At 39.6% G+C, this 281,857-nt stretch overlaps 9 long non-coding RNA genes, 19 other non-coding genes and 6 pseudogenes across 29 annotated transcripts; 32 read left to right on the top strand and 2 right to left on the bottom strand.

Annotated features, from left to right (window-relative positions):
- Window positions 1-8,221: 8,221 nt before the first annotated feature.
- Window positions 8,222-8,412, top strand: LOC135742632 (U2 spliceosomal RNA). The gene has a single exon (XR_010530051.1). It is a non-coding gene; the product is annotated as a U2 spliceosomal RNA (small nuclear RNA).
- Window positions 8,413-12,248: 3,836 nt separating this feature from the next.
- Window positions 12,249-16,181, top strand: LOC135741722 (uncharacterized). Its single transcript, XR_010529569.2, has 3 exons — window positions 12,249-12,352; window positions 14,408-14,484; window positions 15,961-16,181. It is a non-coding gene; the product is annotated as an uncharacterized lncRNA (long non-coding RNA).
- Window positions 12,736-12,900, top strand: LOC135742619 (U1 spliceosomal RNA). The gene has a single exon (XR_010530038.1). It is a non-coding gene; the product is annotated as a U1 spliceosomal RNA (small nuclear RNA).
- Window positions 16,182-41,016: 24,835 nt separating the features above from the next.
- Window positions 41,017-41,207, top strand: LOC135742633 (U2 spliceosomal RNA). The gene has a single exon (XR_010530052.1). It is a non-coding gene; the product is annotated as a U2 spliceosomal RNA (small nuclear RNA).
- Window positions 41,208-41,989: 782 nt separating this feature from the next.
- On the top strand, window positions 41,990-42,154 carry LOC135742620 (U1 spliceosomal RNA). The gene has a single exon (XR_010530039.1). It is a non-coding gene; the product is annotated as a U1 spliceosomal RNA (small nuclear RNA).
- Window positions 42,155-43,662: 1,508 nt separating this feature from the next.
- Window positions 43,663-44,381, top strand: LOC135741721 (uncharacterized). The gene is made up of 3 exons (XR_010529568.2): window positions 43,663-43,741; window positions 43,834-43,872; window positions 43,971-44,381. It is a non-coding gene; the product is annotated as an uncharacterized lncRNA (long non-coding RNA).
- A 5,004-nt stretch (window positions 44,382-49,385) lies between these two features.
- On the top strand, window positions 49,386-49,576 carry LOC135742634 (U2 spliceosomal RNA). The gene has a single exon (XR_010530053.1). It is a non-coding gene; the product is annotated as a U2 spliceosomal RNA (small nuclear RNA).
- A 782-nt stretch (window positions 49,577-50,358) lies between these two features.
- Window positions 50,359-50,523, top strand: LOC135742621 (U1 spliceosomal RNA). Its single transcript, XR_010530040.1, has one exon. It is a non-coding gene; the product is annotated as a U1 spliceosomal RNA (small nuclear RNA).
- A 1,508-nt stretch (window positions 50,524-52,031) lies between these two features.
- LOC135741724 (uncharacterized) lies at window positions 52,032-52,750 on the top strand. Its single transcript, XR_010529571.2, has 3 exons — window positions 52,032-52,110; window positions 52,203-52,241; window positions 52,340-52,750. It is a non-coding gene; the product is annotated as an uncharacterized lncRNA (long non-coding RNA).
- Window positions 52,751-63,264: 10,514 nt separating this feature from the next.
- On the top strand, window positions 63,265-63,443 carry LOC135742641 (U2 spliceosomal RNA; annotated as a pseudogene).
- Window positions 63,444-63,738: 295 nt separating this feature from the next.
- On the top strand, window positions 63,739-67,672 carry LOC135741719 (uncharacterized). Its single transcript, XR_010529564.2, has 3 exons — window positions 63,739-63,842; window positions 65,902-65,978; window positions 67,452-67,672. It is a non-coding gene; the product is annotated as an uncharacterized lncRNA (long non-coding RNA).
- On the top strand, window positions 64,226-64,390 carry LOC135742622 (U1 spliceosomal RNA). Its single transcript, XR_010530041.1, has one exon. It is a non-coding gene; the product is annotated as a U1 spliceosomal RNA (small nuclear RNA).
- Window positions 67,673-78,246: 10,574 nt separating the features above from the next.
- LOC135742639 (U2 spliceosomal RNA) lies at window positions 78,247-78,426 on the top strand (annotated as a pseudogene).
- A 323-nt stretch (window positions 78,427-78,749) lies between these two features.
- On the top strand, window positions 78,750-82,523 carry LOC135741728 (uncharacterized). The gene is made up of 3 exons (XR_010529574.2): window positions 78,750-78,825; window positions 80,884-80,960; window positions 82,434-82,523. It is a non-coding gene; the product is annotated as an uncharacterized lncRNA (long non-coding RNA).
- Window positions 79,209-79,373, top strand: LOC135742623 (U1 spliceosomal RNA). Its single transcript, XR_010530042.1, has one exon. It is a non-coding gene; the product is annotated as a U1 spliceosomal RNA (small nuclear RNA).
- A 4,638-nt stretch (window positions 82,524-87,161) lies between the features above and the next one.
- LOC135742635 (U2 spliceosomal RNA) lies at window positions 87,162-87,352 on the top strand. The gene has a single exon (XR_010530054.1). It is a non-coding gene; the product is annotated as a U2 spliceosomal RNA (small nuclear RNA).
- Window positions 87,353-90,694: 3,342 nt separating this feature from the next.
- On the top strand, window positions 90,695-94,638 carry LOC135741723 (uncharacterized). The gene is made up of 3 exons (XR_010529570.2): window positions 90,695-90,798; window positions 92,859-92,935; window positions 94,397-94,638. It is a non-coding gene; the product is annotated as an uncharacterized lncRNA (long non-coding RNA).
- LOC135742624 (U1 spliceosomal RNA) lies at window positions 91,182-91,346 on the top strand. Its single transcript, XR_010530043.1, has one exon. It is a non-coding gene; the product is annotated as a U1 spliceosomal RNA (small nuclear RNA).
- A 3,373-nt stretch (window positions 94,639-98,011) lies between the features above and the next one.
- LOC135742636 (U2 spliceosomal RNA) lies at window positions 98,012-98,202 on the top strand. Its single transcript, XR_010530055.1, has one exon. It is a non-coding gene; the product is annotated as a U2 spliceosomal RNA (small nuclear RNA).
- A 783-nt stretch (window positions 98,203-98,985) lies between these two features.
- On the top strand, window positions 98,986-99,150 carry LOC135742625 (U1 spliceosomal RNA). Its single transcript, XR_010530044.1, has one exon. It is a non-coding gene; the product is annotated as a U1 spliceosomal RNA (small nuclear RNA).
- Window positions 99,151-105,829: 6,679 nt separating this feature from the next.
- On the top strand, window positions 105,830-106,008 carry LOC135742646 (U2 spliceosomal RNA; annotated as a pseudogene).
- Window positions 106,009-109,574: 3,566 nt separating this feature from the next.
- On the top strand, window positions 109,575-109,763 carry LOC135742644 (U2 spliceosomal RNA). The gene has a single exon (XR_010530058.1). It is a non-coding gene; the product is annotated as a U2 spliceosomal RNA (small nuclear RNA).
- Window positions 109,764-110,545: 782 nt separating this feature from the next.
- LOC135742627 (U1 spliceosomal RNA) lies at window positions 110,546-110,710 on the top strand. Its single transcript, XR_010530046.1, has one exon. It is a non-coding gene; the product is annotated as a U1 spliceosomal RNA (small nuclear RNA).
- An 8,431-nt stretch (window positions 110,711-119,141) lies between these two features.
- LOC135742645 (U2 spliceosomal RNA) lies at window positions 119,142-119,314 on the top strand (annotated as a pseudogene).
- Window positions 119,315-120,097: 783 nt separating this feature from the next.
- LOC135742628 (U1 spliceosomal RNA) lies at window positions 120,098-120,262 on the top strand. The gene has a single exon (XR_010530047.1). It is a non-coding gene; the product is annotated as a U1 spliceosomal RNA (small nuclear RNA).
- Window positions 120,263-121,012: 750 nt separating this feature from the next.
- Window positions 121,013-122,315, top strand: LOC141280000 (uncharacterized). 2 transcript variants are annotated; one of them, XR_012334806.1, is made up of 4 exons: window positions 121,013-121,081; window positions 121,775-121,851; window positions 121,944-121,982; window positions 122,081-122,315. It is a non-coding gene; the product is annotated as an uncharacterized lncRNA (long non-coding RNA). The 2 variants fall into 2 exon arrangements; XR_012334807.1 differs by lacking the exon at window positions 121,944-121,982.
- Window positions 122,316-131,544: 9,229 nt separating this feature from the next.
- Window positions 131,545-131,721, top strand: LOC135742642 (U2 spliceosomal RNA; annotated as a pseudogene).
- Window positions 131,722-132,503: 782 nt separating this feature from the next.
- LOC135742629 (U1 spliceosomal RNA) lies at window positions 132,504-132,668 on the top strand. Its single transcript, XR_010530048.1, has one exon. It is a non-coding gene; the product is annotated as a U1 spliceosomal RNA (small nuclear RNA).
- A 25,460-nt stretch (window positions 132,669-158,128) lies between these two features.
- On the bottom strand, window positions 158,129-163,792 carry LOC141279950 (uncharacterized). The gene is made up of 3 exons (XR_012334761.1): window positions 163,673-163,792; window positions 160,753-160,821; window positions 158,129-158,530 (listed from the first exon to the last, which is right to left on the bottom strand). It is a non-coding gene; the product is annotated as an uncharacterized lncRNA (long non-coding RNA).
- Window positions 163,793-176,342: 12,550 nt separating this feature from the next.
- On the top strand, window positions 176,343-176,518 carry LOC135742643 (U2 spliceosomal RNA; annotated as a pseudogene).
- A 782-nt stretch (window positions 176,519-177,300) lies between these two features.
- LOC135742630 (U1 spliceosomal RNA) lies at window positions 177,301-177,465 on the top strand. The gene has a single exon (XR_010530049.1). It is a non-coding gene; the product is annotated as a U1 spliceosomal RNA (small nuclear RNA).
- Window positions 177,466-184,125: 6,660 nt separating this feature from the next.
- On the top strand, window positions 184,126-184,316 carry LOC135742638 (U2 spliceosomal RNA). Its single transcript, XR_010530057.1, has one exon. It is a non-coding gene; the product is annotated as a U2 spliceosomal RNA (small nuclear RNA).
- Window positions 184,317-185,098: 782 nt separating this feature from the next.
- Window positions 185,099-185,263, top strand: LOC135742631 (U1 spliceosomal RNA). Its single transcript, XR_010530050.1, has one exon. It is a non-coding gene; the product is annotated as a U1 spliceosomal RNA (small nuclear RNA).
- A 65,625-nt stretch (window positions 185,264-250,888) lies between these two features.
- Window positions 250,889-258,277, bottom strand: LOC135737461 (uncharacterized). Its single transcript, XR_010528504.2, has 4 exons — window positions 256,761-258,277; window positions 256,548-256,652; window positions 253,451-253,472; window positions 250,889-251,393 (listed from the first exon to the last, which is right to left on the bottom strand). It is a non-coding gene; the product is annotated as an uncharacterized lncRNA (long non-coding RNA).
- Window positions 258,278-281,857: the final 23,580 nt, after the last annotated feature.

Here is a 281,857-nt window from a genome sequence, read left to right as displayed (position 1 = left end):
TTCAAGGCTAATGTGGCAACGCAATGACATCGGTAAATGGTTACAGAAAGGACGCATTCATGGGAAAAAATGACATAAAAAAAATAATTAATTAATTAAATGCTTACAGCACCTGGTATTCCCAGACAGTCAACAAAATAATGCTTAGATGATTCTTTTCCTTCCAATATAAGAGGTTCTCGGGAATGGCAATCATCCAAACTAATAAATTATAAAGGCTTTTATAAGAAAATGACAACAGTTAAACAACATAGACAGCGTTGGGCAATACAAAATGCTAATAAATACAAGACAAATTGAAATATTGTACATCCATGTACATTAAACAAGCCAACAAATCTGCCAATGGGCTACGACAATTTTTCTTGAATTAAGTGTTTATATCTAGATTTGTTTCTTACCCCTTTGGCAGAGTTATTTGCTTGTTTTAAGCCCAAATTCGCTTAAATTTTGAGTTTTTTTCTCCCTAAAGGCTAGGCTTATTTTCTTAGGGCATTTTGCTCATCAAAAAATGCATCTTATTTTAAGACTTTCTAGATATTTGTACAGTGAAAACAGTTCGAAATAACAAGTAAGAAATGATTTTTGCAATGTATTCATTCATTCGCTACCCTTCATACTACAGCTGTCGAAAAACCACAGCAACGTCGACAGACCTGGAAGCGTAGCTGTATTTGTTTAACTCACAAAGACAACGGGTAAAGTATTTTCTTGATTACCTAAATGACTTGCTGTAAGAAAATAAGTTTAGGTTTAAGGGGGGGAAATACAGTTTAAAGGGATTCTTCAATTTATGATGATAATTCTGTCATCATTTACTCATGCATACAGGCTTACAACAACACGAGGATTAGTTTTTTTCTGAGTAACACAAAAGAAGGTATTTTGAGGAATGATGGTAAACCCACAGCAGATAGTCACCATTGACTTCCATAGTAGGAATAAAAAAATATGATGAAATTTATTAGGTACCATCAACCGTGTGCTAACCATCACTTTGCAAAATATTTTCTTCATCATTTATCACGATACTTCCAAAATATTTTTTCCTACTAAGTCAATATTTCATTATTTGCTTTACAAGCTTAAAAATGATGGTGACATGATTCCATGGTAATCACAAACAGTTAAACAAGTAAAATAATCACCATTACTTTTAAAAGCATTTTGAAAATTGCTTGCTTATGCTGGGAGTAAAGGTATTTCACGCAGTGCGCATCCTCTTTAAAAGGTAATGTATGCTTCTTTTAAAGCTGACACATTTGCCACATTAAAATAACAGAAATGTGTACTGTTTAAACTTTTTGGAGCCGGTGTGTCTGTGTTCTTGGGGCACACATCTACATGTAAAAGCAGAATTGCTTATTATTCTTCTCTATTTCTTGTATAGGTCAATTATGAGTGAAGAACCGTTCACCAAATGAAGACCGCAGCCAGGTGACGGGATTCTGTGGTAATCGCAAACAGGTAAACCAGTAAAATAATCATCATTTATTGTTAAAATAATTTTGAAAATTGAAGTTCTGTGTGTTCTTATTGTACTTTATTTATTTCTGCAGGTAAGCACCATACCGTAAGCTTCATTCCCTTTATAACAGGTAAGGTTCATACTGTTTTATTCTTTTGTACTGTTTTATTCGTACTGTTTTAAATCATTCAGTAAATGCAAAGTTAAACTGATGTGTTTTTAATCTAGATTTAAAAGTGTCTACTGTTGAAGCACATCTGATCTCTTCTGAAAGCTGATAATAACTAAATGCTGATGCACCTTGTTTTGAGTGAACCCTTGTTTTTTCTAAATGACCTGATCCTATTGATCCGAGTAATCGGTTTCATATTCGATTAGCATATCTGTCATGTATTTCGGCCCGTAGCCATGAAGTGGTTTTTAAACAAGTAACAGTACTTTTTTTAATCCATTGTCCATTGCAATAATCGGCCCTGCTGGTGATGAAAGCATGAACAAGTTTCTCTAAGTCCTGTCTTGAGACAAAACCTCCAATTCTGGCAATATTTCTGAGATGGTAGTAAAAGCAGAATTCCTTATTATTTTTCTCTATCTCAGGCTCTATGGCATATATGTCATGATTTTATTTGTCTATTTATATGTCTATTTACAAGGACTGCCTTGGCCAAATGTTATTGTTAATTAATATTGAAGCAGTTATTTAACATATTTCCTTTGAGTAGTGATTTGTGTAATGATCCATATATCTATTTTTATGTATATTTTTAACTTAGGAATGTGATTTTAAAGCACATATTTGTTATTGTATGACACCTCTCATGTTATGAAAGTAAAAAAATAAATGTATTTTCTGATGTCTTGCATTTCTGTTTTTAAACTGTTAATCCTTATCAAGTGCTATACATTAGAAAGTGGATAAATAACAAAAATGTCACTCCTGACAGCTGATAAATTAATCGTTCTTTATAGCACCACTGAGGTGAGCCCTTTTCAAGGCAAGATTCTTTATAGAACCGTATAAAAAGGTTCTATATAGTATCAAAAAAACGGGTTCTGCTATGGTTACAAGCTGAAGAACCCTTATTTGTTACTATTTAGGAGCATTTGTCTTTAGAGTGTTGCGTAGGTTCGAAACTTTCAAACTTTTAACCAAAAAAAAAAAAGGGTCACACGGTTTTATTTGTGGTGTGGACATGAACACGCTGCAGGCATTGAAATGTAATTTGTAATTTATTGTCTCATTTCATATTTAACAAATAGGAAGCAAAGTGCTATTCAATCAGTTTAACTAAACAACTGGTGTTCCTCAATTTTGGGGCCTATTTTGTTCAGAATATCAGTTTTGTTCAGTTTTGTATGTGCATGCAAAAAGCATTCAGCGAGCAAATTAACTGAAGCTTTACCTTCGTGTTTCTTTTTGTATGAGTGATAACTGTTTCTGTATGTATTTGTATGGTTTTTTTACAAGTATAGAGTGAAATGCACACGGTGAGTAATGAACGCAGACCTTCAGTGCCGGACCTCTGACCCGCTAACCTCCATCCCGACAGCCAGCGCCTTCTCCGGATGCCATTGCGGTATAGCTTCTCGGCTTTTTGGGTAAGATCGAGTGGACACCGGGGACTACACGTTTAAATGGATTTTTGACCTTCGGCTATGGAAGCGAGGCTTGCTCCGTCCACTCCGTGCATCGACTCTGGCGTTTTCCGGGGACAAATAAGGTGAGTTTAAAACCAGAGTTTGCTTCTTTTGTGCTAGTGATGGTCAACCCGGATCTTTTTAAGGATTCGGGTTATTCTGAGTCACTCACTAATATGATCCGGGTTGTGCGAGTCACTCGAGTCACTTGAGTCCCTTGGTCAAAATCTCCCAATTCCAATCGCTAAGTCATACTAATGCCAACCAAGCAACTCGGATCACGCGTGCAGCTACGAGTTTATGACTCCTCTGCTCACAAAAAAAGGCTAATGTGACCTGAGGAACTCGTAAAAAACATGCATGCCCGTGGTAACATTATCAATAACATAATTGTAAAAGTTTGGTGTGTTTAGTTTCCTTTCATAACGACAAATATATCAACACCACATTTAGAAGATGTCAGGCTTGGTTGACTTGGACGTGAGAGGAACGTGTCCTGTTTCAGATTGACTTAAAAGATCCACGACAGGCTTCGGTTAATCTTGTGAGTGAGTCCCAGACAGAGCCGCTCGCCCGCTCCTGCACGGGTCCTGTGAGTGAACCACTCACGTCACTCTGAGTGACTCAGTCAACAAGATGAGCCGTGTACGTCCGTCGGTGGCGGATCTTTCCAGCAGCACTGCTGCAGCAGTCCTCGTATTTAAAAATGTTAAACATTTGCAGCTTCTACCCAAAACATTGTGCCAGTCAAATATTTCAACAGATTAGCCTACATGAGTCAGTGGGTTAACAACACGAGCAAGGTTTCTCCTAGCCCAGGATTCAAGCTCCATGAGTTGAGTCACTCTCTGTGTGAATCCCCGAGCCGCCGACCAACTCATTGTCGCGCGCACGCATCCCTTTGTACTCGGACTCGGAGCTGCAAGAAATAATGATCCGGAATAGCAGCTTTTGGTTCACTCGGTACCCCCAGTCGACATTTGGTGATGTAAATTAACTCGTTGTTGCAAGTTATAGAACCTATGGCAGCTTATGTAGAGTTATTTGTTGTAATTCTGTTGTAAACATTTGAAGAGCTTTGTGTTTGATACAATTTCTCATTTTTAATGCAAAATCTGAGAGGACTCAACTGACTCGGGTTAATGGTCACTAAGGACTCATGGTTCTCGAGTCATTTTAGGGATCGGGTTAAATGATCCGAGTTTCGGGTGACTCGCTCATCACTATTTTGTGCGTGGTTGCCAGTTTGTTTGCCAATCCGTGGTCCATAATAAGTTCCGCTTCGTGGTTTCTCCATCGCTCAGTACTTTTCTGTGTTTCTATTTTACGTAAAGCTAACACCAAAACGATTGTGGAAAGCGCTATATAGATTGTTCTCAAAGAAAAAACGAGAAACAAACCCATGTGAATATGGGTCAAATTATCTAGGCGGAGCACTTCGTTCAAAGAAAAACGCAACAGAATTGTTTGCGTTGAACAAAGACAATGGTGCGTGCAGACATCGAATGTGTATTGTGGATAAAAAATGGCCAGTGGGGTGGGACAATTTTTCTTGAATTAAGTGTTTATGGGAAAAGTTCACAAATTTTTTCTTACCCTGTAGGCAGATTTATTTGCTTGTTTTAAGCATAAAATAACAGGAGAAGAAATTGTGTAGGGGGAGCAGAGGGGTTTTTTTTCGTTCAAAGAAAAGCAGCGTGGCACGAATGAATGTTTGGCTGAAATGCTATCGTAATTTCCCCCTTAATTTTCCTTACAAACATGAAACCAGAGAGAAGGGCCAGTTGGCATCGAATTGCACCTTGTATTCGGTGATTGATTGAGGAAAAATATGCGTATGTGTATATATACACTTGCTTTGTTGAACAGAGACAATGGCCGCGTGCTCCAGCGTCACCTATATGCCTATTTCACAAAATGGCGCCTTTGACCGGAAGTAGGGAAAACATCGTTCAGGTTGCACCACTACGATGGCCACTCAATATAGTATGGACTGACAGCTGCTTTGTTTTCTCCTACACATGAATTTACTTGTAAAAATAACAATAACATATATTGTCGATTGGTGTTATATTATTTTTTTAGCATTTCGTATTATCAAAATATATCATATGTTAGACAGCTGTCAATTTTAAATAAAATAACGAGACATACATAACTATTCGTGTCTGCTCCCGTTTATTGTAATGAGTCTGCACATTTGGAGAAATACTTAGACATTTTACTTCTTATTTCTTTAGACTGAATAATTATTTCTTATTAATTCCAAAGTATGAGACCCGATGATCTAATCGTGGTGTATGTGCTATTCCTCGTTTGTTTGCCTGCATCCATTGCTTTACGGCTTGCTTGTTGCGTTGAAATGCACATTTGATTTCTTTACCAGCATTGGATTTAGACCATTCAATGAGAAGAGTTAACAGCGTTTATTATGATTGATAAGCCCTCAACGGAGAATGAAGTCTGCATACATTAAAAGCCTTATTTTGTTTTTATCGTGTGCCTTCCAAAATGTATGCGACGAAACTTAAATCACGCAAAAAATGAATGGTAACTAGACGTGCTTGTTGTGTGCAGGGAGTGCATTTATTTGTAAACTTTTGCTAAATCAACATGGTTTATTTGTATTTGCTTTTTACCTGGGTTTTATCAGGTTCGGGACATTTTTAATCCATAGTGTATGGAGTTATCTAGTAGAAAATGATCTGCTGTTTTTTGGTAGAATGTTGTGTGAGCTAAAGAAACGAGGAATAAAACACACACCATGATTAAAAAAATCAGATCGCATACTTTGTAATTAAAAATAAATAATTAATTTCAAAGAAATAAGAAGTAAAATGTGTAAGTATTCCTCAAAATGTGCTTTGGACTAAGTCCCCCGTCATCACAGCAAACGGGAGCAGACCCGAATAGGTATGTCTAGTTATTTTTTTAAAAATTTCCAGCCGTCTGTAAATTCATGTTTGAAAGAAAAAAGTAAATGAATATCTTACTTACTGTTTTTGTCTTGTTTTCTAGTGAATATCTGACAATTCTTAAATGGAGATACATTTACTTGGTAAGCAAAGTGGCTTAAGATATTATGTATTGTAATAGAAAATTGTTATAAAAACGTTTTGTTTTTGCTGGGAATTCTTGTATATATTTCACAGCTATATAATTAATTATAATAACGCACTTTTTGTTGATAAACATGTTAAAAAATACATTAACACAGAATAATGTGGCAACAAATCAAATGTGCATTTAAATGCAACAAGCAGAAAATAAATAAATAAAGCAAATGCATGGAAAAGAAACGAGGAATAAAACAAACACCGCGATTAAAAAAATCAGATCGCATACTTTGTAATTGAAAATAAATAATAATTAATTTCAAAGAAATAAGAAGTAAAATGTGTAAGTATTCCTCAAAATGTGCTTTGGACTAAGTCCCCGTCATCACAGCAAACGGGAGCAGACCCGAATAGGTATGTCTAGTTATTTTATTAAAAATTTCCAGCCGTCTGTAAATTCATGTTTGAAAGAAAAAAGTAAATGAATATCTTACTTACTGTTTTTGTCTTGTTTTCTTGTGAATATCTGACAATTCTTAAATGGAGATACATTTACTTGGTAAGCAAAGTGGCTTAAGATATTATGTATTGTAATAGAAAATTGTTATAAAAGCGTTTTGTGTTTGCTGGGAATTCACAGCCATATAATTAATTATAATAACGCACTTTTTGTTTATAAACATGTTAAAAAATACATTAACACAGAATAATGTGGCAACAAATCAAACGTGCATTTAAATGCAACAAGCAAAAATAAATAAACAAAGCAAATGCACGGAAAAGAAACGAGGAATAAAACAAACACCGCGATTAAAAAATCAGATCGTATACTTTGTAATAATTGAAATAAATTATAAAAATCAACAGGTTTATATTTAAAACAAGTAAAAAATATCTGCCAGCGGGGTAAGAAAAATAAACTTAATTCTAGTTTCAACTTAATTCAATAATAAACTCAATTTAGGTTTATTTTTCTTACCCCACTGGCAGATATTTTTACTTGTTTTAAGCCTTAACCTATTACATTTTAGAATTTATTTCAGTAAACAAGACTTAAATTCTAAGCCACTTTGCTTATTAAGTAAATGTATCTTGATTTAAGAATTATTTTTTAACTCGAAAACATGAATAAAATACTAAGTAAACGAACAGATTGGGATGTTCAAAACACTTAAACATTTTTTTTTCACTCTACCCTTCATATTACAGCTGTCGAAAAACCACAGCAACGTTGACAGACCTGGAAGCCATGATATATTAGCAGTTTTTAAAATAAGTTAAATCTAGAATCCTTATTGGTTTTAGATACTTAAAAGCAATGAATGATCTTCTTTCTTTTGAATTGATTTGGTATTATGGAGGAGCTCTGTGTCTGGTTATTGAAGATGATTTGGTCTTTGCTCCTATGTTGGCTTATTTTTTGTTATTTCCGTTACTATATATATATATTTTTTTCCCCTTTGTTTTTTCTGATTTGAGGTTATGAAAATGTTTTAATTTGTAATAAAGGTTTTTTGAAAATTCTAAACTCTCTCTCTCTCTCTCATGAGCGTGGATCAGTTCCTGCATCAAGGAAAAAATGCGCATCCTGGTAAATTTCAGAAGTTAGACGACTGAGCTGCAGCGGACAGCGTAAGATTTATGAAAACACATTTGAGAAGAAAGGCAAAGCATGTTTCACAGTTAATCCAAGACCATAATGACAATTTTGCGCTCTGTTTCCCGAAGCTCGTGGAGGCGTGGAGCAGCATACACAGTTAAGGTATGTGCGATCTACCGGCATTACCTTTACGATCGACGTATTGGATCTGCAAGCTGCAAGCAAATTAACTGAAGCTTTACTTCATGTTTCTGTTTGGTTAAGCGATGACTGCTTTTTCCCAACAGTTTGTGTGTGTGTTTTCTGCATGGGTTTAGAAAACATGAACTTCTGATCTGCTAGCTCAACGTTCTACTTCTGGGTTATACAATGAGAACGTATAGAGTTAAATGCCCGCTAGCCTCCACCCCAAAAGCCAGCGCCTTCGCCGGCTCCCCCTTTGGCTGCGTCTATTCCGGTATCGCTTCTCGGCCTTTTGGCTAAGATCAAGTGTAGTATCTGTTCTTATCAGTTTAATGTCTGATACGTCTCCTATCCGGGGACTATATGTTAAATGGATTTTTGACCTTCGGAAATGGAAGCGGAGCTTGCTCCTTCCACTCCATGCATCAACATGGTATTGCAGTGTTTCCATGAATGGTGCGCTCCCCTTCTCGGGGACAAATAAGTCAAGTATAAAAAAAGAATTTGCTTCTTCTGTGCGTGAATGACGGTGTTTTTTCTAATCCGTGTGTTTTAAAATTGCTGTGTTTTCGTTGGCTTTATTGGTTTAACGAAAAGCTTGCGTGGAAATGAACACGCTGCCCTGGTGAAAAAATAGTATGCTAAATATATTTAATTTTGATATACTTAAGTATACTTGCAGTCACACTAATGACCAGTATACTTAAAGTGTGCTATTGATTAGTTTATTTAAAGAGTGCTATTTTGGAACAACTAATTTTGTACTTAATATATTTTAGTTGTGTATTAATTGTAACAAAGTACAACTTTAAGTGTATTTAGTGTACTTTTGTGTGCTAAAGTGGAACAACTTTAAGTGTATTTAGTACAATTTAAGTACATGACTGTTTTTGTGCTAAATTCATGCTTGATAAGTGGATTTAGAGTGTGTTTTATTTATGTTAGGAGTACATTATACATGTATTATGAGTGTCTTGCAAACATACAATCAGTATACCTTAAATAGACTGTTTGCGTACATTCTATATATTTTTGGCCAATCCAAAATTCTAAAAACTGCCCTGGTGAAAAATGAATATGCCAAGTACATTACATTTTGTATACTTTTACATACCTGCAGCTAGATTAGTAATGAGTATACTTCAAGTGCGTTAATAATTAGTTAACTTAGAGTGCTATTTTGGGAATAGATTACTTTAGCTGGTAACATAACCAAAATAATTTTTTTCAAGTAAATAAAAGCTGATTAAAACAGTCAAAAACAATTCATTTTAAATATATTTAAAATATAGTTTTATTCACAGCATTCAAAGTGTACAGTATTTGCCTAAAAATTGAACAATTACTCATTGAAGAATGTCAAGATGATTGAGTTTACAACGTCTTTCTCTCCCAAATCAACTTTAGTCTGGCAGGTTTTGGTTCAGCCTTAGGAAATCTGAAAAAGAGAGACAATAAGCTCAATTAAAAAGTGTTTAATGTTAAAACATTACATTCATTTAAGACTTGCTGTATTAAATCTATAGTTTACTGGCAGAGATTGTATAGCAGATATATTTTTACCTAAACTAGAGCTTGACTTAAATGTCATCATATATATTAAGGGGCGGTTTCCCAGACAGGAATTAGACTAGTCCTAGACTAAAATAAATGTAAGAGCTGTCCAAACTGAAAACAACTTGCTCTGACATATCTTAAAATACATCAGTGCCCTTTGTTTTACATCGTAATGCACATAAGTAATGTTTTTAGTAAGGCATGTTTGTTAAAACTATCCTAATTAACTCTTTCACCGCCAGCGTTTTTAAAAAAAGTTGCCAGCCAGCGCCAGCGTTTTTCATGATTTTCACCAAAGTTTAATGCCTTCCAGAAAATGTTCTTCTTTAAATATATAAACATACAATATACCAAATGAAAGAGCAGACCCTCTGCTTTCAAACAAAAAAAACCGTTTCATCCTACCTTTAGTGGTTCTTTTGCAATCAGCTTTTGAATATGGGTAGGTTTTTGCAAAAACACCATATTTTGAGCAAAAAGCAGAAATAATTCCATTTTTATGACGGTTTTTTCATAGACATCCATTCAGAGCGATCTTTAAAACAGACACGGACATGCAGCAGCTTGGCATAGGGAAATACTTCCGGTTTTAAAAAGTTGCGGAAGGGCGCCACCTGGTGGATAATAGCGGTATTGCGGAAAGACGGAATATCTCGTCATTGGCGGGGAAGCGTTTTCTCTTAATTGACGAGAAATCTCGTCAATGGCGGGGAAAGAGTTAAACTAAGGTCTAGTCCTGGATAAAGCTAATCCCTGTCCGGGAAACCACCCCTAAGAGTTTTCATTATAATGACTTGCCTCTATGGGCTGCAAAATCCTCCTTACATAAAATACTTCAGCTCCTAAAGAAAGATTTTATTGTATTAAATTTAAATGTAAAACTTGTCAGAAAGAAAATGCAACAAGCAGACATTTGGGTGGTTTCCTGGAAAGGCATTAGCTTAAAACAGGACTAGGCCTTAGTTTAATTAAGAAATATACTAAATATATTTTGAAATAGTTTCAAAAAACATGCCTTAATAAAAACATTACCTGTGTGCATTTTGAGGCAAAACAAAGGGCATTGATGTATTTTAAGATATGTCAGTGCAAGTTGTTTTCAGTTTGGACAGCTCTTACATTTATTTTAGTCTAGGAGTAGTCTAATCCCTGTCCGGGAAACCGCCTCAATATGTATATAACGTTATCTAAACTGAAGCTTGATTTACTACTACGAATGAATTATTATATCTTAAGGGTTTAAAATGACTTGGCAAAGTCCTCCCTACAAATGTCTTTGAAAAACTTTAGCTTCTGAGGAAAGAATGCAGCATCATTAATACTAAATACAGTTAGGTAAAAGCCTTACAACCTCGAAACAGTCAATAAATGGTTAACTTTCACGCTACATTAAAAAACAGATTTTCTTTTTCTGACGCTACCTTTTTTCATTAACATATACATACACACCAATACATATATTTAACAAAACAATCGGGTGTACTAATTCGATATAACAGGCTAACAGTGCTATCTTTCAAACCTTTAACATTTAGCTATAAGCTAAGCTAAGCTACACAGCAGCTTATCACTAATATAGCGAGTTAGACACCGCGTTATTGACAACATTTCGCATTCGAAATATGATAGTCTACTGATAAACTTCAGAATGGTCAAACGATAATCAAATATAATTAATTTTAAGATATTTTAACGTACCTTGGGACTGAATCCGTCTGTCTTGAACGACTGGTAAAAATCAAAATACGTGCGTCGTGACGTCATCACACACACGTCAGATGCATTATTCAAATCTCAGAATTCACTTTTCTCTGAAATGCATTTACGAAAACTGTTTAAGTTAATTCATGTGTACAGCTAAAAGCTGTATGCAATTGACTCAAAAACTACAAAAAAACAAACACTCATATTCCCCTTACGAAAATGAATGTTTTTTTGTGGTAAAAGTTTAGTAACCATGTTTTTTTTTGGTGTATTGATTATTATTAGCAAAACCATGGTTATTTTGTGGTAAAACACAGTTAATTGGTTTATCTAATGCTTGACTATAGTGAAGTTAAATTGTAACTTATTATGTTAATAGTATATTACAAATGTATACATCTACAATATAAAATGTAACTGAACATACTGCTCTCTCGTAATTTTAAGCCCACGTTATTTCTCCATAAAATAATATACATTTGTACACCCCATATACTTTCAAAATGTACTTAAAATATACTGTTTCTAAAGAATACTAAATAATGTATTTTAGAAATATACTGTCAGTGCATTATTATAATGATAACTTTAAGCATACCGATAAAGTATACCTAAAATACATTTTAAAATAAGTTTAAATTTAGTATACTTTAAAAATTGCACAAAACTTTAACTTTAAGTATATTTTTCTAAAGTATACTTTTAGAAAATATACTAAAGTATAATTATTTTGAAGTATGTTAAAAGTTTAATTGTAAAAAATACGCGCAAATATGTTGTAAGCATACTTTAAATATGTTTAAAGAAAGTACATTCCTTTATAAGTATATTTGTAATGTACTATTGCAAAGTTAAATATACTTGAAATACAATAAAGTATATTTGTTTTTCACCAGGGTGATAAAGAAATGTTTTTGTAATGTATTTAATTATTTTCTTTACAAGTTTGTGGTGGTGATCCGAGGACGAATTAAACATCCTCGACACAGCTGAAGGTGCAACAAAAGCGAAAGAGGCCGATTGGAATGTTAAAAACACCTGAAAACTTTTTTTCACTACCCTTCATACTACAGCTGTCGAAAAACCACAGCAACGTCGACAGACCTGGAGGCATAGCTGTACTTGTTTAACTCACAACGACAACGGGTAAGTCATTGAGCCCTGTGTTTTTATTTATCCACGTTCTAAAATTGCTATGCTTTCGTTGTTTCTTGATTGCTCTGTACATTTATTTGTTTCTATTCCACGTAAAGTTACTTTGTAATAACGAAACCATATATTTGAATGCGCAATTTAAATCCATTTGATTTAAATTGTTTCACATATTTCACTCTACACGGTTCAACCGGGCTGGAAACGGAATAAAAATAGGGTAGATCTCGAAGAATGTTTGGTCTCAGACGTGGCTTCGTGCGCTTTCCACCTGGTCACACACAGTAATGAAATGTTAGTCGGATGGCCTTCGGGGGCGCCGTCGATGTGATCGGTCACAGGAAGATGCGGCCGTCTGGCCTCAAAGGGTGTCGCTCATACTTACCTGGCAGGGGAGACACCATGATCATGAAGGTGGTTCACCCAGGGCGAGGCTCAGCCATTGCACTCCGGTTGTGCTGACCCTTTGCGAATTCCCCAAATGTGGGAATCTCGACTGCAAAATTTCTGATAGTGGGGGACTGCGTTCGCGCTCTCCCCTGACCTTTGTGTTAAAAATAGATTCTTTTGTCCAAGAGACGTCTAACCACGGCCCAAGAATACATTAGTCATCAAAAAAGCGGCTATTTAACGACTACATAATTTCTAATAGACAGCGAATATGTGTCTAGGCTAAAACAAGGCTTAATTTGGGCTGTCAGTGAAAATCTAATAGACGTTTGACCATTCCAAAAGAATAGACTAGCCATTCAATAGAACCACAATCAAACGGCTACATGTCTAAGAGACAGTCAACAAAATAATGCTTAGATGATTCTTTTCCTTCCAATATAAGAGGTTCTCGGGAATGGCAATCATCCAAACTAATAAATTATAAAGGCTTTTATAAGAAAATGACAACAGTTAAACAACATAGACAGCGTTGGGCAATACAAAATGCTAATAAATACAAGACAAATTGAAATATTGTACATCCATGTACATTAAACAAGCCAACAAATCTGCCAATGGGCTACGACAATTTTTCTTGAATTGTTTATATCTAGTTTTGTTTCTTACCCCTTTGGCAGAGTTATTTGCTTGTTTTAAGCCCAAATTCGCTTAAATTTTGAGTTTTTTTCTCCCTAAAGGCTAGGCTTATTTTCTTAGGGCATTTTGCTCATCAAAAAATGCATCTTATTTTAAGACTTTCTAGATATTTGTACAGTGAAAACAGTTCGAAATAACAAGTAAGAAATGATTTTTGCAATGTATTCATTCATTCGCTACCCTTCATACTACAGCTGTCGAAAAACCACAGCAACGTCGACAGACCTGGAAGCGTAGCTGTATTTGTTTAACTCACAAAGACAACGGGTAAAGTATTTTCTTGATTACCTAAATGACTTGCTGTAAGAAAATAAGTTTAGGTTTAAGGGGGGGAAATACAGTTTAAAGGGATTCTTCAATTTATGATGATAATTCTGTCATCATTTACTCATGCATACAGGCTTACAACAACACGAGGATTAGTTTTTTTCTGAGTAACACAAAAGAAGGTATTTTGAGGAATGATGGTAAACCCACAGCAGATAGTCACCATTGACTTCCATAGTAGGAATAAAAAAAATATGCTGAAATTTATTAGGTACCATCAACCGTGTGCTAACCATCACTTTGCAAAATATTTTCTTCATCATTTATCACGATACTTCCAAAATATTTTTTCCTACTAAGTCAATATTTCATTATTTGCTTTACAAGCTTAAAAATGATGGTGACATGATTCCATGGTAATCACAAACAGTTAAACAAGTAAAATAATCACCATTACTTTTAAAAGCATTTTGAAAATTGCTTGCTTATGCTGGGAGTAAAGGTATTTCACGCAGTGCGCATCCTCTTTAAAAGGTAATGTATGCTTCTTTTAAAGCTGACACATTTGCCACATTAAAATAACAGAAATGTGTACTGTTTAAACTTTTTGGAGCCGGTGTGTCTGTGTTCTTGGGGCACACATCTACATGTAAAAGCAGAATTGCTTATTATTCTTCTCTATTTCTTGTATAGGTCAATTATGAGTGAAGAACCGTTCACCAAATGAAGACCGCAGCCAGGTGACGGGATTCTGTGGTAATCGCAAACAGGTAAACCAGTAAAATATTCATCATTTATTGTTAAAATAATTTTGAAAATTGAAGTTCTGTGTGTTCTTATTGTACTTTATTTATTTCTGCAGGTAAGCACCATACCGTAAGCTTCATTCCCTTTATAACAGGTAAGGTTCATACTGTTTTATTCTTTTGTACTGTTTTATTCGTACTGTTTTAAATCATTCAGTAAATGCAAAGTTAAACTGATGTGTTTTTAATCTAGATTTAAAAGTGTCTACTGTTGAAGCACATCTGATCTCTTCTGAAAGCTGATAATAACTAAATGCTTATGCACCTTGTTTTGAGTGAACCCTTGTTTTTTCTAAATGACCTGATCCTATTGATCCGAGTAATCGGTTTCATATTCGATTAGCATATCTGTCATGTATTTCGGCCCGTAGCCATGAAGTGGTTTTTAAACAAGTAACAGTACTTTTTTTAATCCATTGTCCATTGCAATAATCGGCCCTGCTGGTGATGAAAGCATGAACAAGTTTCTCTAAGTCCTGTCTTGAGACAAAACCTCCAATTCTGGCAATATTTCTGAGATGGTAGTAAAAGCAGAATTCCTTATTATTTTTCTCTATCTCAGGCTCTATGGCATATATGTCATGATTTTATTTGTCTATTTATATGTCTATTTACAAGGACTGCCTTGGCCAAATGTTATTGTTAATTAATATTGAAGCAGTTATTTAACATATTTCCTTTGAGTAGTGATTTGTGTAATGATCCATATATCTATTTTTATGTATATTTTTAACTTAGGAATGTGATTTTAAAGCACATATTTGTTATTGTATGACACCTCTCATGTTATGAAAGTAAAAAATAAATGTATTTTCTGATGTCTTGCATTTCTGTTTTTAAACTGTTAATCCTTATCAAGTGCTATACATTAGAAAGTGGATAAATAACAAAAATGTCACTCCTGACAGCTGATAAATTAATCGTTCTTTATAGCACCACTGAGGTGAGCACTTTTCAAGGCAAGATTCTTTATAGAACCGTATAAAAAGGTTCTATATAGTAACAAATAAGGGTTCTTCAGCTTGTAACCATAGCAGAACCCGTTTTTTTTTGTTACTATTTAGGAGCATTTGTCTTTAGAGTGTTGCGTAGGTTCGAAACTTTCAAACTTTTAACCAAAAAAAAAAAAAGGGTCACACGGTTTTATTTGTGGTGTGGACATGAACACGCTGCAGGCATTGAAATGTAATTTGTAATTTATTGTCTCATTTCATATTTAACAAATAGGAAGCAAAGTGCTATTCAATCAGTTTAACTAAACAACTGGTGTTCCTCAATTTTGGGGCCTATTTTGTTCAGAATATCAGTTTTGTTCAGTTTTGTATGTGCATGCAAAAAGCATTCAGCGAGCAAATTAACTGAAGCTTTACCTTCGTGTTTCTTTTTGTATGAGTGATAACTGTTTCTGTATGTATTTGTATGTTTTTTTTACAAGTATAGAGTGAAATGCACACGGTGAGTAATGAACGCAGACCTTCAGTGCCGGACCTCTGACCCGCTAACCTCCATCCCGACAGCCAGCGCCTTCTCCGGATGCCATTGCGGTATAGCTTCTCGGCTTTTTGGGTAAGATCGAGTGGACACCGGGGACTACACGTTTAAATGGATTTTTGACCTTCGGCTATGGAAGCGAGGCTTGCTCCGTCCACTCCGTGCATCGACTCTGGCGTTTTCCGGGGACAAATAAGGTGAGTTTAAAACCAGAGTTTGCTTCTTTTGTGCGTGGTTGCCAGTTTGTTTGCCAATCCGTGGTCCATAATAAGTTCCGCTTCGTGGTTTCTCCATCGCTCAGTACTTTTCTGTGTTTCTATTTTACGTAAAGCTAACACCAAAACGATTGTGGAAAGCGCTATATAGATTGTTCTCAAAGAAAAAACGAGAAACAAACCCATGTGAATATGGGTCAAATTATCTAGGCGGAGCACTTCGTTCAAAGAAAAACGCAACAGAATTGTTTGCGTTGAACAAAGACAATGGTGCGTGCAGACATCGAATGTGTATTGTGGATAAAAAATGGCCAGTGGGGTGGGACAATTTTTCTTGAATTAAGTGTTTATGGGAAAAGTTCACAAATTTTTTCTTACCCTGTAGGCAGATTTATTTGCTTGTTTTAAGCATAAAATAACAGGAGAAGAAATTGTGTAGGGGGAGCAGAGGGGTTTTTTTTTTCGTTCAAAGAAAAGCAGCGTGGCACAAATGAATGTTTGGCTGAAATGCTATCGTAATTTCCCCCTTAATTTTCCTTACAAACATGAAACCAGAGAGAAGGGCCAGTTGGCATCGAATTGCACCTTGTATTCGGTGATTGATTGAGGAAAAATATGCGTATGTGTATATATACACTTGCTTTGTTGAACAGAGACAATGGCCGCGTGGTCCAGCGTCACCTATATGCCTATTTCACAAAATGGCGCCTTTGACCGGAAGTAGGGAAAACATCGTTCAGGTTGCACCACTACGATGGCCACTCAATATAGTATGGACTGACAGCTGCTTTGTTTTCTCCTACACATGAATTTACTTGTAAAAATAACAATAACATATATTGTCGATTGGTGTTATATTATTTTTTTAGCATTTCGTATTATCAAAATATATCATATGTTAGACAGCTGTCAATTTTAAATAAAATAACGAGACATACATAACTATTCGTGTCTGCTCCCGTTTATTGTAATGAGTCTGCACATTTGGAGAAATACTTAGACATTTTACTTCTTATTTCTTTAGACTGAATAATTACAGTGCATTGAAAATGCGCTGTACTGTTCTTACTGGGCTTTTTATTATTATGTTGGCTTGACAAAGCCAACATACTGTTCTTCGATCTAAGCTTATTAGTGGTGCTTGCATTTATGCAAGGCATCACTATTACTATTGCTCATACTTATTATTAGTGGTGCTTGCATTTATGCAAAGCATCACTATTACTATCTTGCATACTTATTATTATTATTATTAGTGGTGCTTGCATTTATGCAAAGCATCACTATTACTATCTTGCATACTTATTATTATTATTATTATTATTCTTCTTTTTCTGGACACTTTTTCGGCGCGTAACTCGTCCCGCACGCTTTGTCGTAGACCCATAAATTAGGGCTCAAATCGACCGGCTTATTGAGGAGAGGTGTGCTATGACTTTTATAAGCGATCGGGTGCAGGATTTCCGAAAGGGGGGCGAAAAACCACCCAAAAAATCCCATTGACTTAACATTGCGCCCAACTTTGACGAGTCATAGCTCCGCTCGAGGATTTTGTAGAAACATGTGGGTTACAACATTTGAAGAGGGTGGTAGGCTCTGTAAGAACATGGATTACAATGGGGTGTAAGTTGTACCCCTGGGGTGTAAGAGGTGCCCAAAAGTGCCCCAATGAAAAGTCAATGGGGCAAAATCCCATAGACTTACCATTGCAAAAATTTTGACGGGTCATAGGTCCGAGCCAGGATTTCATAGAAACATGTGGGTTACTAAATTTGAAGAGGGTGCTAGACTCTGTCAGGACGTCCCCCACAATGGGGTGTAAGGTTACCATAGCAACCATTTTTGGGCACCCTAGCAACCTATACCATAGACTGCCATTATAAAATGCCCGGATGGATATCTTTGCACCACAGTGTCATAGAGACATGGGGGTGGGCTCATTTTACTCAGGCATCCAATCAGTCTCTCAGGATCCTTACAGACTTACTAAGCCACGCCCCTAGCAACCACTTTTGAGCACCCTAGCAACATAAAATACAAACAGTTATATCTCGGCATCAGAACATCGTAGAGACACGGGGGTTGGACCGTTTTACTTGTGACTAGGGGTGTAACAATTGGGCACATCATTGGCCACTCCCAAGCCACGCCCCTAGCAACCAAATTTGAGCACCCTAGCAACCGAATAAACAAAGCCTTATATCTCCGCATCAGAACATCGTAGAGACACGGGGTTTGGACCGTTTTACTTGTGACTCGGAGTGTAATCACTGGGCACATCATTGGCCACTCCCAAGCCACGCCCCTAGCAACCAAATACAGTACCCTAGCAACAGAGTAAACAAAGCCTTATATCTCCGCATCAGAACATCGTAAAGACACGGGGGTTGGACCGTTTTACTTGTGACTCGGAGTGTAATCACTGGGCACATAATTGGCCACTCCCAAGCCACGCCCCTAGCAACCAAATACAGTACCCTAGCAACAGAGTAAACAAAGCCTTATATCTCCGCATCAGAACATCGTAGAGACACGGGGGTTGGACCGTTTTACTTGTGACTCGGAGTGTAATCACTGGGCACATCATTGGCCACTCCCAAGCCACGCCCCTAGCAACCAAATACAGTACCCTAGCAACAGAGTAAACAAAGCCTTATATCTCCACATCAGAACATCGTAGAGACATGGGGGTTTGACCGTTTGACTCGTGACTCGGAGGGTAATCACTAGTGGATGCCATTTTTCCCCTAGCAACCAAATACAGTACCCTAGCAACAGAGTAAACAAAGCCTTATATCTCCGCATCAGAACATCGTAGAGACACGGGGGTTGGACCGTTTGACTCGTGACTCAGATTGTAATCATTATGGGATGCCAATTTTTTCCCTAGCAACCAAATATAGTACCCTAGCAACAGAGTAAACAAAGCCTTATATCTCAGTATCAGAACATCGTAGAGACATGGGGGTTGGACCGTTTTACTTGTGACTCGGAGTGTAATCACTGGGCACATCATTGGCCACTCCCAAGCCACGCCCCTAGCAACCAAATACAGTACCCTAGCAACAGAGTAAACAAAGCCTTATATCTCTGCACCAGAACATCGTTGAGACACGGGGGTTGGACCGTATGACTCGTGACTCAGAGTGTAATCATTATGGGATGCCAAATTTTTCCCTAGCAACCAAATACAGTACCCTAGCAACCGGATAAACACAGCCTTATATCTCCACATCAGAACATCGTACAGACACGGGAGTTGGATCGTTTAACTTTTGGCTTGGAGTATAATCATATATGGTCCCCAGAATTTTGCCACGGCAAGCACCACTCACATTTTCTTCAGGAAATGTACCTATCTAGTTATTATTATTATTCTTCTTTTTCTGGACACTTTTTCGGCGCGTAACTCGTCCCGCACGCTTTGTCGTAGACCCATAAATTAGGGCTCAAATCGACCGGCTTATTGAGGAGAGGTGTGCTATGACTTTTATAAGCGATTGGGTGCAGGATTTCCGAAAGGGGGGCGAAAAACCACCCAAAAAATCCCATTGACTTAACATTGCGCCCAACTTTGACGAGTCATAGCTCCGCTCGAGGATTTTGTAGAAACATGTGGGTTACAACATTTGAAGAGGGTCGTAGGCTCTGTAAGAACATGGATCACAATGGGGTGTAAGTTGTACCCCTGGGGTGTAAGAGGTGCCCAAAAGTGCCCCAATGAAAAGTCAATGGGGCAAAATCCCATAGACTTACCATTGCAAAAATTTTGACGGGTCATAGGTCCGAGCCAGGATTTCATAGAAACATGTGGGTTACTAAATTTGAAGAGGGTGCTAGACTCTGTCAGGACGTCCCCCAAAATGGGGTGTAAGGTTACCATAGCAACCATTTTGGGCACCCTAGCAACCTATACCATAGACTGCCATTATAAAATGCCCGGATGGATATCTTTGCACCACAGTGTCATAGAGACATGGGGGTGGGCTCATTTTACTCAGGCATCCAATCAGTCTCTCAGGATCCTTACAGACTTACTAAGCCACGCCCCTAGCAACCACTTTTGAGCACCCTAGCAACATAAAATACAAACAGTTATATCTCGGCATCAGAACATCGTAGAGACACGGGGGTTGGACCGTTTTACTTGTGACTAGGGGTGTAACAATTGGGCACATCATTGGCCACTCCCAAGCCACGCCCCTAGCAACCAAATTTGAGCACCCTAGCAACCGAATAAACAAAGCCTTATATCTCCGCATCAGAACATCGTAGAGACACGGGGTTTGGACCATTTTACTTGTGACTCGGAGTGTAATCACTGGGCACATCATTGGCCACTCCCAAGCCACGCCCCTAGCAACCAAATACAGTACCCTAGCAACAGAGTAAACAAAGCCTTATATCTCCGCATCAGAACATCGTAGAGACACGGGGGTTGGACCGTTTTACTTGTGACTCGGAGTGTAATCACTGGGCACATAATTGGCCACTCCCAAGCCACGCCCCTAGCAACCAAATACAGTACCCTAGCAACAGAGTAAACAAAGCCTTATATCTCCGCATCAGAACATCGTAGAGACACGGGGGTTGGACCGTTTTACTTGTGACTCGGAGTGTAATCACTGGGCACATCATTGGCCACTCCCAAGCCACGCCCCTAGCAACCAAATACAGTACCCTAGCAACAGAGTAAACAAAGCCTTATATCTCCGCATCAGAACATCGTAGAGACACGGGGGTTGGACCGTTTGACTCGTGACTCGGAGGGTAATCACTAGTGGATGCCATTTTTTCCCTAGCAACCAAATACAGTACCCTAGCAACAGAGTAAACAAAGCCTTATATCTCCGCATCAGAACATCGTAGAGACACGGGGTTTGGACCGTTTGACTCGTGACTCGGAGGGTAATCACTAGTGGATGCCATTTTTTTCCCTAGCAACCAAATACAGTACCCTAGCAACAGAGTAAACAAAGCCTTATATCTCCGCATCAGAACATCGTAGAGACACGGGGTTTGGACCGTTTGACTCGTGACTCGGAGGGTAATCACTAGTGGATGCCATTTTTTTCCCTAGCAACCAAATACAGTACCCTAGCTACAGAGTAAACAAAGCCTTATATCTCCGCATCAGAACATCGTAGAGACACGGGAGTTGGATCGTTTTACTTTTGGCTTGGAGTATAATCATATATGATCTCCAGAATTTTGCCACGGCAAGCACCACTCACATTTTCTTCAGGAAATGTACCTATCTAGTTTATAATTATTATTCTTCTTTTTCTGGACACTTTTTCGGCGCGTAACTCGTCCCGCACGGTTTAACGTAGTCCCACGAAAGAGGGCTCAAATCGACCGGATTATTGAGGAGAGGTGTGCTATGACTTTTATAAGGGATCGGGTGCAGGATTTCTGAAAGGGGGGCAAAAAACCACCCGAAAAATCCCATTGACTTAACATTGCGCCCAACTTTGATGAGTCATAGCTCCTCTCAAGGATTTTGTTGAAACATGTGGGTTACAACTTTTGAAGAGGGTGGTAGGCTCTGTAAAAACATGGATCACAATGGGGTGTAAGTTGTACCCCTGGGGTGTAAGAGGCACCCAAAAATTCCCATTGACTTATAATGGGGCAGGAAACATGCCCATATAAGGGAATAAAACAGTTCCAGATGGGATATCTTTGCTTTACAGTGTCGTAGAGATAAGTGGGTGGGCTCATTTCACTCGGGCATCCAATCAGTCTCTCAGGATCATCCCAGAGCTATTAAGCCACGCCCCTAGCAACAATTTTGGGCACCCTAGCAACATCTCCCATAGACTGCCATTATAAAATGCCCAGATGGATATCTTTGCATCACACTGTCACAGAGACATGGGGCTGGGCTCATTTTACTCAGGCACCCAATCAGTCTCTCAGGATCCTTACATAGGTATTAAGCCACGCCCCTAGCAACCACTTTTGAGCACCCTAGCAACTTAAAATTCAAACAGTTATATCTCCGCATCAGAACATCGTAGAGACACGGGGGTTGGACCGTTTGACTCGTGACTCGGAGTGTAATCATTATGGGATGCCAATTTTTTCCTAGCAACCAAATACAGTACCCTAGCAACAGAGTAAACAAAGCCTTATATCTCGGCATCAGAACATCGTAGAGACACGGGGGTTGGACCGTTTGACTCGTGACTCAGAGTGTAATCATTATGGGATGCCAATTATTTCCCTAGCAACCAAATACAGTACCCTAGCAACAGAGTAAACAAAGCCTTATATCTCCGCATCAGAACATCGTAGAGACACAGGTGTTGGACCGTTTGACTCGTGACTCGGAGTGTTATCATTATGGGATGCCAATTTTTCCCTAGCAACCAAATACAGTACCCTAGCAACAGAGTAAACAAAGCCTTATATCTCCGCATCAGAACATCGTAGAGACACAGGTGTTGGACCGTTTGACTCGTGACTCGGAGTGTAATCATTATGGGATGCCAATTTTTCCCTAGCAACCAAATACAGTACCCTAGCAACAGAGTAAACAAAGCCTTATATCTCCGCATCAGAACATCGTAGAGACACGGGGGTTGGACCGTTTGACTCGTGACTCGGAGTGTAATCATTATGGGATGCCAATTTTTTCCCTAGCAACCAAATACAGTACCCTAGCAACAGAGTAAACAAAGCCTTATATCTCCACATCAGAACATCGTAGAGACACGGGGGTTGTACCGTTTGACTCGTGACTCAGAGTGTAATCATTATGGGATGCCATTTTTTTCCCTAGCAACCAAATACAGTACCCTAGCAACAGAGTAAACAAAGCCTTATATCTCCGCATCAGAACATCGTAGAGACACGGGGATTGGACCGTTTAACTCGTGACTCAGAGTGTAATCATTATGGGTTGCCAATTTTTTCCCTAGCAACCAAATACAGTATCCTAGCAACAGAGTAAACAAAGCCTTATATCTCCGCATCAGAACATCGTAGAGACACGGGGGTTGGACCGCTTGACTCGTGACTCGAAGTGTAATCACTAGTGGATGCCATTTTTTCCCCTAGCAACCAAATACATTACCCTAGCAACAGAATAAACAAAGCCTAATATCTCCACATCAGAACATCGTAGAGACACGGGGGTTGGACCGCTTGACTCGTGACTCGAAGTGTAATCACTAGTGGATGCCAATATTTTCCCTAGCAACCAAATACAGTACCCTAGCTACCAAATAAACAAAGCCTTATATCTCTGCATCACAACATCGTAGAGACACGGGGGTTGGACCATTTTACTTTTGGCTTGGAGTATAATCATAAATTGTCCCCCGAAACTTGCCACGGCAAGCACCACTCACATTTTCTTCAGGAAATGTACCTATCTAGTTATTATTCTTCTTTTACTGGACACTTTTTCGGCGCGTAACTCGTCTCGCACGGTTTGGCGTAGTGCCATGAAAGAGGGCTCAAATCGACCGGATTATTGAGGAGAGGTGTGCTATGACTTTTATAAGCGATCGGGTGCAGGATTTCCGAAAGGGGCGCGAAAAACCTCCCGAAAACGTCCCATTGACTTTACATTGCGTCGAACTTTGGAAGGTCATAGCTCCACTCTAGGATTTTGTAGAAACATGTGGGTTACAGCATTTGAAGAGGGTGGTAGGCTCTGTAAGAACATACATCACATTGGGGTGTAAGTTGTACCCCTGGGGTGTAAGAGGTGCCCAAAAGTGCCCTAATGGAAAGTCAATGGGGCGAAAATCCCATAGACTAACATTGCCAAAAAAATTTGACAGGTCACAGGTCCAAGTGAGGATTTCATAGAAACATGTGGGTTACTAACATTGAAGAGGGTGCTAGACTCTGTCAGGACGTCCCCCACAATGGGGTGTAAGGTTACCCTAGCAACCGTTTTGGGCACCCTAGCAACACCTCCCATAGACTGCCATTATAAAATGCCCAGGTGGATATCTTTGCAGCACAGTGTCATAGAGACATGGGGGTGGGCTCATTTTACTCAGGCATCCAATCAGTCTCTCAGGTTCCTTAAAGACTAACTAAGCCACGCCCCTAGCAACCACTTTTGAGCACCCTAGCAACATAAAATTCAAACAGTTATATCTCGGCATCAGAACATCGTAGAGACACGGGGGTTGGACCGGTTTACTTGTGACTAGGGGTGTAACAATTGGGCACATCATTGGCCACTCCCAAGCCACGCCCCTAGCAACCAAATTTGAGCACCCTAGCAACCGAATAAACAAAGCCTTATATCTCCGCATCAGAACATCGTAGAGACACGGGGTTTGGACCGTTTGACTCATGACTCGGAGGGTAATCACTAGTGGATGCCATTTTTTTCCCTAGCAACCAAATGCAGGACCCTAGCAACAGAGTAAACAAAGCCTTATGTCTCCGCATCAGAACATCGTAGAGACACGGGGGTTGGACCGTTTGACACATGACTCGGAGGGTAATCACTAGTGGATGCCAATTTTTTCCCTAGCAACCAAATACCGTACCCTAGCAACAGTGTAAACAAAGCCTTATATCTCCGCATCAGAACATCGTAGAGACACGGGGGTAGGACCGTTTGACTTGTGACTTAGAGTGTAATCACCAGTGGATGCCAATTTTTTCCCTAGCAACCAAATACAGTACCCTAGCAACAGTGTAAACAAAGCCTTATATCTCAGCATCAGAACATCGTAGAGACACGGGGGTTGGACCGTTTTACTCGTGACTCGGCATGTAATCACTAGTGGATGCCAATTTTTTCCCTAGCAACCAAATACAGTACCCTAGCAACAGTGTAAACAAAGCCTTATATCTCCGCATCAGAACATCGTAGAGACACGGGGGTTGGACCGTTTTACTCGTGACTCGGCATGTAATCACTAGTGGATGTCAATTTTTTCCCTAGCAACCAAATACAGTACCCTAGCAACAGTGTAAACAAAGCCTTATATCTCCGCATCAGAACATCGTAGAGACACGGGGGTTGGACCGTTTGACTTGTGACTTAGAGTGTAATCACCAGTGGATGCCAATTTTTTCCCTAGCAACCAAATACAGTACCCTAGCAACAGTGTAAACGAAGCCTTATATCTCCGCATCAGAACATCGTAGAGACACGGGGGTTGGACCGTTTAACTCGTGACTCTGAGTGTAATCACTAGTGGATGCCAAATTTTTCCATAGCAACCAAATACAGTACCCTAGCAACCGCATAAACAAAGCCTTATATCTCTGCATCAAAACCTCATTGAGACACGGGGGTTGGAACGCTTTACTTTTGGGTTGGAGTATAATCATATATTGTCCTGAGAATTTTGCCACGGCAAGCACCACTTTACATTTTCTTCAGGAAATGTACCTATCTAGTTATTATTAGTGGTGCTTGCATTTATGCAAAGCATCACTATTACTATCTTGCATACTTATTATTATTAGTGGTGCTTGCATTTATGCAAAGCATCACTATTACTATTGCTCAGGGATATTATTATTAGTGGTGCTTGCATTTATGCAAAGCATCACTATTACTATCTTGCATACTTATTATTAGTGGTGCTTGCATTTATGCAAGGCATCACTATTATTATTGCTCATACTTATTATTAGTGGTGCTTGCATTTATGCAAGGCATCACTATTACTATTCCTCAGGGATATTATTAGTGGTGCTTGCATTTATGCAAGGCATCACTATTACTATTGCTCATACTTATTATTTATTTATATCTTTATTTATTATTCTTATATCTGGACACTTTTTCGGCGCGTAACTCGTCCCACACGGTTTGTCGTAGACCAATAAAACAGGGCTCAAAATGACCGGCTTATTGAGGACACGTCTGCTATGACTTTTATAAGGGATCGGGTGCAGGATTTCCGAAAGGGGGGCGAAAAACCACCCGAAAAATCCCATTGACTTAACATTGCGCCCAACTTTGACGAGTCATAGCTCCGCTCAAGGATTTTATAGAAACATGTGGGTTACAACATTTGAAGAGGGTGGTAGACTCTGTAACAACATGGATCACAATGGGGTGTAAGTTGTACCCCTGGGGTGTAAGAGGTGCCCAAAAATGCCCAATGAAAAGTCAATGGGGCAAAATCCCATAGACTTAACATTGGAAAAATTTTGACGCGTCATAGGTACGAGTGAGGATTTCATAGAAACATGTGGGTTACATTATTTGAAGAGGGTGGTAGGCTATGTAAGAACATACATGACATTGGGGTGTAAGTTGTACCCCTGGGGTGTAAGAGGCACCCGAAAATTCCCATTGACTTATAATGGGGCAGGAAACATGCCCATATAAGGGAATAAAAAAGTTCCAGATGGGATATCTTCGCTTTACAATGTCGTAGAGACACGGGGGTTGGACCGTTTTACTCATGACTCAGAGTGTAATCATTATGGGATGCCAATTTTTTCCCTAGCAACCAAATACAGTACCCTAGCAACAGAGTAAACAAAGCCTTATATCTCCGCACCAGAACATCGTAGAGACACGGGGGTTGGACCTTTTGACTTGTGACTCGGAGTGTAATCATTATGGGATGCCATTTTTTTCCCTAGCAACCAAATACAGTACCCTAGCAACAGAGTAAACAAAGCCTTATATCTCCGCACCAGAACATCGTAGAGACACGGGGGTTGGACCTTTTGACTTGTGACTCGGAGTGTAATCATTATGGGATGCCATTTTTTTCCCTAGCAACCAAATACAGTACCCTAGCAACAGAGTAAACAAAGCCTTATATCTCCGCACCAGAACATCGTAGAGACACGGGGGTTGGACCGTTTGACTAGTGACTCAGAGTGTAATCATTATGGGATGCCAATTTTTTCCCTAGCAACCAAATACAGTACCCTAGCAACAGAGTAAACAAAGCCTTATATCTCCGCATCAGAACATCGTAGAGACACGGGGGTTGGACCTTTTGACTTGTGACTCGGAGTGTAATCATTATGGGATGCCATTTTTTTCCCTAGCAACCAAATACAGTACCCTAGCAACAGAGTAAACAAAGCCTTATATCTCCGCACCAGAACATCGTAGAGACACGGGGGTTGGACCGTTTGACTAGTGACTCAGAGTGTAATCATTATGGGATGCCAATTTTTTCCCTAGCAACCAAATACAGTACCCTAGCAACAGAGTAAACAAAGCCTTATATCTCCGCATCAGAGCATCGTAGAGACACGGGGGTTGGACCGTTTGACTCGTGACTCGGAGTGTAATCATTATGGGATGCCAATTTTTTCCCTAGCAACCAAATACAGTACCCTAGCAACAGAGTAAACAAAACCTTATATCTCCGCATCAGAACATCGTAGAGACACGGGGGTTGGACCGTTTTACTTGTGACTCGGAGTGTAATTACTGGGCACATAATTGGCCACTCCCAAGCCACGCCCCTAGCAACCAAATACAGTACCCTAGCAACAGAGTAAACAAAGCCTTATATCTCCGCATCAGAACATCGTAGAGACACGGGGGTTGGACCGTTTTACTTGTGACTCGGAGTGTAATTACTGGGCACATAATTGGCCACTCCCAAGCCACGCCCCTAGCAACCAAATACAGTACCCTAGCAACAGAGTAAACAAAGCCTTATATCTCCACATCAGAACATCGTAGAGACATGGGGGTTGGACCGTTTGACTCATGACTCGGAGGGTAATCACTAGTGGATGCCATTTTTTCCCCTAGCAACCAAATACAGTACCCTAGCAACAGAGTAAACAAAGCCTTATATCTCCGCATCAGAACATCGTAGAGACACGGGGGTTGGACCGTTTGACTTATGACTCGGAGGGTAATCACTAGTGGATGCAATTTTTTTCCCTAGCAACCAAATACAGTACCCTAGCAACAGAGTAAACAAAGCCTTATATCTCCGCATCAGAACATCGTAGAGACACGGGGGTTGGACCGTTTGACTCGTGACTCGGAGGGTAATCACTAGTGGATGCCATTTTTTCCCCTAGCAACCAAATACAGTACCCTAGCAACAGAGTAAACAAAGCCTTATATCTCCGCATCAGAACATCGTAGAGACACGGGGTTTGGACCGTTTGACTCGTGACTCGGAGGGTAATCACTAGTGGATGCCATTTTTTCCCTAGCAACCAAATACAGTACCCTAGCAACAGAGTAAACAAAGCCTTATATCTCCGCATCAGAACATCGCAGAGACACGGGGTTTGGACCGTTTGACTCGTGACTCGGAGGGTAATCACTAGTGGATGCCATTTTTTTCCCCTAGCAACCAAATACAGTACCCTGGCAACAGAGTAAACAAAGCCTTATATCTCCGCATCAGAACATCGTAGAGACACGGGAGTTGGATCGTTTTACTTTTGGCTTGGAGTATAATCATATATGATCTCCAGAATTTTGCCACGGCAAGCACCACTCACATTTTCTTCAGGAAATGTACCTATCTAGTTATTATTATATTTTATTCTTATGTCTGCACACTTTTTCGGCGCGTAACTCGTCCCGCACGGTTTGTCGTAGACACATGAATGAAGGCTCAAATTGACCGGTTTATTGAGGAGAGGTGTGCTATGACTTTTATAAGCGATCGGGTGCAGGATTTCCGAAAGGGGGGCGAAAAACCACCCCAAAAATCCCATTGACTTAACATTGGACCGAACTTTGACGGGTCATAGCTCCGCTCGAGGATTTTGTAGAAACATGTGGGTTCTAACATTTGAAGAGGGTGGTAGGCTCTGTAAGAACATACATCACATTGGGGTGTTAGTTGTACCCCTGGGGTGTAAGAGGCACCCGAAATTTCCCATTGACTTATAATGGGGCAGGAAACATGCCCATATAAGGGAATAAAAAAGTTCCAGATGGAATATCTTCGCTTTACAATGTCGTAGAGACATGGGGGTGGGCTCATTTTACTCAGACATCCAATCAATTTATCAGGATAGTCCCAGAGCTATTAAGCCACGCCCCTAGCAACCACTTTTAAGCACCCTAGCAACATAAAATTCAAACAGTTATATCTAGGCATCAGAACATCGTAGAATAACGGGGGTTGGATCGTTTTACCCGTGACTCGGAGGGTAATCACTGGCCACATCATTGGCCACTCCCAAGCCACGCCCCTAGCAACCAAATGTGAGCACCTTAGCAACAGAGTAAACAAAGCCTTATATCTTCGCATCAGAACATCGTAGAAACACGGGGGTTGGACCATTTTACTTGTGACTCGGAGTGTAGCAACTGGTCACATCATTGGCCACTCCCAAGCCCCGCCCCTAGCAACCAAATACAGTACCCTAGCAACAGAGTATACAAAGCCTTATATCTTCGCATCAGAACATCGTAGAAACACGGGGGTTGGACCATTTTACTTGTGACTCGGAGTGTAGCAACTGGTCACATCATTGGCCACTCCCAAGCCCCGCCCCTAGCAACCAAATACAGTACCCTAGCAACAGAGTAAATAAAGCCTTATATCTTCGCATCAGAACATCGTAGAAACACGGGGGTTGGACCGTTTGACTCGTGACTCGGAGTGTAGCAACTGGTCACATCATTGGCCACTCCCAAGCCCCGCCCCTAGCAACCAAATACAGTACCCTAGCAACAGAGTAAACAAAGCATTATATCTTCGCATCAGAACATCGTAGAAACACGGGGGTTGGACCGTTTTACTTGTGACTCGGAGTGTAGCAACTGGTCACATCATTGGCCACTCCCAAGCCCCGCCCCTAGCAACCAAATACAGTACCCTAGCAACAGAGTAAACAAAGCCTTATATCTTCGCATCAGAACATCGTAGAGACACGGGGGTTGGACCGTTTGACTCGTGACTCGTAGGGTAATCACTAGTGGATGCCAATTTTTTCCCTAGCAACCAAATGCAGTACCCTAGCAACAGAGTAAACAAAGCCTTATATCTCCGCATCAGAACATCGTAGAGACACGGGGGTTGGACCGTTTTACTTGTGACTCAGCATGTAATCACTAGTGGATGCCAATTTTTTCCCTAGCAACCAAATACAGTCCCCTAGCAACAGAGTAAACAAAGCCTTATATCTCCGCATCAGAACATCGTAGAGACACGGGGATTGGACCATTTTACTTGTGACTCAGCATGTAATCACTAGTGGATGCCAATTTTTCCCTAGCAACCAAATACAGTCCCCTAGCAACAGAGTAAACAAAGCCTTATATATCCGCATCAGAACATCGTAGAGACACGGGGGTTGGACCATTTTACTTGTGACTCAGCATGTAATCACTAGTGGATGCCAATTTTTTCCCTAGCAACCAAATACAGTCCCCTAGCAACAGAGTAAACAAAGCCTTATATCTCCGCATCAGAACATCGTAGAGACACGGGGATTGGACCGTTTTACTTGTGACTTGGCATGTTATCAGTAGTGGATGCCAATTTTTTCCTAGCAACCAAATACAGTACCCTGGCAACCAAATAAACAAAGCCTCATATCTCCGCATCAGAACATCGTAGAGACACGGGAGTTGGACCGTTTGACTCGTGACTTGGAGTGTTATCACTATGGAATGCCAATTTTTTCCCTAGCAACCAAATATAGTACCCTAGCAACAGAGTAAACAAAGCCTTAATATCTCCGCATCAGATCATCGTAGAGACACGGGGGTTGGACCGTTTGACTCGTGACTCGGAGTGTAATCACTATGGGATGCCAATTTTTTCCCTAGCAACCAAATACAGTACCCTAGCAACAGAGTAAACAAAGCCTTATATCTCCGCATCAGAACATCGTAGAAACACGGGGGTTAGACCATTTTACTTGTGACTCGGCATGTAATCACTATTGGATGTCAAATTTTTTCCTAGCAACCAAATACAGTACCCTAGCAACCAAATAAACAAAGCCTCATATCTCCGCATCAGAACATCGTAGAGACACGGGAGTTGGACCGTTTGACTTGTGACTTGGAGTGTTATCACTATGGAATGCCAATTTTTTCCCTAGCAACCAAATATAGTACCCTAGCAACAGAGTAAACAAAGCCTTAAATCTCCGCATCAGAACATTGTACAGACACAGGGGTTGGAGCGTTTGACTCGTGACTCGGAGGGTAATCACTAGTGGATGTCAAATTTCTCCCTAGCAACCAAATACAGTACCCTAGCAACCAAATAAACAAAGCCTCATATCTCCGCATCAGAACATCGTAGAGACACGGGGGTTGGACCGTTTGACTCGTGACTCTGAGTGTAATCATTATGGGATGCCAATTTTTTCCCTAGCAACCAAATACAGTACCCTAGTAACAGAGTAAACAAAGCCTTATATCTCCGCATCAGAACATCGTAGAGACACGGGGGTTGGACAGTTTGACTCGTGACTCGGAGTGTAATTATTATGGGATGACAATTTTTTCCCTAGCAACCAAATACAGTACCCTAGCAACAAAGTAAACAAAGCCTTATATCTCCGCATCAGAACATCGTAGAGACACGGGATTTAAATCATTTTACTTGTGACTGGGTAAATCATCATTCTTAAAAGATTTTGTCCCGTGAAATTTGCCACGGCAAGCACCACTTCACATTTTCTTCAGGAAATGTACCTATCTAGTTATTATTATTCTTCTGGTCCACACTTTTTCGAACTGTAACTCCTCCTAGAGCTTTCAAGCTACACACACAAAACTTTACAAAACTTTTAAGACTGGTACGTAGATTTATGCTATGACTTTTCTAACTGATGGGACCTACCGAATTCCTAAACGGGGCGCTCAAACACCCCAAAATTTCCATTGACTTAACATTACAACCAACTTTGACGGGTCATAGCTGCGAACGAGAAATTTGTAGAAACTTGTGGGTTATCACAGTTGAAGAGGCTGGTAGGCTGTGTAAGAACATACATCACATTGGGGTGTAAGCTGTACCCCTGGGGTGTAAGAGGCACCCAAATTTCCCCATTGACTTATAATGGGGCAGGAAACATGCCCATATAAGGGAATAAAAGTGTCCCAGATGGAATATCTTCATTTTAGAGTGTCGTAGAGACATGGGGGTGGGCTCATTTTACTCAGGCATCCAATCAGTCTCTCAAGATCGTCCCATAGCTATTAAGCCACGCCCCTAGCAACCATTTTTGGGCACCCTAGCAACTTATTCCATAGACTGCCATTATAAATTGCGCAGATGGATATCTTTGCAGCACAGTGTCGCAGAGACATGGGGGTGGGCTCATTTTACTCAGGCATCCAATCAGTCTCTGAGGATTCTTATCGAGGTATTAAGCCACGCCCCTAGCAACCAAATATGAGCACCCTAGCAACATAATAAACAAAGCCTTAAATCTCTGGATCCGAACATCATAGAGGCATGGGGGTTGGGTCTTTTGGTCATGTTAGCCTTATGCTAGCTTCATGCTAAGTCATACTAGCTTCATGCTAGTTTCATGCTAGCTTTATGCTAATTTCATAATAAATCTTGCTAACTTCATGCTTATTCATGTTAACATCATGCTAGCTTCATGCTAATTCATGTTAGCATCATGCTAGCTTCATGCTAATTCATGTTAGTATCATGCTAGCTTCATGCTAATTTATGTTAGCATCATGCTAGCTTTATGCTAATTCATGTTAGCATCATGCTAGCTTCATGCTAATTCATGTTAGCATCATGCTAGCTTCATGCTAATTCATGTTAGCATCATGCTAGCTTCATGCTAATTCATGTTAGCATCATTCTAGCTTCATGCTAATTCATGTTAGCATCATTCTAACTTCATGCTAATTCATGTTAGCATCATGCTAGCTTCATGCTAATACATGTTAGCATCATGCTAGCTTCATGCTAATTCATGTTAGCATCATGCTAGCTTCATGCTAATTCATGTTAGCATCATGCTAGCTTCATGCTTATTCATGTTAGCATCATGCTAGCTTCATGCTAATTCATGTTAGCATCACGCTAGCTTCATGCTAACTTCATGCTAATTCATGTTAGCATCATGCTAACGTCATGCTAATTAATGTTAGCATCATGCTAGCTTCATGCTAACTTCATGTTAATTCATGTTAACATCATGCTAACTTCATGCTAATTCATGTTAGCATCGTGCTAGCTTTATGCTAATTCATATTAGCATCATGCTAGCTTCATGCTAATTAATGTTAGCATCATGCTAGCTTCATGCTAACTTCATGCTAATTCATGTTAGCATCATGCTAACTTCATGCTAATTCATGTTAGCATCATGCTAGCCTCATGCTAATTCATATTAGCATCATGCTAGCTTCATGCTAATTAATGTTAGCATCATCCTAGCTTCATGTTAATTCATGTTAGCATCATGCTAGCTTCATACTAATTCATGTTAACATCATGCTAGCTTCATGCTAATTCATGTTAGCATCATGCTAGCTTCATGCTAATTCATGTTAGCATCATGCTAGCTTCATGCTAATTCATGTTAGCATCATGCTAGCTTTATGCTAATTCATGTTAGCATCATGCTAGCTTCATGCTAATTCATGTTAGCATCATGCTAGCTTCATGCTAATTCATGTTAGCATCATGCTAGCTTCATGCTAATTCATGTTAGCATCATGCTAGCTTCATGCTAATTCATGTTAGCATCATGCTAGCTTCATGCTAATTCATGTTAGCATCATGCTAGCTTATGCTTATTCATGTTAGTATCATGCTAGCTTCATGCTAATTCATGTTAGCATCACGCTAGCTTCATGCTAACTTCATGCTAATTCATGTTAGCATCATGCTAGCGTCATGCTAATTAATGTTAGCATCATGCTAGCTTTATGCTAACTTCATGTTAATTCATGTTAACATCATGCTAACTTCATGCTAATTCATGTTTGCATCGTGCTAGCTTTATGCTAATTCATATTAGCATCATGCTAGCTTCATGCTAATTAATGTTAGCATCATGCTAGCTTCATGCTAACTTCATACTAATTCATGTTAGCATCATGCTAACTTCATGCTAATTCATGTTAGCATCATGCTAGCCTCATGCTAATTCATATTAGCATCATGCTAGCTTCATGCTAATTAATGTTAGCATCATCCTAGCTTCATGTTAATTCATGTTAGCATCATGCTAGCTTCATGCTAATTCATGTTAACATCATGCTAGCTTCATGCTAATTCATGTTAGCATCATGCTAGCTTCATGCTAATTCATGTTAGCATCATGCTAGCTTCATGGTAATTCATGTTAGCATCATGCTAGCTTCATGCTAATTCATGTTAGCATCATGCTAGCTTCATGCTAATTCATGTTAGCATCATGCTAGCTTCATGCTAATTCATGTTAGCATCATGCTAGCTTCATGCTAATTCATGTTAGCATCATGCTAGCTTCATGTTAATTCATGCTAATTCATGTTAGCATCATGCTAGCTTCATGCTAACTTCATGCTAATTCATGCTAGCATCATGCTAGCTTCATGTTAATTCATGTTAGCATCATGCTAGCTTCATGCTAATTCATGTTAGCATCATGCTAGCTTCATGCTAATTCATGTTAGCATCATGCTAGCTTCATGCTAATTCATGTTAGCATCATGCTAGCTTCATGCTAACTTCATGCTAATTCATGTTAGCATCATGCTAGCTTCATGCTAACTTCATGCTAATTCATGTTAGCATCATGCTAACTTCATGCTAATCATGTTAGCTTCATGCTAATTCATGTTAACATCATGCTAGCTTCATGCTATTTCATGTTAGCATCATGCTAATCATGTTAACTTGATGTTAGCTTCATGCTAATCATGTTAGCTTCATGCTAATAATGTTAGCTTCATGCTAGCTTCAGGCTAATCATGCTAACTTTATGTTAAATCAGGCTAGCTTCATACTTAAACATACTAACAGCCAGATAGCCTACTAAACTAAACTTCTGTCAAACCGTTTTTAACGTTCAGGCCAGGCTTTGTCAAGCCAACATAAAGTTTGTCAACAAACTTTTCTATCTAGTTATTATTATTATTCTTCCAACCAAATTTCCGCAATTAATACGGCTCGAACCGCTTAACTTAGAAACTTCATTCAAACTCTCAAACGTGCGGACTATTCGGGAATAGTGTGCTATGACTTTTATAAGCGATCGGGGGTACGGTCTTCGCCCCAGGGGCGAAAAAGCAGCCGAAAAATCCCATTGACTTAACATGGAGACAAACTTTGACGAGTCGTAGCTCAGACCTAGAATTTCACAGAAACTTGTGACTTGCCACATTTGAAGAGGCTGGCAGGCTCTGTAAGAACATACCTCACAATGGGGTGTAAGTTGTACCCCTGGGGTGTAAGAGGCCCCCAAATTTCCCCATAGACTTATAATGGGGCAGGAATCATGCCCATATAAGGAAATAAAAACGTCCCAGATGGGATATCTTTGCAGCGCAGTGTCGTAGAGACATGGGGGTGGGCTCATTTTACTCAGGCATCCAATCAGTCCCTTAGGATCCTTATTGAGCTATTAAGCCACGCCCCTAGCAACCATTTTGGGCACCCTAGCAACATTTCCCATAGACTGCCATTATAAAATGCCCAGATGGATATCTTTGCAGCACAGTGTCACAGAGACATGGGGGTGGGCTCATTTTACTCAGGCATCCAATCAGTCTCTGACCATCCTTATTGAGGTATTAAGCCACGCCCCTAGCAACCAAATATGAGCAGCCTAGCAACATAATAAACAAAGCCTTATATCTCTGGATCCGGACATCATAGAGACATGTGGGTTGGGTCTTTGGGTCATATTAGCTTCATGCTAGCTTCATGCTAAGTCATACTAGCTTCATGCTAGTTTCATGCTAGCTTTATGCTAATTTCATAATAAATCTTGCTAACTTGATGCTAAATCATGCTAACTTCATGTTAAATCTTGTTAGCTTCACGCTAAATCATGCTAGCTTCATGCTAATCATGCTAGCATCATCTTAATCATGCTAGCATCATGTTAATTTCATGCTAAATTCATGCTAACTTCATGGTAATCATGCTAACATCATGCTAGCTTCATGCAAATTATGCTAGCTTCATGCTAATCATACTAACATCATGCTAGCTTCATGCTAACATCATGCTAGCTTCATGCTAATCATGCTAACATCATGCTAACTTCATGCTAATCATGCTAACATCATGTTAATCATACTAGCTTCATGCTAATCATGCTAGCATCATGCTAGCTTTGTGCTAATCATGCTATCATCATGCTAGCTTCGTGCTAATCATGCTAACATCATGCTAGCTTCGTGCTAATCATGCTAACATCATGCTAGCTTCGTGCTTATCATGCTAGCATCATGCTAGCTTCGTGCTTATCATGCTAGCATCATGCTAGCTTCGTGCTAATCATGCTAACATCATGCTAGCTTCGTGCTAATCATGCTAGCATCATGCTAGCTTCGTGCTAATCATGCTAGCTTCATGCTAGCTTCGTGCTAATCATGCTAGCTTTATGCTAGCTTTGTGCTAATCATGCTAGCATCATGCTAGCTTCATGCTAATCATGCTAGCTTCGTGCTAATCATGCTAGCTTCATGATACCTTCGTGTTAATCATGCTAGCATCATGCTAGCTTCGTGCTAATCATGCTAGCTTCATGCTAGCTTCGTGCTAATTATGCTAGCATCATGCTAGCTTCATGCTAATCATGCTAGCATCATGTTAGCTTCATGCTAGCTTCATGCTAACTTCGTGCTAATCATGCTAGCATCATGCTAATCATGCTAGCATCATGCTAGCTTCGTGCTAATCATGCTAGCATCATGTTAGCCTCGTGCTGATCATGCTAGCATCATGCTAGCTTCATGCTAATCATGCTAGCTTCATGCTAATCATGCTAACATCATGCTAGCTTAATGCTAATCATGCTAGCATCATGCTAGCTTCATGCTAATCATGCTAGCATCATGCTAGCTTCATGCTAATCATGCTAGCATCATGCTAGCTTCATGCTAATCATGCTAACTTCATGCTAATCATGCTAGCTTCATGCTAGCTTCATGCTAATCATGCTAGCATCATGCTAGCTTCATGCTAATTATGCTAGCATCATGCTAGCTTCATGCTAATCATGTTAGCTTCATGCTAATCATGCTAGCTTCATGCTAACTTCATGTTAATCATGCTAGCTTCATGCTAGCTTCATGCTAATCATGCTAGCATCATGCTAGCTTCATGATAATCATGCTACCATCATGCTAATCATGCTAATCATGCTAGCTTCATGCTAGCTTCATGCTAATCATGCTAGCATCATGCTAGCTTCATGCTAATCATGCTAGCTTCATGCTAATCATGCTAGCTTCATGCTAGCTTAATGCTAATCATGCTAACATCATGATAGCTTCATGCTAATCATGGTAGCATCATGCTAGCCTCATGCTAATCATGTTAGCATCATGCTAGCTTCATGCTAATCATGTTAGCATCATGCTAGCTTAATGCTAACCATGCTAGCATCATGTTAACTTCATGCTAAATCTTACTAGCTTCATGTTAGTTTAATGCTAAATCGTGCTAACATCATGTTAAATCATGCTAGCTTCATGCTAGCTTCATGCTAAATCATGCTAGCTTCATGCTAAATCATGCTAAATCATATTAACGTCATGTTAGCTTCATGTTAAATCATGTTAGCTTCATGTTAAATCATGTTAGCTTCATGATAAATCATGCTAGCTTCATGATAAATCATGTTAACTTCATGGTAAATCATGTTAACTCATGCTAGCTTCATATTTCATCATGATAACTTTTTTAAATCATGCTAGCTTCACACTAAAACATGTAAACAGCCAGGTAAACTACTAGACTAAGTTTCTTTTACATTTCTGTCAATCAACTTTTTTGCATTTTCATGCACTGGTAATTCCTTGGGAATTGCATTTCTAGTTATTTCTTATTAATTCCAAAGTATGAGACCCGATGATCTAATCGTGGTGTATGTGCTATTCCTCGTTTGTTTGCCTGCATCCATTGCTTTACGGCTTGCTTGTTGCGTTGAAATGCACATTTGATTTCTTTACCAGCATTGGATTTAGACCATTCAATGAGAAGAGTTAACAGCGTTTATTATGATTGATAAGCCCTCAACGGAGAATGAAGTCTGCATACATTAAAAGCCTTATTTTGTTTTTATCGTGTGCCTTCCAAAATGTATGCGACGAAACTTAAATCACGCAAAAAATGAATGGTAACTAGACGTGCTTGTTGTGTGCAGGGAGTGCATTTATTTGTAAACTTTTGCTAAATCAAAATGGTTTATTTGTATTTGCTTTTTACCTGGGTTTTATCAGGTTCGGGACATTTTTAATCCATAGTGTATGGAGTTATCTAGTAGAAAATGATCTGCTGTTTTTTGGTAGAATGTTGTGTGAGTTAAAGAAACGAGGAATAAAACACACACCGCGATTAAAAAAATCAGATCGCATACTTTGTAATTAAAAATAAATAATAATTAATTTCAAAGAAATAAGAAGTAAAATGTGTAAGTATTCCTCAAAATGTGCTTTGGACTAAGTCCCCCGTCATCACAGCAAACGGGAGCAGACCCGAATAGGTATGTCTAGTTATTTTATTAAAAATTTCCAGCCGTCTGTAAATTCATGTTTGAAAGAAAAAAGTAAATGAATATCTTACTTACTGTTTTTGTCTTGTTTTCTAGTGAATATCTGACAATTCTTAAATGGAGATACATTTACTTGGTAAGCAAAGTGGCTTAAGATATTATGTATTGTAATAGAAAATTGTTATAAAAACGTTTTGTTTTTGCTGGGAATTCTTGTATATATTTCACAGCTATATAATTAATTATAATAACGCACTTTTTGTTGATAAACATGTTAAAAAATACATTAACACAGAATAATGTGGCAACAAATCAAATGTGCATTTAAATGCAACAAGCAGAAAATAAATAAATAAAGCAAATGCATGGAAAAGAAACGAGGAATAAAACAAACACCGCGATTAAAAAAATCAGATCGCATACTTTGTAATTGAAAATAAATAATAATTAATTCCAAAGAAATAAGAAGTAAAATGTGTAAGTATTCCTCAAAATGTGCTTTGGACTAAGTCCCCGTCATCACAGCAAACGGGAGCAGACCCGAATAGGTATGTCTAGTTATTTTATTAAAAATTTCCAGCCGTCTGTAAATTCATGTTTGAAAGAAAAAAGTAAATGAATATCTTACTTACTGTTTTTGTCTTGTTTTCTTGTGAATATCTGACAATTCTTAAATGGAGATACATTTACTTGGTAAGCAAAGTGGCTTAAGATATTATGTATTGTAATAGAAAATTGTTATAAAAGCGTTTTGTGTTTGCTGGGAATTCACAGCCATATAATTAATTATAATAACGCACTTTTTGTTTATAAACATGTTAAAAAATACATTAACACAGAATAATGTGGCAACAAATCAAACGTGCATTTAAATGCAACAAGCAAAAATAAATAAATAAAGCAAATGCACGGAAAAGAAACGAGGAATAAAACAAACACCGCGATTAAAAAATCAGATTGTATACTTTGTAATAATTGAAATAAATTATAAAAATCAACAGGTTTATATTTAAAACAAGTAAAAAATATCTGCCAGCGGGGTAAGAAAAATAAACTTAATTCTAGTTTCAACTTAATTCAATAATAAACTCAATTTAGGTTTATTTTTCTTACCCCATTGGCAGATATTTTTACTTGTTTTAAGCCTTAACCTATTACATTTTAGAATTTATTTCAGTAAACAAGACTTAAATTCTAAGCCACTTTGCTTATTAAGTAAATGTATCTTGATTTAAGAATTATTTTTTAACTCGAAAACATGAATAAAATACTAAGTAAACGAACAGATTGGGATGTTCAAAACACTTAAACATTTTTTTTTTTCACTCTACCCTTCATATTACAGCTGTCGAAAAACCACAGCAACGTTGACAGACCTGGAAGCCATGATATATTAGCAGTTTTTAAAATAAGTTAAATCTAGAATCCTTATTGGTTTTAGATACTTAAAAGCAATGAATGATCTTCTTTCTTTTGAATTGATTTGGTATTATGGATGAGCTCTGTGTCTGGTTATTGAAGATGATTTGGTCTTTGCTCCTATGTTGGCTTATTTTTTGTTATTTCCGTTACTATATATATATATTTTTTTTTCCCCTTTGTTTTTTCTGATTTGAGGTTATGAAAATGTTTTAATTTGTAATAAAGGTTTTTTGAAAATTCTAAACTCTCTCTCTCTCTCTCATGAGCGTGGATCAGTTCCTGCATCAAGGAAAAAATGCGCATCCTGGTAAATTTCAGAAGTTAGACGACTGAGCTGCAGCGGACAGCGTAAGATTTATGAAAACACATTTGAGAAGAAAGGCAAAGCATGTTTCACAGTTAATCCAAGACCATAATGACAATTTTGCGCTCTGTTTCCCGAAGCTCGTGGAGGCGTGGAGCAGCATACACAGTTAAGGTATGTGCGATCTACCGGCATTACCTTTACGATCGACGTATTGGATCTGCAAGCTGCAAGCAAATTAACTGAAGCTTTACTTCATGTTTCTGTTTGGTTAAGCGATGACTGCTTTTTCCCAACAGTTTGTGTGTGTGTTTTCTGCATGGATTTAGAAAACATGAACTTCTGATCTGCTAGCTCAACGTTCTACTTCTGGGTTATACAATGAGAACGTATAGAGTTAAATGCCCGCTAGCCTCCACCCCAAAAGCCAGCGCCTTCGCCGGCTCCCCCTTTGGCTGCGTCTATTCCGGTATCGCTTCTCGGCCTTTTGGCTAAGATCAAGTGTAGTATCTGTTCTTATCAGTTTAATGTCTGATACGTCTCCTATCCGGGGACTATATGTTAAATGGATTTTTGACCTTCGGAAATGGAAGCGGAGCTTGCTCCTTCCACTCCATGCATCAACATGGTATTGCAGTGTTTCCATGAATGGTGCGCTCCCCTTCTCGGGGACAAATAAGTCAAGTATAAAAAAAGAATTTGCTTCTTCTGTGCGTGAATGACGGTGTTTTTTCTAATCCGTGTGTTTTAAAATTGCTGTGTTTTCGTTGGCTTTATTGGTTTAACGAAAAGCTTGCGTGGAAATGAACACGCTGATAAAGAAATGTTTTTGTAATGTATTTAATTATTTTCTTTACAAGTTTGTGGTGGTGATCCGAGGACGAATTAAACATCCTCGACACAGCTGAAGGTGCAACAAAAGCGAAAGAGGCCGATTGGAATGTTAAAAACACCTGAAAACTTTTTTTCACTACCCTTCATACTACAGCTGTCGAAAAACCACAGCAACGTCGACAGACCTGGAGGCATAGCTGTACTTGTTTAACTCACAACGACAACGGGTAAGTCATTGAGCCCTGTGTTTTTATTTATCCACGTTCTAAAATTGCTATGCTTTCGTTGTTTCTTGATTGCTCTGTACATTTATTTGTTTCTATTCCACGTAAAGTTACTTTGTAATAACGAAACCATATATTTGAATGCGCAATTTAAATCCATTTGATTTAAATTGTTTCACATATTTCACTCTACACGGTTCAACCGGGCTGGAAACGGAATAAAAATAGGGTAGATCTCGAAGAATGTTTGGTCTCAGACGTGGCTTCGTGCGCTTTCCACCTGGTCACACACAGTAATGAAATGTTAGTCGGATGGCCTTCGGGGGCGCCGTCGATGTGATCGGTCACAGGAAGATGCGGCCGTCTGGCCTCAAAGGGTGTCGCTCATACTTACCTGGCAGGGGAGACACCATGATCATGAAGGTGGTTCACCCAGGGCGAGGCTCAGCCATTGCACTCCGGTTGTGCTGACCCTTTGCGAATTCCCCAAATGTGGGAATCTCGACTGCAAAATTTCTGATAGTGGGGGACTGCGTTCGCGCTCTCCCCTGACCTTTGTGTTAAAAATAGATTCTTTTGTCCAAGAGACGTCTAACCACGGCCCAAGAATACATTAGTCATCAAAAAAGCGGCTATTTAACGACTACATAATTTCTAATAGACAGCGAATATGTGTCTAGGCTAAAACAAGGCTTAATTTGGGCTGTCAGTGAAAATCTAATAGACGTTTGACCATTCCAAAAGAATAGACTAGCCATTCAATAGAACCACAATCAAACGGCTACATGTCTAAGAGACAGTCAACAAAATAATGCTTAGATGATTCTTTTCCTTCCAATATAAGAGGTTCTCGGGAATGGCAATCATCCAAACTAATAAATTATAAAGGCTTTTATAAGAAAATGACAACAGTTAAACAACATAGACAGCGTTGGGCAATACAAAATGCTAATAAATACAAGACAAATTGAAATATTGTACATCCATGTACATTAAACAAGCCAACAAATCTGCCAATGGGCTACGACAATTTTTCTTGAATTAAGTGTTTATATCTAGATTTGTTTCTTACCCCTTTGGCAGAGTTATTTGCTTGTTTTAAGCCCAAATTCGCTTAAATTTTGAGTTTTTTTCTCCCTAAAGGCTAGGCTTATTTTCTTAGGGCATTTTGCTCATCAAAAAATGCATCTTATTTTAAGACTTTCTAGATATTTGTACAGTGAAAACAGTTCGAAATAACAAGTAAGAAATGGTTTTTGCAATGTATTCATTCATTCGCTACCCTTCATACTACAGCTGTCGAAAAACCACAGCAACGTCGACAGACCTGGAAGCGTAGCTGTATTTGTTTAACTCACAAAGACAACGGGTAAAGTATTTTCTTGATTACCTAAATGACTTGCTGTAAGAAAATAAGTTTAGGTTTAAGGGGGGGAAATACAGTTTAAAGGGATATTTCAATTTATGATGATAATTCTGTCATCATTTACTCATGCATACAGGCTTACAACAACACGAGGATTAGTTTTTTCTGAGTAACACAAAAGAAGGTATTTTGAGGAATGATGGTAAACCCACAGCAGATAGTCACCATTGACTTCCATAGTAGGAATAAAAAAAATATGCTGAAATTTATTAGGTACCATCAACCGTGTGCTAACCATCACTTTGCAAAATATTTTCTTCATCATTTATCACGATACTTCCAAAATATTTTTTCCTACTAAGTCAATATTTCATTATTTGCTTTACAAGCTTAAAAATGATGGTGACATGATTCCATGGTAATCACAAACAGTTAAACAAGTAAAATAATCACCATTACTTTTAAAAGCATTTTGAAAATTGCTTGCTTATGCTGGGAGTAAAGGTATTTCACGCAGTGCGCATCCTCTTTAAAAGGTAATGTATGCTTCTTTTAAAGCTGACACATTTGCCACATTAAAATAACAGAAATGTGTACTGTTTAAAATTTTTGGAGCCGGTGTGTCTGTGTTCTCGGGGCACACATCTACATGTAAAAGCAGAATTGCTTATTATTCTTCTCTATTTCTTGTATGGGTCAATTATGAGTGAAGAACCGTTCACCAAATGAAGACCGCAGCCAGGTGACGGGATTCTGTGGTAATCGCAAACAGGTAAACCAGTAAAATAATCATCATTTATTGTTAAAATAATTTTGAAAATTGAAGTTCTGTGTGTTCTTATTGTACTTTATTTATTTCTGCAGGTAAGCACCATACCGTAAGCTTCATTCCCTTTATAACAGGTAAGGTTCATACTGTTTTATTCTTTTGTACTGTTTTATTCGTACTGTTTTAAATCATTCAGTAAATGCAAAGTTAAACTGATGTGTTTTTAATCTAGATTTAAAAGTGTCTACTGTTGAAGCACATCTGATCTCTTCTGAAAGCTGATAATAACTAAATGCTGATGCACCTTGTTTTGAGTGAACCCTTGTTTTTTCTAAATGACCTGATCCTATTGATCCGAGTAATCGGTTTCATATTCGATTAGCATATCTGTCATGTATTTCGGCCCGTAGCCATGAAGTGGTTTTTAAACAAGTAACAGTACTTTTTTTAATCCATTGTCCATTGCAATAATCGGCCCTGCTGGTGATGAAAGCATGAACAAGTTTCTCTAAGTCCTGTCTTGAGACAAAACCTCCAATTCTGGCAATATTTCTGAGATGGTAGTAAAAGCAGAATTCCTTATTATTTTTCTCTATCTCAGGCTCTATGGCATATATGTCATGATTTTATTTGTCTATTTATATGTCTATTTACAAGGACTGCCTTGGCCAAATGTTATTGTTAATTAATATTGAAGCAGTTATTTAACATATTTCCTTTGAGTAGTGATTTGTGTAATGATCCATATATCTATTTTTATGTATATTTTTAACTTAGGAATGTGATTTTAAAGCACATATTTGTTATTGTATGACACCTCTCATGTTATGAAAGTAAAAAATAAATGTATTTTCTGATGTCTTGCATTTCTGTTTTTAAACTGTTAATCCTTATCAAGTGCTATACATTAGAAAGTGGATAAATAACAAAAATGTCACTCCTGACAGCTGATAAATTAATCGTTCTTTATAGCACCACTGAGGTGAGCACTTTTCAAGGCAAGATTCTTTATAGAACCGTATAAAAAGGTTCTATATAGTACCAAAAAAACAGGTTCTGCTATGGTTACAAGCTGAAGAACCCTTATTTGTTACTATTTAGGAGCATTTGTCTTTAGAGTGTTGCGTAGGTTCGAAACTTTCAAACTTTTAACCAAAAAAAAAAAAGGGTCACACGGTTTTATTTGTGGTGTGGACATGAACACGCTGCAGGCATTGAAATGTAATTTGTAATTTATTGTCTCATTTCATATTTAACAAATAGGAAGCAAAGTGCTATTCAATCAGTTTAACTAAACAACTGGTGTTCCTCAATTTTGGGGCCTATTTTGTTCAGAATATCAGTTTTGTTCAGTTTTGTATGTGCATGCAAAAAGCATTCAGCGAGCAAATTAACTGAAGCTTTACCTTCGTGTTTCTTTTTGTATGAGTGATAACTGTTTCTGTATGTATTTGTATGGTTTTTTTACAAGTATAGAGTGAAATGCACACGGTGAGTAATGAACGCAGACCTTCAGTGCCGGACCTCTGACCCGCTAACCTCCATCCCGACAGCCAGCGCCTTCTCTGGATGCCATTGCGGTATAGCTTCTCGGCTTTTTGGGTAAGATCGAGTGGACACCGGGGACTACACGTTTAAATGGATTTTTGACCTTCGGCTATGGAAGCGAGGCTTGCTCCGTCCACTCCGTGCATCGACTCTGGCGTTTTCCGGGGACAAATAAGGTGAGTTTAAAACCAGAGTTTGCTTTTTTTGTGCGTGGTTGCCAGTTTGTTTGCCAATCCGTGGTCCATAATAAGTTCCGCTTCGTGGTTTCTCCATCGCTCAGTACTTTTCTGTGTTTCTATTTTACGTAAAGCTAACACCAAAACGATTGTGGAAAGCGCTATATTGATTGTTCTCAAAGAAAAAACGAGAAACAAACCCATGTGAATATGGGTCAAATTATCTAGGCGGAGCACTTCGTTCAAAGAAAAACGCAACAGAATTGTTTGCGTTGAACAAAGACAATGGTGCGTGCAGACATCGAATGTGTATTGTGGATAAAAAATGGCCAGTGGGGTGGGACAATTTTTCTTGAATTAAGTGTTTATGGGAAAAGTTCACAAATTTTTTCTTACCCTGTAGGCAGATTTATTTGCTTGTTTTAAGCATAAAATAACAGGAGAAGAAATTGTGTAGGGGGAGCAGAGGGGTTTTTTTTTCGTTCAAAGAAAAGCAGCGTGGCACGAATGAATGTTTGGCTGAAATGCTATCGTAATTTCCCCCTTAATTTTCCTTACAAACATGAAACCAGAGAGAAGGGCCAGTTGGCATCGAATTGCACCTTGTATTCGGTGATTGATTGAGGAAAAATATGCGTATGTGTATATATACACTTGCTTTGTTGAACAGAGACAATGGCCGCGTGCTCCAGCGTCACCTATATGCCTATTTCACAAAATGGCGCCTTTGACCGGAAGTAGGGAAAACATCGTTCAGGTTGCACCACTACGATGGCCACTCAATATAGTATGGACTGACAGCTGCTTTGTTTTCTCCTACACATGAATTTACTTGTAAAAATAACAATAACATATATTGTCGATTGGTGTTATATTATTTTTTTAGCATTTCGTATTATCAAAATATATCATATGTTAGACAGCTGTCAATTTTAAATAAAATAACGAGACATACATAACTATTCGTGTCTGCTCCCGTTTATTGTAATGAGTCTGCACATTTGGAGAAATACTTAGACATTTTACTTCTTATTTCTTTAGACTGAATAATTATTTCTTATTAATTCCAAAGTATGAGACCCGATGATCTAATCGTGGTGTATGTGCTATTCCTCGTTTGTTTGCCTGCATCCATTGCTTTACGGCTTGCTTGTTGCGTTGAAATGCACATTTGATTTCTTTACCAGCATTGGATTTAGACCATTCAATGAGAAGAGTTAACAGCGTTTATTATGATTGAAAAGCCCTCAACGGAGAATGAAGTCTGCATACATTAAAAGCCTTATTTTGTTTTTATCGTGTGCCTTCCAAAATGTATGCGACGAAACTTAAATCACGCAAAAAATGAATGGTAACTAGACGTGCTTGTTGTGTGCAGGGAGTGCATTTATTTGTAAACTTTTGCTAAATCAAAATGGTTTATTTGTATTTGTTTTTACCTGGGTTTTATCAGGTTCGGGACATTTTTAATCCATAGTGTATGGAGTTATCTAGTAGAAAATGATCTGCTGTTTTTTGGTAGAATGTTGTGTGAGTTAAAGAAACGAGGAATAAAACACACACCGCGATTAAAAAAATCAGATCGCATACTTTGTAATTAAAAATAAATAATAATTAATTTCAAAGAAATAAGAAGTAAAATGTGTAAGTATTCCTCAAAATGTGCTTTGGACTAAGTCCCCCGTCATCACAGCAAACGGGAGCAGACCCGAATAGGTATGTCTAGTTATTTTATTAAAAATTTCCAGCCGTCTGTAAATTCATGTTTGAAAGAAAAAAGTAAATGAATATCTTACTTACTGTTTTTGTCTTGTTTTCTAGTGAATATCTGACAATTCTTAAATGGAGATACATTTACTTGGTAAGCAAAGTGGCTTAAGATATTATGTATTGTAATAGAAAATTGTTATAAAAACGTTTTGTTTTTGCTGGGAATTCTTGTATATATTTCACAGCTATATAATAAATTATAATAACGCACTTTTTGTTGATAAACATGTTAAAAAATACATTAACACAGAATAATGTGGCAACAAATCAAATGTGCATTTAAATGCAACAAGCAGAAAATAAATAAATAAAGCAAATGCATGGAAAAGAAACGAGGAATAAAACAAACACCGCGATTAAAAAAATCAGATCGCATACTTTGTAATTGAAAATAAATAATAATTAATTCCAAAGAAATAAGAAGTAAAATGTATAAGTATTCCTCAAAATGTGCTTTGGACTAAGTCCCCGTCATCACAGCAAACGGGAGCAGACGCGAATAGGTATGTCTAGTTATTTTATTTAAAATTTCCAGCCGTCTGTAAATTCATGTTTGAAAGAAAAAAGTAAATGAATATCTTACTTACTGTTTTTGTCTTGTTTTCTTGTGAATATCTGACAATTCTTAAATGGAGATACATTTACTTGGTAAGCAAAGTGGCTTAAGATATTATGTATTGTAATAGAAAATTGTTATAAAAGCGTTTTGTGTTTGCTGGGAATTCACAGCCATATAATTAATTATAATAACGCACTTTTTGTTTATAAACATGTTAAAAAATACATTAACACAGAATAATGTGGCAACAAATCAAACGTGCATTTAAATGCAACAAGCAAAAATAAATAAATAAAGCAAATGCACGGAAAAGAAACGAGGAATAAAACAAACACCGCGATTAAAAAAATCAGATCGTATACTTTGTAATAATTGAAATAAATTATAAAAATCAACAGGTTTATATTTAAAACAAGTAAAAAATATCTGCCAGCGGGGTAAGAAAAATAAACTTAATTCTAGTTTCAACTTAATTCAATAATAAACTCAATTTAGGTTTATTTTTCTTACCCCACTGGCAGATATTTTTACTTGTTTTAAGCCTTAACCTATTACATTTTAGAATTTATTTCAGTAAACAAGACTTAAATTCTAAGCCACTTTGCTTATTAAGTAAATGTATCTTGATTTAAGAATTATTTTTTAACTCGAAAACATGAATAAAATACTAAGTAAACGAACAGATTGGGATGTTCAAAACACTTAAACATTTTTTTTTTCACTCTACCCTTCATATTACAGCTGTCGAAAAACCACAGCAACGTTGACAGACCTGGAAGCCATGATATATTAGCAGTTTTTAAAATAAGTTAAATCTAGAATCCTTATTGGTTTTAGATACTTAAAAGCAATGAATGATCTTCTTTCTTTTGAATTGATTTGGTATTATGGAGGAGCTCTGTGTCTGGTTATTGAAGATGATTTGGTCTTTGCTCCTATGTTGGCTTATTTTTTGTTATTTCCGTTACTATATATATATATTTTTTTTTCCCCTTTGTTTTTTTCTGATTTGAGATTATGAAAATGTTTTAATTTGTAATAAAGGTTTTTTGAAAATTCTAAACTCTCTCTCTCTCTCTCATGAGCGTGGATCAGTTCCTGCATCAAGGAAAAAATGCGCATCCTGGTAAATTTCAGAAGTTAGACGACTGAGCTGCAGCGGACAGCGTAAGATTTATGAAAACACATTTGAGAAGAAAGGCAAAGCATGTTTCACAGTTAATCCAAGACCATAATGACAATTTTGCGCTCTGTTTCCCGAAGCTCGTGGAGGCGTGGAGCAGCATACACAGTTAAGGTATGTGCGATCTACCGGCATTACCTTTACGATCGACGTATTGGATCTGCAAGCTGCAAGCAAATTAACTGAAGCTTTACTTCATGTTTCTGTTTGGTTAAGCGATGACTGCTTTTTCCCAACAGTTTGTGTGTGTGTTTTCTGCATGGATTTAGAAAACATGAACTTCTGATCTGCTAGCTCAACGTTCTACTTCTGGGTTATACAATGAGAACGTATAGAGTTAAATGCCCGCTAGCCTCCACCCCAAAAGCCAGCGCCTTCGCCGGCTCCCCCTTTGGCTGCGTCTATTCCGGTATCGCTTCTCGGCCTTTTGGCTAAGATCAAGTGTAGTATCTGTTCTTATCAGTTTAATGTCTGATACGTCTCCTATCCGGGGACTATATGTTAAATGGATTTTTGACCTTCGGAAATGGAAGCGGAGCTTGCTCCTTCCACTCCATGCATCAACATGGTATTGCAGTGTTTCCATGAATGGTGCGCTCCCCTTCTCGGGGACAAATAAGTCAAGTATAAAAAAAGAATTTGCTTCTTCTGTGCGTGAATGACGGTGTTTTTTCTAATCCGTGTGTTTTAAAATTGCTGTGTTTTCGTTGGCTTTATTGGTTTAACGAAAAGCTTGCGTGGAAATGAACACGCTGATAAAGAAATGTTTTTGTAATGTATTTAATTATTTTCTTTACAAGTTTGTGGTGGTGATCCGAGGACGAATTAAACATCCTCGACACAGCTGAAGGTGCAACAAAAGCGAAAGAGGCCGATTGGAATGTTAAAAACACCTGAAAACTTTTTTTCACTACCCTTCATACTACAGCTGTCGAAAAACCACAGCAACGTCGACAGACCTGGAGGCATAGCTGTACTTGTTTAACTCACAACGACAACGGGTAAGTCATTGAGCCCTGTGTTTTTATTTATCCACGTTCTAAAATTGCTATGCTTTCGTTGTTTCTTGATTGCTCTGTACATTTATTTGTTTCTATTCCACGTAAAGTTACTTTGTAATAACGAAACCATATATTTGAATGCGCAATTTAAATCCATTTGATTTAAATTGTTTCACATATTTCACTCTACACGGTTCAACCGGGCTGGAAACGGAATAAAAATAGGGTAGATCTCGAAGAATGTTTGGTCTCAGACGTGGCTTCGTGCGCTTTCCACCTGGTCACACACAGTAATGAAATGTTAGTCGGATGGCCTTCGGGGGCGCCGTCGATGTGATCGGTCACAGGAAGATGCGGCCGTCTGGCCTCAAAGGGTGTCGCTCATACTTACCTGGCAGGGGAGACACCATGATCATGAAGGTGGTTCACCCAGGGCGAGGCTCAGCCATTGCACTCCGGTTGTGCTGACCCTTTGCGAATTCCCCAAATGTGGGAATCTCGACTGCAAAATTTCTGATAGTGGGGGACTGCGTTCGCGCTCTCCCCTGACCTTTGTGTTAAAAATAGATTCTTTTGTCCAAGAGACGTCTAACCACGGCCCAAGAATACATTAGTCATCAAAAAAGCGGCTATTTAACGACTACATAATTTCTAATAGACAGCGAATATGTGTCTAGGCTAAAACAAGGCTTAATTTGGGCTGTCAGTGAAAATCTAATAGACGTTTGACCATTCCAAAAGAATAGACTAGCCATTCAATAGAACCACAATCAAACGGCTACATGTCTAAGAGACAGTCAACAAAATAATGCTTAGATGATTCTTTTCCTTCCAATATAAGAGGTTCTCGGGAATGGCAATCATCCAAACTAATAAATTATAAAGGCTTTTATAAGAAAATGACAACAGTTAAACAACATAGACAGCGTTGGGCAATACAAAATGCTAATAAATACAAGACAAATTGAAATATTGTACATCCATGTACATTAAACAAGCCAACAAATCTGCCAATGGGCTACGACAATTTTTCTTGAATTAAGTGTTTATATCTAGATTTGTTTCTTACCCCTTTGGCAGAGTTATTTGCTTGTTTTAAGCCCAAATTCGCTTAAATTTTGAGTTTTTTTCTCCCTAAAGGCTAGGCTTATTTTCTTAGGGCATTTTGCTCATCAAAAAATGCATCTTATTTTAAGACTTTCTAGATATTTGTACAGTGAAAACAGTTCGAAATAACAAGTAAGAAATGATTTTTGCAATGTATTCATTCATTCGCTACCCTTCATACTACAGCTGTCGAAAAACCACAGCAACGTCGACAGACCTGGAAGCGTAGCTGTATTTGTTTAACTCACAAAGACAACGGGTAAAGTATTTTCTTGATTACCTAAATGACTTGCTGTAAGAAAATAAGTTTAGGTTTAAGGGGGGGAAATACAGTTTAAAGGGATATTTCAATTTATGATGATAATTCTGTCATCATTTACTCATGCATACAGGCTTACAACAACACGAGGATTAGTTTTTTCTGAGTAACACAAAAGAAGGTATTTTGAGGAATGATGGTAAACCCACAGCAGATAGTCACCATTGACTTCCATAGTAGGAATAAAAAAAATATGCTGAAATTTATTAGGTACCATCAACCGTGTGCTAACCATCACTTTGCAAAATATTTTCTTCATCATTTATCACGATACTTCCAAAATATTTTTTCCTACTAAGTCAATATTTCATTATTTGCTTTACAAGCTTAAAAATGATGGTGACATGATTCCATGGTAATCACAAACAGTTAAACAAGTAAAATAATCACCATTACTTTTAAAAGCATTTTGAAAATTGCTTGCTTATGCTGGGAGTAAAGGTATTTCACGCAGTGCGCATCCTCTTTAAAAGGTAATGTATGCTTCTTTTAAAGCTGACACATTTGCCACATTAAAATAACAGAAATGTGTACTGTTTAAACTTTTTGGAGCCGGTGTGTCTGTGTTCTCGGGGCACACATCTACATGTAAAAGCAGAATTGCTTATTATTCTTCTCTATTTCTTGTATGGGTCAATTATGAGTGAAGAACCGTTCACCAAATGAAGACCGCAGCCAGGTGACGGGATTCTGTGGTAATCGCAAACAGGTAAACCAGTAAAATAATCATCATTTATTGTTAAAATAATTTTGAAAATTGAAGTTCTGTGTGTTCTTATTGTACTTTATTTATTTCTGCAGGTAAGCACCATACCGTAAGCTTCATTCCCTTTATAACAGGTAAGGTTCATACTGTTTTATTCTTTTGTACTGTTTTATTCGTACTGTTTTAAATCATTCAGTAAATGCAAAGTTAAACTGATGTGTTTTTAATCTAGATTTAAAAGTGTCTACTGTTGAAGCACATCTGATCTCTTCTGAAAGCTGATAATAACTAAATGCTGATGCACCTTGTTTTGAGTGAACCCTTGTTTTTTCTAAATGACCTGATCCTATTGATCCGAGTAATCGGTTTCATATTCGATTAGCATATCTGTCATGTATTTCGGCCCGTAGCCATGAAGTGGTTTTTAAACAAGTAACAGTACTTTTTTTAATCCATTGTCCATTGCAATAATCGGCCCTGCTGGTGATGAAAGCATGAACAAGTTTCTCTAAGTCCTGTCTTGAGACAAAACCTCCAATTCTGGCAATATTTCTGAGATGGTAGTAAAAGCAGAATTCCTTATTATTTTTCTCTATCTCAGGCTCTATGGCATATATGTCATGATTTTATTTGTCTATTTATATGTCTATTTACAAGGACTGCCTTGGCCAAATGTTATTGTTAATTAATATTGAAGCAGTTATTTAACATATTTCCTTTGAGTAGTGATTTGTGTAATGATCCATATATCTATTTTTATGTATATTTTTAACTTAGGAATGTGATTTTAAAGCACATATTTGTTATTGTATGACACCTCTCATGTTATGAAAGTAAAAAATAAATGTATTTTCTGATGTCTTGCATTTCTGTTTTTAAACTGTTAATCCTTATCAAGTGCTATACATTAGAAAGTGGATAAATAACAAAAATGTCACTCCTGACAGCTGATAAATTAATCGTTCTTTATAGCACCACTGAGGTGAGCACTTTTCAAGGCAAGATTCTTTATAGAACCGTATAAAAAGGTTCTATATAGTACCAAAAAAACAGGTTCTGCTATGGTTACAAGCTGAAGAACCCTTATTTGTTACTATTTAGGAGCATTTGTCTTTAGAGTGTTGCGTAGGTTCGAAACTTTCAAACTTTTAACCAAAAAAAAAAAAGGGTCACACGGTTTTATTTGTGGTGTGGACATGAACACGCTGCAGGCATTGAAATGTAATTTGTAATTTATTGTCTCATTTCATATTTAACAAATAGGAAGCAAAGTGCTATTCAATCAGTTTAACTAAACAACTGGTGTTCCTCAATTTTGGGGCCTATTTTGTTCAGAATATCAGTTTTGTTCAGTTTTGTATGTGCATGCAAAAAGCATTCAGCGAGCAAATTAACTGAAGCTTTACCTTCGTGTTTCTTTTTGTATGAGTGATAACTGTTTCTGTATGTATTTGTATGGTTTTTTTACAAGTATAGAGTGAAATGCACACGGTGAGTAATGAACGCAGACCTTCAGTGCCGGACCTCTGACCCGCTAACCTCCATCCCGACAGCCAGCGCCTTCTCTGGATGCCATTGCGGTATAGCTTCTCGGCTTTTTGGGTAAGATCGAGTGGACACCGGGGACTACACGTTTAAATGGATTTTTGACCTTCGGCTATGGAAGCGAGGCTTGCTCCGTCCACTCCGTGCATCGACTCTGGCGTTTTCCGGGGACAAATAAGGTGAGTTTAAAACCAGAGTTTGCTTCTTTTGTGCGTGGTTGCCAGTTTGTTTGCCAATCCGTGGTCCATAATAAGTTCCGCTTCGTGGTTTCTCCATCGCTCAGTACTTTTCTGTGTTTCTATTTTACGTAAAGCTAACACCAAAACGATTGTGGAAAGCGCTATATTGATTGTTCTCAAAGAAAAAACGAGAAACAAACCCATGTGAATATGGGTCAAATTATCTAGGCGGAGCACTTCGTTCAAAGAAAAACGCAACAGAATTGTTTGCGTTGAACAAAGACAATGGTGCGTGCAGACATCGAATGTGTATTGTGGATAAAAAATGGCCAGTGGGGTGGGACAATTTTTCTTGAATTAAGTGTTTATGGGAAAAGTTCACAAATTTTTTCTTACCCTGTAGGCAGATTTATTTGCTTGTTTTAAGCATAAAATAACAGGAGAAGAAATTGTGTAGGGGGAGCAGAGGGGTTTTTTTTTCGTTCAAAGAAAAGCAGCGTGGCACGAATGAATGTTTGGCTGAAATGCTATCGTAATTTCCCCCTTAATTTTCCTTACAAACATGAAACCAGAGAGAAGGGCCAGTTGGCATCGAATTGCACCTTGTATTCGGTGATTGATTGAGGAAAAATATGCGTATGTGTATATATACACTTGCTTTGTTGAACAGAGACAATGGCCGCGTGCTCCAGCGTCACCTATATGCCTATTTCACAAAATGGTGCCTTTGACCGGAAGTAGGGAAAACATCGTTCAGGTTGCACCACTACGATGGCCACTCAATATAGTATGGACTGACAGCTGCTTTGTTTTCTCCTACACATGAATTTACTTGTAAAAATAACAATAACATATATTGTCGATTGGTGTTATATTATTTTTTTAGCATTTCGTATTATCAAAATATATCATATGTTAGACAGCTGTCAATTTTAAATAAAATAACGAGACATACATAACTATTCGTGTCTGCTCCCGTTTATTGTAATGAGTCTGCACATTTGGAGAAATACTTAGACATTTTACTTCTTATTTCTTTAGACTGAATAATTATTTCTTATTAATTCCAAAGTATGAGACCCGATGATCTAATCGTGGTGTATGTGCTATTCCTCGTTTGTTTGCCTGCATCCATTGCTTTACGGCTTGCTTGTTGCGTTGAAATGCACATTTGATTTCTTTACCAGCATTGGATTTAGACCATTCAATGAGAAGAGTTAACAGCGTTTATTATGATTGAAAAGCCCTCAACGGAGAATGAAGTCTGCATACATTAAAAGCCTTATTTTGTTTTTATCGTGTGCCTTCCAAAATGTATGCGACGAAACTTAAATCACGCAAAAAATGAATGGTAACTAGACGTGCTTGTTGTGTGCAGGGAGTGCATTTATTTGTAAACTTTTGCTAAATCAAAATGGTTTATTTGTATTTGTTTTTACCTGGGTTTTATCAGGTTCGGGACATTTTTAATCCATAGTGTATGGAGTTATCTAGTAGAAAATGATCTGCTGTTTTTTGGTAGAATGTTGTGTGAGTTAAAGAAACGAGGAATAAAACACACACCGCGATTAAAAAAATCAGATCGCATACTTTGTAATTAAAAATAAATAATAATTAATTTCAAAGAAATAAGAAGTAAAATGTGTAAGTATTCCTCAAAATGTGCTTTGGACTAAGTCCCCCGTCATCACAGCAAACGGGAGCAGACCCGAATAGGTATGTCTAGTTATTTTATTAAAAATTTCCAGCCGTCTGTAAATTCATGTTTGAAAGAAAAAAGTAAATGAATATCTTACTTACTGTTTTTGTCTTGTTTTCTAGTGAATATCTGACAATTCTTAAATGGAGATACATTTACTTGGTAAGCAAAGTGGCTTAAGATATTATGTATTGTAATAGAAAATTGTTATAAAAACGTTTTGTTTTTGCTGGGAATTCTTGTATATATTTCACAGCTATATAATTAATTATAATAACGCACTTTTTGTTGATAAACATGTTAAAAAATACATTAACACAGAATAATGTGGCAACAAATCAAATGTGCATTTAAATGCAACAAGCAGAAAATAAATAAATAAAGCAAATGCATGGAAAAGAAACGAGGAATAAAACAAACACCGCGATTAAAAAAATCAGATCGCATACTTTGTAATTGAAAATAAATAATAATTAATTCCAAAGAAATAAGAAGTAAAATGTATAAGTATTCCTCAAAATGTGCTTTGGACTAAGTCCCCGTCATCACAGCAAACGGGAGCAGACGCGAATAGGTATGTCTAGTTATTTTATTTAAAATTTCCAGCCGTCTGTAAATTCATGTTTGAAAGAAAAAAGTAAATGAATATCTTACTTACTGTTTTTGTCTTGTTTTCTTGTGAATATCTGACAATTCTTAAATGGAGATACATTTACTTGGTAAGCAAAGTGGCTTAAGATATTATGTATTGTAATAGAAAATTGTTATAAAAGCGTTTTGTGTTTGCTGGGAATTCACAGCCATATAATTAATTATAATAACGCACTTTTTGTTTATAAACATGTTAAAAAATACATTAACACAGAATAATGTGGCAACAAATCAAACGTGCATTTAAATGCAACAAGCAAAAATAAATAAATAAAGCAAATGCACGGAAAAGAAACGAGGAATAAAACAAACACCGCGATTAAAAAAATCAGATCGTATACTTTGTAATAATTGAAATAAATTATAAAAATCAACAGGTTTATATTTAAAACAAGTAAAAAATATCTGCCAGCGGGGTAAGAAAAATAAACTTAATTCTAGTTTCAACTTAATTCAATAATAAACTCAATTTAGGTTTATTTTTCTTACCCCACTGGCAGATATTTTTACTTGTTTTAAGCCTTAACCTATTACATTTTAGAATTTATTTCAGTAAACAAGACTTAAATTCTAAGCCACTTTGCTTATTAAGTAAATGTATCTTGATTTAAGAATTATTTTTTAACTCGAAAACATGAATAAAATACTAAGTAAACGAACAGATTGGGATGTTCAAAACACTTAAACATTTTTTTTTTCACTCTACCCTTCATATTACAGCTGTCGAAAAACCACAGCAACGTTGACAGACCTGGAAGCCATGATATATTAGCAGTTTTTAAAATAAGTTAAATCTAGAATCCTTATTGGTTTTAGATACTTAAAAGCAATGAATGATCTTCTTTCTTTTGAATTGATTTGGTATTATGGAGGAGCTCTGTGTCTGGTTATTGAAGATGATTTGGTCTTTGCTCCTATGTTGGCTTATTTTTTGTTATTTCCGTTACTATATATATATATTTTTTTTTCCCCTTTGTTTTTTTCTGATTTGAGATTATGAAAATGTTTTAATTTGTAATAAAGGTTTTTTGAAAATTCTAAACTCTCTCTCTCTCTCTCATGAGCGTGGATCAGTTCCTGCATCAAGGAAAAAATGCGCATCCTGGTAAATTTCAGAAGTTAGACGACTGAGCTGCAGCGGACAGCGTAAGATTTATGAAAACACATTTGAGAAGAAAGGCAAAGCATGTTTCACAGTTAATCCAAGACCATAATGACAATTTTGCGCTCTGTTTCCCGAAGCTCGTGGAGGCGTGGAGCAGCATACACAGTTAAGGTATGTGCGATCTACCGGCATTACCTTTACGATCGACGTATTGGATCTGCAAGCTGCAAGCAAATTAACTGAAGCTTTACTTCATGTTTCTGTTTGGTTAAGCGATGACTGCTTTTTCCCAACAGTTTGTGTGTGTGTTTTCTGCATGGGTTTAGAAAACATGAACTTCTGATCTGCTAGCTCAACGTTTTACTTCTGGGTTATACAATGAGAACGTATAGAGTTAAATGCCCGCTAGCCTCCACCCCAAAAGCCAGCGCCTTCGCCGGCTCCCCCTTTGGCTGCGTCTATTCCGGTATCGCTTCTCGGCCTTTTGGCTAAGATCAAGTGTCTTACCAGCAGGTGGAGCTGCGATCGCCTTATTGGTGGATCCTTCTTTTAGTCTGTGTAGTGACTTGAAGATTTTCCATTCAAAGAGTATATTGTTTTTGCTGTGTTTTTGAACATCGTTTCAAAGGTAAGTGAATTTCTTATTTATCTTTTGGTTGTGTAATTTTAGAATATTTATATATTTTATTTGTTTATTGTTGGTTTAGTTATTTATTGAAATTTTAGTGTTCTTCTGGTTTTAGTGTTTTAGGCTTGTGGTGCCTCCAAAATGTCGGCTGCCCGTGCCGGCACGAGGAGGCACCACAGCGTTCGGTTTTTATTTAAGGAGTTGGATGGGAAGTTGTTTGCAATGTCACGATTAGATTTTTCTAGGAAATTGATACAGAAGACCCTTAACTTTAAACCTGAGGATTTACATTGTTTAACAACCTTGCCTTTTAATAAAGGATTTGATGTTAGTTTTAAGTCTGCTTCCCTGCTTTCTGATTTCTGGCACGGTTTTGAGTTGTATAAAGACCAGCTTGCTATGTTCACTGTTGAGAAATTATCTGATAACTCACTTAAGACGGTGATAGTTAGAATGTTCAATGAAACAGTGAGTGGAGAGGATATTTGTGTTTGGCTGGAAAAGTACTGCACTGTTCGAGGTCAACCTATCAAAGTGGTGGATGAGGATGGTGTTTGGACATGTGCCTGGCGGATTCCCATTAAACAATGGGAAGATGCCGGGGGCTACCAGGGCCTGAAACATCTTCCATCCATGATAGTGTTGGGAGAGAACAGGGGCTACATACACTATCAAGGAATGCCCAAGCTCTGCAGGAAGTGTTCAAAGTTTGGGCATTTAGCTGAGGCATGCCAGGAAATTGTGTGTGGGAAGTGTAAAGAAATTGGACACACTTTTGATGAGTGTAACAATGGCAGGCGGTGCAATCTTTGTGGAGACATAAATCATCTCTATAGAGACTGCCCAAAAAGTTTTGCCAACAAACTGAAAGCTAACAAAATGGCCGCCTCACAACCAGAGCAAACAAGAGAACAAAGGAGGGAGGAGGCGGAGCCTGAAGTTTTGGAGGGAATTTTAAATGCCCAACCGACTTCAGCGATTGGACAAGACAGAGGAGGGGAGGCGGCAACAGAGATGGTGCCTGAACAACAGGAAGAGGTTATAATTTCAGAACAAGGTAATGAAAATGATAATTTAAATGAAATATATAATGATGATGATGATGAAACGGCCTCCTCTCTCCAAACAGTATCAGAATTGGCGATGGAGTTAAGCGGGAGTGATTCTAACCCACTCCCGAATGCTCAAGTGCAGAAAAGACCTCCGGGATCTCCTCTTTCTGAAATAGAAGAAAAAAAGAGGAGGGCAGTAGTTTTTTCAGACGACTCTGGTTCAGAGGATCTGAATCGACTATGGCCCTTAACATCCCCAAATGAAGTGTCTTTTCTGCACATAAAGCTAAGATCATCATCGCCAAAGGACCCGCAAGAGACCTCCTCTGCGGCTTTTCTGGCGGTGGACACACGCCCTCCTGACCAAAACAACGTTGAGATTAAAGAGGAGCAGGTGTCACAAGAAATTTTATGATTTTAGAGTAAATCTGTAGTCTTTTAAATGTTTTCTATATATTCATGTCTTTTAATATCATACTATTCATGGTCCTTACAATCTCAACTCTAAATGTGAGAAGTGTGAGGTCCCCACTCAGAGCACAGAGCATTTTATCCTTTTTAAAATCTTTTAAGTCAGATGTGTTTTTATTGCAGGAATGTGCTTTGCCCTTTTTAACCCAATACAGAAATTTAGAAAATATGTGGACTCCTGGCCCCTCCATATGGAGTGGGTCAAATTTTAATAAGAATGATGGGGTTGCAATTTTAATAAAAAACCCCAACATCTTGGTGAAGGAGAGCACAGTGGTGAGGTAAGGGCGGGCTATTTTGGCTAAACTGACCTTTTTAGATAGGGATTTTAATGTTCTAAATGTGTATGGTTTTACAGAGAAAAACAAAAGGCATGAGCTTTTAGAAGACTTGCAGCCCCACATGCTAGGTAAGGCTCCCCTAGTAGTTGCAGGGGATTTTAATTGTGTTTTAACCAAGTCAGATAGAAAAAGAGCAGGGCAGGATTTCAAATTGGATAAGACATCTATTTTATTGCAAAGTTTAATAAAAGATTTTAAATTAGTTGACTGTTTTAAGACTTTGCATCCTAAGGAGGAGGGCCTCACCTGGTCCAGTGGTGATGGTGCCAAAGCCTCTCGTATCGATTACATGTTTTCTCGTGAATGCCCGCCAACTGATGCTACATTGACACCCCTGTATTTTTCAGATCACACTATGCTATCCTGCACTCTTTCTTTCAACACAAGTTTGACAGCAGGCGAAGGAATCTGGAAGCTGAATTGCTCTCTCTTGCAGGATGATGAGATAGTGAGGGAGTACAGGGAGCAATTCAGCCAGTGGCAGACCCTCCAGGACTTTTTTAATTCACGAGCACAGTGGTGGGAAATGATAAAGGACAGAACGAGAGAATTTTTTAGACAGAAAGGGAAAGAAAAGAAAAATAAGGATAGAAGATGCATGATGGGGCTGCAGAAAAGACTACAGAGATATTTTAACTTATCAAACAATGGTTTCGATTTTACTGATGAAATAAAGGAAGTAAAAAGGCAAATGTCTGCAATAGAGCAAGAGAGAAAGGGAGTCATCTTAAGAAGCAAGGAAAGAGAACTAGAAGAAGGGGAAAAATGCACACGGTACTTTTTCAAAAAGATTATATCAAAGGGTGGGACAATTATTAAGTTAAACATGGGAGGAAGAGAAGCAAATTGTACTGAAGATATTTTAAAGGAAGTGGAAGATTTTTATGGCGAGTTATATAATGAAAAGGACATACAGGAAGATGTTTTATGGCAAGTTTTAAATAGTTTAGAAAAGAAAATTCAAGACGAGTGTTCTTTTTTAAATCAGGATTTTACAGTCATAGAACTCACAAAATGTAAAAACAACTTTAAAAAAGGTAAGTCTCCAGGAAGTGATGGGCTTCCTGTAGAATTTTACGAAACATTTTGGGATATTTTAGTACATGAGTTATTAAATGTTTTTAATGAATTTGACAGACTTGACATACTTCCTGACAGTTTTAGACTAGGGATAGTTTCGCTTCTTCACAAAAAGGGTGACAGAACAGATCTAAAGACATGGAGACCAATCACTCTTTTAAATTTTGACTGCAAACTTTTTAGCAAACTTTTAGCGGACCGTATGTCGAGGATTTTAGAGGACGTAATCCACCCGGATCAAGCTTGTGCGGTGCCCGGGAGGAAGATCACTGACAGCCTAATATTGATCAGAGATGCTATCTGTTTTGCGAGAGACAGAAATATTAGGCTATTGGTTCTAAATTTAGACTTTGAGAAAGCGTTTGATCGGGTCTCGCACCAGTACCTGTTTCGGGTACTGAAAAAAATGGGCTTCCCAGGGAGGTTTTTAGTGTGGGTGGGTATGCTGTACAAAGAAATAACCAGCAGAATTCTAATAAATGGGCATCTGACAAAAGCAGTTAATATACGCAGCGGCGTCCGGCAAGGGTGTCCGTTATCCCCACTCTTGTATGTGGCTTGTATTGAGCCACTGGCACAGCTCTTGAGAAGGGACCAATGGATCAAAGGACTGAACTTACCTGGAACCGGAGGACTGACTGCTAAATGCGTTTTATATATGGATGATGTGACTCTTTTAACAACTGATTTTATTTCGGTCCGGAGAGCCCTCGAGGTGACAGAGTTTTATGGAAAGGCCTCGGGCGCTAAGCTCAACAGGAGTAAGTCCGAGGCCCAACTCTTTGGACCATGGGGATACATTGACAGACGAGGCCTTGAAGTGACCATAAGGAATACAGACTTAAAGATTTTAGGGGTGAAATTTGACAGGGAGGGGGGTGGAAAAAGCAACTGGGCAGACACTATAGGGAAAGTTAGGCAACGACTGGGTTTTTGGGGTTTAAGGACATTGACATTGGAGGGTAAGATTTTAATTTACAAAGCTGTGATTTTACCTCTGCTTTCATTACTGTGTTCTGTTTTTAGTCCCCCAAGGTTTTTTCTTTTAGGTTTGGAACGGGCGGTGTTTTACTTCTTATGGGGGTCCAAATGGGAGAGAATTCGAAGGGAAGTTGTGAAGAAAAGGAAGGAGAATGGAGGAAAAGGGCTCCCAGACCCCCATTTGTTTTTAGGAAGCAGATTCACTGCTTTACATATAAAGTACGCTGTGACTCCACCCAGAGAGAACAAAACGGCTGCCTTGGCAAGGTTCTGGATGGGGTCATATTTACGCACTTTAAAGATTTTACCAGTTGACCTAACAACTCCAGTGTCTTTTAATTTGCCTAAAGAGTATGATTTTATTAAAAAGTTTTTGAAAAAACACACATTGGAACAGCAAGATGTCACACTTTTAAGTGACCACAAAAAAATTATTTCTCTTGTGCAGGACCGGGAGAAGGTGAGCCAGTGGCAGGCCTCACGATACATGAGGCACAAGAGGTTTGGAAAAATGCTGCACACCCTGCTCTCCAGAACAGACACCGAGACCTGACATGGATGGCGGCCCATGAGATCCTTCCAACCAGGGCGGTTATGCACTCCCGGGGAATGGCCACCAACCCCAAATGTCCGCAGCCGGGATGCGGCGCTTCAGAGTCCGTGCGACACACACTATGGGAGTGCGGCGCTGCACGGGACCTGTGGACCACGACCGGCCCCCTGTTTTTCCCGTGCCTGCCAGCAGGTGGGGTCCAGATGGACTATAAGCTTGCCATCTTAGGGGTGGGCCGATGTTTGAAAGATCTAACAATGCAGCAGTTTACCTCGCTCTGGCTCACCCTGAACTCCATCAAAGAAGTCGTCTGGACTACCAGAAACCTGCTGGCGGGGAAAGGTGTGATGGTGCCCCTCCACGCACGCAAGCTAATGGTGAAGAACACGCTGCAGGTGGCACCACGCACTAGCATTCGGACGGGGGGGCTGGGGTCACACAGAGAAGGTCCCGGCCGCCACCGACCCTGGTTGCCCGTAGATGCACCCTCACCAACATCTGGCTAAGGGAACAGCGGGCCAGAGGGTAAGGATCTCCGCTGGGCTCCGGAAGTGGATGGCTTAGTGACTGGTGCTGGAGAGCAAGATGATTGCCCATTGATAAAGATCTCACCCCCCCCCGGTTCTGAACAAATAAAGAACTGTTTTTAACAATTTTTAAAGGTTATATATGGAAAATTTTATTAACATTCAACACTGGCCTTTTAAAACACAATGGAGTAATTAAGGATTTTAACATACAGATATTTAAAGAGTGCTAAATACCTTTTAACTCTCTTCTATCAATTAAAATCTCTATAGATTTCTTTTTAATAGCATGTTATATTCAATGTGGTTTTAACAGTGTGTCAATGTCAAGAGATTTGTAACAATAAAACTTTTCGAAAAAAAAAAAAAAATCTGTTCTTATCAGTTTAATGTCTGATACGTCTCCTATCCGGGGACTATATGTTAAATGGATTTTTGACCTTCGGAAATGGAAGCGGAGCTTGCTCCTTCCACTCCATGCATCAACATGGTATTGCAGTGTTTCCATGAATGGTGCGCTCCCCTTCTCGGGGACAAATAAGTCAAGTATAAAAAAAGAATTTGCTTCTTCTGTGCGTGAATGACGGTGTTTTTTCTAATCCGTGTGTTTTAAAATTGCTGTGTTTTCGTTGGCTTTATTGGTTTAACGAAAAGCTTGCGTGGAAATGAACACGCTGATAAAGAAATGTTTTTGTAATGTATTTAATTATTTTCTTTACAAGTTTGTGGTGGTGATCCGAGGACGAATTAAACATCCTCGACACAGCTGAAGGTGCAACAAAAGCGAAAGAGGCCGATTGGAATGTTAAAAACACCTGAAAACTTTTTTTCACTACCCTTCATACTACAGCTGTCGAAAAACCACAGCAACGTCGACAGACCTGGAGGCATAGCTGTACTTGTTTAACTCACAACGACAACGGGTAAGTCATTGAGCCCTGTGTTTTTATTTATCCACGTTCTAAAATTGCTATGCTTTCGTTGTTTCTTGATTGCTCTGTACATTTATTTGTTTCTATTCCACGTAAAGTTACTTTGTAATAACGAAACCATATATTTGAATGCGCAATTTAAATCCATTTGATTTAAATTGTTTCACATATTTCACTCTACACGGTTCAACCGGGCTGGAAACGGAATAAAAATAGGGTAGATCTCGAAGAATGTTTGGTCTCAGACGTGGCTTCGTGCGCTTTCCACCTGGTCACACACAGTAATGAAATGTTAGTCGGATGGCCTTCGGGGGCGCCGTCGATGTGATCGGTCACAGGAAGATGCGGCCGTCTGGCCTCAAAGGGTGTCGCTCATACTTACCTGGCAGGGGAGACACCATGATCATGAAGGTGGTTCACCCAGGGCGAGGCTCAGCCATTGCACTCCGGTTGTGCTGACCCTTTGCGAATTCCCCAAATGTGGGAATCTCGACTGCAAAATTTCTGATAGTGGGGGACTGCGTTCGCGCTCTCCCCTGACCTTTGTGTTAAAAATAGATTCTTTTGTCCAAGAGACGTCTAACCACGGCCCAAGAATACATTAGTCATCAAAAAAGCGGTTATTTAACGACTACATAATTTCTAATAGACAGCGAATATGTGTCTAGGCTAAAACAAGGCTTAATTTGGGCTGTCAGTGAAAATCTAATAGACGTTTGACCATTCCAAAAGAATAGACTAGCCATTCAATAGAACCACAATCAAACGGCTACATGTCTAAGAGACAGTCAACAAAATAATGCTTAGATGATTCTTTTCCTTCCAATATAAGAGGTTCTCGGGAATGGCAATCATCCAAACTAATAAATTATAAAGGCTTTTATAAGAAAATGACAACAGTTAAACAACATAGACAGCGTTGGGCAATACAAAATGCTAATAAATACAAGACAAATTGAAATATTGTACATCCATGTACATTAAACAAGCCAACAAATCTGCCAATGGGCTACGACAATTTTTCTTGAATTAAGTGTTTATATCTAGATTTGTTTCTTACCCCTTTGGCAGAGTTATTTGCTTGTTTTAAGCCCAAATTCGCTTAAATTTTGAGTTTTTTTCTCCCTAAAGGCTAGGCTTATTTTCTTAGGGCATTTTGCTCATCAAAAAATGCATCTTATTTTAAGACTTTCTAGATATTTGTACAGTGAAAACAGTTCGAAATAACAAGTAAGAAATGATTTTTGCAATGTATTCATTCATTCGCTACCCTTCATACTACAGCTGTCGAAAAACCACAGCAACGTCGACAGACCTGGAAGCGTAGCTGTATTTGTTTAACTCACAAAGACAACGGGTAAAGTATTTTCTTGATTACCTAAATGACTTGCTGTAAGAAAATAAGTTTAGGTTTAAGGGGGGGAAATACAGTTTAAAGGGATTCTTCAATTTATGATGATAATTCTGTCATCATTTACTCATGCATACAGGCTTACAACAACACGAGGATTAGTTTTTTTCTGAGTAACACAAAAGAAGGTATTTTGAGGAATGATGGTAAACCCACAGCAGATAGTCACCATTGACTTCCATAGTAGGAATAAAAAAATATGATGAAATTTATTAGGTACCATCAACCGTGTGCTAACCATCACTTTGCAAAATATTTTCTTCATCATTTATCACGATACTTCCAAAATATTTTTTCCTACTAAGTCAATATTTCATTATTTGCTTTACAAGCTTAAAAATGATGGTGACATGATTCCATGGTAATCACAAACAGTTAAACAAGTAAAATAATCACCATTACTTTTAAAAGCATTTTGAAAATTGCTTGCTTATGCTGGGAGTAAAGGTATTTCACGCAGTGCGCATCCTCTTTAAAAGGTAATGTATGCTTCTTTTTAAAGCTGACACATTTGCCACATTAAAATAACAGAAATGTGTACTGTTTAAACTTTTTGGAGCCGGTGTGTCTGTGTTCTTGGGGCACACATCTACATGTAAAAGCAGAATTGCTTATTATTCTTCTCTATTTCTTGTATAGGTCAATTATGAGTGAAGAACCGTTCACCAAATGAAGACCGCAGCCAGGTGACGGGATTCTGTGGTAATCGCAAACAGGTAAACCAGTAAAATAATCATCATTTATTGTTAAAATAATTTTGAAAATTGAAGTTCTGTGTGTTCTTATTGTACTTTATTTATTTCTGCAGGTAAGCACCATACCGTAAGCTTCATTCCCTTTATAACAGGTAAGGTTCATACTGTTTTATTCTTTTGTACTGTTTTATTCGTACTGTTTTAAATCATTCAGTAAATGCAAAGTTAAACTGATGTGTTTTTAATCTAGATTTAAAAGTGTCTACTGTTGAAGCACATCTGATCTCTTCTGAAAGCTGATAATAACTAAATGCTGATGCACCTTGTTTTGAGTGAACCCTTGTTTTTTCTAAATGACCTGATCCTATTGATCCGAGTAATCGGTTTCATATTCGATTAGCATATCTGTCATGTATTTCGGCCCGTAGCCATGAAGTGGTTTTTAAACAAGTAACAGTACTTTTTTTAATCCATTGTCCATTGCAATAATCGGCCCTGCTGGTGATGAAAGCATGAACAAGTTTCTCTAAGTCCTGTCTTGAGACAAAACCTCCAATTCTGGCAATATTTCTGAGATGGTAGTAAAAGCAGAATTCCTTATTATTTTTCTCTATCTCAGGCTCTATGGCATATATGTCATGATTTTATTTGTCTATTTATATGTCTATTTACAAGGACTGCCTTGGCCAAATGTTATTGTTAATTAATATTGAAGCAGTTATTTAACATATTTCCTTTGAGTCGTGATTTGTGTAATGATCCATATATCTATTTTTATGTATATTTTTAACTTAGGAATGTGATTTTAAAGCACATATTTGTTATTGTATGACACCTCTCATGTTATGAAAGTAAAAAATAAATGTATTTTCTGATGTCTTGCATTTCTGTTTTTAAACTGTTAATCCTTATCAAGTGCTATACATTAGAAAGTGGATAAATAACAAAAATGTCACTCCTGACAGCTGATAAATTAATCGTTCTTTATAGCACCACTGAGGTGAGCACTTTTCAAGGCAAGATTCTTTATAGAACCGTATAAAAAGGTTCTATATAGTACCAAAAAAACGGGTTCTGCTATGGTTACAAGCTGAAGAACCCTTATTTGTTACTATTTAGGAGCATTTGTCTTTAGAGTGTTGCGTAGGTTCGAAACTTTCAAACTTTTAACCAAAAAAAAAAAAGGGTCACACGGTTTTATTTGTGGTGTGGACATGAACACGCTGCAGGCATTGAAATGTAATTTGTAATTTATTGTCTCATTTCATATTTAACAAATAGGAAGCAAAGTGCTATTCAATCAGTTTAACTAAACAACTGGTGTTCCTCAATTTTGGGGCCTATTTTGTTCAGAATATCAGTTTTGTTCAGTTTTGTATGTGCATGCAAAAAGCATTCAGCGAGCAAATTAACTGAAGCTTTACCTTCGTGTTTCTTTTTGTATGAGTGATAACTGTTTCTGTATGTATTTGTATGGTTTTTTTACAAGTATAGAGTGAAATGCACACGGTGAGTAATGAACGCAGACCTTCAGTGCCGGACCTCTGACCCGCTAACCTCCATCCCGACAGCCAGCGCCTTCTCCGGATGCCATTGCGGTATAGCTTCTCGGCTTTTTGGGTAAGATCGAGTGGACACCGGGGACTACACGTTTAAATGGATTTTTGACCTTCGGCTATGGAAGCGAGGCTTGCTCCGTCCACTCCGTGCATCGACTCTGGCGTTTTCCGGGGACAAATAAGGTGAGTTTAAAACCAGAGTTTGCTTCTTTTGTGCTAGTGATGGTCAACCCGGATCTTTTTAAGGATTCGGGTTATTCTGAGTCACTCACTAATATGATCCGGGTTGTGCGAGTCACTCGAGTCACTTGAGTCCCTTGGTCAAAATCTCCCAATTCCAATCGCTAAGTCATACTAATGCCAACCAAGCAACTCGGATCACGCGTGCAGCTACGAGTTTATGACTCCTCTGCTCACAAAAAAAGGCTAATGTGACCTGAGGAACTCGTAAAAAACATGCATGCCCGTGGTAACATTATCAATAACATAATTGTAAAAGTTTGGTGTGTTTAGTTTCCTTTCATAACGACAAATATATCAACACCACATTTAGAAGATGTCAGGCTTGGTTGACTTGGACGTGAGAGGAACGTGTCCTGTTTCAGATTGACTTAAAAGATCCACGACAGGCTTCGGTTAATCTTGTGAGTGAGTCCCAGACAGAGCCGCTCGCCCGCTCCTGCACGGGTCCTGTGAGTGAACCACTCACGTCACTCTGAGTGACTCAGTCAACAAGATGAGCCGTGTACGTCCGTCGGTGGCGGATCTTTCCAGCAGCACTGCTGCAGCAGTCCTCGTATTTAAAAATGTTAAACATTTGCAGCTTCTACCCAAAACATTGTGCCAGTCAAATATTTCAACAGATTAGCCTACATGAGTCAGTGGGTTAACAACACGAGCAAGGTTTCTCCTAGCCCAGGATTCAAGCTCCATGAGTTGAGTCACTCTCTGTGTGAATCCCCGAGCCGCCGACCAACTCATTGTCGCGCGCACGCATCCCTTTGTACTCGGACTCGGAGCTGCAAGAAATAATGATCCGGAATAGCAGCTTTTGGTTCACTCGGTACCCCCAGTCGACATTTGGTGATGTAAATTAACTCGTTGTTGCAAGTTATAGAACCTATGGCAGCTTATGTAGAGTTATTTGTTGTAATTCTGTTGTAAACATTTGAAGAGCTTTGTGTTTGATACAATTTCTCATTTTTAATGCAAAATCTGAGAGGACTCAACTGACTCGGGTTAATGGTCACTAAGGACTCATGGTTCTCGAGTCATTTTAGGGATCGGGTTAAATGATCCGAGTTTCGGGTGACTCGCTCATCACTATTTTGTGCGTGGTTGCCAGTTTGTTTGCCAATCCGTGGTCCATAATAAGTTCCGCTTCGTGGTTTCTCCATCGCTCAGTACTTTTCTGTGTTTCTATTTTACGTAAAGCTAACACCAAAACGATTGTGGAAAGCGCTATATAGATTGTTCTCAAAGAAAAAACGAGAAACAAACCCATGTGAATATGGATCAAATTATCTAGGCGGAGCACTTCGTTCAAAGAAAAACGCAACAGAATTGTTTGCGTTGAACAAAGACAATGGTGCGTGCAGACATCGAATGTGTATTGTGGATAAAAAATGGCCAGTGGGGTGGGACAATTTTTCTTGAATTAAGTGTTTATGGGAAAAGTTCACAAATTTTTTCTTACCCTGTAGGCAGATTTATTTGCTTGTTTTAAGCATAAAATAACAGGAGAAGAAATTGTGTAGGGGGAGCAGAGGGGTTTTTTTTTCGTTCAAAGAAAAGCAGCGTGGCACGAATGAATGTTTGGCTGAAATGCTATCGTAATTTCCCCCTTAATTTTCCTTACAAACATGAAACCAGAGAGAAGGGCCAGTTGGCATCGAATTGCACCTTGTATTCGGTGATTGATTGAGGAAAAATATGCGTATGTGTATATATACACTTGCTTTGTTGAACAGAGACAATGGCCGCGTGCTCCAGCGTCACCTATATGCCTATTTCACAAAATGGCGCCTTTGACCGGAAGTAGGGAAAACATCGTTCAGGTTGCACCACTACGATGGCCACTCAATATAGTATGGACTGACAGCTGCTTTGTTTTCTCCTACACATGAATTTACTTGTAAAAATAACAATAACATATATTGTCGATTGGTGTTATATTATTTTTTTAGCATTTCGTATTATCAAAATATATCATATGTTAGACAGCTGTCAATTTTAAATAAAATAACGAGACATACATAACTATTCGTGTCTGCTCCCGTTTATTGTAATGAGTCTGCACATTTGGAGAAATACTTAGACATTTTACTTCTTATTTCTTTAGACTGAATAATTATTTCTTATTAATTCCAAAGTATGAGACCCGATGATCTAATCGTGGTGTATGTGCTATTCCTCGTTTGTTTGCCTGCATCCATTGCTTTACGGCTTGCTTGTTGCGTTGAAATGCACATTTGATTTCTTTACCAGCATTGGATTTAGACCATTCAATGAGAAGAGTTAACAGCGTTTATTATGATTGATAAGCCCTCAACGGAGAATGAAGTCTGCATACATTAAAAGCCTTATTTTGTTTTTATCGTGTGCCTTCCAAAATGTATGCGACGAAACTTAAATCACGCAAAAAATGAATGGTAACTAGACGTGCTTGTTGTGTGCAGGGAGTGCATTTATTTGTAAACTTTTGCTAAATCAACATGGTTTATTTGTATTTGCTTTTTACCTGGGTTTTATCAGGTTCGGGACATTTTTAATCCATAGTGTATGGAGTTATCTAGTAGAAAATGATCTGCTGTTTTTTGGTAGAATGTTGTGTGAGCTAAAGAAACGAGGAATAAAACACACACCATGATTAAAAAAATCAGATCGCATACTTTGTAATTAAAAATAAATAATAATTAATTTCAAAGAAATAAGAAGTAAAATGTGTAAGTATTCCTCAAAATGTGCTTTGGACTAAGTCCCCCGTCATCACAGCAAACGGGAGCAGACCCGAATAGGTATGTCTAGTTATTTTATTAAAAATTTCCAGCCGTCTGTAAATTCATGTTTGAAAGAAAAAAGTAAATGAATATCTTACTTACTGTTTTTGTCTTGTTTTCTAGTGAATATCTGACAATTCTTAAATGGAGATACATTTACTTGGTAAGCAAAGTGGCTTAAGATATTATGTATTGTAATAGAAAATTGTTATAAAAACGTTTTGTTTTTGCTGGGAATTCTTGTATATATTTCACAGCTATATAATTAATTATAATAACGCACTTTTTGTTGATAAACATGTTAAAAAATACATTAACACAGAATAATGTGGCAACAAATCAAATGTGCATTTAAATGCAACAAGCAGAAAATAAATAAATAAAGCAAATGCATGGAAAAGAAACGAGGAATAAAACAAACACCGCGATTAAAAAAATCAGATCGCATACTTTGTAATTGAAAATAAATAATAATTAATTTCAAAGAAATAAGAAGTAAAATGTGTAAGTATTCCTCAAAATGTGCTTTGGACTAAGTCCCCGTCATCACAGCAAACGGGAGCAGACCCGAATAGGTATGTCTAGTTATTTTATTAAAAATTTCCAGCCGTCTGTAAATTCATGTTTGAAAGAAAAAAGTAAATGAATATCTTACTTACTGTTTTTGTCTTGTTTTCTTGTGAATATCTGACAATTCTTAAATGGAGATACATTTACTTGGTAAGCAAAGTGGCTTAAGATATTATGTATTGTAATAGAAAATTGTTATAAAAGCGTTTTGTGTTTGCTGGGAATTCACAGCCATATAATTAATTATAATAACGCACTTTTTGTTTATAAACATGTTAAAAAATACATTAACACAGAATAATGTGGCAACAAATCAAACGTGCATTTAAATGCAACAAGCAAAAATAAATAAACAAAGCAAATGCACGGAAAAGAAACGAGGAATAAAACAAACACCGCGATTAAAAAATCAGATCGTATACTTTGTAATAATTGAAATAAATTATAAAAATCAACAGGTTTATATTTAAAACAAGTAAAAAATATCTGCCAGCGGGGTAAGAAAAATAAACTTAATTCTAGTTTCAACTTAATTCAATAATAAACTCAATTTAGGTTTATTTTTCTTACCCCACTGGCAGATATTTTTACTTGTTTTAAGCCTTAACCTATTACATTTTAGAATTTATTTCAGTAAACAAGACTTAAATTCTAAGCCACTTTGCTTATTAAGTAAATGTATCTTGATTTAAGAATTATTTTTTAACTCGAAAACATGAATAAAATACTAAGTAAACGAACAGATTGGGATGTTCAAAACACTTAAACATTTTTTTTTTCACTCTACCCTTCATATTACAGCTGTCGAAAAACCACAGCAACGTTGACAGACCTGGAAGCCATGATATATTAGCAGTTTTTAAAATAAGTTAAATCTAGAATCCTTATTGGTTTTAGATACTTAAAAGCAATGAATGATCTTCTTTCTTTTGAATTGATTTGGTATAATGGAGGAGCTCTGTGTCTGGTTATTGAAGATGATTTGGTCTTTGCTCCTATGTTGGCTTATTTTTTGTTATTTCCGTTACTATATATATATTTTTTTTTCCCCTTTGTTTTTTCTGATTTGAGGTTATGAAAATGTTTTAATTTGTAATAAAGGTTTTTTGAAAATTCTAAACTCTCTCTCTCTCTCTCATGAGCGTGGATCAGTTCCTGCATCAAGGAAAAAATGCGCATCCTGGTAAATTTCAGAAGTTAGACGACTGAGCTGCAGCGGACAGCGTAAGATTTATGAAAACACATTTGAGAAGAAAGGCAAAGCATGTTTCACAGTTAATCCAAGACCATAATGACAATTTTGCGCTCTGTTTCCCGAAGCTCGTGGAGGCGTGGAGCAGCATACACAGTTAAGGTATGTGCGATCTACCGGCATTACCTTTACGATCGACGTATTGGATCTGCAAGCTGCAAGCAAATTAACTGAAGCTTTACTTCATGTTTCTGTTTGGTTAAGCGATGACTGCTTTTTCCCAACAGTTTGTGTGTGTGTTTTCTGCATGGGTTTAGAAAACATGAACTTCTGATCTGCTAGCTCAACGTTCTACCTCTGGGTTATACAATGAGAACGTATAGAGTTAAATGCCCGCTAGCCTCCACCCCAAAAGCCAGCGCCTTCGCCGGCTCCCCCTTTGGCTGCGTCTATTCCGGTATCGCTTCTCGGCCTTTTGGCTAAGATCAAGTGTCTTACCAGCAGGTGGAGCTGCGATCGCCTCTTTGGTGGATCCTTCTTTTAGTCTGTGTAGTGACTTGAAGATTTTCCATTCAAAGAGTATATTGTTTTTGCTGTGTTTTTGAACATCGTTTCAAAGGTAAGTGAATTTCTTATTTATCTTTTGGTTGTGTAATTTTAGAATATTTATATATTTTATTTGTTTATTGTTGGTTTAGTTATTTATTGAAATTTTAGTGTTCTTCTGGTTTTAGTGTTTTAGGCTTGTGGTGCCTCCAAAATGTCGGCTGCCCGTGCCGGCACGAGGCGGCACCACAGCGTTCGGTTTTTATTTAAGGAGTTGGATGGGAAGTTGTTTGCAATGTCACGATTAGATTTTTCTAGGAAATTGATACAGAAGACCCTTAACTTTAAACCTGAGGATTTACATTGTTTAACAACCTTGCCTTTTAATAAAGGATTTGATGTTAGTTTTAAGTCTACTTCCCTGCTTTCTGATTTCTGGCACGGTTTTGAGTTGTATAAAGACCAGCTTGCTATGTTCACTGTTGAGAAATTATCTGATAACTCACTTAAGACGGTGATAGTTAGAATGTTCAATGAAACAGTGAGTGGAGAGGATATTTGTGTTTGGCTGGAAAAGTACTGCACTGTTCGAGGTCAACCTATCAAAGTGGTGGATGAGGATGGTGTTTGGACATGTGCCTGGCGGATTCCCATTAAACAATGGGAAGATGCCGGGGGCTACCAGGGCCTGAAACATCTTCCATCCATGATAGTGTTGGGAGAGAACAGGGGCTACATACACTATCAAGGAATGCCCAAGCTCTGCAGGAAGTGTTCAAAGTTTGGGCATTTAGCTGAGGCATGCCAGGAAATTGTGTGTGGGAAGTGTAAAGAAATTGGACATACTTTTGATGAGTGTAACAATGGCAGGCGGTGCAATCTTTGTGGAGACATAAATCATCTCTATAGAGACTGCCCAAAAAGTTTTGCCAACAAACTGAAAGCTAACAAAATGGCCGCCTCACAACCAGAGCAAACAAGAGAACAAAGGAGGGAGGAGGCGGAGCCTGAAGTTTTGGAGGGAATTTTAAATGCCCAACCGACTTCAGCGATTGGACAAGACAGAGGAGGGGAGGCGGCAACAGAGATGGTGCCTGAACAACAGGAAGAGGTTATAATTTCAGAACAAGGTAATGAAAATGATAATTTAAATGAAATATATAATGATGATGATGATGATGAAACGGCCTCCTCTCTCCAAACAGTATCAGAATTGGCGATGGAGTTAAGCGGGAGTGATTCTAACCCACTCCCGAATGCTCAAGTGCAGAAAAGACCTCCGGGATCTCCTCTTTCTGAAATAGAAGAAAAAAAGAGGAGGGCAGTAGTTTTTTCAGACGACTCTGGTTCAGAGGATCTGAATCGACTATGGCCCTTAACATCCCCAAATGAAGTGTCTTTTCTGCACATAAAGCTAAGATCATCATCGCCAAAGGACCCGCAAGAGACCTCCTCTGCGGCTTTTCTGGCGGTGGACACACGCCCTCCTGACCAAAACAACGTTGAGATTAAAGAGGAGCAGGTGTCACAAGAAATTTTATGATTTTAGAGTAAATCTGTAGTCTTTTAAATGTTTTCTATATATTCATGTCTTTTAATATCATACTATTCATGGTCCTTACAATCTCAACTCTAAATGTGAGAAGTGTGAGGTCCCCACTCAGAGCACAGAGCATTTTATCCTTTTTAAAATCTTTTAAGTCAGATGTGTTTTTATTGCAGGAATGTGCTTTGCCCTTTTTAACCCAATACAGAAATTTAGAAAATATGTGGACTCCTGGCCCCTCCATATGGAGTGGGTCAAATTTTAATAAGAATGATGGGGTTGCAATTTTAATAAAAAAACCCAACATCTTGGTGAAGGAGAGCACAGTGGTGAGGTAAGGGCGGGCTATTTTGGCTAAACTGACCTTTTTAGATAGGGATTTTAATGTTCTAAATGTGTATGGTTTTACAGAGAAAAACAAAAGGCATGAGCTTTTAGAAGACTTGCAGCCCCACATGCTAGGTAAGGCTCCCCTAGTAGTTGCAGGGGATTTTAATTGTGTTTTAACCAAGTCAGATAGAAAAAGAGCAGGGCAGGATTTCAAATTGGATAAGACATCTATTTTATTGCAAAGTTTAATAAAAGATTTTAAATTAGTTGACTGTTTTAAGACTTTGCATCCTAAGGAGGAGGGCCTCACCTGGTCCAGTGGTGATGGTGCCAAAGCCTCTCGTATCGATTACATGTTTTCTCGTGAATGCCCGCCAACTGATGCTACATTGACACCCCTGTATTTTTCAGATCACACTATGCTATCCTGCACTCTTTCTTTCAACACAAGTTTGACAGCAGGCGAAGGAATCTGGAAGCTGAATTGCTCTCTCTTGCAGGATGATGAGATAGTGAGGGAGTACAGGGAGCAATTCAGCCAGTGGCAGACCCTCCAGGACTTTTTTAATTCACGAGCACAGTGGTGGGAAATGATAAAGGACAGAACGAGAGAATTTTTTAGACAGAAAGGGAAAGAAAAGAAAAATAAGGATAGAAGATGCATGATGGGGCTGCAGAAAAGACTACAGAGATATTTTAACTTATCAAACAATGGTTTCGATTTTACTGATGAAATAAAGGAAGTAAAAAGGCAAATGTCTGCAATAGAGCAAGAGAGAAAGGGAGTCATCTTAAGAAGCAAGGAAAGAGAACTAGAAGAAGGGGAAAAATGCACACGGTACTTTTTCAAAAAGATTATATCAAAGGGTGGGACAATTATTAAGTTAAACATGGGAGGAAGAGAAGCAAATTGTACTGAAGATATTTTAAAGGAAGTGGAAGATTTTTATGGCGAGTTATATAATGAAAAGGACATACAGGAAGATGTTTTATGGCAAGTTTTAAATAGTTTAGAAAAGAAAATTCAAGACGAGTGTTCTTTTTTAAATCAGGATTTTACAGTCATAGAACTCACAAAATGTAAAAACAACTTTAAAAAAGGTAAGTCTCCAGGAAGTGATGGGCTTCCTGTAGAATTTTACGAAACATTTTGGGATATTTTAGTACATGAGTTATTAAATGTTTTTAATGAATTTGACAGACTTGACATACTTCCTGACAGTTTTAGACTAGGGATAGTTTCGCTTCTTCACAAAAAGGGTGACAGAACAGATCTAAAGACATGGAGACCAATCACTCTTTTAAATTTTGACTGCAAACTTTTTAGCAAACTTTTAGCGGACCGTATGTCGAGGATTTTAGAGGACGTAATCCACCCGGATCAAGCTTGTGCGGTGCCCGGGAGGAAGATCACTGACAGCCTAATATTGATCAGAGATGCTATCTGTTTTGCGAGAGACAGAAATATTAGGCTATTGGTTCTAAATTTAGACTTTGAGAAAGCGTTTGATCGGGTCTCGCACCAGTACCTGTTTCGGGTACTGAAAAAAATGGGCTTCCCAGGGAGGTTTTTAGTGTGGGTGGGTATGCTGTACAAAGAAATAACCAGCAGAATTCTAATAAATGGGCATCTGACAAAAGCAGTTAATATACGCAGCGGCGTCCGGCAAGGGTGTCCGTTATCCCCACTCTTGTATGTGGCTTGTATTGAGCCACTGGCACAGCTCTTGAGAAGGGACCAATGGATCAAAGGACTGAACTTACCTGGAACCGGAGGACTGACTGCTAAATGCGTTTTATATATGGATGATGTGACTCTTTTAACAACTGATTTTATTTCGGTCCGGAGAGCCCTCGAGGTGACAGAGTTTTATGGAAAGGCCTCGGGCGCTAAGCTCAACAGGAGTAAGTCCGAGGCCCAACTCTTTGGACCATGGGGATACATTGACAGACGAGGCCTTGAAGTGACCATAAGGAATACAGATTTTAGGGGTGAAATTTGACAGGGAGGGGGGTGGAAAAAGCAACTGGGCAGACACTATAGGGAAAGTTAGGCAACGACTGGGTTTTTGGGGTTTAAGGACATTGACATTGGAGGGTAAGATTTTAATTTACAAAGCTGTGATTTTACCTCTGCTTTCATTACTGTGTTCTGTTTTTAGTCCCCCAAGGTTTTTTCTTTTAGGTTTGGAACGGGCGGTGTTTTACTTCTTATGGGGGTCCAAATGGGAGAGAATTCGAAGGGAAGTTGTGAAGAAAAGGAAGGAGAATGGAGGAAAAGGGCTCCCAGACCCCCATTTGTTTTTAGGAAGCAGATTCACTGCTTTACATATAAAGTACGCTGTGACTCCACCCAGAGAGAACAAAACGGCTGCCTTGGCAAGGTTCTGGATGGGGTCATATTTACGGACTTTAAAGATTTTACCAGTTGACCTAACAACTCCAGTGTCTTTTAATTTGCCTAAAGAGTATGATTTTATTAAAAAGTTTTTGAAAAAACACACATTGGAACAGCAAGATGTCACACTTTTAAGTGACCACAAAAAAATTATTTCTCTTGTGCAGGACCGGGAGAAGGTGAGCCCAGTGGCAGGCCTCACGATACATGAGGCACAAGAGGTTTGGAAAAATGCTGCACACCCTGCTCTCCAGAACAGACACCGAGACCTGACATGGATGGCGGCCCATGAGATCCTTCCAACCAGGGCGGTTATGCACTCCCGGGGAATGGCCACCAACCCCAAATGTCCGCAGCCGGGATGCGGCGCTTCAGAGTCCGTGCGACACACACTATGGGAGTGCGGCGCTGCACGGGACCTGTGGACCACGACCGGCCCCCTGTTTTTCCCGTGCCTGCCAGCAGGTGGGGTCCAGATGGACTATAAGCTTGCCATCTAAGGGGTGGGCCGATGTTTGAAAGATCTAACAATACAGCAGTTTACCTCGCTCTGGCTCACCCTGAACTCCATCAAAGAAGTCGTCTGGACTACCAGAAACCTGCTGGTGGGGAAAGGTGTGATGGTGCCCCTCCACGCACGCAAGCTAATGGTGAAGAACACGCTGCAGGTGGCACCACGCACTAGCATTCGGACGGGGGGGCTGGGGTCACACAGAGAAGGTCCCGGCCGCCACCGACCCTGGTTGCCCGTAGATGCACCCTCACCAACATCTGGCTAAGGGAACAGCGGGCCAGAGGGTAAGGATCTCCGCTGGGCTCCGGAAGTGGATGGCTTAGTGACTGGTGCTGGAGAGCAAGATGATTGCCTATTGATAAAGATCTCACCCCCCCCCCCCCGGTTCTGAACAAATAAAGAACTGTTTTTAACAATTTTTAAAGGTTATATATGGAAAATTTTATTAACATTCAACACTGGCCTTTTAAAACACAATGGAGTAATTAAGGATTTTAACATACAGATATTTAAAGAGTGCTAAATACCTTTTAACTCTCTTCTATCAATTAAAATCTCTATAGATTTCTTTTTAATAGCATGTTATATTCAATGTGGTTTTAACAGTGTGTCAATGTCAAGAGATTTGTAACAATAAAACTTTTCGAAAAAAAAAAAAAAAATCTGTTCTTATCAGTTTAATGTCTGATACGTCTCCTATCCGGGGACTATATGTTAAATGGATTTTTGACCTTCGGAAATGGAAGCGGAGCTTGCTCCTTCCACTCCATGCATCAACATGGTATTGCAGTGTTTCCATGAATGGTGCGCTCCCCTTCTCGGGGACAAATAAGTCAAGTATAAAAAAAGAATTTGCTTCTTCTGTGCGTGAATGACGGTGTTTTTTCTAATCCGTGTGTTTTAAAATTGCTGTGTTTTCGTTGGCTTTATTGGTTTAACGAAAAGCTTGCGTGGAAATGAACACGCTGATAAAGAAATGTTTTTGTAATGTATTTAATTATTTTCTTTACAAGTTTGTGGTGGTGATCCGAGGACGAATTAAACATCCTCGACACAGCTGAAGGTGCAACAAAAGCGAAAGAGGCCGATTGGAATGTTAAAAACACCTGAAAACTTTTTTTCACTACCTTTCATACTACAGCTGTCGAAAAACCACAGCAACGTCGACAGACCTGGAGGCATAGCTGTACTTGTTTAACTCACAACGACAACGGGTAAGTCATTGAGCCCTGTGTTTTTATTTATCCACGTTCTAAAATTGCTATGCTTTCGTTGTTTCTTGATTGCTCTGTACATTTATTTGTTTCTATTCCACGTAAAGTTACTTTGTAATAACGAAACCATATATTTGAATGCGCAATTTAAATCCATTTGATTTAAATTGTTTCACATATTTCACTCTACACGGTTCAACCGGGCTGGAAACGGAATAAAAATAGGGTAGATCTCGAAGAATGTTTGGTCTCAGACGTGGCTTCGTGCGCTTTCCACCTGGTCACACACAGTAATGAAATGTTAGTCGGATGGCCTTCGGGGGCGCCGTCGATGTGATCGGTCACAGGAAGATGCGGCCGTCTGGCCTCAAAGGGTGTCGCTCATACTTACCTGGCAGGGGAGACACCATGATCATGAAGGTGGTTCACCCAGGGCGAGGCTCAGCCATTGCACTCCGGTTGTGCTGACCCTTTGCGAATTCCCCAAATGTGGGAATCTCGACTGCAAAATTTCTGATAGTGGGGGACTGCGTTCGCGCTCTCCCCTGACCTTTGTGTTAAAAATAGATTCTTTTGTCCAAGAGACGTCTAACCACGGCCCAAGAATACATTAGTCATCAAAAAAGCGGCTATTTAACGACTACATAATTTCTAATAGACAGCTAATATGTGTCTAGGCTAAAACAAGGCTTAATTTGGGCTGTCAGTGAAAATCTAATAGACGTTTGACCATTCCAAAAGAATAGACTAGCCATTCAATAGAACCACAATCAAACGGCTACATGTCTAAGAGACAGTCAACAAAATAATGCTTAGATGATTCTTTTCCTTCCAATATAAGAGGTTCTCGGGAATGGCAATCATCCAAACTAATAAATTATAAAGGCTTTTATAAGAAAATGACAACAGTTAAACAACATAGACAGCGTTGGGCAATACAAAATGCTAATAAATACAAGACAAATTGAAATATTGTACATCCATGTACATTAAACAAGCCAACAAATCTGCCAATGGGCTACGACAATTTTTCTTGAATTAAGTGTTTATATCTAGATTTGTTTCTTACCCCTTTGGCAGAGTTATTTGCTTGTTTTAAGCCCAAATTCGCTTAAATTTTGAGTTTTTTTCTCCCTAAAGGCTAGGCTTATTTTCTTAGGGCATTTTGCTCATCAAAAAATGCATCTTATTTTAAGACTTTCTAGATATTTGTACAGTGAAAACAGTTCGAAATAACAAGTAAGAAATGATTTTTGCAATGTATTCATTCATTCGCTACCCTTCATACTACAGCTGTCGAAAAACCACAGCAACGTCGACAGACCTGGAAGCGTAGCTGTATTTGTTTAACTCACAAAGACAACGGGTAAAGTATTTTCTTGATTACCTAAATGACTTGCTGTAAGAAAATAAGTTTAGGTTTAAGGGGGGGAAATACAGTTTAAAGGGATTCTTCAATTTATGATGATAATTCTGTCATCATTTACTCATGCATACAGGCTTACAACAACACGAGGATTAGTTTTTTTCTGAGTAACACAAAAGAAGGTATTTTGAGGAATGATGGTAAACCCACAGCAGATAGTCACCATTGACTTCCATAGTAGGAATAAAAAAATATGATGAAATTTATTAGGTACCATCAACCGTGTGCTAACCATCACTTTGCAAAATATTTTCTTCATCATTTATCACGATACTTCCAAAATATTTTTTCCTACTAAGTCAATATTTCATTATTTGCTTTACAAGCTTAAAAATGATGGTGACATGATTCCATGGTAATCACAAACAGTTAAACAAGTAAAATAATCACCATTACTTTTAAAAGCATTTTGAAAATTGCTTGCTTATGCTGGGAGTAAAGGTATTTCACGCAGTGCGCATCCTCTTTAAAAGGTAATGTATGCTTCTTTTAAAGCTGACACATTTGCCACATTAAAATAACAGAAATGTGTACTGTTTAAACTTTTTGGAGCCGGTGTGTCTGTGTTCTTGGGGCACACATCTACATGTAAAAGCAGAATTGCTTATTATTCTTCTCTATTTCTTGTATAGGTCAATTATGAGTGAAGAACCGTTCACCAAATGAAGACCGCAGCCAGGTGACGGGATTCTGTGGTAATCGCAAACAGGTAAACCAGTAAAATAATCATCATTTATTGTTAAAATAATTTTGAAAATTGAAGTTCTGTGTGTTCTTATTGTACTTTATTTATTTCTGCAGGTAAGCACCATACCGTAAGCTTCATTCCCTTTATAACAGGTAAGGTTCATACTGTTTTATTCTTTTGTACTGTTTTATTCGTACTGTTTTAAATCATTCAGTAAATGCAAAGTTAAACTGATGTGTTTTTAATCTAGATTTAAAAGTGTCTACTGTTGAAGCACATCTGATCTCTTCTGAAAGCTGATAATAACTAAATGCTGATGCACCTTGTTTTGAGTGAACCCTTGTTTTTTCTAAATGACCTGATCCTATTGATCCGAGTAATCGGTTTCATATTCGATTAGCATATCTGTCATGTATTTCGGCCCGTAGCCATGAAGTGGTTTTTAAACAAGTAACAGTACTTTTTTTAATCCATTGTCCATTGCAATAATCGGCCCTGCTGGTGATGAAAGCATGAACAAGTTTCTCTAAGTCCTGTCTTGAGACAAAACCTCCAATTCTGGCAATATTTCTGAGATGGTAGTAAAAGCAGAATTCCTTATTATTTTTCTCTATCTCAGGCTCTATGGCATATATGTCATGATTTTATTTGTCTATTTATATGTCTATTTACAAGGACTGCCTTGGCCAAATGTTATTGTTAATTAATATTGAAGCAGTTATTTAACATATTTCCTTTGAGTCGTGATTTGTGTAATGATCCATATATCTATTTTTATGTATATTTTTAACTTAGGAATGTGATTTTAAAGCACATATTTGTTATTGTATGACACCTCTCATGTTATGAAAGTAAAAAATAAATGTATTTTCTGATGTCTTGCATTTCTGTTTTTAAACTGTTAATCCTTATCAAGTGCTATACATTAGAAAGTGGATAAATAACAAAAATGTCACTCCTGACAGCTGATAAATTAATCGTTCTTTATAGCACCACTGAGGTGAGCACTTTTCAAGGCAAGATTCTTTATAGAACCGTATAAAAAGGTTCTATATAGTACCAAAAAAACGGGTTCTGCTATGGTTACAAGCTGAAGAACCCTTATTTGTTACTATTTAGGAGCATTTGTCTTTAGAGTGTTGCGTAGGTTCGAAACTTTCAAACTTTTAACCAAAAAAAAAAAAGGGTCACACGGTTTTATTTGTGGTGTGGACATGAACACGCTGCAGGCATTGAAATGTAATTTGTAATTTATTGTCTCATTTCATATTTAACAAATAGGAAGCAAAGTGCTATTCAATCAGTTTAACTAAACAACTGGTGTTCCTCAATTTTGGGGCCTATTTTGTTCAGAATATCAGTTTTGTTCAGTTTTGTATGTGCATGCAAAAAGCATTCAGCGAGCAAATTAACTGAAGCTTTACCTTCGTGTTTCTTTTTGTATGAGTGATAACTGTTTCTGTATGTATTTGTATGGTTTTTTTACAAGTATAGAGTGAAATGCACACGGTGAGTAATGAACGCAGACCTTCAGTGCCGGACCTCTGACCCGCTAACCTCCATCCCGACAGCCAGCGCCTTCTCCGGATGCCATTGCGGTATAGCTTCTCGGCTTTTTGGGTAAGATCGAGTGGACACCGGGGACTACACGTTTAAATGGATTTTTGACCTTCGGCTATGGAAGCGAGGCTTGCTCCGTCCACTCCTTGCATCGACTCTGGCGTTTTCCGGGGACAAATAAGGTGAGTTTAAAACCAGAGTTTGCTTCTTTTGTGCTAGTGATGGTCAACCCGGATCTTTTTAAGGATTCGGGTTATTCTGAGTCACTCACTAATATGATCCGGGTTGTGCGAGTCACTCGAGTCACTTGAGTCCCTTGGTCAAAATCTCCCAATTCCAATCGCTAAGTCATACTAATGCCAACCAAGCAACTCGGATCACGCGTGCAGCTACGAGTTTATGACTCCTCTGCTCACAAAAAAAGGCTAATGTGACCTGAGGAACTCGTAAAAAACATGCATGCCCGTGGTAACATTATCAATAACATAATTGTAAAAGTTTGGTGTGTTTAGTTTCCTTTCATAACGACAAATATATCAACACCACATTTAGAAGATGTCAGGCTTGGTTGACTTGGACGTGAGAGGAACGTGTCCTGTTTCAGATTGACTTAAAAGATCCACGACAGGCTTCGGTTAATCTTGTGAGTGAGTCCCAGACAGAGCCGCTCGCCCGCTCCTGCACGGGTCCTGTGAGTGAACCACTCACGTCACTCTGAGTGACTCAGTCAACAAGATGAGCCGTGTACGTCCGTCGGTGGCGGATCTTTCCAGCAGCACTGCTGCAGCAGTCCTCGTATTTAAAAATGTTAAACATTTGCAGCTTCTACCCAAAACATTGTGCCAGTCAAATATTTCAACAGATTAGCCTACATGAGTCAGTGGGTTAACAACACGAGCAAGGTTTCTCCTAGCCCAGGATTCAAGCTCCATGAGTTGAGTCACTCTCTGTGTGAATCCCCGAGCCGCCGACCAACTCATTGTCGCGCGCACGCATCCCTTTGTACTCGGACTCGGAGCTGCAAGAAATAATGATCCGGAATAGCAGCTTTTGGTTCACTCGGTACCCCCAGTCGACATTTGGTGATGTAAATTAACTCGTTGTTGCAAGTTATAGAACCTATGGCAGCTTATGTAGAGTTATTTGTTGTAATTCTGTTGTAAACATTTGAAGAGCTTTGTGTTTGATACAATTTCTCATTTTTAATGCAAAATCTGAGAGGACTCAACTGACTCGGGTTAATGGTCACTAAGGACTCATGGTTCTCGAGTCATTTTAGGGATCGGGTTAAATGATCCGAGTTTCGGGTGACTCGCTCATCACTATTTTGTGCGTGGTTGCCAGTTTGTTTGCCAATCCGTGGTCCATAATAAGTTCCGCTTCGTGGTTTCTCCATCGCTCAGTACTTTTCTGTGTTTCTATTTTACGTAAAGCTAACACCAAAACGATTGTGGAAAGCGCTATATAGATTGTTCTCAAAGAAAAAACGAGAAACAAACCCATGTGAATATGGGTCAAATTATCTAGGCGGAGCACTTCGTTCAGAGAAAAACGCAACAGAATTGTTTGCGTTGAACAAAGACAATGGTGCGTGCAGACATCGAATGTGTATTGTGGATAAAAAATGGCCAGTGGGGTGGGACAATTTTTCTTGAATTAAGTGTTTATGGGAAAAGTTCACAAATTTTTTCTTACCCTGTAGGCAGATTTATTTGCTTGTTTTAAGCATAAAATAACAGGAGAAGAAATTGTGTAGGGGGAGCAGAGGGGTTTTTTTTTTCGTTCAAAGAAAAGCAGCGTGGCACGAATGAATGTTTGGCTGAAATGCTATCGTAATTTCCCCCTTAATTTTCCTTACAAACATGAAACCAGAGAGAAGGGCCAGTTGGCATCGAATTGCACCTTGTATTCGGTGATTGATTGAGGAAAAATATGCGTATGTGTATATATACACTTGCTTTGTTGAACAGAGACAATGGCCGCGTGCTCCAGCGTCACCTATATGCCTATTTCACAAAATGGCGCCTTTGACCGGAAGTAGGGAAAACATCGTTCAGGTTGCACCACTACGATGGCCACTCAATATAGTATGGACTGACAGCTGCTTTGTTTTCTCCTACACATGAATTTACTTGTAAAAATAACAATAACATATATTGTCGATTGGTGTTATATTATTTTTTTAGCATTTCGTATTATCAAAATATATCATATGTTAGACAGCTGTCAATTTTAAATAAAATAACGAGACATACATAACTATTCGTGTCTGCTCCCGTTTATTGTAATGAGTCTGCACATTTGGAGAAATACTTAGACATTTTACTTCTTATTTCTTTAGACTGAATAATTATTTCTTATTAATTCCAAAGTATGAGACCCGATGATCTAATCGTGGTGTATGTGCTATTCCTCGTTTGTTTGCCTGCATCCATTGCTTTACGGCTTGCTTGTTGCGTTGAAATGCACATTTGATTTCTTTACCAGCATTGGATTTAGACCATTCAATGAGAAGAGTTAACAGCGTTTATTATGATTGATAAGCCCTCAACGGAGAATGAAGTCTGCATACATTAAAAGCCTTATTTTGTTTTTATCGTGTGCCTTCCAAAATGTATGCGACGAAACTTAAATCACGCAAAAAATGAATGGTAACTAGACGTGCTTGTTGTGTGCAGGGAGTGCATTTATTTGTAAACTTTTGCTAAATCAACATGGTTTATTTGTATTTGCTTTTTACCTGGGTTTTATCAGGTTCGGGACATTTTTAATCCATAGTGTATGGAGTTATCTAGTAGAAAATGATCTGCTGTTTTTTGGTAGAATGTTGTGTGAGCTAAAGAAACGAGGAATAAAACACACACCATGATTAAAAAAATCAGATCGCATACTTTGTAATTAAAAATAAATAATAATTAATTTCAAAGAAATAAGAAGTAAAATGTGTAAGTATTCCTCAAAATGTGCTTTGGACTAAGTCCCCCGTCATCACAGCAAACGGGAGCAGACCCGAATAGGTATGTCTAGTTATTTTATTAAAAATTTCCAGCCGTCTGTAAATTCATGTTTGAAAGAAAAAAGTAAATGAATATCTTACTTACTGTTTTTGTCTTGTTTTCTTGTGAATATCTGACAATTCTTAAATGGAGATACATTTACTTGGTAAGCAAAGTGGCTTAAGATATTATGTATTGTAATAGAAAATTGTTATAAAAGCGTTTTGTGTTTGCTGGGAATTCACAGCCATATAATTAATTATAATAACGCACTTTTTGTTTATAAACATGTTAAAAAATACATTAACACAGAATAATGTGGCAACAAATCAAACGTGCATTTAAATGCAACAAGCAAAAATAAATAAACAAAGCAAATGCACGGAAAAGAAACGAGGAATAAAACAAACACCGCGATTAAAAAATCAGATCGTATACTTTGTAATAATTGAAATAAATTATAAAAATCAACAGGTTTATATTTAAAACAAGTAAAAAATATCTGCCAGCGGGGTAAGAAAAATAAACTTAATTCTAGTTTCAACTTAATTCAATAATAAACTCAATTTAGGTTTATTTTTCTTACCCCACTGGCAGATATTTTTACTTGTTTTAAGCCTTAACCTATTACATTTTAGAATTTATTTCAGTAAACAAGACTTAAATTCTAAGCCACTTTGCTTATTAAGTAAATGTATCTTGATTTAAGAATTATTTTTTAACTCGAAAACATGAATAAAATACTAAGTAAACGAACAGATTGGGATGTTCAAAACACTTAAACATTTTTTTTTCACTCTACCCTTCATATTACAGCTGTCGAAAAACCACAGCAACGTTGACAGACCTGGAAGCCATGATATATTAGCAGTTTTTAAAATAAGTTAAATCTAGAATCCTTATTGGTTTTAGATACTTAAAAGCAATGAATGATCTTCTTTCTTTTGAATTGATTTGGTATTATGGAGGAGCTCTGTGTCTGGTTATTGAAGATGATTTGGTCTTTGCTCCTATGTTGGCTTATTTTTTGTTATTTCCGTTACTATATATATATTTTTTTTTCCCCTTTGTTTTTTCTGATTTGAGGTTATGAAAATGTTTTAATTTGTAATAAAGGTTTTTTGAAAATTCTAAACTCTCTCTCTCTCTCTCATGAGCGTGGATCAGTTCCTGCATCAAGGAAAAAATGCGCATCCTGGTAAATTTCAGAAGTTAGACGACTGAGCTGCAGCGGACAGCGTAAGATTTATGAAAACACATTTGAGAAGAAAGGCAAAGCATGTTTCACAGTTAATCCAAGACCATAATGACAATTTTGCGCTCTGTTTCCCGAAGCTCGTGGAGGCGTGGAGCAGCATACACAGTTAAGGTATGTGCGATCTACCGGCATTACCTTTACGATCGACGTATTGGATCTGCAAGCTGCAAGCAAATTAACTGAAGCTTTACTTCATGTTTCTGTTTGGTTAAGCGATGACTGCTTTTTCCCAACAGTTTGTGTGTGTGTTTTCTGCATGGGTTTAGAAAACATGAACTTCTGATCTGCTAGCTCAACGTTCTACTTCTGGGTTATACAATGAGAACGTATAGAGTTAAATGCCCGCTAGCCTCCACCCCAAAAGCCAGCGCCTTCGCCGGCTCCCCCTTTGGCTGCGTCTATTCCGGTATCGCTTCTCGGCCTTTTGGCTAAGATCAAGTGTAGTATCTGTTCTTATCAGTTTAATGTCTGATACGTCTCCTATCCGGGGACTATATGTTAAATGGATTTTTGACCTTCGGAAATGGAAGCGGAGCTTGCTCCTTCCACTCCATGCATCAACATGGTATTGCAGTGTTTCCATGAATGGTGCGCTCCCCTTCTCGGGGACAAATAAGTCAAGTATAAAAAAAGAATTTGCTTCTTCTGTGCGTGAATGACGGTGTTTTTTCTAATCCGTGTGTTTTAAAATTGCTGTGTTTTCGTTGGCTTTATTGGTTTAACGAAAAGCTTGCGTGGAAATGAACACGCTGCCCTGGTGAAAAAATAGTATGCTAAATATATTTAATTTTGATATACTTAAGTATACTTGCAGTCACACTAATGACCAGTATACTTAAAGTGTGCTATTGATTAGTTTATTTAAAGAGTGCTATTTTGGAACAACTAATTTTGTACTTAATATATTTTAGTTGTGTATTAATTGTAACAAAGTACAACTTTAAGTGTATTTAGTGTACTTTTGTGTGCTAAAGTGGAACAACTTTAAGTGTATTTAGTACAATTTAAGTACATGACTGTTTTTGTGCTAAATTCATGCTTGATAAGTGGATTTAGAGTGTGTTTTATTTATGTTAGGAGTACATTATACATGTATTATGAGTGTCTTGCAAACATACAATCAGTATACCTTAAATAGACTGTTTGCGTACATTCTATATATTTTTGGCCAATCCAAAATTCTAAAAACTGCCCTGGTGAAAAATGAATATGCCAAGTACATTACATTTTGTATACTTTTACATACCTGCAGCTAGATTAGTAATGAGTATACTTCAAGTGCGTTAATAATTAGTTAACTTAGAGTGCTATTTTGGGAATAGATTACTTTAGCTGGTAACATAACCAAAATAATTTTTTTCAAGTAAATAAAAGCTGATTAAAACAGTCAAAAACAATTCATTTTAAATATATTTAAAATATAGTTTTATTCACAGCATTCAAAGTGTACAGTATTTGCCTAAAAATTGAACAATTACTCATTGAAGAATGTCAAGATGATTGAGTTTACAACGTCTTTCTCTCCCAAATCAACTTTAGTCTGGCAGGTTTTGGTTCAGCCTTAGGAAATCTGAAAAAGAGAGACAATAAGCTCAATTAAAAAGTGTTTAATGTTAAAACATTACATTCATTTAAGACTTGCTGTATTAAATCTATAGTTTACTGGCAGAGATTGTATAGCAGATATATTTTTACCTAAACTAGAGCTTGACTTAAATGTCATCATATATATTAAGGGGCGGTTTCCCAGACAGGAATTAGACTAGTCCTAGACTAAAATAAATGTAAGAGCTGTCCAAACTGAAAACAACTTGCTCTGACATATCTTTAAATACATCAGTGCCCTTTGTTTTACATCGTAATGCACATAAGTAATGTTTTTAGTAAGGCATGTTTGTTAAAACTATCCTAATTAAACTAAGGTCTAGTCCTGGATAAAGCTAATCCCTGTCCGGGAAACCACCCCTAAGAGTTTTCATTATAATGACTTGCCTCTATGGGCTGCAAAATCCTCCTTACATAAAATACTTCAGCTCCTAAAGAAAGATTTTATTGTATTAAATTTAAATGTAAAACTTGTCAGAAAGAAAATGCAACAAGCAGACATTTGGGTGGTTTCCTGGAAAGGCATTAGCTTAAAACAGGACTAGGCCTTAGTTTAATTAAGAAATATACTAAATATATTTTGAAATAGTTTCAAAAAACATGCCTTAATAAAAACATTACCTGTGTGCATTTTGAGGCAAAACAAAGGGCATTGATGTATTTTAAGATATGTCAGTGCAAGTTGTTTTCAGTTTGGACAGCTCTTACATTTATTTTAGTCTAGGAGTAGTCTAATCCCTGTCCGGGAAACCGCCTCAATATGTATATAACGTTATCTAAACTGAAGCTTGATTTACTACTACGAATGAATTATTATATCTTAAGGGTTTAAAATGACTTGGCAAAGTCCTCCCTACAAATGTCTTTGAAAAACTTTAGCTTCTGAGGAAAGAATGCAGCATCATTAATACTAAATACAGTTAGGTAAAAGCCTTACAACCTCGAAACAGTCAATAAATGGTTAACTTTCACGCTACATTAAAAAACAGATTTTCTTTTTCTGACGCTACCTTTTTTCATTAACATATACATACACACCAATACATATATTTAACAAAACAATCTGGTGTACTAATTCGATATAACAGGCTAACAGTGCTATCTTTCAAACCTTTAACATTTAGCTATAAGCTAAGCTAAGCTACACAGCAGTTTATCACTAATATAGCGAGTTAGACACCGCGTTATTGACAACATTTCGCATTCGAAATATGATAGTCTACTGATAAACTTCAGAATGGTCAAACGATAATCAAATATAATTAATTTTAAGATATTTTAACGTACCTTGGGACTGAATCCGTCTGTCTTGAACGACTGGTAAAAATCAAAATACGTGCGTCGTGACGTCATCACACACACGTCAGATGCATTATTCAAATCTCAGAATTCACTTTTCTCTGAAATGCATTTACGAAAACTGTTTAAGTTAATTAATGTGTACAGCTAAAAGCTGTATGCAATTGACTCAAAAACTACAAAAAAACAAACACTCATATTCCCCTTACGAAAATGAATGTTTTTTTGTGGTAAAAGTTTAGTAACCATGTTTTTTTTTTGGTGTATTGATTATTATTAGCAAAACCATGGTTATTTTGTGGTAAAACACAGTTAATTGGTTTATCTAATGCTTGACTATAGTGAAGTTAAATTGTACCTTATTATGTTAATAGTATATTACAAATGTATACATCTACAATATAAAATGTAACTGAACATACTGCTCTCTCGTAATTTTAAGCCCACGTTATTTCTCCATGAAATAATATACATTTGTACACCCCATATACTTTCAAAATGTACTTAAAATATACTGTTTCTAAAGAATACTAAATAATGTATTTTAGAAATATACTGTCAGTGCATTATTATAATGATAACTTTAAGCATACCGATAAAGTATACCTAAAATACATTTTAAAATAAGTTTAAATTTAGTATACTTTAAAAATTGCACAAAACTTTAACTTTAAGTATATTTTTCTAAAGTATACTTTTAGAAAATATACTAAAGTATAATTATTTTGAAGTATGTTAAAAGTTTAATTGTAAAAAATACGCGCAAATATGTTGTAAGCATACTTTAAATATGTTTAAAGAAAGTACATTCCTTTATAAGTATATTTGTAATGTACTATTGCAAAGTTAAATATACTTGAAATACAATAAAGTATATTTGTTTTTCACCAGGGTGATAAAGAAATGTTTTTGTAATGTATTTAATTATTTTCTTTACAAGTTTGTGGTGGTGATCCGAGGACGAATTAAACATCCTCGACACAGTTGAAGGTGCAACAAAAGCGAAAGAGGCCGATTGGAATGTTAAAAACACCTGAAAACTTTTTTTCACTACCCTTCATACTACAGCTGTCGAAAAACCACAGCAACGTCGACAGACCTGGAGGCATAGCTGTACTTGTTTAACTCACAACGACAACGGGTAAGTCATTGAGCCCTGTGTTTTTATTTATCCACGTTCTAAAATTGCTATGCTTTCGTTGTTTCTTGATTGCTCTGTACATTTATTTGTTTCTATTCCACGTAAAGTTACTTTGTAATAACGAAACCATATATTTGAATGCGCAATTTAAATCCATTTGATTTAAATTGTTTCACATATTTCACTCTACACGGTTCAACCGGGCTGGAAACGGAATAAAAATAGGGTAGATCTCGAAGAATGTTTGGTCTCAGACGTGGCTTCGTGCGCTTTCCACCTGGTCACACACAGTAATGAAATGTTAGTCGGATGGCCTTCGGGGGCGCCGTCGATGTGATCGGTCACAGGAAGATGCGGCCGTCTGGCCTCAAAGGGTGTCGCTCATACTTACCTGGCAGGGGAGACACCATGATCATGAAGGTGGTTCACCCAGGGCGAGGCTCAGCCATTGCACTCCGGTTGTGCTGACCCTTTGCGAATTCCCCAAATGTGGGAATCTCGACTGCAAAATTTCTGATAGTGGGGGACTGCGTTCGCGCTCTCCCCTGACCTTTGTGTTAAAAATAGATTCTTTTGTCCAAGAGACGTCTAACCACGGCCCAAGAATACATTAGTCATCAAAAAAGCGGCTATTTAACGACTACATAATTTCTAATAGACAGCGAATATGTGTCTAGGCTAAAACAAGGCTTAATTTGGGCTGTCAGTGAAAATCTAATAGACGTTTGACCATTCCAAAAGAATAGACTAGCCATTCAATAGAACCACAATCAAACGGCTACATGTCTAAGAGACAGTCAACAAAATAATGCTTAGATGATTCTTTTCCTTCCAATATAAGAGGTTCTCGGGAATGGCAATCATCCAAACTAATAAATTATAAAGGCTTTTAGAAGAAAATGACAACAGTTAAACAACATAGACAGCGTTGGGCAATACAAAATGCTAATAAATACAAGACAAATTGAAATATTGTACATCCATGTACATTAAACAAGCCAACAAATCTGCCAATGGGCTACGACAATTTTTCTTGAATTAAGTGTTTATATCTAGATTTGTTTCTTACCCCTTTGGCAGAGTTATTTGCTTGTTTTAAGCCCAAATTCGCTTAAATTTTGAGTTTTTTTCTCCCTAAAGGCTAGGCTTATTTTCTTAGGGCATTTTGCTCATCAAAAAATGCATCTTATTTTAAGACTTTCTAGATATTTGTACAGTGAAAACAGTTCGAAATAACAAGTAAGAAATGATTTTTGCAATGTATTCATTCATTCGCTACCCTTCATACTACAGCTGTCGAAAAACCACAGCAACGTCGACAGACCTGGAAGCGTAGCTGTATTTGTTTAACTCACAAAGACAACGGGTAAAGTATTTTCTTGATTACCTAAATGACTTGCTGTAAGAAAATAAGTTTAGGTTTAAGGGGGGGGAAATACAGTTTAAAGGGATATTTCAATTTATGATGATAATTCTGTCATCATTTACTCATGCATACAGGCTTACAACAACACGAGGATTAGTTTTTTTCTGAGTAACACAAAAGAAGGTATTTTGAGGAATGATGGTAAACCCACAGCAGATAGTCACCATTGACTTCCATAGTAGGAATAAAAAAAATATGATGGAATTTATTAGGTACCATCAACCGTGTGCTAACCATCACTTTGCAAAATATTTTCTTCATCATTTATCACGATACTTCCAAAATATTTTTTCCTACTAAGTCAATATTTCATTATTTGCTTTACAAGCTTAAAAATGATGGTGACATGATTCCATGGTAATCACAAACAGTTAAACAAGTAAAATAATCACCATTACTTTTAAAAGCATTTTGAAAATTGCTTGCTTATGCTGGGAGTAAAGGTATTTCACGCAGTGCGCATCCTCTTTAAAAGGTAATGTATGCTTCTTTTAAAGCTGACACATTTGCCACATTAAAATAACAGAAATGTGTACTGTTTAAACTTTTTGGAGCCGGTGTGTCTGTGTTCTTGGGGCACACATCTACATGTAAAAGCAGAATTGCTTATTATTCTTCTCTATTTCTTGTATAGGTCAATTATGAGTGAAGAACCGTTCACCAAATGAAGACCGCAGCCAGGTGACGGGATTCTGTGGTAATCGCAAACAGGTAAACCAGTAAAATAATCATCATTTATTGTTAAAATAATTTTGAAAATTGAAGTTCTGTGTGTTCTTATTGTACTTTATTTATTTCTGCAGGTAAGCACCATACCGTAAGCTTCATTCCCTTTATAACAGGTAAGGTTCATACTGTTTTATTCTTTTGTACTGTTTTATTCGTACTGTTTTAAATCATTCAGTAAATGCAAAGTTAAACTGATGTGTTTTTAATCTAGATTTAAAAGTGTCTACTGTTGAAGCACATCTGATCTCTTCTGAAAGCTGATAATAACTAAATGCTTATGCACCTTGTTTTGAGTGAACCCTTGTTTTTTCTAAATGACCTGATCCTATTGATCCGAGTAATCGGTTTCATATTCGATTAGCATATCTGTCATGTATTTCGGCCCGTAGCCATGAAGTGGTTTTTAAACAAGTAACAGTACTTTTTTTAATCCATTGTCCATTGCAATAATCGGCCCTGCTGGTGATGAAAGCATGAACAAGTTTCTCTAAGTCCTGTCTTGAGATAAAACCTCCAATTCTGGCAGTATTTCTGAGATGGTAGTAAAAGCAGAATTCCTTATTATTTTTCTCTATCTCAGGCTCTATGGCATATATGTCATGATTTTATTTGTCTATTTATATGTCTATTTACAAGGACTGCCTTGGCCAAATGTTATTGTTAATAAATATTGAAGCAGTTATTTAACATATTTCCTTTGAGTAGTGATTTGTGTAATGATCCATATATCTATTTTTATCTTAGGAATGTGATTTTAAAGCACATATTTGTTATTGTATGACACCTCTCATGTTATGAAAGTAAAAAATAAATGTATTTTCTGATGTCTTGCATTTCTGTTTTTAAACTGTTAATCCTTATCAAGTGCTATACATTAGAAAGTGGATAAATAACAAAAATGTCACTCCTGACAGCTGATAAATTAATCGTTCTTTATAGCACCACTGAGGTGAGCACTTTTCAAGGCAAGATTCTTTATAGAACCGTATAAAAAGGTTCTATATAGTACCAAAAAAACGGGTTCTGCTATGGTTACAAGCTGAAGAACCCTTATTTGTTACTATTTAGGAGCATTTGTCTTTAGAGTGTTGCGTAGGTTCGAAACTTTCAAACTTTTAACCAAAAAAAAAAAAGGGTCACACGGTTTTATTTGTGGTGTGGACATGAACACGCTGCAGGCATTGAAATGTAATTTGTAATTTATTGTCTCATTTCATATTTAACAAATAGGAAGCAAAGTGCTATTCAATCAGTTTAACTAAACAACTGGTGTTCCTCAATTTTGGGGCCTATTTTGTTCAGAATATCAGTTTTGTTCAGTTTTGTATGTGCATGCAAAAAGCATTCAGCGAGCAAATTAACTGAAGCTTTACCTTCGTGTTTCTTTTTGTATGAGTGATAACTGTTTCTGTATGTATTTGTATGGTTTTTTTACAAGTATAGAGTGAAATGCACACGGTGAGTAATGAACGCAGACCTTCAGTGCCGGACCTCTGACCCGCTAACCTCCATCCCGACAGCCAGCGCCTTCTCCGGATGCCATTGCGGTATAGCTTCTCGGCTTTTTGGGTAAGATCGAGTGGACACCGGGGACTACACGTTTAAATGGATTTTTGACCTTCGGCTATGGAAGCGAGGCTTGCTCCGTCCACTCCGTGCATCGACTCTGGCGTTTTCCGGGGACAAATAAGGTGAGTTTAAAACCAGAGTTTGCTTCTTTTGTGCGTGGTTGCCAGTTTGTTTGCCAATCCGTGGTCCATAATAAGTTCCGCTTCGTGGTTTCTCCATCGCTCAGTACTTTTCTGTGTTTCTATTTTACGTAAAGCTAACACCAAAACGATTGTGGAAAGCGCTATATAGATTGTTCTCAAAGAAAAAACGAGAAACAAACCCATGATGAATATGGGTCAAATTATCTAGGCGGAGCACTTCGTTCAAAGAAAAACGCAACAGAATTGTTTGCGTTGAACAAAGACAATGGTGCGTGCAGACATCGAATGTGTATTGTGGATAAAAAATGGCCAGTGGGGTGGGACAATTTTTCTTGAATTAAGTGTTTATGGGAAAAGTTCACAAATTTTTTCTTACCCTGTAGGCAGATTTATTTGCTTGTTTTAAGCATAAAATAACAGGAGAAGAAATTGTGTAGGGGGAGCAGAGGGGTTTTTTTTTCGTTCAAAGAAAAGCAGCGTGGCACGAATGAATGTTTGGCTGAAATGCTATCGTAATTTCCCCCTTAATTTACCTTACAAACATGAAACCAGAGAGAAGGGCCAGTTGGCATCGAATTGCACCTTGTATTCGGTGATTGATTGAGGAAAAATATGCGTATGTGTATATATACACTTGCTTTGTTGAACAGAGACAATGGCCGCGTGCTCCAGCGTCACCTATATGCCTATTTCACAAAATGGCGCCTTTGACCGGAAGTAGGGAAAACATCGTTCAGGTTGCACCACTACGATGGCCACTCAATATAGTATGGACTGACAGCTGCTTTGTTTTCTCCTACACATGAATTTACTTGTAAAAATAACAATAACATATATTGTCGATTGGTGTTATATTATTTTTTTAGCATTTCGTATTATCAAAATATATCATATGTTAGACAGCTGTCAATTTTAAATAAAATAACGAGACATACATAACTATTCGTGTCTGCTCCCGTTTATTGTAATGAGTCTGCGCATTTGGAGAAATACTTAGACATTTTACTTCTTATTTCTTTAGACTGAATAATTATTTCTTATTAATTCCAAAGTATGAGACCCGATGATCTAATCGTGGTGTATGTGCTATTCCTCGTTTGTTTGCCTGCATCCATTGCTTTACGGCTTGCTTGTTGCGTTGAAATGCACATTTGATTTCTTTACCAGCATTGGATTTAGACCATTCAATGAGAAGAGTTAACAGCGTTTATTATGATTGATAAGCCCTCAACGGAGAATGAAGTCTGCATACATTAAAAGCCTTATTTTGTTTTTATCGTGTGCCTTCCAAAATGTATGCGACGAAACTTAAATCACGCAAAAAATGAATGGTAACTAGACGTGCTTGTTGTGTGCAGGGAGTGCATTTATTTGTAAACTTTTGCTAAATCAAAATGGTTTATTTGTATTTGCTTTTTACCTGGGTTTTATCAGGTTCGCAGTCGGGACATTTTTAATCCATAGTGTATGGAGTTATCTAGTAGAAAATGATCTGCTGTTTTTTGGTAGAATGTTGTGTGAGTTAAAGAAACGAGGAATAAAACACACACCGCGATTAAAAAAATCAGATCGCATACTTTGTAATTAAAAATAAATAATAATTAATTTCAAAGAAATAAGAAGTAAAATGTGTAAGTATTCCTCAAAATGTGCTTTGGACTAAGTCCCCCGTCATCACAGCAAACGGGAGCAGACCCGAATAGGTATGTCTAGTTATTTTATTAAAAATTTCCAGCCGTCTGTAAATTCATGTTTGAAAGAAAAAAGTAAATGAATATCTTACTTACTGTTTTTGTCTTGTTTTCTTGTGAATATCTGACAATTCTTAAATGGAGATACATTTACTTGGTAAGCAAAGTGGCTTAAGATATTATGTATTGTAATAGAAAATTGTTATAAAAGCGTTTTGTGTTTGCTGGGAATTCACAGCCATATAATTAATTATAATAACGCACTTTTTGTTTATAAACATGTTAAAAAATACATTAACACAGAATAATGTGGCAACAAATCAAACGTGCATTTAAATGCAACAAGCAAAAATAAATAAATAAAGCAAATGCACGGAAAAGAAACGAGGAATAAAACAAACACCGCGATTAAAAAATCAGATCGTATACTTTGTAATAATTGAAATAAATTATAAAAATCAACAGGTTTATATTTAAAACAAGTAAAAAATATCTGCCAGCGGGGTAAGAAAAATAAACTTAATTCTAGTTTCAACTTAATTCAATAATAAACTCAATTTAGGTTTATTTTTCTTACCCCACTGGCAGATATTTTTACTTGTTTTAAGCCTTAATCTATTACATTTTAGAATTTATTTCAGTAAACAAGACTTAAATTCTAAGCCACTTTGCTTATTAAGTAAATGTATCTTGATTTAAGAATTATTTTTAACTCGAAAACATGAATAAAATACTAAGTAAACGAACAGATTGGGATGTTCAAAACACTTAAACATTTTTTTTCACTCTACCCTTCATATTACAGCTGTCGAAAAACCACAGCAACGTTGACAGACCTGGAAGCCATGATATATTAGCAGTTTTTAAAATAAGTTAAATCTAGAATCCTTATTGGTTTTAGATACTTAAAAGCAATGAATGATCTTCTTTCTTTTGAATTGATTTGGTATTATGGAGGAGCTCTGTGTCTGGTTATTGAAGATGATTTGGTCTTTGCTCCTATGTTGGCTTATTTTTTGTTATTTCCGTTACTATATATATATATTTTTTTCCCCTTTGTTTTTTCTTACTTGAGGTTATGAAAATGTTTTAATTTGTAATAAAGGTTTTTTGAAAATTCTAAATTCTCTCTCTCTCTCTCATGAGCGTGGATCAGTTCCTGCATCAAGGAAAAAATGCGCATCCTGGTAAATTTCAGAAGTTAGACGACTGAGCTGCAGCGGACAGCGTAAGATTTATGAAAACACATTTGAGAAGAAAGGCAAAGCATGTTTCACAGTTAATCCAAGACCATAATGACAATTTTGCGCTCTGTTTCCCGAAGCTCGTGGAGGCGTGGAGCAGCATACACAGTTAAGGTATGTGCGATCTACCGGCATTACCTTTACGATCGACGTATTGGATCTGCAAGCTGCAAGCAAATTAACTGAAGCTTTACTTCATGTTTCTGTTTGGTTAAGCGATGACTGCTTTTTCCCAACAGTTTGTGTGTGTGTTTTCTGCATGGGTTTAGAAAACATGAACTTCTGATCTGCTAGCTCAACGTTCTACCTCTGGGTTATACAATGAGAACGTATAGAGTTAAATGCCCGCTAGCCTCCACCCCAAAAGCCAGCGCCTTCGCCGGCTCCCCCTTTGGCTGCGTCTATTCCGGTATCGCTTCTCGGCCTTTTGGCTAAGATCAAGTGTAGTATCTGTTCTTATCAGTTTAATGTCTGATACGTCTCCTATCCGGGGACTATATGTTAAATGGATTTTTGACCTTCGGAAATGGAAGCGGAGCTTGCTCCTTCCACTCCATGCATCAACATGGTATTGCAGTGTTTCCATGAATGGTGCGCTCCCCTTCTCGGGGACAAATAAGTCAAGTATAAAAAAAGAATTAGCTTCTTCTGTGCGTGAATGACGGTGTTTTTTCTAATCCGTGTGTTTTAAAATTGCTGTGTTTTCGTTGGCTTTATTGGTTTAACGAAAAGCTTGCGTGGAAATGAACACGCTGATAAAGAAATGTTTTTGTAATGTATTAAATTATTTTCTTTACAAGTTTGTGGTGGTGATCCGAGGACGAATTAAACATCCTCGACACAGCTGAAGGTGCAACAAAAGCGAAAGAGGCCGATTGGAATGTTAAAAACACCTGAAAACTTTTTTTTCACTACCCTTCATACTACAGCTGTCGAAAAACCACAGCAACGTCGACAGACCTGGAGGCATAGCTGTACTTGTTTAACTCACAACGACAACGGGTAAGTCATTGAGCCCTGTGTTTTTATTTATCCACGTTCTAAAATTGCTATGCTTTCGTTGTTTCTTGATTGCTCTGTACATTTATTTGTTTCTATTCCACGTAAAGTTACTTTGTAATAACGAAACCATATATTTGAATGCGCAATTTAAATCCATTTGATTTAAATTGTTTCACATATTTCACTCTACACGGTTCAACCGGGCTGGAAACGGAATAAAAATAGGGTAGATCTCGAAGAATGTTTGGTCTCAGACGTGGCTTCGTGCGCTTTCCACCTGGTCACACACAGTAATGAAATGTTAGTCGGATGGCCTTCGGGGGCGCCGTCGATGTGATCGGTCACAGGAAGATGCGGCCGTCTGGCCTCAAAGGGTGTCGCTCATACTTACCTGGCAGGGGAGACACCATGATCATGAAGGTGGTTCACCCAGGGCGAGGCTCAGCCATTGCACTCCGGTTGTGCTGACCCTTTGCGAATTCCCCAAATGTGGGAATCTCGACTGCAAAATTTCTGATAGTGGGGGACTGCGTTCGCGCTCTCCCCTGACCTTTGTGTTAAAAATAGATTCTTTTGTCCAAGAGACGTCTAACCACGGCCCAAGAATACATTAGTCATCAAAAAAGCGGCTATTTAACGACTACATAATTTCTAATAGACAGCGAATATGTGTCTAGGCTAAAACAAGGCTTAATTTGGGCTGTGAGTGAAAATCTAATAGACGTTTGACCATTCCAAAAGAATAGACTAGCCATTAAATAGAACCACAATCAAACAGCTACATGTCTAAGAGACAGTCAACAAAATAATGCTTAGATGATTCTTTTCCTTCCAATATAAGAGGTTCTCGGGAATGGCAATCATCCAAACTAATAAATTATAAAGGCTTTTATAAGAAAATGACAACAGTTAAACAACATAGACAGCGTTGGGCAATACAAAATGCTAATAAATACAAGACAAATTGAAATATTGTACATCCATGTACATTAAACAAGCCAACAAATCTGCCAATGGGCTACGACAATTTTTCTTGAATTAAGTGTTTATATCTAGATTTGTTTCTTACCCCTTTGGCAGATTTATTTGCTTGTTTTAAGCCCAAATTCGCTTAAATTTTGAGTTTTTTTTCTCCCTAAAGGCTAGGCTTATTTTCTTAGGGCATTTTGCTCATCAAAAAATGCATCTTATTTTAAGACTTTCTAGATATTTGTACAGTGAAAACAGTTCGAAATAACAAGTAAGAAATGATTTTTTGCAATGTATTCATTCATTCGCTACCCTTCATACTACAGCTGTCGAAAAACCACAGCAACGTCGACAGACCTGGAAGCGTAGCTGTATTTGTTTAACTCACAAAGACAACGGGTAAAGTATTTTCTTGATTACCTAAATGACTTGGTGTAAGAAAATAAGTTTAGGTTTAAGGGGGGGAAATACAGTTTAAAGGGATATTTCAATTTATGATGATAATTCTGTCATCATTTACTCATGCATACAGGCTTACAACAACACGAGGATTAGTTTTTTTCTGAGTAACACAAAAGAAGGTATTTTGAGGAATGATGGTAAACCCACAGCAGATAGTCACCATTGACTTCCATAGTAGGAATAAAAAAAATATGATGGAATTTATTAGGTACCATCAACCGTGTGCTAACCATCACTTTGCAAAATATTTTCTTCATCATTTATCACGATACTTCCAAAATATTTTTTCCTACTAAGTCAATATTTCATTATTTGCTTTACAAGCTTAAAAATGATGGTGACATGATTCCATGGTAATCACAAACAGTTAAACAAGTAAAATAATCACCATTACTTTTAAAAGCATTTTGAAAATTGCTTGCTTATGCTGGGAGTAAAGGTATTTCACGCAGTGCGCATCCTCTTTAAAAGGTAATGTATGCTTCTTTTAAAGCTGACACATTTGCCACATTAAAATAACAGAAATGTGTACTGTTTAAACTTTTTGGAGCCGGTGTGTCTGTGTTCTTGGGGCACACATCTACATGTAAAAGCAGAATTGCTTATTATTCTTCTCTATTTCTTGTATAGGTCAATTATGAGTGAAGAACCGTTCACCAAATGAAGACCGCAGCCAGGTGACGGGATTCTGTGGTAATCGCAAACAGGTAAACCAGTAAAATAATCATCATTTATTGTTAAAATAATTTTGAAAATTGAAGTTCTGTGTGTTCTTATTGTACTTTATTTATTTCTGCAGGTAAGCACCATACCGTAAGCTTCATTCCCTTTATAACAGGTAAGGTTCATACTGTTTTATTCTTTTGTACTGTTTTATTCGTACTGTTTTAAATCATTCAGTAAATGCAAAGTTAAACTGATGTGTTTTTAATCTAGATTTAAAAGTGTCTACTGTTGAAGCACATCTGATCTCTTCTGAAAGCTGATAATAACTAAATGCTGATGCACCTTGTTTTGAGTGAACCCTTGTTTTTTCTAAATGACCTGATCCTATTGATCCGAGTAATCGGTTTCATATTCGATTAGCATATCTGTCATGTATTTCGGCCCGTAGCCATGAAGTGGTTTTTAAACAAGTAACAGTACTTTTTTTAATCCATTGTCCATTGCAATAATCGGCCCTGCTGGTGATGAAAGCATGAACAAGTTTCTCTAAGTCCTGTCTTGAGACAAAACCTCCAATTCTGGCAATATTTCTGAGATGGTAGTAAAAGCAGAATTCCTTATTATTTTTCTCTTTCTCAGGCTCTATGGCATATATGTCATGATTTTATTTGTCTATTTATATGTCTATTTACAAGGACTGCCTTGGCCAAATGTTATTGTTAATTAATATTGAAGCAGTTATTTAACATATTTCCTTTGAGTAGTGATTTGTGTAATGATCCATATATCTATTTTTATGTATATTTTTAACTAAGGAATGTGATTTTAAAGCACATATTTGTTATTGTATGACACCTCTCATGTTATGAAAGTAAAAAATAAATGTATTTTCTGATGTCTTGCATTTCTGTTTTTAAACTGTTAATCCTTATCAAGTGCTATACATTAGAAAGTTGATAAATAACAAAAATGTCACTCCTGACAGCTGATAAATTAATCGTTCTTTATAGCACCACTGAGGTGAGCACTTTTCAAGGCAAGATTCTTTATAGAACCGTATAAAAAGGTTCTATATAGTACCAAAAAAACGGGTTCTGCTATGGTTACAAGCTGAAGAACTCTTATTTGTTACTATTTAGGAGCATTTGTCTTTAGAGTGTTGCGTAGGTTCGAAACTTTCAAACTTTTAACCAAAAAAAAAAAGGGTCACACGGTTTTATTTGTGGTGTGGACATGAACACGCTGCAGGCATTGAAATGTAATTTGTAATTTATTGTCTCATTTCGTATTTAACAAATAGGAAGCAAAGTGCTATTCAATCAGTTTAACTAAACAACTGGTGTTCCTCAATTTTGGGGCCTATTTTGTTCAGTATATCAGTTTTGTTCAGTTTTGTATGTGCATGCAAAAAGCATTCAGCGAGCAAATTAACTGAAGCTTTACCTTCGTGTTTCTTTTTGTATGAGTGATAACTGTTTCTGTATGTATTTGTATGGTTTTTTTACAAGTATAGAGTGAAATGCACACGGTGAGTAATGAACGCAGACCTTCAGTGCTGGACCTCTGACCCGCTAACCTCCATCCCGACAGCCAGCGCCTTCTCCGGATGCCATTGCGGTATAGCTTCTCGGCTTTTTGGGTAAGATCGAGTGGACACCGGGGACTACACGTTTAAATGGATTTTTGACCTTCGGCTATGGAAGCGAGGCTTGCTCCGTCCACTCCGTGCATCGACTCTGGCGTTTTCCGGGGACAAATAAGGTGAGTTTAAAACCAGAGTTTGCTTCTTTTGTGCGTGGTTGCCAGTTTGTTTGCCAATCCGTGGTCCATAATAAGTTCCGCTTCGTGGTTTCTCCATCGCTCAGTACTTTTCTGTGTTTCTATTTTACGTAAAGCTAACACCAAAACGATTGTGGAAAGCGCTATATAGATTGTTCTCAAAGAAAAAACGAGAAACAAACCCATGTGAATATGGGTCAAATTATCTAGGCGGAGCACTTCGTTCAAAGAAAAACGCAACAGAATTGTTTGCGTTGAACAAAGACAATGGTGCGTGCAGACATCGAATGTGTATTGTGGATAAAAAATGGCCAGTGGGGTGGGACAATTTTTCTTGAATTAAGTGTTTATGGGAAAAGTTCACAAATTTTTTCTTACCCTGTAGGCAGATTTATTTGCTTGTTTTAAGCATAAAATAACAGGAGAAGAAATTGTGTAGGGGGAGCAGAGGGGTTTTTTTTTCGTTCAAAGAAAAGCAGCGTGGCACGAATGAATGTTTGGCTGAAATGCTATCGTAATTTCCCCCTTAATTTTCCTTACAAACATGAAACCAGAGAGAAGGGCCAGTTGGCATCGAATTGCACCTTGTATTCGGTGATTGATTGAGGAAAAATATGCGTATGTGTATATATACACTTGCTTTGTTGAACAGAGACAATGGCCGCGTGCTCCAGCGTCACCTATATGCCTATTTCACAAAATGGCGCCTTTGACCGGAAGTAGGGAAAACATCGTTCAGGTTGCACCACTACGATGGCCACTCAATATAGTATGGACTGACAGCTGCTTTGTTTTCTCCTACACATGATATTACTTGTAAAAATAACAATAACATATATTGTCGATTGGTGTTATATTATTTTTTTAGCATTTCGTATTATCAAAATATATCATATGTTAGACAGCTGTCAATTTTAAATAAAATAACGAGACATACATAACTATTCGTGTCTGCTCCCGTTTATTGTAATGAGTCTGCACATTTGGAGAAATACTTAGACATTTTACTTCTTATTTCTTTAGACTGAATAATTATTTCTTATTAATTCCAAAGTATGAGACCCGATGATCTAATCGTGGTGTATGTGCTATTCCTCGTTTGTTTGCCTGCATCCATTGCTTTACGGCTTGCTTGTTGCGTTGAAATGCACATTTGATTTCTTTACCAGCATTGGATTTAGACCATTCAACGAGAAGAGTTAACAGCGTTTATTATGATTGATAAGCCCTCAACGGAGAATGAAGTCTGCATACATTAAAAGCCTTATTTTGTTTTTATCGTGTGCCTTCCAAAATGTATGCGACGAAACTTAAATCACGCAAAAAATGAATGGTAACTAGACGTGCTTGTTGTGTGCAGGGAGTGCATTTATTTGTAAACTTTTGCTAAATCAAAATGGTTTATTTGTATTTGCTTTTTACCTGGGTTTTATCAGGTTCGCAGTCGGGACATTTTTAATCCATAGTGTATGGAGTTATCTAGTAGAAAATGATCTGCTGTTTTTTGGTAGAATGTTGTGTGAGCTAAAGAAACGAGGAATAAAACACACACCGCGATTAAAAAAATCAGATCGCATACTTTGTAATTAAAAATAAATAATAATTAATTTCAAAGAAATAAGAAGTAAAATGTGTAAGTATTCCTCAAAATGTGCTTTGGACTAAGTCCCCCGTCATCACAGCAAACGGGAGCAGACCCGAATAGGTATGTCTAGTTATTTTATTAAAAATTTCCAGCCGTCTGTAAATTCATGTTTGAAAGAAAAAAGTAAATGAATATCTTACTTACTGTTTTTGTCTTGTTTTCTTGTGAATATCTGACAATTCTTAAATGGAGATACATTTACTTGGTAAGCAAAGTGGCTTAAGATATTATGTATTGTAATAGAAAATTGTTATAAAAGCGTTTTGTGTTTGCTGGGAATTCACAGCCATATAATTAATTATAATAACGCACTTTTTGTTTATAAACATGTTAAAAAATACATTAACACAGAATAATGTGGCAACAAATCAAACGTGCATTTAAATGCAACAAGCAAAAATAAATAAATAAAGCAAATGCACGGAAAAGAAACGAGGAATAAAACAAACACCGCGATTAAAAAATCAGATCGTATACTTTGTAATAATTGAAATAAATTATAAAAATCAACAGGTTTATATTTAAAACAAGTAAAAAATATCTGCCAGCGGGGTAAGAAAAATAAACTTAATTCTAGTTTCAACTTAATTCATTAATAAACTCAATTTAGGTTTATTTTTCTTACCCCACTGGCAGATATTTTTACTTGTTTTAAGCCTTAACCTATTACATTTTAGAATTTATTTCAGTAAACAAGACTTAAATTCTAAGCCACTTTGCTTATTAAGTAAATGTATCTTGATTTAAGAATTATTTTTTAACTCGAAAACATGAATAAAATACTAAGTAAACGAACAGATTGGGATGTTCAAAACACTTAAACATTTTTTTTTCACTCTACCCTTCATATTACAGCTGTCGAAAAACCACAGCAACGTTGACAGACCTGGAAGCCATGATATATTAGCAGTTTTTAAAATAAGTTCAATCTAGAATCCTTATTGGTTTTAGATACTTAAAAGCAATGAATGATCTTCTTTCTTTTGAATTGATTTGGTATTATGGAGGAGCTCTGTGTCTGGTTATTGAAGATGATTTGGTCTTTGCTCCTATGTTGGCTTATTTTTTGTTATTTCCGTTACTATATATATATATATTTTTTCCCCTTTGTTTTTTCTGATTTGAGGTTATGAAAATGTTTTAATTTGTAATAAAGGTTTTTTGAAAATTCTAAACTCTCTCTCTCTCTCTCATGAGCGTGGATCAGTTCCTGCATCAAGGAAAAAATGCGCATCCTGGTGAATTTCAGAAGTTAGACGACTGAGCTGCAGCGGACAGCGTAAGATTTATGAAAACACATTTGAGAAGAAAGGCAAAGCATGTTTCACAGTTAATCCAAGACCATAATGACAATTTTGCGCTCTGTTTCCCGAAGCTCGTGGAGGCGTGGAGCAGCATACACAGTTAAGGTATGTGCGATCTACCGGCATTACCTTTACGATCGACGTATTGGATCTGCAAGCTGCAAGAAAATTAACTGAAGCTTTACTTCATGTTTCTGTTTGGTTAAGCGATGACTGCTTTTTCCCAACAGTTTGTGTGTGTGTTTTCTGCATGGGTTTAGAAAACATGAACTTCTGATCTGCTAGCTCAACGTTCTACCTCTGGGTTATACAATGAGAACGTATAGAGTTAAATGCCCGCTAGCCTCCACCCCAAAAGCCAGCGCCTTCGCCGGCTCCCCCTTTGGCTGCGTCTATTCCGGTATCGCTTCTCGGCCTTTTGGCTAAGATCAAGTGTAGTATCTGTTCTTATCATTTTAGCAAACTTGACTTTTTTAGATAGAGATTTTAAAGTGTTAAATGTGTATGGTTTTACAGGTAAAAATGATAGGTATGAGCTTTTAGAGGAACTGCAGTCCCACATGCTTGGGAGGGCACCTTTAGTGGTTGGGGGGGATTTTAATTGTGTCTTAGCTAAGACAGACAGGAAGAGGGCAGGGGAAGATTTTAAGGTTGACAAGACGTCAGTTTTAATGCAAAGTTTGGTTAAGGATTTTAAATTAGTTGACTGTTTTAAGACTTTGCATCCAAGAGAGGCGGGCTACACCTGGGTCAGTGGTGATGGCACCAATGCCTCGCGCATCGACTACATCTTCGTGCGCGACTGTCCGCCAACTGATGCTAGATTAACACCCTTGTTTTTTACTGATCACGCTATGTTGTCTTGCACACTTTCCCTCACCAGCAACCTGACGATAGGGAGAGGGATCTGGAAACTGAATTGCTCCCTGTTGCAGAACGAGGAGATAGTTAGAGAATACAGGGAGCAATTCAGTCAATGGCAGACCCTCCAGGACTTTTTTGATTCACATGCACAGTGGTGGGAAATGGTGAAGCATCGGACAAAACTGTTTTTTAGACAGAAAGGGACGGAAAAAAAGAACAAAGAAAAGCGATGCATGTTGGGACTGCAAAAAAGACTACAAAAGTATTTTAAGTTAGTAAATGAGGGCTTTGATTTTAATGAAGAATTAAAAGAGGTTAAGAAGAAAATGGCTGAGATCGAAAAAGAAAGAAATAAAGGGGTGATTTTAAGGAGTCAAGAAAAAGATATAGAAGAAGGTGAAAAATGTACACGATACTTTTTTAAGAAAATTATAACAAACAAGGGGCTAATAGCTAAACTTAAAAATGGCGACAAGGAAGTCAGTAACACTGAAGGAATTTTAGAGGAAGTGGAAACATTTTATAAGGATTTATACAAAAAGAAAGAAGTAACTGATGAAGCAATAAGTAAAGTTCTGGAAAACTTAAATAAGAAAATTGATAATGAGTGTGATGTTTTAACCCAAGATTTTACTATTTTAGAGCTCACTAAAGGCATGAAGGATTTCAAAACAGGTAAGTCACCGGGAAGTGATGGCCTTCCGGTGGAGTTTTATGCAAAATTTTGGGACATTTTAGCACCAGAACTTTTAAAGGCTTTTAATGACTTTGACAGACTGGACCGACTCCCTGACAGTTTTAGAATAGGTATTGTTTCACTTCTACACAAAAAAGGGGATAAGACCGATTTGAAAACGTGGAGACCAATCAGCCTTTTAAACCTTGACTGTAAACTTTTTAGTAAGCTTTTAGCATCACGAATGTCTATGTTTTTAAAAGATGTGATCCACCCGGATCAAGCATGCGCTGTGCCCGGGAAGAGGATCACAGACAGCCTGATATTGATTAGAGACGTCATCTGTTTTGCGAGAGACAGAAACATTGGCCTAATAGTGTTAAATTTAGACTTTGAAAAAGCTTTTGACCGAGTCTCGCACCAGTACCTTTTGCAGGTACTGTGTAAAATGGGGTTCCCAGGGAGGTTCTTAGCATGGGTGGGATTGCTGTATAACGATATAACCAGCAAAATCCTTGTTAACGGGCATCTAACAAATGCTGTCAATATACACAGCGGCGTCCGTCAGGGCTGCCCGTTATCTCCGCTCCTGTATGTGGCTTGCATAGAGCCACTGGCACAGCTCTTGAGAAGGGACCAACGGATCGAAGGTTTTAAAGTACCAGGAATGGGAGGAGTGACAACAAAATGTGTGTTATATATGGATGACGTGACGATTTTAACTACTGACTTTTTATCTGTCCGGAGAGCTTTGGAGTTAACAGACTTTTATGGACAGGCCTCAGGCTCAATATTAAACAGGAACAAGTCTGAGGCCCAGCTCTTTGGACAGTTGGGTGATATAGACTTGGGAGGACTGGACGTGACACTCAGAAAAACGGACATAAAAATTTTAGGTGTAAAATTTGACAGTGAGGGTGGGGGAAGTGGTAACTGGAGTGGAATTTTAAGCAAAGTGAGACAGCGACTAGGACTGTGGGGACTGAGGACTTTGACTATGGAGGGAAAGATTTTAGTTTTTAAAGCTGTGATTTTACCCCTGTTTTTATTATTGTGTTCTGTTTTTAGCCCCCCCAGGTTCTTCATTTTAGCTGTAGAAAGAGCAGTTTTTTATTTCCTTTGGGGTTCTAAGTGGGAGAGGACACGAAGAGAAATCATCAAAAAGAGAAAGGAAAACGGAGGGAAAGGTCTTCCGGACCTCAGCTTGGTTTTAGGGAGTAAATTCACAGCATTACACATCAAGTACGCTACGGCCCCATCAAGTAGTGCGACCACAGCAATGGTTAAGTTTTGGATGGGGTCGTATTTACGCACTTTAAAAGTTTTAAAAGTAGATCTCAGAGCCCCAGTGTCTTTTAACTTGCCAAAAGAATATGGTTTTATTAAGAAATTTTTAAAGAAATATGATTGTGAAAACCAAAATTTGAACGTTTTAACTAATCATAAAAAAATAATCTCTGTTGTGCAGGATCGGGAGAAGGTGAGCCCAGTGTCAGGCCTAATGGAGAGCGAGGCAAAGACTGCGTGGAGGAACGCAGCCCACCCTGCCCTCCAGAACCGGCATAAGGACCTTTCGTGGATGGCGGCCCATGAGATCCTCCCGACCAGGACGGTTATGCACTCCAGGGGCATGTCCACCAACGCAAAATGCCCACGGCCTGGGTGTGATCAACAGGAGACCGTGCGGCATGTCCTCTGGGAGTGCGGCGCTGCACAGGACCAGTGGACCGCGACCGGCCCCCTAGTTTTCCCGTGCCTGCCAGCGGGTGGGGTCCAGATGGACTACAAACTCGCCGTCCTAGGGGTGGGCTGGAGCATGAAGGACTTAACAAAAAAACAGTTTACACAGCTCTGGCTCACCCTGAACGCTATAAAGCATGCAATCTGGACTGCCAGAAACCTGCTGGTGGGGAAACGGGTGACGGTGCCCCTCCACGCCACTGTAAGGACGGTCGAGTACATGCTGCAGGGGCACCGCACCTAATCATTCGGATGGGGGGGCCGGGGTTGCCACAGAGAGGGTCCTGGCCGCCACCGACCCTGGTCGCCCGTAGATGCACCCTCACCACCATTGGCTACGGGAACAGCGGGCCAGCGGGTGGGGATCTCCTCTGGGTCCCTGAAGCAGGGTCTGATGGCTTGAAACTGAGGGCCAGGGGTGGGCCGGAAGGGAAGGCTCACCTCCCCGGTCCAGTATAATAGAACACTGTTTTCACCCCATTTTATCTTGCTTTTACTGATTAGAGGCTTACAAATTACTGTTTTAAATGTTATTTTAACACTGTTTTTTATCCTGGTTCTTAAAACACACTGGAAGCACTTGCAAATAGCTAATGTTATTCTAAAAAATTAAGTATATTGAACTGTAGTTATTTTTAATGGTTTCAAAGATAACATAAATTGTATAGAGGTGCTTTTAAGTAGCATGTGGATATCTTATATTTTGTGTTTTAGAGTTTCAGGATTTGAATGGCGTTTTTAATCCTCATTAAAATTATGTTTTATTTCAGATCTATTTTTTTTTGGTTTTAGACCTGCATGTGCAGGGGTATAAAATGTTTTATGTAACCTGACTTGATTACAACATGTGCTGTTATTTATATGATGATCTTGTTTCAATAAACAAAAATAGAAAGGAAAAAATCTGTTCTTATCAGTTTAATGTCTGATACGTCTCCTATCCGGGGACTATATGTTAAATGGATTTTTGACCTTCGGAAATGGAAGCGGAGCTTGCTCCTTCCACTCCATGCATCAACATGGTATTGCAGTGTTTCCATGAATGGTGCGCTCCCCTTCTCGGGGACAAATAAGTCAAGTATAAAAAAAGAATTTGCTTCTTCTGTGCGTGAATGACGGTGTTTTTTCTAATCCGTGTGTTTTAAAATTGCTGTGTTTTCGTTGGCTTTATTGGTTTAACGAAAAGCTTGCGTGGAAATGAACACGCTGATAAAGAAATGTTTTTGTAATGTATTTAATTATTTTCTTTACAAGTTTGTGGTGGTGATCCGAGGACGAATTAAACATCCTCGACACAGCTGAAGGTGCAACAAAAGCGAAAGAGGCCGATTGGAATGTTAAAAACACCTGAAAACTTTTTTTCACTACCCTTCATACTACAGCTGTCGAAAAACCACAGCAACGTCGACAGACCTGGAGGCATAGCTGTACTTGTTTAACTCACAACGACAACGGGTAAGTCATTGAGCCCTGTGTTTTTATTTATCCACGTTCTAAAATTGCTATGCTTTCGTTGTTTCTTGATTGCTCTGTACATTTATTTGTTTCTATTCCACGTAAAGTTACTTTGTAATAACGAAACCATATATTTGAATGTGCAATTTAAATCCATTTGATTTAAATTGTTTCACATATTTCACTCTACACGGTTCAACCGGGCTGGAAACGGAATAAAAATAGGGTAGATCTCGAAGAATGTTTGGTCTCAGACGTGGCTTCGTGCGCTTTCCACCTGGTCACACACAGTAATGAAATGTTAGTCGGATGGCCTTCGGGGGCGCCGTCGATGTGATCGGTCACAGGGAGATGCGGCCGTCTGGCCTCAAAGGGTGTCGCTCATACTTACCTGGCAGGGGAGACACCATGATCATGAAGGTGGTTCACCCAGGGCGAGGCTCAGCCATTGCACTCCGGTTGTGCTGACCCTTTGCGAATTCCCCAAATGTGGGAATCTCGACTGCAAAATTTCTGATAGTGGGGGACTGCGTTCGCGCTCTCCCCTGACCTTTGTGTTAAAAATAGATTCTTTAATTTCAAAGAAATAAGAAGTAAAATGTGTAAGTATTCCTCAAAATGTGCTTTGGACTAAGTCCCCCGTCATCACAGCAAACGGGAGCAGACCCGAATAGGTATGTCTAGTTATTTTATTAAAAATTTCCAGCCGTCTGTAAATTCATGTTTGAAAGAAAAAAGTAAATGAATATCTTACTTACTGTTTTTGTCTTGTTTTCTTGTGAATATCTGACAATTCTTAAATGGAGATACATTTACTTGGTAAGCAAAGTGGCTTAAGATATTATGTATTGTAATAGAAAATTGTTATAAAAACGTTTTGTTTTTGCTGGGAATTCTTGTATATATTTCACAGCTATATAATTAATTATAATAACGCACTTTTTGTTGATAAACATGTTAAAAAATACATTAACACAGAATAATGTGGCAACAAATCAAATGTGCATTTAAATGCAACAAGCAGAAAATAAATAAATAAAGCAAATGCATGGAAAAGAAACGAGGAATAAAACAAACACCGCGATTAAAAAAATCAGATCGCATACTTTGTAATTGAAAATAAATAATAATTAATTCCAAAGAAATAAGAAGTAAAATGTGTAAGTATTCCTCAAAATGTGCTTTGGACTAAGTCCCCGTCATCACAGCAAACGGGAGCAGACCCGAATAGGTATGTCTAGTTATTTTATTTAAAATTTCCAGCCGTCTGTAAATTCATGTTTGAAAGAAAAAAGTAAATGAATATCTTACTTACTGTTTTTGTCTTGTTTTCTTGTGAATATCTGACAATTCTTAAATGGAGATACATTTACTTGGTAAGCAAAGTGGCTTAAGATATTATGTATTGTAATAGAAAATTGTTATAAAAGCGTTTTGTGTTTGCTGGGAATTCACAGCCATATAATTAATTATAATAACGCACTTTTTGTTTATAAACATGTTAAAAAATACATTAACACAGAATAATGTGGCAACAAATCAAACGTGCATTTAAATGCAACAAGCAAAAATAAATAAATAAAGCAAATGCACGGAAAAGAAACGATGAATAAAACAAACACCGCGATTAAAAAATCAGATCGTATACTTTGTAATAATTGAAATAAATTATAAAAATCAACAGGTTTATATTTAAAACAAGTAAAAAATATCTGCCAGCGGGGTAAGAAAAATAAACTTAATTCTAGTTTCAACTTAATTCAATAATAAACTCAATTTAGGTTTATTTTTCTTACCCCACTGGCAGATATTTTTACTTGTTTTAAGCCTTAACCTATTACATTTTAGAATTTATTTCAGTAAACAAGACTTAAATTCTAAGCCACTTTGCTTATTAAGTAAATGTATCTTGATTTAAGAATTATTTTTTAACTCGAAAACATGAATAAAATACTAAGTAAACGAACAGATTGGGATGTATGGAAGCCCATTTCCGCCACATAAGAAAAAAAATCACGTTCTGATAAATCATAATTATGACTTTAAAAGTCGACATTATGACTTTTAAAGTCATAATTATGAGATAAAAAGTCGAAATTATGACTTTTAAAGTCATAATTATGAGATTAAAAAGTCATAATTATGAGATAAAAAGTCGAAATTATGACTTTAAATTCATAATTATGAGATAAAAAAAATCGAAATTATGACTTTAAAAGTCATAATTATGAGATAAAAAGTCATACTTAGGAGATGATAAAAAGTTGAAATTATGACTTTTTATCTCATAATTATGACTTTTAAAGTCAAAATTATGACTTTTAAAGTCATAATTATGATATAAAAAGTCGAAATTATGACTTTTAAAGTCGAAATTATGAGTTAAAAAGTCGAAATTATGAGATAAAAAGTCAAAATAATGAGATAAAAAGTCATAATTATGAGATAAAAAGTCGAAATTATGACTTTTAAAGTCATAATTTTGACTTTTTATCTCATAATTATGACTTTTTATCTCATAATTTTGACTTTTTATCTCATAATTTCGACTTTTTAACTCATAATTATGATTTATCAGAGCATAATTTTTTTTCTTATGTGGCGGAAATGGGCTTCCATAGGGATGTTCAAAACACTTAAACATTTTTTTTCACTCTACCCTTCATATTACAGCTGTCGAAAAACCACAGCAACGTTGACAGACCTGGAAGCCATGATATATTAGCAGTTTTTAAAATAAGTTAAATCTAGAATCCTTATTGGTTTTAGATACTTAAAAGCAATGAATGATCTTCTTTCTTTTGAATTGATTTGGTATTATGGAGGAGCTCTGTGTCTGGTTATTGAAGATGATTTGGTCTTTGCTCCTATGTTGGCTTATTTTTTGTTATTTCCGTTACTATATATATATATTTTTTTTCCCCTTTGTTTTTTCTGATTTGAGGTTATGAAAATGTTTTAATTTGTAATAAAGGTTTTTTGAAAATTCTAAACTCTCTCTCTCTCTCTCTCTCTCTCTCTCTCATGAGCGTGGATCAGTTCCTGCATCAAGGAAAAAATGCGCATCCTGGTGAATTTCAGAAGTTAGACGACTGAGCTGCAGCGGACAGCGTAAGATTTATGAAAACACATTTGAGAAGAAAGGCAAAGCATGTTTCACAGTTAATCCAAGACCATAATGACAATTTTGCGCTCTGTTTCCCGAAGCTCGTGGAGGCGTGGAGCAGCATACACAGTTAAGGTATGTGCGATCTACCGGCATTACCTTTACGATCGACGTATTGGATCTGCAAGCTGCAAGCAAATTAACTGAAGCTTTACTTCATGTTTCTGTTTGGTTAAGCGATGACTGCTTTTTCCCAACAGTTTGTGTGTGTGTTTTCTGCATGGGTTTAGAAAACATGAACTTCTGATCTGCTAGCTCAACGTTCTACCTCTGGGTTATACAATGAGAACGTATAGAGTTAAATGCCCGCTAGCCTCCACCCCAAAAGCCAGCGCCTTCGCCGGCTCCCCCTTTGGCTGCGTCTATTCCGGTATCGCTTCTCGGCCTTTTGGCTAAGATCCCGTGTCTGGCCACAAGGGGGAGTGATCGCCTCATTGCAGGTTTTTAGGTTTCAGCTTTTCTATAGCTTAAACCACATATCTGCAGGGAGGTATATATTGCTTTTTGCTTGCTTTTCTGCTTGCTTTTTTCTCTTTTATCAGGTTTTAAAGAAGACACTGCATTTGTGCAACAATCGTTTTAAGGTAAGTTTTTACTTTTTAATTGTTTGTTGGTTTTTAGTGTTTATTTAAGTATATTTTAAGCTGTTGGTGCCTCCACCATGTCGGCTGCTCGTGCCGGCGTGCGGAGGCACCACAGCGTGCGGTTTTTATTTAAAGAAGTTGAGGGTAGGCTCCTGGGGATGTCACGTCTTGATTTCTCCAGGAAGCTTGTCCAAAAAGCCCTCAACTTCAAAGCTACAGATCTAAATTGTTTGATGACTTTGCCTTTTAACAAAGGCTTTGATTTGAGTTTTAATAGTGCTTCATTGCTTACTGATTTCTGGCAAAGATTTGAGGTTGTAAAGACCCAGTTTTCTATGTTTACTGTGGAAAGGCTTTCTGATAACACACTTAAAACTGTGATTGTCAGGATGTTTAATGAAACAGTGACTGGAGAAGACATTTGTGTTTGGCTGGGTAGATTTTGCACTGTTCGTGGCCCGCCTATCAAAGTGCTTGATGAGGATGGCATTTGGAACTGCTCCTGGCGAATTCCCATCAAACAATGGGAAGACGCTGGGGGCTACCTAGGCCTGAGACATCTGCCTTCAATGATTGTGCTGGGAGAAAACAGGGGCTACATTCACTATCAGGGGATGCCCAAACTGTGTAGGAAGTGTGGAAGTATGGGGCATCTCGCTGAAGCATGCCAGGAATTAATATGTGGGAAGTGCAGAGAAACTGGTCATACTTTTGAAGAATGTACCAATGGCAGGAGGTGCAATCTTTGTGGAGATTCAAACCATCTCTACAGAGATTGCCCAAAAAGTTTTGCCAACAAGCTTAAGGCACCCAAGATGGCCGCCCCACATGTCCAACAAACACAAGAACAAAGGGAGGAGGAGGCGGTCCCTGAGGTTTTGGCGGGAAATTCAAAATCCCAGCCAGCCTCAGGGATTGGGCAAATTGAAGGAAGTGGGGTGGCCCCAGGGGTGGAGTCAAATGTGGTTGAACAAGGGGAGGAAGAGAAAGAAGGTGAAGATGATGAAACGGTTTCCAGTATGATTACTGTGCCTGAGGTGAGTACTGATTCTAGTGGGAGTGAAACTGATTGTTCACTCCCAAGTGCTCAAGTACAGAAAAGGCCTGCGGGATCTCCTTTGTCTAAGACAGAGGAGAAAAAGCTTCGGGCCACACAGCAACCAGATAGTTCCTCTTTGGAAGATCTGGATCGTGTGTGGCCCCAAGAATCCCCCAATGAGGTATCTTTTCTTCACATTAGGCTAAGAACATCATCGCCCAAGGAGCCACAAGAGGGACCCTCTGTGGCTTCTCGGGCAGCACCAACCTGCTCTCCGGACTCAAATTTGGTTGAGATCAAGGAGGAGCAGGTATCTCAAGAAATATTATGATTTTAATTATTTTTGTAGTCTTTTAACATGTTTTTAAAAGTTCTTTTTAAGTTCATACTGCTTTTAACCACATTGCTCATGGCTCTCACTATCTCTACTATCAATGTGAGAAGTGTGAGGTCCACCACAAGAGCACAGAGTGTCCTATCATTTTTTAAAAACTGTTAAATCTGATATGTTTTTACTGCAAGAGTGTGCTCTGCCTTTTAAAAGCAGTTACAGGGAACTGGAGGAGATGTGGACCCAGGGACCATCCGTATGGAGTGGCTCAAATGGCAACAAAAATGATGGGGTTGCAATTTTAATAAATAATCCACACATAGTGGTGAAGGACTGCACTGTGGTGAGAGATGGGCGGGCAATTTTAGTTAATTTGACCTTTTTAGATAAAGATTTTAGGGTTCTTAATGTGAATGGTTTTACTGATAAAAATGACCGGTATGAACTTTTAGAGGACTTACAGCCCCACATGCTAGGTAGGGCTCCCCTTGTTGTAGCAGGGGATTTTTATTGTGTTTTAACCCAAAAAGATAGAAGGAGGGCAGGCGATGATTTTAAAGTTGATAAGACAACAGTTTTATTGCAGGGCATTGTAAAAGATTTTAATTTAGTCGACTGTTTTAAAACAATGCATCAAAGAGAGGAGGGCTTCACCTGGTTCAGTGGTGATGGCACCAGGGCCTCTCGAATCGACTATGTCTTTACAAGACACTGCCCGCCGACTGATGCAACATTAACCCCTGTTTTTTATTCTGATCATGTAATGTTGTCTTGTACTCTTTCTTTTCCCACGGATGTGACAGTAGGGGGGGGGTCTGTGGAAGCTGAACTGCTCTCTATTGCAAGATGAACATGTTATTAAAGAATACAGAGAGCAGTTCAGCCAATGGCAGACCTTGCAAGATTTTTATGATTCACGGGCACGGTGGTGGGAAATGGTCAAAGAAAGAACTAGACGTTTTTTTAGGAGTGCAGGTAAAACTAGGAAAAATAAGGAAAAGAGACGCATGGTGGGGCTGCAAAAAAGACTACAAAGATATTTTAATCTTTTAAACAAAGGACATGATTTTAGTGAAGATATTAAAGAAGTGAAAAAGGAAATGTCAGTGTTAAGTGAAACTCTTAGTAAAGGTGTCATTTTAAGGAGCAGAGAGAGGGATATTGAAGAAGGAGAAAAGTGCACTAGATATTTTTTTAGAAAGATAATAACACGGGGAGGGTCAATAACATCTCTGAAATGTGGGGGGAGGGAAGTGCACACAACAAAAGACATTCTAAATGGGGTTACGGATTTTTATGAAAACCTATATGACAAAAAGGAAGTGGAAAATGACATTTTACAGGAAGTTTTAGAATTTGTAGAGAAAAAGGTAAGTGACAAAAATGTGCTTTTATCTCAAGATTTTACGGTTTTAGAAATTCAAAACGCTCTTAAAGGTTTTAAAAGGGGGAAGTCCCCAGGAATGGACGGACTCCCCCTAGAGTTTTATTTGACTTTCTGGGACATTTTAGCACATGAGTTACTGACAGTTTTTAAAGAATTTGAGACTTCTGACAGACTTCCTGACAGTTTTAGATTAGGGATAGTTTCACTACTGCATAAAAAAGGAGACAAGACTGAACTTAAAAACTGGCGCCCTTTAACACTTTTAAATTTCGACGTAAAGCTTTTTAGCAAAATTTTAGCAACACGAATGTCAACGGTTTTAGAGGACGTAATTCACCTGGATCAAGCTTGTGCTGTGCCTGGGAGGAAGATCACGGACAGCCTGGTGCTGATTAGAGATGCCATCTGTTATGCGAGAGACAGAAACATTCGGCTAGCAGTCCTAAATTTAGATTTTGAAAAAGCATTTGACCGGGTCTCGCACCAGTATCTGTTTGAGGTACTGCAAAAAATGGGTTTTCCAGGGAGGTTTATAGCCTGGGTGGGACTGCTGTACAATGGCTTAGTCAGCAAAATCTTGGTAAATGGGCATTTATCAAAAGCGGTAAATATACGCAGTGGTGTCCGTCAGGGGTGCCCTTTATCTCCCCTCCTGTATGTGGCATGCATTGAGCCACTGGCACAGATCTTGAGAAGGGATAAATGGATTAAAGGACTGGACGTTCCTGGGACTGGTGGACTGACAGCGACCTGTGTTTTATATATGGACGACTTGACCATTTTAGCCACTGACATTACATCTTTACGAAGAGCAATGGACTTGACTGACTGGTACGGTCGGGCCTCGGGCGCTAAACTTAACAGAAGTAAGTCCGAGGCCCTGCTCTTCGGGCCGTGGGGAAACATAGACACAGGACAATTGGATGTGGATTTTAAAACGACTGACTTAAAAATTTTAGGAGTAAAATTTGACAAAGAGGGTGGTGGCCGGGGAAACTGGACTGACCTGTTAGGGAAAGTTAGGAAAAGACTGGGGTTTTGGGGACTGAGACAATTGACGATCGAGGGTAAAATTTTAATTTTTAAATCTGTGATTTTACCTTTGATTTTGCTTGTCTGTTCTGTTTTTAGTCCCCCCAGGAGTTTCCTGGTAGAGCTGGAAAGGGCGGTGTTTTATTTCGTGTGGGGGTCCAAATGGGAAAGACTTAAAAGGGAGGTCTTCAAGAAAAGACCTGAGAATGGAGGAAAAGGCCTTCCAGATCCCCACCTGTTTTTAGGAAGCCGCTTCACCGCCCTTCACATTGGATATGCACTGACCCCATCCAGAGAGAACAAGACAGCTGCCATGACCCGTTTCTGGATGGGGTCTTACTTAAGAGCTCTAAAGATTTTACCAGTTGATTTAAGAACTCCAGTTTCTTTTAACATGTCCAAAGAACATTGTTTTATTAAGACTTTTTTAAAGAAGTATGTTTTAGAGAAAGAAGAAGTCACCATTTTAACTAATCACAAGAATATTGTCTCTTTTGTGCAGGACCGGGAACCAGTGAGTCCAATCCCAGGCCTCACATTAAGTGAGGCCCAACAAGTTTGGAGGAACGCTGCCCACCCCGCTCTTCAGAACAGACTTAAAGATTTGGCATGGTTGGTCGCCCATGAGATCCTCCCAGTCAGGGCGGTAATGCACTCCCGGGGTATGGCCAGGAACCCAGTCTGCCCACAGACTGGGTGCAACCTTCCGGAGACCGTACGACATCTGCTCTGGGAGTGCGGTAATGCGAGGGACCTGTGGGCCAGAACCGGCCCTCTGTATTGCCCGTGCCTGCCAGCAGGTGGGGTCCAGATGGATTACAAGCTCGCAGTCCTCGGGGTGGGTCGGGGTTTGAGGGATTTGTCTGCCCAACAATTCGCCTCGCTCTGGCTCACCCTAAACGCCATTAAGGACACCATCTGGACCACCAGGAACCTGCTGGTGGGGAAACGTGTTACGGTGCCCCTCCACGCACGCGAGCAGAGGGTGAAATCTATGCTGCAGGGGCACCGGACATAATCATTCGGATGAAGGGGTCGGGGTACCACAGGGAGGTCCCAGCTTGCCACCGTGCCTGGCTGCCCGTAGATGCACCCAGACCACCACCGGCTACGGAAACAGCGGGCCAGCGGGCCGGAGGGTGGGGATCTCCTCTGGGCACCAAGTTTAAAAAAAATAAAAAAATAAATGCATGTTCTGTTGAGTGGGGTGAAGGCTTTTGATAGGGACTCACCCCGGCACTGTACAAATAAAGGCATTTTATTTTGATGATTTTAATGTATTTTATTTGGGAAATTATTTAATGATGAAATTTTGTTATTTATTTTCTTTTTAACCACATTTTAACCATCTCTTTAAACTCTTAGAAGTTTTATTAATACATGTGTGAACCAAAAAATAAGTGGTTTTAAATGAATGTTGTAAAAATGGTGTCAATAAAAAAAATTTCGAAAGAAAAAAATCTGTTCTTATCAGTTTAATGTCTGATACGTCTCCTATCCGGGGACTATATGTTAAATGGATTTTTGACCTTCGGAAATGGAAGCGGAGCTTGCTCCTTCCACTCCATGCATCAACATGGTATTGCAGTGTTTCCATGAATGGTGCGCTCCCCTTCTTGGGGACAAATAAGTCAAGTATAAAAAAAGAATTTGCTTCTTCTGTGCGTGAATGATGGTGTTTTTTCTAATCCGTGTGTTTTAAAATTGCTGTGTTTTCGTTGGCTTTATTGGTTTAACGAAAAGCTTCCGTGGAAATGAACACGCTGATAAAGAAATGTTTTTGTAATGTATTAAATTATTTTCTTTACAAGTTTGTGGTGGTGATCCGAGGACGAATTAAACATCCTCGACACAGCTGAAGGTGCAACAAAAGCGAAAGAGGCCGATTGGAATGTTAAAAACACCTGAAAACTTTTTTTTCACTACCCTTCATACTACAGCTGTCGAAAAACCACAGCAACGTCGACAGACCTGGAGGCATAGCTGTACTTGTTTAACTCACAACGACAACGGGTAAGTCATTGAGCCCTGTGTTATTATTTATCCACGTTCTAAAATTGCTATGCTTTCGTTGTTTCTTGATTGCTCTGTACATTTATTTGTTTCTATTCCACGTAAAGTTACTTTGTAATAACGAAACCATATATTTGAATGCGCAATTTAAATCCATTTGATTTAAATTGTTTCACATATTTCACTCTACACGGTTCAACCGGGCTGGAAACGGAATAAAAATAGGGTAGATCTCGAAGAATGTTTGGTCTCAGACGTGGCTTCGTGCGCTTTCCACCTGGTCACACACAGTAATGAAATGTTAGTCGGATGGCCTTCGGGGGCGCCGTCGATGTGATCGGTCACAGGAAGATGCGGCCGTCTGGCCTCAAAGGGTGTCGCTCATACTTACCTGGCAGGGGAGACACCATGATCATGAAGGTGGTTCACCCAGGGCGAGGCTCAGCCATTGCACTCCGGTTGTGCTGACCCTTTGCGAATTCCCCAAATGTGGGAATCTCGACTGCAAAATTTCTGATAGTGGGGGACTGCGTTCGCGCTCTCCCCTGACCTTTGTGTTAAAAATAGATTCTTTTGTCCAAGAGACGTCTAACCACGGCCCAAGAATACATTAGTCATCAAAAAAGCGGCTATTTAACGACTACATAATTTCTAATAGACAGCGAATATGTGTCTAGGCTAAAACAAGGCTTAATTTGGGCTGTCAGTGAAAATCTAATAGACGTTTGACCATTCCAAAAGAATAGACTAGCCATTGAATAGAACCACAATCAAACGGCTACATGTCTAAGAGACAGTCAACAAAATAATGCTTAGATGATTCTTTTCCTTCCAATATAAGAGGTTCTCGGGAATGGCAATCATCCAAACTAATAAATTATAAAGGCTTTTATAAGAAAATGACAACAGTTAAACAACATAGACAGCGTTGGGCAATACAAAATGCTAATAAAAACAAGACAAATTGAAATATTGTACATCCATGTACATTAAACAAGCCAACAAATCTGCCAATGGGCTACGACAATTTTTCTTGAATTAAGTGTGTATATCTAGATTTGTTTCTTACCCCTTTGGCAGATTTATTTGCTTGTTTTAAGCCCAAATTCGCTTAAATTTTGAGTTTTTTTCTCCCTAAAGGCTAGGCTTATTTTCTTAAGGCATTTTGCTCATCAAAAAATGCATCTTATTTTAAGACTTTCTAGATATTTGTACAGTGAAAACAGTTCAAAATAACAAGTAAGAAATGATTTTTTGCAATGTATTCATTCATTCGCTACCCTTCATACTACAGCTGTCGAAAAACCACAGCAACGTCGACAGACCTGGAAGCGTAGCTGTATTTGTTTAACTCACAAAGACAACGGGTAAAGTATTTTCTTGATTACCTAAATGACTTGCTGTAAGAAAATAAGTTTAGGTTTAAGGGGGGGAAATACAGTTTAAAGGGATATTTCAATTTATGATGATAATTCTGTCATCATTTACTCATGCATACAGGCTTACAACAACACGAGGATTAGTTTTTTTCTGAGTAACACAAAAGAAGGTATTTTGAGGAATGATGGTAAACCCACAGCAGATAGTCACCATTGACTTCCATAGTAGGAATAAAAAAAATATGATGGAATTTATTAGGTACCATCAACCGTGTGCTAACCATCACTTTGCAAAATATTTTCTTCATCATTTATCACGATACTTCCAAAATATTTTTTCCTAATAAGTCAATATTTCATTATTTGCTTTACAAGCTTAAAAATGATGGTGACATGATTCCATGGTAATCACAAACAGTTAAACAAGTAAAATAATCACCATTACTTTTAAAAGCATTTTGAAAATTGCTTGCTTATGCTGGGAGTAAAGGTATTTCACGCAGTGCGCATCCTCTTTAAAAGGTAATGTATGCTTCTTTTAAAGCTGACACATTTGCCACATTAAAATAACAGAAATGTGTACTGTTTAAACTTTTTGGGGCCGGTGTGTCTGTGTTCTTGGGGCACACATCTACATGTAAAAGCAGAATTGCTTATTATTCTTCTCTATTTCTTGTATAGGTCAATTATGAGTGGAGAACCGTTCACCAAATGAAGACCGCAGCCAGGTGACGGGATTCTGTGGTAATCGCAAACAGGTAAACCAGTAAAATAATCATCATTTATTGTTAAAATAATTTTGAAAATTGAAGTTCTGTGTGTTCTTATTGTACTTTATTTATTTCTGCAGGTAAGCACCATACCGTAAGCTTCATTCCCTTTATAACAGGTAAGGTTCATACTGTTTTATTCTTTTGTACTGTTTTATTCGTACTGTTTTAAATCATTCAGTAAATGCAAAGTTAAACTGATGTGTTTTTAATCTAGATTTAAAAGTGTCTACTGTTGAAGCACATCTGATCTCTTCTGAAAGCTGATAATAACTAAATGCTGATGCACCTTGTTTTGAGTGAACCCTTGTTTTTTCTAAATGACCTGATCCTATTGATCCGAGTAATCGGTTTCATATTCGATTAGCATATCTGTCATGTATTTCGGCCCGTAGCCATGAAGTGGTTTTTAAACAAGTAACAGTACTTTTTTAATCCATTGTCCATTGCAATAATCGGCCCTGCTGGTGATGAAAGCATGAACAAGTTTCTCTAAGTCCTGTCTTGAGACAAAACCTCCAATTCTGGCAATATTTCTGAGATGGTAGTAAAAGCAGAATTCCTTATTATTTTTCTCTATCTCAGGCTCTATGGCATATATGTCACGATTTTATTTGTCTATTTATATGTCTATTTACAAGGACTGCCTTGGCCAAATGTTATTGTTAATTAATATTGAAGCAGTTATTTAACATATTTCCTTTGAGTAGTTATTTGTGTAATGATCCATATATCTATTTTTATGTATATTTTTAACTTAGGAATGTGATTTTAAAGCACATATTTGTTATTGTATGACACCTCTCATGTTATGAAAGTAAAAAATAAATGTATTTTCTGATGTCTTGCATTTCTGTTTTTAAACTGTTAATCCTTATCAAGTGCTATACATTAGAAAGTGGATAAATAACAAAAATGTCACTCCTGACAGCTGATAAATTAATCGTTCTTTATAGCACCACTGAGGTGAGCACTTTTCAAGGCAAGATTCTTTATAGAACCGTATAAAAAGGTTCTATATAGTACCAAAAAAACGGGTTCTGCTATGGTTACAAGCTGAAGAACCCTTATTTGTTACTATTTAGGAGCATTTGTCTTTAGAGTGTTGCGTAGGTTCGAAACTTTCAAACTTTTAACCAAAAAAAAAAAAGGGTCACACGGTTTTATTTGTGGTGTGGACATGAACACGCTGCAGGCATTGAAATGTAATTTGTAATTTATTGTCTCATTTCATATTTAACAAATAGGAAGCAAAGTGCTATTCAATCAGTTTAACTAAACAACTGGTGTTCCTCAATTTTGGGGCCTATGTTGTTCAGTATATCAGTTTTGTTCAGTTTTGTATGTGCATGCAAAAAGCATTCAGCGAGCAAATTAACTGAAGCTTTACCTTCGTGTTTCTTTTTGTATGAGTGATAACTGTTTCTGTATGTATTTGTATGGTTTTTTTACAAGTATAGAGTGAAATGCACACGGTGAGTAATGAACGCAGACCTTCAGTGCCGGACCTCTGACCCGCTAACCTCCATCCCGACAGCCAGCGCCTTCTCCGGATGCCATTGCGGTATCGCTTCTCGGCTTTTTGTGTAAGATCGAGTGGACACCGGGGACTACACGTTTAAATGGATTTTTGACCTTCTGCTATGGAAGCGAGGCTTGCTACGTCCACTCCGTGCATCGACTCTGGCGTTTTCCGGGTACAAATAAGGTGAGTTTAAAACCAGAGTTTGCTTCTTTTGTGCGTGGTTGCCAGTTTGTTTGCCAATCCGTGGTCCATAATAAGTTCCGCTTCGTGGTTTCTCCATCGCTCAGTACTTTTCTATGTTTCTATTTTACGTAAAGCTAACACCAAAACGATTGTGGAAAGCGCTATATAGATTGTTCTCAAAGAAAAAACGAGAAACAAACCCATGTGAATATGGGTCAAATTATCTAGGCGGAGCACTTCGTTCAAAGAAAAACGCAACAGAATTGTTTGCGTTGAACAAAGACAATGGTGCGTGCAGACATCGAATGTGTATTGTGGATAAAAAATGGCCAGTGGGGTGGGACAATTTTTCTTGAATTAAGTGTTTATGGGAAAAGTTCACAAATTTTTTCTTACCCTGTAGGCAGATTTATTTGCTTGTTTTAAGCATAAAATAACAGGAGAAGAAATTGTGTAGGGGGAGCAGAGGGGTTTTTTTTTTCGTTCAAAGAAAAGCAGCGTGGCACGAATGAATGTTTGGCTGAAATGCTATCGTAATTTCCCCCTTAAAGGCGCTCTAAGCGAATAATGTGCGACGTCACTTCCTGTTGATGTTTGAACTGTTTTCAAACAGACAGAGCGTAGCTAACTCCTCCCCCTCCCCCTCCCTTCCGTGCTTTCATGAACGTGCCCAACCCCCACCCCCAAATCCTTCTTGTCGTTTATTGGCTGGAATACTTTGTTTTGTTTTGTGAAGCTAGGTTTGGCCATTTGTTGATATTGCCGTTTGTGAAGCCTGGGCTGTCTACAGAGATCGCGTTTTTTTACAGTTTGATCAGCGGACAGGCAGCAAGCAGATAGTGAGGAGATGTTTCCGGTATGTAACAAAAAATGTTTTATGGTCTAAAATGCTTCAATTCGCTTAGAGCACCTTTAATTTTCCTTACAAACATGAAACCAGAGAGAAGGGCCAGTTGGCATCGAATTGCACCTTGTATTCGGTGATTGATTGAGGAAAAATATGCGTATGTGTATATATACACTTGCTTTGTTGAACAGAGACAATGGCCGCGCGTGCTCCAGCGTCACCTATATGCCTATTTCACAAAATGGCGCCTTTGACTGGAAGTAGGGAAAACATCGTTCAGGTTGCACCACTACGATGGCCACTCAATATAGTATGGACTGACAGCTGCTTTGTTTTCTCCTACACATGAATTTACTTGTAAAAATAACAATAACATATATTGTCGATTGGTGTTATATTATTTTTTTAGCATTACGTATTATCAAAATATATCATATGTTAGACAGCTGTCAATTTTAAATAAAATAACGAGACATACATAACTATTCGTGTCTGCTCCCGTTTATTGTAATGAGTCTGCACATTTGGAGAAATACTTAGACATTTTACTTCTTATTTCTTTAGACTGAATAATTATTTCTTATTAATTCCAAAGTATGAGACCCGATGATCTAATCGTGGTGTATGTGCTATTCCTCGTTTGTTTGCCTGCATCCATTGCTTTACGGCTTGCTTGTTGCGTTGAAATGCACATTTGATTTCTTTACCAGCATTGGATTTAGACCATTCAATGGGAAGAGTTAACAGCGTTTATTATGATTGATAAGCCCTCAACGGAGAATGAAGTCTGCATACATTAAAAGCCTTATTTTGTTTTTATCGTGTGCCTTCCAAAATGTATGCGACGAAACTTAAATCACGCAAAAAATGAATGGTAACTAGACGTGCTTGTTGTGTGCAGGGAGTGCATTTATTTGTAAACTTTTGCTAAATCAAAATTGTTTATTTGTATTTGCTTTTTACCTGGGTTTTATCAGGTTCGCAGTCGGGACATTTTTAATCCATAGTGTATGGAGTTATCTATAGATAACTCCATACACTATGGATTAAAAATGTCGCAGCAAAATCCCCAGTGTTAAATTAACACTGCTCGGTGTTTATATAATCCACACCAAGATTGGTGTTAAAAAAACACTAAATCAGTGTTAAAGTTAATAAGATAATGAAGTGATTGAGTCATTAATAGTGAACACCTGCTGGTCATTCCGTGTCAAATCAACAACATTTTGGAATTGTTCCTGTCTTAAAATTATTTTGTTGACTTTTTTTCTGGAGAAAGTAATACTAAAATGAAGAAGAAAGCCAAAATATTAAATGCAATAGATAAAATGCCTAGAGTTTAATGAACACTATCATCATCTCTGTTTGAAAACTAAAATTACAACTTGCTTGCAGAGTTGCATGGATGATAGGTTTAACTTCTAAAGAACTGCTGTAAATCTGGTTAAAAAAGTTAGTCACCATTGTGCCGATTAGTGTTTCCTTTAGTTGGGTACTTGGGTCTTGAAGTTTAGTGTTAGTTTTCTTCTGCTCATTGTGGCAGTGTGTTTATAAAACACATTTGTTAAAGCAGAGGAAGATGAGAGAAATGAAGTCTATAACTGTTACTATGTTAATTTATATGAAAGTATAAGTCTTGGGATTCAATGATATCATAAAAAAGTAATCACTGAATATAAGTGTTTAATTTATGTTCCGCCAACCCTGTGAAGCTCCCATGAAATCCAACAGTGCTGTAAAAGTCCACATATCCTGAAGTTAAATATTGTTTACCCAAATCTAATCTGTGGTTTCAGTCAGACACACTGAGACATCAACAATCAGCCTATAAAACACAATCATGGTGACAATCAACAACAAACGTCATGCCGCAATGCATGCTGGGTACCAGGATTGTAGAAAACTCATTCATAAATCCCATCATGCATTGCAACATGACAAAAATTTTGCAACTTTCTTACCATTAACTGTCACCATCGTTGAGATTTGTATCAGAAATCATGAAGTCTCTCTTAAGCAAAAAACAACAACAAAAAAACACTGAAGCATGACGGCAGTCTTATTCAATACAATGTCATTTGCATAGAGCTTTTTGATATGCCTGTTTCTTCATAATTAATTTGTGATCAAATGTTTCAATGATTTGTAGAGTAGAATATAATAAAAATAAACAATCTGAGAAGGTCTGGAAGGGCTTCCCTCTACATGAAGCAATGAACAAGTGGTCTTACTATAACATTGTTGCTATTGCTAAACGAGGAGAGTTAGATCAATGAAGGTCAAGGGACAAATGCCTAACTAAAGGAAACACTAATCACAGTAATGGTGACTTCAAATGAACTCATAACAAACACAAACTTAAAATTTAATGTGATACATTTTTTGATAAATGTCTATTTGACTTGTGAGACATCACGTCAGAAAGAAGATTTGTCTACTAAATCACGCGTGTGGATGCTGGAATAGTTGAGCACTTGTATTTTGTTCTGACAGCTGTTTAGAAGTTAAACTTCCATTTAGAAAATAACTCTGCAAGTTATCATTTTATTTTTCAAACAGAGATGCTGATAGAGAGGCAAACGTGAAAGATTGCAGCTTTTGGAGGCATCCAACAGTATTCATCTATTGCATTTAATAATTTGTCTTTATTATTTTAGCATTTTCTCCAGAAAACGAGTCATCAAAATGAACATTAAGAGACAGGAAAATGTCTAAAATGTAATTGATTTGAATGACCAGCAGGTGTTCACCATTAATGTCTTAATCATCACATCATTATCTCATTAACTTTAACACTGATTCAGAGTTATATTTTTAACACCAGTCTTTTTTAACACCGATTCTGGTGTGGATTATATAAACACCAAATAGTGTTGATTTAACACTGGTAGAGTTAATTTAACACTGGGGATTTTCCTGTGTAGTAGAAAATGATCTCCTGTTTTTTTGGTAGAATGTTGTGTGAGCTAAAGAAACGAGGAATAAAACACACACCGCGATTAAAAAAATCAGATCGCATACTTTGTAATTAAAAATAAATAATAATTAATTTCAAAGAGATAAGAAGTAAAATGTGTAAGTATTCCTCAAAATGTGCTTTGGACTAAGTCCCCCGTCATCACAGCAAACGGGAGCAGACCCGAATAGGTATGTCTAGTTATTTTATTAAAAATTTCCAGCCGTCTGTAAATTCATGTTTGAAAGAAAAAAGTAAATGAATATCTTACTTACTGTTTTTGTCTTGTTTTCTAGTGAATATCTGACAATTCTTAAATGGAGATACATTTACTTGGTAAGCAAAGTGGCTTAAGATATTATGTATTGTAATAGAAAATTGTTATAAAAACGTTTTGTTTTTGCTGGGAATTCTTGTATATATTTCACAGCTATATAATTAATTATAATAACGCACTTTTTGTTGATAAACATGTTAAAAAATACATTAACACAGAATAATGTGGCAACAAATCAAATGTGCATTTAAATGCAACAAGCAGAAAGTAAATAAATAAAGCAAATGCATGGAAAAGAAACGAGGAATAAAACAAACACCGCGATTAAAAAAATCAGATCGCATACTTTGTAATTGAAAATAAATAATAATTAATTCCAAAGAAATAAGAAGTAAAATGTGTAAGTATTCCTCAAAATGTGCTTTGGACTAAGTCCCCCGTCATCACAGCAAACGGTAGCAGACCCGAATAGGTATGTCTAGTTATTTTATTAAAAATTTCCAGCCGTCTGTAAACTCATGTTTGAAAGAAAAAAGTAAATGAATATCTTACTTACTGTTTTTGTCTTGTTTTCTAGTGAATATCTGACAATTCCTAAATGGAGATACATTTACTTGGTAAGCAAAGTGGCTTAAGATATTATGTATTGTAATAGAAAATTGTTATAAAAACGTTTTGTTTTTGCTGGGAATTCTTGTATATATTTCACAGCTATATAATTAATTATAATAACGCACTTTTTGTTGATAAACATGTTAAAAAATACATTAACACAGAATAATGTGGCAACAAATCAAATGTGCATTTACATGCAACAAGCAGAAAATAAATAAATAAAGCAAATGCATGGAAAAGAAACGAGGAATAAAACAAACACCGCGATTAAAAAAATCAGATCGCATACTTTGTAATTGAAAATAAATAATAATTAATTCCAAAGAAATAAGAAGTAAAATGTGTAAGTATTCCTCAAAATGTGCTTTGGACTAAGTCCCCGTCATCACAGCAAACGGGAGCAGACCCGAATAGGTATGTCTAGTTATTTTATTAAAAATTTCCAGCCGTCTGTAAATTCATGTTTGAAAGAAAAAAGTAAATGAATATCTTACTTACTGTTTTTGTCTTGTTTTCTAGTGAATATCTGACAATTCTTAAATGGAGATACATTTACTTGGTAAGCAAAGTGGCTTAAGATATTATGTATTGTAATAGAAAATTGTTATAAAAACGTTTTGTTTTTGCTGGGAATTCTTGTATATATTTCACAGCTATATAATTAATTATAATAACGCACTTTTTGTTGATAAACATGTTAAAAAATACATTAACACAGAATAATGTGGCAACAAATCAAATGTGCATTTAAATGCAACAAGCAGAAAATAAATAAATAAAGCAAATGCATGGAAAAGAAACGAGGAATAAAACAAACACCGCGATTAAAAAAATCAGATCGCATACTTTGTAATTGAAAATAAATAATAATTAATTCCAAAGAAATAAGAAGTAAAATGTGTAAGTATTCCTCAAAATGTGCTTTGGACTAAGTCCCCGTCATCACAGCAAACGGGAGCAGACCCGAATAGGTATGTCTAGTTATTTTATTTAAAATTTCCAGCCGTCTGTAAATTCATGTTTGAAAGAAAAAAGTAAATGAATATCTTACTTACTGTTTTTGTCTTGTTTTCTTGTGAATATCTGACAATTCTTAAATGGAGATACATTTACTTGGTAAGCAAAGTGGCTTAAGATATTATGTATTGTAATAGAAAATTGTTATAAAAGCGTTTTGTGTTTGCTGGGAATTCACAGCCATATAATTAATTATAATAACGCACTTTTTGTTTATAAACATGTTAAAAAATACATTAACACAGAATAATGTGGCAACAAATCAAACGTGCATTTAAATGCAACAAGCAAAAATAAATAAATAAAGCAAATGCACGGAAAAGAAACGAGGAATAAAACAAACACCGCGATTAAAAAATCAGATCGTATACTTTGTAATAATTGAAATAAATTATAAAAATCAACAGGTGTATATTTAAAACAAGTAAAAAATATCTGCCAGCGGGGTAAGAAAAATAAACTTAATTCTAGTTTCAACTTAATTCAATAATAAACTCAATTTAGGTTTATTTTTCTTACCCCACTGGCAGATATTTTTACTTGTTTTAAGCCTTAACCTATTACATTTTATAATTTATTTCAGTAAACAAGACTTAAATTCTAAGCCACTTTGCTTATTAAGTAAATGTATCTTGATTTAAGAATTATTTTTTAACTCGAAAACATGAATAAAATACTAAGTAAACGAACAGATTGGGATGTTCAAAACACTTAAACATTTTTTTTCACTCTACCCTTCATATTACAGCTGTCGAAAAACCACAGCAACGTTGACAGACCTGGAAGCCATGATATATTAGCAGTTTTTAAAATAAGTTAAATCTAGAATCCTTATTGGTTTTAGATACTTAAAAGCAATGAATGATCTTCTTTCTTTTGAATTGATTTGGTATTATGGAGGAGCTCTGTGTCTGGTTATTGAAGATGATTTGGTCTTTGCTCCTATGTTGGCTTATTTTTTGTTATTTCCGTTACTATATATATATATTTTTTCCCCTTTGTTTTTTCTTACTTGAGGTTATGAAAATGTTTTAATTTGTAATAAAGGTTTTTTGAAAATTCTAAATTCTCTCTCTCTCTCTCATGAGCGTGGATCAGTTCCTGCATCAAGGAAAAAATGTGCATCCTGGTAAATTTCAGAAGTTAGACGACTGAGCTGCAGCGGACAGCGTAAGATTTATGAAAACACATTTGAGAAGAAAGGCAAAGCATGTTTCACAGTTACATTTGAACAGCAAGATGTCACACTTTTAAGTGACCACAAAAAAATTATTTCTCTTGTGCAGGACCGGGAGAAGGTGAGCCCAGTGGCAGGCCTCACGATACATGAGGCACAAGAGGTTTGGAAAAATGCTGCACACCCTGCTCTCCAGAACAGACACCGAGACCTGACATGGATGGCGGCCCATGAGATCCTTCCGACCAGGGCGGTTATGCACTCCCGGGGAATGGCCACCAACCACAAATGTCCGCAGCCGGGATGCGGCGCTTCAGAGTCCGTGCGACACACACTATGGGAGTGCGGCGCTGCACGGGACCTGTGGACCACGACCGGCCCCCTGTTTTTCCCGTGCCTGCCAGCAGGTGGGGTCCAGATGGACTATAAACTTGCCATCTTAGGGGTGGGCCGATGTTTGAAAGATCTAACAATGCAGCAGTTTACCTCGCTCTGGCTCACCCTGAACTCCATCAAAGAAGTCGTCTGGACTACCAGAAACCTGCTGGTGGGGAAAGGTGTGATGTGCCCCTCCACGCACGCAAGCTAATGGTGAAGAACACGCTGCAGGTGGCACCACGCACTAGCATTCGGACGGGGGGGCTGGGGTCACACAGAGAAGGTCCCGGCCGCCACCGACCCTGGTTGCCCGTAGATGCACCCTCACCAACATCTGGCTAAGGGAACAGCGGGCCAGAGGGTAAGGATCTCCGCAGGGCTCCGGAAGTGGATGGCTTAGTGACTGGTGCTGGAGAGCAAAATGATTGCCCATTGATAAAGATCTCACCCCCCCGGTTCTGAACAAATAAAGAACTGTTTTTAACAATTTTTAAAGGTTATATATGGAAAATTTTATTAACATTTAACACTGGCCTTTTAAAAAACAATAGAGTAATTAAGGATTTTAACATACAGATATTTAAAGAGTGCTAAATACCTTTTAACTCTCTTCTATCAATTAAAATCTCTATAGATTTCTTTTTAATAGCATGTTATATTCAATGTGGTTTTAACAGTGTGTCAATGTCAAGAGATTTGTAACAATAAAACTTTTCGAAAAAAAAAAAAATCTGTTCTTATCAGTTTAATGTCTGATACGTCTCCTATCCGGGGACTATATGTTAAATGGATTTTTGACCTTCGGAAATGGAAGCGGAGCTTGCTCCTTCCACTCCATGCATCAACATGGTATTGCAGTGTTTCCATGAATGGTGCGCTCCCCTTCTCGGGGACAAATAAGTCAAGTATAAAAAAATAATTTGCTTCTTCTGTGCGTGAATGACGGTGTTTTTTCTAATCCGTGTGTTTTAAAATTGCTGTGTTTTCGTTGGCTTTATTGGTTTAACGAAAAGCTTGCGTGGAAATGAACACGCTGATAAAGAAATGTTTTTGTAATGTATTTAATTATTTTCTTTACAAGTTTGTGGTGGTGATCCGAGGACGAATTAAACATCCTCGACACAGCTGAAGGTGCAACAAAAGCGAAAGAGGCCGATTGGAATGTTAAAAACACCTGAAAACTTTTTTTCACTACCCTTCATACTACAGCTGTCGAAAAACCACAGCAACGTCGACAGACCTGGAGGCATAGCTGTACTTGTTTAACTCACAACGACAACGGGTAAGTCATTGAGCCCTGTGTTATTATTTATCCACGTTCTAAAATTGCTATGCTTTCGTTGTTTCTTGATTGCTCTGTACATTTATTTGTTTCTATTCCACGTAAAGTTACTTTGTAATAACGAAACCATATATTTGAATGCGCAATTTAAATCCATTTGATTTAAATTGTTTCACATATTTCACTCTACACGGTTCAACCGGGCTGGAAACGGAATAAAAATAGGGTAGATCTCGAAGAATGTTTGGTCTCAGACGTGGCTTCGTGCGCTTTCCACCTGGTCACACACAGTAATGAAATGTTAGTCGGATGGCCTTCGGGGGCGCCGTCGATGTGATCGGTCACAGGAAGATGCGGCCGTCTGGCCTCAAAGGGTGTCGCTCATACTTACCTGGCAGGGGAGACACCATGATCATGAAGGTGGTTCACCCAGGGCGAGGCTCAGCCATTGCACTCCGGTTGTGCTGACCCTTTGCGAATTCCCCAAATGTGGGAATCTCGACTGCAAAATTTCTGATAGTGGGGGACTGCGTTCGCGCTCTCCCCTGACCTTTGTGTTAAAAATAGATTCTTTTGTCCAAGAGACGTCTAACCACGGCCCAAGAATACATTAGTCATCAAAAAAGCGGCTATTTAACGACTACATAATTTCTAATAGACAGCGAATATGTGTCTAGGCTAAAACAAGGCTTAATTTGGGCTGTCAGTGAAAATCTAATAGACGTTTGACCATTCCAAAAGAATAGACTAGCCATTGAATAGAACCACAATCAAACGGCTACATGTCTAAGAGACAGTCAACAAAATAATGCTTAGATGATTCTTTTCCTTCCAATATAAGAGGTTCTCGGGAATGGCAATCATCCAAACTAATAAATTATAAAGGCTTTTATAAGAAAATGACAACAGTTAAACAACATAGACAGCGTTGGGCAATACAAAATGCTAATAAATACAAGACAAATTGAAATATTGTACATCCATGTACATTAAACAAGCCAACAAATCTGCCAATGGGCTACGACAATTTTTCTTGAATTAAGTGTTTATATCTAGATTTGTTTCTTACCCCTTTGGCAGATTTATTTGCTTGTTTTAAGCCCAAATTCGCTTAAATTTTGAGTTTTTTTCTCCCTAAAGGCTAGGCTTATTTTCTTAGGGCATTTTGCTCATCAAAAAATGCATCTTATTTTAAGACTTTCTAGATATTTGTACAGTGAAAACAGTTCGAAATAACAAGTAAGAAATGATTTTTTGCAATGTATTCATTCATTCGCTACCCTTCATACTACAGCTGTCGAAAAACCACAGCAACGCCGACAGACCTGGAAGCGTAGCTGTATTTGTTTAACTCACAAAGACAACGGGTAAAGTATTTTCTTGATTACCTAAATGACTTGCTGTAAGAAAATAAGTTTAGGTTTAAGGGGGGGAAATACAGTTTAAAGGGATATTTCAATTTATGATGATAATTCTGTCATCATTTACTCATGCATACAGGCTTACAACAACACGAGGATTAGTTTTTTTCTGAGTAACACAAAAGAAGGTATTTTGAGGAATGATGGTAAACCCACAGCAGATAGTCACCATTGACTTCCATAGTAGGAATAAAAAAAATATGATGGAATTTATTAGGTACCATCAACCGTGTGCTAACCATCACTTTGCAAAATATTTTCTTCATCATTTATCACGATACTTCCAAAATATTTTTTCCTACTAAGTCAATATTTCATTATTTGCTTTACAAGCTTAAAAATGATGGTGACATGATTCCATGGTAATCACAAACAGTTAAACAAGTAAAATAATCACCATTACTTTTAAAAGCATTTTGAAAATTGCTTGCTTATGCTGGGAGTAAAGGTATTTCACGCAGTGCGCATCCTCTTTAAAAGGTAATGTATGCTTCTTTTAAAGCTGACACATTTGCCACATTAAAATAACAGAAATGTGTACTGTTTAAACTTTTTGGAGCCGGTGTGTCTGTGTTCTTGGGGCACACATCTACATGAGTAGTTGTAGCGGGCCACCATTCGTCAAACTTTTATGACCCCCTCCCCCACCCGTTGACAGGTCGTATTTTATGACCCCTTTGACAGGGGGGCTGGCCCATCAATCAAAAATCTGTACAAGTTGTCAACTTTAGACAGAAAGTATTTAATGGGTTTATGGCCGGTCATTTAGAGTGATTGTTTTTCCTGAGTGTGTTTTATGTCACGCGTATGTTGTTATGTTTAATGACGGCTCGTGTTTCGACATTTGCTATCTATCACCCCTCCCTTTTCGACCCGTGCGAGTCTTACCACTGCGTGTCACACTGCGGTTGTGTTGTATAAATGGGCTGTTATAAGATAGGTTTGTTTAAAACAGGTTATAGGTTTTCAGTGACTGAAAACACTTTGACTCTGACTTAACCGTTGAACAATGGCTGGCGCGTTTAATACACCTCCGGCTTCTGGTATGGAAATGGATGAGGATCTAACTTTTGCCCCCCGGAGGGGTGTGGGACAACGTGTGCGTATGACAGAATTTTTACACGATTCGGAAGACGCTGTTAAATATGAATTTCTAATGGCTGACAAGCGTTTGGGGTACTACGAGTTTGACAAGAAATTGCGCACTGTAAACCTTTACAGTGTGGAATCTGGTGAGAAACATGAATACGGCGATCCATTCCTTTTCCTCCCTGCTAAAGACTGGTCATTGTTCTACAAACGTATCTGGAAAGATGTGCAAGGATTTTGTGACGTGCCGTTGTACGTTGGAGAGTGGAACGGTGTGACACGGGGTATGCGCTATCGTGTAGTCGCCAATCAGTGTAAAAAGAAACTTGATGAGTGTGTCTACATTTTCACATGTAGAGACGCATCAAAGATTTCCGAGCGTACTTGGCCTATACCCGAGGATGAGCACAACAACCACTACGATCTGCAATTCATATTCCAATGGCGCGACGTTCGTGTGCTTGGAGATATTTTTGCTCACATTGACAAAATGTTTAGATGGTGCAAGATGCGAGACCAATACAACTCCGTAAGGGTTAAATTGTTTGACCCCCGCGGAAGCATGGCTGAGACCGACGAGATGTCGACTCCGCCCACTTACTACAAGCATTAAATGAGCCGTCACAGACCCCGCAAACACACTGATCCATAATGTCTCAAGACTCTGAAACACCCTGCCACACAGTCAAAGATACACCCGATACCATGGAGGATCCCCCGCCAAGTGTTGAGGACATACCGCCTATTAACAGCTGGCTGGATGAGTTCTGCAGAGAGCTGGGGTATCACAATCTGAACTTCCTCACAACGCGTAGCTGTAACATCGCTACAGCCGCGCACAGTGCATCAGAGGACGGCGTGGACGGCTGTATCGGAGTCGATGGCTTTAAGCTAATAAAGGCCATTGTTGCGTCCGTTCTGGAAAGCACCGTCGGTTCAAAGATGAAACGTGAATGCTACGGCTGCAAAATCAACCATCCTAGTCAAATACAACACGGATGCCTCTATGAACCCACGCCCTATTACTTTGACTTTAATTATGAAGAGTTCACCAGAACCTTGTTTAAACCGGAGTTTAAACACATCATCGTACAAGCTCTGAACCAGATCGGTCTGAAACTTCATCCCCTGCGGATCCAAGGAGCTGTGGACGCTATTCTGTGTGAACTAAGGTCTGAACCTTACGTTGTGGCTAAGCTGAAAGAAATTACAGATGAGCTAGTCGACGAGAAATGTGAGAAACTCGTCTACGATTGTGTGGACTCCTGGAGTAAAATCTGCTGAGTTTGAACTGACATCGATATTCAGATGGGGAATCTGTGTTTTACCGGTCTGATTAAAAATATGTTTAAAAACCATTATAAACGCGAACTGGTTAAACTCTTATGTAGCGTGATATCTCTTGAAACTGACTTTGATTTCAAACCTGATGCTTGTGAAAACACAGTCAAACGTGTGACCAGCCTCAAACAACAAATGTCTGATGTTCGAGATATTGCTAAGACATGGAATACCATGGTGCAGATGTGTGTTAATGCCGAAGATCATCCTTGTGTTTTTATTAAAAAAACTCTAGATTTGATGTATAAAAGTCATGATAATTTTTACATAGGCAATGTAATCACAATGTCTACATATGTAATTGATTTATGCATTGCTATGATTTTAAAGAATCCACAGTTTAATGTGTACGAAGTTGTCGCAACAGCTGCTGAATATATGATTGATAAAAAAATTGTTTCATGTATACACTTTTTATGGTATTTAGACACCATGTAATGACTTTCTGTATTATCGTTGCTGTGTGTGAAAATAAAAAAAGACTTTCTAACCAACTCTCAAGCATTACTTATTTGTGGTCTGATGAGAAGACATCATGTCGGCAGAGCTCATGAGCAAAGTATATTACACACCATCCAACCCCGGGTCTTTAGGTGGTAAAAATCGTTTAAAACAAGCTGTTTTAAAAGATTACGATGTGGTGTTAAATGACGACGAGGTTTCAGACTGGCTCTCCTCACAGGATGCCTACACATTACATAGACAGGCCCCTCTTAAATTCAAAAGAAACAAAGTGATTGTTTACGGGATAGACATGCAATTTCAAGCTGATTTGGTCGATATGTCTGCATATTCCAAGGAAAATGACGACACAAAATTTTTACTCACATGCATAGATGTGTTTAGTAAATATGCGTGGACTCGGGTCTTAAAGAACAAAAGCGGTGTTGAGGTCGCTAAGGCTTTTGAATCAATACTTGATGAAGGTCGGGTACCTCAAAAAATACAGACTGATCAGGGGAAAGAATTTTTTAACAAGCATTTTCAAGAAGTTGTTAAAAAATATAATATTCATCATTTTGCCGTCGCATCGGATTTAAAAGCTTCTGTGGTTGAAAGGTTTAATCGCAGTCTCAAAAACTTAATGTGGCGTTTTTTAACAGCCACAAACTCCAGGAGATATATTGACGTGTTACAAGATATCACGCTGGGATACAACACCACTTATCACAGGAGCATCAAGATGAGACCTGTGGATGTCAACAAAGATATTGAACACGTCGTGTTTGAAAATCTGTACGGACCTGCAGGAGTGCGGCGAGACAAACCCGTGTGTTTTAAATACAAGATCGGGGATGTTGTCAGAATCTCCAAAGTAAGGGGTCCGTTCGCGAAAGGTTATGAACAGAATTACACAGAAGAGTATTTTACAATCGCAGAGTGTATACCCCGGGATCCACCGGTCTACAAATTACAGGATTACGATAACGAAGTTATTGATGGTCGGTTTTACGAACAAGAATTACAAAAAATATCTGTGTGTGAAAACAAGGCATTTAAAGTAGAAAAAATCTTAGACAAGAAAAAACGTGGCAAAAAAATATTGGTTTTAGTGAAATGGCTCGGATGGCCTGATAAATTTAATAGCTGGGTCGCAGAAAAAGAGGTGGTCGATATACAGAATCCTTAAAAAGGAGAAACCCCCGCAGAATAAAGTCAGTCCAATAAAAAGTAGACATGGGTGACGGTGGATTTTATGTCACATTACCATGCAACGCATCTTTGGATGTCTACACCAACAATACTATCTCAAATTATAGGACCATGTTAGGAAATCCTATAAACCTGAGAGGCAAATGGGAGGTGGGGATTGTTGAAATTGAATATCCTAGAACATGGTACACATTTAGTACCGAAGATGCATTTTTAGATATAATTACAGAAGTAGGAGAGTCCAATATTTACAACGATAGTAAACGACTCTTTATAAAAGCAGGATATTATGAAAATGTCACATCGGTGATTAGTGAAATAAACAAGGCTCTAAAACCTAACGGAGTCATGGGCTATGATAACATAAGAAACAGGATCTTTTTAAAAGCACCAGCCGGTGTCTTGTTAATGTTTAGCGGAAAGTTGGCTGTTATTTTAGGGCTGAAACCGAATGTGCCTATAGGGATGGCCATGCGGTCACCCGACTCTGAGCCTGTCAAAGATGTTACGACAAGAGGTCCGCATCAAGCAGACATACACGGAGGCTTCTATTCGCTCTATATCTACACGGACATTATCGAATATCAATCAGTAGGTGACGCATATGTTCCGCTCTTAGGATGTGTACATATAACTGGTGAAAACAACAACATCGTCAGTATTAGATACGACAAACCTCATTACGTACCTACAAACAAGTCCGTTATCACAGAAATTGCTATTGAAGTAAAGGACGATCAAAACAAAGACGTTGCGTTTTCTTACGGTAAAGTGTGTGTTAAACTACATTTTAGACCCGTCAAGCAGTCCTCTTTTTAATATTCAGTAATGTCTTATTACAATTATAATTATAACGCAAACCCTGAGCGCTACGTGACATATTATACAAACCAGGCTGGAAATGGACTACCAGGATATGTGGGGGGAGGGGTCATGTACGGTAATGGACTTGGGGGGCTTTTCAGAGGTCTGTTTAGATTCGCCATGCCCTTGTTGAAGCGTGGCTTTAACATAGCCAAACCGCATCTTAAATCTGCGGCGAAAACATATTTAGTGACGTCGTTAGCAATACGATGGCAGGCTCTTTCAACAACCACGAACAGGACGGTTCGGGTTTGATGGTTATGTCTCGCAAACGTGTGTATAGGCCGCCGGGAACCAATAGGAGTGGCCAGAAACCAAAGAAAGCACGGGGTACAGTCAAGAAATCATCAGTTGCAAAGCGTAAGCGCAAGACATCAGTAAAAAAACCACCGGCAAAGAGAGTTAAAACTATTTTCTAGATCATGGCACTGCTACACAACATGTCAGAAGAGTGTATTAAATCCGAACTGGATTTATTCACGGTACCTCTGACTCAGACATCTATTGAAAAAAATACTTATGTAGAAATACCACCTTTATCAGCACTATCAGACACAGCCCCGTTGGAATTTTTCATAGCAGGAACCGGAGAGGATTATATCGATTTAAATAACACATTGCTGTTTTTAAGGGTGAAAATTACTAATCCTAACGGTACGGACATAGCCGCCGGAGCGCCAGTGGGGTTAGTGAATTATCCTATTGGAAGTTTGTTTGCCCAAACGGACGTGTCGCTCGGGGATAGATTAATTTCGCAGAGTTCCAGCACGCATCCTTATCGTTGCGTCATAGAGTGTTTGTTAAACTATGGAACAGACGTTCTCGAAACAACGTTCTCCTCTGGTCTTTATTATAAAGATTCGCCGGGTCATATGGACGCTACAGACCCAGCTGCTGGAAATAGAGGCCTGACAAAGAGAGCAGCCTTTACAGAGTCCAGTAATATCGTCGAGTTATTAGGACCCATTCATAGCGATATATTCTTTCAAGAAAAATTGATGCTTAACGGCGTGGATATTAAAATACGTATGACTAGGGCCAAAGATGAGTTTTGTTTGATGAGAAACGATAATATAAACTACAGAATAAACATTGTTTCAGCATCTCTGTTTGTTAAAAAAGTTTCAGTGTCACCAGCTGTGAGACTGGGGCACGCTCAGGCTCTGTTATCAGCTACAGCCAAATACCCCATCGACAGAGTGTGTTTGAAAAACTTCTCCATACCTGCTGGTTCCCGTGTATGCAACCAAGAAAACTTATTTTTAGGAACCCTACCCAAATCCATCGTTCTGGCTATGGTTGATAATGACGCTTTTACAGGCGCTTATAATAAAAACCCCTTTGCATTTAAAAACTACGATCTGGAATTCTTGGCGATCTATTCTGACGGTGTCCAGACACCTTCAAAACCTCTCCAGCCTGCCTGACTTTGGAAGCGGTGCTGCTGTAAGGGAATTTTACCAGCTAGCATTGGCCTCGGGAAAACATTTGAAAAATCAAGCTCTGTCTATCGATAGAGAGGCCTTTCTGCACGGATATACGCTATATGCGTTTAACCTCACACCAGATGAAGAATGTGGGCGTCACGTGTCGTTAGTCAAATCAGGCAATATCAGATTAGAACTTTGTTTTAGGCAGCCTCTCCAAAATACGATAACTCTGATCGTATATGCGATTTATGATTCAATTCTGGAAATATCTAATCGCCGACAGGTTATGATTGATTACTATTAATCATGAACACTCTGCAACTAGCGAGCCTAATGGATAAAATCTCATGCAATACACATTTCCTAGGAGTGGTGCCGTGTGACCATCTACCAGATGACCCCCTAAGAACATTGCCTGCCCTGGTCATAATTAATACACACCCGTCCGGACTCCCCGGCGAACATTGGTTATCTATTTACATAAACAAATACGGAGTGGGTTGTTTTTTTGACAGTTTTGGCAACAGACCGGATCATTACCGTTTTCCCCATCAAATCAATGACTTTTTAAATCTCAATTCTGTAACGGTGCAATACTCTGCCAAGCAAGTCCAGGATTTCTCAACAGATACCTGCGGTCAGCATTGTGTTTTTTTCCTGTATAATATGTGCATGGATCGTGAATATGAAAATGTTTTAAAAAAGTATACAGATGATCTGCTTAAAAATGACAACATGGTATCGTGTTTTGTGAAAAAGATAAAACCGTCTGATTGTTATAAAAATGTGTTTAAATGTGTTCAGTGTGTGCAGACGGGATACATGTTTGTATAATGTTTTTATTCAATAAATACACTATTAACCAGAACAAGATTTTTCAGAAAGATTGTTTTTTATTTATTAATACAGACATTCAACAACAACAACAACAACATCAATGGAAAAAAAAATTAGAAACGTAACCATTTGTTATAATCTAGATTGGGTGATTTAAACAGAGGTTCATCCGATAGAGCAACAGATGCTCGAGCCCGTGATCTTCGTTTTTTACTTTTTCCGTAAGGAGCCGGCACACCAGATGATGTGGCCGGTGATTTAAAAGACTGAACAGCCTGTCTGACTGCATGGTTTGGTAGTATAGAATAGGGCAAATTTAACAATGAGATCGCCTCTAAAAACTCTGACCAGCCTACAGGTCTGTGTTCGTCTTTGATCTTATGCGAAGCTGTAACACTTTTCACTAAATCAAACAAATGGGACCCATGTATAGGTCTTCCCCTAAACACAAATTCCCCTGAACCTGTCCATGAAGATACATCTTTAGATTTAGACATTTTATCTAAAATGTATCTGATGTTTTTTAAACTTTTTTGTGGAGCATTGTTTAACACATCATTTACAACATCCTCTGGTGCATCATCCTTATCAGCCAAAGTAGTTTGCTCCTTATCTGTGTGATCAGAGGGGGGAAGGCTTAATGTTAAAGTGTTGACTTCACGGTCTCTGTGTTTTGCGATTGTTAAAAATCTCTGTAAGGCGTTCGAGTACAACTTTGCTTTTTCATAAACATCCAAATCATTTCTGTGCAAAATATTTCGTATAGATTCATCCATATCGCTCTCGACATTCTGTTGAATAGATTCACGAGGGGATTCGGTCTTTAGTTTATCCAGTTGGTGCTGTGGGACTAGATACATTTTCTCCGCAAATTCCATTCTCTGGTCTTTATCTAGAGGCAATCAGGCTTGTAATAAAAGGGATAGCGACGCTTAGGAGGGGAAGAAGGAAGCCACCCTGCTGGTTTATCAAACGTCTCTTTCTCCCCACACTAATCTTCTTGTCCGCAACGATTTTTATCTCACGTTTCTTCTTTTTCAATTTTTGGTACTGCACATGTTTTAGAGGTATATGTCCGTGTTGTTAGGAAAGACACAAGACCGGAATCCCAGCGCAGAGGTTTTATTCTCAGAATGTGTATAATAGACAACACTCAATGTAAATGTATAGGAGAAAACACTAGATGGATCAGATATGTATAATGGAGAGCTCTCAGTGTCCGTGTATGCAAAAGGAGAAGAGATGACACAGTAATCAGAGGGACGAAGTCCTGGTGGCACGGAGTGAGATTCCTGGTGGGACACAGAGAGAGAGAGAGCGGTTAGAGTCTTCAGCAGTACGCGCGCTGGACAGCGCACTCCGGCAGTCAGGGTGTGGAGCAGAATACGCGCTAGAGCGCACTGCGGCGGTCAGCGTCTTCGGCAGAATTACGCGCTTGTGAGCGCACTGCGGCTGCACAGGGTGAAGAGCAGAATTACGCGCTAAAGCGCATTGCGGTGTCAGCGTCTTCTGCAGAATTACGCGCTCGTGAGCGCACTGCGGCTGGACAGCACAAGATGTAAAATATTGTCCGGAGATTCCTCTGACTGAAAGCTTCCAAAGACTAGACAGATGCCACACCAATCGAGAGATACTGACAGCAGGGCGGGGAATCTAACGGAGCAAAGGCAGCAGAGAGCACGGTGAAATATACTAGGAATAGACTAGACATGACAAGAACTAGACAGGGCTAGCGGGCAGGAACACACAAAGACGAACTTGCAAAGAACAAAGGAAACGAGGGGAATTTAAATCAAACCGGATTGGGCAATAATAAGAATCAGGTGCGGGACGCCGGTGAGAGAAGTCAGAGGTAATGAGATCACCAGGTGGAGGACGCGCACGTGTGGAGCTGTCAAAACAAAAACACAACACATAGAGAAACAAAGACAAAGCAGCCAATAAAACCGAAATCATGACAGGACTCCCCCCCCCACGACCGCCACCGGGCGGTCCATGAGGAGACTCACCCCGTCGCCGGCGGAGATCCTCTATCAGCCCAGGGTCCAGGATGTCCCGGGCCGGTACCCAACACCTCTCCTCCGGGCCATATCCTTCCCAGTCAACGAGGTATTGAAATCCCCTACCCCGGCGACGCACATCCAGTAAAGATTTAACTGAATACACAGGGGCACCATCTATAAGCTGAGGGGTGGGAGGGGTGGGGGCAGAGGGAACAGGGTTAAGGTGGGAAAAATACACAGGCTTCAGCTTAGACACATGAAAAACTGGATGAACCCGACCGAGTGCTGGGGGCAATCTGAGCCTGACCGTCACGGGATTAATAACCTTGACAATGCTGTATGGCCCAAGGAATCGTGGAGCCAGCTTGCGAGAAGGCTCACGGAGAGGTAAATCCTTGGACGAAAGCCATACCTTCTGCCCACAGATAAAACGGGGCGCGGTTCTACGATGACGGTCGGCCGCGGCTTTGGTTCGTCTGGAAACCTGGCGTAATGTAAATCTAGCCTTTCTCCAGGTGCGTTTGCAACAACGGACAAAAGCTAGCGCAGACGGAACCACCGCATCAGGTTCCTGTGATGGGAATAAAGGAGGCTGAAACCCCATGGACGCCTCAAAAGGGGACATGTTAAGGGAAGAAACAGGGAGAGAATTATGGGCGTATTCAACCCAGGGTAACTGTTGGCACCAGGAGCTCGGATATTGCGATGTCAGACAGCGGAGAGCTCTACCTAAATCTTGGTTAGCCCGTTCACATTGCCCGTTGGTCTGAGGATGATACCCTGAAGACAAGCTAGCTGTGGAGCCTATTTGTCTACAAAATTCCTGCCAGAAACGAGAGATAAACTGAGGACCCCTATCTGAAACAACGTCTGTGGGCAGACCATGTAAGCGAAAGACGTGCTCGATCATAACCTGGGCAGTTTCCTTAGCAGTGGGCAATTTGGGCAAAGGGACAAAGTGAGCCGCCTTGGAGAAGCGGTCGACAATGGTCAAAACTACAGTGTTTCCCTTAGAACTAGGCAAATTGGTTACAAAATCGATAGCGATATGTGACCAAGGACGAGAGGGAATGGGTAATGGTTTAAGCAGACCAATAGGGGCTTGATGAGAGGCCTTATTACGGGCACAAACCTGACAGGCTAACACAAACTGTCTGACATCGGGACCCATAGAGGGCCACCAAAAACGCTGACGTACGGTAGCCAACGTTCTCCGAACCCCCGGATGGCAAACAAACTTGGACTCGTGACCCCACCGGATGACCTCAGAGCGAAGCGCATTTGGAACCCACAATCGACCCGCTGGGCACCCCTCTGGCACTTCCCCCTCCCGGCCGGCCCGTCTCACCCGTTGTTCTATTCCCCAGCGCAGGGCACCCACCACCCGCCCCTCCGGGAGGATGGTTTCGTCCCCAGCGGAACCGGGGCTTTCGAACAAACGAGAGAGAGCATCGGGCTTAGTATTCTTGGAACCGGGCCGGTACGAGAGGGTGAAGTTAAATCTGTCAAAGAAGAGCGCCCAACGAGCCTGACGAGAAGATAACCTCCTGGCTGAACGGATGTACTCGAGATTCTTATGATCCGTCCAGACCAGGAAGGGCTCCGAGGTCCCCTCTAACCAGTGACGCCACTCACCCAAAGCCAGTCTGACCGCCAGCAGCTCCCGATTGCCTATGTCATAATTTCGCTCTGCTGGGTTTAACCGATGGGAGAAAAAGGCACAGGGATGCACCTTGCCATCCTTAGCAGACCGCTGAGACAAAACGGCGCCTACCCCGACATCCGAAGCATCCACCTCCACAATAAATTGAGCAGCCGGATCTGGAATAGAGAGAACAGGAGCAGAGATAAACCGGGACTTTAAAATATCAAAGGCCTCCTGAGCACGGGAATTCCAGACAAACCTCTCCTTAGTGGAAGTGAGAGCAGTAAGAGGTTGAGCAATCTGACCATAATTCCTGATAAATCGCCGGTAAAAATTGGCGAAACCCAGAAATCTTAATAAATCCTTACGGGAGTCGGGGACTGGCCATTCGGCTACCGCTTTGATCTTGGCTGGGTCGGGACGGATCTCACCGGGGGCAACAACAAAACCCAGGAACGAAACTGACTTACGATGAAATTCGCACTTCTCCGCCTTGACATACAGCTTATTCTCTAACAACCGGCGTAAGACTCGGCGGACATGCTGAGTGTGTTCCTGCATAGAGGGAGAAAAGATGAGAATATCATCTATGTACACAAAGACAAACTTGTTAATCATGTCTCTCAGCACATCATTGACCAGAGTCTGGAAGACAGAGGGGGCGTTACAAAGGCCGAACGGCAGAACGCAGTACTCAAAGTGTCCGGTAGGGGTGTTAAAGGCTGTCTTCCATTCATCTCCCTCTCTTATTCGCACCAGATGATAGGCGTTGCGTAAATCTAGCTTAGTAAAGACCTGCGCTCCCTGCAGGAGCTCAAACGCAGTAGACATTAAAGGAAGGGGGTACCTATTCTTAACAGTAATGTCATTCAAACCCCTATAATCAATACAAGGGCGCAGGGAGCCGTCCTTCTTGCCAACAAAGAAAAACCCCGCCCCTGCGGGCGAGGTGGAGGGACGGATGAGACCGGCACGCAGGGCATCATTAATATACTGGTCCATAGCCTCTCTCTCAGGACCCGATAACGAATAAAGTCTACCCTTGGGCGGAGAAGTGCCGGGGAGGAGATCAATAGCACAATCATATGGCCGGTGAGGAGGAAGGGAGGTGGCCCGGGCTTTACTAAACACCTGAGCGATATCCGCATACTCCGCCGGGACTCCGGTCAAATCGACCGCCGGAACCTGAGGGAGAGAAAGAACAGGACCAGAAACAGCAGAACCAAGACAAGACACATGACAAGACTGGGACCAAGACAAAATTACACTATGCTGCCAATCAACGTGAGGATTGTGCTGCGCTAACCAACCATGCCCCAAAATAATGGGAGATAGAGAAGCATGAAGAATATGCAACACAATCTCTTCACGATGATTACCAGACACAGAGAGACTCACAGGGGGAGTGCAATGAGTGATCCGCGCCATCTGCTGCCCCTTAAGGGACCAGACATCCAAAGGGGATTGGAGAGGGACAGCCGGGAGACCCCAGGAGCGAACCAGAGCCTCATCAATGAAGTTGCCCTCCGCACCAGAGTCGAGAAGGGCGGTGGACGGATGATCCCGCCCAGCGAAGGACAGCATGACGGGGAGCTGGGTGCTGGAAACTGGGGAGAATTTAGAAGATGTAGCGCCCACCAGGACTCCCGAATTCACTGGTGGGCAGCGGCCTTTTAACGGGCAGGTCCTAGCAAAATGTCCGGGTTTCCCACAGTAGAGGCAGAGGGCATTCTGTAGCCGCCTCTCTCTCTCTCTCTGTGACAGGCGCATGCGCCCCAGTTGCATGAGTTCCGACTCGACAGGTGGAGACGTCGGGGCAGAGGGAGAAGTGGAAGTCTCACCCATAAGCACTCGCTGGCGCAGAGAGCGACGCTGACCATGAAGGATCCTCCGGGCTTCGATCCGGAGAGCCAAATCAATAATGGCTTCGAGCGTGGGGGGAAAATCGTGCACGGCGATCTCATCCTGCAGATCATCTGACAACCCCTCAACAAACTGCGCTCGAAGAGCCGCTTCGTTCCAGTGGCAGGCAGCCGCTAGGGTCTTAAACTCTATGGCGAACTCGGTGACGGAGTGTCCTCCCTGAACCAGGCGTGCCAACCGAGCCGCAGCGGCGTCCCCGCGAACGGAGCGGTCGAATAGCTTCTCCATCTCCTCGCGAAATTCATAGAAGGACCGGCAGCAAGGATCGCCGGCATCCCAAACGGCTGTAGCCCACTCACGAGCCTTCCCAATCAGCCGGGTGATCACGTACGCAATCCGGGTGCGCTCAGAAGCGTAGCGACGTGGCTGGAGGGCAAAGACCAGGGAGCATTGTGACAGAAACGCTCGGCAGGAGGCGGGATCTCCATCATAAGGTGGTGGGTCTGTGGCATGAGGCTCCATCTCTAACTGCTGAAACTGGTCAAGACGGGAGGAGAGGTCAGCCAAGCGAGAAGATAGATCCTCGACCTCTTGAGACATGGTGGTGAGACGGGCCGAGTGTTGGCCCAACCAAGAGCCTTGCTGGGCGAGAGCAGATCGGAGGGCGTCAACCTCCGCGGGATCCATGTTGGCAAGTTCGTCCTGTTAGGAAAGACACAAGACCGGAATCCCAGCGCAGAGGTTTTATTCTCAGAATGTGTATAATAGACAAGACTCAATGTAAATGTATAGGAGAAAACACTAGATGGATCAGATATGTATAATGGAGAGCTCTCAGTGTCCGTGTATGCAAAAGGAGAAGAGATGACACAGTAATCAGAGGGACGAAGTCCTGGTGGCACGGAGTGAGATTCCTGGTGGGACACAGAGAGAGAGAGAGCGGTTAGAGTCTTCAGCAGTACGCGCGCTGGACAGCGCACTCCGGCAGTCAGGGTGTGGAGCAGAATACGCGCTAGAGCGCACTGCGGCGGTCAGCGTCTTCGGCAGAATTACGCGCTCGTGAGCGCACTGCGGCTGCACAGGGTGAAGAGCAGAATTACGCGCTAAAGCGCACTGCGGTGTCAGCGTCTTCTGCAGAATTACGCGCTCGTGAGCGCACTGCGGCTGGACAGCACAAGATGTAAAATATTGTCCGGAGATTCCTCTGACTGAAAGCTTCCAAAGACTAGACAGATGCCACACCAATCGAGAGATACTGACAGCAGGGCGGGGAATCTAACGGAGCAAAGGCAGCAGAGAGCACGGTGAAATATACTAGGAATAGACTAGACATGACAAGAACTAGACAGGGCTAGCGGGCAGGAACACACAAAGACGAACTTGCAAAGAACAAAGGAAACGAGGGGAATTTAAATCAAACCGGATTGGGCAATAATAAGAATCAGGTGCGGGACGCCGGTGAGAGAAGTCAGAGGTAATGAGATCACCAGGTGGAGGACGCGCACGTGTGGAGCTGTCAAAACAAAAACACAACACATAGAGAAACAAAGACAAAGCAGCCAATAAAACCGAAATCATGACACGTGTAATAAATTAAGAGCTAGTTCGCACAATGCCACAACGAAATCATCCGTGGCAGATTGTAGAATAACACGTCTCTGTTTGGGTGATGATTTTAATAGAAGTTTTAAAAGAGGGAGGTTTCTACAAAGCCTATCAGACATTTTCAAACTCTTTGTTTTCTTTTCCGGACGTACACCACTGGGTGCGGTGAAAGCAAATCTGTTCTGAGACGATACAGTTCCGGTGTTTTGGCTTTATAGTCAATCATAAGATACCCAAAAGGTTGACTGGTTGCGTCTTTGTAAGCCTCCATAAAATATTTTGTTTCTCCGGGGTACATCTGTCTGGCTAGAACCATGACCTGATTTGTGTCTCGGGGGTTTTTAAAAAGAATTAGATAATTTGTGTTCAAAGCTATAGTCCTGCTCGACTTTCCCTGGCAAAATAAATTCTGTACAATATAAATAACGCTCAAGTTTCTGTGGTGTACATACTGAGTGAATGCCTTTTCCACTTCGATGTTTCCAGAAGCATCACGCATGACATCGTCTAGAATTAGCAGAGATGTTTTATTAACAGGAAACAAATGATCATCATTCAGAGTCTGTGGAATCCCTTCAATGAATTTAATTTTGTACATTCTTGATATTTCTTCATACATTTTTTGCCAACATTCATATATAATTACAATATTCTCAATCTTTTCAGAAATCAAATTTACAGCATTTTCCAACAACATCTTAACAAAGATTGATTTCCCACTGTTGGATGGCCCCGCTACAATTAAAGAGAATGGATGCTGTAGCCTAAAGTCATGGTCTTCAGCATCCCTGGCACCTTTATGCCCAAAAACGTTATCAGAATCCATTACATTAACGTCGTCAGATTTTCTTTGTTTATTACTCGCTTGTTGTATACGAGTTTAAACTTCTTCACAACTGTCTTGTTGTGGAGCGTGAGGTGTCTTTTATTCCTCACAATGCTGTCAGCAGAAGCTAGCACGTGCCTGTCACGATCACCCTCATTAACATAATCACGGACAAGATCAACCAGTGTGTCTAATGTGATAATTTGGGAGTTTGTATAATTTTGCACGATGCCTTTGGCCTTTAGGACAGAACGCCCCTTTGCGGTACGGTAAGCGTATGTTTTTGGACCGCACGACACAAACTCGACCGCAAAATCATCATCCCCAATTTCATCAGTCAGATTACCTAGATACGGCCCCAGCGGGGGGTCCCACTCGCCGTCTTTAGACGTGAAAATCACGCTGTCGGTATCGCTGTAAAGCACACGCTCATTCAGCCTGTCCATAAGGTCATACAACTCTAGACGCGCGTGAGCTGTGGTAAAGGCGCCGAGAAATATGTTTATGTCACGCGTGCGCGCGCCTTTGCCGTTCGGATGGATCCATTGCACTAGAGCGACGTTGTCTGACACAAACGAAAAGTGTTTAATCTCGTACGCCATGCCAAAAATGTATCTCGTAAACTCTTCCGGATCTGAAAGCAACACTGTGGTGGGCATATTTTCTCTCATAGAAAAACGACCCCACAAACTGTTTAACAACAGCTTATTGATAGATTGTCTCGCGGGGTTAAGGCTTATCTTATCAGGATTCATTTGTATCCCCTCTTTCTCAAAGTAATCAGCAATGTAGGCATCTTTGTCCTGATCTGTCACTACGTGTGCGGGGTACCCACTGGCCTCTTGCTTGTATTGTAAAAATGTTTTGACATATTCACAAAACAAGGTTTCTGAGGATTGTGGAAAATGCCACACTTCGTCCACTTTTGTCACCATGTAACCCTTCTCGATAGCCTTTAACAGCTCGAGACTTACCCAACACCCTGAAAGCGTTCGCTGCTCATCTGTGTGATCGCAGGGGGTAGACTGATTCTGCTGCTCACAGCAGGTTGCGCAGAGAGGGAAATTCAGTTTATTATTGGCTCTGTATGGGAGCACGGGGTGCAGCAGGTTTCTTGGGGGTAACACTGATGCCTTGATAAGCCCGTAATAATTTTCAAGGGGTTCAAAATCTTTTAAAATTATCTGGGGATGTCCTATCGGGTAGCACTTCTTGGCCTGACAGAAGGGATACAGACTTGTAAAATCGACATATCTGATTTTCTCCCCTTCGGCGGCTTTATGGTAGAGTTTGTAAGCGTTAGTGCGGCCGCCAAATAGAGCGTCGCGGGGTTTCAGTCTCTCGGGGTGCGTGTAAGTGGACATAAACGCTATTACGTCAGGATCAGACTGCTTAGCAGCGTCCCATTCACACTCCCACATAACCTCAACATTCAACCCATACGCCTTCTCCAAAACCTCCATTTTGGCCTCATGCTGTCTTCTGTGTACAGCGTGCGTCAATTTTGTCACAGGATGAATATCATATTCATTATATTTGCAAGTATGACTGTGCCAGAGGCATCCTAAAAATTCCAAAATATAAGTTTGACCATCTTTCTGGAAAGCACCATCCACATGGTAGGATCCGAACGACATTTCACCACGATTTAGAGCGTGCTGGACATCGACGCCTCGCGAATGAGTGACATATTCAAGCCATTCGATGGATGCGTTTGAATAGGCTTTGTTCTTAGTCAGATAAGCACCGTTGTGTGTCAACGCTAAGGTGTCTCTCTCCAGATAATGGGTCTTGTACACGGCCATGCAGCACGATGCCAGAGTTGTGTATCTGAACGGGTCAAGGGCGGTGCACTGTATAAACTCATCACGATATTTCATGCACGCCTCTCTCAACAAAACAACATTGTTCTTGCCGTAAAGTGCCAGTTCTTTTTTAAAGTCAAACACTTCACACTCTACGGTCTTGTACCATTCATCAAACTGTTCCCTGGTTTTCTCTGACATTGTGTCATATCCGTACATTTTTTTGTCCGGATAGGGGCCTATGTAGTTTTCATTCTCCACCCGGTTAAAGTGATGTGGAAAATAGCCCTTCTCTGCACAGGTCAGATTCATGGCAGATGCAGTCTTGGCTAGACTCATTGGGAGAAATGAGAAGCTATCGATAAATCTTTGCTTGTAGCTTTCGTCAAACATAAATATCAGACGACATCCCTGCATCGTGATTTTAAGAGTGAGTCCCACCTTTGTGAAATATTCCAAAAGAATAAAATTGTCAAAGCCAGCATTGTGGGCTATCCATGTGTAGTCGTTGTACCTAGGGTGTCTGAATCTCTGCACGAGTTGTGCGACGCAGTCGGTGCCCTCTGCTGTGAATTCTTCACCCGTAAAAGTGATGGCGCAAACAAAGTTTGCAACATGTTTTCCACCCTCGTGACGCGTCTCAAAATCATAGAAGATGTACTTCTCACTGGGTTTCTCGAGCCTTAGGGGCTGAATAAAACATTGATGAGGTGCATCGGGTGTCATCTCCATGCCACAATGCAGACACTTCTCCGCTGTGCATTTGTGCGCTTTTGGTTTGTTACCGCTAATGTAATAGCGTCGATTACATGTTGGACAGTATTTGGTTACGTCGCACTGAGCAAACTGCTGATTCAGTGGAGGTTTTTTATGCATTTCATAACAATATTCTGATTTGCAATACCTCAAACAATCACCACAGTGTATCGTCTTTGCAGTGTGTTTGTAACAGTCGGGGGCATTGCATATGTCACATGCGTATCTGCATTTATGATCTCTTTTATTAGAAAAGCCATTGTAGCAATAGTCGCAGACGTACTTGCACCCGATAAATGCCCTCAAATTTTTTATCATGAAGTAATGACTATCTGACAGATAGAGAAACACCGTCTTGTAGTGGGGCTTGTTTTTTGTCATGTATTTTTCCAAACCACCAGTGCTTGATCTGTGAAAAACTACAATTTTGATGTTTAGCAATCTCTCAAACAAAGCGACGTCATTAAATCGTATCATATCTTGGATTGAAAATCCAGCCTTCTTTTGAATGTCAGCAGCTATGGGCATTAATTCTGGGTCTGTTTTTTGGGGGTTCAAAAAATGTGACAGACAAAGTGCGAAGCATAGCTTGTCGGACATATTTGTGGGGCAAAAAAGATTCATTCTATTTCTTTTTATAACCTCATTGTGTGCTAGATCGCTGAATTTTCTGCGACCACCACCGTTTTTGCTTCTGACAATAGACACGTTTAACATCAGATTGTCATCAACGCGCACGGCCCTGTTGCTTTGCATGACTCTTTCAAGCTGGTCTGACAGCGCTGAGACGCTATAATCGTTAGCGGGCGTGAGCATCGCATTTATATCCGACATTAATGACTCTCCGCGTAATAAAACATTTATAATACCCCCATCACCACCTAATATTCTAGATAGAGAGACTATTTCATTCAGAACACCATCCAAAAATAGCACGTACGATGCCATATCTGTAGAAGCTATTGCCCTCAGATTTAAACTCCTAAGTATTTCCACACTGTTAAATCTTGTACGAGGAACGACGGTATAACCATTAAATTCACCCCCGTCTCTCACAAGCCTCTCAACGTCTTCGGACGTTAGACCCATATCAGCCATTTCAGAATTGTGGTGGGGGTCGGCCGCCCCCTCACCACCGTGTTGAACATGTAAATTCTCGGATGCCCCGTCGTTTAGATCAACGACTGGAGCCTCTGGATCAATTTGATTATTGATAAATACAGCTTCTGGAACCTCAAAAACTTGATGCGTATTTAAAACATCAGGATCTAAGACCATAGTAGGCTCTGGAGGGGGCTGTGAAATGGGATCGAGCATACTTATCAATTCTCCGAATTCGGCTGAATTACGCTGATTTCCATTCATAGCTCTGACAGTTTCTATCAGTATTTGCATTCCCAATTCGTAATCAAATATATCAAGCGGGGATTCATTGCGCCTTATAATTTTATTCGCATGACTACAACCAGAGTCCGAATTACGTTTTTGGGCCATTTTACAACAATATTCGGAAACACAGTGAAACCCCAAAATATTCAAATAATCAAACAATGTAAACACAATAAAACTAAACCAAAAAACAAACAATATAGTTAAATCAATGAAAAAACTCTAAACCAAAATGAGTATAAAAACGGATTACGATGAAAAATAAACCAATAGGTATTAAGGACACAAGTTTAAAACAACAGTAAAGCAATATATTTAAAACAATGAAAAACTCTAAACCAAAATTAATATAAAGACTGATTATATAAACGATGAAAACTAAACCAAAAATATAACAAGAACACAAGTTTAAAATATCAGTAAAACAATATATTTAAAACAATGAAAAAACTCTAAGTCAAAATGAGTATAAAAACGGATTATATGAGCGATGAAAACTAAAACAATAGGTATTAAGAACACAATTTTAAAATAACATCAAAACAATTTATAATAGTCACTTACCCTTGTGATTTTAAAAAGCGATCAGCTCTGTGGACAAATCAACACAGGTATCCAATATCCGAAATGTTTAAAATCCAATATGACACAAAATGTTTAAAATGTCCCCAGACAAATCCAAAAAGTCTCTGATTTTCTCTTTTTTAAAGATACGTCCAAAGTGTTGTGGTCGGTATCCTAGTCTGTAAACAGATAAAAACAAGTTATTAGGACAAATATCTAAATAAAACAACTTTTTTCTTATGCAACATAAACGTACCGTGGAGATCCGCTATATATATTTTGCAATAGTACACACAACGTTCGCTTTGCCGCTGATATCCAAACCTTTAAAACAGATAACACATGTTATTAGAAAATATTTAAACAAACCAGTTTGTTTAAATCTATTGTAACAGGATTAAATAAATACACACCGGACAACACACTCCACTCTGCGTCTCTTTTGTTCCAAGAGTTCCTTGTTACGCTGCTGATGGTTCTAGTCACGGTCTGACTTTTTTGTTCATTCCACTCTTCTCCGCGATTTACCAGGAATAGTTAATACCGGTTTATACAATTTCGCTGCAATACCAGAGATTGAATCTTTAGTTTTTAAATAAATCAGACAAAATACTGGAACGAACACAGTGAAACACATACATACCAATAGACTTGAGTATAACAGCTCTGATCCATCCAAACTGATGCCGGAGATCTCTTGTCGCTCCCCAATAAAGGTTCGGTCATAAACTTTCAAAGATTACATCACACGACCCCCACACAAACACACACTGACATAATATCAGCATCAGAAAACTTTGTGTCTGAACAGAAAATAGACTAGTTCGATAGAAAATATCGGCTTTAAGTTTAAACAGTTACAGCTAATCACATATATATATATATATATATATATATATATATATATATATATATATATATATATATGATTAGTGATTGCCTTTAAATAAACTTTTGATGTTGCAAAACTTTAGATTCAACAACACACAGCCGCAGTGTGACACGCAGTGGTGAGACTCGCACGGGTCGAAAAGGGAGGGGTGATAGATAGCAAATGTCGAAACATGAGCCGTCATTAAACATAACAACATACGCGTGACATAAAACACACTCAGGAAAAACAATCACTCTAAATGACCGGCCATAAACCCATTAAATACTTTCTGTCTAAAGTTGACAACTTGTACAGATTTTTGATTGATGGGCCAGCCCCCCTGTCAAAGGGGTCATAAAATACGACCTGTCAACGGGTGGGGGAGGGGGTCATAAAAGTTTGACGAATGGTGGCCCACTACAACTACTTACATGTAAAAGCAGAATTGCTTATTATTCGTCTCTATTTCTGGTATAGGTCAATTATGAGTGAAGAACCGTTCACCAAATGAAGACCGCAGCCAGGTGACGGGATTCTGTGGTAATCGCAAACAGGTAAACCAGTAAAATAATCATCATTTATTGTTAAAATAATTTTGAAAATTGAAGTTCTGTGTGTTCTTATTGTACTTTATTTATTTCTGCAGGTAAGCACCATACCGTAAGCGTCATTCCCTTTATAACAGGTAAGGTTCATACTGTTTTATTCTTTTGTACTGTTTTATTCGTACTGTTTTAAATCATTCAGTAAATGCAAAGTTAAACTGATGTGTTTTTAATCTAGATTTAAAAGTGTCTACTGTTGAAGCACATCTGATCTCTTCTGAAAGCTGATAATAACTAAATGCTGATGCACCTTGTTTTGAGTGAACCCTCGTTTTTTCTAAATGACCTGATCCTATTGATCCGAGTAATCGGTTTCATATTCGATTAGCATATCTGTCATGTATTTCGGCCCGTAGCCATGAAGTGGTTTTTAAACAAGTAACAGTACTTTTTTTAATCCATTGTCCATTGCAATAATCGGCCCTGCTGGTGATGAAAGCATGAACAAGTTTCTCTAAGTCCTGTCTTGAGACAAAACCTCCAATTCTGGCAATATTTCTGAGATGGTAGTAAAAGCAGAATTCCTTATTATTTTTCTCTATCTCAGGCTCTATGGCATATATGTCACGATTTTATTTGTCTATTTATATGTCTATTTACAAGGACTGCCTTGGCCAAATGTTATTGTTAATTAATATTGAAGCAGTTATTTAACATATTTCCTTTGAGTAGTTATTTGTGTAATGATCCATATATCTATTTTTATGTATATTTTTAACTTAGGAATGTGATTTTAAAGCACATATTTGTTATTGTATGACACCTCTCATGTTATGAAAGTAAAAAATAAATGTATTTTCTGATGTCTTGCATTTCTGTTTTTAAACTGTTAATCCTTATCAAGTGCTATACATTAGAAAGTGGATAAATAACAAAAATGTCACTCCTGACAGCTGATAAATTAATCGTTCTTTATAGCACCACTGAGGTGAGCACTTTTCAAGGCAAGATTCTTTATAGAACCGTATAAAAAGGTTCTATATAGTACCAATAAAACGGGTTCTGCTATGGTTACAAGCTGAAGAACCCTTATTTGTTACTATTTAGGAGCATCTTTAGAGTGTTGCGTAGGTTCGAAACTTTCAAACTTTTAACCAAAAAAAAAAAGGGTCACACGGTTTTATTTGTGGTGTGGACATGAACACGCTGCAGGCATTGAAATGTAATTTGTAATTTATTGTCTCATTTCATATTTAACAAATAGGAAGCAAAGTGCTATTCAATCAGTTTAACTAAACAACTGGTGTTCCTCAATTTTGGGGCCTATTTTGTTCAGTATATCAGTTTTGTTCAGTTTTGTATGTGCATGCAAAAAGCATTCAGCGAGCAAATTAACTGAAGCTTTACCTTCGTGTTTCTTTTTGTATGAGTGATAACTGTTTCTGTATGTATTTGTATGGTTTTTTTACAAGTATAGAGTGAAATGCACACGGTGAGTAATGAACGCAGACCTTCAGTGCCGGACCTCTGACCCGCTAACCTCCATCCCGACAGCCAGCGCCTTCTCCGGATGCCATTGCGGTATAGCTTCTCGGCTTTTTGGGTAAGATCGAGTGGACACCGGGGACTACACGTTTAAATGGATTTTTGACCTTCGGCTATGGAAGCGAGGCTTGCTCCGTCCACTCCGTGCATCGACTCTGGCGTTTTCCGGGGACAAATAAGGTGAGTTTAAAACCAGAGTTTGCTTCTTTTGTGCGTGGTTGCCAGTTTGTTTGCCAATCCGTGGTCCATAATAAGTTCCGCTTCGTGGTTTCTCCATCGCTCAGTACTTTTCTGTGTTTCTATTTTACGTAAAGCTAACACCAAAACGATTGTGGAAAGCGCTTTATAGATTGTTCTCAAAGAAAAAACGAGAAACAAACCCATGTGAATATGGGTCAAATTATCTAGGCGGAGCACTTCGTTCAAAGAAAAACGCAACAGAATTGTTTGCGTTGAACAAAGACAATGGTGCGTGCAGACATCGAATGTGTATTGTGGATAAAAAATGGCCAGTGGGGTGGGACAATTTTTCTTGAATTAAGTGTTTATGGGAAAAGTTCACAAATTTTTTCTTACCCTGTAGGCAGATTTATTTGCTTGTTTTAAGCATAAAATAACAGGAGAAGAAATTGTGTAGGGGGAGCAGAGGGGTTTTTTTTTCGTTCAAAGAAAAGCAGCGTGGCACGAATGAATGTTTGGCTGAAATGCTATCGTAATTTCCCCCTTAATTTTCCTTACAAACATGAAACCAGAGAGAAGGGCCAGTTGGCATCGAATTGCACCTTGTATTCGGTGATTGATTGAGGAAAAATATGCGTATGTGTATATATACACTTGCTTTGTTGAACAGAGACAATGGCCGCGTGCTCCAGCGTCACCTATATGCCTATTTCACAAAATGGCGCCTTTGACCGGAAGTAGGGAAAACATCGTTCAGGTTGCACCACTACGATGGCCACTCAATATAGTATGGACTGACAGCTGCTTTGTTTTCTCCTACACATGAATTTACTTGTAAAAATAACAATAACATATATTGTCGATTGGTGTTATATTATTTTTTTAGCATTTCGTATTATCAAAATATCCCAGACAGCACACATACATCTGGCCGACGTTGTGCCGACTTTCAAAGTTCCATCGGCAAGATGTCGCTCAGGGAGCGTTTGCTCATTGGGAAGATGTCGTCTAGATGTCGGCATCTCGTCGCAAATGCCCTCGGGCCGATGTTTAAACGATGCAATTACAGCCGCTCTGCACGGGCTTTACCGTGCATTTATTTATTAAATTAAACCTTTATTCATTCACACTTATGCAGAATAATGTGCTTCTGTGCAATAATAACTAAAAACAAGTACACCACTGTCAATAACCGTTGCAAATTTATTCATTTGACAAATATAACACATAAACAACTTGGATAAATCAGTAACAGAATATTTAGATGTGTCACACATAAATTATATATTCTGTAACTATTATACACTGCTATACTACTGTGTAAACGTTTTACTTACACTTAACTAAAATATTTCTTATACCCTTCAAAATAATATACTCTTAAAGTATATGATTCAATTACGTTTGTGGACAAAAATATAGTCTCAACATATACATTTATTTCAATTGAGAACTAAAATTTAATTTAAAACTTTTTTCAAATTACTTGGACAAAATGATAAAATAAACAAGTAATTCAAGCCCATAATACATAGAAATTTCTTTAAAAATATCTCAGGGTGAGATGTCAAAAAATTACTGAAAAACCCAAGGGTATATATTTCAAATTCTAGGCAAAGGATGGCTGCATTTGAAATGCTAAAATATAACAGTTTGGATTTCAGAAGTTTTAGTCTCAAGATAATTCACATATGTTGTACAAATGGGACACGGCCTGTGAAAACCCAGCAAAGTATTTCTTTGTGACTTACTGTATTCTACATTAAATCATCCTACACAATTCAGAAAACATTCTCTGAAAATATAATCTTGACATATTCAATACTGACTGAGTAAGGTCATGCCAAAGACTGAACTCAATGTTAAATCAGTAAATTCAAACTTTAGATGTCATAAGATGTTAAGACAGTAGCCTGGATTTCATATACAAGGTCACATATTTATGTATCTTAGAAATATATTGTAAATAATAATGTGCATGTACATAACAAAAACATTTAATCATAAAACAATCTCGTCAGGTCTTCTGTCTTTATTTTCTGCACTCGTCTCTGCAAGCAGTGCCTTTAGAGGTTCCTCTTTGTTGCCTTTGCTTCCTGTCCCGAACAGCGCCTTTTAAACATCTGGACACCACTTCTTCCTCTCCATGGTTCCTCTTTGTTGCTTTAGGATCACCTAAATGGAAACATCCAACAAAAAATTATTAATCATACGCAGGGGCGTCATGCACCAATTTTTTTTAAGGGGGCACAGTGTCAACAGCTCACAGAAATTTGTGCATACACAGACATCAAACGAAATATTATAGAGCTTTCAGTCTTTTCCATGGCACTTACATTTCTAACAATCTGAAAACCCCTGCTTTCATGCAAAAACCTCCAAAATAAAAGTGATGACTAACTTTCATATCAAATACTATTCAATCGGAATAATGACACATTTGCATCATATTCACATCTGAAACGGCATGTTTTATTTAAGTCTTAATGGCTTGTTTAATTGTGTCATTAATGCATTTTGCACAACAACTACATTATCATATAAAATTAATGTAATTTTAAATCCATAAAGTATATAAACAACGAAAATGAAATAAGCTATAGATTGATTTTAATGTTCAATAATGATTTTAAAAAATATGTTTAGATAAAATTATTAGAGGAACGGATTTTTGCATTAAATTTTACCTCATGTGAGCATGTGAGATTCCGCGCCCGCGTGAACTTTGGCGAACTTTGGCGTTGTGCCAAGAAGATGAATCTCTGCTAATATAACGTTGAGACGGTCACATTTAAAACCATACATTTTCTACACAGAGAAGGTTAACTGCACATTACCGTACTGGGGTTTGGAAATGTTGTGAGCGTTTCTAACACGTTTTAATTCCTCAGATAGCCAAATGCAGCAGCAAGCCAGCAACAGCAGACAGCTCGTGAGCGCGCCCAGACACTGATGACGTCTGCGACTGCGCTCTGACTGCAGCGCCAGCTGCCGCCAGAATAAAAGTAATGTAACATGATCAAAACACGATCAAAACGGCGAAAATCTCCGAAAAGTGACAAGGATGCAGCACAGAATGTATAATATTGTGCATATTAACAGATTAAAAGTCAAATAACAGATTAATAGACGCTTATTTGATTTTGAGGTTGGATGCAAAATCCATTGGCTCAAAAAAACCAAGGGGGCAGGTGCCCCCTCAGTTTGAATGGGCATGACGCCTCTGATCATACGATCACATTTTTATATTTAAATTTAGGTGCCTATGGCAAACATGAACAATCGTGTATATTGGATAGATAATCAAAAAGTGGACCCACAAAGCATACAGTACTTTATGTAAGCATATAAAACATCTGGTCTACTATGTTGTTGCATTCCTGAGTGTCTGGCTGTGCATTATAAACAGTGTTAATTCTTCTTTGCATCCTCAACTATTCTTAAAATGAGTGCTATAGGAGGAATTAATGCAAATGTCTTGAAAATTATACATTTTATTGTTAGAGATATCTAAAGATAACAGTCACCCACTTGCTTACCACCAAACTGTGTTGAACAAGTGCTTGCATCAGTGTTCATGTAATCGAGTAAAGTATAACCTTATTCACACAGCACTTTGGTCCCAGAAAATATCCGTAAAATTGGCAGACAAGTATTTGTGTGAACGCAAAGATGTTCTGGGATTGTTCCAGGAAAGAGGACCTAGTAACATTACCGTAAGATACCTGGAAAGCCCTCTTTGTGAATGAGACGCAAAAACAATGGCGTAGTTTTGAAGTTATGGTTCAGCTCTTTAAAACAAGGGTTTTACAAAGGTCGGCAAACTGGACTGAAGCAGAGATCAGGGAGCTTGTCACTATCCACGCTGAAGCAGAGATCATTTAACAGCATAACAGTTCTAGCGCATCAGGTGCTCACATGAGCTTATATTAAACAAAATACATGTGCGTCATAGCAACAAGATATACCATTCAGCTCTTTAAAACGGGGGTTTAAATGAACATTTACATTCACAATGAGAAATGTCTGCAAACTGGACTAGAACAGAGTTCAGGGAGTTTCAAAAATCCACTTTGAAATTGGGTTAACTCATGTGCATACTAGAACAGCGCATCACGCACTCCATTATAGCCTTATCATAAACAAAAATGCAGTCTTCTACAGAGAGAAATAACCAATAATAACAAACCTTCAGACACTGTGGATAAAACCTATCAAGTGCAGGACTTTAAACGCATCATGTGTCTTTACGGCATAAACACAGATTCCGGAAAATCATTGGCAGTGCGAATGAACCAAAAATCAAATGGTCCTGGACCAAGTTTAAGTATAATATGAATGGGCCCTTCTTCAATGTATCGTGTCTAACAGATACCAAGTAGCAAAGTTTGTCTCACCTGTGGGCCACAACACTTAGTTCTGTCCTAGTATACGCCTTAGTCCTCGGTCTAGATCTCACCCAAACACTGTAAACGGAGCAGAACAGAAATGTTCATTTGTAAGTAGAAATGATAAGTGGCCCAGATTTGTTCCAGAATGTATTAAATGAAAATAACATGGTCTGCTTTGTCTAAGATAAAGGATAAAATGCACTGTTAAATAAAAGACCTTTTAAAAGGGTTGAGTTGTCTGAACCAAGTCATCTTGTTGCTTTGACGTCTTTGTTTTAGTTTATCTTTACCCTTTTGCTTGTTAACAGCACACATCATCAGTAATGTTCAATTATCACTTTATGCATTACTTTATTATTTTATTAATGTTAACACACCTTCAGGATCGTCAGTGTACCTAAATAGATAAGACTGAGCAGTGTTGATTTACCACCAGGGATTTTGATCTGTAACTGAATTCAGTCAAAGCAACAAGATGACTGTCTGATGACTCAAATGAGTTAAAGGATTACTCCTCCCACCAAAATGAAAATTGACTGATTATTACTTTTTTAACAGAACACAATCAGAGTTATATTAAATCATTTCCTGGTTCTTTACATTTATATATTGTATTTATATTTTTGCTTTATAATGTCATTGACTGGGATCAATGTTTTTCAAAGCTCAAAAGTATATCCATCCATCATTAACTCTTTCCCCGCCATTGACGAGATATCTCGTCAATTAAGAGAAAACGCTTCCCCGCCAATGACGAGATTTTCCGTCTTTCCGCAATACCGCTATTATCCACCAGGTGGCACACTTCCGAACTTTTTAAAACCGGAAGTATTGCCCTATGGCAAGCTGCTGCATGTCCGTGTCTGTTTTAAAGATCGCTCTGAATGGGATCTCTATGAAAAGTCCGTCATAAAAATGGAATTATCTCTGCTTTTTGCTCAAAATATGGTATTTTTGCAAAAACCTACCCATATTCAAAAGCTGATTGCAAAAGAACCACTAAAGGTAGGATGAAACGGTTTTTTTTGTTTGAAAGCAGAGGGTCTGTTCTTTCATTTGGTATATTGTTTGTTTATATATTTAAAGAAGAACATTTTCTGGAAGGCATTAAACTTTGGTGAAAATCATGAAAAACGCTGGCGCTGGCTGGCAACTTTTTTTAAAAACGCTGGCGGTGAAAGAGTTAAAGTAATCCATATGTAACCCAGTGGATTAATAAATGTCTTCCGAAGCGAAACAATACGTTTGTGAGAAAATCTATTCATATTTATAGCTTTTTATGATAGAGACAAGACATTTACAAAGTTTAAAAGACAATTTAAATATGGCGGCACGTGTTATCGCATTGGATGTTATGCAGCTCATGACTAGTCGTAAAATGAATTGTGATGAAACACAGTAGAGACACATGAGAAACAATGCGATTGAGTACATATACATCGTAACTCTCTTAAAGCTTAAAATATAAAGTTTTTCTCACAAGCCTATCATTTTGCATCAGAAGACCCACTGGGTTATATATGGATCACTTTAATGATGGATGGATGCACTTTTGGAACTTCAAAACATTGATGTCCAGTCAATGCCATTATTAAAGGAATAGTCTACTCATTTTCAATATTAAAATATGTTATTACCTTAACTAAGAACTGTTGAATCATCTCTCTATCATCTGTGTGTGTGCACGTAAGCGCTGGAGCGCGCTGCGACGCTACGATAGCATTTAGCTTAGCCCCATTCATTCAATGGTACCATTTAGAGATAAAGTTAGAAGTGACCAAACACATCAACGTTTTTCCTATTTAAGACAAGTAGTTATACGAGCAAGTTTGGTGGTACAAAATAAAACATAGCGCTTTTCTAAGCGGATTTAAAAGAGTAACTATATTTTATGGCGTAATAGCACTTTTGGGAGTACTTCGACTTGGCGCAGTAACACCCTCCCTCTCCCATTATGAGAGTGAGAAGGGGAGCGGACTTTTCAGGCAATCGAAGTACTCCCAAAAGTGCTATTACGCCATAAAATATAGTTCCTCTTTTAAATCCGCTTAGAAAAGCGCTACGTTTTATTTTGTACCACCAAACTTGCTCGTATAACTACTCGTCTTAAATAAGAAAAACGTTGATGTGTTTGGTCACTTCTAACTTTATCTCTATAAATGGCAGCATTGAATGAATGGGGCTAAGCTAAATGCTATCGTAGCGTCGCAGCGCGCTCCAGCGCTTACGTGCACACACACAGATGATAGAGGGATGATTCAACAGTTCTTAGTTAAGGTAATAACATATTTTAATATTGAAAATGAGTAGACTATTCCTTTAAGCATTGAAGAACCAGGACCAGTGGCGGACAATGACTTATTTTCCGAGGGCGCACAATGCAATGCGAAGCTCATCCCAACATGTATGTAGCCCGTCATGTGTGTGGTTCGTCATTTTAAAATATGTGTTAGGCGTATCGCATGTGAATCACGTGTCATTTCAAAATAAGTGCCTGCTGCACACACGTCATAATGGTTTATGATAAAAGATACCTGCATTATCTCATGCGTAATCAGAGTTTAATGTTAAGTGAATGTGTTGCGTGTATTTTGTGAACGTGAGCATCTCTTTTATCATAAAAGGTTTTGACGCGTGTGCAGCAGGCACTTCTTTTGACAAGACATGCACATGGTTTACATGATGTAACAAACACATATTGTTGAAGACACGAGCAACACACATGACACTCTGAACACTTATTTTGAATTCGCACCCCTCAGAAGAGCAGTCACGAGCCGCCACTGGCCAGGACAGTATTTAATATAACTCTGATTGTGTTTGGCTAAAGAAAGAAAGACAAACATCTTGGATGACATGGGGTTGAGTAAATAATCCTTCAAAGCTAAAAGTTTACGTAAAAATTATAATTGTATCATTTACTCACCTTCATGTTGTTATAAACTTGCCAAAAATTCTTTAATCTGATAAATGATGTCAATCATACAGTTGATGGTACCCATTGACTTCCATAATAGGAAAAAGACATTTTATTGAAGTAAATGAGCAGCTGTGTGCTTAACATCATTTATCAAAATATCTTGTTTTGTGTATATCACAATAAATAAACTCATGCTGGTTAAGAACATAAACCGGGCCTGTGTGACCACTAAAGCACAATAAAAAACATGTAAAGCTATCTTACCTTGAAAGAAAATTTTACACGGACTACTGAAAATCTAATGAAGGAAAAAGACAAAAAATCATATATTATGCACAAACGTTAAAAACAACATTGCAGTGTAGTGTTTAGTATAATGCGTTTCAAATAAGTAAATTCAACTTACATTATTTGTATAGTATATATCAGTACAGGGACATGCACAAGTTTGGGCACCCCTGGTAAAAAAATTCTGTTAATGTAAACATTTAAGGGAGGGGAAGATGAAATGATCTCCAAAAGTATCCAAAGTTAAACATGAAACGCACATGATTACCACTGTATGTAGTCCAATGCTGGGATCGTCTGAAGTCCTTGCAAGGGTCGATGTCATCTTTCCATTTGTGTTAGGTCATCTGACAGAGGCAGGATCCAGACTGCAGCTCACATAATTGCTAGTAGAAATAGAAAAGCAAATTGAGAAAATTTGCATGACTGCTGTTCATAGCTTTTTAGGTAGTGGATGGTTGTGATTATTAAGTTATTTATAACCTGAGGCAAAGGTTATTGAATGCAATTATGTGTATGCTAGACTTAGAGCTGTTGCTTTTGGTGGATAGAATCGGTGGTGTCAATTTCAACGTCGATAATTAGTCAACATAAATATTGTGTCATCACGACAAAAATATAGCCTTTTCCCCTTTGACATGGCAGATTTAAATGCAGATTAACATTCACAATGAGAAAAATCTGCAAACTGGACTGAAGAAGAAATCAGGGGGCTCGTCACTATCAGCTATGAACATTCACCAGCATAACAAAACAGCGTGTAACACAGTGCTTCCCAATCCTGGTCCTCGAGCACCCCCTCCCAAAAACTTATTTAAAACACCTGATTCAACTTAGCCTCCTTCCAAAATGGTAAACATGTCTCCCTAACAAGCTGATGAGTTAAATAAGGATACATCTAAAACTTTTTGAGAGGGCGTGCTCGAGGACCAGGATTGGGAAGCACTGGTGTAACGCACTCCTTTATGATCTTATCATAAACCAAAAATACACGTGTGGTTTCTCGAGAGAGAAATCACGGATAAGCAAACTACAGATACTACGAAAAACCTACCAAGTGCATGTGTGTGAAAGCACAAACAAATCTAGATAACTATTGGCAGCGTGAATTAACCAAAATCAAATAATCCCGAACAACTCCCGGATGTGTACTCTGAATTTTTTCCATAATATGTGTGTGAAAAGGGCTACAGACATTAACCATTCATTGAAAGCAAGTTGTCCATTGAACCTTAAATGTCCTTGTCAGTATCGGGAAAGCGGTCCTGAAACAAATATCCTCGTCGTAAGAGATGTACGGCGTACTGTCTCGACTAAACATATGGAGTCCTTCTTTAGGATCTCTGACTGCCGCACTCTGATGTTGTTCACCTGGCGTGTAACACGACAACCCAAATTGTCTTCATTATCCCAGGCACCTGCACAGAAACATTGAGAACACAAGCACCAGGGAAGCAGTGAGTGTGCGTCTTACCTACACCTAATGTAGCGTGTACATGCCGGGCGATGGAGGCCCCGGTGATCCCAACATAGGGGGGAGAAGCAGTTATAAGTCGGTATCTCAAAAGCCTGAGGCAATGTGGTGGGAGAAGTGCTGGCTCGTGTCTTCCACTGTCGGTTTGCTGGCATTGGAGAGAATCTCATCTGGATTGATCGCATCCTAGATGTACATGCCCTGCACAAAATGAAACAGATGGCTTAGTACCTCTATGTCCTATCGCCGATAAAACTAATATGACAGTATGGTTAAGATCAAAAACACTTAGGGTTAAAGTCAAATAATAAAAATGTTTGTAACAGCTGGTTAAAAACAACTTACAGCAAATGATGTTGTGATCTGTTTTGCAAAGACATAAAACATAATAATTGAATATTACAGATTAACATAAATGATGTCCAGTTACACCCACTAAAATGTCTTGAGGTGTCTGTCAGTGAAACACTTACACAGCAGTGCCAATGACCTGTTAACACACAAGAAGAGAGGAAACATATATGAGGGAAATATTAGCTAAGGAAAAAGGCAAGAAATTTATTCAGTCATTTCCAGCCCTTGATGTGTTTAAAATCCACAGTATGGCAAATGACTATGATATGAAACACCTGTTCATTAAATCACTGTACATTTCATACATCTGATATACAATAACGTAAATCAGATTGCACTGAGCATAACAAAATGGTTGTCAAAAAATCTGAACTAACTTAAATAATGTCAATGTAAACATCTTTTGTTTGTTTTGTTTTTAAATTTGCTGCCATTGTAAGCACTCAAACTATCATACAGATCATAATAATACACTTTATACAGTAACTAAAACTGCCAGAGCATCATAAATATATATAGAGACAAAAATCATATTATTCACACTCACTAAATGTGTTTAAAATGACAATTTACCTCAGACAAGATATTTGCAAAAGCTTTTCTAACAAACGGGACAGAACAATTAACCATATTATGTTGATCATTTAAACATCAAACAAACACTCATAATAAAATGAAACAACCAAAATTACTATGTTATTGAACTCAATTATATAATCATCGATAATCATCCTCATATTTTTCCTAAAATTTAAATTACCTCAGAATACTTCCAACTGCTGTTCAGAAAAGCAATGGCCATCTGCCTATATTAAGTTCATCGTTTACATAGCAACAAAAACACAATACTGAACAAGTGAAAGGTATTTAGATTGATAAAAATAATGGAAATTATAATCTCTATTAAATAAAACATTTTAGCAAAAATGCATCAAATCTGAATAGCGCTGCTAGTACTACAAACGTTATGACTTTATTTGCTGTGCTGTAGTAGACGGAGTGCCTTATACTAACTTTTAAGACTTTAAATATAAGATTTTTGTCGAAAACTTACCTGAACCACGTACGTCTGCGAAGTCAGCTCCCGCATTTTTTCCTTGTTCATGGCAAGACGAGACTGGAGTGGCTTCACTGGGTTAAGGAATATATCGCCATCTGTTGGTTTGGCATGCTCATGACAATGCTTCATACCGGGGTTTTGCGTGTTCCAGTTGACGTGGAATTGTCTGTTTTTTTACGAAGGAGGGGAACACAAAACAATGATACGTGTAAAACAAGCCAATAATCCCTTATTTGTACTCACTTTCCCGAGTTGCCTTTTCTCTAACTTACTTGAGTATTAACGGCGGCTGGCAACCAGCGTATGTACATTACTACCCCCTCCTGCTTCGGATTAATGGAACTTAGCAGCTGTGTGTCATTAAAAGCAAAGAAAGCGCTGCTATTTTATTTATTTTTACTTTTATTGTTGAGAATTACCCCACTGATTGCTAGTTTTAAAGGCTGTTAACCACTTCAGTACTCTGATTAGGGAGGAGTCATCAGATTTCGCTTTTATTTATGCAAGTTTCAACCTTGTACACATGCCAGTATTCAACTGAGGTAGTTTCTGTAATAAACAAATAAGACATAAAAAATAACCTGTCTACATACGGATTCAACCGTATTACAAATGAAACATCATGAACTCTCATATATACACTAAGCAAGGATATAAACTACGGAAAGAAATATAATAGCATAAATCACGTTATGCAGCATTATTATAGCAACAGATAACAAACTGTAGAATACAGGATTATGCCCATAATAAGAAGAACTAAACATATATTGCAGGTATTAGTGTTATAAGCACCCGTGCTAACGCAAGTGTTAGCGCGATTAACGTTAAACTGATAATTATACAGATCACGAAACAGCGGCAAAACTGGCGTAATGCCAGAAATAGTTACGGTGCACACAAACATTAATCATTAAACATAGTATAATGATATGAACTTACTGTGTCATAAACTTTAACTTGCACTGAAGGATGCTGCACACGAGTGAAAAGCTTGCGAACTCTACGAAAACTCCAGCTAGTATACTTTCGTAACAGAGAATACCACACTTACGCTAGAAACGTATATGCTTTAAACTATGCACTGCGCATTTCACGTAACCCAACACTTTAACGAGATAAGTAACGTACAATAATAGATAAACCATAAAGAATTCGCAACATGTATATTATATTAAAACATTTACATTTACTTAACGGATTCCATTTTTCTTCACTTATTATCATTTACTTAGTTCTTGTACATACTTGATACACCCATGATGTCGCCTTTGCTCTGGTGGGTTGTATTGCAAAGGGAGGAGTACCTGGACACGCACCAACAGAGAGAAGCGCGGCATCGGCCTCCGGTATAGTTATCCGACCCAAAGCCGACGTAACAGACAAGCTTGATGAGCGGGAAATACCGTTGACTTGACTGAAGATTTGGCCGATGCCTGGCCGATACTTATTAGATGTTTCAGATAAGGAGGCCGACGTACGCTCTTGAGCCGACGTCGGGCAGACGTACGTGTGCTGTCTGGGATATCATATGTTAGACAGCTGTCAATTTTAAATAAAATAACGAGACATACATAACTATTCATGTCTGCTCCCGTTTATTGTAATGAGTCTGCGCATTTGGAGAAATACTTAGACATTTTACTTCTTATTTCTTTAGACTGAATAATTATTTCTTATTAATTCCAAAGTATGAGACCCGATGATCTAATCGTGGTGTATGTGCTATTCCTCGTTTGTTTGCCTGCATCCATTGCTTTACGGCTTGCTTGTTGCGTTGAAATGCACATTTGATTTCTTTACCAGCATTGGATTTAGACCATTCAATGAGAAGAGTTAACAGCGTTTATTATGATTGATAAGCCCTCAACGGAGAATGAAGTCTGCATACATTAAAAGCCTTATTTTGTTTTTATCGTGTGCCTTCCAAAATGTATGCGACGAAACTTAAATCACGCAAAAAATGAATGGTAACTAGACGTGCTTGTTGTGTGCAGGGAGTGCATTTATTTGTAAACTTTTGCTAAATCAAAATGGTTTATTTGTATTTGCTTTTTACCTGGGTTTTATCAGGTTCGCAGTCGGGACATTTTTAATCCATAGTGTATGGAGTTATCTAGTAGAAAATGATCTGCTGTTTTTTGGTAGAATGTTGTGTGAGTTAAAGAAACGAGGAATAAAACACACACCGCGATTAAAAAAATCAGATCGCATACTTTGTAATTAAAAATAAATAATAATTAATTTCAAAGAAATAAGAAGTAAAATGTGTAAGTATTCCTCAAAATGTGCTTTGGACTAAGTCCCCCGTCATCACAGCAAACGGGAGCAGACCCGAATAGGTATGTCTAGTTATTTTATTAAAAATTTCCAGCCGTCTGTAAATTCATGTTCGAAAGAAAAAAGTAAATGAATATCTTACTTACTGTTTTTGTCTTGTTTTCTTGTGAATATCTGACAATTCTTAAATGGAGATACATTTACTTGGTAAGCAAAGTGGCTTAAGATATTATGTATTGTAATAGAAAATTGTTATAAAAGCGTTTTGTGTTTGCTGGGAATTCACAGCCATATAATTAATTATAATAACGCACTTTTTGTTTATAAACATGTTAAAAAATACATTAACACAGAATAATGTGGCAACAAATCAAACGTGCATTTAAATGCAACAAGCAAAAATAAATAAATAAAGCAAATGCACGGAAAAGAAACGAGGAATAAAACAAACACCGCGATTAAAAAATCAGATCGTATACTTTGTAATAATTGAAATAAATTATAAAAATCAACAGGTTTATATTTAAAACAAGTAAAAAATATCTGCCAGCGGGGTAAGAAAAATAAACTTAATTCTAGTTTCAACTTAATTCAATAATAAACTCAATTTAGGTTTATTTTTCTTACCCCACTGGCAGATATTTTTACTTGTTTTAAGCCTTAATCTATTACATTTTAGAATTTATTTCAGTAAACAAGACTTAAATTCTAAGCCACTTTGCTTATTAAGTAAATGTATCTTGATTTAAGAATTATTTTTTAACTCGAAAACATGAATAAAATACTAAGTAAACGAACAGATTGGGATGTTCAAAACACTTAAACAATTTTTTTTACTCTACCCTTCATATTACAGCTGTCGAAAAACCACAGCAACGTTGACAGACCTGGAAGCCATGATATATTACCAGTTTTTAAAATAAGTTAAATCTAGAATCCTTATTGGTTTTAGATACTTAAAAGCAATGAATGATCTTCTTTCTTTTGAATTGATTTGGTATTATGGAGGAGCTCTGTGTCTGGTTATTGAAGATGATTTGGTCTTTGCTCCTATGTTGGCTTATTTTTTGTTATTTCCGTTACTATATATATATATTTTTTTTCCCCTTTGTTTTTTCTTACTTGAGGTTATGAAAATGTTTTAATTTGTAATAAAGGTTTTTTGAAAATTCTAAATTCTCTCTCTCTCTCTCATGAGCGTGGATCAGTTCCTGCATCAAGGAAAAAATGCGCATCCTGGTAAATTTCAGAAGTTAGACGACTGAGCTGCAGCGGACAGCGTAAGATTTATGAAAACACATTTGAGAAGAAAGGCAAAGCATGTTTCACAGTTAATCCAAGACCATAATGACAATTTTGCGCTCTGTTTCCCGAAGCTCGTGGAGGCGTGGAGCAGCATACACAGTTAAGGTATGTGCGATCTACCGGCATTACCTTTACGATCGACGTATTGGATCTGCAAGCTGCAAGCAAATTAACTGAAGCTTTACTTCATGTTTCTGTTTGGTTAAGCGATGACTGCTTTTTCCCAACAGTTTGTGTGTGTGTTTTCTGCATGGGTTTAGAAAACATGATCTTCTGATCTGCTAGCTCAACGTTCTACCTCTGGGTTATACAATGAGAACGTATAGAGTTAAATGCCCGCTAGCCTCCACCCCAAAAGCCAGCGCCTTCGCCGGCTCCCCCTTTGGCTGCGTCTATTCCGGTATCGCTTCTCGGCCTTTTGGCTAAGATCAAGTGTCTGGCCACAAGGGGGAGTGATCGCCTCATTGCAGGTTTCTGGGTTTTTGCTTACCTATAGCTTAAACCACATATCTGTGAAGAGGTATATATTGCTTTTGCTTGCTTTTTTCGCTTGCTTTTGCTTTTACTTATTTATTTTTCAGGTTTTAAAGAAGACTCTGTATTTGTGCAACGATCGTTTTAAGGTAAGTTTGAATTTTTAAATTGTTTATTGGTTTTAGTGTGTTTTAGTATATTTTAAGCTGTTGGTGCCTCCAACATGTCGGCTGCTCGTGCCGGCGTGCGGAGGCACCACAGCGTGCGGTTTATATTTAAAGAAGTTGAGGGTAAGCTCCTGGGGATGTCACGTCTTGACTTCTCCAGGAAGTTTGTCCAAAAAGCCCTCAACTTCAAAGCTACAGATATTAATTGTTTGATGACGTTGCCTTTTAACAAAGGCTTTGATTTGAGTTTTAATAGTGCTTCATTGCTTATTGATTTCTGGCAAAGATTTGAGGTTGTAAAGGCCCAGTTTTCTATGTTTACTGTGGAAAGGCTTTCTGATAACACACTTAAAACTGTGATTGTCAGGATGTTTAATGAAACAGTGACTGGAGAAGACATTTGTGTTTGGCTGGGTAGATTTTGCACTGTTCGTGGCCCGCCTATCAAAGTGCTTGATGAGGATGGCATTTGGAACTGCTCCTGGCGAATTCCCATCAAACAATGGGAAGACGCTGGGGGCTACCTAGGCCTGAGACATCTGCCTTCAATGATTGTGCTGGGAGAAAACAGGGGCTACATTCACTATCAGGGGATGCCCAAACTGTGTAGGAAGTGTGGAAGTATGGGGCATCTCGCTGAAGCATGCCAGGAATTAATATGTGGGAAGTGCAGAGAAACTGGTCATACTTTTGAAGAATGTACCAATGGCAGGAGGTGCAATCTTTGTGGAGATTCAAACCATCTCTACAGAGATTGCCCAAAAAGCTTTGCCAACAAGCTTAAGGCACCCAAGATGGCCGCCCCACATGGCCAACAAACACAAGAACAAAGGGAGGAGGAGGCGGTCCCTGAGGTTTTGGCGGGAAATTCAAAATCCCAGCCAGCTTCAGGGATTGGGCAAGATGGAGGATGTGGGGTGGCCCCAGGGGCGGAGTCAAATGTTTTAAAGGAACTTGGGGAGGAAGAGAAAGACAATGAAAGTGATGAAACAGTTTCCAGCATGATCACTGTGCCTGAGGTGAGTACTGATTCTAGTGGGAGTAAAACCGATTGTTCACTCCCAAGTGCTCAAGTGCAGAAAAGGCCTGCGGGATCTCCTTTGTCCAAGACAGAGGAGAAAAAGCTTCGGGCCACACAGCAACCAGATAGTTCCTCTGTGGAAGATCTGGATCGTGTGTGGCCCCAAGAATCCCCCAATGAGGTCTCTTTTCTTCAAATTAGGCTAAGAACATCATCGCCCAAGGAGCCACAAGAGAGTGTCTCTGTGGTTCCTCTGGAACAAATTGTCTGCTCTCCTGTCTCCAATACCGTGGGGATAAAGGAAGAGCAAGTTTCCCAAGAAATTTTATGATTTTAAATTATCTGTAGTTTTATTTTGATAATGTTTCTCTTTTAAAGTTCATGCTTTTTAAAACCTTACTGCTCATGGCCCTCACTGTCTCTACAATCAATGTGAGAAGCGTGAGGACTAACATCCGAGCACAGAGTGTTTTATCCCTTTTAAAGTCTTTTAAGTCAGATGTGTTTTTATTGCAAGAGTGTTCTCTGCCCTTTTTAACTAATTATAGAAGGTGGGAGGAACTATGGACCCCAGGACCCTCACTGTGGAGCGGATCAAATTTTAATAAATCAGATGGTGTTGCAATTTTAATAAATAATCCTAACATCTTGGTGAAGGGCAGCACGGTGGTGAGGGACGGACGGGCCATTTTAGCAAATCTGACTTTTTTAGACAGGGATTTTAAGATTCTCAACGTGTATGGTTTTACAGATAAAAATGAAAGGCATGAACTTTTAGAGGTTTTGCAGCCTCACATGCTAGGTAGGGCTCCCCTGGTGGTGGCAGGGGATTTTAATTGTGTTTTAAGCCAAAAGGATAGGAAGAGGGTAGGGGAAGATTTTAAGGTAGATAAAACATCGGTTTTATTGCAGGGTTTAGTGAGAGATTTTAAGTTAGTCGACTGTTTTAAACTAATGCATCAGAGAGAGGAGGGCTTCACCTGGTTCAGTGGTGATGGCACTAAAGCCTCTCGAATTGACTATGTTTTTACAAGAGACTGCCCGCCAACCGATGCTACATTGACCCCCCTTTTCTTTTCTGATCACATGATGCTGTCTTGCACCCTTTCACTGCCCACTGGTGTGACGGTAGGGGGAGGGCTGTGGAAGCTGAACTGTTCCCTTCTCGAGGATGACGAGGTAGCTAGACAATACAGGGAGCAGTTTAGCCAATGGCAGACCCTCCAAGACTTTTATGATTCACGTGCACAATGGTGGGAGATGGTAAAACACAGGACAAGGCAATTTTTTAGAAAAATAGGAAAGATGAAAAAAGACAGGGAGAAAAGACGCATGATGGGGCTGCAAAAAAGACTGCAGAGGTATTTTAATCTTTTAAATGAAGGATTGGATTTTAGTCAAGAAATTAAAGATGTTAAAGAGGAAATGTCAGCTTTAAGTGAAACTCAAAGCAAAGGAGTAATTTTAAGAAGTAGAGAAAGAGATATTGAGGAAGGGGAAAAATGCACCAGATATTTTTTTAAGAAGATTGTTACAAAGGCTAAAGCAATAACATCACTTAAAACAGGTGGGAGGGAAGTGCATACAACAAAAGAAATTTTGAATGGAGTGACAGAATTCTATGAAAGTTTATATTGCAATAAAGAAGTAGAAAACGAGACAATAAAGGAAGTTTTAGAGTTTGTGGAAAAAAAGGTAAGTTGTGAAAATGTGTTTTTATCTCAAGATTTAACCATTTTAGAATTACATACTGCTCTTAAAGGTTTTAAACGAGGGAAGTCCCCAGGAATGGATGGACTCCCCCTGGAGTTTTATGTGACGTTTTGGGATATTTTAGCACATGATTTATTGACTGTTTTTAAGGAATTTGAGACTCTAGACAAACTTCCTGACAGCTTCAGAATAGGGATAGTTTCACTTTTACATAAGAAAGGAGACAAGACTGACCTTAAGACGTGGCGACCAATCACACTTTTAAATTTTGACATTAAACTTTTTAGTAAAATTTTAGCAACACGAATGTCTACTGTTTTAGAGGACGTAATCCACCCGGATCAAGCATGTGCTGTGCCCGGGAGAAAGATCACGGACAGTCTGGTGCTGATTAGAGATGCCATCTGTTTTGCGAGAGACAGAAACATTCGGCTAGCAGTCCTAAATTTAGATTTTGAAAAAGCATTCGACCGGGTCTCGCACAAGTACCTGTTTCAGGTACTGGAAAAAATGGGTTTCCCAGGGAGATTCATAGCTTGGGTGGGATTGCTGTACAACGGCTTAGTCAGCAGAATTCTAGTTAACGGGCATCTTTCCCAAGCTGTAAATATATGCAGCGGCGTCCGTCAGGGGTGTCCTTTATCTCCCCTCCTGTATGTGGCATGTATGGAACCACTGGCACAGATCTTGAGAAGGGATAAATGGATTAAAGGACTAGACGTGCCTGGGACTGGTGGACTGACAGCGACCTGTGTTTTATATATGGATGACGTAACCCTTTTAACAACTGATGTTTTATCTGTACGAAGAGCAATGGACTTGACTGACTGGTACGGTCGGGCCTCAGGCGCTAAACTTAACAGAAGTAAGTCTGAGGCCCTGCTCTTCGGGCCGTGGGGGAACATTGACACAGGAGGACTGGATGTGGATTTTAAAGAAACAGACCTTAAAATTTTAGGAGTTAAATTTGACAAGGAGGGTGGTGGACGGGGAAACTGGACTGACTTGTTAGGGAAAGTTAGGAAAAGACTGGGGTTTTGGGGACAAAGACAGTTGACATTACATGGAAAAGTGCTGATTTTTAAAGCTGTAATTTTACCATTGCTTTTACTTGTATGTTCTGTTTTTAGTCCTACTAAACAATTTTTTACAGACCTGGAGAGGGCCGTGTTTTATTTCCTGTGGGGGTCCAAATGGGAACGTCTAAAGAGAGAGGTCGTAAAGAAAAGACCAGAAAATGGTGGGATAGGCCTCCCAGACCCACGACTGTTTTTAACAAGCCGATTTACTGCCCTGCACATTAGTTATGCAGTGACCCCATCCAACGAGAACAAGACGACAGCTATGGTCAGATATTGGATGGGGTCCTACCTGAGATTCTTAAAAGTTTTACCAGTTGATTTAAAAACTCCAGTATCTTTTAATTTGCCCCAACAGTACAGTTTTATCAAGACATTTTTAAAGAAATACATTTTAGAGACTCAAGATGTAAATATTTTAACAAATCACAAATCTCTTGTCTCTCTTGTACAGGACCGGGAGTCAGTGAGCCCAGTTCCAGGCCTCACTTTAGAGGAGGCCAAACAAGTATGGAGGAACACTGCCCACCCCGCTCTTCAGAACAGACACAAAGATTTGGCGTGGTTGGTGGCCCATGAGATCCTCCCAGTCAGGGCGGTAATGCACTCCCGGGGTATGGCCAAGAACCCAGTCTGTCCACAGACTGGGTGTAATCTACCGGAGACTGTTCGACATCTGCTCTGGGAGTGCGGTAATGCGAGGGACCTGTGGGCCAGAACCGGTCCCCTGTTTTTCCCGTGCCTGCCAGCAGGTGGGGTCCAGATGGACTACAAGCTCGCAGTCCTGGGGGTGGGTCGGGGCCTGAGGGTGTTGTCAGCACAAGAGTTCACCTCGCTCTGGCTCACCCTAAATGCCATTAAGGACACCATCTGGACCACCAGGAACCTGCTGGTGGGGAAACGTGTTACGGTGCCCCTCCACGCACGCGAGCGGATGGTCAGAACGGTGTTGCAGGGGCACCGGACATAATCATTCGGACGAAGGGGCCGGGGCCACACAGGGAGGTCCCAGCTTGCCACCGTGCCTGGCTGCCCGTAGATGCACCCAGACCACCACCGGCTACGGGAACAGCGGGCCAGCGGGCCGGAGGGTGGGGATCTCCGCTGGGCACCAAGAAAAAAATAAAAAAAGTTTGTTCTGTAGAGTGGGGTGATGGCCACGTTGGTAAGGGCTCACCCCGGCCCTGGACAATAAAGGACTTTTAAAAAAAAAAAAAATTTTAGGTTGTTTTACAATTGTTAAAAACTTTATTTCATGCATTGTTTTATTCTTAAACTCATTGGCTTTTTACCCTTTTAACACCCAGAAAAGATTTTAATAGTCCCATCTCTTTAAAAAAGTCTTAAATGTTATTTATTGTCTGACGTTTTAAAGATATTTTATTGATATAAATGACTGTGACTGTGAATGTGAGTGTTTCTTTAAAGCCATGTTTGTTTTTGAAAAAAGATGTGATGACAATAAAAAATTTTCGAAAGAAAAATCTGTTCTTATCAGTTTAATGTCTGATACGTCTCCTATCCGGGGACTATATGTTAAATGGATTTTTGACCTTCGGAAATGGAAGCGGAGCTTGCTCCTTCCACTCCATGCATCAACATGGTATTGCAGTGTTTCCATGAATGGTGCGCTCCCCTTGTCGGGGACAAATAAGTCAAGTATAAAAAAAGAATTTGCTTCTTCTGTGCGTGAATGACGGTGTTTTTTCTAATCCGTGTGTTTTAAAATTGCTGTGTTTTCGTTGGCTTTATTGGTTTAACGAAAAGCTTGCGTGGAAATGAACACGCTGATAAAGAAATGTTTTTGTAATGTATTTAATTATTTTCTTTACAAGTTTGTGGTGGTGATCCGAGGACGAATTAAACATCCTCGACACAGCTGAAGGTGCAACAAAAGCGAAAGAGGCCGATTGGAATGTTAAAAACACCTGAAAACTTTTTTTCACTACCCTTCATACTACAGCTGTCGAAAAACCACAGCAACGTCGACAGACCTGGAGGCATAGCTGTACTTGTTTAACTCACAACGACAACGGGTAAGTCATTGAGCCCTGTGTTTTTATTTATCCACGTTCTAAAATTGCTATGCTTTCGTTGTTTCTTGATTGCTCTGTACATTTATTTGTTTCTATTCCACGTAAAGTTACTTTGTAATAACGAAACCATATATTTGAATGCGCAATTTAAATCCATTTGATTTAAATTGTTTCACATATTTCACTCTACACGGTTCAACCGGGCTGGAAACGGAATAAAAATAGGGTAGATCTCGAAGAATGTTTGGTCTCAGACGTGGCTTCGTGCGCTTTCCACCTGGTCACACACAGTAATGAAATGTTAGTCGGATGGCCTTCGGGGGCGCCGTCGATGTGATCGGTCACAGGAAGATGCGGCCGTCTGGCCTCAAAGGGTGTCGCTCATACTTACCTGGCAGGGGAGACACCATGATCATGAAGGTGGTTCACCCAGGGCGAGGCTCAGCCATTGCACTCCGGTTGTGCTGACCCTTTGCGAATTCCCCAAATGTGGGAATCTCGACTGCAAAATTTCTGATAGTGGGGGACTGCGTTCGCGCTCTCCCCTGACCTTTGTGTTAAAAATAGATTCTTTTGTCCAAGAGACGTCTAACCACGGCCCAAGAATACATTAGTCATCAAAAAAGCGGCTATTTAACGACTACATAATTTCTAATAGACAGCGAATATGTGTCTAGGCTAAAACAAGGCTTAATTTGGGCTGTCAGTGAAAATCTAATAGACGTTTGACCATTCCAAAAGAATAGACTAGCCATTAAATAGAACCACAATCAAACAGCTACATGTCTAAGAGACAGTCAACAAAATAATGCTTAGATGATTCTTTTCCTTCCAATATAAGAGGTTCTCGGGAATGGCAATCATCCAAACTAATAAATTATAAAGGCTTTTATAAGAAAATGACAACAGTTAAACAACATAGACAGCGTTGGGCAATACAAAATGCTAATAAATACAAGACAAATTGAAATATTGTACATCCATGTACATTAAACAAGCCAACAAATCTGCCAATGGGCTACGACAATTTTTCTTGAATTAAGTGTTTATATCTAGATTTGTTTCTTACCCCTTTGGCAGATTTATTTGCTTGTTTTAAGCCCAAATTCGCTTAAATTTTGAGTTTTTTTTCTCCCTAAAGGCTAGGCTTATTTTCTTAGGGCATTTTGCTCATCAAAAAATGCATCTTATTTTAAGACTTTCTAGATATTTGTACAGTGAAAACAGTTCGAAATAACAAGTAAGAAATGATTTTTTGCAATGTATTCATTCATTCGCTACCCTTCATACTACAGCTGTCGAAAAACCACAGCAACGTCGACAGACCTGGAAGCGTAGCTGTATTTGTTTAACTCACAAAGACAACGGGTAAAGTATTTTCTTGATTACCTAAATGACTTGCTGTAAGAAAATAAGTTTAGGTTTAAGGGGGGGAAATACAGTTTAAAGGGATATTTCAATTTATGATGATAATTCTGTCATCATTTACTCATGCATACAGGCTTACAACAACACGAGGATTAGTTTTTTTCTGAGTAACACAAAAGAAGGTATTTTGAGGAATGATGGTAAACCCACAGCAGATAGTCACCATTGACTTCCATAGTAGGAATAAAAAAAATATGATGGAATTTATTAGGTACCATCAACCGTGTGCTAACCATCACTTTGCAAAATATTTTCTTCATCATTTATCACGATACTTCCAAAATATTTTTTCCTACTAAGTCAATATTTCATTATTTGCTTTACAAGCTTAAAAATGATGGTGACATGATTCCATGGTAATCACAAACAGTTAAACAAGTAAAATAATCACCATTACTTTTAAAAGCATTTTGAAAATTGCTTGCTTATGCTGGGAGTAAAGGTATTTCACGCAGTGCGCATCCTCTTTAAAAGGTAATGTATGCTTCTTTTAAAGCTGACACATTTGCCACATTAAAATAACAGAAATGTGTACTGTTTAAACTTTTTGGAGCCGGTGTGTCTGTGTTCTTGGGACACACATCTACATGTAAAAGCAGAATTGCTTATTATTCTTCTCTATTTCTTGTATAGGTCAATTATGAGTGAAGAACCGTTCACCAAATGAAGACCGCAGCCAGGTGACGGGATTCTGTGGTAATCGCAAACAGGTAAACCAGTAAAATAATCATCATTTATTGTTAAAATAATTTTGAAAATTGAAGTTCTGTGTGTTCTTATTGTACTTTATTTATTTCTGCAGGTAAGCACCATACCGTAAGCTTCATTCCCTTTATAACAGGTAAGGTTCATACTGTTTTATTCTTTTGTACTGTTTTATTCGTACTGTTTTAAATCATTCAGTAAATGCAAAGTTAAACTGATGTGTTTTTAATCTAGATTTAAAAGTGTCTACTGTTGAAGCACATCTGATCTCTTCTGAAAGCTGATAATAACTAAATGCTGATGCACCTTGTTTTGAGTGAACCCTTGTTTTTTCTAAATGACCTGATCCTATTGATCGGAGTAATCGGTTTCATATTCGATTAGCATATCTGTCATGTATTTCGTCCCGTAGCCATGAAGTGGTTTTTAAACAAGTAACAGTACTTTTTTTAATCCATTGTCCATTGCAATAATCGGCCCTGCTGGTGATGAAAGCATGAACAAGTTTCTCTAAGTCCTGTCTTGAGACAAAACCTCCAATTCTGGCAATATTTCTGAGATGGTAGTAAAAGCAGAATTCCTTATTATTTTTCTCTATCTCAGGCTCTATGGCATATATGTCATGATTTTATTTGTCTATTTATATGTCTATTTACAAGGACTGCCTTGGCCAAATGTTATTGTTAATTAATATTGAAGCAGTTATTTAACATATTTCCTTTGAGTCGTGATTTGTGTAATGATCCATATATCTATTTTTATGTATATTTTTAACTTAGGAATGTGATTTTAAAGCACATATTTGTTATTGTATGACACCTCTCATGTTATGAAAGTAAAAAATAAATGTATTTTCTGATGTCTTGCATTTCTGTTTTTAAACTGTTAATCCTTATCAAGTGCTATACATTAGAAAGTGGATAAATAACAAAAATGTCACTCCTGACAGCTGATAAATTAATCGTTCTTTATAGCACCACTGAGGTGAGCACTTTTCAAGGCAAGATTCTTTATAGAACCGTATAAAAAGGTTCTATATAGTACCAAAAAAACGGGTTCTGCTATGGTTACAAGCTGAAGAACCCTTATTTGTTACTATTTAGGAGCATTTGTCTTTAGAGTGTTGCGTAGGTTCGAAACTTTCAAACTTTTAACCAAAAAAAAAAAAGGGTCACACGGTTTTATTTGTGGTGTGGACATGAACACGCTGCAGGCATTGAAATGTAATTTGTAATTTATTGTCTCATTTCATATTTAACAAATAGGAAGCAAAGTGCTATTCAATCAGTTTAACTAAACAACTGGTGTTCCTCAATTTTGGGGCCTATTTTGTTCAGTATATCAGTTTTGTTCAGTTTTGTATGTGCATGCAAAAAGCATTCAGCGAGCAAATTAACTGAAGCTTTACCTTCGTGTTTCTTTTTGTATGAGTGATAACTGTTTCTGTATGTATTTGTATGGTTTTTTTACAAGTATAGAGTGAAATGCACACGGTGAGTAATGAACGCAGACCTTCAGTGCCGGACCTCTGACCCGCTAACCTCCATCCCGACAGCCCGCGCCTTCTCCGGATGCCATTGCAGTATAGCTTCTCGGCTTTTTGGGTAAGATCGAGTGGACACCGGGGACTACACGTTTAAATGGATTTTTGACCTTCGGCTATGGAAGCGAGGCTTGCTCCGTCCACTCCGTGCATCGACTCTGGCGTTTTCCGGGGACAAATAAGGTGAGTTTAAAACCAGAGTTTGCTTCTTTTGTGCGTGGTTGCCAGTTTGTTTGCCAATCCGTGGTCCATAATAAGTTCCGCTTCGTGGTTTCTCCATCGCTCAGTACTTTTCTGTGTTTCTATTTTACGTAAAGCTAACACCAAAACGATTGTGGAAAGCGCTTTATAGATTGTTCTCAAAGAAAAAACGAGAAACAAACCCATGTGAATATGGGTCAAATTATCTAGGCGGAGCACTTCGTTCAAAGAAAAACGCAACAGAATTGTTTGCGTTGAACATAGACAATGGTGCGTGCAGACATCGAATGTGTATTGTGGATAAAAAATGGCCAGTGGGGTGGGACAATTTTTCTTGAATTAAGTGTTTATGGGAAAAGTTCACAAATTTTTTCTTACCCTGTAGGCAGATTTATTTGCTTGTTTTAAGCATAAAATAACAGGAGAAGAAATTGTGTAGGGGGAGCAGAGGGGTTTTTTTTCGTTCAAAGAAAAGCAGTGTGGCACGAATGAATGTTTGGCTGAAATGCTATCGTAATTTCCCCCTTAATTTTCCTTACAAACATGAAACCAGAGAGAAGGGCCAGTTGGCATCGAATTGCACCTTGTATTCGGTGATTGATGGAGGAAAAATATGCATATGTGTATATATACACTTGCTTTGTTGAACAGAGACAATGGCCGCGTGCTCCAGCGTCACCTATATGCCTATTTCACAAAATGGCGCCTTTGACCGGAAGTAGGGAAAACATCGTTCAGGTTGCACCACTACGATGGCCACTCAATATAGTATGGACTGACAGCTGCTTTGTTTTCTCCTATACATGAATTTACTTGTAAAAATAACAATAACATATATTGTCGATTGGTGTTATATTATTTTTTTAGCATTTCGTATTATCAAAATATATCATATGTTAGACAGCTGTCAATTTTAAATAAAATAACGAGACATACATAACTATTCGTGTCTGCTCCCGTTTATTGTAATGAGTCTGCGCATTTGGAGAAATACTTAAACATTTTACTTCTTATTTCTTTAGACTGAATAATTATTTCTTATTAATTCCAAAGTATGAGACCCGATGATCTAATCGTGGTGTATGTGCTATTCCTCGTTTGTTTGCCTGCATCCATTGCTTTACGGCTTGCTTGTTGCGTTGAAATGCACATTTGATTTCTTTACCAGCATTGGATTTAGACCATTCAATGAGAAGAGTTAACAGCGTTTATTATGATTGATAAGCCCTCAACGGAGAATGAAGTCTGCATACATTAAAAGCCTTATTTTGTTTTTATCGTGTGCCTTCCAAAATGTATGCGACGAAACTTAAATCACGCAAAAAATGAATGGTAACTAGACGTGCTTGTTGTGTGCAGGGAGTGCATTTATTTGTAAACTTTTGCTAAATCAAAATGGTTTATTTGTATTTGCTTTTTACCTGGGTTTTATCAGGTTCGCAGTCGGGACATTTTTAATCCATAGTGTATGGAGTTGTCTAGTAGAAAATGATCTGCTGTTTTTTGGTAGAATGTTGTGTGAGTTAAAGAAACGAGGAATAAAACACACACCGCGATTAAAAAAATCAGATCGCATACTTTGTAATTAAAAATAAATAATAATTAATTTCAAAGAAATAAGAAGTAAAATGTGTAAGTATTCCTCAAAATGTGCTTTGGACTAAGTCCCCCGTCATCACAGCAAACGGGAGCAGACCCGAATAGGTATGTCTAGTTATTTTATTAAAAATTTCCAGCCGTCTGTAAATTCATGTTTGAAAGAAAAAAGTAAATGAATATCTTACTTACTGTTTTTGTCTTGTTTTCTTGTGAATATCTGACAATTCTTAAATGGAGATACATTTACTTGGTAAGCAAAGTGGCTTAAGATATTATGTATTGTAATAGAAAATTGTTATAAAAGCGTTTTGTGTTTGCTGGGAATTCACAGCCATATAATTAATTATAATAACGCACTTTTTGTTTATAAACATGTTAAAAAATACATTAACACAGAATAATGTGGCAACAAATCAAACGTGCATTTAAATGCAACAAGCAAAAATAAATAAATAAAGCAAATGCACGGAAAAGAAACGAGGAATAAAACAAACACCGCGATTAAAAAATCAGATCGTATACTTTGTAATAATTGAAATAAATTATAAAAATCAACAGGTTTATATTTAAAACAAGTAAAAAATATCTGCCAGCGGGGTAAGAAAAATAAACTTAATTCTATAATAAACTCAATTTAGGTTTATTTTTCTTACCCCACTGGCAGATATTTTTACTTGTTTTAAGCCTTAACCTATTACATTTTAGAATTTATTTCAGTAAACAAGACTTAAATTCTAAGCCACTTTGCTTATTAAGTAAATGTATCTTGATTTAAGAATTATTTTTTAACTCGAAAACATGAATAAAATACTAAGTAAACGAACAGATTGGGATGTTCAAAACACTTAAACATTTTTTTTTTCACTCTACCCTTCATATTACAGCTGTCGAAAAACCACAGCAACGTTGACAGACCTGGAAGCCATGATATATTACCAGTTTTTAAAATAAGTTAAATCTAGAATCCTTATTGGTTTTAGATACTTAAAAGCAATGAATGATCTTCTTTCTTTTGAATTGATTTGGTATTATGGAGGAGCTCTGTGTCTGGTTATTGAAGATGATTTGGTCTTTGCTCCTATGTTGGCTTATTTTTTGTTATTTCCGTTACTATATATATATTTTTTTCCCCTTTGTTTTTTCTTACTTGAGGTTATGAAAATGTTTTAATTTGTAATAAAGGTTTTTTGAAAATTCTAAATTCTCTCTCTCTCTCTCATGAGCGTGGATCAGTTCCTGCATCAAGGAAAAAATGCGCATCCTGGTAAATTTCAGAAGTTAGACGACTGAGCTGCAGCGGAGAGCGTAAGATTTATGAAAACACATTTGAGAAGAAAGGCAAAGCATGTTTCACAGTTAATCCAAGACCATAATGACAATTTTGCGCTCTGTTTCCCGAAGCTCGTGGAGGCGTGGAGCAGCATACACAGTTCAGGTATGTGCGATCTACCGGCATTACCTTTACGATCGACGTATTGGATCTGCAAGCTGCAAGCAAATTAACTGAAGCTTTACTTCATGTTTCTGTTTGGTTAAGCGATGACTGCTTTTTCCCAACAGTTTGTGTGTGTGTTTTCTGCATGGGTTTAGAAAACATGAACTTCTGATCTGCTAGCCCAACGTTCTACCTCTGGGTTATACAATGAGAACGTATAGAGTTAAATGCCCGCTAGCCTCCACCCCAAAAGCCAGCGCCTTCGCCGGCTCCCCCTTTGGCTGCGTCTATTCCGGTATCGCTTCTCGGCCTTTTGGCTAAGATCAAGTGTAGTATCTGTTCTTATCAGTTTAATGTCTGATACGTCTCCTATCCGGGGACTATATGTTAAATGGATTTTTGACCTTCGGAAATGGAAGCGGAGCTTGCTCCTTCCACTCCATGCATCAACATGGTATTGCAGTGTTTCCATGAATGGTGCGCTCCCCTTGTCGGGGACAAATAAGTCAAGTATAAAAAAAGAATTTGCTTCTTCTGTGCGTGAATGACGGTGTTTTTTCTAATCCGTGTGTTTTAAAATTGCTGTGTTTTCGTTGGCTTTATTGGTTTAACGAAAAGCTTGCGTGGAAATGAACACGCTGATAAAGAAATGTTTTTGTAATGTATTTAATTATTTTCTTTACAAGTTTGTGGTGGTGATCCGAGGACGAATTAAACATCCTCGACACAGCTGAAGGTGCAACAAAAGCGAAAGAGGCCGATTGGAATGTTAAAAACACCTGAAAACTTTTTTTCACTACCCTTCATACTACAGCTGTCGAAAAACCACAGCAACGTCGACAGACCTGGAGGCATAGCTGTACTTGTTTAACTCACAACGACAACGGGTAAGTCATTGAGCCCTGTGTTTTTATTTATCCACGTTCTAAAATTGCTATGCTTTCGTTGTTTCTTGATTGCTCTGTACATTTATTTGTTTCTATTCCACGTAAAGTTACTTTGTAATAACGAAACCATATATTTGAATGCGCAATTTAAATCCATTTGATTTAAATTGTTTCACATATTTCACTCTACACGGTTCAACCGGGCTGGAAACGGAATAAAAATAGGGTAGATCTCGAAGAATGTTTGGTCTCAGACGTTGCTTCGTGCGCTTTCCACCTGGTCACACACAGTAATGAAATGTTAGTCGGATGGCCTTCGGGGGCGCCGTCGATGTGATCGGTCACAGGAAGATGCGGCCGTCTGGCCTCAAAGGGTGTCGCTCATACTTACCTGGCAGGGGAGACACCATAATCATGAAGGTGGTTCACCCAGGGCGAGGCTCAGCCATTGCACTTCGGTTGTGCTGACCCTTTGCGAATTCCCCAAATGTGGGAATCTCGACTGCAAAATTTCTGATAGTGGGGGACTGCGTTCGCGCTCTCCCCTGACCTTTGTGTTAAAAATAGATTCTTTTGTCCAAGAGACGTCTAACCACGGCCCAAGAATACATTAGTCATCAAAAAAGCGGCTATTTAACGACTACATAATTTCTAATAGACAGCGAATATGTGTCTAGGTTAAAACAAGGCTTAATTTGAGATGGTCCTCACTGCGGAACACAACATCCAGGGGGCGGGGTTGGATCTAGATCCAACTCCTCCCACTTTATATACTTTGTTCCGCCAAATGAACCAGTATATTTGCGTTGTTGCAGCCCGCAATTAGTTGCAACCTGTGGTCACCAACGTTTGCTCTTATCAATTTAAGTGTACGTTTGATTAATAATATAGTTGAGAAAGATTCATAATTTAGAAAGTATCACAGTTAGGTGTAAGGGGAGGTAAGGACACGTTCCCGGCAGTTTGATATCACTGAAGGGATTTATTTGTACATTATCCCACTTATTACACAGCTATTCCTATACGAGTAAATATATAAACTTATTTATTTGATATCTTTTATTAGCAAATTTAAAAAAAAAGTAAACCTGTTTCCTAATGGCTGTAAGCAAAGACGTTAAAACAAGTTCAAAGTCCATACAAGATAAACATTCAATTTATTAATTTCTAAATAACATGCCATAGCCTATATATCTTAATAATTATGCATATTAATACTGTATCATGTATCATTAATACTGTATTAATACTGTCTTAAACTGCATGTGGTAAGATTACTCGTAGTAGGCTTACCCGAAATGTTTTACTCCAAAACATTATAGCAAAAAACTTACATTTCACCCTAAAGGCACTACTTTTATTGTAGTCATAAGTGAAGTTAGTTATTATGTCAAAATAATAACTTAATTTAGTTACGACTAAATGCGGAAATGGTAACGCAGCAACACGTGTATGACGTGTCTTGTGGTAAAACTGGCGACCAATGGGATCTCTGGATCGGGATCCAGCTCCGCCCCTGGATCTAAATCCAACCCCGCCCCCTGGATGTCGTGTTCTGCAGTGAGGCGCTACTGCTTAATTTGGGCTGTCAGTGAAAATCTAATAGACGTTTGACCATTCCAAAAGAATAGACTAGCCATTAAATAGAACCACAATCAAACGGCTACATGTCTAAGAGACAGTCAACAAAATAATGCTTAGATGATTCTTTTCCTTCCAATATAAGAGGTTCTCGGGAATGGCAATCATCCAAACTAATAAATTATAAAGGCTTTTATAAGAAAATGACAACAGTTAAACAACATAGACAGCGTTGGTCAATACAAAATGCTAATAAATACAAGACAAATTGAAATATTGTACATCCATGTACATTAAACAAGCCAACAAATCTGCCAATGGGCTACGACAATTTTTCTTGAATTAAGTGTTTATATCTAGATTTGTTTCTTACCCCTTTGGCAGATTTATTTGCTTGTTTTAAGCCCAAATTCGCTTAAATTTTGAGTTTTTTTCTCCCTAAAGGCTAGGCTTATTTTCTTAGGGCATTTTGCTCATCAAAAAATGCATCTTATTTTAAGACTTTCTAGATATTTGTACAGTGAAAACAGTTCGAAATAACAAGTAAGAAATGATTTTTTGCAATGTATTCATTCATTCGCTACCCTTCATACTACAGCTGTCGAAAAACCACAGCAACGTCGACAGACCTGGAAGCGTAGCTGTATTTGTTTAACTCACAAAGACAACGGGTAAAGTATTTTCTTGATTACCTAAATGACTTGCTGTAAGAAAATAAGTTTAGGTTTAAGGGGGGTTTTTTTCGTTCAAAGAAAAGCAGCGTGGCACGAATGAATGTTTGGCTGAAATGCTATCGTAATTTCCCCCTTAATTTTCCTTACAAACATGAAACCAGAGAGAAGGGCCAGTTGGCATCGAATTGCACCTTGTATTCGGTGATTGATTGAGGAAAAATATGCGTATGTGTATATATACACTTGCTTTGTTGAACAGAGACAATGGCCGCGTGCTCCAGCGTCACCTATATGCCTATTTCACAAAATGGCGCCTTTGACCGGAAGTAGGGAAAACATCGTTCAGGTTGCACCACTACGATGGCCACTCAATATAGTATGGACTGACAGCTGCTTTGTTTTCTCCTACACATGATATTACTTGTAAAAATAACAATAACATATATTGTCGATTGGTGTTATATTATTTTTTTAGCATTTCGTATTATCAAAATATATCATATGTTAGACAGCTGTCAATTTTAAATAAAATAACGAGACATACATAACTATTCGTGTCTGCTCCCGTTTATTGTAATGAGTCTGCGCATTTGGAGAAATACTTAGACATTTTACTTCTTATTTCTTTAGACTGAATAATTATTTCTTATTAATTCCAAAGTATGAGACCCGATGATCTAATCGTGGTGTATGTGCTATTCCTCGTTTGTTTGCCTGCATCCATTGCTTTACGGCTTGCTTGTTGCGTTGAAATGCACATTTGATTTCTTTACCAGCATTGGATTTAGACCATTCAACGAGAAGAGTTAACAGCGTTTATTATGATTGATAAGCCCTCAACGGAGAATGAAGTCTGCATACATTAAAAGCCTTATTTTGTTTTTATCGTGTGCCTTCCAAAATGTATGCGACGAAACCTAAATCACGCAAAAAATGAATGGTAACTAGACGTGCTTGTTGTGTGCAGGGAGTGCATTTATTTGTAAACTTTTGCTAAATCAAAATGGTTTATTTGTATTTGCTTTTTACCTGGGTTTTATCAGGTTCGCAGTCGGGACATTTTTAATCCATAGTGTATGGAGTTATCTAGTAGAAAATGATCTGCTGTTTTTTGGTAGAATGTTGTGTGAGCTAAAGAAACGAGGAATAAAACACACACCGCGATTAAAAAAATCAGATCGCATACTTTGTAATTAAAAATAAATAATAATTAATTTCAAAGAAATAAGAAGTAAAATGTGTAAGTATTCCTCAAAATGTGCTTTGGACTAAGTCCCCCGTCATCACAGCAAACGGGAGCAGACCCGAATAGGTATGTCTAGTTATTACAGTGCATTGAAAATGCGCTGTACTGTTCTTACTGGGCTTTTTATTATTATTAGTGGTGCTTGCATTTATGCAAGGCATCACTATTACTATTCCTCAGGGATATTATTATTAGTGGTGCTTGCATTTATGCAAAGCATCACTATTATTATTCCTCAAAGATATTATTATTAGTGGTGCTTGCATTTATGCAAAGCATCACTATTACTATTCCTCAAAGATATTATTAGTGGTGCTTGCATTTATGCAAAGCATCACTATTACTATTCCTCAAAGATATTATTAGTGGTGCTTGCATTTATGCAAAGCATCACTATTATTATTCCTCAAAGATATTATTAGTGGTGCTTGCATTTATGCAAGGCATCACTATTACTATTGCTCATACTTATTATGTTGGCTTGACAAAGCCAACATACTGTTCTTCGATCTAAGCTTATTATTAGTGGTGCTTGCATTTATGCAAAGCATCACTATTACTATTCCTCAGGGATATTATTATGTTGGCTTGACAAAGCCAACATACTGTTCTTCGATCTAAGCTTATTATTATTAGTGGTGCTTGCATTTATGCAAAGCATCACTATTACTATCTTGCATACTTATTAGTGGTGCTTGCATTTATGCAAAGCATCACTATTACTATCTTGCATACTTATTATTAGTATTATTAGTGGTGCTTGCATTTATGCAAGGCATCACTATTACTATTGCTCATACTTATTATTTATAATTATGTTGGCTTGACAAAGCCAACATACTGTTCTTCGATCTAAGCTTATTATTATTATTATGTTGGCTTGACAAAGCCAACATACTGTTCTTCGATCTAAGCTTATTAGTGGTGCTTGCATTTATGCAAAGCATCACTATTACTATTCCTCAAAGATATTATTATTAGTGGTGCTTGCATTTATGCAAAGCATCACTATTACTATTCCTCAGGGATATTATTATATTTTATTCTTACATCTGCACGTTTTTTCGGCACCTAACTCGTCCCGCACGGTTTGTCGTAGACCCATGAAAGAGGGCTCAAATCGACCGGCTTATTGAGGAGAGGTGTGCTATGACTTTTATAAGCGATCGGGTGCAGGATTTCCGAAAGGGGGGCGAAAAACCACCCGAAAAATCCCATTGACTTAACATTGCGCCCAACTTTGACGAGTCATAGCTCCGCTCGAGGATTTTGTAGAAACATGTGGGTTACAACATTTGAAGAGGGTGGTAGGCTCTGTAAGAACATGGATCATAATGGGGTGTAAGTTGTACCCCTGGGGTGTAAGAGGTGCCCAAAAGTGCCCCAATGAAAAGTCAATGGGGCAAAATCCCATAGACTTACCATTGCAAAAATTTTGACGGGTCATAGGTCCGAGCCAGGATTTCATAGAAACATGTGGGTTACTAAATTTGAAGAGGGTGCTAGACTCTGTCAGGACGTCCCCCACAATGGGGTGTAAGGTTACCATAGCAACCATTTTGGGCACCCTAGCAACCTATACCATAGACTGCCATTATAAAATGCCCGGATGGATATCTTTGCACCACAGTGTCATAGAGACATGGGGGTGGGCTCATTTTACTCAGGCATCCAATCAGTCTCTCAGGATCCTTACAGACTTACTAAGCCACGCCCCTAGCAACCACTTTTGAGCACCCTAGCAACATAAAATACAAACAGTTATATCTCGGCATCAGAACATCATAGAGACACGGGGGTTGGACCGTTTTACTTGTGACAAGGGGTGTAACAATTGGGCACATCATTGGTCACTCCCAAGCCACGCCCCTAGCAACCAAATTTGAGCACCCTAGCAACCGAATAAACAAAGCCTTATATCTCCGCATCAGAACATCGTAGAGACACGGGGGTTGGACCGTTTTACTTGTGACTCGGAGTATAATCACTGGGCACATAATTGGTCACTCCCAAGCCACGCCCCTAGCAACCAAATACAGTACCCTAGCAACAGAGTAAACAAAGCCTTATATCTCCGCATCAGAACATCGTAGAGACACGGGGGTTGGACCGTTTTACTTGTGACTCGGAGTGTAATCACTGGGCACATCATTGGCCACTCCCAAGCCACGCCCCTAGCAACCAAATACAGTACCCTAGCAACAGAGTAAACAAAGCCTTATATCTCCACATCAGAACATCGTAGAGACACGGGGGTTGGACCGTTTGACTCATGACTCGGAGGGTAATCACTAGTGGATGCCATTTTTTTCCCTAGCAACCAAATACAGTACCCTAGCAACAGAGTAAACAAAGCCTTATATCTCCGCATCAGAACATCGTAGAGACACGGGGGTTGGACCGTTTGACTCGTGACTCGGAGGGTAATCACTAGTGGATGCAATTTTTTCCCTAGCAACCAAATACAGTACCCTAGCAACAGAGTAAACAAAGCCTTATATCTCCGCATCAGAACATCGTAGAGACACGGGGTTTGGACCGTTTGACTCGTGACTCGGAGGGTAATCACTTGTGGATGCCATTTTTTTCCCTAGCAACCAAATACAGTACCCTAGCAACAGAGTAAACAAACCCTTATATCTCCGCATCAGAACATCGTAGAGACACGGGGTTTGGACCGTTTGACTCGTGACTCGGAGTGTAATCACTAGTGGATGCCAATTTTCTCCCTAGCAACCAAATACATTACCCTAGCAACCGAGTAAACAAAGCCTTTTATCTCCACATCAGAACATCGCAGAGACACGGGGGTTGGACCGTTTGACTCGTATCTCGAAGTGTAATCACTAGTGGATGCCAATTTTTTCCCTAGCAACTAAATACAGTACCCTAGCAACAGAGTAAACAAAGCCTTATATCTCCGCATCAGAACATCGTAGAGACACGGGGGTTTGACCGTTTGACTCGTGACTCGGAGTGTAATCACTAGTGGATGCCAATTTTCTCCCTAGCAACCAAATACAGTACCCTAGCAACCGAATAAACAAAGCCTTATATCTTCGCATCAGAATATCGTAGAGACATGTGGTTTGAATTGTTTTACTTTTGGCTTGGAGTATAATCATATATTGTCCCCCGAAATTTGCCACGGCAAGCACCACTTCACATTTTCTTCAGGAAATGTACCTATCTAGTTATTATTCTTCTTTTTCTGGACACTTTTTCGGCGCGTAACTCGTCCCGCACGCTTTGTCGTAGACCCATAAATTAGGGCTCAAATCGACCGGATTATTGAGGAGAGGTGTGCTATGACTTTTATAAGCGATCGGGTGCATGATTTCCGAAAGGGGCGCGAAAAACCTCCCGAAAATGTCCCATTGACTTTACATTGCGCCCAACTTTGACGAGTCATAGCTCCGCTCGAGGATTTTGTAGAAACATGTGGGTTACAACATTTGAAGAGGGTGGTAGGCTCTGTAAGAACATGGATCACAATGGGGTGTAAGTTGTACCCCTGGGGTGTAAGAGGTGCCCAAAAGTGCCCCAATGAAAAGTCAATGGGGCAAAATCCCATAGACTTACCATTGCAAAAATTTTGACGGGTCATAGGTCCGAGCCAGGATTTCATAGAAACATGTGGGTTACTAAATTTGAAGAGGGTGCTAGACTCTGTCAGGACGTCCTCCACAATGGGGTGTAAGGTTACCATAGCAACCATTTTGGGCACCCTAGCAACCAATACCATAGACTGCCATTATAAAATGCCCGGATGGATATCTTTGCACCACAGTGTCATAGAGACATGGGGGTGGGCTCATTTTACTCAGGCATCCAATCAGTCTCTCAGGATCCTTACAGACGTACTAAGCCACGCCCCTAGCAACCACTTTTGAGCACCCTAGCAACATAAAATACAAACAGTTATATCTCGGCATCAGAACATCGTAGAGACACGGGGGTTGGACCGTTTTACTTGTGACTAGGGGTGTAACAATTGGGCACATCATTGGCCACTTCCAAGCCACGCCCCTAGCAACCAAATTTGAGCACCCTAGCAACCGAATAAACAAAGCCTTATATCTCCGCATCAGAACATCGTAGAGACACGGGGTTTGGACCGTTTTACTTGTGACTCGGAGTGTAATCACTGGGCACATCATTGGCCACTCCCAAGCCACGCCCCTAGCAACCAAATACAGTACCCTAGCAACAGAGTAAACAAAGCCTTATATCTCCGCATCAAAACATCGTAGAGACACGGGGGTTGGACCGTTTTACTTGTGACTCGGAGTGTAATCACTGGGCACATCATTGGCCACTCCCAAGCCACGCCCCTAGCAACCAAATACAGTACCCTAGCAACAGAGTTAACAAAGCCTTATATCTCCGCATCAGAACATCGTAGAGACACGGGGGCTGGACCGTTTTACTTGTGACTCGGAGTGTAATCACTGGGCACATCATTGGCCACTCCCAAGCCACGCCCCTAGCAACCAAATACAGTACCCTAGCAACAGAGTAAACAAAGCCTTATATCTCCGCATCAGAACATCGTAGAGACACGGGGGTTGGACCGTTTTACTTGTGACTTGGAATGTAATCACTGGGCACATCATTGGCCACTCCCAAGCCACGCCCCTAGCAACCAAATACAGTACCCTAGCAACAGAGTAAACAAAGCCTTATATCTCCGCATCAGAACATCGTAGAGACACGGGGGTTGGACCGTTTGACTCATGACTCGGAGGGTAATCACTAGTGGATGCAATTTTTTTCCCTAGCAACCAAATACAGTACCCTAGCAACAGAGTAAACAAAGCCTTATATCTCCGCATCAGAACATCGTAGAGACACGGGGGTTGGACCGTTTGACTCGTGACTCGGAGGGTAATCACTAGTGGATGCCATTTTTTTCCCTAGCAACCAAATACAGTACCCTAGCAACAGAGTAAACAAAGCCTTATATCTCCGCATCAGAACATTGTAGAGACACGGGGTTTGGACCGTTTGACTCGTGACTCGGAGGGTAATCACTAGTGGATGTCATTTTTTTCCCTAGCAACCAAATACAGTACCCTAGCAACAGAGTAAACAAAGCCTTATATCTCCGCATCAGAACATCGTAGAGACACGGGGGTTTGACCGTTTGACTCGTGACTCGGAGTGTAATCACTAGTGGATGCCAATTTTCTCCCTAGCAACCAAATACAGTACCCTAGCAACCGAATAAACAAAGCCTTATATCTTCACATCAGAATATCGTAGAGACATGTGGGTTGAATTGTTTTACTTTTGGCTTGGAGTATAATATTGTATTGTCCCCCGAAATTTGCCACGGCAAGCACCACTTCACATTTTCTTCAGGAAATGTACCTATCTAGTTATTATTATTATTATTATTCTTCTGATCCCCAAAATTTTTGACTGTAACTCCTCCTAGAGCTTTCAAGCTACATTCACCAAACTTTCCAAAAGTCTTCAGACTGGTCTGACTTAGCGTGCTATGACTTTTCTAACTGATGGGACCTACCGAATTCCTAAACGGGGCGCTCAAACACCCCAAATTTTCCATTGACTTAACATTGCGACAAACTTTGACAGGTCATAGCTGCGAGCGAGAAATTTGTAGAAACTTCTGGGTTACCACATTTGAAGAGGCTGGCAGGCTCTGTAAGAACATGCCTCACATTGGGGTGTAAGTTTCACCCCTGGGGCGTAAGGGCCACCCAAATTTCCCCATTGACTTATAATGGGGCAGGGAACATGCCCATATAAGGGAATAAAAGCGTCCCAGATGGAATATCTTCACTTTAGAGTGTCGTAGAGACATGGGGGTGGGCTCATTTTACTCAGTCATCCAATCAGTCTCTTAGGATCACCCCAGAGCTATTAAGCCACGCCCCTAGCAACCATTTTGGGCACCCTAGCAACATCTCCCATAGACTGCCATTATAAAATGCCCAGATGGATATCTTTGCATCACAGTGTCACAGAGACATGGGGGTGGGCTTATTTTACTCAGACATCCAATCAGTCTCTTTGGATTCTTATTGAGGTATTAAGCCACGCCCCTAGCAACCAAATATGAGCACCCTAGCAACATAATAAACAAAGCCTTATATCTCTGGATCCGAACATCATAGAGACATGGGGGTTGGGTCTTTTGGTCATGTTAGCCTTATGCTAGCTTCATGCTAAGTCATACTAGCTTCATGCTAGTTTCGTGCTAGCTTTATGCTAATTTCATAATTAATCTGGCTAACTTCATGCTAAATCATGCTAGCTTCATGTTAAATCTTGTTAGCTTCACGTTAAATCATGCTAGCTTCATGCTAGTCATGCTAGCATCATGTTAGCTTCATGCTAATCATGTTAGCATAATGCTAATGTCATGCTAATCATGTTAACATCATGTTAATCATGTTAGCTTCATGCTAGCTTCATGCTAATCATGCTAGCATCATGCTAGCTTCATGCTAATCATGCTAGCATCATGCTAGCTTCATGCTAATCATGCTAGCATCATGCTAGCTTCATGCTAATCATGATAACATCATGCTAGCTTCATGCTAATCATGCTAGCATCATGCTAGCATCATGCTAGCTTCATGCTAATCATGCTAACATCATGCTAACTTCATGCTAATCATGCTAGCATCATCCTAGCTTCATGCTAATCATGCTAACAACATGCTAGCTTCATGCTAATCATGCTAGCATCATGCTAGCTTCATGCTAATCATGCTAGCATCATGCTAACTTCATGTTAATCATGCTAGCAACATGCTAGCTTCATGTTAACATCATGCTAGCTTCATGCTAATCATGCTAGCATCATGCTAGCTTTATGCTAATCATGCTAACATCATGCTAGCTTCATGCTAATCATGCTAGCATCATGCTAGCTTCATGCTAACATCATGCTAGCTTCATGCTAATCATGCTAGCATCATGTTAGCTTCATGCTAATCATGCTAGCATCATGCTAGCTTCATGCTAATCATGCTAGCATCATGCTAGCTTCATGCTAATCATGCTAGCATCATGCTAGCTTCATGTTAATCATGCTATCATCATGTTAGCTTCATGCTAATCATGCTAGCTTCATGCTAATCATGCTAGCATCATGCTAGCTTCATGCTAATCATGCTAGCATCATGCTAGCTTCATGCTAATCATGCTAGCATTATGCTATCTTCATGCTAATCATGCTATCTTCATGCTAATCAAACTAAACTTCTGTCAAACCGTTTTAAATGTTCAGGCTACGCTTTGTCAAGCCAACATAAAGTTTGTCTTCAAACTTTTCTATCTAGTTATTATTATTATTATTATTATTCTGGTCCACACTTTTTCTAACTGTAACTCCTCCTAGAGCTTTCAAGCTACACCCACAAAACTTTACAAAACTTTTAAGACTGGTACGTAGATTTATGCTATATCTTTTCTAACTGATGGGACCTACCGAATTCCTAAACGGGGCGCTCAAACACCCCAAATTTTCCATTGACTTAACATTGCGGCAAACTTTGACGGGTCATAGCTGCAAGCGAGAAATTTGTAGAAACTTGTGGGTTACCACATTTGAAGAGGCTGACAGGCACTGTGAGAACATACCTCACATTGGGGTGTAAGTTTCACCCCTGGGGTGTAAGGGGCACCCAAATTTCCCCATTGACTTATAATGGGGCAAGGAACATGCCCATATAAGGGAATAAAAACGTCCCAGATGGAATATCTTCACTTTAGAGTGTCATAGAGACATGGGGGTGGGCTCATTTTACTCAGGCATCCAATCAGTCTCTAGGGATCATCTCATAGCTATTAAGCCACGCCCCTAGCAACCATTTTTGGGCACCCTAGCAACATATCCCATAGACTGCCATTATAAAATGCCCAGAAGGATATCTTTGCAGCACAGTGTCACAGAGACATGGGGGTGGGCTCATTTTACTCAGGCATCCAATCAGTCTCTGAGGATTCTTATCAAGGTATTAAGCCACGCCCCTAGCAACCAAATATGAGCACCCTAGCAACATAATAAACAAAGCCTTATATCTCTGGATCCGAACATCATATAGACATGGGGGTTGGGTATTTTGGTCATGTTAGCCTTATGCTAGCTTCATGCTAAGTCATACTAGCTTCATGCTAGTTTCTTGCTAGCTTTATGCTAATTTCATAATAAATCTTGCTAACTTCATGCTAATTCATGTTAGCATCATGCTAGTTTCATGTTAATTCATGTTAGCATCGTTCTAGCTTCATGCTAATTCATATTAACATCGTGCTAACTTCATGCTAATTCATGTTAGCTTCATGCTAGCTTCATGCTAATTCATGTTAGCATCGTGCTAGCTTCATGTTAATTCATGTTAACATCGTGCTAGCTTCATGCTAATTCATGTTAGCATCGTGCTAGCTTCATGCTAATTCATGTTAGCATCGTGCTAGCTTCATGCTAATTCATGTTAGCTTCGTGCTAGCTTCATGCTAATTCATGTTAGCATCGTGCTAGCTTCATGCTAATTCATGTTAGCATCGTGCTAGCTTCATGCTAATTCATGTTAACATCGTGCTAGCTTCATGCTAATTCATGTTAGCATCGTGCTAGCTTCATGCTAATTCATGTTAGCATCGTGCTAGCTTCATGCTAATTCATGTTAGCATCGTGCTAGCTTCATGCTAATTCATGTTAGCATCGTGCTAGCTTCATGCTAATTCATGTTAGCATCGTGCTAGCTTCATGCTAATTCATGTTAGCATCGTGCTAGCTTCATGCTAATTCATGTTAGCATCGTGCTAGCTTCATGCTAATTCATGTTAGCATTGTGTTAGCTTCATGCTAATTCATGTTAGCATCATGTTAGCTTCATGCTAATTCATGTTAACATCATGCTAGCTTCATGCTAATTCATGTTATCATCATGCTAACTTCATGCTAATTCATGTTAGCATCATGCTAGCTTCATGCTAATTCATGTTAGCATCATGCTAGCTTCATGCTAATTCATGTTAACATCGTGCTAGCTTCATGCTAATTTATGTTAGCGTCGTGCTAGCTTCATGCTAATTCATGTTAGCATCATGCTAGCTTCATGCTAATTCATGTTAGCTTTAATGCTAATTCATGTTAGCATCATGTTAGCTTCATGCTAATCATGCTAACATGATGTTAGCTTCCTGCTAATCATGCTAGCATCATGCTAGCTTCATGCTAATCATGCTAGCATCATGCTAGCTTCATGCTAATTCATGTTAGCATCATGCTTATTCATGTTAACATCATGCTAGCTTCATGCTAATTCATGTTAGCATCATGCTAGCTTCATACTAATTCATGTTAGCATCATGCTAGCTTCATGCTAATTCATGTTAGCATCATGCTAGCTTCATGCTAACTCATGTTAGCTTCATGCTAATTCATGTTAGCATCATGCTAGCTTCATGCTAAGTCATGCTAGCTTCATGCTAATTCATGTTAACATCATGCTAGCTTCATGCTAATTCATGTTAGCATCATGTTAGCTTCATGTTAATTCATGTTAGCATCATGCTAGCTTCATGCTAATTCATGTTAGCATCATGCTAGCTTCATGTTAATTCATGTTAGCATCATGTTAGCTTCATGTTAATTCATGTTAGCATCATGTTAGCTTCATGCTAATTCATGTTAGCTTCATGCTAATTCATGTTATCATCATGCTAGCTTCATGCTAATTCATGTTAGCTTCATGCTAATTCATGTTAGCATCATGTTAGCTTCATGCTAATTCATGTTATCATCATGCTAGCTTCATGCTAATTCATGTTAGCATCATGCTAACTTAGTGCTAAACATGCTAACATGGTAACTTTTGGTATCATGTTTACGGAAAGTTATAATACTAAACTAAACTTGTTTTAAATTTCTCTCAATCTGTTTTAAACATTCAGGCTAGGCTTTGTCAAGCCAACATAAAGTTTGTCTTCAAACTTTTCTATCTAGTTAGTGGTGCTTGCATTTATGCAAGGCATCACTATTACTATTGCTCATACTTATTATTTATAATTATTATTCTTCTTTTTCTGGACACTTTTTCGGCGCGTAACTCGTCCCGCACGGTTTAACGTAGTCCCACGAAAGAGGGCTCAAATCGACCGGATTATTGAGGAGAGGTGTGCTATGACTTTTATAAGGGATCGGGTGCAGGATTTCTGAAAGGGGGGCAAAAAACCACCCGAAAAATCCCATTGACTTAACATTGCGCCCAACTTTGACAGGTCATAGCTCCGCTCGAGGATTTTATAGAAACATGTGGGTTACAACATTTGAAGAGGGTGGTAGGCTCTGTAAGAACATGGATCACAATGGGGTGTAAGTTGTACCCCTGGGGTGTAAGAGGCACCCAAAAATTCCCATTGACTTATAATGGGGCAGGAAACATGCCCATATAAGGGAATAAAACAGTTCCAGATGGGATATCTTTGCTTTACAGTGTCGTAGAGATAAGTGGGTGGGCTCATTTCACTCGGGCATCCAATCAGTCTCTCAGGATCATCCCAGAGCTATTAAGCCACGCCCCTAGCAACAATTTTGGGCACCCTAGCAACATCTCCCTTAGACTGCCATTATAAAATGCCCAGATGGATATCTTTGCATCACACTGTCATAGAGACATGGGGGTGGGCTCATTTTACTCAGGCATCCAATCAGTCTCTCAGGATCCTTACATAGGTATTAAGCCACGCCCCTAGCAACCACTTTTGAGCACCCTAGCAACTTAAAATTCAAACAGTTATATCTCGGCATCAGAACATTGTAGAGACACGGGGGTTGGACCGTTTGACTCGTGACTCAGAGTGTAATCATTATGGGATGCCAATTTTTTCCCTAGCAACCAAATACAGTACCCTAGCAACAGAGTAAACAAAGCCTTATATCTCCGTATCAGAACATCGTAGAGACACGGGGGTTGGACCGTTTGACTTGTGACTCGGAGTGTAATCATTATGGGATGCCAATTTTTTTCCCTAGCAACCAAATACAGTACCCTAGCAACAGAGTAAACAAAGCCTTATATCTCCGCATCAGAACATCGTAGAGACACGGGGGTTGGACCGTTTGACTTGTGACTCGGAGTGTAATCATTATGGGATGCCAATTTTTTTCCCTAGCAACCAAATACAGTACCCTAGCAACAGAGTAAACAAAGCCTTATATCTCCGCATCAGAACATCGTAGAGACACGGGGTTTGGACAGTTTGACTCGTGACTCGGAGCGTAATCACTAGTGGATGCCATTTTTTTCCCTAGCAACCAAATACAGTACCCTAGCAACAGAGTAAACAAAGCCTTATATCTCCGCATCAGAACATGGTTGAGACACGGGGGTTGGATCTTTTGACTTTTGGCTTGGAGTATAATCATAAATTGTCCCACGAAACTTGCCACGGCAAGCACCACTCACATTTTCTTCAGGAAATGTACCTATCTAGTTATTATTCTTCTTTTTCTGGACACTTTTTCGGCGCGTAACTCGTCCCGCACGGTTTAACGTAGTCCCACGAAAGAGGGCTCAAATCGACCGGATTATTGAGGAGAGGTGTGCTATGACTTTTATAAGGGATCGGGTGCAGGATTTCTGAAAGGGGGGCAAAAAACCACCCGAAAAATCCCATTGACTTAACATTGCGCCCAACTTTGACAGGTCATAGCTCCGCTAGAGGATTTTATAGAAACATGTGGGTTACAACATTTGAAGAGGGTGGTAGGCTCTGTAAGAACATGGATCACAATGGGGTGTAAGTTGTACCCCTGGGGTGTAAGAGGCACCGAAAAATTCCCATTGACTTATAATGGGGCAGGAAACATGCCCATATAAGGGAATAAAACAGTTCCAGATGGGATATCTTTGCTTTACAGTGTCATAGAGATAAGTGGGTGGGCTCATTTCACTCGGGCATCCAATCAGTCTCTCAGGATCATCCCAGAGCTATTAAGCCACGCCCCTAGCAACAATTTTGGGCACCCTAGCAACATCTCCCATAGACTGCCATTATAAAATGCCCAGATGGATATCTTTGCATCACACTGTCACAGAGACATGGGGGTGGGCTCATTTTACTCAGGCACCCAATCAGTCTCTCAGGATCCTTACATAGGTATTAAGCCACGCCCCTAGCAACCACTTTTGAGCACCCTAGCAACTTAAAATTCAAACAGTTATATCTCGGCATCAGAACATCGTAGAGACACGGGGGTTGGACCGTTTGACTCATGACTCGGAGTGTAATCATTATGGGATGCCAATTTTTTCCCTAGCAACCAAATACAGTACCCTAGCAACAGAGTAAACAAAGCCTTATATCTCGGCATCAGAACATCGTAGAGACACGGGGGTTGGACCGTTTGACTCGTGACTCGGAGTGTAATCATTATGGGATGCCAATTTTTTCCCTAGCAACCAAATACAGTACCCTAGCAACAGAGTAAACAAAGCCTTATATCTCCGCATCAGAACATCGTAGAGACACGGGGGTTGGACCGTTTGACTCGTGACTCAGAGTGTAATCACTATGGGATGCCAATTTTTTCCCTAGCAACCAAATACAGTACCCTAGCAACAGAGTAAACAAAGCCTAATATCTTCGCATCAGAACATCGTAGAGACACAGGAGTTGGATCGTTTTACTTTTGGCTTGGAGTATAATCATATATGTTCCCCAGATTTTGCCACGGCAAGCACCACTCACATTTTCTTCAGGAAATGTACCTATCTAGTTAGTGGTGCTTGCATTTATGCAAGGCATCACTATTACTATTGCTCATACTTATTATTTATTTATATCTTTATTTATTATTCTTATATCTGGACACTTTTTCGGCGCGTAACTCGTCCCACACGGTTTGTCGTAGACCAATAAAACAGGGCTCAAAATGACCGGCTTATTGAGGACACGTCTGCTATGACTTTTATAAGGGATCGGGTGCAGGATTTCCGAAAGGGGGGCGAAAAACCACCCGAAAAATCCCATTGACTTAACATTGCGCCCAACTTTGACGAGTCATAGCTCCGCTCAAGGATTTTATAGAAACATGTGGGTTACAACATTTGAAGAGGGTGGTAGACTCTGTAACAACATGGATCACAATGGGGTGTAAGTTGTACCCCTGGGGTGTAAGAGGTGCCCAAAAATGCCCAATGAAAAGTCAATGGGGCAAAATCCCATAGACTTAACATTGGAAAAATTTTGACGCGTCATAGGTACGAGTGAGGATTTCATAGAAACATGTGGGTTACATTATTTGAAGAGGGTGGTAGGCTATGTAAGAACATACATGACATTGGGGTGTAAGTTGTACCCCTGGGGTGTAAGAGGCACCCGAAAATTCCCATTGACTTATAATGGGGCAGGAAACATGCCCATATAAGGGAATAAAAAAGTTCCAGATGGGATATCTTCGCTTTACAATGTCGTAGAGACACGGGGGTTGGACCGTTTTACTCATGACTCAGAGTGTAATCATTATGGGATGCCAATTTTTTCCCTAGCAACCAAATACAGTACCCTAGCAACAGAGTAAACAAAGCCTTATATCTCCGCACCAGAACATCGTAGAGACACGGGGGTTGGACCTTTTGACTTGTGACTCGGAGTGTAATCATTATGGGATGCCATTTTTTTCCCTAGCAACCAAATACAGTACCCTAGCAACAGAGTAAACAAAGCCTTATATCTCCGCACCAGAACATCGTAGAGACACGGGGGTTGGACCTTTTGACTTGTGACTCGGAGTGTAATCATTATGGGATGCCATTTTTTTCCCTAGCAACCAAATACAGTACCCTAGCAACAGAGTAAACAAAGCCTTATATCTCCGCACCAGAACATCGTAGAGACACGGGGGTTGGACCGTTTGACTAGTGACTCAGAGTGTAATCATTATGGGATGCCAATTTTTTCCCTAGCAACCAAATACAGTACCCTAGCAACAGAGTAAACAAAGCCTTATATCTCCGCATCAGAACATCGTAGAGACACGGGGGTTGGACCTTTTGACTTGTGACTCGGAGTGTAATCATTATGGGATGCCATTTTTTTCCCTAGCAACCAAATACAGTACCCTAGCAACAGAGTAAACAAAGCCTTATATCTCCGCACCAGAACATCGTAGAGACACGGGGGTTGGACCGTTTGACTAGTGACTCAGAGTGTAATCATTATGGGATGCCAATTTTTTCCCTAGCAACCAAATACAGTACCCTAGCAACAGAGTAAACAAAGCCTTATATCTCCGCATCAGAGCATCGTAGAGACACGGGGGTTGGACCGTTTGACTCGTGACTCGGAGTGTAATCATTATGGGATGCCAATTTTTTCCCTAGCAACCAAATACAGTACCCTAGCAACAGAGTAAACAAAACCTTATATCTCCGCATCAGAACATCGTAGAGACACGGGGGTTGGACCGTTTTACTTGTGACTCGGAGTGTAATTACTGGGCACATAATTGGCCACTCCCAAGCCACGCCCCTAGCAACCAAATACAGTACCCTAGCAACAGAGTAAACAAAGCCTTATATCTCCGCATCAGAACATCGTAGAGACACGGGGGTTGGACCGTTTTACTTGTGACTCGGAGTGTAATTACTGGGCACATAATTGGCCACTCCCAAGCCACGCCCCTAGCAACCAAATACAGTACCCTAGCAACAGAGTAAACAAAGCCTTATATCTCCACATCAGAACATCGTAGAGACATGGGGGTTGGACCGTTTGACTCATGACTCGGAGGGTAATCACTAGTGGATGCCATTTTTTCCCCTAGCAACCAAATACAGTACCCTAGCAACAGAGTAAACAAAGCCTTATATCTCCGCATCAGAACATCGTAGAGACATGGGGTTTGGACCGTTTGACTCGTGACTCGGAGGGTAATCACTAGTGGATGCCATTTTTTCCCCTAGCAACCAAATACAGTACCCTAGCAACAGAGTAAACAAAGCCTTATATCTCCGCATCAGAACATCGTAGAGACACGGGGGTTGGACCGTTTGACTTATGACTCGGAGGGTAATCACTAGTGGATGCAATTTTTTTCCCTAGCAACCAAATACAGTACCCTAGCAACAGAGTAAACAAAGCCTTATATCTCCGCATCAGAACATCGTAGAGACACGGGGGTTGGACCGTTTGACTCGTGACTCGGAGGGTAATCACTAGTGGATGCCATTTTTTCCCCTAGCAACCAAATACAGTACCCTAGCAACAGAGTAAACAAAGCCTTATATCTCCGCATCAGAACATCGTAGAGACACGGGGTTTGGACCGTTTGACTCGTGACTCGGAGGGTAATCACTAGTGGATGCCATTTTTTCCCTAGCAACCAAATACAGTACCCTAGCAACAGAGTAAACAAAGCCTTATATCTCCGCATCAGAACATCGCAGAGACACGGGGTTTGGACCGTTTGACTCGTGACTCGGAGGGTAATCACTAGTGGATGCCATTTTTTTCCCCTAGCAACCAAATACAGTACCCTGGCAACAGAGTAAACAAAGCCTTATATCTCCGCATCAGAACATCGTAGAGACACGGGAGTTGGATCGTTTTACTTTTGGCTTGGAGTATAATCATATATGATCTCCAGAATTTTGCCACGGCAAGCACCACTCACATTTTCTTCAGGAAATGTACCTATCTAGTTATTATTATTATTCTTCTTTTTCTGGACACTTTTTCGGCGCGTAACTCGTCCCGCACGCTTTGTCGTAGACCCATAAATTAGGGCTCAAATCGACCGGCTTATTGAGGAGAGGTGTGCTATGACTTTTATAAGCGATCGGGTGCAGGATTTCCGAAAGGGGGGCGAAAAACCACCCAAAAAATCCCATTGACTTAACATTGCGCGCAACTTTGACGAGTCATAGCTCCGCTCGAGGATTTTGTAGAAACATGTGGGTTACAACATTTAAAGAGGGTAGTAGGCTCTGTAAGAACATGGATCACAATGGGGTGTAAGTTGTACCCCTGGGGTGTAAGAGGTGCCCAAAAGTGCCCCAATGAAAAGTCAATGGGGCAAAATCCCATAGACTTACCATTGCAAAAATTTTGACGGGTCATAGGTCCGAGCCAGGATTTCATAGAAACATGTGGGTTACTAAATTTCAAGAGGGTGCTAGACTCTGTCAGGACGTCCCCCACAGTGGGGTGTAAGGTTACCATAGCAACCATTTTGGGCACCCTAGCAACCTATACCATAGACTGCCATTATAAAATGCCCGGATGGATATCTTTGCACCACAGTGTCATAGAGACATGGGGGTGGGCTCATTTTACTCAGGCATCCAATCAGTCTCTCAGGATCCTTACAGACTTACTAAGCCACGCCCCTAGCAACCAGTTTTGAGCACCCTAGCAACATAAAATACAAACAGTTATATCTCGGCATCAGAACATCGTAGAGACACGGGGGTTGGACCGTTTTACTTGTGACTAGGGGTGTAACAATTGGGCACATCATTGGCCACTCCCAAGCCACGCCCCTAGCAACCAAATTTGAGCACCCTAGCAACCGAATAAACAAAGCCTTATATCTCCGCATCAGAACATCGTAGAGACACGGGGTTTGGACCGTTTTACTTGTGACTCGGGGTGTAATCACTGGGCACATCATTGGCCACTCCCAAGCCACGCCCCTAGCAACCAAATACAGTACCCTAGCAACAGAGTAAACAAAGCCTTATATCTCCGCATCAGAACATCGTAGAGACACGGGGGTTGGACCGTTTTACTTGTGACTCGGAGTATAATCACTGGGCACATAATTGGCCACTCCCAAGCCACGCCCCTAGCAACCAAATACAGTACCCTAGCAACAGAGTAAACAAAGCCTTATATCTCCGCATCAGAACATCATAGAGACACGGGGGTTGGACCGTTTTACTTGTGACTCGGAGTGTAATCACTGGGCACATCATTGGCCACTCCCAAGCCACGCCCCTAGCAACCAAATACAGTACCCTAGCAACAGAGTAAACAAAGCCTTATATCTCCACATCAGAACATCGTAGAGACATGGGGGTTGGACCGTTTGACTCATGACTCGGAGGGTAATCACTAGTGGATGCCATTTTTTTCCCTAGCAACCAAATACAGTACCCTAGCAACAGAGTAAACAAAGCCTTATATCTTCGCATCAGAACATCGTAGAGACATGGGGTTTGGACCGTTTGACTCGTGACTCGGAGGGTAATCACTAGTGGATGCCATTTTTTTCCCTAGCAACCAAATACAGTACCCTAGCAACAGAGTAAACAAAGCCTTATATCTCCGTATCAGAACATCGTAGAGACACGGGGGTTGGACCGTTTGACTCATGACTCGGAGGGTAATCACTAGTGGATGCCATTTTTTTCCCTAGCAACCAAATACAGTACCCTAGCAACAGAGTAAACAAAGCCTTATATCTCCGCATCAGAACATCGTAGAGACACGGGGTTTGGACCGTTTGACTCGTGACTCGGAGGGTAATCACTAGTGGATGCCATTTTTTTCCCTAGCAACCAAATACAGTACCCTAGCAACAGAGTAAACAAAGCCTTATATCTCCGCATCAGAACATCGTAGAGACACGGGGTTTGGACCGTTTGACTCGTGACTCGGAGGGTAATCACTAGTGGATGCCATTTTTTTCCCTAGCAACCAAATACAGTACCCTAGCAACAGAGTAAACAAAGCCTTATATCTCCGCATCAGAACATCGTAGAGACACGGGGTTTGGACCGTTTGACTCGTGACTCGGAGGGTAATCACTAGTGGATGCCATTTTTTTCCCTAGCAACCAAATACAGTACCCTAGCAACAGAGTAAACAAAGCCTTATATCTCCGCATCAGAACATCGTAGAGACACGGGAGTTGGATCGTTTTACTTTTGGCTTGGAGTATAATCATATATGATCTCCAGAAATTTGCCACGGCAAGCATCACTCACATTTTCTTCAGGAAATGTACCTATCTAGTTATTATTATTATTCTTCTTTTTCTGGACACTTTTTTGGCGCGTAACTCGTCCCGCACGCTTTGTCGTAGACCCATAAATTAGGGCTCAAAACGACCGGCTTATTGAGGAGAGGACTGCTATGACTTTTATAAGCGATCGGGTGCAGGATTTCCGAAAGGGGGGCGAAAAACCACCCAAAAAATCCCATTGACTTAACATTGCGCCCAACTTTGACGAGTCATAGCTCCGCTCGAGGATTTTGTAGAAACATGTGGGTTATAACATTTGAAGAGGGTGGTAGGCTCTTTAAGAACATGGATCACAATGGGGTGTAAGTTGTACCCCTGGGGTGTAAGAGGTGCCCAAAAGTGCCCCAATGAAAAGTCAATGGGGCAAAATCCCATAGACTTACCATTGCAAAAATTTTGACGGGTCATAGGTCCGAGCCAGGATTTCATAGAAACATGTGGGTTACTACATTTGAAGAGGGTGCTAGACTCTGTCAGGACGTCCCCCACAATGGGGTGTAAGGTTACCATAGCAACCATTTTGGGCACCCTAGCAACCTATACCATAGACTGCCATTATAAAATGCCTGGATGGATATCTTTGCACCACAGTGTCATAGAGACATGGGGGTGGGCTCATTTTACTCAGGCATCCAATCAGTCTCTCAGGATCCTTACAGACTTACTAAGCCACGCCCCTAGCAACCACTTTTGAGCACCCTAGCAACATAAAATACAAACAGTTATATCTCGGCATCAGAACATCGTAGAGACACGGGGGTTGGACCGTTTTACTTGTGACTAGGGGTGTAACAATTGGGCACATCATTGGCCACTCCCAAGCCACGCCCCTAGCAACCAAATTTGAGCACCCTAGCAACCGAATAAACAAAGCCTTATATCTCCGCATCAGAACATTGTAGAGACACGGGGTTTGGACCGTTTTACTTGTGACTCGGAGTGTAATCACTGGGCACATCATTGGCCACTCCCAAGCCACGCCCCTAGCAACCAAATACAGTACCCTAGCAACAGAGTAAACAAAGCCTTATATCTCCGCATCAGAACATCGTAGAGACACGGGGGTTGGACCGTTTTACTTGTGACTCGGAGTGTAATCACTGGGCACATAATTGGCCACTCCCAAGCCACGCCCCTAGCAACCAAATACAGTACCCTAGCAACAGAGTAAACAAAGCCTTATATCTCCGCATCAGAACATCGTAGAGACACGGGGGTTGGACCGTTTTACTTGTGACTCGGAGTGTAATCACTGGGCACATCATTGGCCACTCTCAAGCCACGCCCCTAGCAACCAAATACAGTACCCTAGCAACAGAGTAAACAAAGCCTTATATCTCCACATCAGAACATCGTAGAGACATGGGTGTTGGACCGTTTGACTCATGACTCGGAGGGTAATCACTAGTGGATGCCATTTTTTTTCCCTAGCAACCAAATACAGTACCCTAGCAACAGAGTAAACAAAGCCTTATATCTCCGCATCAGAACATCGTAGAGACATGGGGTTTGGACCGTTTGACTCGTGACTCGGAGGGTAATCACTAGTGGATGCCATTTTTTTTCCCTAGCAACCAAATACAGTACCCTAGCAACAGAGTAAACAAAGCCTTATATCTCCGCATCAGAACATCGTAGAGACACGGGGGTTGGACCGTTTGACTCATGACTCGGAGGGTAATCACTAGTGGATCAATTTTTTTTCCCTAGCAACCAAATACAGTACCCTAGCAACAGAGTAAACAAAGCCTTATATCTCCGCATCAGAACATCGTAGAGACACGGGGTTTGGACCGTTTGACTCGTCTCTCGGAGGGTAATCACTAGTGGATGCCATTTTTTCCCTAGCAACCAAATACAGTACCCTAGCAACAGAGTAAACAAAGCCTTGTATCTCCGCATCAGAACATCGTAAAGACACGGGGGTTGGACCGTTTGACTCGTGACTCGGAGTGTAATCACTAGTGGATGCCAATTTTCTCCCTAGCAACCAAATACATTACCCTAGCAACAGAGTAAACAAAGCCTTTTATCTCCACATCAGAACATTGCAGAGACACGGGGGTTGGACCGTTTGAGTCGTATCTCGGAGTGTAATCACTAGTGGATGCCAATTTTTTCCCTAGCAACCAAATACAGTACCCTAGCAACAGAGTAAACAAAGCCTTATATCTCCGCATCAGAACATCGTAGAGACACGGGGGTTGGACCGTTTGAGTCGTATCTCGGAGTGTAATCAGTAGTGGATGCCAATTTTCTCCCTAGCAACCAAATACAGTACCCTAGCAACCGAATAAACAAAGCCTTATATCTTCGCATCAGAATATCGTAGAGACATGTGGGTTGAATTGTTTTACTTTTGGCTTGAAGTATAATCATATATTGTCCCCCGAAATTTGCTACGGCAAGCACCACTCACATTTTCTTCAGGAAATGTACCTATCTAGTTATTATTATTATTCTTCTGGTCCACACTTTTTCTCACAGTAACTCCTCCTAGAGCTTTCAAGCTACACCCACAAAACTTTACAAAACTTTTAAGACTGGTACGTAGATTGGTGCTATGACTTTTCTAACTGATGGGACCTACCGAATTCCTAAACGGGGCGCTCAAACACCCCAAATTTTCCATTGACTTAACATTGCGACAAACTTTGACGGGTCATAGCTGCAAGCGAGAAATTTTTAGAAACTTGTGGGTTACCACATTTGAAGAGGCTGGCAGGCTCTGTAAGAACATACATCACATTGGGGTGTAAGTTTCACCCTTGGGGTGTAAGGGGCACCCAAATTTCCCCATTGACTTATAATGGGGCAGGGAACATGCCCATATAAGGGAATAAAAGCGTCCCAGATGGAATATCTTCACTTTAGAGTGTCGTAGAGACATGGGGGTGGGCTCAATTTAGTCAGGCATCCAATCAGTCTCTCAGGATGGCCCCATAACTATTAAGCCACGCCCCTAGCAACCATTTTTGGGCACCCTAGCAACATATCCCATAGACTGCCATTATAAAATGCCCAGATGGATATCTTTGCAGCACAGTGTCACAGAGACATGGGGGTGGGCTCATTTTGCTCAGGCATCCAATCAGTCTCGGAGGATTCTTATTGAGGTATTAAGCCACGCCCCTAGCAACCAAATATGAGCACCCTAGCAACATAATAAACAAAGCCTTATATCTCTGGATCCGAACATCATAGAGACATGGGGGTTGGGTCTTTTGGTCATGTTAGCCTTATGCTAGCTCCATGCTAAGTCATACTAGCTTCATGCTAGTTTCGTGCTAGCTTTATGCTAATTTCATAATAAATCTTGCTAACTTCATGCTAATCATGTTAGCATCATGCTAGCTTCATACTAATTCATGTTAGCATCATGCTAACTTCATGCTAATTCATGTTAGCATCGTGCTAGCTTCATGCTAATTCATGTTAGCATCGTGCTAGCTTCATGCTAATTCATGTTAGCATCGTGCTAGCTTCATGCTAATTCATGTTAGCATCGTGCTAGCTTCATGCTAATTCATGTTAGCATCGTGCTAGCTTCATGCTAATTCATGTTAGCATCGTGCTAGCTTCATGCTAATTCATGTTAGCATCGTGCTAGCTTCATGCTAATTCATGTTAACTTCGTGCTAGCTTCATGCTAATTCATGTTAGCATCGTGCTAGCTTCATGCTAATTCATGTTAGCATCGTGCTAGCTTCATGCTAATTCATGTTAGCTTAATGCTAATCATGCTAGCATCATGCTAGCTTCCTGCTAATCATGCTAGCATCATGCTAGCTTCATGCCAATTCATGTTAGCATCATGCTAGCTTCATGCTAATTCATGTTAGCATCATGCTAGCTTCATGTTAATTCATGTTAGCATCATGCTAACTTCATGCTAATTCATGTTAGCATCATGCTAGCTTCATGCTAATTCATGTTAGCATCATGCTAGCTTCATGCTTATTCATGTTAGCATCATGCTAGCTTCATGCTAATTCATGTTAACATCATACTAGCTTCATGCTAATTCATGTTAGCATCATGCTAGCTTCATGCTAATTCATGTTAGCATCATGCTAGCTTCATGTTAATTCATGTTAGCATCATGCTAGCTTCATGCTAATTCATGTTAGCATCATGTTAGCTTCATGCTAATTCATGTTAGCATCATGCTAGCTTCATGCTAATTCATGTTAGCATCATGCTAGCTTCATGCTAATTCATGTTAGCATCATGCTAGCTTCATGCTAATTCATGTTAGCTTCATGCTAATTCAAGTTAGCATCATGCTAGCTTCATGCTAATTAATGTTAGCATCATGCTAGCTTCATGTTAATTCATGTTAGCATCATGCTAGCTTCATGCTAATTCATGTTAGCATCATGTTAGCTTCATGCTAATTCATGTTAGCTTCATGCTAATTCATGTTAGCATCATGCTAGCTTCATGCTAATTCATGTTAGCTTCATGCTAATTCATGTTAGCATCATGTTAGCTTCATGCTAATTCATGTTAGCATCATACTAGCTTCATGCTAATTCATGTTAACATCATGCTAGCTTCATGCAAATTTATGTTAACATCATGCTAACTTAGTGCTAAACATGCTAACATGGTAACTTTTGGTATCATGTTTACGGAAAGTTATATTACTAAACTAAACTTGTTTTAAATTTCTCTCAATCTGTTTTAAACGTTCAGGCTAGGCTTTGTCAAGCCAACATAAAGTTTGTCTTCAAACTTTTCTATCTAGTTATATTTTATTCTTACATCTGCACGTTTTTTCGGCACGTAACTCGTCCCGCACGGTTTGTCGTAGACCCATGAAAGAGGGCTCAAATCGACCGCCTTATTGAGGAGAGGTGTGCTATGACTTTTATAAGCGATCGGGTGCAGGATTTCCGAAAGGGGGGCGAAAAACCACCCGAAAAATCCCATTGACTTAACATTGCGCCCAACTTTGACGAGTCATAGCTCCGCTCAAGGATTTTTTAGAAACATGTGGGTTACAACATTTGAAGAGGGTGGTAGACTCTGTAAGAACATACATTACATTGGGGTGTAAGTTGTACCCCTGGGGTGTAAGAGGCGCCCAAAAGTGCCCCAATGAAAAGTCAATGGGGGAAAATCCCATAGACTTAACATTGCAAAAACTTTGACGGGTCATAGGTACGAGTGAGGATTTTGTAAAAACATGTGGGTTACATTATTTGAAGAGGGTGGTAGACTCTGTAAGAACATGGATCACAATGGGGTGTAAGTTGTACCCCTGGGGTGTAAGAGGCACCCGAATTTTCCCATTGACTTATAATGGGGCAGGAAACATGCCCATATAAGGGAATAAAAAAGTTCCAGATGGGATATCTTTGCTTTACAATGTCGTAAAGACAAGGGGGCGGGCTCATTTTACTCAGACATCCAATCAGTCTATCAGGATATTCCCAAAGTTTTAAGCCACGCCCCTAGCAACCACTTTTGAGCACCCTAGCAACATAAAATTCGAAAAGTTATATCTCTGCATCAGAACATCATAGAGACACGGGGGTTGGACCGTATGACTCGTGACTCAGAGTGTAATCATTATGGGATGCCAATTTTTTCCCTAGCAACCAAATACAGTACCCTAGCAACAGAGTAAACAAAGCCTTATATCTCCGCATCAGAACATCGTAGATACACGGGGGTTGGACCGTTTGACTCGTGACTCGGAGTGTAATCATTATGGGATGCCAATTTTTTCCCTAGCAACCAAATACAGTACCCTAGCAACAGAGTAAACAAAGCCTTATATCTCCGCATCAGAACATCGTAGAGACACGGGGGTTGGACCGTTTGACTCGTGACTCAGAGTGTAATCATTATGGGATGCCAATTTTTTCCCTAGCAACCAAATACAGTACCCTAGCAACAGAGTAAACAAAGCCTTATATCTCCGCATCAGAACATCGTAGTGACACGGGGGTTGCACCGTTAGACTCGTGACTCGGAGGGTAATCACTATGGGATGTCAAAATTTTCCCTAGCAACCAAATACAGTACCCTAGCAACAGAGTAAACAAAGCCTTATATCTCCGCATCAGAACATCATAGAGACACGGGGGTTGGACCGTTTGACTCGTGACTCGGAGGGTAATCACTATGGGATGTCAAAATTTTCCCTAGCAACCAAATACAGTACCCTAGCAACCGAATAAACAAAGCCTTATATCTCCGCATCAGAACATCGTAGAGACACGGGGGTTGGACCGTATGACTCGTGACTCAGAGTGTAATCATTATGGGATGCCAAATCTTTCCCTAGCAACCAAATACAGTACCCTAGCAACCGGATAAACACAGCCTTATATCTCCACATCAGAACATCGTACAGACACAGGAGTTGGACCGTTTCACTAGTGACTCGGCGTGTAATCATTATGGGATGCCAATTTTTTCCCTAGCAACCAAATACAGTACCCTAGCAACAGAGTAAACAAAGCCTTATATCTCCGCATCAGAACATCATAGAGACACGGGGGTTGGACCGTTTGACTCCTGACTCGGCGGGTAATCACTATGGGATGTCAAATTTTTCCCTAGCAACCAAATACAGTACCCTAGCAACCGGATAAACACATCCTTATATCTCCACATCAGAACATCTTACAGACACGGGAGTTGGACCGTTTGACTCGTGACTCAGAGTGTAATCATTATGGGATGTCAAAATTTTCCCTAGCAACCAAATACAGTACCCTAGCAACCGAATAAACAAAGCCTTATATCTCCGCATCAGAACATCGTAGAGACACGGGGGTTGGACCGTATGACTCGTGACTCAGAGTGTAATCATTATGGGATGCCAAATCTTTCCCTAGCAACCAAATACAGTACCCTAGCAACCGGATAAACACAGCCTTATATCTCCACATCAGAACATCGTACAGACACGGGAGTTGGACCGTTTGACTCGTGACTCAGAGTGTAATCATTATGGGATGCCATTTTTTTCCCTAGCAACCAAATACAGTACCCTAGCAACAGAGTAAACAAAGCCTTATATCTCCGCATCAGAACATCGTAGAGACACAGGGGTTGGACCGTTTGACTCGTGACTCAGAGTGTAATCACTATGGGATGCCAATTTTTTCCCTAGCAACCAAATACAGTACCCTAGCAACAGAGTAAACAAAGCCTTATATCTCCACATCAGAACATCGTACAGACACGGGAGTTGGACCGTTTGACTCGTGACTCAGAGTGTAATCATTATGGGATGCCATTTTTTTCCCTAGCAACCAAATACAGTACCCTAGCAACAGAGTAAACAATGCCTTATATCTCAGCATCAGAACATCGTAGAGACACGGGGGTGGGACCGTTTGACTCGTGACTCAGAGTGTAATCACTATGGGATGCAGTACCCAAATACAGTACCCTAGCAACAGAGTAAACAAAGCCTTATATCTCCACATCAGAACATCGTACAGACACGGGAGTTGGACCGTTTGACTCGTGACTCAGAGTGTAATCATTATGGGATGCCATTTTTTTCCCTAGCAACCAAATACAGTACCCTAGCAACAGAGTAAACAAAGCCTTATATCTCCGCATCAGAACATTGTAGAGACACGGGGGTTGGACCGTTTGACTCGTGACTCGGAGGGTAATCACTAGTGGATGCCAATTTTTTCCCTAGCAACCAAATACAGTACCCTAGCAACAGAGTAAACAAAGCCTTATATCTCCGCATCAGAACATCGTAGAGACATGGGGGTTGGACCGTTTGACTCGTGACTCGGAGGGTAATCACTAGTGGATGCCACTTTTTCCCCTAGCAACCAAATACAGTACCCTAGCAACAGAGTAAACAAAGCCTTATATCTCCGCATCAGATAATCGTAGAGACACGGGGGTTGGACCGTTTGACTCGTGACTCATAGTGTAATCACTATGGGATGCCAATTTTTTCCCTAGCAACCAAATACAGTACCCTAGCAACAGAGTAAACAAAGCCTTATATCTCCGCATCAGAACATCGTAGAGACACGGGGGTTGGACCGTTTGACTTGTGACTTGGAGTGTAATCACCAGTGGATGCCAATTTTTTCCCTAGCAACCAAATACAGTACCCTAGCAACAGAGTAAACAAAGGCTTATATCTCCGCATCAGAACATCGTAGAGACACGGGGGTTGGATCGTTTGACTTTTGGCTTGGAGTATAATCATAAATTGTCCCACGAAACTTGCCACGGCAAGCACCACTCACATTTTCTTCAGGAAATGTACCTATCTAGTTAGTGGTGCTTGCATTTATGCAAAGCATCACTATTACTATCTTGCATACTTATTATTATTATTAGTGGTGCTTGCATTTATGCAAGGCATCACTATTATTATTGCTCATACTTATTATTTATTTATTTATTATTCTTATATCTGGACACTTTTTCGGCGCGTAACTCGTCCCGCACGGTTTGTCGTAGACCAATGAAACAGTGCTCAAAACGACCGGCTAATTGAGGACACGTCTGCTATGACTTTTATAAGCGATCGGGTGCAAGGTTTTCGAAAGGGGGGCGAAAAACCACCCAAAAAATCCCATTGACTTAACATTACGCCCAACTTTGATGGGTCATAGCTCCGCTCAAGGATTTTGTAGAAACATGTGGGTTACAACATTTGAAGAGGGTGGTAGACTCTGTAAGAACATGGATCACAATGGGGTGTAAGTTGTACCCCTGGGGTGTAAGCGACACCCGAAAATTCCCATTGACTTATAATGGGGCAGGAAACATGCCCATATAAGGGAATAAAACAGTTCCAGATGAGAAATCTTTGCTTTACAGTGTCGTAGAGATAAGTGGGTGGGCTCATTTTACTCGGGCATCCAATCAGTCTCTTAGGATCATCCCAGAGCTATTAAGCCACGCCCCTAGCAACAATTTTGGGCACCCTAGCAACATCTCCCATAGACTGCCATTATAAAATGCCCAGATGGATATCTTTGCGCCACAGTGTCATAGAGACATGGGGGTGGGCTCATTTTACTCAGACATCCAATCAGTCTCTCAGGATCCTTACATAGGTATTAAGCCACGCCCCTAGCAACCACTTTTGAGCACCCTAGCAACATAAAATTCAAACAGTTATATCTCGGCATCAGAACATCGTAGAGACACGGGGGTTGGACCGTTTTACTTGTGACTAGAGGTGTAACAATTGGGCACATCATTGGCCACTCCCAAGCCACGCCCCTAGCAACCAAATTTGAGCACCCTAGCAACCGAATAAACAAAGCCTTATATCTCCGCATCAGAACATCGTAGAGACACGGGGTTTGGACCGTTTTACTTGTGACTAGGGGTGTAACAATTGGGCACATCATTGGCCACTCCCAAGCCACGACCCTAGCAACCAAATTTGAGCACCCTAGCAACCGAATAAACAAAGCCTTATATCTCCGCATCAGAACATCGTAGAGACACGGGGTTTGGACCATTTTACTTGTGACTCGGAGTGTAATCACTGGGCACATCATTGGCCACTCCCAAGCCACGCCCCTAGCAACCAAATACAGTACCCTAGCAACAGAGTAAACAAAGCCTTATATCTCCGCATCAGAACATCGTAGAGACACGGGGGTTGGACCGTTTTACTTGTGACTCGGAGTGTAATCACTGGGCACATCATTGGCCACTCCCAAGCCACGCCCCTAGCAACCAAATACAGTGCCCTAGCAACAGAGTAAACAAAGCCTTATATCTCCGCATCAGAACATCGTAGAGACACGGGGGTTGGACCGTTTGACTCATGACTCGGAGGGTAATCACTAGTGGATGCCATTTTTTTCCCTAGCAACCAAATACAGTACCCTAGCAACAGAGTAAACAAAGCCTTATATCTCCGCATCAGAACATCGTAGAGACATGGGGTTTGGACCGTTTGACTCGTGACTCGGAGGGTAATCACTAGTGGATCCCATTTTTTTCCCTAGCAACCAAATACAGTACCCTAGCAACAGAGTAAACAAAGCCTTATATCTCCGCATCAGAACATCGTAGAGACACGGGGGTTGGAACGTTTGACTCATGACTCGGAGGGTAATCACTAGTGGATGCCATTTTTTTCCCTAGCAACCAAATACAGTGCCCTAGCAACAGAGTAAACAAAGCCTTATATCTCCGCATCAGAACATCGTAGAGACACGGGGGTTGGACCGTTTGACTCGTGACTCGGAGGGTAATCACTAGTGGATGCCATTTTTTTCCCTAGCAACCAAATACAGTACCCTAGCAACAGAGTAAACAAAGCCTTATATCTCCGCATCAGAACATCGTAAAGACACGGGGTTTGGACCATTTGACTCGTGACTCGGAGGGTAATCACTAGTGGATCCCATTTTTTCCCCTAGCAACCAAATACAGTACCCTAGCAACAGAGTAAACAAAGCCTTATATCTCCGCATCAGAACATCGTAGAGACACGGGGGTTGGATCGTTTGACTCGTGACTCGGAGGGTAATCACTAGTGGATGCCATTTTTTTCCTTAGCAACCAAATACAGTACCCTAGCAACAGAGTAAACAAAGCCTTATATCTCCGCATCAGAACATCGTAGAGACACGGGGGTTGGACCGTTTGACTCATGACTCGGAGGGTAATCACTAGTGGATGCCATTTTTTTCCCTAGCAACCAAATACAGTACCCTAGCAACAGAGTAAACAAAGCCTTATATCTCCGCATCAGAACATCGTAGAGACATGGGGTTTGGACCGTTTGACTCGTGACTCGGAGGGTAATCACTAGTGGATGCCATTTTTTCCCCTAGCAACCAAATACAGTACCCTAGCAACAGAGTAAACAAAGCCTTATATCTCCGCATCAGAACATCGTAGAGACACGGGGGTTGGATCGTTTGACTCGTGACTCGGAGGGTAATCACTAGTGGATGCCATTTTTTCCCTTAGCAACCAAATACAGTACCCTAGCAACAGAGTAAACAAAGCCTTATATCTCCGCATCAGAACATCGTAGAGACACGGGGGTTGGACCGTTTGACTCATGACTCGGAGGGTAATCACTAGTGGATGCCATTTTTTTCCCTAGCAACCAAATACAGTACCCTAGCAACAGAGTAAACAAAGCCTTATATCTCCGCATCAGAACATCGTAGAGACATGGGGTTTGGACCGTTTGACTCGTGACTCGGAGGGTAATCACTAGTGGATCCCATTTTTTTCCCTAGCAACCAAATACAGTACCCTAGCAACAGAGTAAACAAAGCCTTATATCTCCGCATCAGAACATCGTAGAGACACGGGGGTTGGACCGTTTGACTCATGACTCGGAGGGTAATCACTAGTGGATGCCATTTTTTTCCCTAGCAACCAAATACAGTACCCTAGCAACAGAGTAAACAAAGCCTTATATCTCCGCATCAGAACATCGTAGAGACACGGGGGTTGGACCGTTTGACTCATGACTCGGAGGGTAATCACTAGTGGATGCCATTTTTTTCCCTAGCAACCAAATACAGTACCCTAGCAACAGAGTAAACAAAGCCTTATATCTCCGCATCAGAACATCGTAGAGACATGGGGTTTGGACAGTTTGACTCGTGACTCGGAGTGTAATCACTAGTGGATGCCAATTTTTTCCCTAGCAACCAAATACAGTACCCTAGCAACAGAGTAAACAAAGCCTTATATCTCTGCATCAGAACATCGTAGAGACACAGGGGTTGGACCGTTTTACTTTTGGCTTGGAGTATAATCATAAATTATCCCCCGAAATTTGCCACGGCAAGCACCACTCACATTTTCTTCAGGAAATGTACCTATCTAGTTATTATTATTCTTTTTCTGGACACTTTTTTGGCGCGTAACTCGTCCCGCACGCTTTGTCGTAGACCCATAAATTAGGGCTCAAATCGACCGGCTTATTGAGGAGAAGACTGCTATGACTTTTATAAGCGATCGGGTGCAGGATTTCCGAAAGGGGGGCGAAAAACCACCCAAAAAATCCCATTGACTTAACATTGCGCCCAACTTTGACGAGTCATAGCTCCGCTCGAGGATTTTGTAGAAACATGTGGGTTATAACATTTGAAGAGGGTGGTAGGCTCTTTAAGAACATGGATCACAATGGGGTGTAAGTTGTACCCCTGGGGTGTAAGAGGTGCCCAAAAGTGTCCCAATGAAAAGTCAATGGGGCAAAATCCCATAGACTTACCATTGCAAAAATTTTGACGGGTCATAGGTCCGAGCCAGGATTTCATAGAAACATGTGGGTTACTACATTTGAAGAGGGTGCAAGACTCTGTCAGGACGTCCCCCACAATGGGGTGTAAGGTTACCATAGCAACCATTTTGGGCACCCTAGCAACCTATACCATAGACTGCCATAATAAAATGCCTGGATGGATATCTTTGCACCACAGTGTCATAGAGACATGGGGGTGGGCTCATTTTACTCAGGCATCCAATCAGTCTCTCAGGATCCTTACAGACTTACTAAGCCACGCCCCTAGCAACCACTTTTGAGCACCCTAGCAACATAAAATACAAACAGTTATATCTCGGCATCAGAACATCGTAGAGACACGGGGGTTGGACCGTTTTACTTGTGACTAGGGGTGTAACAATTGGGCACATCATTGGCCACTCCCAAGCCACGCCCCTAGCAACCAAATTTGAGCACCCTAGCAACCAAATAAACAAAGCCTTATATCTCCGCATCAGAACATCGTAGAGACACGGGGTTTGGACCGTTTTACTTGTGACTCGGAGTGTAATCACTGGGCACATCATTGGCCACTCCCAAGCCACGCCCCTAGCAACCAAATACAGTACCCTAGCAACAGAGTAAACAAAGCCTTATATCTCCGCATCAGAACATCGTAGAGACACGGGGGTTGGACCGTTTTACTTGTGACTCGGAGTGTAATCACTGGGCACATAATTGGCCACTCCCAAGCCACGCCCCTAGCAACCAAATACAGTACCCTAGCAACAGAGTAAACAAAGCCTTATATCTCCGCATCAGAACATCGTAGAGACACGGGGGTTGGACCGTTTGACTCGTGACTCGGAGGGTAATCACTAGTGGATGCAATTTTTTTCCCTAGCAACCAAATACAGTACCCTAGCAACAGAGTAAACAAAGCCTTATATCTCCGCATCAGAACATCGTAGAGACATGGGGTTTGGACCGTTTGACTCATGACTCGGAGGGTAATCACTAGTGGATACCATTTTTTTCCCTAGCAACCAAATACAGTACCCTAGCAACAGAGTAAACAAAGCCTTATATCTCCGCATCAGAACATCGTAGAGACACGGGGGTTGGACCGTTTGACTCATGACTCGGAGGGTAATCACTAGTGGATGCAATTTTTTTCCCTAGCAACCAAATACAGTACCCTAGCAACAGAGTAAACAAAGCCTTATATCTCCGCATCAGAACATCGTAGAGACACGGGGGTTGGACCGTTTGACTCGTGACTCGGAGGGTAATCACTAGTGGATGCCATTTTTTTCCCTAGCAACCAAATACAGTACCCTAGCAACAGAGTACACAAAGCCTTATATCTCCGCATCAGAACATCGTAGAGACACGGGGTTTGGACCGTTTGACTCGTGACTCGGAGGGTAATCACTAGTGGATGCCATTTTTTTCCCTAGCAACCAAATACAGTACCCTAGCAACAGAGTAAACAAAGCCTTATATCTCCGCATCAGAACATCGTAGAGACACGGGGGTTGGACCGTTTGACTCATGACTGAGAGTGTAATCACTAGTGGATGCCATTTTTTTCCTTAGCAACCAAATACAGTACCCTAGCAACAGAGTAAACAAAGCCTTATATCTCTGCATCAGAACATCGTAGAAACACGGGGGTTGGACCGTTTGACTCATGACTCGGAGGGTAATCACTAGTGGATGCCATTTTTTCCCTAGCAACCAAATACAGTACCCTAGCAACAGAGTAAACAAACCCTTATATCTCCGCATCAGAACATCGTAGAGACACGGGGTTTGGACCGTTTGACTCGTGACTCGGAGTGTAATCACTAGTGGATGCCAATTTTCTCCCTAGCAACCAAATACAGTACCCTAGCAACAGAGTAAACAAAGCCTTTTATCTCCACATCAGAACATCGCAGAGACACGGGGGTTGGACCGTTTGACTCGTATCTCGGAGTGTAATCACTAGTGGATGCCAATTTTTTCCCTAGCAACCAAATACAGTACCCTAGCAACAGAGTAAACAAAGCCTTATATCTCCGCATCAGAATATCGTAGAGACATGTGGGTTGAATTGTTTTACTTTTGGCTTGGAGTATAATCATATATTGTCCCCCGAAATTTGCCACGGCAAGCACCACTCACATTTTCTTCAGGAAATGTACCTATCTAGTTATTATTATTATTCTTCTTCTGTTCATACTTTTTACCAATTGTAACTCCTCCTAGAGCTTTCAAGCTACACCCACAAAACTTTACAAAACTTTTAAGACTGGTCCGTAGATGGGTGCTATGACTTTTCTAACTGATGGGACCTACCGAATTCCTAAACGGGGCGCTCAAACACCCCAAATTTTCCATTGACTTAACATTGCGACAAACTTTGACGGGTCATAGCTGCAAGCGAGAAATTTGTAGAAACTTGTGGGTTACCACATTTGAAGAGGCTGGCAGACTGTGTAAGAACATACATCACATTGGGGTGTAAGTTTCAACCCTGGGGCGTAAGGACCACCCAAATTTCCCCATTGACTTATAATGGGGGAGGGAACATGCCCATATAAGGGAATAAAAGCGTCCCAGATGGAATATCTTCACTTTAGAGTGTCGTAGAGACATGGGGGTGGGCTCAATTTAGTCAGGCATCCAATCAGTCTCTCAGGATCGCCCCATAGCTATTAAGCCACGCCCCTAGCAACCATTTTTGGGCACCCTAGCAACATATCCCCTAGACTGCCATTATAAAATGCCCAGATGGATATCTTTGCAGCACAGTGTCACAGAGACATGGGGGTGGGCTCATTTTACTCAGGCATCCAATCAGTCTCGGAGGATTCTTATTGAGGTATTAAGCCACGCCCCTAGCAACCAAATATGAGCACCCTAGCAACATAATAAACAAAGCCTTATATCTCTGGATCCGAACATCATAGAGACATGGGGGTTGGGTCTTTTGGTCATGTTAGCCTTACGCTAGCTCCATGCTAAGTCATACTAGCTTCATGCTAGTTTCGTGCTAGCTTTATGCTAATTTCATAATAAATCTTGCTAACTTCATGCTAATCATGTTAGCATCATGCTAGCTTCATACTAATTCATGTTAGCATCATGCTAACTTCATGTTAATTCATGTTAGCTTCGTGCTAGCTTCATGCTAATTCATGTTAGCTTCGTGCTAGCTTCATGCTAATTCATGTTAGCATCGTGCTAGCTTCATGCTAATTAATGTTAGCATCGTGCTAGCTTCATGCTAATTCATGTTAGCACCGTGCTAGCTTCATGCTAATTCATGTTAGCATCGTGCTAGCTTCATGCTAATTCATGTTAGCATCGTGCTAGCTTCATGCTAATTCATGTTAGCATCGTGCTAGCTTCATGCTAATTCATGTTAGCATCGTGCTAGCTTCATGCTAATTCATGTTAGCATCGTGCTAGCTTCATGCTAATTCATGTTAGCATCGTGTTAGCTTCATGCTAATTCATGTTAGCATCGTGCTAGCTTCATGCTAATTCATGTTAACATCGTGCTAGCTTCATGCTAATTCATGTTAGCATCGTGCTAGCTTCATGCTAATTCATGTTAGCGTCGTGCTAGCTTCATGCTAATTCATGTTAGCGTCGTGCTAGCTTCATGCTAATTCATGTTAGCGTCGTGCTAGCTTCATGCTAATTCATGTTAGCGTCGTGCTAGCTTCATGCTAATTCATGTTAGCATCATGCTAGCTTCATGCTAATTCATGTTAGCATCATGCTAGCTTCATGCTAATCATGCTAGCATCATGCTAGCTTCATGCTAATCATACTAGCATCATGCTAGCTTCATGCTTATTCATGTTAGCATCATGCTAGCTTCATGTTAATTCATGTTAGCATCATGCTAGCTTCATGCTAATTCATGTTAGCATCATGCTAGCTTCATGCTAATTCATGTTAGCATCATGCTAGCTTCATGCTAATTCATGTTAGCATCATGCTAGCTTCATGCTAATCCATGTTAGCATCGTGCTAGCTTCATGCTAATTCATGTAAACATCGTGCTAGCTTCATGCTAATTCATGTAAGCATCATGCTAGCTTCATGCTAATTCATGTTAACATCATGCTAGCTTCATGCTAATTCATGCTAGCTTCATGCTAATTCATATTAGCACAATGCTAATTCATGTTAGCATCATGCTAGCTTCATGCTAATTCATGTTAGCATCATGCTAGCTTCATGCTAATTCATGTTAGCATCATGCTAGCTTCATGCTAATTCATGTTAGCATCATGCTAGCTTCATGCTAATTCATGTTAGCATCATGTTAGCTTCATGCTAATTCATGTTAACATCATGCTAGCTTCATGCTAATTCATGTTAGCATCATGCTAGCTTCATGCTAATTCATGTAAGCATCATGCTAGCTTCATGCTATTTCATGTTAGCACAATGCTAATTCATGTTAGCATCATGCTAACTTCATGCTAATTCATGTTAGCATCATGCTAGCTTCATGCTAATTCATGTTAGCATCATGCTAGCTTCATGATAATTCATGTTAGCATCATGCTAGCTTCATGCTAATTCATGTTAGCATCATGCTAGCTTCATGCTAATTCATGTTAGCATCATGCTAGCTTCATGCTAATTCATGTTAGCATCATGTTAGCTTCATGCTAATTCATGTTAGCATCATGCTAACTTAGTGCTAAACATGCTAACATGGTAACTTTTGGTATCATGTTTACGGAAAGTTATAATACTAAACTAAACTTGTTTTAAATTTCTCTCAATCTGTTTTAAACGTTCAGGCTAGGCTTTGTCAAGCCAACATAAAGTTTGTCTTCAAACTTTTCTATCTAGTTAGTGGTGCTTGCATTTATGCAAAGCATCACTATTACTATTGCTCAGGGATATTATTATTATTATTAGTGGTGCTTGCATTTATGCAAAGCATCACTATTACTATTCCTCAAAGATATTATTATTATTATTCTTCTTTTTCTGGACACTTTTTCGGCGCGTAACTCGTCTCGCACGGTTTGTCGTAGTGCCATGAAAGAGGGCTCAAATCGACCGAATTATTGAGGAGAGGTGTGCTATGACTTTTATAAGCGATCGGGTGCAGGATTTCCGAAAGGGGCGCGAAAAACCTCCCGAAAACGCCCCATTGACTTTACATTGCGCCCAACTTTGACGAGTCATAGCTCCGCTCGAGGATTTTGTAGAAACATGTGGGTTACAACATTTGAAGAGGGTGGTAGGCTCTGTAAGAACATGGATCACAATGGGGTGTAAGTTGTACCCCTGGGGTGTAAGAGGTGCCCAAAAGTGCCCCAATGAAAAGTCAATGGGGCAAAATCCCATAGACTTACCATTGCAAAAATTTTGACGGGTCATAGGTCCGAGCCAGGATTTCATAGAAACATGTGGGTTACTAAATTTGAAGAGGGTGCTAGACTCTGTCAGGACGTCCCCCACAATGGGGTGTAAGGTTACCATAGCAACCATTTTGGGCACCCTAGCAACCTATACCATAGACTGCCATTATAAAATGCCCGGATGGATATCTTTGCACCACAGTGTCATAGAGACATGGGGGTGGGCTCATTTTACTCAGGCATCCAATCAGTCTCTCAGGATCCTTACAGACTTACTAAGCCACGCCCCTAGCAACCACTTTTGAGCACCCTAGCAACATAAAATACAAACAGTTATATCTCGGCATCAGAACATCGTAGAGACACGGGGGTTGGACCGTTTTACTTGTGACTAGGGGTGTAACAATTGGGCACATCATTGGCCACTCCCAAGCCACGCCCCTAGCAACCAAATTTGAGCACCCTAGCAACCGAATAAACAAAGCCTTATATCTCCGCATCAGAACATCGTAGAGACACGGGGTTTGGACCGTTTTACTTGTGACTCGGAGTGTAATCACTGGGCACATCATTGGACACTCCCAAGCCACGCCCCTAGCAACCAAATACAGTACCCTAGCAACAGAGTAAACAAAGCCTTATATCTCCGCATCAGAACATCGTAGAGACACGGGGGCTGGACCGTTTTACTTGTGACTCGGAGTGTAATCACTGGGCACATAATTGGCCACTCCCAAGCCACGCCCCTAGCAACCAAATACAGTACCCTAGCAACAGAGTAAACAAAGCCTTATATCTCCGCATCAGAACATCGTAGAGACACGGGGGTTGGACCGTTTTACTTGTGACTCGGAGTGTAATCACTGGGCACATAATTGGCCACTCCCAAGCCACGCCCCTAGCAACCAAATACAGTACCCTAGCAACAGAGTAAACAAAGCCTTTTATCTCCACATCAGAACATCGTAGAGACACGGGGGTTGGACCGTTTGACTCATGACTCGGAGGGTAATCACTAGTGGATGCCATTTTTTTCCCTAGCAACCAAATACAGTACCCTAGCAACAGAGTAAACAAAGCCTTATATCTCCGCATTAGAACATCGTAGAGACATGGGGTTTGGACCGTTTGACTCGTGACTCAGAGTGTAATCACTAGTGGATGCCATTTTTTTCCCTAGCAACCAAATACAGTACCCTAGCAACAGAGTAAACAAAGCCTTATATCTCCGCATCAGAACATCGTAGAGACACAGGAGTTGGATCGTTTTACTTTTGGCTTGGAGTATAATCATATATATTCCCCAGAATTTTGCCACGGCAAGCACCACTCACATTTTCTTCAGGAAATGTACCTATCTAGTTATATTTTATTCTTACATCCGGACACTTTTTTCGGCGATTAACTCGTCCCGCACGCTTTGTTGTAGACCCATGAAAGAGGGCTCAAATCGACCGGATTATTGAGGAGAGGTGTGCTATGACTTTTATAAGGGATCGGGTGCAGGATTTCCGAAAGGGGGGCGTAAAACCACCCCAAAAATCCCATTGACTTAACATTGGGCCCAACTTTGATGGGTCATAGCTCCGCTCGTGGATTTTGTAGAAACATGTGGGTTACAACATTTGAAGAGGGTGGTAGGCTCTGTAAAAACATAGATCACAATGGGGTGTAAGTTGTACCCCTGGGGTGTAAGAGGTGCCCAAAAGTGCCCCAATGAAAAGTCAATGGGGCAAAATCCCATAGACTTACCATTGCAAAAATTTTGACGGGTCATAGGTCCGAGCCAGGATTTCATAGAAACATGTGGGTTACTAAATTTGAAAAGGGTGCTAGACTCTGTCAGGACGTACCCCACAATGGGGTGTAAGGTTACCATAGCAACCATTTTGGGCACCCTAGCAACCTATACCATTGACTGCCATTATAAAATGCCTAGATGGATATCTTCGCACCACAGTGTCATAGAGACATGGGGGTGGGCTCATTTTACTCAGGCATCCAATCAGTCTCTCAGGATCCTTACAGACTTACTAAGCCACGCCCCTAGCAACCACTTTTGAGCACCCTAGCAACATAAAATACAAACAGTTATATCTCGGCATCAGAACATCTTAGAGACACGGGGGTTGGACCGTTTTACTTGTGACTAGGGGTGTAACAATTGGGCACATCATTGGCCACTCCCAAGCCACGCCCCTAGCAACCAAATTTGAGCACCCTAGCAACCGAATAAACAAAGCCTTATATCTCCGCATCAGAACATCGTAGAGACACGGGGTTTGGACCGTTTTACTTGTGACTCGGAATGTAATCACTGGGCACATCATTGGCCACTCCCAAGCCACGCCCCTAGCAACCAAATACAGTACCCTAGCAACAGAGTAAACAAAGCCTTATATCTCCACATCAGAACATCGTAGAGACACGGGGGTTGGACCGTTTTACTTGTGACTCGGAGTGTAATCCCTGGGCACATCATTGGCCACTCCCAAGCCACGCCCCTAGCAACCAAATACAGTACCCTAGCAACAGAGTAAACAAAGCCTTATATCTCCGCATCAGAACATCGTAGAGACACGGGGGTTGGACCGTTTTACTTGTGACTTGGAGTGTAATCACTGGGCTCATCATTGGCCACTCCCAAGCCACGCCCCTAGCAACCAAATACAGTACCCTAGCAACAGAGTAAACAAAGCCTTATATCTCCGCATCAGAACATCGTAGAGACATGGGGTTTGGACCGTTTGACTCGTGACTCGGAGGGTAATCACTAGTGGATCCCATTTTTTCCCCTAGCAACCAAATACAGTACCCTAGCAACAGAGTAAACAAAGCCTTATATCTCCGCATCAGAACATCGTAGAGACATGGGGTTTGGACCGTTTGACTCGTGACTCGGAGGGTAATCACTAGTGGGTGCCAATTTTTTCCCTAGCAACCAAATACAGTACCCTAGCAACAGAGTAAACAAAGCCTTATATCTCCGCATCAGAACATCGTAGAGACACGGGGGTTGGACCGTTTGACTTATGACTCGGAGGGTAATCACTAGTGGATGCATTTTTTTCCCTAGCAACCAAATACAGTACCCTAGCAACAGAGTAAACAAAGCCTTATATCTCCGCATCAGAACATCGTAGAGACACGGGGGTTGGACCGTTTGACTCGTGACTCGGAGGGTAATCACTAGTGGATGCCATTTTTTCCCTAGCAACCAAATACAGTACCCTAGCAACAGAGTAAACAAAGCCTTATATCTCCGCATCAGAACATCGTAGAGACACGGGGGTTGGATCGTTTGACTTTTGGCTTGGAGTATAATCATAAATTGTCCCACGAAACTTGCCACGGCAAGCACCACTCACATTTTCTTCAGGAAATGTACCTATCTAGTTATTATTCTTCTTTTTCTGGACACTTTTTCGGCGCGTAACTCGTCCCGCACGGTTTCACGTAGTCCCATGAAAGAGGGCTCAAATCGACCGGATTATTGAGGAGAGGTGTGCTATGACTTTTATAAGCGATCGGGTGCACGATTTCTGAAGGGGGGGCGAAAAACCACCCGAAAAATCCCATTGACTTAACATTGGGCCCAACTTTGACGAGTCATAGCTCCGCTCGAGGATTTTGTAGAAACATGTGGGTTACAACATTTGAAGAGGGTGGTAGACTCTGTAAGAACATACATCACAATGGGGTGTAAGTTGTACCCCTGGGGTGTAAGAGGTGCCCAAAAATGCCCAATGAAAAGTCAATGGGGCAAAATCCCATAGACTAACATTGCGGAAAACTTTGTCAGGTCATAGGTCCGAGCGAGGATTTCGTAGAAACATGTGGGTTACTAAATTTTAAGAGGGTGGTAGGCTATGTAAGAACATACATGACATTGGGGTGTAAGTTGTACCCCTGGGGTGTAAGAGGCACCCGAAAATTCCCATTGACTTATAATGGGGCAGGAAACATGCCCATATAAGGGAATAAAACAGTTCCAGATGGGATATCTTTGTATTACAGTGTCGTAGAGAAAAGTGGGTGGGCTCATTTTACTCAGGCATCCAACCAGTCTCGGAGGATCCTTACATAGGTATTAAGCCACGCCCCTAGCAACCACTTTTGAGCACCCTAGCAACATAAAATACAAACAGTTATATCTCGGCATCAGAACATCGTAGAGACACGGGGGTTGGACCGTTTTACTTGTGACTAGGGGTGTAACAATTGGGCACATCATTGGCCACTCCCAAGCCACGCCCCTAGCAACCAAATTTGAGCACCCTAGCAACCGAATAAACAAAGCCTTATATCTCCGCATCAGAACATCGTAGAGACATGGGGTTTGGACCGTTTTACTTGTGACTCGGAGTGTAATCACTGGGCACATCATTGGCCACTCCCAAGCCACGCCCCTAGCAACCAAATACAGTACCCTAGCAACAGAGTAAACAAAGCCTTATATCTCCACATCAGAACATCGTAGAGACACGGGGGTTGGACCGTTTTACTTGTGACTCGAAGTGTAATCACTGGGCACATCATTGGCCACTCCCAAGCCACGCCCCTAGCAACCAAATACAGTACCCTAGCAACAGAGTAAACAAAGCCTTATATCTCCACATCAGAACATCGTAGAGACATGGGGGTTGGACCGTTTGACTCATGACTCGGAGGGTAATCACTAGTGGATGCCATTTTTTTCCCTAGCAACCAAATACAGTACCCTAGCAACAGAGTAAACAAAGCCTTATATCTCCGCATCAGAACATCGTAGAGACACGGGGGTTGGATCGTTTGACTCGTGACTCGGAGGGTAATCACTAGTGGATGCCATTTTTTTCCTTAGCAACCAAATACAGTACCCTAGCAACAGAGTAAACAAAGCCTTATATCTCCGCATCAGAACATTGTAGAGACACGGGGGTTGGACCGTTTGACTCATGACTCGGAGGGTAATCACTAGTGGATGCCATTTTTTCCCTAGCAACCAAATACAGTACCCTAGCAACAGAGTAAACAAACCCTTATATCTTCGCATCAGAACATCGTAGAGACACGGGGTTTGGACCGTTTGACTCGTGACTCGGAGTGTAATCACTAGTGGATGCCAATTTTCTCCCTAGCAACCAAATACATTACCCTAGCAACCGAATAAACAAAGCCTTATATTTTCGCATCAGAATATCGTAGAGACATGTGGGTTGAATTGTTTTACTTTTGGCTTGGAGTATAATCATATATTGTCCCCCGAAATTTGCCACGGCAAGCACCACTTCACATTTTCTTCAGGAAATGTACCTATCTAGTTATTATTCTTCTTTTTCTGGACACTTTTTCGGCGCGTAACTCGTCCCGCACGGTTTCACGTAGTCCCATGAAAGAGGGCTCAAATCGACCGGATTATTGAGGAGAGGTGTGCTATGACTTTTATAAGCGATCGGGTGCACGATTTCTGAAGGGGGGGCGAAAAACCACCCGAAAAATCCCATTGACTTAACATTGGGCCCAACTTTGACGAGTCATAGCTCCGCTCGAGGATTTTGTAGAAACATGTGGGTTACAACATTTGAAGAGGGTGGTAGACTCTGTAAGAACATACATCACAATGGGGTGTAAGTTGTACCCCTGGGGTGTAAGAGGTGCCCAAAAATGCCCAATGAAAAGTCAATGGGGCAAAATCCCATAGACTAACATTGCGGAAAACTTTGTCAGGTCATAGGTCCGAGCGAGGATTTCGTAGAAACATGTGGGTTACTAAATTTTAAGAGGGTGGTAGGCTATGTAAGAACATACATGACATTGGGGTGTAAGTTGTACCCCTGGGGTGTAAGAGGCACCCGAAAATTCCCATTGACTTATAATGGGGCAGGAAACATGCCCATATAAGGGAATAAAACAGTTCCAGATGGGATATCTTTGTATTACAGTGTCGTAGAGAAAAGTGGGTGGGCTCATTTTACTCGGGCATCCAATCAGTCTCTCAGGATCATCCCAGAGCTATTAAGCCACGCCCTTAGCAACAATTTTGGGCACCCTAGCAACATCTCCCATAGACTGCCATTATAAAATGCCCATATGGATATCTTTGCACCACAGTGTCATAGAGACATGGGGGTGGGCTCATTTTACTCAGGCATCCAACCAGTCTCGGAGGATCCTTACATAGGTATTAAGCCACGCCCCTAGCAACCACTTTTGAGCACCCTAGCAACATAAAATACAAACAGTTATATCTCGGCATCAGAACATCGTAGAGACACGGGGGTTGGACCGTTTTACTTGTGACTAGGGGTGAAACAATTGGGCACATCATTGGCCACTCCCAAGCCACGCCCCTAGCAACCAAATTTGAGCACCCTAGCAACCGAATAAACAAAGCCTTATATCTCCGCATCAGAACATCGTAGAGACATGGGGTTTGGACCGTTTTACTTGTGACTCGGAGTGTAATCACTGGGCACATCATTGGCCACTCCCAAGCCACGCCCCTAGCAACCAAATACAGTACCCTAGCAACAGAGTAAACAAAGCCTTATATCTCCACATCAGAACATCGTAGAGACACGGGGGTTGGACCGTTTTACTTGTGACTCGAAGTGTAATCACTGGGCACATCATTGGCCACTCCCAAGCCACGCCCCTAGCAACCAAATACAGTACCCTAGCAACAGAGTAAACAAAGCCTTATATCTCCACATCAGAACATCGTAGAGACATGGGGGTTGGACCGTTTGACTCATGACTCGGAGGGTAATCACTAGTGGATGCCATTTTTTTCCCTAGCAACCAAATACAGTACCCTAGCAACAGAGTAAACAAAGCCTTATATCTCCGCATCAGAACATCGTAGAGACACGGGGGTTGGATCGTTTGACTCGTGACTCGGAGGGTAATCACTAGTGGATGCCATTTTTTCCCTAGCAACCAAATACAGTACCCTAGCAACAGAGTAAACAAACCCTTATATCTTCGCATCAGAACATCGTAGAGACACGGGGTTTGGACCGTTTGACTCGTGACTCGGAGTGTAATCACTAGTGGATGCCAATTTTCTCCCTAGCAACCAAATACATTACCCTAGCAACCGAATAAACAAAGCCTTATATTTTCGCATCAGAATATCGTAGAGACATTTGGGTTGAATTGTTTTACTTTTGGCTTGGAGTATAATCATATATTGTCCCCCGAAATTTGCCACGGCAAGCACCACTTCACATTTTCTTCAGGAAATGTACCTATCTAGTTATTATTATTCTTCTTTTTCTGGACACTTTTTCGGCGCGTAACTAGTCCCGCACGGTTTGCCGTAGTCCCATGAAAGAGGGCTCAAATCGACCGGATTATTGAGGAGAGGTGTGCTATGACTTTTATAAGCGATCGGGTGCAGGATTTCCGAAAGGGGGGCAAAAAACCTCCCGAAAACGTCCCATTGACTTTACATTGCGCCGAACTTTGGCAGGTCATAGCTCCGCTCGAGGATTTGGTAGAAACATGTGGGTTACAACATTTGAAGAGGGTGGTACGCTCTGTAAGAACATACATCACATTGGGGTGTAAGCTGTACCCCTGGGGTGTAAGAGGCTCCCAAAAGTGCCCTAATGAAAAGTCAATGGGGCGAAAATCCCATAGACTAACATTGCGAAAAAACTTTCATGGGTCATAGGTCCGAGCGAGGATTTTGTAGAAACATGTGGGTTACTAAAATTGAAGAGGGTGCTAGACTCTGTCAGGACGTACCCCACAATGGGGTGTAAGGTTACCCTAGCAACCGTTTTGGGCACCCTAGCAACATCTCCCATAGACTGCCATTATAAAATGCCCAGGTGGATATCTTTGCACCACAGTGTCATAGAGACATGGGGGTGGGCTCATTTTACTCAGGCATCCAATCAGTCTCTCAGCATCCTTACAGAGTTCGTATGCCACGCCCCTAGCAACCACTTTTGAGCACCCTAGCAACATAAAATTCAAACAGTTATATCTCGGGATCAGAACATCGTAGAGACACGGGGTTGGACCGTTTTACTTGTGACTAGGGGTGTAACAATTGGGCACATCATTGGCCACTCCAAAGCCACGCCCCTAGCAACCAAATTTGAGCACCCTAGCAACCGAATAAACAAAGCCTTATATCTCCGCAGCAGAACATCGTAGAGACACGGGGTTTGGACCGTTTTACTTGTGACTCGGAGTGTAATCACTGGGCACATCATTGGCCACTCCCAAGCCACGCCCCTAGCAACCAAATACAGTACCCTAGCAACAGAGTAAACAAAGCCTTATATCTCCGCATCAGAAGCTCGTAAAGACACGGGGGTTGGACCGTTTTACTTGTGACTCGAAGTGTAATCACTGGGCACATCATTGGCCACTCCCAAGCCACGCCCCTAGCAACCAAATACAGTACCCTAGCAACAGAGTAAACAAAGCCTTATATCTCCGCATCAGAACATCGTAGAGACACGGGGGTTGGACCGTTTTACTTGTGACTCGGAGTGTAATCACTGGGCACATCATTGGCCACTCCCAAGCCACGCCCCTAGCAACCAAATACAGTACCCTAGCAACAGAGTAAACAAAGCCTTATATCTCCGCATCAGAACATCGTAGAGACATGGGGGTTGGACCGTTTAACTCATGACTCGGAGGGTAATCACTAGTGGATGCCATTTTTTTCCCTAGCAACCAAATACAGTACCCTAGCAACAGAGTAAACAAAGCCTTATATCTCCGCATCAGAACATCGTAAAGACATGGGGTTTGGACCGTTTGACTCGTGACTCGGAGGGTAATCACTAGTGGATGCCATTTTTTTCCCTAGCAACCAAATACAGTACCCTAGCAACAGAGTAAACAAAGCCTTATATCTCCGCATCAGAACATCGTAGAGACACGGGGGTTGGACCGTTTGACTCATGACTCGGAGGGTAATCACTAGTGGATGCAATTTTTTTCCCTAGCAACCAAATACAGTACCCTAGCAACAGAGTAAACAAAGCCTTATATCTCCGCATCAGAACATCGTAGAGACACGGGGGTTGGACCGTTTGACTTTTGGCTTGGAGTATAATCATGAATTGTCCCACGAAACTTGCCACGGCAAGCACCACTCACATTTTCTTCAGGAAATGTACCTATCTAGTTATGTTGGCTTTGAAAAAGCCAATATATTGTTATTGCTATTAAACTTATTATGTTGGCTTGACAAAGCCAACATACTGATATTGTATTTAAACTTATTATTATTCTTCTTCTTCTTCTTCTGAGACTAAAATTTCTGCGGCTAACTCGTCCGACAGCTTTCAAGCTACATCCACGAAATTTTCCACGGACATTCTGACTGGTCTAAAGAAGTGTGCTATATCTTTTTGACGGGATCCGACTTACAGAATTCCTAAAACGGGACATTAAACTTCGGAAAAGTCCCATTTACTTAACATTGCGACAAACTTTGACGGGTCATAGCTGCAAGCGAGAAATTTGTAGAAACTTGTGGGTTACCACTTTTCAAGAGGCTGGCAGGCACTGTGAGAACATACCTCACATTGGGGTGTAAGCTGTACCCCTTGGGTGTAAGAGGCCCCCAAAATTCCCCATTGACTTATAACGGGGCAGGAAACATGCCCATATAAGGGAATAAAAGCGTCCCAGATGGAATATGTTCGCTTTACAGTGTCATAGAGACATGGGGGTGGACTCATTTTACTCAGGCATCCAATCAGTCTCTCAGGATCGCCCCATAGCTATTAAGCCACGCCCCTAGCAACCATTTTTGGGCACCCTAGCAACATATCCCATAGACTGCCATTATAAAATGCCCAGATGGATATCTTTGCAGCACAGTGTCACAGAGACATGGGGGTGGGCTCATTTTACTCAGGCATCCAATCAGTCTCGGAGGATTCTTATTGAGGTATTAAGCCACGCCCCTAGCAACCAAATATGAGCACCCTAGCAACATAATAAACAAAGCCTTATATCTCTGGATCCGAAAATCATAGAAACATGGGGGTTGGGTCTTTTGGTCATGTTAGCCTTATGCTAGCTCCATGCTAAGTCATACTAGCTTCATGCTAGTTTCGTGCTAGCTTTATGCTAATTTCATAATAAATCATGCTAGCTTCATGCTAATTCATGTTAGCATCGTGCTAGCTTCATGCTAATTCATGTTAGCATCGTGCTAGCTTCATGCTAATACATGTTAGCATCGTGCTAGCTTCATGCTAATTCATGTTAGCATCGTGCTAGCTTCATGCTAATTCATGTTAGCATCGTGCTAGCTTCATGCTAATTCATGTTAGCATCGTGCTAGCTTCATGCTAACTCATGTTAGCGTCGTGCTACCTTCATGCTAATTCATGTTAGCGTCGTGCTAGCTTCATGCTAATTCATGTTAGCGTCGTGCTAGCTTCATGCTAATTCATGTTAGCGTCGTGCTAGCTTCATGCTAATTCATGTTACCGTCGTGCTAGCTTCATGCTAATTCATGTTAGCGTCGTGCTAGCTTCATGCTAATTCATGTTAGCGTCGTGCTAGCTTCATGCTAATTCATGTTAGCTTCGTGCTAGCTTCATGCAAATTCATGTTAGCTTCATGCTAATCATGCTAGCATCATGCTAGCTTCCTGCTAATCATGCTAGCATCGTGCTAGCTTCATGCTAATCATGCTAGCATCGTGCTAGCTTCATGCTAGCATCGTGCTAGCTTCATGCTAATTCATGTTAGCATCGTGCTAGCTTCATGCTAATTCATGTTAGCATCGTGTTAGCTTCATGCTAATTCATGTTAGCATCGTGCTAGCTTCATGCTAATTCATGTTAGCATCGTGCTTGCTTCATGTTAATTCATGTTAGCGTCGTGCTAGCTTCATGCTAATTCATGTTAGCGTCGTGCTAGCTTCATGCTAATTCATGTTAACGTCGTGCTTGCTTCATGCTAACTCATGTTAACGTCGTGCTAGCTTCATACTAATTCATGTTAGCGTCGTGCTAGCTTCATGCTAATTCATGTTAGCGTCGTGCTAGCTTCATGCTAATTCATGTTAGCTTCATGCTAATCATGCTAACATCATGCTAGCTTCCTGCTAATCATGCTAGCATCATGCTAGCTTCATGCTAATCATGCTAGCATCATGCTAGCTTCATGCTAATTCATGTTAGCATCATGCTAGCTTCATGCTAATTTATGTTAGCATCATGCTAGCTTCATGCTAATTCATATTAGCATCGTGCTAGCTTCGTGCTAATTCATGTTAGCATCGTGCTAGCTTCATGTTAATTCATGTTAGCATCGTGCTAGCTTCATGCTAATTCATGTTAGCACAATGCTAATTCATGTTAGCATCATGCTAGCTTCATGCTAATTCATGTTAGCATCATGCTAGCTTCATGCTAATTCATGTTAGCATCGTGCTAGCTTCATGCTAATTCATGTTAGCATCGTGCTAACTTCATGCTAATTCATGTTAGCATCGTCCTAGCTTCATGCTAATTCATGTTAGCATCATGCTAATTCATGTTAGCATCGTGCTAGCTTCATGCTAATTCATGTTAGCATCGTGCTAGCTTCATGCTAATTCATGTTAGCATCATGCTAGCTTCTTGCTAATTCATGTTAACATCATTTTAGCTTCATGCTAATTCATGTTAGCATCATGCTAATTCATGTTAGCATCATGCTAATTCATGTTAGCATCATGCTAGCTTCATGCTAATTCATGTTAGCATCATGCTAATTCATGTTAGCATCATGCTAGCTTCATGCTAATTCATGTTAACACAATGCTAATTCATGTTAGCATCATGCTAGCTTCATGCTAATTCATGTTAGCATCATGCTAGCTTCATGCTAATTCATGTTAGCATCATGCTAGCTTCATGGTAATTCATGTTAGCATCATGCTAGCTTCATGCTAATTCATGTTAGCATCATGTTAGCTTCATGCTAATTAATGTTAACATCATGCTAGCTTCATGCTAATTCATGTTAGCATCATGCTAGCTTCATGCTAATTCATGTTAGCATCATGCTAGTTTCATGCTAATTCATGTTAGCATCATGCTAGCTTCATGCTAATTCATGTTAGCATCATGCTAGTTTCATGCTAATTCATGTTAGCATCATGCTAGCTTCATGCTAATTCATTTTAGCTTCATGCTAATTCATGTTAGCATCATGCTAGCTTCATGTTAATTCATGTTAGCATCATGCTAGCTTCATGCTAATTCATGTTAGCATCATGCTAACTTAGTGCTAAACATGCTAACATGGTAACTTTTGGTATCATGTTTACGGAAAGTTATAATACTAAACTAAACTTGTTTTAAATTTCTCTCAATCTGTTTTAAACGTTCAGGCTAGGCTTTGTCAAGCCAACATAAAGTTTGTCTTCAAACTTTTCTATCTAGTTATTATTATTCTTTTTCTCCCCCCAAAATTTCGGCAACTAACTCGTCCTAGGGCTTTCAAGCTACATGCACCAATTTTTCCACAGACCTTCAGACTAGTCTGACTTAGTGTGCTATATCTTTTCTAACTGATGGGACCTTCCGAATTCCTAAACGGGGGTCTCGAACACCCCAAAATTTCCATTGACTTAACATTGAGACAAACTTTGACGGGTCATAGCTGTGAGTGAGAAACTTGTAGAAACTTGTGGCTTACCACATTTAAGGTGGCTGACAGGCTCTGTAAGAACATACATCACAATGGGGTGTAAGCTATACCCCTGGGGTGTAAGAGGCCCCCAAAATTTCCCATTGACTTATAATGGGGCAGGAAACATGCCCATATAAGGGAATAAAAGCGTCCCAGGTGGAATATCTTTACTTTAGAGTGTCGTAGAGACATGGGGGTGGGCTCATTTTACTCAGTCATCCAATCAGTCTCTTAGGATCGCCCCAAAGCTATTTAGCCACGCCCCTAGCAACAATTTTGGGTACCCTAGCAACATCTCCCATAGACTACCATTATAAAAAGCCCAGATGGATATCTTTACACCAGAGTGTCATAGAGACATAGGGGTGGGCTCATTTTACTCAGGCATCCAATCAGTCTTAATAGGATTCTTATTGAGGCATTAAGCCACGCCCCTAGCAACCAAATTTGAGCACCCTAGCAACATAATAAACAAAGCCTTATATCTCTTGGTCTGAACATCATAGAGACATGGGGGTTGGGTCTTTGGGTCATGTTAGCTTCATGTTAGCTCCATGCTAAGTCATACTAGCTTCATGCTAGTTTCATGCTAGCTTTATGCTAATTTCATAATAAATCTTGCTAACTTCATGCTAAATCATGCTAACTTCATATTAAATCTTGTTAGCTGCACGCTAAATAGTGCTAGCGTCATGCTAATCATGTTAGCATCATGCTAATCATGCTAGCTTCACGTTAAATCATGCTAGCTTCATGCTTATCATGCTAACCTCATGCTTACTTCATGCTAATCATGCTAGCCTCATGCTACCTTCATGCTAATCATGCTAACATCATGCTAACTTCATGCTAATCATGCTAGAATCATGCTAACTTCATGCTAATCATGCTAGAATCATGATAGCTTCATGCTAATCATGCTAGAATCATGCTAGTTTCATGCTAGCATAATGCTAGCTTCATGCTAATCATGCTAACATCATGCTAGCTTCATGCTAATCATGCTAGCAACATGCTAGCTTTATGCTAATCATGCTAGCAACATGCTAGCTTCATGCTAATCATGCTAACATCATGCTAACTTCATGCTAGCTTCATGCTTATCATGCTAGCATCATGCTAGCTTCATGCTAATCATGCTAACATCATGCTAACTTCATGCTAGCTTCATGCTTATCATGTTAGCATCATGCTAGCTTCATGCTAATCATGCTAGCATCATGTTAGCTTCATGCTAATCATGCTAGCTTCATGCTAATCATGCTAACATCATGCTAGCATCATGCTAGCTTCATGCTAATCATGCTAGCAACATGCTAGCTTCATGTTAATCATGCTAGCATCATGCTAGCTTCATGCTAATCATGCTAACATCATGTTAGCTTCATGCTAATCATGTTAACATCATGTTAGCTTCATGCTAATCATGCTAGCAACATGCTAGCTTTATGCTAATCATGCTAGCATCATGCTAATCATGCTAGCAACATGCTAGCTTCATGCTAATCATGCTACCATCATGCTTACTTCATGCTAGCTTCATGCTAATCATGTTAGCATCATGCTAGCTTCATGCTAATCATGCTAGCTTCATGCTAATCATGCTAACATCATGTTAGCTTCATGTTAATCATGCTAGCATCATGCTAGCTTCATGCTAATCATGCTAGCATCATGCTAGCTTCATGCTAATCATGCTAGCATCATGCTAGCTTCATGCTAATCATGCTAGCATCATGCTAGCTTCATGCTAATCATGCTAGTATCATGCTAGCTTCATGCTAATCATGCTAGCATCATGCTAGCTTCATGCTAATCATGCTAGCATCATGCTAGCTTCAAGCTAATCATGCTAGCATCATGCTAGCTTCATGCTAATCATGCTAGCATCATGCTAGCTTCATGCTAATCATGCTAGCATCATGCTAGCTTTATGCTAATCATGCTAACATCATGCTAATCATGCTAGCATCATGCTAACTTCATGCTAATCATGCTAACATCATGCTAGCTTCATGCTAATCATGTTAGCATCATGCTAGCTTCATGCTAATCATGCTAGCATCATGCTAGCTTCATGCTAATCATGCTAACTTCATGTTAATCATGCTAGCATCATGTTAGCTTCATGTTAATCATGCTAGCATCATGCTAATCATGCTAACATCATGCTAGCTTCATGCTAATCATGTTAACATCATGCTAGCTTCATGCTAATCATGTTAACATCATGCTAGCTTCATGCTAATCATGTTAGCATCATGTTAGCTTCATGCTAATCATGCTAGCATCATGCTAATCATGCTAGCATAATGCTAGATTGATGCTAATCATGCTAGCATCATGCTAACTTGATGCTAATCATGCTAGCTTCATGCTAATCATGCTAGCTTCATGCTAATCATGCTAGCATCATGCTAGCTTCATGCTAATCATACTAGCATCATGCTAGCTTCATGCTAATTATGCTAGCATCATGCTAGCTTCATGCTAATCATGCTAGCTTCATGCTAATCATGCTAGCATCATGCTAGCTTTATGCTAATCATGCAACATGATGCTAGCTTCATGTTAATCATGCTAGCTTCATGTTAATCATGCTAACATCATGTTAGATTCATGGTAATCATGCTAACATCATGCTGACTTCATGTTAAATCATGCTAAGTTCATTCTAAATCATGCTAGCGTCATGATAACTTCATGCTAAATCATACTAGCTTCATGCTAACTTCATGCTAAATCATGGTAGCTTCATGCTAACTTCATTTTAATTCATTCTAAATCATGGTAGCTTCATGTTAACCTCATGCTAAATCATACTAGCTTCATGCTAAATTATGCTAGTTTCATGCTAACCTAATGTTAAATCTTGCTAGCTTCATGATAAATCATGTTAACTTTATGTTAAATCATGCAAACTTCATGCTAACTTTAGGTTAAATACTGTTAACTTCATGCTAAATCATGTTACAATCATGTTTAATCATGTTACAATCATGTTAACTTCATGGTAAAGCATGTTAACATCATGTTAGCTTAATGGTAAATTATTTTACATTATGTTAGCTTTTATTATATTTTTAACGTACATGTGTTGTTGCTCCGCAATACAGTAGCACTTCCAGTTTTACTATTGAAAAGAATCCGGTGTCATATGCAATTCTGTCCCCCTTGCAATTCACCCCTGCGTGATTCCATTGGCTGAAAAAACACATGGGTAGTTTTTAGCACCATATTACAATTCCTTCAAAATTGTGTTATGTTTTATGTCATTAGAATGTTGTTAAAATTATAATTGATGTAAATGATATGTTTTATATTGTATTTCGACTCGGCGCAGTAACACCCTCCCTCTCCCATTATGAGAGGGAGAAGGGGAGCGGATTTTTCAGGCGAGTCGAAGTACTCCCAAAAGTGCTATTACGCCATAAAATATAGTTCCTCTTTTAAATCCGCTTAGAAAAGCGCTATGTTTTATTTTGTACCACCAAAATTGTTCGTATAACTACTCGTCTTAAATAGGAAAAACGTTGATGTGTTTGGTCACTTCTAACTTTATCTCTGTTTGGTACCATTGAATGAATGGGGCTAAGCTAAATGCTATCGAAGTGTCGCAGCACGCCCCAGCGCTTCCGTGCACGCACTAAGATGATAGAGGAATGTATCAACTCTTCTTAGTTAAGGTAATAACATAGTTTAATATGGAAAATGGATAGACTATTCCTTTAAGTATGTTAATAATTCACAAAAGTTACAGGATAGATTTTTGTAAAGCAGATGATGACACACAACTGCTGACGTGTTTGCAACATAAATATTAGGTTATTATATTATTTTTGTAGCTCTTATTTAAGAAGTATTTTGTATGCTTTTATTTTGTACAACGTAATTAGTTTGCTAGACTGCTATGAGATATTGCAATAAAAAAATTTGACCAGGCATTAGTGTTAGATATCAGCCGGGGGGCCTATAGGGGAGCAGAATCACAGGGGGGGCAAAATTCATTCCACCAGACCTCTTTTTCGCATGCTTTTGCCATGGTGAATCATAATATCTAAGCTCCATTAATAATGGATTTTCATAGTGGTTGTGCACATTTTAAAATATTGTTACTTGTCTACAAACTTTTACATGGCTTAGCACAGACCTATCTTTCTAAACTACTGACTGAATATCAACCTTCAAGATCTCTTCTGTCATCAAATCAGGCTTTATTATGTACCCCTAAATCGAGGCTTAAGTGTAGGGGAGATTAAAGGACAAGTTCTGTATTTTACACTTAAAGCCCTGTTTTCAGATTTTTTATGATGAAATAGAACGATTTTGACTGAAATTTCGACATATTTCGGGTGTTTGTGTATCACCTCCCACCTCTACAATGGGTTTAATGGTGCACTGGAACAATCCTTCCTAAAATACCTCTTTGTAAACGAAAGTTTAATGCATTTTAGGAAGGATTGTTCCAGTGCACCATTAAACCCATTTTAAAGGTGGGAGGTGAAACACAAACACTCGAAAATTCTCGGGGCAGCCGCATATGTCAATATTTCAGTCAAAACCATTCCATTTCACCATAAACAATCTGAAAACAGGGCTTTAAGTGTAAAATACCGAACTTGTCCTTTAAGCTTTTTACATTGCAGATCCCAGGCTTTGGAATGCCTTTCCAATTAGCATAAGACAAGCTCCACCTCTTCTCACTTTTAAGTCCAGACCTAAAACTTTTTAAATTTCAAAAGCTTTTGATTGACATTGTCATGCATATTAATCATGTAATTGTGCGATTTTATGTTCATTTCTTTTTTTTGTTATTTGTATTGTTTGTATGTTATTTTTAGTATGATTTTGATTACATTGTCAATGGCACATCAGTTGACAGCCATTGTTTTTAATTGTGCTATACAAATAAATTGTCATCTTAGCAACCACATAGCAAGACTATAACAACCACCCAGCGTTCCCATAGAAACTACTTAGCAGCACTCTAGCAAAAACCTTTAAAACCACATAACTGTATCATGCTAAAACATGTTATCATTATTGTAAAACAAGCTAACAACATGATAAAATGTGTTGCCCTTATTCAAGGTGTTTCATTTTGTTATCATGCTAAAACACAAATGTTAAAATATTTTAGCTTAATATTTACATCATTGCTTAAACATACAGTTTTATTGTATGAGGGGTTTGGATATGCTGTAATGAAATATTAAAGAACCACAAGAAGTAAGTTTGTTTAAACAGTGATTTATTTGTATTGATACACACACACACACACACACACACAAACACAGAAATTTGTATATGTTTATTTGTGTATATTAAAGTCATCCATTTGGCTTGCAGTTTTCTATAAAATGTAGCCTTAGAAATTTAGAGATGATTCTCAAGTGACCCACATTTGATTGTCCATAATTGTTTAATCTCACACTCAAGTAGTGTGGCAACAAAAATCAGAATTGCCTGTCAGGAGGATGTGGTCGAGGAGCTGGTCGGGGTGATCTGGTGGATTTTTGATTGAGGCAGCTTGTAATGTCTTACAGCCCCTCCTATTTGATGCTTTTGGCCCAAAAAGCATCATATCCACTTCTTGATCTATTTCACACCTGCCTGCTCGGGCAGGTGCCCAGGGCGGTGATGTCCTGCCTTAGGTTGCCCTCCGCTGGCCAAAAGAGAGTCTTACCCGTCATTGGATCATCACCTCATGCACCTGGTTCATGCTCCATCCCATTTGGCAACTCTTATCATGTAGGTGTTTTTTGGGTTGGTAGTGGGGCACTTGAGAACCAACATAGCAAATCTATCATAACCAAATACAAAAAAAATCAAATGCATGAGTCTTTTTACATTTACATTTTTTATGTTTTAATGTGTTTATCATGCTTAAAAACATAGTATATGTTGCTGTTTAAATGTTTAAATCATGAATAGTATAGGAAAATTGGAAGAGTATGAAAACTGCGTGTGTGTCTGTGTACACACATGCGCATACCTAGTTTTCATTATGTTGAGAGGACCAAATGTCCCCATAAAAATAAAAAGTGTGTGTGTGTGCACATGTGCACAAACACCTGGTATTTACGTTGTGGGGACCAAATGTCCCCACACAGATAAAAATGAATCAAATAGAATGTGTGTTTGTTTGTTTGTGTGTGTGTGTGTGTGTGTGTGTGTGTGTGTGTGTGTGTGTGTGTGTGTGTGTGTGTGTGTGTGTGTGTGTGTGTGTGTGTGTGTGTGTGTGTGTCTGTGCATTTAAATAGCAGGGTTGCATCATCCCTGATAGTAAATGTGATAAATTGAATTCATCTACATTTATGGAATATGAAAACATTATAATATATATATCTTGTTCATGTGACAGATTGTTGTTTGTGGGTATATTTTATTAAAATCTTTTCAAACTGGAATGTTTTAAAAGCAATGTTAATCCTAATGTGTACTTTGTAAGTTTTACAGCTGATAATTTCTTACAGTATCTATTCCAAAACACAGTAGACAGGATCGTGATAACTGTAGTATGTCTGCAGTACTCCTGCTGTGACATGTGAGTGGGTGCTACTTATAAACACAGGATCCAGAAGGGTGTTGTTTTCAGTAGTCCCAGTGTGGATCAGTTGTGTATATCCTTTGTCATTAAACAGTTTCAAAATGGGTTTGTTTCCATGGGACAGCTGGTCTTCATTGAAGTCTCCTAAAATTATAACAGGGTTGATGTTTATGATTTCCAGGGATGTCAAAAGGGCATTTAGGTTAGTCAAAAACACTCCTAGGTTGTATTTAGGTGGTCTGTAGATTACTGTGACCAGTGCTTCTTTGGGGACTTCTATTTTTAAAACCAAATATTCCAGGTCTGTCACGTTCTGTATGTACATCAGAGGATGAGCTTGTAAGCTATTTCTCACATAAATGGCCACTCCACCACCATTTCTGTTTGCCAACTGTAGATTATTTGTATAGGATGTATGTCTGTTGCGATTATAAATTCTGTATCCTTCCAGCTGGAGACACTCATGAGCAGATGAGCCAGACAGGTGTGTTTCAGTGAGACACAAAACATCAGCCAACAAAAGCTCATGATGACTTTTTAAATCATCCATATGACACTGTAGTCCCTCTATGTTATGATGAATGATAGTAAGAGGAGAATTGACATCATACTCAGTGTGTAGAAGAGGTTGGACATGTTGAAAGTCAGCTTTTGGCATGTTCTCCAAAGAGGCATTTATTTCTGGATCGCAGTAAAAATTTTTTTCATCAAAGTCTATGATGTGCAATCCACTAAGCGCTGTGGTTCTGCTTAGTGCAACATATGCCATGCCTGGTTCAAAAATATGCTTCAGAGATACAACAGCACGACCAGTTGTCATTCCTTGAACTTTGTGTATAGTGCATGCAAAAGCAAGTTTCATGGGAAATTGCCTTCGAACTGTTCCCTTTTTTTTTAGCGGCTCCTCTGACCTCTCAATATAAACAATGTTGTCATCTCCACCAGGTGCTTTGTTACGATGTTTATGTCCAGCATTTACATCATCCAGGTAAAGACCAATTAACATCACATATGGAACACCATCTCGTTCCTGAGTTGTAATTTTTGCCACTTTACCAAAAGTACCATTAACCAGTCCATCTTCCACATCAATATTTCTGGTAAGCATTACTCGTGCACCAATTGCAATCTGTAGTTTGTCAATAAGATCACCTTTGTCTCCTTTAAATGGTGCAGCTTGCTTTTTCATTTCACCTGTTCGGGGATCTTTTTTGTAGTCATTGGCATCAATAGTAATAATATTTGAAAATTGAGAGAATATGGCGGCAGTGTTGTGATTGTCTACCTCTTTATTGGTTGCAAAAATGTGTAATGCATCAGTGGGACACTCTTCGGGAGACAAACGTATGACAGTTTGTAACATGCACTGGTCTGCAGCTGTGAGCCTGTCATGCTTCTGTCTTACTCTCAGTCTGTTGAGCAGCTCAGCATATTCAAGATCCTCTCTCTGTCTCATAATCTGTGTCAGTGTTATGATCTGAAATTGATCTTTCCAGAAGTCCAACACATGATTCTCATACACACAGAGTGGTCTAGCTCGGCCAAGCGGGGGAAGTTGTAAAAAATCTCCAACAGCAAGAACAGACAATCCGCCAAAAGGTTTCTGGTTTCCTTTAATCTGTTGCAGTCTCCAGTTAACATACGCAAACAACTGTTTTGATACCATAGATATTTCATCTATTATTATAATGTGTACGTTAGAAAAATCTGCCCTGATTTCATCCAAGCTGTTTCCTAGGCCTTGGTATGGAGGTTTTAAGCTTCTTGGGAGTTTTAAAAGACAGTGCAATGTTTTACCAGAAATGTTAAAAGCAGCAGTACCCGTAAATGCTGTTAAAAGAACTGTTGGTTTGGAAATGTCAGTGTGCTCTCTCACGCATGGAAGTTTGCGCAATATTTTAGATGCTTCTGCATGAATAGATTTAATAACATGTGATTTGCCAACTCCTGCTCCTCCATTCAAAAAATATAGAAACTGTTGTGGGTTTTCACCAGAAACACATCTTTTGCACCAGTCTCGCACGGCATAAAATACAGAAGCTTGTGTTTGATTTAAGCTTTGAAACATTTTGCGAATCTGTGCAGAATTGAGCTGGGGAACTTCTATTACTGGCATAGCTGTATTATTGACAGAAGAAGATGCTGTATATTCAGGAATATCATCTTGTTCATCGTTTGCATCAGATGGTTCACGTTCCATTATGCATTCCAGCCTGATCACCTCAGTTGCCGGTGCTAAGGTTGTCCATGCATCCTCGACTGGACCGTTCTGTTCAAAATCCTCAATTGCTTGTTCTATTGCCTCATTATGCTTCTCATACTTTTCACGGTTTATATTTACAATCATGCACACGCGTTGGAGTTCATCAGTGCCGGGAAGGTTTACTGAAGCAAATTTGTAAAATGATTCATATGTTGGGAATCTTGGAGACTTAAGCTGTTCATCTGTGCGATATGGTAGGTAGAGTTTTAACAATGTTCCAAAGTATTTTTCTGGGTTTTTTTGTTGTGAGAAACGAGCAAATCTAATAACAGCAGGTTTACCCCGTGTTCTTTTTTGAACGTGTCCTATATTCTTTTGGAGTGCCAAAACATTTTTACCCTTTTTCTGTCTTCCATAAACAATGCGGTATTCACTTGCAAATTCTGCCATGCACATGTTATCAAATTCAGGTTTGTTTGGTCTGGCCTTGTACTTTTCTGGCAGTCCAGTCATCCACACATTCTCTAAGTCAGGGTCCATTGTCTGTAAATACTTTATTGGTAAACTCATCTTTACAGCATTGTCATCAGTGGGTATGAATATGACAGCTCGTGATGATGATTTCAGTTTTAGACTGCATGTGCGAGCAACTGCTTCTTGAGCGGAAACTTCCCTAGATTTTGCATAGCAATTCATGACCTGCTTCATGCTTTCACAGTCAGACATGTTATCATGACTTGAGTCTTTTATTACTTTTTTTAAATAATCACTCATCTCATGTTCAGCTTTTGAAATGTATGAGAGAATGTACATGATACAACTGTATGGATTGATAATGAACTGTATGTCCATGTTTGCATTCCAGGCTCTTAACAGCATTGGATTATAGCCATTAACCCAGCAGTCACGTGGTCGTCTCTCCATGACAATTACATTTGATGTTGACAGACATTGAAAATATTTTTTATATTCTTCATAAGTCATGTTTACTTTTTGAAGCAGCTGTGCTGTGGTTTCAAAACTCTGTGTTGTGTCATTCAGCAGATCCCACACTTTTTGAAGTTGTGCTTTTGCTTGTGCAGTACTGTCATTTTCTCTCTCCTCTGTTGCTTCATTTTCTTCATCAGATTGATCTATTGGAGGAGGCCTGGGACGAGTTATCATGGTTGTGTTCATGGGTGGTTTGGGAAATCCAAATCTACAGTGCTTATTGTTTTTTCTACAGGATTTGGAGTGGTTACGACTGTGCATCTGTACTTCACTTACAATTCTATGCAGTTCTGGGTCTTTGTTTGGGTCTGGTAGTTTACATGAGATATATTTATCAATGAAATTGCACACATCTTCATCTTGATCTTTTTCAAATTCTGGAGAATCTTTCACCCAAAATAGGCAGTGAATGTGTGGAGAGCCACGCTGTTGAAATTCTACTCTATAAAAAAAGTCAATTACCTCACCGATGGGTTGAGCAGGTGACATTATTAGATCTCTTATCAAGGCTTCAACTCGTTTTTCAAACATGCGCATGGCTGTGACTGGGTTGCTTTTAAGAATGTCACATTTCTCTGACCAGTCTAATTCAGAAAAGTTCACTGTTTCACCTTGTTGGGCTTTAATAGCAGTAATAACTTCTGGCCATCTCATCTCAGCAGCACTAAATGTACAGAAAAATGTAGGTGTGCCCAGTTGTCTTAACATAGAGAACAAATCACGCAGAGTTTTCTCCCAGTAAGCTGGTGTTCCTCTTAGTGGCTGCATGAAACGTGTTGCCTCTTTGTTGTGTACAAGTTTTTCTAACTCAGATTTATCCTGCAGCAGTGAACAGTTTATTCTACGACCATCACGTGTCATGGGTTTTGCTTTTCTCAACTGAATGGACATACTAGATGTGGCCATGTGCATTTCTGTGACAAACTGTGCAAAAAATATGTAGTTTGTATCCTTTGCACAACGGTTATCTACAGAGAATAACCTGGTGTTAAAGTATCTGCTGGGGGAGACACATTTCACTCTGTCAGGCTCATCAAAAGTGTTCTTTCCATCAGGAAACTGCACTGGAAATGCCATAGACTCGAGCTTAGGAATTTTAAAAATGCTTACAGGACTGTTTTTCTCTGCAGGGGCAATACAAAATATTCCATCATCATAAGACAACAAATGTTGACCAGGATCTGGGGGCTGTAGACATGTGTCCAAGACAAGACCAGAGTTTTGTTCATTATTAGATTCAGGGTCATCACTTGAATTATCATCATTTTCATTGCTTTGTCGTTCTGTGTTTTCACTTTGGCTGTTGTTGTCAATGTCCATTGGCTCATCATGTGCGCTGCTGTCATTTATAACAATATTTTTATATTCTGAATGCATATCTTTAAGTTTTCCTAAAGCAGATAAAACCTTGTGCATATTCATAGTCTGATACTGATAATGACCTTGGTAACAAAGACGTCTTTTCAGTTTCACTGTAAGCAGCTGTGATTCACTTCTTGGCCTAGGTAAACAATTAACTGTTGTTTCCATTTCAGATGCAACTGAAATTACAGCGCCCTTTATGGCTCTCTGCTGGCCTTTAGGAAGTGTTAATATTTTAGCAAAAGGAATGTACTTTGCAATAACATGTCTTTCTAGAATATTCAAATTGCATAGCTCTGGAGGAATAGGACTAAACTGAAGCTTATTGGCTACAGCAATGTCTGGCATTGTACCTCTCAAAAGTGTTGAATGGCAGCTGTGACAGATCCATTCTGTGTTCCTCATACAGTGATCAGTACAATCAGAACAAATGTGAACATAGTTACCTGTCAAACATAGTGAAACAACTGTTGGATTCTTTTGATAGCTTTCACGATCACAGGTGCGCACTTGATTTGAGAAGAGTGCTCTTGAACAGCATGTGCATATATATGTTGGTCCCTGTTTTATAATGTCTCTGAAAGTTTGCAATGCCTTCAATATTACTGGATTCTGTATTTCAACAGGTTGGTTATTTCTGAACACTTGTGTTGCCTGGCGCACACAGTCAATTACTTTATATTTTTGCTGTATGTCTTGTGCACAGTTTATCTTGTGAAGTATTTTGAGTGCTGATATTCTGTCTTTAGCTTTGAATAAATTATATGATTTCTGACGAGCCCTGAAGAGTGAGTCTTGCTGATAACGTTTTTTAAACACGTCCTTTCTTTGTTCATAGAATTTTGGGTCTATTTTGCACCGATTCATATAATAGTCTTTTTGCCTTTGCCTGAAAATTGCATCTCTTGAATATCTATCAGTTATGTACCTCTTTTGCTTTTCTTTAAATCTATCACTATTCCTGTAATTTCTTATGATATAGGTTTTTTGTCGCTCCCTAAAATGCCGATCCATTCTGTAATTTCTTATGACATAGTTTTTTTGTCTCTCTCTGAATTGGGCATTGCTATTGTAACTGCTGATTATTTTACTCTTTTTTCTCTCTCTGTATTCCTCATTATTCCTGTAATTCATAATAGCATAAATTCTTTTAATATTCATCTTTTCTTCAGATTTTTTATAGTTGTTTATCATGGCTTGTTTGTGCTTTTCCCTGTAAAACGTATTAGTTTGATAACGTTTCTTCTTTGCTTGGTTATGTCTTTCCTTGTATTCTGTACTTGTTTTGTAATGCTCAGTTTTTTTTGTCTGTTTCCTGTCTTGTTTTAAATCAATTTTGTGCCATTTTATCTTGTATCTTGTATCCTTGCGCCTTCTGGATTTGTTAAGCTTTTTTGATTGTTGATTCAAGTCAGATGTTTCCAAACAGTGATCATTTGGATCTGACAATATAATTTGAATTGAGGAATCTTTTGAGATGTAATGAGAAAGTTTATTTAATTGAACATTTTTGTCTCTGTCCAAATTGTCAGTTACAGTAGTTTGAATCTCCATTTCATCTTCATCTGTTATGTTGACTGGACACTGAACTGGATTTCGGACCTGAATTTGCTGTTGTGACGATGCACATTGGTCATTAGTGGACAGAAATTGAGATGCTACACACGGCTCTATGTTATCAAGATACTCCATGGAGACATCAGTACATACTGTTGTGCTTGTGAATGATACTGGCAGCAGATCAAATTGCACGTTATCGCTTAACTGGAAACACCCTTGAAACAACAGCAACAGTCTCTCTATCATGTCTTCTAAACGTGAAAATGTCAACATTACAGCAGTACCCGTGCCATCATTAGTAGACATGCCATCTGGTGTTCTGCAGTGTGAATCAAAAAATCCAAACCTCCCTGAGCGATCTCTAAACAAAGCAACACAATAAAGTCCACACAAAAACAGGCAGTTGCTGATTTCACTTCTGAGACATTGCAGAGTATTCTCGAGGTTGTCATAGCTGCCTAGTGCAGGTGCATCTCTTAGTAATCCAAACCTCTGGCCATGTTTAATGATGTTGTAAGAGCACAAGTTTGTCTCAAGTTTATCCGGTAGCTCATCAAAATCAAGGAAATTGCTCCGAAATTGTCCTTTACTCTGTAGTGTTTGCTTGACAAGAGTGTACAAAGCATCACCTTTCTTTAAAATGTCATCTAATTCCAAACTGTCCAGCTCATTACGTTCGTTGTGCACCGCGAGAAACATTAAGGAATTGCACGTGCACTGTTGGCCTCTAGAATATATACTGTACCTCGGGTCACTTTGACAGTGTGACGCCGTAACAGAAAGCACGTCTGGGCTTACGTCACTTGCACTTGACACGGAGTTAATGCACAGTGAAGCTTCTACCTTTCTGCGCTGCTTCTGGGCTTCACTTCGTTTACCTTTACGTGGCATGACGATGGAACAGGTGTTAGAAATCTAAAGATCTGTTTATAGCAAAGTACCTTTCGTATGTTAAACAAGTGCAAATTTTCCGGATAAAACCTTAATAACAAATACAAAGACCCACTCAATGAATATTAATGCTTATTATACGTTATGCTAGTATACCACAGTAACAAGTGTCAACCTACTGTATTTACATACACACAATGTAACTGTTATACCGTCAACCCTTTGTATTTCACTGAATTATAAAATGTTAACTAAAGGCAATGCCAGTAATGCAACCAATTAGTAAAGGCAAATGTTACAACGTGGTAAGATTCAAATATGAACTTGCCAAACCAAAATACTTCACTGATATTTTAATTACCTTTAAATGTACTGCACTCAAATATCAATTACAACAAGAGTCAAACTGTAAATATATTACTGATATATTAATTAGCTTTTTAAGTACAGGACTGAAATTTCAGTAACAAGTCAACAAATTAAATATACAAACACACTAAACTATAGCAATTGAACTGTTATACTGTCAAACACCGTCAACCCCAATATTGTACAAAAATGTTAACCAAAAGCAATATCAGTAATGCAATCAATTAATAAAGGTAAATGTTACAATGTGGTAAGATTCAAAGAGGAACTTGGCAAACCAAAATATTTTAATGACCTTTAAATGTAGTCTATTCAAATAGCAGTTACAACAACAGTCAAACTTAGAATATTTTACTGATATATTAAAGTACTGTACTAAAATTTCACCGTTAAAACAGTCAAGAAATTAGATATACAAACACACAAGACTATAGCAATGGAACTGTTAACCTCAATATTTTACAGAAATGATAACCAAAGCAAAATTACTAATGCAATTAATTAGTAGAGTATAGGCAAATGTGAAAAGACTCAGATATAAATGTAATACGTTTCAAAGATGAACTTGCTAAAACAATTTTTTTTTACTGATATATTAATGACTTTTAAAAGTACTGTAATGTGTATTATCTATTATAAGCAGTCTAAAAGACTATAGGAAATTATGTAATTTTAAAACTATAGTCAATTATTGTGTGTGTTGATGGTGTTGATTTCCCAACGCAGTCCTCTAATCAACGTTGCTTTGTGAAGACACTCAAGGCAGCAGGGCACACTGGAGCTGTAGGTAGTTCTGCTCTCACTCTTTCTGTCAAAGCAAAAGGTTAAAGGGACGTTCTGTTTTGGGGAAAGTCGGTGTTTTGGGGTTAGGGCAACAGATTGGCTGGGTGGGGTAAAAAAATGGGTCGTTGTTTTTGGGTAGAAATTATAGGCTTTGTTTTTTTAGTTGAATCTGTGTTTTTTTGGGTTTCCTGGCAGTTTTTAAGAGGCAAGCTGCTTGGGTATGCATTGCATGTTTTGCAGTGTTTAAATGCAGTTTGCGTTTGAAGAGGAAGCAAGCAAGCAAGCAAAGCAGCAACGTTTTGAAATGTGCAGCCAGGTTTTTGTGAAGTAAAAGTACAGAATAGAAGAGAAGCAATGATTTTAGCAAGATAAAAGTTTGAAAGAAAATGTATATAAAGGTCAGGACAGGACATAACAAACAAACACAACACAAAGAGAAAAAAAACAAGTTAGTTACATTCTAAAGTCAAAAAAGCACGCATATTACAGAATGATTAACAGTAAATACTTAATTGTACAAAACATACTGCAGGACAAAAATAAGTTAAAATTTTTGTTTTAAACTCAAAGTATTAAGATCATATTAAAAATACACTCCAATATCAGTTTTTGAAAAGGCTGAATTATATTATCTTGGTTACACAGAATATAGGTCCAGTCTGTATGTCCATTCTGTTAAGGGTGGGGCAGTCAAAAGCTGATGCTCTGTACAGAGTGTTAAGTGTGTGACACAAACTGACTCTGATTTCTTCTTTTAAAATCATATAATATTTTTCATATTTCCATGCAAACTGCTGATTAAATTTAATAGTGTATGTTCCTTCATGAGGTCATAAAGTAACCAGGCAGTGAAAATCAATTGTGCATTGCAGTTACTAGATGCTACCTTTAAACCATATTGGATTTGCCATTTTGGCAGAAACAAGGATGCGACTACACATGGGTTTGTTGTGTTCAGATTGACTAGACAGCAGGACGATGTATGATCTTATGTTTTGGGCATGTAATGCGCAATATTCTGACAGCCAGGTATGTGATATGTAGTAATTTTTTAATCTGTACAAATTTTATGTTGAGTAATATTATTCAGCCTTAGTAAAATTATTTTAATAAAATCCCAGTCATATCTCCCCCATCAACCCAGTCTCACCCCATGGCGTCAATATTTGACGACACTTGACCATGCGTCAATATGTTGACGCGGAGGGTATACCTTTCGCGTCACTTTTTGACGAACTGGGGACTTCAATACTATCAGGTACGCGAAATTCTCTTTCCTATTTTCTTACCATTTTCTACCATTTTCGCGTCGGTTTAGGGTTAGATTTACATAATGACATCCCTACCCAAACCTATCCCTAACCCCAATGTCAGTTGACAACTGTTTAATTTCGCGTACCTAATAGTATTGAAGTCCCCAGTTCGTCAAAAAGTGACGCGAAAGGTATACCCTCCGCGTCAACATATTGACGCATGGTCAAGTGTCGTCAAATATTGACGCCATGGGTGTGAGACTGTGTTGCCCCCATTGTTAAAGCAATAGTTTGTCTAAAAATTAAATTTTTATGTTTATCAGCTTACCATCAGGCCATCCGAATTGTAGGTGACTTTGTTTCTTCAGTAAAACACAAATGTAGATTTTTAACTCCAACCGTTCAGTCTCTCAGTGAATATGCATGTGGATGGTATCAAAATTTGATAGAGAAAAATAACTCTGCGGCTCGTGACGACACATCAATGTCCTAAGAGATAAAACTGAACCAACAGGTTGCGAACCAACTTCATAGGTGCATACTGCCACCTATTGTATCGGGTGCACTGCATGAGGGTGCATAAGCACTATACGGGGCACCGATATAGTAGGTGGCGGTATGCTCTTATGAAGTTGGTTTGCAACCCACCCTTAAACACCAAGAAGAAGATGTGCACACACGTACTCCTTTAGGCATAGTGCTGTATTGAAGGTAAAAAAATTATATAAATACTTTTCGGTTTCTTGCACAAACCGATCGTTTCATGTCTTAGGACATTGAGTTGTCGTCATGAGCCGCAGAGTTTAATTTGGATTTGTCTGTACATTCCTCTATCAAGTTTTGTTACCACCCACATGCATTATACATCTGACAGACTGAAACAGTTGGGAGTTAAAAATCTATATTTGTGTTTTACTGAAGAAACAAATTCACCTACATCTTGGATGGCCTGGGGGTAAGCTTATAAACATAAGATGAACTATTGCTTTAAATGTGAAATATGTAACTGTTACTTACAAAGATGAATTAGATGTCCAATCTAGGAAAAACAAAATCAACAAAAACGACAAATTAGTTCAAAGTAGGCATGACCACATTTACAGTGTATTTAGAAAGTACTTAAACCCCTTTACTTTATTTGCAAATTTGTTATGTTTGCATTAATCCTTTTAATAATTTATATACACCTCAAGAATTTAAAATTATATTACTTTCCAAAGATAATGCAGTTGTCACAATATTAAACACTTTGGACATCTTTAAAAAGCACTCCTTTGAAGAAGACATTACTGGTGTGTATCATAAGACAAATCAATGGCACTGGCATATCTTAAGATGTGTTTTACTAAACCTTGTCTGTGAACCTGGGGGTGTGTTAATAAAAGTCCCATGTCAGATGCAGCTTTTCAAGGCCTAATTTAAATCTTCTGACTCAAAAAAAAAAAAAAAGAATTTAAATCATTCTCATTAATCAACATCTAGTACCCCATAATGACAAAGTGAAAACTGAATTTAAGACATTTCTGTAAAATGTTTTAAAGGAAAAAAATAATTTCACATTTACTTAAGTATTCAGACCCTTTGCGATAACACTAGAAATTTTGTTTAGGTGCCATTTATTTGTGTTGATCAATGCCGAGATTTTCTACACCTTGACTCGAGTCCACTGAGATATCCTCACTAAAACCTTATGAAAATGACCCTAAGCAAAGAACAAGGACAACACAGTAGTGGTTTAGGGACAACTATGTGAGAAGTGGACCAACCAAAGCCCTGACTTCAACCTCACCAAGCATCTCTGGAGAGACCTGAAAACGGCTGTCAGCCGACAGTTCATATCCAAACTCACTGAGCTTGAAAGGATTTAAAAGGAAGAATGGCAGAAATTCCTTCAATCCAGATGTGCAAAGCTTGTTGCGTCATTCCCAAAAAGACTCGAGGCTGTACTTGCTGCAAAAAGTGCTTCAACTAACTACCAAGTAAAGTGTCTGAATAATTTCATTTTTTTTCTTCTTTTAAATACATTTAGACATTTCCAAATCCTGTTTTCAGTTTCTCATAATGGGGTACTGAGTGCAGATTAATAATAAGAGGGGGGGGGGATTATTGTAGTATCATATTGAGACCTAACAAAATTGAACTGTGTAGGGGGTCTAAATAGTTTCTAAATACAAAGGTCCACAATGTGCAGTATTATGTCATTCAAACTTCAGTGTTTCTGCTGTCCTATAATAATTGGTAAAAATTAAGTCTTGATCTTATTTAGTCGTACCCAAAATGATCTAGTTAGTCACATATGCTTCAGAATAAACAATTAATTATATGATATTCCTGTTCAAAATGTTCCCTTTCCTGTGGTATTAATGTAAAGATTGTTAATTTAATAAATTATCGCATCAGGCAACACAATAGAACCTAAACTGTAAAATGCCACCTTCAGAATTAAAAATTTTTTTAACTCACCCCCTTGTCATCCAAGATGTTTGTCTTTCTTTGTTCAGTTGAATACAACCAGACCTATATTAAATAATACCCTGGCTGTTCCTTGCTTTGTAATGGCTCTGATCAGAGACCAAATGTTTAGAAGCTCCAAAAACTGCATCCATCCATTATTAAAGTAATCAAAATTTAATGTATCCAGTGGGTTAATAAAAAAACAATTCATATTTTGACCTTTTAGTTACAAAACATACCTTAAATAAACAGACAATAAAACATTTAGTGTCTAACGACTGTCAGTTTTGTCACAACTCATGATGAAACACAAGAACCAATAAGATTTTACATACCACTATATTTAAATCTATAGTTGATTTTGTTTTATAAAATTACGTATATGTAACTAATCACTAAAAGTGCTCAGAACTAAACTTTTTCTTATAAACCTTATACTTTGCTTCTAAATACATTTATTAAACCACTGGGTTGTATATGGATTACTTTAATGATGGATGGATGGATGGACTTTTTTGAGATCGTAAATGTTTGGTCCATGATCAAACTTATTACAAAGCAAAAAGGAGCCAGTATATTAATAATTAGAACTCTGATTGTGTTCAGCTCATGAAAAAAAGGCATAAATACCTTAGATGACTTAGATGGGGCTAAGTAAAAAAATCTATAATTTTTATTTCTGAAGGTGGAGTACATCTTCAATAAAGTCAGTTTTACTTTCAAACTAGGAGTGTAACGGTTCTCGGTAAAGAATCGAATCGTCCTGTTTTCCGCCCACAGTTTGGGACGCACGTGCACCGTGTTTAATTCGACCGCACATTTCTATTATAGTTTGGTGAAAAAACGATGCATAAAAAAGCTAATGTATGGTTCTGAATAATCTCTGCATGTGTTAAGGTGAGAGTACCTGTCCAATCAACTCGAAGTATGCAAATTTGTTGCCAACCTCACAGTTCATCCTCGCGTGTTTGTGTGTTTCACAGACCGTTTAGCACGGCAAACGAAGGAGAAAAGACGCTAACAGAGTCATCCCCAGCTGCATTTAAGTCTACTGCAACAGCGATGCTCAAGAAAATGTGGACAAAACTGTAAAATTCGCAAGTGCTGTATGCCTAAGGCAATACATCTAATATGACGAGTCCCTTACACGTCATCACCAGGGTTTTGTTGATAGCACACGATTGCAGGTGAGACAGAAACAGCACAAATTGCCTTCTGTGTTTGAATTTTAACAAACCTATCTTCTTGCAAAAAAAACTTGAAGATAGCGGCATATAATATAAAAAGTAATCCAGTGTTCTAAGCTATTTTCAATATGTTCATATTGAATTGCACAGTAAAGCTGGTATATAGTATAATAATACTAGTGCTCTTAAGTGAAAATGTTGATTTTGGCAGAGGTTAAAAACGGCTTAGGTTTTTATTTTTGTAAAGCAGCCTGTTGTGACCAATGTGTACTGAAACTGTGACCCTAAGCCGTGATACGCACCGAAACGTGAGTAATTTGAACCGTTACACCCCTATTTCAAACATGCTGAAATGGCCAAAACTGACAAACAACAATAAACATTGGTAAACAATATCTGTTACATTAACAGAAAAACAATGTTATAATGTCATTAGGCAATTACTGATTCAAAAGTAATTGAAAATGACTTACCAGTGACGCAATGTGGATGGCTCTGAAAAGAGCCTTTGGGTTCGCTATAAAAAATTGTATTAAATAGGTGCTGTTGCCCAGCAAAACCAGGAATTTGGCTGAGGTCTAGAGAAAATCAAACAGAAGAAAAATAAATGGTCACTAAATATCTAAATAAAATATGTCACAACTTGTACATTTAGTAAGAATTTGACATTCAAAAACAATACTTACTTAGCTAAAGCAGTTAAAGTTTTCAAAAGAGCAAAAGAAAGAAAAATTAAACATTACTATTTAAATATCATGTGCAAGGTTAACTGTTCAGAAAAAAAGTATTATGTTGCAACAGAGATTGTTATATAAATGACTTACCACAAAAATGTCTAGACAGCAAAAAAATGATGTAACAAAAGTACAGGGGAAAGAGAAAAAAAAAACATACATTATTATCAAATCATAAGGGTTGATATACCAACCATATTCTGTTTACAATAGTATATTTTATAAAGTAGATTTTGAGGAATTGCCTCCAACATATTAATAAACATTACACTAGAAAAAACTGCATGTATTTTGTGTACTTCCCACTACCTAGGCTCTTTGTTCAAACATTTTTTCGTCTCTCGCAATTAAAATAACAGTGAAGCTAATGCTGCGTTCCAGGCAGGCTTTTAAACTCGTGAGTTACGACTTCAAAACCACGACTCACGACCCTATGCGTTCCAGGCAGCCTGTAACTCGTGTTTTTACAACCTTCTACCGGTGAAAGTGCACTGGAACGGCAGTCAAACCCGTGACTTCCCACCCGTGAACTCGTACTAGATCAATGTACTCCCAGTTCAAAGTCGTGAGTCGTGGTTTTGAACTCGTGAGTTACGGGTTACCGGTGTTGTGTCGAAGTCTGTTCCCCCTATTTTTCCCTTCAGTGTAGTGTTTTTATGGCGTTTTTATCACGTTATAGGTTTTATTATTTATATATTTAAAGTTTTAATGGCTACTGAGATGTATATGTGTGCATTTCTGTAATGTATCTGTATTGTTCTTAATGGTAAGTCAATTATTTTTACAGTATGAATCATATTATATGTATAATATTTATTTATTTATGTATGCAAACATTACATTTTTAAAACAACCAGTAAAGAAAAAAGAGAAAAAGACAGGCTATATTTTAAAAGAAATACCCTAATAAAAAACTGTCAAATGTATGAAATATTTAATAAATTGTATTATAAAATACATGATATTATGCCTTTTTAGTATAACCAATTCAAATCTTTAATCTTTCTAAATGTAACGTGATGAAAACGCTATAAAAGCACTACACTAAAGGGAAACATAGGGGGAACTGAGTTCGACACAACACCGGTTCCCTGGAACGCAGCATAACAGGGGCACGTTCAATCTCACACCGGTGCGCAACGTTTTGCTACGGTTTCCGGGTTGAACGACATGTTTCCTGGAAACGGTGTGCAACGGAATGCAACAGGTTTTAGAAGCGTTTTCTCTTGTTTGGTGGGTGTGTCACAAATGTCAGCCCAATCAGCGGCAAGATGTTTAAAACCACGCGGTAGTAAAGAGACAGCTCGCTCAATGGGTTCAAGTTGGAATGTTGTCTTTCATTCTGGACGGCAAGGTCAGTGACTGTAACATCGAGGGTATTTTACAGTATTAAACACACATTTATAACGATTTCGTCAGGCTTCAGAAACATTTAAAAAAGAACACAAAGAATGGCCCCTCAGCTACCGTAGTTGCAACTTTTGCGTCATCACAACAGGGTGTTCAATGCATCACCGTTTCAGTTTAATAAACGTTGTGCAACGTTTTGTCGGGGCTGAACGCAGCCCAGTGTTAATAATGCGGAAGCTCAAGCTGGGCGCGACCTCCCGGGTTCGCGCCCATAGATATGTATATAAAGCTCGTCTGCGCTGTTGGCCAATTGAGTGCAACGTCCGCATTTTGGCGGCCATCTTAGGACAGGGCGCTCGCTCACTCGTAGCATTGAGTTTTAATGATGCAGGTACTTTTAAATGACCATAACTTGCTTAAATTCTAGCCACGTTAATAACGTTTGTAAAAATCCAAACCGTTTGAAAATCGGTAGAAAATTGAGCAAGTTATGGTCATTTAAAAGTACCTGCACCATTAAACTCAATGCTACGAGTGAGCGAGCGCCCTGTCGTAAGATGGCCGCCAGGTGATGCCGTTAGGGACTCCGCCTTGAGCCATCTAGCCTTTATATACATATCTATGTTCGCGCCTACCAAACGTATCTTAAACAAATAAGTTAAGTTACCATAACTTCAAAATGAACGTAAAAACTATGATAAAATATGAAACAGGTCAAAAACTCATGAACAAACAAGGCATTTAAGTAAAGCCTCGCCTGCAGTTGTCACTGTAGCTTCGAGTAACGTAACGTTATGTTATTCTTCTATAGACGACACCATGCATTTATTATATATAATTGCATATGTTAGTCCACAACTTAAATGGTTGTTCCTACCATCCATATAACCTCGGTTAAGTTGATTTTTGTTACCAAAAACAGGCACACGCCTGAGTGTCTGACAACCACTTAAGTTAACGGTTACCTTTTCCCTCACTGAAATTGTTCGGTCGGTCCGTCCGTTTAACGGTTCACATTAACAATATATCAAACTAAAATCATATAAACAATAAAAATGGGCTTTAGCCACAATTTCTTAGGCTACAATTATTTGAACTATCCGTTTGTTTTTTTCCAACGCATAATTTACCTCAGAAAACAATGATAGCAGAAGATAATCCGTTATATTTCTTTATTGTTTAAACGTAAGTAATATTACACTCATCTAAATTAACAATCGACATATTTAAAATCATCAAATTGATTAATCCACCGTCTGTCTGTGAAATTTTAAGACTTTTATGAGGAAATTTGACCTACCTCAAGAGATAGCTGAGAAAGTGGCGCTCGCTCAGTGAAGGCAAAACCAGTGAGAAGTTACCGGAAGCAAGCTCATTAGCTACAGACTCTCGTCCAAAGCTGTCGTCTCATTGGTTTGAATTAATCACGTGATGTTACCTAATACCTGAATACTAGTCGTGTAACAAAAGTATTTCAAAAATATATATAAAATATGATCACATTTGAGCTTTGGATACGGGGCAGACAATATTAAACCATAATATTAAAAATAATAAAACAAGAAAAGCTTCCTTAAACAGTAATATAAATGAAAATAAAATAAATATAATGCTATCAATGGCCATATGAACTCATTTGCTCTTATATATATAAAATGCTTATCATTTTGTTCGTTATTTTATTTAATTGATTAACTTTGAGAAATGCCCAAAATGGACAATTCTACAATAAATTGATAAATTCTTTGCCTTAAACAGTGCTTCCCAAACTGTGGGCCGCTGTCCCCCAGTGGGCCGTCGCAGTACTGCGGGGGACCTTGACTAGGCTAAATAAAAAAATCATGTGATATTAAAGCGTATTTATGTATATATTGTATATTTGTTTATATTTATTTCATTTTTTTTACTATACTGAGGTGAGATACATTGCTTAAACGTTTTTATATATTTTTTTATATTTTTTAACATATTATGTAATTCATTGCAATAGATTTATGAACTATTTGTGAGCTATGTAGCTTCTGTTACACACTTTTGGGTGGTTTCCCAGACTGGGATTAGCTTAAGACAGGACAATATATGAAATATAACTAGTTTGAATAAAAATGCCTTACTAAAAACATACTGGCGTGCATTTTAAGGAAAAACAAAGGGCACTGATGTATTTTAAGATATGTCAGTGCATGTTGTTTTCAGTTTGGACAGCTCTTATATTTATTTTAGTCTAGGACTAGTCTAATCCCTGTCCGGGAAACCACCCCTTTGTGTTATAATGGTAAATACTATGCAGAAAGTATGTAGTGTTATGGTTTTATATATGAAGAGTTTCGTTGCAAAACGAGATAACCACCATTTTTTTAATTGTTCAGAAATCTTGTTTTTTGGTTGTGCATTCCAATTAATTTCAATTCAACTGCAGTTGTTTTGTTTTGATTTAAACCTTCATAACTTAAAAAATACAGCTAAGTAGCACCATAAAACAAAATAATAACATGATAACATAATAATAAACATATTTTCACAAAAATGTAAAAAAATGGATTTATCTCGTTTTGCAACGAGACTCTTCATTTATTTGTAAAGAATTTTCACGTCATCTTTCAACAGAATATAAAATACTTTCCATAGTTCTCATGATTCACATGAGATTCTTAAAAACTGGTTATTAAATGTTGGTAATGTGCAAAGAGACAATCGGCTTTATTAAAAATATATGTTATACTACAAATGGGGGGGGGGGGGGGTCGTGGAGCTTTTGCTATGTTTTTTGGGGGGCTTACCAGTGTTAAGTTTGGGAAGCTCTGGCCTAAAATATTACACAGTGATAAGATGGCACTGATAGAACAGGAATATGCTGGATAAGGTGACTAAAATGGGCAGAAAAATTACTGGATCTGATGTTAAAACCATCTCCAATCTTACAGACCAGTATACCCTCAATCTGGCATTGAGGATACTGGATGATCCATCCCACCCACTTTTCTTAAAGTTCTTCTTACTCCCATCTGGATGTAGATTTCGAATGCCATCAACAAAAACGAAACGTGCCATTACGTCATTTGTACCGAGGAGCATTCAGTTACTGAACAGATCAGACAGAGGCACAAAAAATAATTTTTTATAGACATTTTTAATTAGACATTTTTAATTAGCTATCGATTTATTTAGATATTGGACTTATTTTAGGCCATTATTATTGCTATTATTATTGTCTTGTGTTGTTTATGTTTTGTTTTTTTATGTTTGCAATGTCGTTGGATGTTTGTTAATGTGGCTTCCTTGAGTGCAGAACAAATTCCCTTCGGGGCAATAAAGGTTTCAATCAATAGGTACAGACACACTATCATCAGTGTCATTATCCTAGTGACTATTTGTGAACCTCTTAAATGGCAAACAATTCACATAGATGTTGCAGTAAAGCACCAGCTGGGAAAAATCAAAGGTCAACATCCTATTTATCTTGTCTAAAACATAGATAAAGGAAAAGATGCATCAATATTCACATAAAAACAACAGCAGTGTGCATTAAAGCAACACCAAAGAGTTTTTTTTACCTTAAAATAACGTTTCCAAAAAAGTTTCAGTGGTTCATCCACTCGAAACAGGGTGAATGGCACTTTCACATTCGCTTTGCAGCCCTCTATTGGCCAAAACCGCACTAAAGAAGTTTCCAACCGTCGGGTAGTGGTCCTGTAGTTCGAGTGAAAACTACAAAAACTTGCTTTACGGCAGACCTACAATCCAATCAGAGCCAGCTATGCTGCAGTATTTACGACAGTGGTAATGAACAATTACGCTTCTAACCTGTAGGGGGAGCAAAAAACTCTTTAGTGTTGCTTTAAAGTATACTGTGTATCAGTTCCCAGATGTAAAAAAACATGAATATCATTATGCATTACATTATTGTCCGAAAAATGCTGCATAAATGTTTTCCCAACTAATAATGAATTTAAATATATTGAAGTTTCAAGCATCAAAACCTTCATGTTTACTGCATACTCTGATCTTGTAGCTAACAATTACATAGCAACTGCATAGCAGCATCCTAGCTAATCATCCTAGCTAGCCTCATATTAAATCAAGCTAGCCCTGCTGAACAAAGCAGCATACCAGCAAGACCAGCATACAGTATGTTGTGTTTTGGTGCTGGTTAGCTACTGAACACAAGCTAAACCAGCATCAGCACCAGCATTAGCACCAGCTAAACCAGCACCAAACAAGCAGTAGCACCAGCATCCCATGCTGGTCATACCAGCAAGACCAGCATATGTTGTGTTTTGGTGCTTGAAACCACCAGCTAAACCAGCATCAAACCAGCATAATTTCCACGCTGGTCCATGCTGGTGTGATGCAGTTTTTTCAGCAGGGAGCTTCATGCTAAACTATAGGCTATAGCTTTGTAGTAAATCATGCTAACTTTATGCTAAATCATGCTAACTTCATTCTAAATTATGCTAACATAATGTTAACTTTGTTAAATGATGTTAAATCGTGTTAGCTTCATGTTAAGTCATGGTAACTTTGTTTAATCATGCTAGCATCATACTAAAACATGCAAACAGCTAGACTAAACTAAACTTCTCAAGTAAACGTTTATCCTGTGAAATTGTTAAAAATGTTCAGACTCGCTTTTTCAAGCCAACATAAAGTTTGTCTTCAAACTTTAATATCTAGTTATATTTTATTCTTACATCCGGACACTTTTTTCGGCGATTAACTCGTCCCGCACGCTTTGTTGTAGACCCATGAAAGAGGGCTCAAATCGACCGGATTATTGAGGAGAGGTGTGCTATGACTTTTATAAGGGATCGGGTGCAGGATTTTCGAAAGGGGGGCGTAAAACCACCCCAAAAATCCCATTGACTTAACATTGGGCCCAACTTTGATGGGTCATAGCTCCGCTCGTGGATTTTGTAGAAACATGTGGGTTACAACATTTGAAGAGGGTGGTAGGCTCTGTAAAAACATAGATCACAATGGGGTGTAAGTTGTACCCCTGGGGTGTAAGAGGTGCCCAAAAGTGTCCCAATGAAAAGTCAATGTGGCAAAATCCCATAGACTTACCATTGCAAAAATTTTGACGGGTCATAGGAGGCGAGCCAGGATTTCATAGAAACATGTGGGTTACTAAATTTGAAAAGGGTGCTAGACTCTGTCAGGACGTACCCCACAATGGGGTGTAAGGTTACCATAGCAACCATTTTGGGCACCCTAGCAACCTATACCATTGACTGCCATTATAAAATGCCTAGATGGATATCTTCGCACCACAGTGTCATAGAGACATGGGGGTGGGCTCATTTTACTTAGGCATCCAATCAGTCTCTCAGGATCCTTACAGACTTACTAAGCCACGCCCCTAGCAACCACTTTTGAGCACCCTAGCAACATAAAATACAAACAGTTATATCTCGGCATCAGAACATCTTAGAGACACGGGGGTTGGACCGTTTTACTTGTGACTAGGGGTGTAACAATTGGGCACATCATTGGCCACTCCCAAGCCACGCCCCTAGCAACCAAATTTGAGCACCCTAGCAACCGAATAAACAAAGCCTTATATCTCCGCATCAGAACATCGTAGAGACACGGGGTTTGGACCGTTTTACTTGTGACTCGGAGTGTAATCACTGGGCACATCTTTGGCCACTCCCAAGCCACGCCCCTAGCAACCAAATACAGTACCCTAGCAACAGAGTAAACAAAGCCTTATATCTCCACATCAGAACATCGTAGAGACACGGGGGTTGGACCGTTTTACTTGTGACTCTGAGTGTAATCACTGGGCACATCATTGGCCACTCCCAAGCCACGCCCCTAGCAACCAAATACAGTACCCTAGCAACAGAGTAAACAAAGCCTTATATCTCCGCATCAGAACATCGTAGAGACACGGGGGTTGGACCGTTTTACTTGTGACTCGGAGTGTAATCACTGGGCTCATCATTGGCCACTCCCAAGCCACGCCCCTAGCAACCAAATACAGTACCCTAGCAACAGAGTAAACAAAGCCTTATATCTCCGCATCAGAACATCGTAGAGACATGGGGTTTGGACCGTTTGACTCATAACTCGGAGGGTAATCACTAGTGTATGCCATTTTTTTCCCTAGCAACCAAATACAGTACCCTAGCAACAGAGTAAACAAAGCCTTATATCTCCGCATCAGAACATCATAGAGACATGGGGTTTGGACCGTTTGACTCGTGACTCGGAGGGTAATCACTAGTGGATGCAATTTTTTTCCCTAGCAACCAAATACAGTACCCTAGCAACAGAGTAAACAAAGCCTTATATCTCCGCATCAGAACATCGTAGAGACACGGGGGTTGGACCGTTTGACTCGTGACTCGGAGGGTAATCACTAGTGGATGCCATTTTTTCCCTAGCAACCAAATACAGTACCCTAGCAACAGAGTAAACAAAGCCTTATATCTCCGCATCAGAACATCGTAGAGACACGGGGTTTGGACCGTTTGCCTCGTGACTCGGAGGGTAATCACTAGTGGATGCCATTTTTTTCCCTAGCAACCAAATACAGTACCCTAGCAACAGAGTAAACAAAGCCTTATATCTCCGCATCAGAACATCGTAGAGACACGGGGGTTGGACCGTTTGACTCGTGACTCGGAGGGTAATCACTAGTGGATGCCATTTTTTTCCTTAGCAACCAAATACAGTACCCTAGCAACAGAGTAAACAAAGCCTTATATCTCCGCATCAGAACATCGTAGAGACACGGGGGCTGGACCGTTTGCCTCATGACTCGGAGGGTAATCACTAGTGGATGCCATTTTTTCCCTAGCAACCAAATACAGTACCCTAGCAACAGAGTAAACAAAGCCTTATATCTCCGCATCAGAACATCGTAGAGACACGGGGTTTGGACCGTTTGACTCGTGACTCGGAGTGTAATCACTAGTGGATGCCAATTTTCTCCCTAGCAACCAAATACATTACCCTAGCAACAGAGTAAACAAAGCCTTTTATCTCCACATCAGAACATCGCAGAGACACGGGGGTTGGACCGTTTGACTCGTATCTCGGAGTGTAATCACTAGTGGATGCCAATTTTTTCCCTAGCAACCAAATACAGTACCCTAGCAACAGAGTAAACAAAGCCTTATATCTCCGCATCAGAACATCGTAGAGACACGGGGGTTTGACCGTTTGACTCGTGACTCGGAGTGTAATCACTAGTGGATGCCAATTTTCTCCCTAGCAACCAAATACATTACCCTAGCAACAGAGTAAACAAAGCCTTTTATCTCCACATCAGAACATCGCAGAGACACGGGGGTTGGACCGTTTGACTCGTATCTCGGAGTGTAATCACTAGTGGATGCCAATTTTTTCCCTAGCAACCAAATACAGTACCCTAGCAACAGAGTAAACAAAGCCTTATATCTCCGCATCAGAACATCGTAGAGACACGGGGGTTTGACCGTTTGACTCGTGACTCGGAGTGTAATCACTAGTGGATGCCAATTTTCTCCCTAGCAACCAAATACAGTACCCTGGCAACCGAATAAACAAAGCCTTATATTTTCGCATCAGAATATCGTAGAGACATGTGGGTTGAATTGTTTTCCTTTTGGCTTGGAGTATAATCATATATTGTCCCCCGAAATTTGCCACGGCAAGCACCACTTCACATTTTCTTCAGGAAATGTACCTATCTAGTTATTATTATTCTTCTTTTTCTGGACACTTTTTCGGCGCGTAACTCGTCTCGCACGGTTTGGTGTAGTGCCATGAAAGAGGGCTCAAATCGACCGGATTATTGAGGAGAGGTGTGCTATGACTTTTATAAGCGATCGGGTGCAGGATTTCCGAAAGGGGCGCGAAAAACCTCCCGAAAACGTCCCATTGACTTTACATTGCGTCGAACTTTGGCAGGTCATAGCTCCACTCTAGGATTTTGTAGAAACATGTGGGTTACAGCATTTGAAGAGGGTGGTAGGCTCTGTAAGAACATGGATCACATTGGGGTGTAAGTTGTACCCCTGGGGTGTAAGAGGTGCCCAAAAGTGCCCTAATGGAAAGTCAATGGGGCGAAAATCCCATAGACTAACATTGCCAAAAAAATTTGACAGGTCACAGGTCCAAGTGAGGATTTCATAGAAACATGTGGGTTACTAAAATTGAAGAGGGTGCTAGACTCTGTCAGGACGTACCCCACAATGGGGTGTAAGGTTACCATAGCAACCATTTTGGGCACCCTAGCAACCTATACCATTGACTGCCATTATAAAATGCCTAGATGGATATCTTCGCACCACAGTGTCATAGAGACATGGGGGTGGGCTCATTTTACTCAGGCATCCAATCAGTCTCTCAGGATCCTTACAGACTTACTAAGCCACGCCCCTAGCAACCACTTTTGAGCACCCTAGCAACATAAAATACAAACAGTTATATCTCCGCATCAGAACATCTTAGAGACACGGGGGTTGGACCGTTTTACTTGTGACTAGGGGTGTAACAATTGGGCACATCATTGGCCACTCCCAAGCCACGCCCCTAGCAACCAAATTTGAGCACCCTAGCAACCGAATAAACAAAGCCTTATATCTCCGCATCAGAACATCGTAGAGACACAGGGTTTGGACCGTTTTACTTGTGACTCGGAGTGTAATCACTGGGCACATCATTGGCCACTCCCAAGCCACGCCCCTAGCAACCAAATACAGTACCCTAGCAACAGAGTAAACAAAGCCTTATATCTCCGCATCAGAACATCGTAGAGACACGGGGGTTGGACCGTTTTACTTGTGACTCGGAGTGTAATCACTGGGCTCATCATTGGCCACTCCCAAGCCACGCCCCTAGCAACCAAATACAGTACCCTAGCAACAGAGTAAACAAAGCCTTATATCTCCACATCAGAACATCATAGAGACACAGGGTTTGGACCGTTTTACTTGTGACTCGGAGTGTAATCACTGGGCTCATCATTGGCCACTCCCAAGCCACGCCCCTAGCAACCAAATACAGTACCCTAGCAACAGAGTAAACAAAGCCTTATATCTCCACATCAGAACATCATAGAGACACGGGGGTTGGACCGTTTTACTTGTGACTCGGAGTGTAATCACTGGGCACATCATTGGCCACTCCCAAGCCACGCCCCTAGCAACCAAATACAGTACCCTAGCAACAGAGTAAACAAAGCCTTATATCTCCGCATCAGAACATCGTAGAGACACGGGGGTTGGACCGTTTTACTTGTGACTCAGAGTGTAATCACTGGGCTCATCATTGGCCACTCCCAAGCCACGCCCCTAGCAACCAAATACAGTACCCTAGCAACAGAGTAAACAAAGCCTTATATCTCCGCATCAGAACATCGTAGAGACATGGGGGTCGGACCGTTTGACTCATAACTCGGAGGGTAATCACTAGTGGATGCCATTTTTTCCCTAGCAACCAAATACAGTACCCTAGCAACAGAGTAAACAAAGCCTTATATCTCTGCATCAGAACATCGTAGAGACATGGGGTTTGGACCGTTTGACTCGTGACTCGGAGGGTAATCACTAGTGGATCCCATTTTTTTCCCTAGCAACCAAATACAGTACCCTAGCAACAGAGTAAACAAAGCCTTATATCTCCGCATCAGAACATCGTAGAGACACGGGGGTTGGACCGTTTGACTCATGACTCGGAGGGTAATCACCAGTGGATGCAATTTTTTTCCCTAGCAACCAAATACAGTACCCTAGCAACAGAGTAAACAAAGCCTTATATCTCCGCATCAGAACATCGTAGAGACACGGGGGTTGGACCGTTTGACTCGTGACTCGGAGGGTAATCACTAGTGGATGCCATTTTTTCCCTAGCAACCAAATACAGTACCCTAGCAACAGAGTAAACAAAGCCTTATATCTCCGCATCAGAACATCGTAGAGACACGGGAGTTGGATCGTTTGACTTTTGGCTTGGAGTATAATCATAAATTGTCCCACGAAACTTGCCACGGCAAGCACCACTCACATTTTCTTCAGGAAATGTACCTATCTAGTTATATTTTATTCTTACATCCGGACACTTTTTTCGGCGATTAACTCGTCCCGCACGCTTTGTTGTAGACCCATGAAAGAGGGCTCAAATCGACCGGATTATTGAGGAGAGGTGTGCTATGACTTTTATAAGGGATCGGGTGCAGGATTTCCGAAAGGGGGGCGTAAAACCACCCCAAAAATCCCATTGACTTAACATTGGGCCCAACTTTGATGGGTCATAGCTACGCTCGTGGATTTTGTAGAAACATGTGGGTTACAACATTTGAAGAGGGTGGTAGGCTCTGTAAAAACATAGATCACAATGGGGTGTAAGTTGTACCCCTGGGGTGTAAGAGGTGCCCAAAAGTGCCCCAATGAAAAGTCAATGGGGCAAAATCCCATAGACTTACCATTGCAAAAATTTTGACGGGTCATAGGTCCGAGCCAGGATTTCATAGAAACATGTGGGTTACTAAATTTGAAGAGGGTGCTAGACTCTGTCAGGACGTCCCCCACAATGGGGTGTAAGGTTACCATAGCAACCATTTTGGGCACCCTAGCAACCTATACCATAGACTGCCATTATAAAATGCCCGGATGGATATCTTTGCACCACAGTGTCATAGAGACATGGGGGTGGGCTCATTTTACTCAGGCATCCAATCAGTCTCTCAGGATCCTTACAGACTTACTAAGCCACGCCCCTAGCAACCACTTTTGAGCACCCTAGCAACATAAAATACAAACAGTTATATCTCGGCATCAGAACATCGTAGAGACACGGGGGTTGGACCATTTTACTTGTGACTAGGGGTGTAACAATTGGGCACATCATTGGCCACTCCGAAGCCACGCCCCTAGCAACCAAATTTGAGCACCCTAGCAACCGAATAAACAAAGCCTTATATCTCCGCATCAGAACATCGTAGAGACACGGGGTTTGGACCGTTTTACTTGTGACTCGGAGTGTAATCACTGGGCACATCATTGGCCACTCCCAAGCCACGCCCCTAGCAACCAAATACAGTACCCTAGCAACAGAGTAAACAAAGCCTTATATCTCCGCATCAGAACATCGTAGAGACACGGGGGTTGGACCGTTTTACTTGTGACTCGGAGTGTAATCACTGGGCACATAATTGGCTACTCCCAAGCCACGCCCCTAGCAACCAAATACAGTACCCTAGCAACAGAGTAAACAAAGCCTTATATCTCCGCATCAGAACATCGTAGAGACACGGGGGTTGGACCGTTTTACTTGTGACTCGGAGTGTAATCACTGGGCACATCATTGGCCACTCCCAAGCCACGCCCCTAGCAACCAAATACAGTACCCTAGCAACAGAGTAAACAAAGCCTTATATCTCCGCATCAGAACATCGTAGAGACATGGGGGTTGGACCGTTTGACTCGTGACTCAGAGTGTAATCATTATGGGATGCCAATTTTTCCCTAGCAACCAAATACAGTACCCTAGCAACAGAGTAAACAAAGCCTTATATCTCCGCATCAGAACATCGTAGAGACACGGGGGTTGGACCGTTTGACTCGTGACTCGGCGGGTAATCACTATGAGATGCCAATTTTTTCCCTAGCAACCAAATACAGTACCCTAGCAACAGAGTAAACAAAGCCTTATATCTCCGCATCAGAACATCGTAGAGACATGGGGGTTGGACCGTTTGACTCGTGACTCAGGGTGTAATCATTATGGTCTGCCAATTTTTTCCCTAGCAACCAAATATAGTACCCTAGCAACAGAGTAAACAAAGCCTTATATCTCAGCATCAGAACATCGTAGAGACACGGGGGTTGGACCGTTTGACTCGTGACTCAGATTGTAATCATTATGGGATGCCAATTTTTTCCCTAGCAACCAAATATAGTACCCTAGCAACAGAGTAAACAAAGCCTTATATCTCAGCATCAGAACATCGTAGAGACATGGGGTTGGACCGTTTGACTCGTGACTCAGAGTGTAATCATTATGGGATGCCAATTTTTTCCCTAGCAACCAAATACAGTACCCTAGCAACAGGGTAAACAAAGCCTTATATCTCCGCATCAGAACATCGTAGAGACATGGGGGTTGGACCGTTTGACTCGTGACTCAGAGTGTAATCATTATGGGATGCCAATTTTTTCCCTAGCAACCAAATACAGTACCCTAGCAACAGAGTAAACAAAGCCTTATATCTCCGCATCAGAACATCGTAGAGACACGGGGGTTGGACCGTTTGACTCGTGACTCAGAGTGTAATCATTATGGGATGTCAAAATTTTCCCTAGCAACCAAATACAGTACCCTAGCAACCGAATAAACAAAGCCTTATATCTCTGCACCAGAACATCGTTGAGACACGGGGGTTGGACCGTATGACTCGTGACTCAGAGTGTAATCATTATGGGATGCCAAATTTTTCCCTAGCAACCAAATACAGTACCCTAGCAACCGGATAAACACAGCCTTATATCTCCACATCAGAACATCGTACAGACACGGGAGTTGGATCGTTTAACTTTTGGCTTGGAGTATAATCATATATGGTCCCCAGAATTTTGCCACGGCAAGCACCACTCACATTTTCTTCAGGAAATGTACCTATCTAGTTATTATTCTTCTTTTTCTGGACACTTTTTCGGCGCGTAACTAGTCCCGCACGGTTTGCCGTAGTCCCATGAAAGAGGGCTCAAATCGACCGGATTATTGAGGAGAGGTGTGCTATGACTTTTATAAGCGATCGGGTGCAGGATTTCCGAAAGGGGGGCAAAAAACCTCCCGAAAACGTCCCATTGACTTTACATTGCGCCGAACTTTGGCAGGTCATAGCTCCGCTCGAGGATTTGGTAGAAACATGTGGGTTACAACATTTGAAGAGGGTGGTACGCTCTGTAAGAACATACATCACATTGGGGTGTAAGCTGTACCCCTGGGGTGTAAGAGGCTCCCAAAAGTGCCCTAATGAAAAGTCAATGGGGCGAAAATCCCATAGACTAACATTGCGAAAAAACTTTCATGGGTCATAGGTCCGAGCGAGGATTTTGTAGAAACATGTGGGTTACTAAAATTGAAGAGGGTGCTAGACTCTGTCAGGACGTACCCCACAATGGGGTGTAAGGTTACCCTAGCAACCGTTTTGGGCACCCTAGCAACATCTCCCATAGACTGCCATTATAAAATGCCCAGGTGGATATCTTTGCACCACAGTGTCATAGAGACATGGGGGTGGGCTCATTTTACTCAGGCATCCAATCAGTCTCTCAGCATCCTTACAGAGTTCGTATGCCACGCCCCTAGCAACCACTTTTGAGCACCCTAGCAACATAAAATTCAAACAGTTATATCTCGGGATCAGAACATCGTAGAGACACGGGGGTTGGACCGTTTTACTTGTGACTAGGGGTGTAACAATTGGGCACATCATTGGCCACTCCCAAGCCACGCCCCTAGCAACCAAATTTGAGCACCCTAGCAACCGAATAAACAAAGCCTTATATCTCCGCAGCAGAACATCGTAGAGACACGGGGTTTGGACCGTTTTACTTGTGACTCGGAGTGTAATCACTGGGCACATCATTGGCCACTCCCAAGCCACGCCCCTAGCAACCAAATACAGTACCCTAGCAACAGAGTAAACAAAGCCTTATATCTCCGCATCAGAACATCGTAGAGACACGGGGGTTGGACCGTTTTACTTGTGACTCGGAGTGTAATCACTGGGCACATAATTGGCCACTCCCAAGCCACGCCCCTAGCAACCAAATACAGTACCCTAGCAACAGAGTAAACAAAGCCTTATATCTCCACATCAGAACATCGTAGAGACATGGGGGTTGGACCGTTTGACTCATGACTCGGAGGGTAATCACTAGTGGATGCCATTTTTTTCCCTAGCAACCAAATACAGTACCCTAGCAACAGAGTAAACAAAGCCTTATATCTCCGCATCAGAACATCGTAGAGACATGGGGTTTGGACCGTCTGACTCATGACTTGGAGGGTAATCACTAGTGGATGCCATTTTTTTCCCTAGCAACCAAATACAGTACCCTAGCAACAGAGTAAACAAAGCCTTATATCTCCGCATCAGAACATCGTAGAGACACGGGGGTTGGACCGTTTGACTCATGACTGAGAGTGTAATCACTAGTGGATGCCATTTTTTTCCTTAGCAACCAAATACAGTACCCTAGCAACAGAGTAAACAAAGCCTTATATCTCCGCATCAGAACATCGTAGAAACACGGGGGTTGGACCGTTTGACTCATGACTCGGAGGGTAATCACTAGTGGATGCCATTTTTTCCCTAGCAACCAAATACAGTACCCTAGCAACAGAGTAAACAAACCCTTATATCTCCGCATCAGAACATCGTAGAGACACGGGGTTTGGACCGTTTGACTCGTGACTCGGAGTGTAATCACTAGTGGATGCCAATTTTCTCCCTAGCAACCAAATACAGTACCCTAGCAACAGAGTAAACAAAGCCTTTTATCTCCACATCAGAACATCGCAGAGACACGGGGGTTGGACCGCTTGACTCGTATCTCGGAGTGTAATCACTAGTGGATGCCAATTTTTTCCCTAGCAACCAAATACAGTACCCTAGCAACAGAGTAAACAAAGCCTTATATCTCCGCATCAGAACATCGTAGAGACACAGGGGTTTGACCGTTTGACTCGTGACTCGGAGTGTAATTACTAGTGGATGCCAATTTTCTCCCTAGCAACCAAATACAGTACCCTAGCAACCGAATAAACAAAGCCTTATATCTTCGCATCAGAATATCGTAGAGACATGTGGGTTGAATTGTTTTACTTTTGGCTTGGAGTATAATCATATATTGTCCCCCGAAATTTGCCACGGCAAGCACCACTCACATTTTCTTCAGGAAATGTACCTATCTAGTTATATTTTATTCTTATGTCTGCACGTTTTTTCGGCGCGTAACTCGTCCCGCACGGTTTGCCGTAGTCCCATGAAAGCGGGCTCAAATCGACCGATTTATTGAGGAGAGGTGTGCTATGACTTTTATAAGGGATCGGGTTCAGGATTTCCGAAAGGGGGGCAAAAAATCACCCAAAAAATCCCATTGACTTAACATTGCGCCGAACTTTGACGGGTCATAGCTCCGCTCGAGGATTTTGTAGAAACATGTGGGTTATAACATTTGAAGAGGGTGGTAGACTCTGTAAGAACATGGATCACAATGGGGTGTAAGTTGTACCCATGGGGTGTAAGAGGCGCCCGAAAATTCCCATTGACTTATAATGGGGCAGGAATCATGCCCATATAAGGGAATAAAACAGTTCCAGATGGGATATCTTTGCTTTACAGTGTCGTAGAGATAAGTGGGTGGGCTCATTTCACTCGGGCATCCAATCAGTCTGTCAGGATCCTTACATAGGTATTAAGCCACGCCCCTAGCAACCACTTTTGAGCACCCTAGCAACATAAAATTCAAACAGTTATATCTCGCGATCTGAACATCGTAGAGACACGGGGGTTGGACCGTTTGACTCGTGACTCAGAGTGTAATCATTATGGGATGTCAATTTTTCCCTAGCAACCAAATACAGTACCCTAGCAACTGAGTAAACAAAGCCTTATATCTCCGCATCAGAACATCGTAGAGACACGGGGCTTGGACCGTTTGACTCGTGACTCAGAGTGTAATCATTATGGGATGCCAATTTTTTCCCTAGCAACCAAATACAGTACCCTAGCAACAGAGTAAACAAAACCTTATATCTCCGCATCAGAAAATCGTAGAGACACGGGGGTTGGACCGTTTGACTCGTGACTCGGAGTGTAATCATTATGGGATGCCAATTTTTTCCCTAGCAACCAAATACAGTACCCTAGCAACAGAGTAAACAAAGCCTTATATCTCCGCATCAGAACATCGTAGAGACACGGGGGTTGGACCGTTTGACTCGTGACTCGGAGTGTAATCATTATGGGATGCCAATTTTTTCCCTAGCAACCAAATACAGTACCCTAGCAACCGAATAAACAAAGCCTTATATCTCCGCATCAGAACAACGTAGAGACACGGGGGTTGGACCATTTTACTTGTGGCTTGGAGTATGATCATTATGGGATGCCAATTTTCTCCCTAGCAACGAAATACAGTACCCTAGCAACCAAATAAACAAAGCCTTATATCTCCGCATCAAAACAACGTAGAGACACGGGGGTTGGACCGTTTGACTCGTGACTCGGAGGGTAATCACTACTGGATGTCAATTTTTCCCCTAGCAACCAAATACAGTACCCTAGCAACAGAATAAATAAAGCCTTATATCTCCGCATCAGAACATCGTAGAGACACGGGGGTTGGACCGTTTGACTCTTAACACGGAGGGTAATCACTAGTGGATGTCGTTTTTTCCCCTAGCAACCAAATACAGTACCCTAGCAACAGAGTAAACAAAGCCTTATATCTCTGCATCAGAACATCGTAGAGACAAGGGGGTTGGACCGTTTGACTCGTGACTCGGAGGCTAATCACTAGTGGATGCCGGTTTTTTCCCTAGCAACCAAATACAGTACCCTAGCAACAGAGTAAACAAAGCCTTATATCTCAGCATCAGAACATCGTAGAGATACGGGGTTTGGAACGTTTGACTCGTGACTCGGAGGGTAATCACTAGTGGATGCCAATTTTTTCCCCTAGCAACCAAATACAGTACCCTAGCAACAGAGTAAACAAAGCCTTATATCTCCGCATCAGAACATCGTAGAGACACGGGGGTTGGACCGTTTGACTTGTGACTTCCGACACTAACTCGTCCTAGGGTAATCACTAGTGGATGCCAAATTTTTCCCTAGCAACCAAATCAGTACCCATTCAACAGAGTAAACAAAGCCTTATATCTCTGCATCAGAACATTGTACAGACACGGGGGTTGGACCGTTTGACTCGTGACTCGGAGGGTAATCACTAGTGGATGGAAATTTTTTCCCTAGCAACCAAATACAGTACCCTAGCAACCGGATAAACACAGCCATATATCTCCGCATCAGAAAATCGTAGAGACACGGGAGTTGGATCGTTTTACTTTTGACTTGGAGTATAATCATATATGGTCCCCAGAATTTTGCCACGGCAAGCACCACTCACATTTTCTTCAGGAAATGTACCTATCTAGTTAGTGGTGCTTGCATTTATGCAAAGCATCACTATTACTATCTTGCATACTTATTATTATTATTATTAGTGGTGCTTGCATTTATGCAAGGCATCACTATTACTATTCCTCAGGGATATTATTATTATTATATTTTATTCTTATGTCTGCACACTTTTTCGGCGCATAACTCGTCCCACACGGTTTGTCGTAGACACATGAATGAGGGCTCAAATTGACCGGTTTATTGAGGAGAGGTGTGCTATGACTTTTATAAGCGATCGGGTGCTGGATTTCCGAAAGGGGGGCGAAAAATCACCCCAAAAATCCCATTGACTTAACATTGGACCGAACTTTGACGGGTCATAGCTCCGCTCGAGGATTTTGTAGAAACATGTGGGTTCTAACATTTGAAAAGGGTGGTAGGCTCTGTAAGAACATACATCACATTGGGGTGTTAGTTGTACCCCTGGGGTGTAAGAGGCACCCGAAATATCCCATTGACTTATAATGGGGCAGGAAACATGCCCATATAAGGGAATAAAAAAGTTCCAGATGGAATATCTTCGCTTTACAATGTCGTAGAGACATGGGGGTGGGCTCATTTTACTCAGACATCCAATCAAATTATCAGGATAGTCCCAGAGCTATTAAGCCACGCCCCTAGCAACCACTTTTAAGCACCCTAGCAACATAAAATTCGAAGAGTTATATCTATGCATCAGAACATCGTAGAATAACGGGGGTTGGATCGTTTTACTCATGACTCGGAGGGTAATCACTGGCCGCATCATTGGCCACGCCCAAGCCACGCCCCTAGCAACCAAATTGGAGCACCCTAGCAACCGAATAAACAAATCCTTATTTCTCCGCATCAGAACATCGTAGAGACACGGGGGTTGGACCATTTTACTTGTGACTCAGAGCGTAATAACTTGCGACATCATTGGCCACTCTCAAGCCACGCCCCTAGCAACCAAATATGAGCACCCTAGCAACCGAATAAACAAAGCCTTATATCTCTGCATCAGAACATCATAGAATCACGGGGGTTGGACCGTTTTACTCGTGACTCGGAGGGTAATCACTGGCCGCATCATTGGCCACTCCCAAGCCACGCCCCTAGCAACCAAATTGGAGCACCCTAGCAACCAAATAAACAAACCCTTATTTCTCCGCATCAGAACATCGTAGAGACACGGGGGTTGGACCATTTTACTTGTGACTCAGAGCGTAATAACTTGCGACATCATTGGCCACTCCCAAGCCACGCCCCTAGCAACCAAATATAGTACCCTAGCAACAGAGTAAACAAAGCCTTATATCTCCGCATCAGAACATCGTAGAGACATGGGGTTTGGACCGTTTGACTCGTGACTCGGAGGGTAATCACTAGTGGATGCCATTTTTTTCCCTAGCAACCAAATACAGTACCCTAGCAACAGAGTAAACAAAGCCTTATATCTCCGCATCAGAACATCGTAGAGACACGGGGGTTGGACCATTTTACTTGTGACTCAGAGCGTAATAATTTGCGACATCATTGGCCACTCCCAAGCCACGCCCCTAGCAACCCAATATAGTACCCTAGCAACAGAGTAAACAAAGCCTTATATCTCCGCATCAGAACATCATAGAGACACGGGGTTTGGACCGTTTGACTCGTGACTCGGAGGGTAATCACTAGTGGATGCCATTTTTTTCCCTAGCAACCAAATACAGTACCCTAGCAACAGAGTAAACAAAGCCTTATATCTCTGCTTCAGAACGTCGTAGAGACACGGGGGTTGGACCATTTTACTTGTGACTCGGCATGTAATCACTAGTGGGTGCCATTTTTTTCCCTAGCAACCAAATACAGTACCCTAGCAACAGAGTAAACAAAGCCTTATATCTCCACATCAGAACATCATAGAGACACAGGGTTTGGACCATTTGACTCGTGACACGGAGGGTAATCACTAGTGGATGCCATTTTTTCCCCTAGCAACCAAATACAGTACCCTAGCAACAGAGTAAACAAATCCTTATATCTCTGCTTCAGAACATCGTAGAGACACGGGGGTTGGACCATTTTACTTTTGGCTTGGAGTATAATCATAAATTGTCCCCTGAAATTTGCCACGGCAAGCACCACTCACATTTTCTTCAGGAAATGTACCTATCTAGTTATTAGTGGTGCTTGCATTTATGCAAAGCATCACTATTACTATCTTGCATACTTATTATTATTATTATTATTATTAGTGGTGCTTGCATTTATGCAAGGCATCACTATTACTATTCCTCAGGGATATTATTATATTTTATTCTTACATCTGCACGTTTTTTCGGCACCTAACTCGTCCCGCACGCTTTGTCGTAGACCCATAAATTAGGGCTCAAATCGACCGGCTTATTGAGGAGAGGTGTGCTATGACTTTTATAAGCGATCGGGTGCAGGATTTCCGAAAGGGGGGCGAAAAACCACCCAAAAAATCCCATTGACTTAACATTGCGCCCAACTTTGACAAGTCATAGCTCCGCTCAAGGATTTTGTAGAAACATGTGGGTTACAACATTTGAAGAGGGTGGTAGGCTCTGTAAGAACATGGATCACAATGGGGTGTAAGTTGTACCCCTGGGGTGTAAGAGGTGCCCAAAAGTGCCCCAATGAAAAGTCAATGGGGCAAAATCCCATAGACTTACCATTGCAAAAATTTTGACGGGTCATAGGTCCGAGCCAGGATTTCATAGAAACATGTGGGTTACTAAATTTGAAGAGGGTGCTAGACTCTGTCAGGACGTCCCCCACAATGGGGTGTAAGGTTACCATAGCAACCATTTTGGGCACCCTAGCAACCTATACCATAGACTGCCATTATAAAATGCCCGGATGGATATCTTTGCACCACAGTGTCATAGAGACATGGGGGTGGGCTCATTTTACTCAGGCATCCAATCAGTCTCTCAGGATCCTTATTGAGGTATTAAGCCACGCCCCTAGCAACCAGTTTTGAGCACCCTAGCAACATAAAATTCAAATAGTTATATCTCGGCATCAGAACATCGTAGAGACACGGGGGTTGGACCGTTTTACTTGTGACTAGGGGTGTAACAATTGGGCACATCATTGGCCACTCCCAAGCCACGCCCCTAGCAACCAAATTTGAGCACCCTAGCAACCGAATAAACAAAGCCTTATATCTCCGCATCAGAACATCGTAGAGACACGGGGTTTGGACCGTTTTACTTGTGACTCGGAGTATAATCACTGGGCACATCATTGGCCACTCCCAAGCCACGCCCCTAGCAACCAAATACAGTACCCTAGCAACAGAGTAAACAAAGCCTTATATCTCCGCATCAGAACATCGTAGAGACACGGGGGTTGGACCGTTTTACTTGTGACTCGGAGTGTAATCACTGGGCACATAATTGGCCACTCCCAAGCCACGCCCCTAGCAACCAAATACAGTACCCTAGCAACAGAGTAAACAAAGCCTTATATCTCCGCATCAGAACATCGTAGAGACACGGGGGTTGGACCGTTTTACTTGTGACTCGGAGTGTAATCACTGGGCACATCATTGGCCACTGCCAAGCCACGCCCCTAGCAACCAAATACAGTACCCTAGCAACAGAGTAAACAAAGCCTTATATCTCCACATCAGAACATCGTAGAGACATGGGGGTTGGACCGTTTGACTCATGACTCGGAGGGTAATCACTAGTGAATGCCATTTTTTTCCCTAGCAACCAAATACAGTACCCTAGCAACAGAGTAAACAAAGCCTTATATCTCCGCATCAGAACATCGTAGAGACATGGGGTTTGGACCGTTTGACTCGTGACTCGGAGGGTAATCACTAGTGGATGCAATTTTTTTCCCTAGCAACCAAATACAGTACCCTAGCAACAGAGTAAACAAAGCCTTATATCTCCGCATCAGAACATCGTAGAGACACGGGGGTTGGACCGTTTGACTCGTGACTCGGAGGTAATCACTAGTGGATGCCATTTTTCCCTAGCAACCAAATACAGTACCCTAGCAACAAAGTAAACAAAGCCTTATATCTCCGCATCAGAACATCGTAGAGACACGGGGGTTGGATCGTTTGACTCGTGACTCGTAGGGTAATCACTAGTGGATGCCATTTTTTTCCTTAGCAACCAAATACAGTACCCTAGCAACAGAGTAAACAAAGCCTTATATCTCCGCATCCGAACATCGTAGAGACACGGGGGTTGGACCGTTTGACTCATAACTCGGAGGGTAATCACTAGTGGATGCCATTTTTTCCCTAGCAACCAAATACAGTACCCTAGCAACAGAGTAAACAAACCCTTATATCTCCGCATCAGAACATCGTAGAGACACGGGGTTTGGACCATTTGACTCGTGACTCGGAGTGTAATCACTAGTGGATGCCAATTTTCTCCCTAGCAACCAAATACATTACCCTAGCAACAGAGTAAACAAAGCCTTTTATCTCCACATCAGAACATCGCAGAGACATGGGGGTTGGACCGTTTGACTCGTATTTCGGAGTGTAATCACTAGTGGATGCCAAGTTGTTCCCTAGCAACCAAATACAGTACCCTTGCAACAGAGTAAACAAAGCCTTATATCTCCGCATCAGAACATCGTAGAGACACGGGGGTTTGACCGTTTGACTCGTGACTCGGAGTGTAATCACTAGTGGATGCCAATTTTCTCCCTAGCAACCAAATACAGTACCCTAGCAACCGAATAAACAAAGCCTTATATCTTCGCATCAGAATATCGTAGAGACATGTGGGTTGAATTGTTTTACTTTTGGCTTGGAGTATAATCATATATTGTCCCCCGAAATTTGCCACGGCAAGCACCACTTCACATTTTCTTCAGGAAATGTACCTATCTAGTTATTATTCTTCTTTTTCTGGACACTTTTTCGGCGCGTAACTCGTCTCGCACGGTTTGCCGTAGTGCCTTGAAAGAGGGCTCAAATCGACCGGATTATTGAGGAGAGGTGTGCTATGACTTTTATAAGCGATCGGGTGCAGGATTTCCGAAAGGGGCGCGAAAAACCTCCCGAAAACGTCCCATTGACTTTACATTGCGTCGAACTTTAACGGGTCATAGCTCCACTCGAGGATTTAGTAGAAACATGTGAGTTACAGCATTTGAAGAGGGTGGTAGGCTCTGTAAGAACATACATCACATTGGGGTGTAAGTTGTACCCCTGGGGTGTAAGAGGTGCCCAAAAGTGCCCTAATGGAAAGTCAATGGGGCGAAAATCCCATAGACTAACATTGCGAAAAAAAATTGACGGGTCACAGGTCCAAGTGAGGATTTCATAGAAACATGTGGGTTACTAAAATTGAAGAGGGTGCTAGACTCTGTCAGGACGTCCCCCACAATGGGGTGTAAGGTTACCCTAGCAACCGTTTTGGGCACCCTAGCAACATCTCCCATAGACTGCCATTATAAAATGCCCAGATGGATATCTTTGCACCACAGTGTCATAGAGACATGGGGGTGGGCTCATTTTACTTAGGCATCCAATCAGTCTCTCAGGATCCTTAAAGACTTATTAAGCCACGCCCCTAGCAACCACTTTTGAGCACCCTAGCAACATAAAATTCAAACAGTTATATCTCGGCATCAGAACATTGTAAAGACACGGGGGTTGGACCGTTTTACTTGTGACTAGGGGTGTAACAATTGGGCACATAATTGGCCACTCCCAAGCCACGCCCCTAGCAACCAAATTTGAGCACCCTAGCAACCGAATAAACAAAGCCTTATATCTCCGCATCAGAACATCGTAGAGACACGAGGGTTGGACCGTTTTACTTGTGACTAGGGGTGTAACAATTGGGCACATCATTGGCCACTCCCAAGCCACGCCCCTAGCAACCAAATTTGAGCACCCTAGCAACCGAATAAACAAAGCCTTATATCTCCGCATCAGAACATCGTAGAGACACGAGGGTTGGACCGTTTTACTTGTGACTAGGGGTGTAACAATTGGGCACATCATTGGCCACTCCCAAGCCACGCCCCTAGCAACCAAATTTGAGCACCCTAGCAACCAAATAAACAAAGCCTTATATCTCTGCATCAGAACATCGTAGAGACACGGGGGTTGGACCGTTTGACTAGTGACTCAGAGTGTAATCATTATGGGATGCCATTTTTTCCCCTAGCAACCAAAAACAGTACCCTAGCAACAGGGTAAACAAAGCCTTATATCTCCGCATCAGAACATCGTAGAAACACGGGGGTTGGACCGTTTGACTCGTGACTCGGAGGGTAATCACTAGTGGATGCCATTTTTTTCCCTAGCAACCAAATACAGTACCCTAGCAACAGAGTAAACAAAGCCTTATATCTCCGCATCAGAACATCTTAGAGACACGGGGGTTGGACCGTTTGACTCGTGACTCGGCGTGTAATCATTATGGGATGCCAATTTTTTCCCTAGCAACCAAATACAGTACCCTAGCAACAGAGTAAACAAAGCCTTATATCTCCGCATCAGAACATCGTAGAGACACGGGGGTTGGACCATTTTACTTTTGGCTTGGAGTAT

Source organism: Paramisgurnus dabryanus, chromosome 13 (genome assembly GCF_030506205.2).
Source record: "Paramisgurnus dabryanus chromosome 13, PD_genome_1.1, whole genome shotgun sequence".
NCBI lineage: Eukaryota > Metazoa > Chordata > Actinopteri > Cypriniformes > Cobitidae > Paramisgurnus > Paramisgurnus dabryanus.
The sequence above is the reverse complement of the archived record's forward strand: the minus strand, read 5'-3'. Positions and strand labels throughout refer to the sequence as shown.